At 44.6% G+C, this 212,807-nt stretch overlaps 4 protein-coding genes, 2 long non-coding RNA genes and 2 pseudogenes across 9 annotated transcripts; 5 read left to right on the plus strand and 3 right to left on the minus strand.

Moving 5' to 3' along the window:
* Positions 1-13,838: 13,838 nt before the first annotated feature.
* Entpd4 (ectonucleoside triphosphate diphosphohydrolase 4) lies at positions 13,839-40,880 on the minus strand. Of its 3 annotated transcripts, none has more exons than XM_032917348.1 (13): positions 40,734-40,880; positions 30,925-31,033; positions 29,648-29,845; positions 28,480-28,685; positions 25,305-25,455; positions 24,673-24,776; positions 23,359-23,418; positions 23,023-23,153; positions 21,361-21,527; positions 18,504-18,828; positions 16,911-16,996; positions 16,052-16,213; positions 13,839-15,046 (listed from the first exon to the last, which is right to left on the minus strand). In XM_032917348.1, exons 2-13 carry the CDS (start codon positions 30,930-30,932, stop codon positions 14,827-14,829), a joined length of 1,818 nt encoding a protein of 605 aa, XP_032773239.1. In that variant the 5' UTR covers positions 30,933-31,033; positions 40,734-40,880; the 3' UTR covers positions 13,839-14,826. The 3 variants fall into 3 exon arrangements, with proteins under 3 accessions (XP_032773239.1, XP_032773237.1, XP_032773238.1); XM_032917346.1 differs by having other exon boundaries at positions 22,999-23,153; XM_032917347.1 differs by lacking the exon at positions 40,734-40,880 and adding an exon at positions 40,179-40,265 and having other exon boundaries at positions 22,999-23,153.
* An 85-nt stretch (positions 40,881-40,965) lies between these two features.
* LOC116913341 lies at positions 40,966-67,375 on the plus strand. The gene is made up of 4 exons (XR_004389607.1): positions 40,966-41,078; positions 56,589-56,648; positions 57,022-57,204; positions 67,271-67,375. It is a non-coding gene; the product is annotated as an uncharacterized LOC116913341 (long non-coding RNA).
* On the plus strand, positions 42,741-45,318 carry LOC116913342. The gene is made up of 3 exons (XR_004389608.1): positions 42,741-43,891; positions 43,973-44,152; positions 45,135-45,318. It is a non-coding gene; the product is annotated as an uncharacterized LOC116913342 (long non-coding RNA).
* Positions 66,996-94,154, minus strand: LOC116913340 (annotated as a pseudogene).
* LOC116913338 (syncytin-B) lies at positions 84,950-87,602 on the plus strand. The gene has a single exon (XM_032917489.1). It carries the CDS (start codon positions 85,164-85,166, stop codon positions 87,015-87,017), a length of 1,854 nt encoding a protein of 617 aa, XP_032773380.1. The 5' UTR covers positions 84,950-85,163; the 3' UTR covers positions 87,018-87,602.
* On the plus strand, positions 93,815-135,630 carry Slc25a37 (solute carrier family 25 member 37). 2 transcript variants are annotated; one of them, XM_032917490.1, is made up of 4 exons: positions 93,815-94,158; positions 128,033-128,261; positions 129,977-130,033; positions 132,244-135,630. In XM_032917490.1, exons 1-4 carry the CDS (start codon positions 93,949-93,951, stop codon positions 132,762-132,764), a joined length of 1,017 nt encoding a protein of 338 aa, XP_032773381.1. In that variant the 5' UTR covers positions 93,815-93,948; the 3' UTR covers positions 132,765-135,630. The 2 variants fall into 2 exon arrangements, with proteins under 2 accessions (XP_032773381.1, XP_032773383.1); XM_032917492.1 differs by lacking the exons at positions 93,815-94,158; positions 128,033-128,261 and adding an exon at positions 128,442-128,764.
* LOC116913846 lies at positions 103,079-116,974 on the plus strand (annotated as a pseudogene).
* Positions 135,631-196,986: 61,356 nt separating the features above from the next.
* Positions 196,987-199,578, minus strand: Nkx3-1 (NK3 homeobox 1). The gene is made up of 2 exons (XM_032917872.1): positions 199,280-199,578; positions 196,987-198,469 (listed from the first exon to the last, which is right to left on the minus strand). Exons 1-2 carry the CDS (start codon positions 199,572-199,574, stop codon positions 198,048-198,050), a joined length of 717 nt encoding a protein of 238 aa, XP_032773763.1. The 5' UTR covers positions 199,575-199,578; the 3' UTR covers positions 196,987-198,047.
* Between the last annotated feature and the right edge of the window lie 13,229 nt (positions 199,579-212,807).

Genomic DNA, 212,807 nt, shown 5'->3' on the forward strand with positions numbered 1-212,807 from the left:
ACTTCGCCCTGGCTTCTCTCATGACAATGGCGTGAGAGCCCACAAGCTCCTGATTTCTCTGCTGTGCACTTTCCCAGCCTTTGCTTGCTTTGATTTTCTGCACAAGTCCCACCACATTCCAATGCCCCAATCTGCTCCTGGCCCAGGGTCTCTGCATATCTTTCTCTCTCATTTTAGAACCATCTTTCCTTGGGTCTCCTTGGGCTCCCTCTCTCTCCTCCTTCAAATCTTTGGTGGACAACATTTATCTGGAAGAACATTCTTGGCTGCCTATGCAAATTGCTTGCTACTCTTCTGGAATTCCTGATCCTTTCCCCCACTCTCTTGCTGTACTGGCTAGTTTTGTGGGTGAACTTGACACAAGCTAGAGTTATCACAGAGAAAGGAGCCTCCCTTGGGAAAATGCCTGCAAGAGACCCAACAGTATGGTATTTTTCTCAATTAGTGATCAAGGTGTGTGTGTGTGGGGGGGGGTTGTGAGTGGTGCTATCCCTGGACTCGTAGTCTTGGATTCTATATGAAAGCAAGCTGAGCAAGCCAGAGGAAGCAAGCCAGTAAGCAGCATCCCTCCATGGCCTCTGTATCGGCTCCTGCTTCCTGAGCTGCTTGAGTTCCAGTCCTGACTTCCTTTGGTGATGAATAGCAATGTGGAAGTGTAAGCTGAATAAACCCTTTCCTCCCCAACTTGCTTCTTGGTCATGATGTTTGTGCAGGAATAGAAACCCTGATTAAAGACATTTGTTCTCTGGCTTACACTCCCTAGCATGTTCTGTTTTTCTTTCTTACTAGAAGGTAAGCTCCACCAAGCCCCAATTTTCTTTCTTTTAATCGTCTCTTTCTCCTGTTATTTCAAGTACTCAGCACCCAGTCTGTTTGTCCAAGGAGTAAATAGACGTTTTACATGTCTCTGGATCTTAGTGCTGTCTTTTAGGTCCTTGGGACAGTCAGAAAGCCTTCTCCTCTTAAACCAAGTCCAAAAGCAATACTAACCAAAATAATGGTATGTTTTACCGCATTGAAATAAAAAACTATCCATCAAAACTGAGCTTAAAGAAAGTGGAGTTATAAAATGGGAGACAATACTTGTAAAAAACATAAAATGCCAAGTTAGGTAGCTTTCAGAAGTTCTGACCCACACATCTGAAAGACCAACCTAAAGGAAGGAATTGTTTATTTTGGCTCAAGGTTTAAGAAAAGGCTTAAAATCATAGTGCTAGGAATGTGGAAAAGAGAAGGCTGCCTATATTTGGGGGTAGAGGGATGAGGGAAGAGAGACAGACAGACAGACAAAGACTCGGAGAAAGCCTTCAAAACAGCACACTGGGGGTAAATACACAGGCTATTCCAGTTTGGCCATTTTCAAACAGTTCTGTGCAGCACCTGCGATTGTATGCCATGGTGATGTTGCCCAGGTTTAAGTCCCAGCTCTTCCTTCTCTACTCATGTGCTTCACTGACATTTCAACTCTGCACCTCAAGTATGAGAAGGATGGTAACTGTTGGTTTCTAGGCTTGCTTTATGGCTTGAACTCACCCATGTCTAGAAGGATGCAGTCTATTTTGTGCTTGTTCAGAAACACCAGCTCTCTACCCTGCAGTGGAACCTTTCTCTCTCCTCCTCCCCCTCATCTCTCTCACACCTTCCTCTCTTTTGACAGGGTCATTAGTCAGCTAGCTCTTGGCTGCCCAGAGGAGTGTGCCACACCGAGCTTGTACACAGCTCTTTAGGAGACCTCTGGGAGAGGCGTGGTCTGCCCGAAGGTATGAGTAGTTTCCTTTTTATTAGAACCAGGTCATTACTTGTGTCAAAGATCGACTCAAATCACTTTCCAAGAAACAACAGATGTGAAATATATGGTAGTTTTACCTTAGGTCTTGTCTGTGTGTCAATAAAGGAGATTTATTAGACTGGATTACATGATATGGGCTGAGACAGAGAGAAGGAGGAAGAGAGGAGAGAAGATGAATCTTTTTGTGAGAGAAATACAATGATTTGAACTCAAGATAGTTCACAGCGCCACCTAGTGGAAGGACTACATAACCACCACCCATGCCCCCACCCTGGCTGTGCCCACCTTGAACACCAGGGCTGTGCTTCCTGCTTTTATTAGAACTCTCTGATCCTCACAATCTCCCTTATTATTATTGCTCTGTGTGTGTGTGTGTGTGTGTGTGTGTGTGTGTGTGTGTGTGTGTGTAGAAAGTATGTGCATGCTTTTGTACTATGGCACATGAAGGTTGGAAGACAAGTTCATGGAGTCAGTTCTCTTTATCCACCTTACATGGATTCTGGAGATGAAACTCCAGTGAGTCAAGTTTGACCTGCAATCACCTTTCCCTACTGAGCCATCTCACAGGTCCAATTTTCCTTCCTCAGACTCAGTCCTTGGAGGATTTCTTTCTCTTGAATCATCACTGGTCAATCTGCTTTGGTCCCTCACACAGGGGGATGGGAATGCACATGAGACAGTCCTATATTACAGGGGAGGAAGGCAGTATAAAGAAAAGGCTTTCTTTTCAAAGTTTAACAACTGGAGGTTTAGAAAGTGTTCTTTAGGCAAAGCATCCCTGGCATCCACTGTTCAAGTGATAGCAAACAGCTTAGAGCTGGAGTTGTGTTTGTGTAGTATCCTACAAACCATAGTCATAGCCAGTTCTGTGGAGCTGAGTGTATCTGACCATTTGAGTGCTATGGACTGTGAGGTGGCCTTGAGGAATCATGAGAGGGTGCTTGTTTGGTGTTCCTGGGCTCCATCTTCCAGTGAAACCAAAGCAAAACCAAGACCCCTCTCCCACCTTACAACCATGCTGGATTATTATTTACAGGAATATACATTCTTTTATATTGAGCAAATGACAAAAACGCATAATAAATATTTTAGGGACCATCTCAAAAGTTCTGAGTTCCTTCTTTCTTAGAATTACATTTTTTTTTCTGAGCCTTCAGTCATGCAGAATATGAAGAATTGCATTTTAGTTAGGGATTACATTTCTAATGTGTGAACTTTGCAGGGCATATTCAAGTCAAAGCAGAAAAATGGCTGGGTGCTTCAGAAAATTCTCCTGTGCTACCATAACCAGAATAAAAAGATTCCACGGTGCTGGGTAGGATTCATTAAAGGTTAAGATTCTGAATCTTTTGTTGTTGTTGTTATTGTTTTGTTTTAAAATCTGGGTAGAGAAGACGAACCCTTTAAGAAAAGAGAATGCCAAGTCTGGTTCCTGGAGTTCAAGTCATCTACAAGACAAAGCAAGGCAAAGACAGGGTAGGCGATCTGTGGTGACCCATGGAGTTCAGCAGTAAGCCTGAGAGAGCTGGACTTTTTAGAGAGAATGCTATGCTGATGCTCAGTGTGAAAAGGCGCCAAGCTCAACAGTCCCTAAACACTTATTATGTGTCTTTATAATTTGCTCAATATAAAAAATGGACATTCCCCTAAATAACAAATCAGCATGGTTGTTGGAGGGGGCAGGTCTTGGTTTTCATGTGGATGATGGATGGCGCCCAGAAAAGCCAGCTTGTGCCTTGAGTTCCATCCCTGAGACCCACATGGCAGCAGGAAAGAACCAACTTCTTTTTTTTTTTTTTCTATACCTTTGCCCATCCTAGATATTCCTACCTCCCGATTCCAAAACTACATAACCCCTGAATCACCCCAGTTGATCTGTCTGCCCTAAGCTGGTCCTGGTAGGTCATCATTACCATGTGTACTCACAGGGCTTCTGAACCCCCGTCCATCACCTCTGCTCTATTTGCCCTCATGAACTAAAACCAGCTGACAAGTGTCACAGTACCATATGAAGCAAGGGTCCAAAGTTGTCCACAGTGCAATCTCCAGAGCCTGTTAACAATTTGTCTAATTTCCTAGATGTCTTTCTTTTTTTTTTTCTTTATTTTACTTTTTTTTTTTTTTATTAACTTGAGTATTTCTTATATACATTTCGAGTGTTATTCCCTTTCCCGGTTTCGGGCAAACATCCCCCCCCTCCCCCTTCCTTATGGGTGTTCCTCCCACCCCCCCCCATTGCCGCCTCCCCCAAAAGTCTAGTTCACTGGGGGGTTCAGTCTTAGCAGGACCCAGGGCTTCCCCTTCCACTGGTGCTCTTACTAGGATATTCATTGCTACCTATGAGGTCAGAGTCCAGGGTCAGTCCATGTATAGTCTTTAGGTAGTGGCTTAGTCCCTGGAAGCTCTGGTTGCTTGGCATTGTTGTACATATGGGGTCTCGAGCCCCTTCAAGCTCTTCCAGTTCTTTTTCTCTGATTCCTTCAACGGGGGTCCTATTCTCAGTTCAGTGGTTTGCTGCTGGCATTCGCCTCTGTATTTGCTGTATTCTGGCTGTGTCTCTCAGGAGCGATCTACATCCGCCCTGTCGATCTGCACTTCTTTGCTTCATCCATCTTGTCTAATTGGGTGGCTGTATATGTATGGGCCACATGTGGGCAGGCTCTGAATGGGTGTTCCTTCAGTCTCTGTTTTAATCTTTGCCTCTCTCTTCCCTGCCAAGGGTATTCTTGTTCCCCTTTTAAAGAAGGAGTGAAGCATTCACATTTTGATCATCCGTCTTGAGTTTCATTTGTTCTAGGCATCTAGGGTAATTCAAGCATTTGGGCTAATAGCCACTTATCAATGAGTGCATACCATGTATGTCTTTCTGTGATTGGGTTAGCTCACTCAGGATGATATTTTCCAGTTCCAACCATTTGCCTACGAATTTCATAAAGTCATTGTTTTTGATAGCTGAGTAATATTCCATTGTGTAGATGTACCACATTTTCTGAATCCATTCCTCTGTTGAAGGGCATCTGAGTTCTTTCCAGCTTCTGGCTATTATAAATAAGGCTGCGATGAACATAGTGGAGCACGTGTCTTTTTTATATGTTGGGGCATCTTTTGGGTATATGCCCAAGAGAGGTATAGCTGGATCCTCAGGCAGTTCAATGTCCAATTTTCTGAGGAACCTCCAAATGATTTCCAGAATGGTTGTACCAGTCTGCAACCTCACCAACAATGGAGGAGTGTTCCTCTTTCTCTGCATCCTCGCCAGCATTTGCTGTCACCTAAGTTTTTGATCTTAGCCATTCTCATTGGTGTGAGGTGAAATCTCAGGGTTGTTTTGATTTGCATTTCCCTTATGACTAAAGATGTTGAACATTTCTTTAGGTGTTTCTCAGCCATTCGGCATTCCTCAGTTGTGAATTGTTTGTTTAGCTCTGAACCCCATTTTTTAATAGGGTTATTTGTCTCCCTGCGGTCTAACTTCTTGAGTTCTTTGTATATTTTGGATATAAGGCCTCTATCTGTTGTAGGATTGGTAAAAATCTTTTCCCAATCTGTTGGTTGCCGTTTTGTCCTAACCACAGTGTCCTTTGCCTTACAGAAGCTTTGCAGTTTTAGGAGATCCCATTTGTCGATTCTTGATCTTAGAGCATAAGCCATTGGTGTTTTGAAGAACCAACTTCTTTAAGCTATCCTCTGACCTACATATGTATTCTGTGGTGTATGCACACGCCCACGTTCACACAAATCAATGTAATACAAACGTAATGTCAATAAGAACTCCAAAGGTGCACACCTTGTCTTTCGGAAATCTTGCCACACACTAGTGTGTCTCCTTCCTGTCAGTCCGAGTCACTAGAATTCTGGTCTCCCACAAAACCGTGATGCCTAGGACATTTCTCAGAGGAGTGGCTGACAAGAAGGAAGGCCTTCACCCTCCATTTAGCTGAGTTTATCGTTTAAACAAAGAGTATGTCTGTGAGACCTGTCAACGCTATATTCTATAAAGGAGCTTTCTGGGCTTTTCTCTGGGCGGAAATCTCTGAGGTCCGGCCTTTTTGTTTGTTTGTGTTTTCTGTTTCAGTATCTTACATGTTACAGACCTAACTCTTGATAGAAGTGTTCAAGTGCTGTGAAGTCTGGGGCCCCAGATGACTCCCTCTGCCTAACAGGATGTCGGTAGGGGGTGAAGATCAAAGATGAGGGTGGCCTTGCAGCAGGTCTCAGCCATCCCTAAAGGATATTTTAATAGACAATAAAAGCACATTTACAGATTCTTCCTCTGTGAAGAGGAGGCAGGCAGACAGGGTGGGCTGGGTGGGCTGGCAAAGACTCTCTGTGGTATTGTGTTTCCTAATTGACTGCATCTTCCTAGTGGTGTTTTGGGGTTAGCAGGGCACCCCTTTGTCTTCTGATGACATTTCTGAAAGGAGATATACTAGCCTCTCTGGTAGGAACTTTTTTTCTCCCTGGCCAGTAAGAGCCACAATTCTCTACCCTCCATGTGAACTATTAGCATCTCATGATCTAGAAAAACAAACCACAGAGTGAAGCAATAAAAACAGGCAAAGTGCAATCTAAACTCATGGGACAAATGCAAAACTATTTAAAACAAGAAAACAAACAAACAGAAAAACAAACAAACAAACAAAAGGCCATGTTTTATGATCTGTTAACATTGTTAAGCTTTTGGATCTGGCATCTACCTCCCTTCTAACCAACATGGGTATTTATCTTTTTGATTTTGTTTTCATTTCTGTTGTTTTCAAGACAGCGTTTCTCTGTGTAATCCTGGCTGTTCTGGAACTCACTCTGTAAACCAGGCTGGCCTCAAACTCACAGAGCTCCTCCTAAGTTCTGAGTAAGGCATATACCACCCTACTGATTTCAGATATAGTCTATTTTCACATTCCTATACTCCTCTTCCCTGCAACGGTGCAGGCACCCTGTGCTAGGCTATATTCTCCCTACTCCCATCTCCCTTTGCTTTTTTTCTCTCACAGCCTTTCAAACAAATGCCTTGGGCTCCCCCACCCCCACCCCCCGCTTGTAGTTCCCATCAATCAGCCAATTTCTCTTGCCATCTGTCTCTATGTCTATATTTAAGCATGGCTCAGACCTACCCTCCGCCTTCAAGAAAATCTGTTTATATATTCTAAGAATGGCTGAAAGAGGTTTAGCTTCTAATTTGATCTTTTCTGGCAGTTGGTGGTTGGAACTGAAGTTCTCTGAAGAAGCCACATGTGCGGTGAAGAGCTGTCAGACAGACTGACTACGGCTTTCGATTATGAATAGGTGGAATGTTGCAGATTAAAAGATGAGATTATCTTGTCTTCTCACTAGTTACTTACTACCATCTTCCACATCTTTGTGACTATTGGATACAACTTTGGGAACACACTGTTAACCTGAGCATACTGTTAGCCTCCAACTCTACAGCTAAGGATGTTATAAATGAAAGAGCCAAGTTAACCTCTAAGCCCCAGATGCCCTGCTCAAGGACAAGGTAACTTCCTGGAATGCTGGGAGCCTAAGTTCTTGGGAAGTCACAAGTCACATGTTTCACTCCGATAAGCAGTTTGTTTGACTCATCTGCACTGGATGTGCTTGGTCACATGTGGATGAGAGGTATGCAGGCAGGAACTATGTCAGGATGTATGCTTATCCCTGACTGAAAATGGTGTGAAAAGCAATCAGTTGTGGGTTTTGCCCTTTTAAGCCCCTGCAAAATGTGACCTGTGACTCTTCCCTGGGAACCCAGTGGTGAACTTGGCTAGTGCTTAATTAAAGCTTGCTTCAAACTTGGCTCCAAACTGAGGAACTAGTTTTTCCTCTCTCTTGAATCTTGGGATAAACAATAACAGGCAGGTTATGGCAGAGCAGGCAAACCTCTCATGAAAGATTCAACTGTTATTGTTACCACCAACATATGGAGCAAATGAATTGACTTACAACTTTTGTTCTCTGACTATAAAAGGCCACTTTCTCAATGGAATATATCACCCAGAGTAACAGAGATCCATGCACCTAGGTCATGGCTCTTCATATTCAGCTCACACTGAACTCAGAGCAAAAGTGACTGTTCTAGTTTCAGTTCTGTTGTGATAAATAACCTGACAAAATGCAACTTTGGAGAAGGTAAGAGATGATTTTGCTTGCAGTTCTAGGTGACAAATCATTGAGGGCAAACAAGAAAGGCACTTAAGCAGCTAGTTACATCACATTGACAGCTTAGAGAAGAGAGGATGATGTACCCCCTACCTCCTGCTTGCTCTTGTTCTTTGCTAGCTTTCTCCTTTTATACTGTTTTATACCCAAACCTAGGGAATAGTGCCACCCACAGTGGGCTGGATGTTACATCAACTAACAAGACAATCTCCCATAGACATGCCAACCTCATCTAGGCAATTCTACAGATGATACCCTTGGTGATTCCAAGTTGTGGCAAGTTGAGATTTGAAATCAAGCAGTAGGCTGGAGAGATGACTCCACTGTTACAGGATGGGCTCACAACCCAAACCAACCAGTGGTATTTGGCATCCATTTTAGTAATAGTAATGAGATTAGAAATTTTCTAGAAGTAAAGGCTTTAAGCTTAGTGCCGTTAGTTTTTCATGTCACCCGGGAAGAGAGAATTGCTATGAAAGAATCATCTTGATTAGATTGTCTGGTGGCCATGTCCTTGAGAGACTGATTGTCTTGCTGTGGAAGGCTCAGCCCACTGTGAGTCGAGCCATCTCTGGGCAGGTGGTGCTAGGATGCATGAAAAAGCCAGAGAACAAGCCAGTGAGCAGCATTTCTCCAATGTTTCTGTTTCAGTTCTTGCCCTGACTTCCCTCAGTGGTAGACTGTGACCCAGAGATATACACTAAAATAAATCCTTTCCTTTCCAAAGTTGCTTTTGGTCATAGTGTTTTTCACAGCAACAGAAAGCAAACTAGAACACTTAGAACTTCAAACTGGCCTAAGGTGGAATTTACACTGCCACTGGCAAACCTAAGGGAACAGCAAGAGCCCATTGGGCATTTCTTAGAATATGGTGAAAGTTGGCTCCAAAAGAGGAGCTAGAAAGATATTTGCTATTACCATCTATGGACAATGACTGAGAGTAAAATCAACCCAGTCAAGAATGAAGAAAAAAATAGTTTGAGGTTAATCAGCTTGCAACTTGAAACATAGATTCAGTCTTAAAAAAATATTGGTTTTGAGACTTTCCAAAATGGTGGCTGTATTGATAGCTTTGCTGACAGGAAAAGTGAAAATCACACTATTTGTTAGAAATTATGATTGATGCTGAAAAAGTCAAGCTGTTTTGCAGAAAAGGTTTTGGGGGCTAACTCAGCGTCTATGCAGTTTGGTAGAAGAGATCTGTTATACCGCCCAACCCAAATTAACCATGTTTTAGGTAACTGTTGGTCAGTTCAAAGGTTCACTCTCAAGTGGCTAAGATCTGGTGAAACATGGTCTCCCAATATCATGTTAAATGCTCAAATCAATGTTATTCCTGTAGGGAGCTGTGAAGTGCCACGCCTCAGAGATGGCGCTGGTTTCCGCCTTCCACCCTCCTGACGGTGAGCGCTCCTTGTAGTAAACAGGTCCTTATTTGGCTATGCCTGCCTGGCCTGCTAGGTTCCGCATAGTGACAGCCTGTCTGCATGACCCACGTGGCACATTGGGGTTGGTTGGCGTTGGGTGCTTAAGCTGATGTAGGGCATTCCCCGGGGTAGAGGATTGTATCAAGGTTCCTGAATAAACTGCTTGAAGAAGATCTCCTCTGGTTTGTGTCTTCCTTGCTGGTCGAGGTTGGTCTTGACAATTCCATTTTAATTTTCATTGACAATACAATTAGTTATTTTTTAAAAATTATGGGAGCTGGAGAGATGGCTCAGCAGTTCAGAGCACTGACTGTTCTTCCAAAGGTCCTGAGTTCAATTCCCAGCATGGTAGCTCACATCTGTAATAGGATTCGATTCCCTCTTCTGGTATGACTGAAGACAGTGTATGTGTACACACACACACACACACACACACACACACACACACACACACACACACACACACACATACACGTGTGCAGTACCCATGGAGGTAAGAGGAGGGTATGAGATTCCCTGGAGCTGGAGTTACAGACAGTTGTGGGTGCTGGGAAGTGAACTCAGATGTTTTCAAAAGCAGCAAATGCTCTTAACTACTGAGTCCCCTCCAGCCCCCAGTCGTTTCTTTTTTCTTGTCTATATGTAAACAGGTACTTTGAAATGGAAACCTTACTTTTGTGTGTGAATGCAAACATGAGCCCATGTGTGGGAAGGGCAGGGATCAACTCCGGTGTTGTTCCTCAGATACTGCCCACCCTGTTTATTGAGGCGAACCTCTTACTGGTCTAGAGTTCACCAAGCTGGGCTGGCCATCAAACCCCAGGGATCTACCTGTCTCTGCACGCCATGCTAGGAGTACAAGCATGGGCCACCGTGTGTAGCTTTCACAAGGTTTCTGGGGTTCAAACTTGGGTCCTATGTTTGCAAAGCCAGAGCATTACCACCTGAACTCTCTTCAGACCACAATGACCTTATAAGCAGCTGCCTCAGTTAGGCTGAAGAACGTGCTGCCTACAACACTTGTTTATTCTTGCAGCAAGTTTGACATGACAAACACAAAGTGTGTAGATTCAGCTTAGTTTGCTGAATTTAGACTCAAATCCAGCCAGTCATTCTAGCAAGATTCAGACATCACAGAGAAGAGTATTTAAATCACAAGAAGAAAAGCGCATGGGGGCTCTGGTTCCCTGGATGACATTTATTTTCAGCATCCATCCATGTCCAAGTGTGTGATAGGAGGCTGCCTAACCTGGAAAGTAGACACACACATGCTTCCCAAAACAATAATTCTTAGTTTAAAAAAAAAAAAATCTATCGCTTAAAATACATTGAAAGGTGCTCCCTTAGTTTTGTAATCCCTGACAGTAAAACATCTCAGACACAAAGCATTCTCCTAGGCCGCTCACATTGCTCACCAACGGAGCTGTGTTTCTCAACTGGTGGGTCCTGACCCCCTTAGAGGGTTGAAGGATCCTTTTACAGGGGTCACCTGAGACCATCAGCACCTCAGATATTTACATTATGGTTTATAACAGTTGCAAAATTAGTTATGAAGCTGCAACAAAAATAATTTTATGGTTTCAGGGGGGTTGGGGGCATCACCACAACATGAGGAACTGTAGAAAGGGCCGCAGCATTAAGGCTGAGAACCACTGACCTAGAGGGAACCGCAGCACTGGAGAAAACGGAGCACTGAAATACAGTGCTTTAACTAATGGTAGTTTTGCTGCATTGCACGTTACCATTCAGGACTCCAAAGTGGAGGTGGTGTTCTTTTTAAAGCTTGGCAAACAAACACATTTGTCTTCTTGGTGTCTTGCTGACACACGCTTCCATAAGGAACCCTATTCCATGTAGACCTGCGTTAAAATGAGTGTCTGTTTAAGGCTGGTTACGCTGCAGTGCACAGGGTCATTAACAGTGAACAATGACCTACCTTAGGATGGTCAGGCCATGACATGGTCCTTAAGCCACCAGTTTCTCCATCACCTACGCCTAAGGTGGAAGTAGAGCTAAAGCCACAGCTTTAGGGATGAAATGTGCATAGCCTGGAGGGTGCTGCTCTAGGTTTGCCTTTCCCTATGAAGTACCTAAAATCTGAGAACAGCCCTCAGTGGCTTAGAATACAGCCACTCGGAATAGGGTAGAGTGAATTCACTGCTGTCTCTTGGTCAGGAGCTCGTGCAACTTCCCAGGCCAGCATCTTCTCTCCAGAGGTGCAGTTCCCTGGCTTCCTGGCCAGCTAGTAGGTGACAGGAATCCCTGTCCCAAAGCAGCTTTATCCTTGGCTATCTCTCACTCATGACCATCTTCAGAGTACAGGGTAGTCTTCTACATGGTATCAATAACTGTTGGAAGCTGCAGGCCCCCTCCTAGCAGGGATTTCTCTGACTCAGAACCCCCTTAGCTCTGCATGAGCTTCCTAAAGGGTTTTTGTTACTATTGTTCTTACATTTGAGGAAGCATAGGTTTCCTGATTTGCCAAAAAAGCAAAACAACACCAACCAAAAAACCAAAAAATAAACAATCAAAAAACAAACAAACACACACCCCAAACCAACCTTGGAAGTAATTGGCATGCAAAGTGAAATATGGAAGTGAAATGTATCTAAGCAGATATTTTAGGACTGCCATGTGGTTACTTCCCATCTGGGAACTAAACAGTTACTTGCTGAGTTACAATGTTGTACCTTGTTTCCCTTGTAGCTGTAGATCGTTCTCACAGGCTGAGTTGGAATTTGCAATGTTCCCCATGGGCTTCTGTGTTAGAGGCTAGGCCTCTGACTTGGTGTTACAGGAGGCAGAGGAACTTGAAAGATGCAGCTTAAACAGGATGTTTTCAAGTCACTGGGGGGTGTGCCCCTGAAGGGGAGTGTGCCCCCACCTCCTGCTCTTGGCTGAGAAGCAGGTTCTGAGTTGGTCCTTGTTCTTACTACACTGGGCTGCCTCAGTGGCCAAACAGGGCCAAGGACTACAGGATACCTGCAAACCTGTGAGATAAAGGAAACCTTTTCTGATTGTCTCAGAATCTGTTGTAGTAACGGGAAGCCAACACAGCAACGGCCAGCAAAATTTTCTATAAAGGGGAATTTGTAAATATTTCAGATCTTACAAGGCCATGAAGTCTCTGGTTTTTTGTTTGTTTGGTTTTGTTTGTTTTTGTGGTAGGGATTAGAGCGCAGCCTGCCTTGAATTCTTTATGCTTTTGCCTCAGCCTCCCCATGCTGGGATTACAAGTGTGTGCCACTTTGCCTAACTTTTTTTCTCTTGAGATGGTATTGGCTGTGAACTTCCTATGTAGACCAGGCTGGCCTTGAACTCACAGAGATCTGCCTGCCTATCCCTGCCCCTCAAGGGATTAAAAGTCCTGCTAAAACAATCCTTTCAGAAGTTGAAAATAGTGTTCTTAGCTCAAAGGCCTTCTAGATTTACAATGGTCATTAGATCTTACTCCAGAAGGTATTAGATAATCACAGGCAGTGTGGCTCTGGGAACTCTAGCCAGGGGATTATTTTGAAAAGTAAGGTTGGTCCTTGCAGCAGGGTGTCTGCTTGTTTCCATTCTGTCCCCAAACTGCCAGAGCAGGACCAGACCAGCATGTTCTCTTTACCCAGAGGAAGAAATCTTAAAGAAGGCTGGTTTCAGCAAGTTCTTACACTGGCTTTTCCTTGCCTTGGTTGTAAAGGCAAATGCCCCAAATTCAAGGAGGTATTCACATATTTTCAGATTATGGGGCCTCACATTCCTCATGCCTGGCACTGGGAGAGAGGTACAACTGAAGTCTAACACCACCCTTCCTCTTCACCGTCAAAGCCACAGACAGTTCACAGGGCACACACACATGCACATAGACACTCACTCAGAAATTCAAGGGAAAGATGCTAGCATGGCAAAGGGTAGGACTCCAACGAGCACCTCACCTGTGGCAGGACTGAAGCTGCTGGTGGCTTCAGAAACTGACCCTCTCAAATTTATAGAATATTTATTTATTCTGGTGTACGTCCCCTGGAGCATGAACTGCACAGAGGCTAATGCCACGCCCCTACCTCCCCACCAGTGTCTTTCATCTACAATAGTCACTTTGAAGAGATGAGAAATTTGGGTATTATTCATAAATGTGAATCTTAAGTGGCTGATGTGACGTATGCTACACTTTTTCTCTAGGGTTGTCAATGCTTTGGAGTCGCCATTCTCTCTCTTAGAGTTTTGAATAAGCAGTTGAAGGTTCCAAATACCCATCTGCTGCCAACTCCTTCAGCCTAAGTGTTATGGAGGTGGGGAATATGAGCGTCATCACCACTATCTCCACCCAAACAAGACTACCCTATGTATAGGGATCCCCCATGTCCCTGACCTAAAGGAACAGCATAGAAACAAACAGACAAACAAAATAATGAACGAAACTCCCTCCAGCCCCGCATATCCCCGGTTGTCCTTTTCAGGTTTCCACTTAAAATGTCAAATTTGTTTTCAACGTGTGCATTTATTTCTTATTTTAAATTCAGGCTCTTCCACGGTGTGGGCTTACAGTGCCACTGCCAGCGACAGCTGCAGCCACAGTGTGCCAACAAGGACTGTCGAGCAATGTGTGGGGTGTCCTGAAGAAAGACAGTGGAGAGGTCTGAAGCAGGGGGGACACAGGAAGCGGAAGAGGCTGGGCAGCTGGACAGCACAGACCTGGCCTCAGAGGTCTGGGTGCCTGCAGGGCACACTCCTGGCCACGCTCTCAGACCACTAAACCTGGGAACTTTATAGACTTTCTGGTTTAAAAACAAACAACAAACAAAACAAATGAGCACTCAAACAAACTCACCGCTGCTCTAAGAGGGCGACAGAGCTCCCCAGCACAGGGGCAAGTGCGGCTAGTTTACAGGCATGCGATCGCCTGCAGCAGGGCAATGTTCTCCTCAGTAGTTCTCATCACTGACCCCTCTTTTGTATCACCTCCCTGTGCACCATCTTGTCGATTTTTGCTATAAATTACTAAAGTCTTAAATCTGCCAAGAAAACACAGATGGTGACAGACCTGAGCAGCAAATAAAATCAAACGCCCCCCTTCTAGCTTGAGGTGTTTGGAGAGGAAAGAGGGTAAAACTCACAGCTTGGTTCTGTCCCAGGACCACTCTGAAGTTCCATCTACGCTGATGGGAACTTGCCCACTGTCCCCTTGTGCGTGTACCCAAGTGCATGTGCTAAAAATGCAGCACTTCCTACAAACCTTACTGATGTGTGGCAGATGCTGTGCAGCACAAGCTGAGTGAAGTCTCTTTTCCACTCCTCCATTTTAAGCTGCGTTCAAAATGGTAGAACCTCTAGACAGCAGGGTTTACAAATCAGTGGGGTTTTGTAACAGAAAGGAAAGGGACAAACAAAACCATTGGAGCATACGAGAAACCCTGAGGCAAAAATGGCTTTTCCTGTAGAGTCTTCTTCAAGCTGACACAGTGTCTGTCACAAGGGCCCAGGGCCCTTCTGGGAGGGCAAGCCTTCCTCCATCCACAGAGAGCCAGTGCGGGGTGCCCTGCGGTGGATGCGCCGAAGCCGCAGCAGGTAGAGAAGGATGGATAGAAGGACGACCAGGAAGCAACCAGAGAACAGATAGTGGTTGTAGACAAAGGACACGCCCTGCCAGTGTGCGTGGCCAGCCCGGAACACCTCCTGCCGGATGTCTCTGTGCACAGAGACAAACAGAAACAACAGTGAGAAGGGCACCAGGCTGTTCCTGGCTTTCGTTACCTTCAGGGCAGGGGCAGCAGGTCCAGAGTGGGTCCCCTGTCAACTACGTTGGCAACACTAAGGCAGTGACATGTGGAAGCATGTCCTTAAGGCCATAGCATTAGCATTTCAGCAACAAACATTTGATAAATGTAGGCCCCAGGTTTTTGCTCTTATAAGGAAGTTAATAGGGCAAACACATTCATGCGGAACTTTGTATAAACAGTAACAGCTACTACACAGAATTTCTGGAGCTGACCCAGCTTAGACTAGTAGATAAAAATGTTTTTAAATGTGGGTCATCTGAGCTAGGTGTGCTGACTTGAATGAAGAAAACGGTATGTGTTTATGTGACCAACTGTGGACTGGAATGTAGTATCTCTTTTGGTCATGAATCTACATAGACCTAAATGCCACCAAAAAAAAAAAAAAAGTATTTATGACACTTCGGTGCTAAGGATGATGACTGATGCTTTGGGCCCATTATGAAGGCTAATGCCTCAGCTGTCAGCCATCCTCATGCTGAAGGAACAGACATGATGGTTCTGCTACCTACCAGACATTACAAGACAATGTGTTAATAAAGATGTACTCCTACATCACAAGTCTGTGTGCTACAACAGAGTCATAAATGCTTTTCAATACAATGGTTTCTTTTGCAGTCCTAGATACTATACTATCACAGAAGCAGCCCAAAGTCATAAAGGTCACCACTAAATGGACCCTTCTACAGGGGTCAGGGAACAGACAGATGGGACATAGGATGGCATCACAAAGAGTTGTTATGCTATATGGGAGAAAAGGAAGCCCCTGGGGAGGGTAATGGAGAAGACCCAAGTAAACTAACCCAAGCTAGTCTGGCTAGTCTCACAGCGTTGACAACATCCACAGCATACAGCCACCAGGAGGCAGCGTGCTCCAGAGAACCATCAGTAGTGACTCTCCCAGGTACATAGCCTACCTCAAGGGCAGAAAGCGGGTCCTGTAAAGGATTGCCCCCAGGGTCCACTGCACTTCCTTGTCATACACCTGCAAGGCTGTCTTCAGACTTTTGTATGTGACAGGGAAGGAGAAGCCCCTGTGGAACACCTCAAACATCCAGGCTGATTTGAAACACTGATACCTACAAAACCAAGCACAGGCATGGGTCAGACAGGCACCAGACAGAATGTCCCCATCTTACATCATGCCAGCTCTGAGAAGGTAGCACACATGTGCCGCTGAGTGATTATCTAGCTCAGGTTGTTGCCCTATGCAGAGGACAGTTTACCTGTCAAAACTGACTATCCTGAAACAGTGTCATTCAATCACTGCTGTGGGACACCACTCTCCCCATGCCTACAGTACGTCATCATTAACTGAACAAACACTGCCACCTTCCATCTCCTTTAGACCCCAGCCTCTTTATGACAGAAGGGAAAGGCAGGGTGATCCTTTTCGTGATCCTTTTCAATGTTTGCTAGAGCCCCCTCTCTTATGAGGAAGTACTAGACTAAGTGATAAAATGTGGTAGTAAATGATAAGCCTCAGCCACTGCCCAAGTGACTTAAACAAAGGGATCTTATAAACCATACCATTCATGTCCTGGGGAGTCAGGCGGAGGGGACAGAAAAAGGGAAAGGGGCAGCAGCCCACATAACTCTGTTGTTCAGCAGGTCTTGAGCAAACAGTGACAAAGGGGAATTTCTGCGCAAAGATTTCAAAACTAAGCAGAAAAGCCGTAACAAAAATGTGTCCCATTTGAAAGAGCCGAGGGTAGAGAAGGATGGTAGATAAGGAGGGTCACCTGGCAGATCAGGACTTGAGTGTCCACTACTTACTTAAGTCGATGGAGGTCGGCATGAGAGGCGTACAGTCCTCGGTCAAAGCGTTCCCGCAAGATCGACCACTTTGTTGCACAGTAATCCTGAAAACAGTTGCACCCCAAATAAACCATCCCTTATTAAAGCTTATTAAAACAGCTTTTCCACTTACCAAGTTTATATTTCTAACAAGCACAGCAAACACACAAGCGGAGCGAATGTCTGTATAGTCAACTGAGACCTGGGGTTCTGTGAATCTCTGAGACCAGCAAACTGTACTTGCTCTGTACTAGGAAATCCTGCCCAAAATGAACCTCTGCAAACCATTTAGTTCTCCCATCACCATGGTACCGGAATAAACTCTGGCAAAGTGAAACTGGTTTTGGCCTGTTCAAACTGTGTTCTTGAGTTTAGGGCAGACTTAGCACTGGAGGAGGATGGTGATGGAAAAGTCACTTGGAGGCACATTAACTGTTCACACCTACTAACACTGTGTCCTTCAGAAGGGCACCGGCCTCCCACCATGACTCCTCCTCACCTTTCTACAGGATGAAGAAGCTGGGACTTAGAGAAATGCTGTGATAGGGAGCATGAGGGAATGCACTTGGCCTGAGGCATGGGGAAGGGAAAACATCAGGAATGAAAAAGTGTAAGAGAGAAAGAGGGGGGTGGTACACAGTGTAAGGCCATGTTGTTCACCATGCTGAGGACACTGAGCTGGGGTGACAGGCTGAGATCAGTGGAATTCAGCAAGTGAAACTGTTTAAGACTTTAAATGGTACAGCAAGGTGCTGCATGAGAGCTTCAGACAGAACACCCCAGGACAGCATGCAGGTAAGCACCAGGGAGACCAAACACTGAGGATCTATTGGACAGCTCCTGGTGAGCCAGAGGGTTGGCAAGGACAGTGACAATGGAACAGGAATCAGGGATAGGCTCGAGAAATATTCAAGAAAGAAACTATCACTGATTATGGGGTGGGGGCATCTGAAAGAGAGAAAGAGAAGCAAAGGGTCCATGGCTCAACAAGAGAGCATTTACCCGGCACTATAAATAAAACAATGCCTGGAGGAAGGGACTGGATGGCTGGTAAATCAGCTACAATGGCACAAAAAAGACAGACAAAGAGAAAACTGTGGCTTTGTTTAGAATTATGAAACTTAATGGGTTAGGATCAAAGACTAGATGCCAGCAGCCAGAGAAGTACAGCACAGATGGGACAATGGATGAACTGATGAGCTGGAAGGGCAATGGGCTATGGCTGAAAGACAAGAGCCATTGAGGCTGACGACATATGACAGGGCAAACCTCAGACAAAGAGGGAGAGCAGAGGGAACAAGATCATAGGAGTGTCCTGGCTGCTCTGGGGGTAGAAAGCTGCTGAAGGATTTTGAGATGTGGCAATCAAAAGTCAACTCAAGACTTTTCTGTGTACATTCCTGGTGATAGTTAGTAGAGCTTAGACTTCCTTCTATGATTACTTCCCACAAGACAACTGAAAGGAAAGGACATCACAATGGCGCACTACAAATATTCCCGTACAAGAATGACAGAGGCAGGACCTGCAGCCTTCATGGTCTCTTCACAGCATTAACTTTCTTGGCACATTACCTTGGCAGCTTTAGTAAATTTAGCAGCATTGTAGTCTCCCCCCATTCGTAAGACATCTTCGGTGCAGTAGTAGAACTCAGAGAAGCCATAGAATTCACTGTTCTGGAAGTGGATTGGAGGCTGGTAGACTCCATTGAGAGAAGTCTGTGTCTCATTGGTTTTGTTCATGAAAGGCTGGAGGGTCTCTCGACACAGGTCGAAGTCTCCTGTCCCCCGAAGGTACAGGGTTTGCCCATTTTGCTGGATCTCATCTTTAAGGTCCAGAGGCAAGCAGGGGTCCAGAAATGGAGCATCAGGAGTCAGGCCAGTCTGTTTACCCAGAAGCCTGTGGCACAAAGAATCATTTACCATGAGACCTATGCTACATACACTGTGCTTTGGACATCTGATTGTACCATCCCCACCAGCATCACCATCAACCAACTACAGGCCTAGACAGCAGGAGGCATTATTATTGTTGCTGTTATTAATCAACTACTGGCCTACATGGCAGGAGGCAGTAGCTGTTTTTGCTGCAATAGCTGTTTTTGCAGCACTATCAGCTCTGAGGAGCCCTGTGAAAAGAACTGTTAGCCTTGTTGTAAATGAAATACACCAGGCTAGTTACATCTGAAAGAGATATCCTGTTAATTAACCCTTGTCTCTGTATTTTGTGTGTGTGTGTGTGTGTGTGTGTGTGAATATTCATGCAATCAATGAACAGAAAACCAAACTTTTGACAGTGGAAGTCATGCTAGTATTGGGTACTATGTACTCCCAGGTCTGACTGTTAGGAGTTGAACCTTGCTGGAGTCACTTGCCCTCAATGACATTCCTCCCATCAGGGTTATCCATAATGTACTTGAGTGCGAACAATGATCTTTGCCATAAAACTATTTACTCTAAAGAAATGAACTACCGCTGTAAGTGACAGAGACAGGTATGAATTTCAAGGCTCAAATAATAATGGCATGCTTATAATTATCAGGAATTTTGAGCAGTTAAATGTGTGTTACTACTGTTTCTGTGTTCTACATTTAGCTTAGGAGTGCCACTGGACTACACAATATAAAACATTTTTTTTTAAATTGGTAATAAAACCCAATTATTAAAACTCAGGAGTCAGGAGAAAGTGTTTAACAAATCTATGAAAGTTAGATTCAAATTTATATTTCTAATTTAAATTTTAAGACTGTTATGAAAAATAACTATAACAAAATGTTCTAGACACAAATTTAAAACAAAAAGCAAACACCATGGGACTACTGCTGTTGTAATTAACACCTATCAATTAGTTTTTAAGGTAATCAGAGAACTTCATACTTACAGATGTGAACTCTGGGGAAACTCATACCAAGTAGCTCCAACTTGGTCTTTATTAAATTTTAGGCCCTTACTGATTTATTAAGATTAAATTGGTCAGGGCTGGAAAGATGATTCAGTGGTTAAGAGCACTGGTTCCTCTTCTAGAAGATCTAGGTTTGATTCCCTAGATGGAGGAGGCTTACAACCACTTATAACACCAGTTCTAGGGGATCTAGTATTCTCTTCTATCCTCCTTGGATACTGCTTGCATATAGTATACAGACATACATGTAGGCAAACCCCCAAATACATAAAAGTAACTAATAAAATTCTTGAAAAAGATTAAATTGGTCAAGTAAATATACTATTTCTTAGCTCTAAAATGATCATTTCTCCTTAAAAACATTCTATCAACAAACCAGATACAGGAAGAGCAAGGTATCTTATATACCCAGACTCTGCCCTTCTGGTTCCAAGCTATTTGTCTGTTCTGATGGGCACACTTCAAATAAGTAACTGGTATATTGTTAAGCTTATTATTATAATTCATTCATTTATTTACTCATTCATTTGTTGGATTTTTTTCAAGACAGGCTTTCTCTGTTCAACAGTCCTGTTTGTCCTGAAACTTACTTTGTAGACCAGCCTGGCCTTGAACTCACATAAATCTGCCTGCCTCTGTCTCCTGAGTGCTGGGCTTGAAGGCCTGTATTATCACTGCCTGGCTCTTTTCTTTTCTTTTTCTTTTTCTTTTTCTCTTTTTAAAGACAGGGTTCTGCTATGTACTCTGTGTGGCCTGAAACCACATAGACCAGGATGGCCTAAAACACACAGAGGTTTCCTGCTTTGGCCCCACAGGGCAGAACTAAAGGTGTACATCCCCATGCCCAGCTAAACTCATACATGTCAGTCTAACAGAAGTGATGCTCTTTCCTCTATTTTTCTTTTACATATTTTTCTACATCAGGATTTCACATAAACTCAGTTTTTTAAGTTTCCACTTATAAAAATGTGAAGGTTTATTTTTAGTTTTATTTAGGTTTGCTTTTTGAGATAGGGTCTTTTAGGCTTCAAACTAATGATATAATGATTTACAGGCATGTAACATCATACCCGACTTAAAAATATTTTAATATCCTTAAGTTACTTCAAGTTATTTCTTTACTCTTAACCCCCTTTCCCTGTGGTTCTCAGTGACAATGTCCAGTGTCTCTAGAACATTCCTTATTTGAGGCTTTCTGAAGTCAAGGGTACCGGCTGGTGTGAGCCTCACAGGGATCAGCAGTGTGGCGTACTTTGTCACTGTCTGAACTTTCCCAGGCCTTTAGTGTCATAGTATCAGTCACTCAGGAGCAACTGTCATCTAGTGTTGGTGAGGGTCCCACTCTATCAGATGGAGAGTGAAAGTGCAAGCACACACAAGGGTGGGACGGGGGCTCATGGCAGGACCCTGAGGATCCTCAGTCCTTCCAGCACAGTGGCAGCTAAAAAGAAGGTATTTGACCAGAATCTAGTTTTGATGAGGAGCAAGCTAGGCTTGCAGGTACCTGCTGAGGAGCGGCAGGGGCTGTACCTGTTTTTCTGAACTGTGCTGGCAAATAGTCTGTCTTCATATCTCTGCCGAGCAGCATTACCACCAAACCCAAGAAATGTGGCCACATAGACGCGGTACACATGCTCAGTCTGGTGGACATCACACCCCAAGTTGAATTCAGCTAATAAGTTTTTAGCCACTTCTTCCTGCAGGCACAAGGATGACACATTTTGGTATTTTAAAGCAACTTTAGTTCCAGTTAAAAAAGAAGGGTCTAAAAAGAGTTATATTAAGAGCAGCAGATTCTCTCTCCACCTCCCAAGTATGCTCTTAGCCTGGTTTAAAATGCAGTATGATTCTAACTGAGGAATTGCAGCTGCTGTACATGGGTGGGGTTAGGACTTTCTGAAAAGGAGGTCAGTGCTATAGTTTCTCCCCTCTGACCCACAAATCTATTTATGCTACTTCCTGCTATGGGCATAGACCCAAACACAGGAATGTTCTGATAAATAGACACACCTTTATCTAAAAAACAAAAATAAAAAAAAAAGGAAAAAGAAATAGCATCTGAGTAGTCAACATTAAGGGAGGGTTAGGTTAATGGCAGTAGTCAGTTATAGAGGAATACAATGTGTACTGCGAATAAAAGGCACACAATCACAAAAGGCAAAAATGTAACAACCACATCTTTAAACTATGACAGGAATAAAAATAATGGAAAAATTCACCAAAACACTAACAATGCTTTTTTTTTTTAAATGATGGAGAGTCCAGGGGGAGTTTTTGTTTTTCTGTTTGTCCTAAGCTTTCTTTGTAGTTTGCTACTTTACAATGAAGGGAGAACGCAGGCAAGGCAGCCTCTAGAGGCATATCTGAGATGGGAAGTAGGAAACACAGGCTCAAATACTTCAATTTCCAAAGTAATTTTCCAAGGAGCACTAGGGGCTGAGTGTTAGGCACACAGCAGCTCGAGCCTGGCTCACAGAAATTATAGGACTAGCATGTGGTCACACCACTAGGAAGGACAGGGTGATGCTGCCAGCTAGGCTTGTCCAGCTCCTTGGCTTACTCTGAACACCCCCTGGTACATGCTCCTACTGTGGGGGAGACAGTGTAGGAGGCCATGCTCTGGTGTCAGTTTACACTGGAGGAAACAGTGATGAGAGACATGGTGATTTTGGGACACATGGGAATGACTCTGTTGTCCTTTTTGGAAGGCACAGCCTGCTGAGGACCACAGACCCTGACAGAGCACTGAAGGACTGGAGGAAAGATGGGGTGAACCAGATGTGGAGTACTAGGTACCAACCTCAATATTTCCCAGAACAGTTTGAAAACAAAAGCGACTGTGCTGGTCATAGCTTCCTAATGATACACAATGCTATATTATTTTTTAAAAGTGAAGTGAAAAAATAAACAAAATCTCAAGCATGTGACTGACATATACACCAGAGAAAAATTCTTTCAGAAAACAAACCAGCTAGTGTCAATGTACAAACGCAATCGGCTTGGCTGAGGCCTGCCTCATTCTCCGGCCTCCTTCCTCCTGGGTTGAGAAGGTGAACCTCAGCAAGCAGAGTAAGGATGTGTCCAGACTCAGGAAACAAAACAAAGATGGATGGAGACATGTTAAATGAAAATGGAACCAAACAGAAGGCACTCTGTACAGATAATAACCTGCTGTGAGGAGGCAAAGCTTACAGTTTTGGGGACTTCGTATGCTATCTGGGTAGACACGCCTCCCATGTCAAGAATACCGGCTGTCCTTTTCCGCACGATGGCCTCGCTGCTCTCACTGCCAGGAATGTTGACTTCCACAACTGCCTCATCATCTGGAGAGAGAAGTGTCCACTGGAGGCTTTGAAGAGCACCCAGGCCACTCCTCCCAATGAACTCCACTGTAGCTTAGACAGTAGCTCTGCTCGCCCAACCCTTTGCACTGAGCTATCATAACACTTAGCTCCTCCTCAGCCCTGGGGCTAACCATAAACTGTAGTGTAACTTCCAACCAGATGGCTATGGAAATGTGGCACTTACCCTCCTCAATATGCTCAAACCGTCCAAGGACAAAATTAATGCCAATCCAAGCATACACACCTAGACATTTCAGAGCAAAATTAAGAAAAAAATTAAGCTTTAAATCTCTGATCAATTTGGTCTGTGCAAGCTGTCTCACTTATTTTTAACCCCTAACAGCCTGAGACAGAATAACACAGTTCTGCTGTTTTATCTTGCCCTAGTGGTTTTACAAGGACTCTCAATTTTAAAGCTTATACTTTATGTCAGATGTGTTAAGAATGTAAATTCCACAGTGATTGCACACTAACTTCCTCTCATCTTTCCTGTACCTGTCACCCACACAGCCGCCTGTACCTGCCAATGTTCCCTACAGCCCATTTCTATCCATTCCCACTGCTACCTGGATCTGTGTCATTATGCAGTGGAGGTGACAAGCTAACCAATCTTCAGTAGCAACCTCCTCTATCCTATCCTGCTGGGCTGGGCCAAAGAACAATGTCTGAAGTAGCAGGCTGATAATTCAGTATGTATCCAGTTGTCAACATCACCACTACCTTTCCACAGGGCCATGATCTGGCCAAATGAGAGCCCATGCTGGTCTGCAGTGGCCTTCCTTCCCACCTGCAGCAACAGTGGCCATCAACAGTGACGCTGGGCTCATGCTTCTTACGACTACTGAGATGACGTCCTTTACTGTCCTCTCAAAGGCTCCACTTAGAACGTTCTTAGGTGGGTAGGTGGAGGAAAGGCCATTCTCTTTCATATTCCCAGGGTATTTTCCCACGTCCTTTGGGTGCTGAAAATGACCGCTTACAATTCTGAGGGCTGTACTTGTCTGTAAGGAGTTCCTGGCTCAACTACCCAAGTCTGTTTCCCAGTGCATTTCCCCAGGAACCCTGGCTCGACGGTGGGTGACAGAGGAACAGATACCACACATTTAGGTCTCTGCTCCTAGAATACCATTTCACTGAATGGTTGTTTCTCACTCAAGTGTAATAACTTCTCTAAAACAGAACTAATACTTTCTCAGTTCATCAAAGACAAGAATTCCAATTTCCTTGGTAGAAGTAAGTAAGAAGTTCAGCTGGGCAAGGACACAGACTTCCTCCCTCAGCCTGTTCAATATATATTCCCTAATTATGCTAAACTCAGATGAGTTATGTTTAACAGTTTTAGGGCTGTACAATAAAGACCAGTCATCTAAGAGACTAACTTAGTCTTTGAAGAGTATCTCAAGGCTATGGTCTCTAGTGATTCAATATATTGCACAATGTGGAGGGAGGCTCTGAAGGCACTGCTTCTGACACTTCAAACTGATGGTCTGATACCAACCTTCCTGTTTTCCTGAGATGACTTCGGCATGGGAGTCAGAAAACAAGAAGTCATAGTGCACAGGGATGTCGGTCAGGAGATCCTCCAGGATGGCTTTCTGCTGGCTGTAAGGCAGTCCCAAAATCTACCATCAAACCACATACTTGGTTTTTTTGTTGTTTGAAACAAAAATAAAGAAACTTGAAAGAGTTAACTGTAAAACTAAAGTGATTCACTGAAAAGATTGCTTATCTCAGGAATGTTCTTTCCAAATGAAAAAGTTCTGTGAATCATGTGATCTTTAGCTCAGTGGGTGGGGTGCTGAGTTCCATCCCCAGCACTGTATAAACCTGGCATGGTAGTGTAAATCCACTCCAGCACTCAGGAGATGGAGGTAGAAGGATTGGAAATTTAAGGTCAGGCTCTGTTACATATTTAGTTTGAGGCAAACCTGAGATATAAGACTCTGTCTCACCAGCCACTTCAAAATTAACTTTATAATTAATAGTAAAAAACGAGTAGATTAAAAGCTCTTTGGGGAGATCTGCATAAGAGAATAGCCCTGAGATGAGATAGCCATGATGGGGAGGGGAGAGCAGTAAGCCACCCCTCCTTTGCAGAGACCACCCACTCTCCAGGCTGAGGAAGACCACCTTTCAGGAAGGACTCTCATCCCGGCTGTGCAGAGGATATAGAGAGGTGTCTCTTTGTGTTTTGCCCGAGGCACATGTTCTGCAGCAAAGCTCAGAAGTGGAGAGATGTAATCGCTGACTTTTTCTGGAGAGGTAGCAAACTCTGAAATGCCTGCAGAAATGGACAGTTGGGTTAGCAGGGATGTCATGGCGTAAAGAGAAAATGTCTTCAGTGTGCTGAATCTGGGAGAGATTCAGGCTTCACTCTATTCTAGTTTTGCCTATTTCTCTACTTCCACCCTGCTATATGGCATGAAGGGTTCAGTTCCATAACCTCTTCTCTGTCATTGGTATATCGATCCGACTGAGCATCTGTTACGTGTCCTACACAGGAGCATATTCTTGCCCTTGAGAAATGTACCCTTCTCTCCTCAGGCAAACCCCAATGGTTACAACACCATCCACTGCTATAGGCCTTCAGCTCAATCCCTAGTGGTCTTTCCCAACCTTCAGATCAGGTCAAAGTGATTGTCTAATGCAGGCAGCCACTGCCTGTCCTCACGGAGAGCCCAAACATGATGAGTTCTGCAGCTGGTACTACAGATCTGTTTCTGCTGCCTGTGCGTGGCATCCAGGGTAAACTCTCTCTCATGCCCCCATGCAGACTGCCTTCTACTGTCACAGACCACTTCTGGGTCTGCTTATGCTAGTTTCTTTGGACACTGCCATCTGCTGCTGGCCTAGTGTATGTAGCTCACTGCCTTCCAGTTTCCACTGATCCCTCCACCTCCTACCCCAAGGATGCTTTTTTTGATTTTGGTTTTGTTTTGTTTGTTTTAAACCCTTCTAAGGCTCCTCTAACCAACCCAGATGAACTTAGCTTAGAGATATACTGCTAGCCACACAATGGCCCATCCTTACCTCCTCTCAGAGTTCCTTTCTCTCACCACAAAACACCTTGTTCTGGCCTTTGGGCCTCTGAGTGCCCTGCAGAAAGTCTTTTCTTCCCTTACCTCCTTTACCCAATCAACTTTTGCCTGTCCATTCAGCTCCTTCTCCCACGGAAGTCTTCTCTAGCAGAGTCCTAAGGGATATCAGCTCTCCTCACAGACTGTGCTCCCCTTTGCCAGCTATGTGTCTGTTCATCACAGTACACTCCTGCCTTGTCTCATTATAGCTGGAGAAGGGCTCACACTTTGTCTTGTCCTGTTCATACCCCAGCACTTAACATTATCTGGCAAGAGGAGGTACTTGGGAACATCTGATCAATACTTATTATTAAAAGTGAACGGGAGGTAAGTAGACAGCTTAGCAGTTAAAGCACTGGCGCTCTGCAGAGGACCTAGGTTTGGTTCCCAGCACTTATATTGTGGCTCCCAACCAACCAGTTCAGGGGCTCCAGTCACTTCTTCCGGCCTCCCTAAGCACCTGCATACACACATTGCATAAACATATACTCAGGCACACAGGCATAATTAATATCTTTTTAAAAAGTAAATGAGTGTTTATAGCTGTCATTGAGTCTACAATATCGAAACAGTGGGGACTTGAGAAGTTCTACAACTTCCTACTTCACACATTAGGGAATTATAGACCCAGAAAGGAAACAGCAGAAAATGGAGTTAAAGGCAAAACTTTTGACTCTGCACCCAGAGCTAGTTCAGTGGAAAACTAGCCAGAATCTATTTCTAATATACTTAGAGCCTTGTTTATATTAACAATAAATAAATATCAGAATCTTTATTTATGGAAATCCACTGATGTTATTTTCACTTCTCAGTAGAGGGTAATAAACCATGTTGGTTATTACTTCTCAATATCCTGTTTTAAACTTTCTGTGCCATGTTATAATTATTTATATTTATGGGTACAGTATGAAGACCAGACACGTGAGCACACTGCAAAGCAAGCAAAGCGAGCACCTAGCATGTCCATCCCTTTGAGCACAGATCATTTCTTTGTGCCTCTCTGGCATTTTAGAAAATACATTTATTGAACAGTCTGCATTTAATATTTTAGCACTCACACACTAGTGAGAGACAGAATGAAAGTTCAGTGTTTCTGTTAATATGTGCAGCCTACTGTTTTAAATCAGAGCTGATTGAGTCTAGGAATGAAAAGCTCATTTTAAATGCTCCATTCCCAATGCCCCAAGAGCGTACCAACCACGGACAAGGCAGAGAGATCCTGAGAAGGTTGGAGACTATCGCTGCTTAGGCTATTTAAAGAGGAAAGCAAGATGTGATTCCATACTTCACACGGCTTAGAAATGAAATGATCCTATCTTTAAAAACTGACTATATTTACATTCACTTTTTTGGTTTGTTTTTGTTTTTTTAAAGACAGTTTCTCTGTGTGTCCCTGGAACTTACTGTGTAGAGCAGGATGGCCTTGAACTCACAGAGATCCAACTGCCTCTGCTTCCTGAGTGCTGGGATTAAGGGCGTGCAACGTCACTGCCTGGTTACATTCGTTCTTTTCTAAGTCCCGAGATTGCCCTTATGAATAATCTAGAGCATAAGAAATGCATCCAGGCAAGTGGAGTCTAGTGACTCAAGTGAGGAGAAGAACTGTAAGCCAAAGGTCAGCATGGCTGTCTCAGTAAAACACTGTCTCAAAAATAAAGAGGGCTAGGGGCATAACTTGCTGGTAGAGCACTGTCTAGTATATATGACTCTTATGGTCAATATCAGCACCACGAAAGAAAGAGAAGGGCAAGGGAGAGAGGGAAGGAGAGAAGGGGGGAGAAAAGAGAAAGGGTAGGGATGAAAAGGAAGACATCTGCATAGTAATTTTTTTAAAAAAAAATCACTAATACATACCAATATTTAAACAAATAGTATGTTAAATTTAAAGTGACAATCAAGAGTTATCTGAAAATGTCTGTTTTTAAGAAAGCGTTCCCAAATAGGAGAAACAAAGCAGAAGTTTCCCAGCAGTGTTAGAACATGAGCACACACCATGGGGTGAGTGTGATGACGGCCACAGGTGACACAGGCTGTGGGTGTGTGATCAGGATAAGGAAATGGGAAGAGAAACAAAGCCAGCTACTACACTGCGTTAGGCCCTGCCTTGAACTTAGAAGCAAGGCTGGGCAGTGTGATCGAGAGGGGAGGTATCGCACGCAGGGAGTGGTATCATAGAATTACAGGAACCTAGAACCTGGCTCAAGTCCTCAGCTGTTCCTATCCCATACCGGGCTTAATTTTCATCACCACTGGCTTCCGGTTTTTGTCCCTCATCTGTCTGATGTCCAGCAGGTCATGAGGATTGCCGTTGTGCTGAGGCCAGCAATAGACAAATATCCGAGACCCACTACTGCCGCAGTCCACCACAATGCCATAGTTCACGTTGGGGTTGTTGGTGTCTGTAGCCTCAACGTCTGTGACTCGGGCCAAGTACCTTGTTTAGAAATACATGAGTGTTATTATTAAAACAGAGCATCGTCCTGCTCTAACAGGGAAGCCTCACTGCAGAAGTACATGAGTGCCCTCCATGCTATATAATGATCTCTCTCTGGGACTCTCTGTGACAGAGGACAAGTCAAAAGACCAAACCAATCCTGAGACCCCTATTCAGGTATATGCTCACCTCTCCTGAGCACACTCCTCAGGTTCCAGAGATGACTGTCTCCAAAATGCAAGTGTTTACTCAGAACCCAGCTTAAACAGGTTGAAGGGGCTCCTTGACAATCCTGGGGCCTCTTACAACATGGACTCTGCAGCCAGCTGTCAGGCACTTCCAACAGTCCAATTTACTAACAGGTAGTCAGCACAGGGTCCAGTTCCTACAGCCATGTGTTCCTGTGCCTGTTCAGTGATCACATGATGGTCCAGAGACTGTTCTCTCCTCTGATGCTCATCTGCCGTGAGCCTAACCATGAGTGCACAACTATCCTCTAGGAGGTGATCAGATCAGGAGGAAGGAGACATCAGAGCAACCCCACCTCTTCCTGCTGTGGGAACTGGGACAAAGCCCTCACTAGAAACAAACGTTGCTGGCATTTTGCTCTTGGAACCCCAGCTTCTAGAGTAGTGGTTCTCAACTTTTCTAATGTTATGACCCTTTAATACAGTTCCTCATGTTGGGGTGATCTCCAACCATAAAAGTTATTTCATTGCTACTTCATACTGTAATATTGCTATGAATTGTAATGTAAATATATGTGTTTTCCAAAGGTCTCAGGCAACCTCTGTAAAGGGTCACTCAACTCTCAAAGGGGTTGTGACTCACAGGTTGAGAACCCTGCTCTTGAGCGTTATGAAGTACAACTGTTGCTGCCCAATGTTCTGTTACTGCAGCTAGAACAAAATCAGCCAGAAAGTATGACATTCCTTCTGGAACACAAAGTCCTTATCTCTTACCTTTGAAATTTCTTGTCCTTTGACAGCCACCCATACTTGCTGCGGATTATAACAACAGAAAAGTATAAAAGGGAGACAGCTGCAGCCAGGATGCTAATGACAACGATTTGTCGTAAATTGGTGTTCAGAATTCGAGGACAGCCCACTGGAGAGATGCTAAAATGCCAAGAAGCAGGAAAGAGACAGGAAATGCCAATCCTGAAATTCCAAAGAAACAGATTTTAGATGCTTGATGTTCAGCATGAGCTCTCCCTGCTTCCTGTCTGCTGGTGGCTGCACTGAGCATGCTCCAGATTGCTGTTTGGTGATTATAAAACATGCGTCATTATAAAATGACACGATGAGCATGACATCCTGCTGGTTATAACACTCCTGGATTATAATATTCCTACATTTCCCCCCTGTCTGGGGAGCATTACAAAAACATCTGTCTTTTTACAAAAGGGAATGCCAGTTCCTAAGTTTAGCCAGATAAACACAGAAATCTATAATGAAATCCAACTTAAGGATGATGGCACGAAGGGGACTGAGGACACAGAAATGGCTGTAAGCTACCCATAAACACCAGCAGCCTAATGGACCAACGTTATGCATTAGTGACTCAATGACTTAGGGGAAGTGAGTTAGCATGTGATTCTAATGTAAATTTCTGCCAGATGACCTGGTAATGGGAAAACAGTCTTTCAACAGAACCTCCTTTATGAAATCAGCAAGGGAACTCAGATGAGTTCTAGGATTTGTCCCACATCTCCTCTGAGACATGTTTTGCAAACAGAAAGGAGTTCAATGTATGCCATGAAAGAGAGGCAAACTGTAGAGCCGTCAGCAGGTGCTGCCTGTAGGGTACATTTCATCACTTCATGGTTTCTATCCTCTTTGTTGTGAAGAGTACTTCATGGACTAAAACCTCTCATTGAAGGAGATAGACTGCCAACCCCTTGAAATTTCTATTCAGTTTCCTTTCACAGGAGTTCTGAGGACACTCCACACCCGAGTCTTCCTCTTCTGCACCTCAGAGGCCCTAGGCTGCTATCCTGTGCTAATATAATGTGCAGGCCTAAACTGCAGCTCACACTAACCTTTGTGGAGCTCACCTGGCTACTTTCTTCCTGTAACAAGTGCCCCACTGGAGGCTGTAGGGCCAATGCTTTTAGACCAGTACAGTACAACTTCAAACCCTTCTCTCTTGGGATTTAGATTGTCCTCTCTCTTAACACCCATTTCTTCAGCATCAAAATCTCAGGGTTTACAGGCTAGTGATAAAGCCCATCACTCACCTCCCCATACTGAAAGGCCAAGCAAGGTCCAGGCAATGTTGTGGGAGTCAGTTCTCGTCATCTACAATGACAGAATCGGAGCTGGGGTCTTCATGGAGTCAGAGCTACCCTGGTTCAGCATAAAAAACATCAAGAAGAGGACAATCAAATAAAATATCCATGGCCTACCAAGTAGACACTCAATCTCAGCCATACCCCACCTAACTGTGATCCTGTGTGGAGGCCACCGGGTTAGAGCAGCATTCTTGTACATCAACTTCATGCGCTAGAGATCCAGGCCCAGTCAGGAGACTGGCATGAACTTTTACTGCAAGCAGTCCTAAAGCCCTAAATTTTCAGGGCATGACTTTATTACAGCACTGAAAAGTTAAAGAAGATTTGGAGAGGTAGGGATGCGCAGGATTAACTCCAAAGTTCTCGTCTTTACCTCCTGGGACCGCTTAACACTTTCACAGCCTAGTCAGCCTCTCTGCTCTGGAATCCTGTCAGGGACCCTTGGCTCTGTTCCAAAGCTGTCTGTCCTTGAGTCCCCCAGCGTTCTACCTAGACTTCATCCTCTCCTAACTTCATCACCCCTGCTCTGAGGCATTCCCTCTGAATTTACCGCCTCTGGTTCAGCTTATAACCTAACACTTAACAGATGACTTATTTCCTCAGCCTAGCTGCTCTCCTGAGTCATGTATACATCCACCTTCAATCTCCAGTCTCTGTATCTGGATGCTGCATGGATCATGAACCGCTTTTCTAAAATTGCACTCCCCATTCTATTTAATGCCAACCCCCTCTCCTTTGTCCTGATTCTCATCCCCAGTCTCCCCATCTTCCTTCTCCTGACTCCTGCTCACCTAAAACCTAACCTTTCGGGGTTGGGGATTTAGCTCAGTGGTAGAGCGCTTGCCTAGGAAGCGCAAGGCCCTGGGTTCAGTCCCCAGCTCCGAAAAAAAGAACCAAAAAAAAAAAAAAACAAAAAACCCTAACCTTTCGCTTTTTATCTCTGTTCTAGGCCAGGCTCTCACCTCTTCCCTGCACTGCCTTCTCCCTGAAGTCCTACCTGGGGGCTCTCTAATGCTTTTCCTACACCATAAGCAGGGATTCTTTCCCTGAGGCTGACACACTCAGAACTCAGATTATATCAAGCCCAGATTCAGAATCTCCCAGTGGCCACATGCTCTTTGAACAAACGCTGCAGTCTTCCTGTGCTTTCCAGCCCTGCAGCCTGGGCCAGCTGCTCTTCTCTGACCTAGTCACCTGCTCCCTTCTTCCCCCAGCATTCCAGCTGCATTGGCAGCTCCCACTAGCTTCTAGAAGCCTCTCACTCTGGTCTGTGGCCTCCCTGCTCCCACTGCTTCAGAGCAATCCTTACAGCTGATCACCTGACCTCCAGCAAGCCATTACTCAGTATCACTTTCTCAGGGATCATAAGTACACACACCACTTCCCATCCAGATCTTATCCTTGATTTATTTTTTCTCATTTTACATTTACTTTTTGTTTGTTTTTGTGTTTTTGAGACAAGGTCTATATAGCCCTGGTCATCCTGATACTCACTGTGTAGATCAAACTGGCCTCAAACTCACAGAGATTTGCCTGCATCTCTAAAGGTGTGTGCCATCATACCTAGCTTAGCATTGACTTCATTATTAAATACTCATAGGATGGCTTACTGTGCCCAGGCTGTGCTCCAGATGTTCATGGGTTATTCTGGTTTCCTGATACACTGTGGTAGGAACTTGCTACTGTCATGTTCGGCCATGGGGTAGAGATTCAAGTGTGTGACTCACACTGTAATCCCTGTTCTCTAACATGCTGTGCACGTGTGGTCTACATTTCTCTTGTCCCACAAGTCCTTCTCTGGAATGCATACTGACTGCTGCATTAAACTGATGGACTCTGGGAAAGGTTCTGACGAGAGTCAGAGTTCTGGGAAGAAAAAGGTTAAGATGATATTGGATAAGTCTTTTCAAATCAAAGAGAGACCACTTCCCTTACTTTTCTCTCTTAATGAGAGGAAAAAGTCCTCACTCCTTGGGTGTGGAGGAAGGCTCCCAAGCCCTGTGTGGCTCCTAAAGCAGTTAGCTGGCTGCTATGTGTGGCTACTTAAAGGAGCTAAAATGAAACCCTGCAGCCAGATATGGTGACACAGGCTTGTCATTCTAGCTATCCAGGAGGCTGAGACAGGATGACTGCAAAAGCATTGTCCTGGCGGGCGACAGACCGAGCTCAAGAGTAGCCCTGGGAAGTTGGACCAGTTTCATGTAAAAAAATGTAGGCTGAGGACATGGCACAGTTGTAGTGTTTGCCTAGCATGCGTGAGGCCCTGGGTTTATGCCCACCAGAACAAATGATGATGACAATGACATTAAATATAAAATTGAGACTATGAAATGTTTGAAATCTTCGCTGCACTAGCTTCATCCAAGTGCTCGGTAGGCCACAGGGCCTCTGCACAGTCTGTGAGGGGCATCAGAGCAAAGCTCTGTGATATCACAGTTCCCAGTAGATCTCTAAACCAAACGCAAGTGGTGCTCTCAGCTCTATAGAATGCCCCTCTCTGGGGTCCATTGGCTGAAATTCCTGCACAAAGGGAGCATGAGCCTTTTAAAGAGCCTCTCTAATACAACAGGGGCTCTGGGGTTATACTTGTGTTGACTTTGCCTTTATAAGGCCATCTCAGGCAAGGACTAGTGTGGGCTACACTAGGAGGGAGAATTATACAAATAATTAAACCCAACCCTTAAGAATTTATAACCATCCCCACCCCACAACTCCACCTCTCTCTAACCTGGGACACACAGAAGCCTAACATAACTGTCCTCTGACAGGTCTACCCAGGAGCTGACTGAAACAGATGTAATACCCACAGACAAACACTGGATGGAGGTCTGGAGACTCTTATGGAAGGATTAAAGGCCTTGAAAGGGATAGGAACACCACAGGAAGACCAATAGAGTCAACTAACCTGGACCCTTGGGAGTTCTCAGAGACTGAACCACTCACCAAAGAGTATACATGGCCTGGACTGAGGCTCCCTACACACATATGCAGAAGACTTGCAGCCCAATCTCCATGTGGGTCCCCCAACAACTGGTGTAGGGGGTGTCCCTAAAGCTGTAGCCTGACTGTAGTATCTATTTCCCAACCAGGCTTCCTTGACTGACTTTAGTGGGAAAGGATGCCCCTAATCCTTCAGAGACTTGATGTGCCAGGGGGCCCAACCTCTCAGAGGAAAAAGGGAGAAAGATGGGGAGGGACTCTGTGAGGTGGGAACCAGGAGGGTGGCAGTGTTGATGGAAAGAAAGAAAAGAAAAGAATTTATAACCCAGTAGAGAGGAACACATAATTTCCCCCTTCTTCTTCACTGTGTAAATAAATAAATAAATAAATAAATAAATAAATAAATAAATATAATTAAGTACATTTAAAAAATTCACAGCCAGTTGGTTGTGGTACACATCTTTAATCCCAGCACTTGAGAGGCAGAAGCTGGCAGATCTCTGAGACTTAGAGGTCTCCAGAGCAAATTCCAGAAATGCCAAGAATACACAAAGAAATCCTGTTTCAAAAAAAACCAAAAACCAATAACCACCTGATCACCAACCAACCAACCAAATAAACAAAAAAGATATCTTTTAAAATATTCTAATATAGTGAGAAATTCAATGTCCTAAAGATGTAAATTTTTAAAATATCCATTAAAAGGAAATGTGATAATATAAGCAAATATTGACATAATCTTAGAATTAAGGTCTGTCTCTAAATGATATCAATGTCTGAAACTGCAGAAGAAACTATAACTATGTATAATTTTAAACTTTCCATATGTTAAAACATCAACAAACCCTTCTCAGATACAATAGCTTGAGAAAGGAACTTGTAATACTTGAGACAAAGGCTTGAGACAAATTCTGGCTGGAGGCTGGAGAGAGAGCTCTGTGGTTAAGAGGACTAGTTGTCCCTCCACCCCCACCCCCAGTACCCAGTTTCAACCTCAAACATTCATGTCTTTAATTCCAGCTCCAGGGGTCTCTGATGTCTAGAGCCTTAAAGGGACTCACATTCATATGCACATACCAATTTGCACACCTACACGTAATTAAAAGCAATAAAAGGAAATCTTTGAAAATAAAAGGTAACCATTCTCTGCTTATAAGACATTCACGTGAAGTAATAAAAGGAATACACTAACACAAAACCAGGCAAGAGTAACTGAAGTTAACAAGAGAAAAGATGCAAGGTCAGGGTGTTCAGATAGACCTAAGGAAAACGGGACCTGAAAACTATCAGATTGGCAGAGGGTTGAGGGGTAATATGTACTAGAGGCATTCAAGTGACTGTGTAGACAGGTTCAATGTGCCTGTCCCTCTCTCTACATTTCTAGAAACTTACTGTGGTGGTTTGAATAAGAATGGCCTCCGTAGGCTCATATATTTGAGTGTTTGGTCACTGGGGAGTGGGGTTACTTGAGAGGGATTGGAGATGTGGCCTTGCTGGGATAGGTGTGGCTTTGTTTGAGGTAGTATCACTGGGGGTGGGCTTTGGGGTTTCAGGACCAAGCCAGGACCAATGGTTCTCTCTTTTTCCTGCTGCCTCCTTCTCCTGCACCATGTCTGCTTGCATGGCTCTGAAACTAAGCCAGCCCCAACTAAATGCTTTCCTTTATAAGAGTTGCTGTGGTCATGGTGTCTCTTCACAGCAATAGAACAGTGACCAAGACATTTACTCTTGGGAAATAATAGGGTAGATTTTGACTGAAACATGCACAGCCTGGTCACCATGGAACTGTGCTTAAGAGCAAAACATTGTCCCGAATGTCACAGTAAGGCCGGAAATGTCACTCGGAAGATGAATATATGCCTTGCATGTAAGACTCTGGGTTCCTTCTTAGCACTATAAAAACACATGGAAAGCTAATGTGACTTATGGGGGTGAGGGCACATTTACATTATAGAACACAGGATGACGATGGAAGGTGATTGTGTCTCTGTACTTGACATGGCGAGAGCACCACTGTGTGTAAATAAAAACATTTCACCACCAAGAGAAGAAAAACGATAAACAAAATGTTAGCAGTGTTGCTTATTTCTGAGTGGCAATGAGATAGATGACCACTGTTACTTGCTTCCCCAGGCTTGCTTAAGTTTTCAAACGCATATATTAATTTCATCATCAGGACAAACCACAGAATGGCTCTTGACAAACTACCTGTGTTTAATTCCCTCCCTCTTCTAGAAATATGAAGAGAGATTACTTTAAAAACTCAGGAAAAGGGCTGAAAAGATGGCTTGGCACCTAAGAGCATTGCTGCTCTTGCAGAGAGGACCTGGGTTCGAGTCTCAACACCCACACGGTGGCTCACAACCATTTGCAACTTCAGTTCCAGAGGATCTGATGCTTTTCACTTCCTCTGACCTCTGTGCGCACCAGGAATACATGTAGTACAGCCATACAGAATACATGTAGTGTTTTCAGGGAAAACACTCATAGATATAAAAGAAAATAATCTAAATTAAGAAGAAGGAAAAAAAGACATAGCAACTTCAATCTGAGCACAAAATAATCAGTGAGAGTTGCACAACAGTTGAGCTAAGAACTAAAGAGAGTGTTAAACAGCAACTGGTGTGGGAGAAGAAAAGCCATTGATGCCTCAGCACTACGAGTGTGACATGAAGCAGACATGAAAACTCCCAACAGCACTATGGTCCAAGAATGGATGAAGAAAGCAACCAACAGCAATGCTGAACTCTAGGACTCTTCCCTATGAGGGCTCAGAGCTCAGGAAGGCCAGTGCCAATACCAGGAGGAGGTAGGAAAGAATGTGGGTGTGGCCAAGAAAGACAAATACATTTCTAAGATGTACCTTACCAAGGATTACAGCATACTTGGCAAACTTTACGTACCTAGCATTGGTCTTAGGGCTTTCTTTTTAGTTTTAAAAAGGATTTATTTAATTTTTCTTTATGTGTGTGCAAATGCATGTGTGTGCACATGAGTGCCTACGGCAGTCAGAAGAGGGCATCAAGTCCCTTGGAGCTGGAGTGGTTGTGAGGTCTGTGGGACAGCAGCTAGTGCTATTAATCACTGAGTGATTAAATCTTTTCATCCCTAGGACTTTGTTTTTAAGATGTAGAATTTTGACAAAAACGGTAGTCCATAAATTACTTATTATTTTCACTCAGAACAGATGTAAGGCTGAATGTTGCCAAGAAGTCACAATACTGCAACTTGATCTTAAAATGCAAACTCCAACTGCTGTTTCTGCACTTAGGATTCTTGGCACCAGAACTCAGGCAAGCAAACGCCTAATACTGCTGTCATGCTTTAAAGAAAGTTCTAAATTGCAGCAGGACTATCACCAGAGAGAGCAAAGACCTTTGTGATTCTAGCTGCAGGGTCTTCCTTAGCAGACTATTATGTAAAGGAATAAAGCCTGTGGTAGTTTGAATTAGTATGGTCCCCGTAGGCACATATATTTGAATGCTTAGTCATTAGGGAGTGGCACTATTTGAAAAGGATTAGAAGGTGTGGCCTTATCGGAGAAAGGGTGTTACTGGGGTGGGCTTTTGTCCAGTCTCTCTGCTTAGGGGAGAGGATGCAGCTCTCAGCTACTGCTCTAATACCATGTGGGCTGCTATGCTTCCCACCATGATGTTAATGAACTAAATCTATAACTCTGTAGCCATGCTGCCAATGAAATGTATTCTTTTGTAAGACTTGCCTTGGTCACAGTATCTCTTCGCAGCAACAGGACAGTGACTAAGTCAGAGCCCATCTGGACCATAGGGCAATTTCTTGGTGAGTCTCCTATTATGTATGTGTATGGATGCTGAATCTCCTGAAAGTGGAGTTACCAACAGCTGTGAGCTGCCATGTGGATGCAGGAAATTGACCTTTGGTCCTCTGGAAGAGAAGCTAGTATTCTTAACCCTTAAGCCACCTCTTCAGCCATGAAGCTGATACACATCAGCCATGAAGTTTATTTGGTGAAAAACACAGGTACAGTAAACACATATTATGGGATTTGGGTTAGTCAGACTTTTCATCCCTGTGATAAGCACCTGGGAGAAAACCTTCTACAGGAGAAGGACTTTTTAGCTTATGATTTCAGAGCAGCATACCATGGTGGTCAGGAAGCAGAGAGATAGAGAGGACAGGAGGAGGATGCTGAGCTAGCCCTAGCTGGCTTTCACCTTTCCTCTTTGCTCCATTGATGTACCTAGCCTATGGGGCGGTACCCAACATTCAGGGTGGGCTAACCCACTCTGCCAATCTTCTGTGAAAATGCTCTCACAGACAAGGCTGTACGCTTCATGCCTTACTAATGTCTGAGGCATTTCCCAACCCATCAAGTTAACAATCAAGAGTACCCATCACAAGTCAATTCAATACCATCACTCAAACACGGGTTAGGCTCTAGGAGAGTCTAACTTTTGAGCTATAAAACTTGAGATGACAGGAAGAGTGTTTCAAAACAGAATCACTTAACTATCAGATGATTAAAGGAGGACCTTGAACAACTGCAAATACTGACAGAGCTTGCAAGAAATGACTGCCAGGGAGCACTGAGATGTTGGCCACTGCACAGCAGTGACTCAGCTATTGGTAAAAGATGCAACAAAGCAACTTGAAGGATGCATGCTGCACACATGCTTCTGTGTTAAACCGCAAGTCCTAGTCAACTTTGCCCTATCCTCTACTATTCATGTGGCCTTATGCAGACAGCACTTTTTCTGCACCAGCTCTGCAGTCTTCCCGGAGAATGGGACTTTCCTCCAGTCCTAGGTCTTTATCTCCAGCTTATTAAAGCCCCGAATCCTTAAACTCAGTAAGGCTGGGTAACATATACCAGCCTCTGGAATTCTCTGGGTGTGAGAGAGGCAACCCCACCAGCATGGTCACCTTGTCCTCAGCTTTGGTTCACACTTCTGTACCAACATCCCATCATTCATTAAGTCAATTGCTTTGTGTTCGTATGTTCATGTGTGTGTAGGTACACATGTATTTGTGTGTATGTGTGTAGGCCAGGTCACAATGAGGTCAATCAAGGTCTCTCACTGAACCTGGAGTTCGCCAACTAGCTAGGCTGACTAGCCAATGAGCTCCAAGTACCCCCTTCCCCCACCTCCCCTAGTACTGGAATCTGAACTTAGGTCCTTATACTTTCACAGCAAGCACCTGACCAACTAGTCCAACTCTCCAGCCCCAGGATCTGTCAATTCCTTCATCAAGCATCCCACACATCTAGGATGACCACAGCAAATGACATTACTTCAAGACAGATCTTTGTGGGCAGCCAAATCTTTTTTCACTGCAAACACTCTTTATGAAATGCTACCTTCAAGGTACGACCAAAGAAAGGCCCGAAAGCCTAGAGATCAATACCAGCCTCTCCATGTAGCACTTGGAAGCCTCAATCCATCATCTGTTCCCACACTGCATCAATAGCCTGTTCTTGCCTCACTCTCAGTAATATTTGTCCTGGCCAAGGTGGGCCTGTTCCACACAAGCTCTCCTAATATTGGCCTCTGGCTTTTAATCATGCTGTTCCCTCTTCATATCCAGCTTGTGCAATCACACACCCTTCAGGGCCCCTGGGTAATACGTTTTAAATCTAGATTTAACTTGTTACACTTTCTAATGTCTTCCTGCACTTCAAATCTCACGATCCACAGGCAGCCTCGTATAAACAAACTGAACACATACTGGGGGGAAGACCCCTTAGACCAATTCTCATGTTTGACTCAAAGTCTCATATCTCACACACTTCCTGATAGAGCTAAAAGAATGCAAGCCATAAATTCAATGAGCAGCAAAAATAAGTGGTGGGGGCCAGCAGGATAGCTCAGCAGGCCAAAGTACTCAACCTGCAAGCATAACTATTTAAATTCATTTCCTGGAACCTCAGAAAAAGTTATTCTGTAAACTCCAGTCATGGGGGGCAGGCATGTGTACATGCCCCGCTCCCCATCATCCACTCCCACACATGCAATAATAATAAATTTTAAAACAGATGTTAAATCAACATTAAGATAAGCAAAAAAAAAAAAAAAAAAAGCTACTCACAGAAAATAAGCATAGTTCTGTAACTATGTCAAACAATTAACAAACCAGATAACAGACAACTTAAACATAATATAACACAACACAGATCTTAGACCCCTCTGAGGATGGAAGTGTACGTAGTTTCCTCTCACAAAAGCTTTATAAAGCCTTCAACCTAACGTTAACTAAGTGTCTAATTAAGGATTGTTACTGACCTCTAGTTTACTATGTAACATGCAGGTCTTGAATTATAACAAACATCAACAGAGAGTAGCATCATCTCTTTTGTTTTCTGGTGGCAACAGCACCTGTGTTCACCTAGCTGGGGTCTGAGGCGCCCTGCAGGTTCTGGAGTTATATTCCTGAGAATGGGAGACTTGTCCCTTTAAAGAGTCTACGCATGACTCAAGTTGAGAAAGACAACCCTGCACCATCGCTGATCTCCCGTTCCGCCACATTTTTTCCACGGGGGATTCTAACAGGAAACTTCCCCAAAGCGCAGAGCAAAGCAAATACGTGATGCTACATGCGTCGTCGTCAGATTTCGGGAGGCAGGCAGAGGCCATCCAGCCCCGGGATCAATAGTCCTTCTCCCTCAGCCCACACTCGCCATGGGGTCAGGGCGCTCCCGGGACCCGGCAAGGTGTCGGGGACAAGCACCTGTCACCGGGGTCACGGGGCTGCGGCGGGGCGCCCGGATATGGCGAGGGAGTCGGTTGGACAGGGCCGTGGCCTCCCGCTGCCCTCACCCCTCCGGACCCCGGCCTCACCTGCTGGGCGGGCCGCGGCTCCGGGGGAGCGGGCGGCCACTAGCGCACCGCATCCCGGCCACCAGCTTTGCGGAGGTTCGGCTCCTTCGGGAGCCACGCTGCGCGCGCCCGCCAACGTCACGTCACAGCTCGCGCCGGCGCGCGTACGTAGGGGGGCGAGAGCGCGCGCGCTGGGGAGGGTGGGGAAACGGGCCTGCGTGGGGCGGGGCCTACCAAATGATTGGCACCACAAGCTGGGTTAGCCTCTGGACGCCCGCTGGGCTCCCTCAGGGCTGAATGAATCAGGTCCACGTGGTTCCTGGCCACCTCTGGCTAGCCTGGCTGTCCCCAAGCCGCAAGGTGATGGTGAGACCCTGGTTTATCTTTTCTTCGTGCTCCGGAGCATTCTAGAAAACAACACAGTCTAGCAAGGTCTAGGCCTTGTAGTTCAACCAAAGAATACTATCATTCATTCATTCATTCATTCATTCATTCATTCATTCATTCATTCATTCTTGTGTGCATGATTGCATGATTAGGAGTGGTGGGGCACATGTGCTGCAGCTCGTGTCTGGGCATGTCAAGGATAATTTTCTGAGGAAGGTTCTCTCCAGAAGGGGATCGAACACAGACCCCCAAGCTTGCATGGCGAGTACTTTTATCCACTGGGTCATCTCACCCAATCAGTTCTGCACATTTTTCCTTTCTGTCAGTAACTCTTCTTGTTTTATAAATGGGAAGGTATTTCCTCAGTGTTTTGTCTTTCCCAAGCCTAACATCCTGTGCCCTGGTTTTGGGGAGAAATAAGGTAGAATGCTTGCTTCTGCATACTGACTCCAAATGTATTCCTAGCTCAAGGCACCTCCATACCTCAGATACTTGCTTTGAATTTGCAGAGCTGTGACACTTGAGATGAAGCCCTGGGTGTAGGGCTTAGACCACAGATGGGACCACCCTATAGACGCCTGAAGATATTTTTATGTGTAGAGCTTTATAAAGTCCTATTTATTAGGTAAAACATGTGGGCACAGAGCCAGTCATTCTCCAACTTAAAACAGAATCCTTGGTCTAGCACCAACTTTGGTCACCTGCCCTTTCTGGTAATGTTATACAGCTGGACTTGAAATTCAGTTCAGCAAGAAATTCAATACTGCAGGCAGAGCAACCGGAGCCTTCCTGCTTAGAGCCTTGTGGCTTCTACTCAGATTCTGCTGGGTCCTTGATGTCCTCTACAGAAAAGAATTTCAGAGTGAAGCAAAGTCATCAAATTTATAAGACTCGATTGAAGAGCCCCAAGTGCAGGCACCAGGGCAGGAGTGCATCTTAGCAAACAGAAGGAGCTGCACATGTGCCTTTGGGGTTTGAAGCTCTCCACATACAACTAGCTTTAAATATTAGGCAATGCTTATGCTGGTATGTTTCTTTTTGTTACCCTCAGAATTCTATCTTTCAAGAGGGAATTTTTTTAAGGTACATGATATGGGCTTGCAGTAGAGAAGAAAGTGCTACTACAGATAGAAACCCTTATCAAAGGGATGTACATAGGTCACAAGAAGGTTGGACCACCATTTTAACAGTCTTGTCTGTAATGATTCTCCAGAACTGGAGGGAAGTTCTTTTGCAGGTGACTGGTTAGTTATGAAGAAATTCTTTGGGCTCCAGGAAAGACAAACATAAGAATTGGGGATGAAGGGGACCTTTCCTGCTTGTCCCCTCTTACTTTCTAACTAGCTGCCCTGCTTCAGTTCCGTACTCTGAGACTTTGATCTTTTAATCTTAAGAGTCGATGATGCCTGACGCTTCTGTGTTTTGTATAAGGTGTAGTTTCTGCCTCTTTAGGAATTCTAATTCTCTCCGTGTGTGTGTGTGTGTGTGTGTGTGTGTGTGTGTGTGTGTGTGTTTGTGTGTGTGTGTGTGTGTACATGGATGTGTACCCACAGATATGTGTTGAGGCCAGAGGCCAACACTGGCTTTTGTTTCTCAGGATGTCATCTAATCTATCTGTCTTCTGTCTGTCTGTCTATCTATCTATCTATCTATCTATCTATCTATCTATCTATCTAGTCATTCACTGAATGTGGAACTCAGGAATTTAGCTACCCAGGCTGGCAACTGAGCCCCAGGAATCTGCCTGACTCTGTTTCCCCTTCTCTAGTATTACAAGCATGCACTACCACACCTTGCTTATTTTATATGGTTCTGAGAATCAAATCCAGGTCCTCATGCTTGTGCCTCAAGTTGTTTAGCCTGTGTGATCTAAGAGGAACATGAGAAGGCCAGTTTAGAGATTGGAGGTCACTCTTTGGGAATCTGCAGTGAGATCATCATTTGGGACAATGGATTGTGCAGACAATAAGCACAGAGCAGGTTGTTGTGATCAGCTAGTCTTAATGTCGACCCCAAAAGTAGAGGGTTTTTACTACGTGGTATTTGAGAGCTATCATGCTAACCAATCACTGGAACTCAAAACAGAGCATGTTGTTGCTTCAATTTCAGAATGTAAGTTTTGTGAAGTGTCATATACATACCCACCATTCCACATTCAAGATGGCATTCTGTCAAAATTAGTTTTGTAGGACGGCTATCACCATCATCTTAAGTGATGATGCATGCATTTGGCATTTGGCAGAGACAAGTTAATCTCTGTGAGTTAAAGGCCAGCATGGACTACATATTAAGTTCCAGGACAACAGGGCTATGTAGAAAGACTCTGACTCAAAAAGGAAAAAAATAGAAAAGAAACAACAAACAGAAAGTTAACTTTTGAGTTTAGCAGTGAGATCCCTTGGGATGGATCACTAGGGCTTTTTTGTGTGTCCTTAGTGATTCCAGTTGACATAAAACAACTACTAATGTTATTTGAGGAAGAGGATTGGGAACTAGATGATTTTGCCGTGAAAAGCAGATCACTGTCTATGCTATACATCTGGGAGATGTGCAGGAGGACTTACAGTTTTTATCCAGTGTCTTTGCATTCAAGGGTGACCTAGAGTCCATTGCCCAGTCCATCCTGGATATACCTGTTTGTGAACAAAGGTTACTGTCACAAAACCACTTGGAACCAATACGAGCAACCTGTCTGGTTCCAGGTCTCCAAATCTATTTGGTATCAGAGAATCAATTTCCTTAGTAATATGGTTGAATTACAATCAACATCAAGGATCCATCTGAACTGTCAGGTGAGTATTCCATACTCTTCAAAGGAATGGCTTCTTTGTCCCCCTGAGAAGGGAGCCAGCTAACTAACTGTCCTGTCACAGGAAGTCTATCTGTAGTCATCCCCAATCTGGAAAGGTCCTTCCTGTATCTGTGATTACCTGGTCCAATTGGAGAAGCTATGGAACATTTGTTTGAAGTTGAGCCACAGACTCACTACTAAAGAAGAAACTTGCTGGGTTGTGGTCATGCACATCTTTAATTCCAACACTCTGGAGGCAGAGGTAGGTGGGTCTCTGTGAGTTCAAGACCAACCAGGTCTAAGGAGTGAGTTCTAGTACAGCCAGGGCTACAGAGAGAAACCTTGTCTCAAAATAACAACAACAACAACAACAACAATAACAACAACAACAAAGAAGAGAAAGAGGAGAAGGAGGAAGAGGAGGAGAAGGAAGAAGAGGAAGAGGAGAAGGAGGAACAATCTTTGTCATTCTAGCATAAAGGAGGATGAAGCAGGTTAATTGGGGATCAAGGTCAGCATCTTGGCTACATAGCAAGTTGAAGGCCAGCCTGGGTTACATGAGACCTTTTCTCAACCAAGGAACCAACCAGCCAGCCAACCAACCAACCAACCAACCAACCAACCAACCAACCAACCAACCAGCCAACCAACCAGCCAGCCAGCCAATCAATAAGAAAGCAAACAGATAGACAAACATGCATACATAACATTTTCATGAACTGGTTGATGAACACTGCTATACCCTTGACTGGTATATAAAACTGGAACTATGACATACTCTGTATTGAGTTGTTTTTTTCCTTTAAAGATTGAATTTTGGGCTGGAGTGATGGCTCACTGGTTAAGCTCATGAGCTGGTTTTCCCAGAGAACCTGGATTGGACCACCCAGCACCCACATGGTTGCTCACAACTGTTTGTAACTATAGTTCCCGGGGACCCAATGCTCTCTTATAGCCTTCAAGTACTTCATGGGTGTGGTACACAGACATGCCTGCAGACAAAACACTCATATACTCAAAATAATTTTGTAAATGTTAGTGTGTATGAGTGTGTTGCATGTATGCATGTCTGTGTACCACACCCATGAGAAGAATATTCTAGTGTGAGCTATCAGGGAAGACTTTCTTGAAGAATGAAAAAAGCCTCATAAGTTGTATGGTTGTCTAAATGTCCCTGGTAGATCCAGACTGGTGGAGATGAAGATGTTCTAAAGAGACACTGTGTGCTTTTGTTTCTCTGTCAGACTGTTCAAACAATGGGCTGGAAGAAATTGCAGTTCCCCAAGACCCTCGTTCTGGAAGAAGAGAAAGATTAAAGCCTGGACCAGCCAGAGAGGAAACTTATCTCCTGGAACTTATAAACCACTGTGCAGAAGACATTCCAGTCTTAAACTGTAACCTCGGATCAGGACCCTGAAGATAGACTTGGCAAGTTGCTGGACCTCTCTGTCTCTCTTCCTAGTGTGTTCATATAGAATTAATCCCCCTCTTCTGCCTTTGCTATCAATTTGAATCTATTAATCAACTTATCCAAGATAGGTGCTTGAACCTGCCTTGTGATACAGGCTGTAACCTTAAGTTCAGTGACACTGGTGTCTGTATGATCATGAAAGTGATTTCATAATTAGATCATAAATGTTCACATTGCATCCTTTTTCTTTTTTTCCCCCCGGAGCTGGGGACCCAGGGCCTTGCGCTTGCTAGGCAAGCGCTCTACCGCTGAGCTAAATCCCCAACCCCTCACGATGCATTCTTAATTGAGATTCTTCTCTTTTGCTCTAGCACAGACACTATGTAGTCCCTCAAAGCTTCACATAGGGAAACTGAGGCTTCTCATGGATAGCAGCAAAAACTGGGGCAAACACATCTGCTTTCAGTTAACCTCATGGAAGCTGGGGAGACAGATCTGAGACAGGTGTGGCCATCCCTCTGGGCCAGTTTTAACAGGGTAAGTTTCTCCTATACCCAGAGAGCATCTGTTCAGTCTCAAGTGAGGCCTCCCAAAGCTGACCTGGGAAGTGCTTGTGTGTACAGCTGGTTTCCTGCCCTCTTGCTGGAGAAGAGGCTGGCCTTCTGACCTGCCAGGCTGTTTGCTGTGTTTCTAAACAATGCTTACAGTCCTGCTTCCACCCCAGTGAATGTGTTGTCTCCCAGCATTGCTGGAGATCGGGGCAAGAGGCTTCATGGTCTTCCTGCTCTTTGCCTGGGTTTTCTACTACACTGATTATATTAACTAGATAATATTATATTATCAATATAATTATAAATATAACATAATTAACTAGATAATATATTATCTACATTATTCATGTCTCTCTATATAGATATATCTGTATAATATAATAAGATTATATTAACTAGATAGATAATAATTTGATTATTAACAAATAACTAGGTGATTTGAGAAGGTTAAGTGGAGGGTTTAAGATGTTTCAACAGCACAGACACTAGCTTCCCTTGCTAGCCCATTGCTGGCCACCAATCAGATCATTTCCTTCCTTATGGCTATAAAATGGAATACTTCAGCCTATAAGAACAGGAGGCCATATCTAGCTTGATGGATATTAACATTAGGGGCTTGGTGTTGTCACACAAGAGCACAGCTCTCACCTCAAAGGGGATACAGACATAGTTTATTCTGGAGGCCCATGTGACTATGGCCCAGGATAACAGATTCAGGATACCCCAGATTCCATAAATCAAGGTAAATGTCAAATACATTGGTGGAAACATTAAGTAGACATTATGGAAATTACAGCTGCTGCATTTCTTGTTTCGTCCATGGCCCCTTCCTCCATTTTCAGAACCAGCAGCAGTCAGATCTCTCTCTGGCCAAAACCCGAGGAAGTTTTCTTCTGTAGGACTGAGGGTGACTATATGACTGTAATCCCATACTGAGGGAGAATGGGGTAGAACCCTGGCAGGACAGAGGAGACATTCTAAGTTCTAAAGAGAGGCATTTGTATTCCACCATGTAGAGGATGGAACCAGTGGAGATGAGCTGAAGGCTACAAAAGACCCATTAAATGGCTTCCCAGCCAAATCTGTGTATTGGGTAGGAGTCAGCTCCTTGTAAGGGCAAGGGCCCACAGCCAACTACAAGCTAGTCGTGTAACCTAGGAACAAAGAGAACATAGTTCTCTTAGGGGCCAGTAAAAGGAGCTAAGGGGGAGAAAAAGAACGAACTAAAACGAAGTCAGCATGTGACTATGCCTGTGATTGGGTAAAAAGCACAAGGAATGTGTGAGTCCACATCAGCTCGGCCTGTGACATACCCAGAAAATAACCGATTTCAATAGAATCACCTCAGTCTTTGTTCAGTGTCTGCCGTAAGTCCAATAACATGTCCCTAAATGACACAGCTCAGTAGCAACCCTGTCTGGGGACCCCTCCCACTTTAAGAAGCTTTTCTAATTTTTATCTCAATAAACTTTCACTCTGTTCAGCTCTTTGTCCAAGTTTCTTATTCCTTATCAGCTTGAGAGACTCTTTCTCTGTGTTGCTCTGATACCCTAGTCCCCTAGGTGAAGTTCACCAGCGCCAGGAAAGGTTCTGTTGCTCTCAAAGATCTGACGACAGTATCTCCTGGACTCTGTCTCATAATTTTCTATATATTGTAAGACTGCTACGGACACACAGGAAACAGCCTCTCTCTCCTCGTACATCCAAATTCGAAATGAATTCATTTTTTTAAAGACCAGTTTATTTCCTAATCTCTTTTGGAATCCAGAAAATCTAGGGTGGAGTTTTATGGGCCTGAGTGTCCAAGATCAATTGCAAACATTCTCCCCATTTCTGGTCTTTAACTATAACAGAGCTCTCTGTTGCCATGTGACCATACATACATACATACATACATACATACATACATACATACACACACAATACATACTAACATATACTAAGTGTTTTCCCAAAGCATATATACCTATGATAAAGTTTGACTTATGAATTAGGCACAGTAAGAGGTTAGCATTACTTAAAAATAAAATAGAACTATATATCAGAATAAAACTTCCAACTTCTCTTGGGGTTTGGGGCTGTTATCGAGTACACTAAAGATTACTTTCACATAAACACTGCAGCACAACGGTCATCCATGTGATAACCGAGATGACCTCTAAATATTGACAGGAAGGTAGTGTACACAGGATGGATACCCTGGACAAAATGGTGACTCGTGTTCTGCATGGGACAGAGCAGGATGGTGCAGATTCTCTTCGCACTACTCAGAGTGTGTGCAACTTTCAAACTTCAATTGTTTTTGGAACTTACCATTTGATATTTTCAGGCAGCGGTTGACCACAGACAACTGAAACCACATCAGATTTAAGTTCTGGAGATGGTGGGGGACGGCTTGGAAAGCATTTGTGCTTGGCTCATACAGTTTAGTCACTTGTTAAGTACGTGGGTGAATAATGTTGTGTGTTCAATGGCTGTATATATTCTTTAATTAAAAACATCATTCCCATTGTAGGTTTATCATAGGTATATATGCTTTGGAAAAACACTTAGGATTTATCAGTATGTATGCATGTATGGTTGGTTGGTTGTCAGGTTGGCTCCAGGGGTCTTGAAAAGTGACCCTTAGGAATGGGTTGACTACTGACGATTGAATCCCCAGAGAACTCTTCACTGCCTAGCTGATTCACGTTATTCCTCTGAGATACCAAGTGGGTTCTCTATTACTTCTCACCCTGTGGCCCGATCTGTATGTAGGATTCTCCACCAAAACCTATGCCCTTTCTTTTTGTCCACTCTCAAGCCCTGCACTGGAGCCTGCCGTGTTCAGAAGGTTGGGGCAAGGTCAAAGTGGGTTACGCTGTGCTATTAGGTGGAGAGGAGGTCTGAGCACAGTGGAGTCCTCAAGATGCCCTCTTCCTCAGGCATTAGCAATTGCTGAGGGTGCCCTATTTCCCAGGCTTTGTTAGCACTGATAGGACTTTGTGGTCCACATGCACTTATTACTGCGCTCCCAGAGATGCTGAGATTATATGGCCTTTCTTTGTATTTACAGAGAGATACCTGGAGAAGTGGTGTTTGATTAGTTAACTGACACTGAGTGGAAACAGAGGAGAACAAGGCAGGCCATTCAGAAGCTCTCCTGGAACCTGAATGGAGTGAGGTTTCTAGGCTGAGGGATGTGTATTTATTTGGTGACATGAGCATCTTTTGAGATGCTAATGGGTTCTGGGGCTGGGGGCTAGGATTCAGAACCCCATTGCAACTGACTCTGAGCTTTGCCTCTTTGGTGTGTTGCCATTAACTCCTCTTTGAGCCATACACTGAGACTAGGAATATGCCACTAGATGGCACTAAGTTTGTGTCTCTGCACCTCTGCTCAGCAAGGAAAGCCAACAGCAATGATGGTAGAGTGAAGACATCCAAATCAACACCAGGACACAGTTTTTAGGGACAGTGAATGCATTCTGTTGGAAGAAATCCCACAACCTTGGACAGTTTTCCATGTCATTCAGTCCAAATCTCCCTGTCATTTCTACTCCCCAGAAGACCTAGCCACTAATGTCCCCGGTGTTTGACCCAGCAGGGCTAAGCTAGGAGGTTTAGCTCTATGTCCTGGATCCAGTCACAAGGAAAATATGCCCCCTACCCCTGCAGGGGTGTGTTCCCATGGAAGGGTGTCTCTGTCTCTACTGAAAATCCAATTGTTTGTTAATTGTGCTTGGCTTATTTGCTTGTAGGCAGAAGGAGCAGAGACTGGTTTGGGTTTGAAGGTTGGGTGGCACGTGTGTGTGGTGTGTGTGGTGTGTGTGTGTGTGTGTGTGTGTGTGTGTGTGTGTGTGTGTGTGTTGGGCAGCATGCCCTGGTATGTGTCTAGAGATCAACAGACATCTTTATGGAGTTGAACATCTTCTGGCACTTGTACATGGGCTCCAGGGATCAAACCTGCTGAACGCTGGTGCCCAGTGTTCTTTTTTCTTTTTCCTTTTCCCCCAAATGAAACTAGAAGTTCTCATCTGAGAGGACTAAAGGCAATACAGGACCTCATGTAGTGTGCATGGCCCAGTGTGACACTCAGTAGAAGCTTTCTCATGATCTCACTGCTACTCCTGAGGGATCCCAGTTCTGTTTATTTACGTCTGTCACCTGCCGACCATCACAGGGCTTGTCATGTGGCTGTCCTCCTTATGTGCTTTTAGCAAATAATCAAACTTGTCACAACTAGAGCTCGAGCACATGGATTTTAACTAACTATTCTTTAATCGATGAAAATGTAAGATTTGTGGAGGATTCAGGTTATATTGGGCTATTTGGTGGTGTATGCCCGTGGTCCCAGCAGAGAAGAGGATCAGGAGTTCAAAGTCACCCTGAGCTACATATGAGACAAAGCTAACCTGGGCTTACAGGATACATAAGATCTTGTTTACCTTCTTCCCTGACAAAGAAGATTATATTATAAAATTCCCCCTGTGGTTCTTGTTTGCTGTACCCACCAGAGAAGACTGCTGGGACATAGGTTTAAGCCAATGGGAAGTCCTTATTAGCCTGTCAGTGACTATACTGGATGTTTGGGGTCCCACTGTAGTCCCAAGCTTTTGTCAGGGTGAACTTTTATTTTTTTTATTTTTTTTAATTAACTTGAGTATTTCTTATATACATTTCGAGTGTTATTCCCTTTCCCGGTTTCTGGGCAAACATCCCCCTAATCCCTCCCCCTCCCCTTCTTTATGGGTGTTCCCCTCCCCACCCTTCTCCCATTGCCGCCCTCCCCCCAACAATCACGTTCACTGGGGGTTCAGTCTTAGCAGGACCCAGGGCTTCCCCTTACACTGGTGATCTTACTAGGATATTCAATGCTACCTAAGAGGTCAGAGTCCAGGGTCAGTCCATGGCTTAGTTCAGGGTGAACTTTTAAGGACAAAAACCATGTTCTGGGTTGACACACTTCAGTTAACAAGAAAAGTTAGCCAGAAGAAGAACTACGGAAGCCAAAAAGCAAGGTTCACACATTTAGAAATTTCCCCGAACTATGGACTTTGATGGACTAGGTCTTTGTTTCACTTTTGGCAGGCGGTGCTGTCTGTGTGCTGAATTTTACAGCCGGAACGGCATTTCCATCAGAGTCTGTTACGTCACAGTTAGAGTCACAGCTGAGGTCTGTGAACCTATGAAGGTCTGGGGTCCTGTCACAGTTCTGATGCTCTAACTGAAGGATACAAAATTAAGACGCAGCTAAAGGGACCAGAGCAATGACTCAGCTTGCCCTTGTCATACAAACTGGGGACCTGAGTCTCACCCCCAGGATCTAAAGAAAAGTAGAAGATTACAACTTCACAAAGTTGTCCTATGATCTGCATGTGCACACACTGGCATAGCCCCTCCCCTGTCGTGCATACTTATAATAGTAATAGTTTAAAAAACCCTAAGAGTATACACAGAAACAAATACACAGAAAATGACTAGAATGTGGAACCTGAGATGTTTAGAATGAAACTGATCATTTTTTTTTTTTTTTTTTTTTTTTTTTACCAGAGCTCAGAATGAGCTTATGTCTGGACTTTTGCTGACAGTGAGCTGGGTCAAATGCTGGAAATTGGAGGGAAGGAGGCCAACTGTGTAGCACAGACACTGGGTGGGGGAGGAAGTTTTGAGGGTCTAGACAGTAGTGGGAGAGCACTGGGCTGCCTGGAGGTGGAGTCGGGGTGCCTAGACACAGAAAAGAGATGCACATGCCATTGTCTTGGCACCATTTGGCTTTTGATATTTTTTCTCCTCCAAGTTGGAATAAAGTTGTATAATTAAAATCCAGAAGTGTTATGGCTGCGTCCCATACCCAGTATAAGAGGTCTTCATATTACATCTCAAAGTTAGAGCCATCAAATGACTACATCATGAGGCCAAGGAACTCTCTCCCTAGGAGGAAGGCCCATTCCTGCACTGAACACTTCTAAGTGATATTAATACCAACTCTCCTCCTTGTTTTTCTCAGGGCAGCTAGGGCAATTCCAGAACCATGGAGACTGGGTTTCTTCCCTCTTCTAGGATACCAGTTATACTTAACAGCTGCTTTCACGTCTTAGCTTTGTGTTCAAAATTGTCACCACTGCCATCAAACTACTATGCAATGACCCCTGGCTTTTCAGCCAGCACCCAGTCTGGTTGCATAATTGGGGTGTCTCCATCCATTCCCCCAACCCCCTTCCCCTGCATGCTTTCCCCTCTGCTTTTCTGCTATGGCATGATGCAGCACTAGGGCAAGACCCCATACAATGTATGTATGTGATCTCAGTCAGAGGACTGAAGACAAGAGGCTACAGGAGAGCTCCTGGGAGCATGGTTTGTGTTGTGTATCTAAACAGGACTGAAGCCAGGAGCTTCTGGTTAACCTGTAAACAAATTAACTCTTTTTTCTTTGGCCTAGTCTAGTTTAAGTGGCATTTCTGACATTTGAATCTGAGGATCCTAACAGGAGCCCTTGAGTCCCCCACCCTTCCCTTCTGGGGTAACAAGTCATTATGCCCTCTTGCAGTGCTTACTGGGAGACCACCACACTCTCTTGTACTCCCCCCCCCCCGCCAATACTCTGTCTGCCTCCTTCTCTGGGTGAAATCTGGCTTTTCCTTCAGGACACCAGCTCCTTTGAAGACTCCCAGAATACTATAGTTCTGTGACAGTCACTAAGACAGTCCCTTCATCATGAATGTAGGGTCCATCTTAGCATTTGCTATAGTATATAGTAGAGAGAAATTGGGGTTGGGGTTAAGAAGAAGTTCAATAACAACAGCTACAAGGGAAGGGGCATACAATGGGCCATTCTGTAGTGATTGAAAATTGTGATCAAGGGGCTGGGGAGGTGGCTTAACTAGTAAAAGTTCTCCCTTCACAAAAGCATGAAGACCAGAGTTTAGACACCCAGCACCTATGTACATGTATGTCCACCATTCTATAATTTCAGAACACAGGAGGGGAAAATGGAGGATACCTGGAGCTAGCTGGCTGCTTAGACCAGCTGAATTGGTGAGCTCTGTTTGTGATTAAGTGAGAGATGCTGTCTTAGTAGAGAATCATATGGGAAGATTTGTGTTTCAATCTGACTTGCATACATACATCTAAACTTACACACACACACACATACACACACACACACACACACACACACACACCCCACATATACAGGGAAAATATGTTTTAGAAACATTCTTAATGATGTGGAGAAATACATTAAAGTAAACAAGTACCATCTTTACCTACCAAATGGTTGCGGGATAACAGGGGAAGAAGGGGGTATCATCATGTCAATTTTTTGTAGCTACAAATATTATATTTATGGATTCAATTAACCTCGAGTGCAAACACAGGGGTGGGGGATTATATTTGCGTTGACTATGTAGCGATCTCTTCTTGTTATCTCTTAAAGGACACACTATGGCATTCACATGGCATCTCTATTGCATTAAACATGGTGTCCTGACGTTCACAGGACAGTGAGCTTAGCTTATGGTCAAAACACTGTCATTTTCTGTAAGAGACTTGAGCATTAGACTGTACAGAGTATGCAGTCAGAGACTTGTGATTGTTCTACACATACCCACCCCTCGAATAAAGGGATGACTCTATATGAAAGAATTAATCATTTTCAATGGTAGTATTATTAATCATTTTCTATTATTTTTATGTCATATTTCAATGTTTACAATGAGAATATATTATACACAGTGTAGGAAGGAAACTAGAAGATATCTTGAGATGTCTGATACAGTATTAAGCATTTCATTCTTTTTTAATGATTTATTTCATTGTATGTGCCTTGGTGTTTTGCCTGCATGTATGTTTATGTGAGGGTGTCTGGTCCCCTGAGCTGGCATTATGAACAGTTAGTTATGAGCTGATAGAGGTGTTGGGAATTAAACCCAAGTCCTCTGGAAGAGCAGTCAGTGCTCTTAACTGCTGAGCCATCGCTCCAGATCCAAAAATTTTATTCTTATACCTGTCTTTGTGCTTTAAGTAGACATATTCCACCTTGGAGACTTCCTCTAAGGAAGTAATTGAAGGCATAAAATATGGTGTGTTAATATGTCCTTATCTGTAACCATGTAAAACTGAAATAATCGAACATTCTGAAATGACAGAGTGTATCACTTTCTCCAGATCAAAGGAAGACTCTTAAGCTTGTGTTATAGAGTGCCAGGCATGGTGGTGCATGCGTTTAATCCCAGCACTTAGGAGGCAGAAGCAAGCAGATCTGTCTTTGAGGACAGCCTAATCTACATAGTAAGACCCTATTTCAAAAGAAAACTGTGTCTATGAAGTTTTTTTTATAGCAAAGATAGCTTGTGAGTTACTGTGAGGTAAGAAAATGTAGATTATAATTACATGCTGAGTAACACTATTCCATTTTAAATGCATAAAAGCAAGGCAGCAAATGAATCTAGAGTACAGGTTATTTTGACTGGCATGACTCAGGGGGAACTGTAGAATACTCTTTTTATTCTTGTCAACATTTTTCAGGTATGATCATTAGCCACTTTTGTAAACAGGAACAAATGTACAATTATTTGAAAACATGGCACGTAGAGTTTATCAGTCTCTGGAGAACCTCCTAGGGTTGGGTGGAGACAGAGTGATAAACTACTGTTCTTCAGAGTCCCAGTGATCTCACTCCCACCTGAGAACAGAGCCTCCCCAAGCCACCCCTTATCATACAGAACATATGGATGCCAATCTAGCCTTGGCCCTAGAGCTCTTGCTCAGGGCTAAGGTCCTTCCTCAGGTTGTCTACTACCTCGGAGAGCTAGAGCAGAGGCTTTTATCATCTCACTCCACCCAGGCAGCCCCACCACAGTAGGGTGAGAGAGAACTCTCTCCCCGTAGCTTAGTCAACATCACTGAACTCGAGCCTCACCCAGGTCTCCCCACCCTTCCAACAGAATGGTCCACCCAGCTGCTGCCATGGCCTTTCTTATCTCCAGGCCAAGCTGTGCCTTGAAGTGCCTTTGAGTCCCTTGAGCATCTTTCTGGGGGTGGAAGCAAGTTACAGAAGCAAGTTATAGGCTTGGCACACAGAATCAGCTGCCAGGGAGCAGGTGGCTGTAAGAGGACGGTGGTGTTAGGGAAAATCCCATCTACAGGTGTAGCAGGTGAAGCCAGGTCAACATAGACACTGACCAAAGCTCTGGAGTTTTTTTGAAATAATAGCCTGTGTTCGAAAGCTGAGTATGGAAACCAGAAAGCCCCTCTACCCACGTTTCCTTAGGGATAGTGTTGGACTTACAGGCCACTTACAGCTATCTGTACGACCTTAAGCCTCATCCTGTTCATCAGCCAGTGTCCTCAAAAGCCCACTGTGGGTTTAGCCACTTTCAAGGGCAAGGGATGATCCTTACTCCTGGTGTCCTGTAAACCTCAATTTTCTTATCTGCGATACAGGGGGCTTGTCCAACAAGATCATAAAAACCCTATTTGCCTTCTGAACATGCTTCACTTAATGGGAAGGCTGGGGAACCAAGGCCCCTGGCTAGGACTATCCCATAAAGTAGGTGAGCACAGCCAGAAAAGAAGACAGAAAAACAAAAGACAGGGCTTACACCCTTGAAAGAAAATTGTTTTCTTACTAAGATTAGAACTTCACACCCTAGAAGGCTTCGATGGGTCCGTAGAAGAGAAAGGGGATGGAGACCTACCACACTAATCCTGGTGTGTGTTTCACCTTAGCTTTTGTATGGTAGGGAAAGGAGGGAAGGATTTGCATGTGTGTGTGTGTGGTGTGGTGTGTGTGTATGTACGTGTGGTATGTGGTGTATGTATGTGTGGTGTGTGGTGTGTGGGTGTGTGTGTGTGTGTGTGTGTGTGTGTGTGTGTGTGTCCCCATACATGCACGTATATCTTCATGGAGGGCAGAGTTAAATTTTAGGTGTCATTCTTCAGAAGTTAGTCTTTTATTTGAAAGTTCTTTACAATACAGTGATTTTTATAAAAGTTACAAAGTTATCTATAAGACTTCTACTACTAAGTCTGTCTGTACCTATGAAGAAATGCTACTTAGTATGTTCAACAAAGACTAATACTATTAGCAAGTTAGGAATAAATAGGAAATTGACCCTGTGTTGCCTCTGTGTGCCTTTCCATTCTGATGGAGAATTACCCATATGTCTCTTTTTCATTTTTTAATTTTTGTTTATTTATTTGTGTGTGCACATGCATATGCACATACCACAGCATGCATGGCGGGGGGTATGTGTCAGAAAGAGTTGGTTCTCTCCTTATACCATGTAAGTTGCAGGGATCAAATTCAGGTTGTTAGTTCCACTGAGCCATCCCTCTGGTGCCTCCACTTTATATTTTGAGATAGGCTCTCTTACTGAATGAACCAGATGCCCAACATTTCATATGGACTGGATGGCAAGTGAACCCCTGGAATCAGCCTGTTTCCACCTTCCAGCACAGGGCTACGAGGATGGGCTACATGGTGGTTTCTCCATGGATGCTGGGGATTAGGCATCAGGAAAGAGCTAAGTAGTTAGGGCAAGAAAGGTGAGGATCCAGGTAGGGCTGGGTATTCATGGCCTCCCTGGTATTGTTCACTGGCTCTCTGGGGGCTGATGCCATTGTAGTATGAACACCATGTTGGACCAAGGCAGATAAATAGCTTACATCAACTGCTGAGTTAGATATGTGCACAAAAAAAAAAACAACCAACTCTTTGCTTGCTTGTTTATATGTGTTTGTTCTTTTCCCAGAAAGAAGAGTCATGTGCCTTTCAGCTTTGAAATACCTCCTGGTTTCTTTGTGCTTCGTGGGTAATTATTATTTATAAAGATAATATGTGTTACAATGGTTAACCTATGGAAATGAACACTGACTATACAAATTGCTATTTGTAGTAATGACCAGACTATAATTCTTTTGTGGATAAATACAGGTTTGAACAATATAATCCCTACTCCTAATTGCACAGTTGAGCACGCAAGTTATGGGTGCTACCTGCTTTCCGGAACAGTCAGCCAAGTTGCCAAAGCGTTCATTTAGCTCTCTGGTGGTGACAGCACAGAATGATGGCTGTGGACTCAGCATGCCATTCACGGTCATTTTCCTGGTGACAGGATACCTGGGTTTTCTTGAAACCCCACGTTGAGACAGGAGTCTTAACTGCCACTCCCTCTCCAACCATAGCTTTTACAGAGTGAAGCCACCACAGGAACAAACACTGGCTGCAAAGTGTTGGCGTCAGGTTTTCACACAAGTGTGATGTCAGCAGGGCAGCTGGAGGTTCCATGAGGCTTGGACCTAGCAGTTGAAAGAGACTTAGGTCACTGGAGAGTAAACACCCTACAGATCTGGACTGGCACTTTGCGGGTAAGTAGAGGCCTGTATGTGACAGGCCAGAGCAGCATGGGTGTTGCTCAAGGTGCCTGAGGTCCCAGTGAGCATCTATCTTCCACCCTCTATCATGTCCTCCTGGGAGGACATACATGAATGTCGCCAGAATCATTTATGAAAGGTCTAACTGCTGCTGCTGCTGCTTGCCTCAAGAAAGTGGAGAGGAGGGGGTCAATGTCTCCTGTATCCTCATGCAAAGGACACACCACACTATACTCATTCCCAGTCCGGGCTGGGAAGATGCAGAATGCAGCTTAGAGTGGATCTTGGGGGTGATACTCTTTTAGAATGACATCAGTTGAATCAGAAGCTGTCCCCTGACTCACTCCCATCACCTCCTCTGGATTTAGAGTCTATGAGATCAAACCATACTCTTCTGTGGCTTGACCCCTCTAGGCCCATAGGGGTAAGTACATCCAATCCCTTAATCTATCAGGGTACTGGGAATGGAACTGGGGTCTTCTGCAAGATTTTTTGGAGGGTTCTATTCCATCTGGGAGAAAAAGCATCTAAAGACCATTTGACTCTGAGGTCAATCAACAGACCAGTGTAAGGACTGGCTGTGGGTGACAGTCACTCAGAGAGCTGGTTGTTCCCAACCAAGCCATAGAGCTGCATTTCCTTCCCACATGCAGACTAACTTCATACATACATACATACATACATACATACATACATACATACATACATGGGACAGGAAGCTGATGTAGCCTGCAAACCCACCCTTTGACATCACCGAGTTGGAAGGTATCTCTTCTCCTATAGACCCAGAAGCAGCCAGCATGAATGGTAGTTTAGTTACTGTCCTGACTGCCTGACCCAAGTAGATATGAACAGGAAGGTCTAGCTAGACAGTTCTCTATGGTCATCTGGCAGAGATGCAGAACGCTCTCCTACTTGGAGTAAGAAAGTCTTTTCAACCTAGCAAGGCAATGGCCAGGGAAAACACTCTGCCTTGGATCCTGTAGCAACAAGCAAGGGGTGAAAGAAGCTCTTGGCCACAACTCCTAAAATCCACCCTGCTGTGAATTATCCCACTGTGTCAGCCTCCCAGTTGCTCATCAAATCCATCTGCTAAGCCTAGGAAAACGCTTGGCTGGCAACTGTCCCTATTGTCTTATCTTTCTCCACCTCCACGTTGTGTTTTGCTGTAGACACACTCATCGGGGAAGTAGATCAGGCCTGCCCAGCTGGGTTGCTTATCAGCTATGGCCATGTCTGCCGTCAAGGCTCACCCTGAACAGATAACTAGTGAAACCCAGCGATGCTACTGAGGGTCACTGCTACACCGCAATCTGGAGTGGCCCAGCCACCTGTGGACCACAGCTGATGGCTGGCCTCCTGCTCCTACAGATTGCAGGGGGTGGCTGATGAGCACTGCTGTCCCTGAGGCCCTGTTTCTTCTCCTGGGGCTTCCGGTTGCTCTGTAGTCAGTGGAAAGGCTCTGTTGTTATGTGACCTTTGTGGCCTTCAGGTTTTATTGACTGTAACACCTAACCCTGTTGTAGCCTGAAACCCCTCATAGCCCAGGGTCCGTACCTAAATCATTCAGTGAGGACAGAGCTCTGAGAGCAGGGAATTAGAAACAACAGCCTCTCTTTAACTGTTTTGCTGTTTTCGATGTTATGTGTCTGAATGTCAATGTATGTGTGTGTGTGATAGTGTTTCCTGCCTTTAAACAAGTCTGTTCTCATTGGAGAGTAGTACATGCCCATCGTGTAACAAGTGGAATTTGAAGACACAAAAATGAAAGCAGAATAATTTCTGTTGAGAACTGACAATATTTTGATGCATATCTTTGGTCTTTTTAAATAAATATACTCTGGCAAAAATAGTACACAGCCTCATGTTTGCATATTTCTCCCAGCTTTCCTCTTTTATATCAATCAGCGCAGACAAATTTTATAACAGTGAGACAGACAGACAGACAGACAGACAGACAGACAGACAAAATGTGTATATATGTGTACATTGCTAGGGCTCAAACCCAGGGCTTTATGCATGCCTGGCCAGCACTCCACTATGAGGCACAGGTTCAGCTTCCTTTTTTATAGGACAACATAGACATGTGTTGCCTCTGGTTTAGCCAATCTCATATCTTTGATCTGTTAATTTGGTTCTTATTTCTCCCCATCCTAAACAAGGCTAGTTATTGCCAAACTTTGATGTTTTTCTTATTCAGTTGCAATACTCCTGAGGCCCCCACCACTGTTACCTTTAAAGACTGTGGCGAGATTGTACCCCAGACTATGATGACAGTCGTATTGCTAGCAGGGTTGTATTGCTAGTTTTATGTCAACTTGACACAGGCTAGAGTCACTTGAGAAGAGAGAATCACAACTGCGAAAACGCCCCCACCAGAATGGCCTGTAGGCAAGCCTATAGGGCATTTTCCTGATTAATGACTGATGTTTATGGGCCCATCCCTCTAAGGTGATGCTTTTCCTGGGCTTGTGGTCCAGGACTGTATAAGAAAACAAACTGAGCGGCCATGGGTAGCAAGACAGTAAGCAGCACTCCTCCTTGGCTTCTAGATCAAGTTTTGCCTTCAGGTTCCTGCCTTGAGTTCTTGTTCTGACTTCCCTCAGTGATGGAGTGTGACCCAGAAGTTAGAAGCTCTTCTTCCCCAGGCGCTGCTGTTGTCGTTGTTCACAAACTTTATCCCAGTGAAAAGGCCCTAAGTGAGGCTGCGGTTGTCCTGGTGAGTCAATGTGGAGCAAATGTGTATTTGCTAAGGAAAGAGTGTCAAGAGCAAACATGTGGCATTTGTCACAGGCCAGTGTCATTCAAAGTGCTTCCCACTGTTAACGGGATACTTGTTTGTATCTTAGTAAAGAGGACCAGAAGGCTCTGAGATATCCCACAGCCTCCTACTCAACGCCTCAACTTCCCATTCCCTAGTGCTGCCTTCATTACAGCTGAGGAACTTACAGGGACATCCTCTCTACCCTGAACGCACGTTACTTCTTTACTGCCTGCACTTTTCTAGAATGTTACACAGCTGGAATTATGCAATGTGTGTGCTTTTTAGATGAGCCTCTTTTGCTTGGTAATAAGCATTTAGGTTTCCTCTGTGTCTTCTCAAGCCCTGAGAGCTCAGCTCTCGTTAGTACTGAGTAATATTCCATTGTCTGGTTGTAGCACTGCATCCTAACATATTTAATCCCTGTGGTACCCCAGTGAGGTAAGCCTGTTGACTAGCTCAGCTTTAATATGATAGCTCGCTAAAGCATGTAGAAAGATAGCATCTTCCCTAAGAACACAGGGTTAGGAAAATGTGGATCACAGAGTCTTATGCAGCAGTTCTCAACCTGTGGGTCATGACCCCTCAGATATTTGCATGGCGATTTAGAACGGTGCAAAATTACAGTTAGGAAGTAGCAACAAAACAATTTTATAACTGTGGGTCACCACATCATGAGGAACTGTATTAAAGGATGGGGTTCCCGGGATGGTGGAGGCACATGGCAGGCAGGCCTTAGTTGAGGGTTTGGGTGATGGAGTATCTTGTCATGGGCATGCATGTACCAATTAAAACAAAGATAACACAAGATGCACTCTGTGCTTTGGGGGTTAAAATGACATGATTTTGTTTTAAAATTATCATTGCAGGGGAAGCACAGCTGAATAGATGATGAACAAATGACAGAAAATTAGCCCCAGTCTGAACTCACCAGAGCTGCCTGGGCTGGGTATGCAGATCTCTCTCTCTCTCTCTCTCTCTCTCTCTCTCTCTCTCTCTCTCTCTCTCTCTCTTCCTTCCCTCTCCCTTCCCCTCCCCCCACTGTGTGTGTGTGTGTGTGTGTGTGTGTGTGTGTTGACTGGAGAACAGTTTTGTCTGGCATCTCTTACTGCCCATCTTCTCTTGCTTTTTAAGACCAGACTGGCCCAGAGGTCGCCCAGAGGATCTGTTTGCACCTCCACAGTGCTAGAATTACTCATGTGCATCACTGTGCCCAGCTTTTTAATGTGGGTTCTGGAGATGGAGCTCAGGCCCTGGTATGCGAGGCCCAGCTCTCTCATTTATTATATTTGGTTGAAGTGTTTCACCTAAGTCGAGATACATTTAAACCACTGGATGCTTTATAAACTCACCTTTCAGGAGACTTTCTATGCAGAAGTCAAACACAGCTGTACTGTGGCTTTCTCAAAAGCTTTGCTCATCCCCATTGGTCCAGGGAAAGAGTTAGAAAAGTCATACTTCCTCCTGTTGGATTTGTGGAAAAAGCCTTACAGGTTTGGTCCTTTTGGAGGGATGTTAATTTTTCATCATGGGGACCACTGTGTAAAAATAACTGGATTTGGGGTACTTTAATAGTGAGAAGTTAGATAACAGATTGCTTATCTGTCCAGACCTTAGGGAACATCCAGGCCAGGGTTGCTAATGGTCCGTCACTGTTCCTGCCCAGTGCTGAGCCAAGTCCTGTGGGGAACAGACAGGGAAGGTGCACTGTCTCTTTCTCAGCCATACCCTTTGCATGAGAGAGTGACAGGGCAATGAGCAAACCATGTCACTGGATGCTGATACTCCCCCATCTATTTCTATATCCATGGCCTTGGGCTCTGCTGTCCATGTTTCAAAGGGAGACTGACTTTTCATCCAGTGGAGCCCAACAGAGTCCTTCAACACCTCCCCTCTGCTTTACTGCCTGTCCAACGTTAAGAAAAGGCAGGCTGGTTTGTATTTTGTCTGTGATTGAATTTGCCAGAAGAATAGCAGTGTAAAGGGATATGTGTAATGTACTCTGAAGTAATGTATCCTGGGAGAACTTACAGAAGACAAGCTCTTCAGAAGTGAGCAGCTGGGTCCATGGCAAAGAGTGAGTGGGAAAAGTGCTAGTCTTCAGGCTCTCTCTACCTTGTCTTTCCCTCACTCTGTTTCTTTATCTCCCTTGGAAGCCTGCTCATGGCCTTAGATAGCTGATCCAGCTTTCTCTCTTCTATGCCAGGATTAAAGGTAACAGAATCTAGGTGCCTAGCCTTGGGTAAGTCACCTTGTGAGCTTTGATCAGAGCCAACAACTTGCTCATTTTCCTGATCCTTTTAATCTGGAGCCAGCAAGGGAATGTGATCAGGTAAGACTAGGAATCCCCTACACCTACCCCTGCATCTATTTCTTGTTTTGTTTTTTCCCCTTGTATTAAAGATAGATTCTTTCCCCATATACTATATCTGGATTATAATTTCTATTCCTCCCAGCTCTTCCCTGACCCCTTCCCTTTGGGATCCACTTCCTTCCTGTCTCTCATTAGAAAAGAACAGGCTTCTAAGAGATAACAACCAAAGATGACAAAACAAATTATAAGAAACAAACAGTGTCACATTAAAGTTTGACATGACAACTCAACACTCAACAGGAGGAAGAGTCCCAGGAGCAGGCACAAGAATCAGAAACCACTCATTCTCTGTCAGGAGTCCCATAAAAACACTAAGCTAATAGCTGTTATCTATCTATCTATCTATCTATCTATCTATCTATCTATCTATCTATCTATCTATCTATCTATCTATCTATCTATCTATCTCTGTGTGTGTATGTATGTGTGTATGTATGCATGCATATATATGCAGAGGGCCTAGTGTAGACCCATGTAGGCCTTGTGCTTGCTGCTTCAGTCTCTGTGAATTCATTAGTGTCTTACTTAGTTGATTAAGAGGGCCTTGTCTTCCTGGTGTCCATCTTCTCTGGCTCTCATAATCTTTCTGCCTTCTCTTTCTTGGATTCCCTGAGCTCTGAGGTAAGGGATTTGATGGAGACCTCCAACTTAGACTCTCTCTGTCTGTATAATGTCTGACTGTGGGTCTCTGCATTTGTTCATATCTGCTGTCAGAGGAAGCCTCTCTGATGATGACTGGATAAGGCAATTATTTATGAGTATAGCTGAATATCATTAAAATCATTTTATTAATACTTAAAAAAAAGGCCAGTTTTGCCCTCAGTCTCTGGGTATGTGTAGTCTCTGGTTTTTGGTTCTCTAAGCAGTCTTGGGTATGGGTTCCTTCTTATGGAGTGGGCCTCAAGTCAAATCAGACATTGGTTGGTCGTTCCCACAAGTTCTGTGTCACATTGCCCCAGCACACTTTTCAGGCAGGACAGATTGTAGGTCAAAGGTTTTATGGATGCCACTCCACATCTTGTTTTATCCTCCTAGGGTCCTGGCTCTAACAGTGGAGTCACCATGGTCTTTGTATGCAGGGCGCCCCATCCTCAACCCTGGAGAACATCTAACAGTTGTTGAGAGAGGGGGGGGGCAGAGCCCTGTGCATCAAAAGGATGGACCTGACTCAGGCTTCCCAGGGCCTCAGGGACATTAGCCATGGGCAGCTAGTGTCATGAGTCCATTGCTATTGTGCACACATATGCATAGGCTGGATAGAGACAAGATGGACCTTGATAAAGACAAGGTTATCTTATTTATACTGCAGACATGAGCTCGGAAGGCAGATACACTGGCTCCTCATTGACACACAGGACGAGTCCTGTGTGTCATGAGAGCCCTGAAACTCTCTCCATTCATGAATGTCCTTTCCTACTGAGATTCTTCAAGGTTTTACCAAGGGGCTTTCCCCTTCCTTATCCTTGGCTTGGAAAATCCTTTACAAATGGTTTCCTCACCATGGCCAGTCAGGAGTCCATCCTCTCCCTGTAGATCACCCTGTAAAACACATAAATGGGGCCTAATGGCCAGACCAATGAGGAACTAAAGCCAGAGTTCACCAACCCCCAAGATAGATCAGCTGCAGATGCATTCAATCCTCAATGCTTTAAACCTCGGGTGCATTTGTTTCAAATAGGAAAGTATTTAGAACATAGAATGAGAGTCTCCAATGTATTGCGTCAGTCAGGTGGATTCTGCAAAGCTGTGTTAATGTCTGTTTCATCTTTGAAGGAATAATAAGCCATTTTACAAAGATTCCAGGAAGAGATACTACATACATCAAAAGTCTAAAATATGTGCTCAAATGAAGAATTTGGAGGAATCAGGAAGGAACAGATAACATCGAAGGGGCATGTAAGGCTACCTGCAATTCAGCAAGCATCTTGTCTGGTTCTTAAAAGAAGACAAAGGTCTGAAGAGAAAATACTGGTAGATCAAAGTTGGCGTTGTAGCAGCAAGAACTTTCTAGAAGTTAGACCTGTAGTTATGTGCTGCTTAAAAACAGATCCTATGAGCATGGTAGTCACACAAAACTCCTCTGCATAAAGATGTTCCCAGACGTCCTTTTTTGTGCTAGGACTCTCTGAAGCACAATGAAATTGCCCAATGTATTGCACTAAAAGCAACTCTGTTATTAGGTGACATAAGAGAACATTGAAAAATGGTGAGAATCAGGGCCATGGTAAGCCAGGGCCTCCTTCAAGAGAGCCACCAGGGCTGGACAGCTACTAGGAGAAACACTACCACAGCACAAGCAGCAGATGAACCCTTTTCTCTGAGATCTAATTCTAGAAGCTCAAGATAGTGAAATAGGCTAAAACTTTCATGCACTCTTAGAAACATTTAGGCTTTTGTAAGTTTATAAATGCAAAAGTTCTAAGTGAATAATTAAAAACCATGGTAATAGGTCTAGTTTACTTCCAATATTTTGCATGTCTTTATCTTCCACCCTGTTTTGGGTCACATTTTCTTCAGCTCTACCAATATTAGTACATCTTCTATCTCCACCCCCTTTTCCCAGTTCCCTTTCACACAGAATGTTTTTAATCTGTGCTTTGGTGGCAGGGTTTTGGAGCACACAGAGAAGTTTTATGTCTGGCTATCCTTCACATGTCTACATTGGTACCTTGGCTAGTCTAGTCTGGTTCCTCATGTTTCTCCCTCCTCTCCTCTCCTCTCCTCTCCTCTCTCTCTCCTCTCCTCTCCTCCTCTCCTCTCCTCTCCCTCTCCTCTCCTCTCCTCTCTCTCCTCTCCTCTCTTCTCTCTCTTTTCTCCTGTCCTGTCCTGTCGTGTGCTGTCGTGTCCTGTCCTATCCTATCCTTCCCTCTCCCCTTCTCTCTTCAAGTGATGTTCCCAGATATCCTGGTTTGAGTAAGGACTGTGATGTACACTGAAATTGCCCAATGTGTGTCACCTGAAGCATCTGTTATTAGGTGATGTATGAGAACATCGAAGAATGCAAAGAATGAAGGGCCTCCCTTAAGAGGGCCATCGGGGTTGGACAAGTCATCAGGGCTGGACAGCTACTGGAAGAAACACGACTGAAGGGCAAAAAGGAAAAAATAAAATAAAATAATGAACACTAGATGGACTTAAATCAGTATACGAAGTCCTATTTAAAGTCTGATTTTTAAAGAGTGGCTTGTTCCTGAAATGGTGAACCGCCAGAAAAAGCTAGAAGCCTGTCTCAGTCTTCACACTAGAGTAAATTTCCTAAATAAAACTATAGACGTATACAGAAATGGTATGGGAGGACATTTATGCAATCTTTGCAAGAAAAATGTTCTTCTCAATCTTTCCATTAACTATTGTATATTGATGTGTGTTTCAGTGTGTGTAAGTGCTGGCACACATATGCCATAGCACATGTGTGGACCAGATGATGAACTTGGGCGTTAATTTCAACCTTCTGCTTAGTTTGAGATGAGGTCTCTTTTACAGTTTCTGCTGCCTACATAAGACTGGCTTGCCTGAGCATCTCCAGATTTTCCCTGTCCACAGCTTACATCTCACCTTAGGAGAGCTAGGGTTCTAGATGAGCTCCCTGTGGTTTTTCACATGTGTATAGACTCTAGGACTTGGACTTCAGGTACCAATGATTGGGTGTCAGTTGTCTCACTCAGTGAGCCATCTTTTCAGTTAAAACTTTCTTTTTTAAAGCATTTTTCCCCTCAGGTAGGGTCTTCCTGTGTAGCCAAGAATGGACTGGAATCTAGGATCTTCCTTCCCGAGTTTTTTTTTCCTTTGTGTACACATTGATTTTATTGTAACAAAGCAACTTGTACACGGCAACATTTAAAATGAGCATCTTTTTCCTTCCAGTGAAAACCGAAAAGGAAAAAAAAAAGAGGAAAAAAAAAGGAAAAGAAAAAATTAAAGAGAAAAGTTACAACAGAGAATGCCAACTCCAAATAAAACCCCACAGCTTCTGCTGATTCTCCCACTGAGTGGCAGGACTCAAGTCTTCATCAGGAGAGAGTTGTATTTTAAGTGTCACCTTAAACGGCAAGGATGTCTGTTAAACGTCACAATGAAACATGCCAAAGGAGAAGCCATGTTGTCAGATGCCCACTACCCACCCAACACCTCAATCCCACCCTTGCTCACTGTCTATACCCCCCTTTTTCTTTTTTTCCTTTTTATTAAACAAGAGAAAGTAGATAGATACATGTTGGTAAATGCTAACTGTCTATATTCACATAGAGACACTGTAATCTCTGAGCCCAATATACAGAGAAAATGAAAAAGCTAGAACTCTATGCACTACTACACAGGGGCCTAGCACCCTCCAGCCTCCAGCAGAGCCAAGGGAACTGGAGGGCTTTTCTTTCTCCCCACAGAGCATGGTGGTGGTGTTGAATCCACAGTTTGAGACAAGGATAAAAATGAATTTAGAACAGAAACATGAAGATTCTTTTCCTGTTGTATTTTGCTCAAGATATTTTCCCCCAAATTAGTTGAGAACCATGATGTTGAGACTTCAAAAACAGGGCGACTGAGCACAGAGGGACCGGGATGAAAGGACTGCAACTCACTCCCAGGGACTGGGGAAATTTAAAAAAATAAAAAGAAAATGAAAAAGAAGGTTGGATCCATCAGTCTTCTGTGCTAGTCATTCCCGCCTTTACCCTCCTCTCCTTCCTCCCCTTCATCCTCATCGTCATGTTCTTCACCTTCATCCTCGTTGTCTTCTTCATCAATATCTTCCAACCCTTCCTCCTCTTCATCGTCATCATCATCGTCATCCTCTGCCTCTCCTTCTTCATCATCCATCGTCAGAACGGTCAGTAAACCAGGGAAAGAGCTCTCTGGCTCTTCATGCTGCCTCTTCCTGCTGGCCCTTTTCTGCATTTGACTTGAGCGTTTTGTCAAATCCTTTCCAGATTTCCATTTGACTTCGGTGGACTTTGAAGATGGGTCACCACTCTCATTCAGATGAAATTCTTTGGAGAGAACTTTATTTTCAAAGTAAGGATTTTCATCAAAATAAAAATCTATTCTGTAACCTGATTTAATGTCTTCAAATTCTGTCACTTCAACTCTGGTCAAATAATGCAGGGCCTCCTCATCTTCCTCCCCAAGCAGTGCAGACACTTGTGGATGGCTGACAAATTTGTTACCCAAAAATTTGGGATTAGGCTATCAATTCTGACCTCTTCTGAAAAAAAAAAATGGTTGGCAGAGTTTGTTATATTTTTGTTCTACTTTCAAAATTTCCTCACTGGCTTGTTCATTAAGTCTGTCTATTTCATTTTGTACTTCATCAATATGTTCAATTGCTTCTTGCTATTCTTTTTCTCCCTTCGGCAGGCTGGGAGAGGCTGACTTGTCCTCCAGCTTCGGGGCAGCAACGGGTCTGGGTTTCTTGGGCTGAGGCAGGATCGCAGATTGCCGCTTAGGGGCCATGGCGCGAGGGAGGTGGCCAGGAGATGGAGGCCAGAGCCCTGATGTTCACAGCAGGAGGAAACTCGCAGGAACTCCCTTCCCGAGTTTTAAAATTACAGATGTGTGCCAAGAATGTCTCCGCTGAAAACCAAATCTGAAATGAAAATTACATATATTTAATTAAAAGATTTCTATGTAAAAAAACCTCAGTTGATGTAAAGGTAATTTGTACGTCAAAAGGGGAAATATTAAGAATACCACACAAACACTTGTTGCTACTTTAGGCAAGGGAAAGTGGACATCCGTGTCTTGACATGTAGGTGTGAACTGACACTGTTTTTAGATGTGTACCTGGCAATGTAGCTCATGAACTTTGAAACTTTCAGGATCTGACAAAGAAGCCCCAATTATAGGCATGGTTTTCCTCTTTCCCTTCATGTGTACATTCATACATACATACTTACTTATGTATTTAAATATTAATTATTTATAGAGTGTGTGTCTATATAGTGATATGCGTGTGTGTGTGTGTGTGTGTGTGTGTGTGTGTGTGTGTGTGTGTAGTGATGTGCATGTGTCATTGTGCACGAAAAGAGATCAGAGGACAATGTATGAGAGGCAATTCTTACCTTTTATCACAAGTGCTCTGGGGATCTAACTCAGCAGGTCATCAGGATCAGCAGCAAATACCCTACCCATCTTGCCAGCCAAGGACATGACTTTCTAAAAAACACAACAACAAAATGGTCTTTAGAGCGATATGTTAATGTTAGCTGTAAGAACTTCTGCCCCAGTACATTTATGATGATTTGAAACTGGAAGCGAGGTCAGCATCTAAGAAAGGTGATATTGAAATCAGTCTTGACCCAACCATGGAATGCAGTGGTGTTTAGGGCCCAATGCTGAGGAAGGAAGTCTGATGTTGTCATGGATACCTGACTGAAGTTGTTGGTATAACTGTCCTCTATTTATTGTGTTCCAGTTATTATTTTGACATGGAGTCTCCCTATATAACACAGACAGGCCTGTAACTTGTGATCTTCCTGCCTCAGTCTGTTGAGCACTAGCATGTACCACCACACCGAGCCTCACTCGTTGTTTAGTAATAAGTTTGGAGGAGAAGTGAGATTTGAATGGTTAAAGAACCAAAGCAGAATGGGGCTTCAGGGGTCCTTGGTACCTTAGCTCATCTGATGTAACCCTTCATTGAGGAGCAGTCTCTCACATGGAGCAGACAAGGTTAATAAAACTCGTTGGCACAAACTCTCTCTCTCTCTCTCTCTCTCTCTCTCTCTCTCTCTCTCTCTCTCTCTCTCTCTCTCTCTCTCTCTCTCTCTGGGTCTGGGCTCTGTGAGGGGAAAGGCCTGTGGGCAGGAGGGCTACCTGGAGGTTGTAAGGTAGCACTCCTGGCAATTTCCAGTCATCTGACTTCCCTTCTCTTTCAGGCCTGGGGCTGTTCAAGACACTCTTCTGTGAACTCATTCAAATACCATCTGTCCCACCCTCCAGTTTACAGTAAACATACATTCTGGTACAAGTGTCTGGAAACTGGCCAATGACCCCAGGACAAGTAGTGAAAAGTAGCAGAACTTTCTTAATGTACTATCCTCCCCCCCCAACTCCACATCACAAACACAGACGTACACACATACTTGTACACTTTTATGCATCTTATAGAGAACCTAAGAACTACTAATGCCTGCTTTCTTCTCTTTGCCCTCCGGGCCTGTCTTCCTTTTCCCCCCTCCCTTTGTCCTCCCCTCTCTACCTCTCTCTGCCCTCTTCCCTTTCTTTTCTTTTGTTCCTTGCCGTTCACTTACAGGGAGGCCAACACAGTTTGGTGAATACAAAATTAAGAAATTGAATGTTAAGTACAGGGCCTTGAAAGACATCAGGCAGGTCAAGGACCTGAGCTTAGCTTTGCAAGCTTCATGACAAACCTGCCTTCTACACTGGCTGTGGCTTTTGTCATGTGCATGAATTTCCTTTCGGGTTTTCTAACCTATACGGGAATTATAAATTATATTACATATTGTTTTCCATATGCTAAATTTGATATAAATAATATTCTCATTCTTTTTGGATACAGAGACTCACTATGTAACTCTAGCTGTCCTGGAACTCACTATGTAGATGAGGCTGGCTGTGAACTCAGAGATCTGACGACCTCTGCCTCCAAGTGCTGAGATTAAACAGATGTGCTACCACTCCTGGCTCTCCATTAAGTTTTTAAGCAACTTGTTTTCCCCATTCAGGGGAAATTTTTATTCAGGACGTTTATTCTTATGGATACATTTAGCTACTCTAGTTTTTCAAACTGCCATATAGGATCCCACTATGTGACTACCATAATTTACCTATTCTCTTGGTTCCATTTCCAATAAGAACAGTCCTTTGTAAGATGAGAAAGCAGACTACAGATCCACAGATGCATACACATTCCCACTGTGGAGCAGTGAAGACAGCCTCATATTGTTGTAAGACTAGAATAAAATTGGGTCAGTCAAACACAAGTGTTAAAAAAAAGTTCCAGAAACATACCAGCTGTGATGAACTCAAAACCTAGTCCCAAAGGCTCAGGTAAAGCACTTGCCTTGAAGAAACTGGAGCCTGATCCCCAGAGCCCACCTAGAACCAACAAGCATGGTGGTGCATACTTGTATTGTAAATGCTTTCATGTTGGGATAGCAAGATGTGGGAGGCTGGGGCAGGAGGGTCAAGAGTTTGAGGTTAGACTGGGACATATGGAGTTTCAGGCCAACCTAGGCTACATGACTCAATTTCAGGAAAGGATGAAGAGGATAATTTGGGTTTTCTCAAGCACATGATACACTCCAGTAGGAATTTAAAATAGAGGCACAGGAAGAGACAGAGGGTGTTTACTGACGTGCTGTTTGTGGTAATAAGAAATTGTAACCATATATTACATGTATCTGTGCTAGGCTGTTTAACGCCTGTCTCCTCCACTGGACTGTGGGTTCCATGACAGAAAGCCTGCTTGTTTATCTCAGTCTTATGCTATTTCCAGGGTCTAGGATATCAAAACAAGTAGGACAAACAAAAGGAAATTGAAAAATTAATCCATCCTAGCTACTATTCAAATAAAATCCTTTATATCCATAGACTGGAATACTAGACAGCACACAAAGGACACGTATAATTACATACATACAATTTAAAATTCTGACAGCAACTATACCTATATCCTGAGTGGTTGGTCTTGTGGGTGGAGAAGGACTTGGAATTATGGGTAGTTTAGTTCTGTGAATAAATGTCTACTTCTTAAAAGGTGATTGCATTTATGTATATCCTGCTCCATTAAACCTATTTTTAGTATAAAAGGAAGCCAGGAGAATGAATATTTATAGACATATTTCTTGAGAATAAAACAAACCATAATTTTCCCATCATGTTTTTTCCTATAAAGTTTTCTAGATTTTTCCCAGTGTTTTGTCTATCACATTTTTGCAATAATAAAAAAAGTTCAGTTTGAAGAGATTATTAAAAATTTCAAACATTCTCAAAAAACTAGCGCAAGATCACCTTAACCATTTCCACTCTGTCTCCTGCCGCTTAGTTCACAGAACTGTGCTTGCATGGGGTGCCAACTTTCACTGCAAAATTATACAAGGCCCAGTGTTTAGAAGTATAGAAAAAAAGATCTCAAGATTCATTAGCCAATATTGCCTCCCCACATCCCACCTGCAGTCAAATGTTCCATTTTATTGCCTACCAACCAGCACACTCCGAAGATCCAACCTAGGATCGTATGATATTCACTGAGCGGACCTACTCCTGGCTATGGCTCCCCTCAGATAACAATAGGGTTTATCCTTTGACCCTTTTATTGGCGTCAGATTTCAGGGATTTGGGAGCAGAAATCCTCACAGAGATTCCCTCCAGCCTGCCTCTGCAGAACAGGCATTTCTAAGGGCTGGTGATCACTGTCTACCATTGGTCTCTTCTTCTTTCTCTCCACACCATCATGGGCTCAAAAGGTAACACCGTGGATTGCTCATAAAATACCTAGAGGAAGGGCTTGCACCAGGATTCTCCAGGATGAAGGAACTCAAACTGTGGGCATTTCCTGTGGCTTTCTCAGGTAATGGCTGCCAGTAATGCGCCCCGTTTTGTGTGGAGACATGGCAATGAAAGAAACCCCAGGAGCAGGCAAGGATTTCTTCTCCAATCTAGTCTGATCATAGGTGAATATCAGTATTGTTCCTGGCCATTATTTGTAGAGGCAGGGATTATGCAGAATTAGAGGGTAGTCTTGTATCTTTTCAAAGGCTTAATCTCAGGCCCAATTGACCCTCTGAGGTGCAGTTCAGTCTAGGGCCAGATGCTGTGTAGATTTGAGACATCTGTAGCTTTGGCAGTAGCAAGGGTGGTGGTGGGGCACTGTGAGTATGACCATAGACTTAGGACAGGAATACAGTGCTGAAAGATGGAGATACTCATTCAAGGCTTGAACATCCCATGAGTAAGAAGCAGAACTACTTTATTTCCACCCCACCATGTTTCCTTCTAGATGCTATAGATGGGTAGTTGCAGGGGGCCTAACACATCACCTGGGGACATACAAAGAACAAGCCCAATTTTACCACTCTGTGCCTTCAGTTAGTCATGGTGTGAGGAATTAGCTTGATGTCCTTTAAGACAATGTCACAGGATTGATCGTTCACAGTAATCAAAGCTCATTTAAGAAATAACCCTTACCTTCTCTTTTCCCTTTCTAGGCTATTTTTGCCCCCAGCTTGGCAGTGGGTGTGTTCTACCAACCAGTCCCTCCCTGCTTATCCGGACGCATCTGCCACATCTTGCTGCACACTTGTGCCTCTGGCCTGAGAGCGGAATCCACCCTCTCCCTAATCAAGCACCAAGGATGAGCGAGTGTGTGGGAGATAATTGTGACTGGTCTTTCACTAGAGGAACCTCTACCTCCTGTTATTCATTCTGGTGTGTGAATATTTGATGGTCAGGCCAGCAGCTCTCTCATGTATTCAAAAAGGGCCATTTTAAAAACTATGATAGGCTGTTCTGGGTACTCTCAACCAGAATTAAGCTCAAAGATAAAACCTCTGAACCGAGCTGTCTTCTTGTTCCTTTACTGCCCAGAGCCTTAGGGTGTATCTGGCTCCTGGGTTCCAGCAGCTGAATGTTCCACCTGCCTCCAGGCAGCCAGACTGAGTCACCATATTAGTATGGGTGACTCTTGTGCTCATACATCCAAGTTGTGCACAACAAAGACAGAGCTGGGCCTCAGGAAGGGAACTACTCACCGAATGAACACTCTTGCTTAGCACACACCACAGAAGCCTCCTTCAGCCTGTAGCTACCTAGTTATTTTTTAAAATAAATTTTATTTCATTTAATTTGTACGGGTGTTTGCCTACATGTATGTTTGGGTATCATTTGTGTTCCTGTGCCTGGTGCCCACAGAGGCTAGAAGAGGCTGCTGGATTCCCTGGAGCTGGAGTTACAGAGAGTTATGAGTTGCCATGTGGATTCTGAGAATCAAACCTGGACCCTAGAGGAACAGGTGATGCTTTTAACCACTGACCTGCCTTTTCAGCCCTTCACTTTTTTAAAGATATCCTTGAAATCTTGGGGTTGGAAACACATGTTATTTAAATTTGTCTAAGCTGGATTCCCAAGAAGTAGGAGCCTGGTAGCTGTCACCCTAACTCAGCTCAGGCTGTACATTTTGAAAGTGCTCAAATACTATTTGACAAATGAGTGAGCCGCTCTTGGGTGTTGCTGAAGATGGTTACTTCCTTCTGGGTATTGTTTGCAAACCTTTTTGGTGACTGCTGATACACCCTACAGAGTAACACTGCAGACTTTCTGGATTCAGCGGCCTGCCTTGGTGGATGCACTGAGAAGACTTCAATTTCCATGGTGGGGTTTGTGCTCCAGATTTATAGTTGGGACTAGAAGGCAAGGCCAGCCATGGGTTTACAGAGAGAACCAAGTCTCTGGAATGTGATGATGATGAGGAGGAGGAAGAGAAGGAGGAGGAGGAGGAGGAGGAGGAGGAGAATGTGTTGATGATTCTTTGTAGAGTGGCTGTGAACTTACAATTTTCTTATCTTAGGCTAATATGATATAATTTTTAGTGATAAAATACATGTGGCACAGCTATGACTTTTTTTTTTTTTTGGTTCTTTTTTTCGGAGCTGGGGATCGAACCCAGGGCCTTGCGCTTCCTAGGCAAGCGCTCTACCACTGAGCTAAATCCCCAACCCCACAGCTATGACTTTCACATTCTAAATGTATAGTAATGGCACTAAGTACATTCACATTATGATGCAACCACTCCCATCAGTCTGTCCAGAACATTCCATCACATCAATCTAAAACTGTTTACTAAACATCAAGTGCTCATTTTCCCTCCCTTCTCAGGCCTTGGGAGCGACAACTGTTTCTGTGCTTGCGACTCTGACTCTTCTAGGTACCTCATGTAAGTAGACTCAAAACATTTGTTTACAAAATGTTATTAATTACTATTATGCATAATTGCACTATGTGGGTATGGTGGATGTGCCAGGGCTAGCGGAGCCTTCCTGTAATGCACATCGAATGTCTTTGGGGCCCCACAGCTTCAGAGCTTCACCTCCCAGAGGAATCACTAGATTTGAAGTGAGGACTTGAATTCTCACATCACCCTTCAAAGGCGCTGATTGTTCATAATTTCCATAATTTCTATTTGCCTCTGTGACTTAAGTCTTTGAGTTTATGTCAACTCACTTATCTCTTTTTGAGAAAGAATTAGCCTCAAACTAAGATGACCTGTACCTGCTCTGGGTATAACTTTCTTTTCTGGACACTTCACTCATGCAGTATAACAAATAATGCTCCCCCCCTTTTTTTTTAATAAAATATCATTGATTCAATCATTAAACATCTTTTATTGGTTGTCTAGTGAAGGCAATCAATGTAGTATCTTGGAACTTGACTTCTGGACCCAGACTTCCTAGGTCAGGATCTAAGTTACATCCTTAACCATGTGTAACATTCCACAGGCTTTTTTACTTCTTAGGGCTTCTGGTTCCTTATCTGGCCCACCTCATTGTGCTATTGTGCAGGTTAAATGATCTGCTGGATTGAAAACATCAAAGGGTTTGGCCCTCCATAAATGGGCTATTTCACTGCACAGATAGGGCATTGGCCTGGGTGCTGGAAATGACAGCCAGCCAGGTTGACCAGCAATAGACCCTTTGTGGTTTGCAGTCTAGTGAAATGGCTAGGCTAGTAAGAAATTACATGACAGCTTGGATTTATGCATAGGCAAGTGTGTAATTAAAAGATACATTTTTGTGCAAAGACCTCGGTCAGTTGCACTCGAGCAAATCTTAGGATTAGAGAATTATATAGTAAAAATGAACAATTGTTAGGTTTCTACGTGTATAGACCTTAGAAAATGTCAGTGAACAAAAAGAATCTTTCCCCTAAGAAGCTAACATTGTTTTGGTGTGGGGCAGGCAGCAGCAAACAATAAACATAGACATTCAAATTAACGATGTATGAATCAAGAAATGCAACTGTGTTGTATGAGAGGCTTTACTTAGTTATTGTGTGTTGTGTGTATGTGTGTGTGTGTATGTGTGTGTGTGTTTGTGTAGTGTATGCATGAGTGGAGTGTTTGTATGTATGTGTTGTGTATGTGGTAATGTTCCTGTAGTGTATGCATGGGTGGACTGTCTGTATGTTTGTGTAGTATAAGCATGAGTGGAGTGTGCATGCGTTTGTGTAGTGTATGCATGAGTGTGCTATGTGTGTGCATGTTTATATAGTGTATGCATGGGTATACTGTGTATGTATGTTTGTGTAGCATATGCATGAGTGAATTGTGTGTGTATTGGGGTCATATGCCCAGGTATGTGTATATGGAGGTCAGAGGTTGATGTTAGATCTCCTCTTTTATCACTATATTCTCCTTCCCTTCTTTTTCTTCCTCTTTCTTCTTCTTCCTCCTCCCCTTCTTCTTCTCCTTCTTCTTCTTCTTCTTCTTCTTCTTCTTCTTCTTCTTCTTCTTCTTCTTCTTCTTCTTCTTCTTCTTCTTCTTCTTCTTCTTCTTCTTTCCTCTTCTTCTTCTTCCTCTTCCTTCTTCTTCTTCCTCTTCCTTCTTCTTCCTCTCCTCCTCCTCCTCCTCCTTCTTCTTCTTCCTCTTCCTCTTCCTCCTCCTCTTCCTCCTCCTCCCCCCCTCTTCTTATTTTCCTTCTTCTTTTTCTTCTTTTTGAGATAGTCTGTGGCTTATCCTGAAGCTTGCTGATTGGTTAGGCTGGCCATCAAACTCTTGTGATCCTCCTGTTTCTGCTCCCAGTTGGTTATAGACACACTTTTGACATGAGTTTGGGGGATCTAAAGGCAGGTTCCCATGCTTTCAGGGTGATCACTTTACTCAGTTTTGGTGTTATGTTGAACTTATGCCAATTTGATTCTTGATAGATGGGGTGAGTGTTTTGTGTGAATAGATTTGAGACTGGGGGATGATTCCAGGGTGTTTGTTTGAGCTACTAGAAGCAAGCCTTGGAGGTTAGAATGGCTTTCTAGGGGAGGCAACTTCTGTACTGGAAGTGGAAGGGGGATCTGTATCCACCTAGCTGAAGAGAGGCAGGAGAAGGGTCCTAGGGCTGGACACCCCACACAAAAACAATAACAGCACTGTATGGAGTCCCACCTATTCAGAAGTTCTTCGCCCTGCATATCACATTCCTTATGTTTGGATTGAAGTGGAATATCATATATATTTAAAACATATTTATTATGCTTTTAAACAGATGTGTGTATGCACGTGACTATGCATGTGGGTGTGTGTGCCTGTGCATGTGGAGGCCAGAAGAAACTCTGGGTATTGCTCCTCAGATGTTATCCACCTTCTTGGAGGCAGCATCTCTTTTGAGCCTGGAGCTCACTGATTATGTTAGACTGGCTAGCCAGAGAGCACAGGAGTTTCTCTTGGCTCAGCCTCCCTACCACTGGGATTCTTAGCACGCACCACTATATGCCTGACATTTTTTACATAGTTTCTGGGGATCAAACCCTGGATTTTATCAAAGCCCTTTACTAAGCAAGTTATTTTTTTAGTCTATATATCTTAATTTTTTTGAAGATTTAAAGACTCTTAACATCCCAAGAAGCATCATGTCCTCTAAGAGGCGTGTGAGTCTTAAATCTGTGACGCTTTCCAATAGTTGATTAAATAAACCAAAGTTGAACTGAAACTGGCCCTTCCTGCTGATGGTGCCACCATTAGTCAATCTCCATTAGGTGCAGATTCCCACAGATTCAATCCATGTATTTGGCCCGAATGTCTCCATCTTTCTTTAATAACAGTCCTTAGGAAGGAAGGAGATAAGAGATGTGGAAGTGCTTGAAAACTCCCAGAAGCCATGTAAGCCGCCATTATTTAGCGTCTTCCAATCATTGTGGAGGTACAGAGGCATGGGGACTAAGTGGAGAGATTAACTGAGTGGAGTCTAATGGTAGATTACAGGACAAAGGGACACCCAGCAGTGCTGAAAGTGCCCTCCCCCCATTTCTGCCTCTCTAGAGAGCTAGGAGGTAGTATTCTCACACCCAGGCAGGTACTGTGTCTTGAGTAATATGCATGCCGTTTGATGTCTGTTTCTGGTGGGTTCATATTAGAAGCAGAGCTGTAGGTTATATTCACAGTCAGCTTTAGCAGATACTGCCGGACTGCCTTCCAACTTGGCTGTATAATATCAATGCTGGTTAGTTTTCACAAACAGACTAAAAATGCTAGGTGTGTTCATCAACTGCCCCGATTTTTAGTAAATGCTCCTTTGTAGGTAGATTTCCAGTGAAAAACTGCTGCCACCTAGACCAGCTGGGTGACTTTGGGTTCCCTTTTAAAGGATGTCTTTATTACATTAAGGGGACCCCTGTAATCGACAAAGCAGAATTATAACATTACAGTTTATGTGTAGCTGGAGCTTTAATCGAGGGAAAAGGCACCATCCAGTTGGTTTGAGTATAGTCTGGGAATCTCAGATATTAGATCCGCCCACTAGCACAGTGGGGCCTTTGGGAAACCTGAGTCTGGGACTCCTCACAGTCTTCCTGTGCTATCCTTTCTTCCTCCTCCTCTTTCTTTCACCCTCTCCTGTCTCTCTTTTTCATTTCTGCAAGTAAACAAGGTTTGCACAGAGGCAGAAGAACAGCTACCTATAGCAAGGAGGGAACTTGAAAAGGGGCTGCTGTTTTTGTTTTGCAAGATATACATTTTTAAGTCTCTCTCCCTCTTTCTCTCTGAGTGTATGCACATGAATACAGGTGACCATGAAGACCAGACTAGAAGAGGGTGTCATCCCTTGGAGCTGGAGTATGGGTGTGGGGAATTGAGTCACCACAACACTCCCCCCCCCCGAGATAGAGTCTCACTATAATCCAGGCTGGCCTGGAGCTCTTTGAATTTATTCCATGTGGGCCTTAAACTCAAAATGTTCTTCCTGCCTCAGCCTCAGGAGTGTTAGGATTACAGCTATGCACCACTACCCTCTGTGAGACGGTTACCATAGTTAACCTTTCTTTATCACCTGAGAGTCTCTGGTGCCAACTCAACCCTGCTTTGTCAGGAGGTGACATGAGTTCCTTTGCCTGATATCTCCTGTGGATTCACAACTGGTCCTCTAGTAGCAGCTGAAAGCTGGGAGACACATGCTATAAATAAATAGATTCTACTGACAGAGGATACCAGTGTGAAAGCCACAGAGACAGTTGTAGGGGCTAACATCCTTGATCACCAGAGGACAGCTCCTCACAAGGACAGCTCTTAGAAGTAGAGGTGTCTCTTTACTAAGTCCTGGTATTGCCTCCAAACCATGTGCTTCTGAGTTTTCTGCCACTCTGTCTTCATTCTCCTAAAGTGTACCCCTTCTATGCTCAGCTGTCTGTCTGGGGCACTGGAAATGGTGTACCTATGCTGTCTGGAAGACTGTAACTACTGATTGTCTTATTCAGGTGGAACCTTTGTGTAAACCATCTGGGGGAAGTCAGCCAACATGGCTGCACTCTGATGTGCTGTGTACTTGGCTGGAGTTGGCAATAGGTGACTACTGATTTGTTTAGAGCACATATCTGAGACAGGACTAATGACAGCAATAAAAGAGTCTGATCAGCCTCAGAATTTGTTACAGAAGTGAGGATATTGACCAGGTGGGAGTGGCTCACATTTATAATTTCAGCACTTAGGAGGCTGAAACAGGAGGATCACAGAAAGTTTGAGGCCACAGAGTGAATTCAAGGCTAACTTGTGGCTATAAATGTAGATCTTGATTGAAACAAAACAAAATAAAACCAATACAAAACAAACGAGGAGTGAGCAAGGGAAAGAGTTGGAATCTGTAAAGTTTGGTACCAGCAACCTTGTTTGTACTCCTGGACAAGTTACTTTATTTGGATCACTTTTGCTGACCTACAAAATGGGATACAGAGAGTAGATGATATGCGAGGTCTTGCACAGGTCCTCAGTTTTGTAACTTCATGTTATCCTAAGAGACGTAGCCTCTTAATTACCTTTTGTAATAGAGACTTTGGAAGAATCAAGTATAACATTTCTGTATTGTCTCTCCATCCTTATTCGGAGCATCTAGACCTGAGTTACAGCATGGTGTTTCTGCTATGAACCATGGATACCTGCAGTACTTTCAGGCTATCACACAGGAATGGAAAACTCTTTACCAAAGATGTTCTCACTGCATTAGGAATATTTCTTGTTGACTCAGTGTGTGTCCAAGGAGTGGTTAGACATACCTGAACCATACTGTAGAATGAAAGGTGTCAGGATCAGGGAAGAAACAGTGTCACGTGTCAGGGCTCATCTCTCTACTGAGATGTCAGAGAAGTTCTAGGGAACACGTGCCATGTGTCTAGTGTTGGGACTGGATGTTGACTGCCATTTTGATGGGTAGAGTTGTGTACAGGCTTTTATTTCTAAGATGTCAGGAGATGTAGGGAGATGATGGAGGATAAAAGGGAAGGAATGGCTGGGATTGTGGTGACCTATGTCCTGGCTTTCTCAGGACCCCCAGTGTATACTTTCTGACATGAAGTGATCAATGAGGGCATTTTTTTATCCCCAAGAGTGGCTCCATTTGGGGGTTAAGTTCCAGACTCAGTGTGGCCCCAAGGGATGCTGTTTCAGAGGCCAGAGACACATTTGGCTGATGAGATCTGAGGGGTAGAAAGGGAGAACCAGGAAGTCCATGCTTTTGGATGGTAAAAGCAGGTAAAGTGTGGGGGAAATGGTGCTGGAAGGATGTGGTACCCAGGCTGGTGATCCCAGCTACTTGGGAGGCCAAGACAGAAAAACTTAAGGTCAAGGTTTGTCTGGATAGTGGAGTGAGCTCAAGGACAGCTTAGGTAACATGCAAGACTGTGCCTCAAAATGAAAACTCAGAAGAGGCCTGGTGATTTAGCTTAGTGGTAGAATACTAGCCTTCTAAATGCTAGGCCCTAGGCTCAGTCCTTAGTATTCAAAGGGGAAAAAGTCATGATTGTGGAGAAAGGTGATACATTTAGTCTGAAAACAGAGCTGTAGTGGGTTGTGCCCTGACTGAGCCCAACCCTAGGTCAGCATTTTTTTTTAAGGGGATAAGGGTAAGAAATACTAATCAGCATTGGATCCCAAGGACTCCTGGATTCTGCCTGTACCTCACTGTTTAGAGCTGACTCATGTCCCTCTACATTCACACCCAGTCAGAACCCAGGAATGTGACTTTGGGGTCTTTGCAGGCATAATCAAGTTCTCATGAGGTCATAGTAGGATAGGATATGCCCTATGTCCAGTGTGCTGATGCACTTACAGGAAGAGCTAAAAAAGCACAGGAAGAAGAGTGCATCGGAGCAATGTGCTTGTGAGCTGTAGTATTCACCATGGCCATAGCATTTGGTAAAACTCTCCCATTTTGGTTACACAACAATTCTCCAAACCCAAATGATTTGGCTTCCAGAACTAAAGTAAGGTATGGTAAGACTCTTGCCTTCCCATCCTGTTGACCCCCTGTCATGGCTGCCGCAGATGTTTATACATCCCCTGACATTTTATTTTAATCCATCACTCACATTATGCCATAGTTAATCATAGCAATGGCCAAACATGGAGAGGGGGAGTTAGTTCCTTTCTCCTGTTTCCTTTCTGTTGTATAACTACCCCAACCTATAAGCAGAGAGGGGACTGTCTGGTTTCTTAGAGACCTCAAGCCTAGGTGGAGTGTTTTCCTGGGACTGTATAGTCCCTCTCCTTCATGATTCAACTCTTACCAAGCAGAGTTGCTGGGCTGAAGGGTCCTTCTTTTGTTTCTCCTTCCTTACTTGTCTCATTAATGGGCCACCAATCCTCTAAAACACCTAGCCGCTTCCCTTTGGCACTTTTACTCATACAGTTATCAACCCTGTGACTAAAAGGTTCTATTAAGTCACAATGTCTTGTGTTGTACTGTGCTATTGTCCTGGCCAAAGTACCCCACTTGACAAAGGCTACTGTTGGCCAGAGGAAAGCATGCTTGACTGTCAAATTCAAAAGAACCTTGAAAATTTTCTCCAACCCAATGGAAAATGGGCCAAGTGTCCCTGTCAGCCTTTGTGAGTCTTTGCTCCACCTTTCAGGTCCTTCTGGTCTGACTGGACAGGTTCCCTAAGTCTTATTCTTCTCTTCTTAAATATGGACACCCTTTGATTTGCCTTTCTCCTTGGATTTTCATCCTGGAGATGTGACTTCTCACCTGCTACTGTCCCACCTCTAATGACAGCACCCTTTCCCCTGTCGCTCTCCACCTCCCAACCTGAGGAGACCACCCTCCCCAGGCCGGGCACTGAGGTTTAACCTACCAACCTCCCTTCCCAAGTCTCCGTCTGTCTCTCCCTGCCCTCCATGCCTCACACCTGTTCTCTTCAACAGCTCCTCCTGACAAGGCTTACTCCATTCTTATGCTCTCTAAGGTCACCTTCCTTAAAGGCCTCGTGTTTGTCCACATTCCCTTTTATGTTACACACAAAACAGAAATGTGTTTGAACCTCCTTTTCCCCAACCCAATGCCTATCACAAAGGATGTCAACATCTTACCCAGATCTGACCCAACATGACATATTTCACCTTGAGCACCAGCTCATGGCAGCTCATGCACACACCAACACTCCTCATGCCCAGGGTGGGGATTATAACCCCGTTGGTGCTGTGACAGTTTCAGACACCCACTGGAAGTGTCATGCAGTTCAGATGAATTCCTAAATGGCTGCATGGCTCCCAGCAAGAATAAGGCTGATCTTAAGCCAGTCAATTACGACAAAAAAAGCAAAGACATTCCTCAGGGAGCTGATGAAAATCCAGCTTTCTTTTTCTCCTGCTTACTCAAAACCATGACCAAAGACACTGGTTTGCGCCCTGATGGGAGATTATATCTCTGCCTTCATTTTATCTCTCTGTCGGTACCCGCATTAGGAAAGAACTCCGAGTAGTAGAGGAATGCCGCTCATACCCTCAAAAGGACATTAGAAAATAGCCTTTAAGGTCTTTACCAACAGAGAGGAGTCTCTTAATCTTGAACACATGAACAAGATCAGGCAGAATACCAAATGCTGGCAGTAGCCTAACTCCAGGATTCATAGAGGATAACTCAAAACAGGGGCGTGACACCCGCCCCTCTCAGGGCTAGCCCACCCAGGGCCTGCTTTAAATGTGCTCAAAGGGGCCACTGAGCAAGAACCCACCTGGCCTACAACTCCTACTCACATGAGAGCAAAGGGAGAAAGGTTGCTGGCAAGAAGACAAACATCGCATCCCAATTCCAAGACTAAAGCTCCGTGAATTTTCTGAGTGACAACCAAGCAACTGAATGGGCCCTTGGAGGTGCAGCTTTCAAATGCCCCTCACTCAGTCTGGGGAACACTGGCCATAGCTGGTAAGGTTATTCTTTTTTTATTTCATACAAGAGTGAATTGCTCAGTTTTATCAGAATTTGCTGGATCTCTCTCTCTCTCTCTCTCTCTCTCTCTCTCTCTCTCTCTCTCTCTCTCTCTGTGTGTGTGTGTGTGTCTTGGGGGGTCCTTCCTCTATGATGGGGGTGAAAGTCATTCCCAGTTAAGGCTAAACAGACTCTTCAATGACTATGTAACCTTTTGGGTTATCTCTTTCCCTGATCCCAGTTGTCCAACCATTCTCCTGGGACATGGCATTCTGGAAAGGCTCCATGTCTCTCTTATCTTTCCATTACAGAGTCCCTTCAAAGTAACTTACTTCTTACTACTTTGAATCAGACCTTACTGGTCCCAGGACATCTTCACTGCTCTTTATTCTCCATTCCTCCTCTGGTCTCGGATCCTGCCTACCACACAGTCGCTACCCATCAAACCTCTATACTGATTAAATTGTAGGACCCCTTTGGGTTGCTTGTCTGTTTTGTTGTTGTTGTTCCTGTTGTTTTGTATGCAAGGCTCAATACTTTCTTACCCCTCAAGGAGTACCCCTTACTGGCCTCAAGGAGTTTAAACCTGTAATTTTCCGAGGCCTTAAAACCTATGTTTTAGGACTTATCAACTCTTCCCAGCACTCCTGTTCTAGCATTCTGGAAGCCAGATAGCTCTTGTCACCTAGTCTAACACTTGCCTGATTAACCCAGCTGTAAATTTCATTTCCCCTGGTCATCCTCCATGTGCTCTTAGCCATTGAGCCATTGATCCATCGAGCCATTGCCTCTCCTGCCCCATGGGAGGAGCCCTTTTAAAGAATCCTATCAAGCTGAAGGTTGTGACTCTGTCACAGATGATACTACCGAAGAAGTTCAATCTTTCCCTTCCCCCTCCTCCCACCTCATGACAAGCAGAACTCATTGCTCTTCCCTGCCACTCACATTAGCATGAAACCAAAGGCTAACTAACATCTACCTCAATTCCAAAGATGCACTCCATGTCCTAATTCTCATGCCACAATTTGATAAGAGAGAGAGGCTGTCTGCACTCCCCCCCCACGCTCCCCCCGAGAACCCCTATCATTATTGACGTTTTTCAAGCTGCCTGGATGCCTCTGACTGTCGCAGTCCTCTACTGCACAAGTCAGATAGCCAAAGGCAACTCTTGAAGCTGACACCCTTATTAGACAGGTAACACTGGCCTCCGCCCCGCATTCTTCCAGCCCTCTGGAGTCTGCTCACCCAGAGTCTGCCTTCTTTGTTTGTTCACTCTCTGGTCTTTCCAGTCCTTGTCCCCTCTCAACATATCCACTTCCTGTGTGTGCATGTATGGTGGTGGTGGGTGGGTGGGAAGTGGGTGCAACCATCCTCAAAGATTCTTGGGAATCCCATCACCCTCTTTTCTGTTCAAGTATGGGACCTCCTTTCCACCCTACAAGATGTGGGATATTCGCTTCTGCTCACCTTACTGGAAGCCTACCTCTACCTTCCCCACCTTGTCACAGACCTTCCACACCACGCCCCCTTCCTCACTCACCAAGCCCAGGGACATTTCCTGGGACAGAACTAGCAGATGGACTTCCCCCACATGCTGCCCTCCCAGTGTCTGCTCTGCTGGTAGATGCTCTTTCAGGATAGGCAGAGGCTTTCCCCACGGGGTCTGAGAGGACACAGAGGCTGCTCACACCTTTCCAGTTTCAAATCACCCCTTGCTTTGGTCTGCTTTCATTGACACTGTCTGACAATCAGCCCAGTTTTTTATTTTTAAGGTAATTCAATGCTTGACTACTTAACTCCCTTAGGCATCAAATACTGTTTTCTCATTCCTGTAGACCTCAGTCCTCAGGGAAGGTGGGTCATGACAAGGCTTTTCTCAAACAACACTTAGCTCGTGGTTGAAGTCAAACTGTCTTGGCCAGCTCTTCTACTGTTCTTTCTTTCTTTTTTTCAGGTTCTCTCCAGTAAAGCCCGTTGACCTCAGCCTCTTAGGATTCAAGCACAGCTAGCCCATTGCTACCTTTTCCTTAGCACCTCATTCCCATTTCTGGATGTATGGACTACTTTAGATCTAACCAGCCACATTCTGCCAGCATTTGGCTCACAAACACCTCCCTAAAATCATACTCATCTTGAGTCTTCTGGGAAGGGATCTTCCCAGGTAATTGTGACTACTCAACTCAACAGCAAGAAAAGGTAAAGGGCATCTCTCACTGGCTGCACTACTCTGAGTTCAGAAGGGCTCGAGATCCTAACTTGAAAACTCAATCCTTCTGGTGACCCTCCTATTTATGCTCCTTCTCTCCCAGGTCTGACCTCTCACCTCATACCCTGCGGAGCCTGCAGCCACCCTGACTTTATCAGCTACCTCTGAACACCCCAACTGAACAAGTTTCAGGACTCAAGAGTCCACGGGATCAACTTCTTTGCACCCCACACTACTGCTGGCCACTCTGGAAGCACCATGACACACCTTTGGGTCCTCTGTTTTGTCCTTTTCCCTTCCTCCTTGTCCTATCCCGAGAGCTGGATGCCCCTTATAAACCTCACTCACCACATCCTACGGGATGCCAACTCTTCCCTGTTTTCCAACTGCTGGGTCTGCTTGTCCACCCAAACCCAACGGTCCCTGGCAGTCCCAGCCCCACTGTCCACTTGGACAGACACACCCATGAAGCTTCACCTTACCTACTCAGTCAAGGCCTTCCCTGGCTCCTTTCCCATTAGCGACCTTGAAAGACGCCTCCGTCTCTTCCACCCACTGATTGCCTCCTATCCCTTCCACAATCCTGAGAGAAGGGCGATCACTTTTCTTCAACTCGTCAGCTCAACAGGCATATTTCGGATCATCACCCGGATAACCTCTGTGATATATCCTGATAAGGACCATTTCTTCGAATCTGCCCAGCGCCCTCTCTTGGGACCACTCTTTACTGAGACCGTCCTCAGGTCACAGGCCCCACTCTGCATATCCCGCTTCTTCAAGGTCTCAGCTTATGCCACTTTTGTAGGCAACCTCTCTGCTTCTCTCTGCAACTACACCCTTCGTATTTCACCTTCTACCAGCCATGAAAACCTAGATCTTTCCATCACCCATCCATTCAAACAGGCAATGAAAAGACCCAATGCCAAATGGAAAAACCCACTCCGTTTCTCCGGGCCCCCCTCCCTAATCTTCTCGAAGCCCTCTTACCATCCCTGCCCAGCAGACAAATACTGCCACACCTCCCCGGCCACTCCCTGGATGCGCTGTCCTCACGCCCCCTCTAGCACCTGCTATAACCTTACCTTATTTGAATCAGATAACTTAACCCATCCTGTCACCATGTCAGTGGACTCTACCCATTTCAAGGCCAAACTCCAGGGGCGCAGAGACCCTTATCCTCTCTCCCATTATCAGCCTATCCCGGGAGCTGCCCTGTCTGGACAGTATTCAGTCTGGGAGAATGAGATCACTATCCAAGAAAACTGGGGAGTCACCTCCAACATTTTCTCACATCTGCTCACCTTCTCGTACATCTTCTGTCTCAACTCTTCAGGAGTTTTCTTCCTCTGCGGAACATCGACTTATGTCTGCCTCCCAGCCAATTGGTCCGGTGTCTGTACCCTTGTCTTCCAATACCCGGATATTGAACTCCTCCCCAATAACCAAACGGTGCCTGTCCCCCTTTTTGCTTCAGTTCTTTCCTCGGCCTCAGCTCTTCGTCCAAAGAGGTCTCCACACCTCCTCCCCTTCCTTGCAGGCCTGGGCATCTCTTCTGCCCTTGGTACGGGTATAGCTGGCTTGGCCTCCTCAACTCTATATTTCCAACGGCTTTCTAAGGCTCTCTCAGAAACCCTGGAAGAAATAGCTGCCTCTATTACTACCCTCCAGAACCAAATAGACTCGCTTGCGGGTGTTGTTCTCCAAAACCGCAGAGCTCTGGACCTCATCACCGCCGAAAAAGGGGGCACCTGTCTCTTCCTCCAGGAAGAGTGCTGCTTCTATGTAAACCAGTCTGGAATAGTCCGGGATGCGGCAAGGAAACTCCGAGAACGAGCATCTGAACTCAGCCAGCATTCTGACTCTTGGGGACAGTGGCCCAACCCTGGACGCTGGCTGCCCTGGCTGACTCCCTTTCTGGGACCTCTTCTCTTCATCTTCTTCCTACTGACATTTGGGTCTTGTCTTCTGAATTGTCTAACCCGTTTTGTGTCGCAGAGACTTGGCTCCTTTGTCCAGGACACTGCCAAAATGCAGGTGGACAGCATCCTCCAAAATTTCCAATATAAAAAACTGCCTCAAGACTCCCAAGATGAGGACACTATTCCTATGTAACAGGAAGAAGTTGTGAGAGCACCAGCTATACCCTTCCTTCTACCCAGTCAACCGAATCCACATCAGGAGTGTCAGCCATGGCCACATGTTTGTATCAGTTTTGATCCCAGAAACTATAGTAATTTGGCTTCCAGGACTAAAGTTACTTATTTTTCTGGATCTGAGCTCCTTCTGCATTATCAGTAGCCCCCACCCCAGACATAGCCTCTAGAGATGTTTCTCTATCACCTGACATTCTTTAATCCATCATTCACCTTACTACTTAACTACTCTTAGCATTGGCCAAGTGGAGGCCAAAGAAGGAATGTTTTCAGTGTCCTGGCTGTAAGTGGAGAATGAACTCTCTTATATAGAGATCTCTGCTCCTCAGGCCTGTTCTGCCACGGAGTGGCTTGCTCCTTTGTCTGTCTTGTTTTCTGACCTCACATGAAGTACATTGAGGGGGTAGGGAGCTTCCAGAAGCTGGAAGGGGGTCAGCAAAGATCCTCTATGACAGTTTTCAGGGAGAGAGAGTAAGACCCTACTCTCCCCTCAACCTTAAACTTTACCCCTCAGAAGATATAATAAACATGTTTCAAGCTGTTAGCCTAGCAGAACTTTGGTATAGCAGGCTCAAGACACCCGAATCAACTCCAAGCCTTAGGTACAGTAGGATATTCAGGTGGAGATCTCTGGGAGCACATGAACCAGGTTTGGAGAGTACTGGCTGAGATAAGATGTATAACTGAGTTGGACTTGGTAATTGGGATGGGCAAGAGGACCACAGGGAAGGGAGGAAAGGAGAGGAAGGAGAGGCCGAGGGATGAAAGAGTGGAAGGTGAGAGAGGAGTTCAGAGGTAGGAGTTCATGCTGGGGATGTTACCAGAGTTGTTAGGGGCAGAGCTGGGGCCCTGGCAGCCCTAACAAGCTAGGTGTGGCCACCTGTCCTCAACAGGCCAATTATTGTCACAATTAATAGTGAAAAGCAGAAAAAACACATTATTCAATGTGGCTACCTTGGGAAGAGGAACAAAGAGGTCTGTGAAGCCCCTCTCTCCCCAAGTCCATGCTCTGGATCCTGACATGAGGTTTGGGTTTAAAGAGAAAACAAGAGGAAGGCATAAGGAAGCAGATCTGTCCAAGGCACAGCCCCTCCTCCCATCATTGTCCCAGTCTGGTCTCTTCTTTGGCAAGGTGGTCAGAGTTGTGTGAAATCTCTTCCTAAGAGGTACATTCCTCCTAACCAGCCCCAGCTTTTTCCTTCAAGGAGCACAGCATTTAGGAATCTTTTCAACAGCCTAAAGGCAAAATGGAGAGGTATAAGTGCCCCTTTAGAGCACCTTCCTTCTAGCCAGGGGAGTGACAGGAGGCAGGTAAGGCCTGGGAAGGGGATTGGGGGGGAGGGCCTGACTTGGCATTGAAGTCATTGGTGAACCTTCTGAGATTGAGGACCTACAGAAAACTGCAGCAGTTTAAAATGAGTGTGCAGAAGTTTAAAAAGTGTGCCTTAAGGACTGAGGCAGATGAAGTGACTCAAGGTCTTCAGGACAGTGCAGGGGAGGGGGATTGGCAACTTTAAAGGGTGAAGCTGGAAGAGAGATTTTATTAGGTAAAGGAAGCACCTGCATGTTTGTGGAAATGGGCTGGGAAATGGAAAGATTACGGAGGTTGAGCTGACACAGTGAGCAGATGGGGGATGGCCCGTGGTCCACCGTACTGTACAAAGACACATGGAGGACTTATTTCAGCCACAGTCCATCGTCACCTTGTCTCCTCCTAGTACCAGCACTGTTTTGCTATGTTCTTTGGCCACGCTGGGCTTTTAGCCTGATAGAGGTTTGGCTCTGGAGTGAGAGCAAGGACAACCGCAGTGGATATATGCTACTTCAAGCTGGTGTCTTCAGGCCATGCAGCATGGGAGAGGGCATCCCCATGAGCAGAACAACAGCTTTATCTTTCAGTACTTGAGCTTGGCTGATGTCATATGTGAAGTCACATGTCATGGTGACTTGTGCACTTGAGTGGCTGAGTCGGGTAAGGGGCAGGCTCCTGAGAGGTAGAGTAGGTTAACAGGGTTAACATCAACTACTGACAGAATCCTCAACCCCTTCCTGTCACCAGCTGCAATCAAAGCCCGGAAACTGAGGCAGTTATGTCTCACCTCTTCATTTTGTCTGTTTCTTCTTTCATGCCCTGGGGAAAGTTATCCCTCAGGGAAACTTATCCCATAGGTCAAGAGTCTATAAAAAGTACTGTTTTTGGAAAAGCAAGGGATTCTGGGGTTATAAGGACAGATATGTGCAGTTGTGAGAACTGTATATGTTTAGAGGTGTTTGTGGTCTTCTTTTTTTTTTTTGGTTCGTTTTTTTTCGGAACTGGGGACCGAACCCAGGGCCTTGCGCTTCCTAGGTGAGCGCTCTACCACTGAGCTAAATCCCGAACCCCATGTGGTCTTCTTGATACATATACACTTGAGTTAAAATTAGCTGACAAGTGCATGCTTTCATTCTTGATCTACTGGTATATTTTATTTAGTATGTGATTAAGTATCCATGGCAGTGGCCTTCAAAGGAAGTAGGCAAATTCAGAGGCCAGAGCCCTATTGTCAGTAAATAGTGGAACCAGAGCTGGCACATGTCTCTGAGGCAAAGTTAGAGGCTGTGCACCCTGCATGCTCAATAACTTCCTCTTTCTAAGCTAAGCTTGGCTTCCAGTTGACCTGGAGCAGATGGCTGACATCTTCGGACCTTCAACAGTCAGGAACTTTATGCAAGACTCCACCAGAATCAGCAGCCTGTGTCTCTGAACCTGACCCTGGAGAGAATATCATCACCTCGGCATCCAGTCTTCTGTTTCTGAGCTCCTTTCTTTCAAAGAAAGTGCTATTTTCTCCTGTGCAGGGTGTGTCTAAAACAGGGTTCTAGAACTGGAATGTGGACGTTGTCCCAACAGGCCTTCCTCCAGAAGTGGAGGAGCAGGGCTGGCTGCTGGATTGCCATGTCCAGGAGTGAGTCCTTCTACTGCTATGCATGGTATTGTTGGAGGTGTGGAGAGCAGACTCCAGGCTAGGCCTCTGAGGATAATTCACAGATGCTCACGGACAAGATGGTTTCTCGAGGGAACAGTTAACTCTCACATCCCAGAGGGTGAGGGATCAAGAAGCCACATATGATACTACCGTGAAGGGATTGGGTGGCTGCCATCAAAGACTCCCAGCAAGCATATGTCTGGTGACCAGACACTGCAATTCTATTGCAGAGGGAAGCCAGTATCCTCCCCAACATCCTCACCCCGAGTGTCTGCTGCCTTCTCAGGGAGCAGAGAACGGCAAGCAACAGAAAATGGATCTGGTTGCACTTCTGCTTTCCGGATCTCTCTAGTTCTATCGACTGGCAGAGCAGCACATCTAAACCCTTGGCTGCAAGTGCATCTTAGAGATGTGGCCACAGCAATACACTGAGTATGAGATTAACTTTGAGCCCACAATCCATCATAGAGAGGGGTAGGAAAAAAATGCTGAGCACTTGTAGTAAACCCAACACAAATTCGCAATTGGTCCTGACTTGAAATTATTTTCATATTTTGACTTTTTTAAAAAAAGATTTATTTATTTTGTGCATGTGAGTACATTGTAGCTGTCTTCAGACACACCAGAAGAGGACATCAGATCCCATTACAGATGGTTGTGAGCCACCATGTGGTTGCTGGGAATTGAACTCAGGACTTTTGGAAGAGCAGTCAGTGCTCTTAACCACTGAGCCATCTATCCAGCCCCTATATTTTGACTTTTTAAAGATATATTTATTTTGTAGTGCATATGAGTATACTGTAGCTAGACACACTAGAAGAGGACATTGGATTCCATTACAGATGGTTGTGAGCCACCATGTGGTTGCTGGGATTTGAACTCAGGACCTCTGGAAGAGCAGTCAGTGCTGTTAACCGCTGAGCCATGTCTCCAGTCCTATTTTGATTTTTAACATTTATTTTTGTATGTATTTCATATGTAAGTACTGTATTTATATCATTTCCCCTTCTTCTCCTCCCTCCAACTCCTCTTGTGTTCTCTGCCACACATACTTCTCAAATTCATGGCCTCTTTCTCTTTTTTGTTAAAAAGATTTATATATTTGTGTATTTTACGCATATGGGTGCTTTGCCTTTGTGTACCTTTTAACACCAGAAAAGGGCATGAGACCCTATTGTAGGTTGTTGTGGGTTGCACACGAGTGCTGGGAATTGAACTCAGGACCTCTAGAAGAGTAGCTAGGACCCCTAACCACTGAACCATCTCTCCAGCCCTGTCCTCTCATTCTTTATTATTGTCATATATACACATGTGCGTTTATAAATACACCCTGCTGAGATAACTTAGTGTTGCTCATATGTGGTTAGGAATGACCTCTTGGAACTGGATAGACTATCAGGGGGCTCATCCCAGGAGAAGACTGATTCTCGGGTGGAGCCTTGTGAGAATTCTCCCATCCATGCCGGAATGTCTACAGGTGCTGTCACTTTTCAGGTCCTATTTAGTCAACGACATGGTTGCCATCTCCTGGGTGTTGCTTCCCTGTCATGTGGAAGACATAGTCTTCCAGTAGATGTTCTTGGTCCTCTGGTTCTCATAATCTTTCTGTCCCCTCTACCTCTATGTTATGTGAGCCTTAGGTGTAGGGTTGTGTCATAGATGTATCAGTTTAGGTTGGGGCACCCTGAGGTCTGTTGTTCTTTGCAATTTGACAAGCTGTGGCTTTCTGTAACGGTCTCTCTGCTTCAAAGAGAAGCTTCTCTGATGAGGGGTAAGAGCTACACCATAGCATTTTTTTTAAAAGAAAAATTCAAACATCTTCTGACTCCAAAGATTATAGTCATATTTTCATTGGCAAGAATCTTTAATTAAAAAAATTAATTTAAAAATTTAAAAATTTCTAAGAACACTCCTCGTCACTGAAAGATTCAATTCCTTCCACCAATGCCATGGTTGCTGGTTTCAGATGGTTTCCTACCCACTGGCATGCAGTATATATATGTCCTTTTATTTTTAAATCACAGAAATAATGTATTAACTGAAACTTGAAAAAAAAATAGTTGCTTGCCATCCCATCACTACAGCAAGTGGTTTCCCTTTCCTTTCTGTGCACAGTCATTTCGTGAGTGTAATGGCCCAAAACTTTGCTTTGCTTTTTTGACGCAGCAGGGCATGAATCATTTCCTTCATGATTGCCCAATAGAACCACAGTTTTTACGGGGTGTGTAATATTTCACCAATATACATCGTCGTTTCTTCATTTCCCCTCTTACAGAATGTTTAGACAGCTTGTAAGTATTTGCTACTACGAAGAATGCTTTCAAAAAGTTTTATATGCATCCCGGGTCTGTCTTCATGTCTCAAATCCAGAAGTGGGATAGGGAGTCCATGTGTATTGGTTGAATATTTCCATTTTTGTACGTATGCAACAGGGTCTCACCCTGAGCTCAGAATGATTTGGAACTCATCATATAGCACAAACTGGCCTCATACTAGTGGCAATCCCCTTGCCTCAGACTCTTGGCTGGTGGGGTACATCCTGTGAGTACCAACAACTTCTGATCAACAGTTCTTAAAGCACCACTTTTGTCAGAAGCAGAGCCTTTGTTAGTGATATGGTATCTACTTTCCTAGTCTCAGGATTCACCTGGAAGCTACCAGGACAGCTTCAGAACACTGGAAAATGGTGCCCTTGGTCTCGACACCTTTATTATCCTCTGCTGAATCCCCGAGGACTGCTTGGGATGTGTTAACCTGAAGCTTGGCAGGTACAGTGTCTACAGGGTCTTCTGCATTCCTGCATATCTCATTGCCCAGCCTTGCTGCTCAGAAGTCTTTACACAAGCGAAGGAGGCCCTGGCACTGCCCTCAGCCTTGGGATGATGTCCTAAATGCATCTAAGGACAGAGCAGCCCATAAGCAGGCAGACCTCTGCTTTTTGATTTCTAGTTTTAACTGCAGATGGAACAAGGCAGTACTAAGTTAAAATAAAGTATCCTGGACTCCAATTCATTGAAGAGAGTCAGCAGGGATGGCTTTAAGGAAAGGCAGTGTTGCAAAGCTTCATTCAGTCACTAGAGCACTCTTGCTGTGACATCAGCTAAAGATCTTACAAACCCCAAGAAAATGACCCAGGGAGCTGCTTAGTGAAGGGTTCTTTCTGTTCCTGCCACTATTGTCTTGATCCATCCAGGATAGGGTGGACTTGGATTTTTTAAGCAACACACACTTAGCCCCTTCGTGTTTTCAGAAGAGAAACGCACCTTCCAATCTATGAGGTTCTCCCCAAGCAAAGCTGACTAGAAGCGGGGGACCTTGACTACCTGGAATGTGCCCTAGCGGAGCACAAAACATGCACATATCCGGGTGTATCCTCGATTCTAGATTCCTACGACCACCATCGTCCAACCACTCTGCTTCATAACTGACATTCCCAGTAACAGCCCTCACCTCCTACCAGATCCCCAGCCTTTGGAATGCTAAAGCTGATTAGCGTCTGCAAAACCACCAATTCTGGGGACCCCCTTCTCCTGATCTTGCAGCTCTGCGCATATCCCTTCTGCTGACTCTCCCCAGGGACCTGACTGTCCCTTGCAGATGGTCACCACCCCTTAGGTAGTACAACTTCCCGGGACACCCCAATGTCTGCTCTCGCCCCCGTCCGGTTGCTTGGAAATGTGCAGCGGGCAGCGACGTCACACAGAGAGGTGGGTGCCCTCTGCTCGGCGCACCAATAGCGCGGCCACCGCCGGCCTCTTCTTCTCCAGCTATTGGTGCTTCTGGCTGCTCGGCTCCACCCCAGCCCGCCATGGCGTCAGCCGCCGCAACCCGGGGGAGGAGGTTCCCACTTTAAGAAGTGAAGTTTTCCTCCCCCTCCCCCTCCTACCCACCTCCTGCCGCCTCCCGCGCCCCACGGGGCCGCGGATGGAGCTCCGCCGTGGCGGCGTGGGGAGCCAGGCTGCCGGCCGGAGGATGGATGGGGACTGCCGCGATGGCGGCTGCGGCAGCAAGGACGCCGGGTCGGAGGACTATGAGAACCTACCGACCAGTGCCTCGGTGTCCACCCACATGACAGCGGGAGCGATGGCCGGGATTCTGGAGCACTCCATCATGTACCCCGTGGACTCCGTGAAGGTGAGGCGCGCAGAGGACTGTGGGGGAAAGGAGCCGGGAGAGCAGCCGCAGCAGCGCGCGCGTTTGCATCCCGCGCAGCCCCAGCCCGGGGCAGAGCCACGAAGCCACGCTGCCGGTTCCCCGGGGCGCGGCGACAGGCCGGGACTCTCTCCCGGATTTGGTGCCTGCAGCCGGGGCTCCGGGAAAGCGTACCGTGTCGCTCCTTCCGCGATGTCTCGGGGGAGTGCCCCCAGATCCCGCCTGGGAGTCTTGCACTTCTGACGCCGCCGCAGTCTCTGGGGGACAAGTGGTGAGCTCTCAGTGCGCGGAGGTGACTGTGGCTCTGAGCTGTCCGACCGCGCGGGCGCTGCACGTGCGCCGCTACTGAGGGAGCTGGTAGCGGGGAAGCGCTTGCCGCGCTCCTCCGAGAAACTTACACCCCCACTCCCCGGCCTCCTCCCCTCCAACCCGCTCCCCGGCCGCGCGCCCTCTGGCCCCGGCGCGTGCCTGCTGCTCTGGGGTGGTTTAGGGGCTGGGGAAGAGCCAGCAACGCCTTTTCGCCGTTTCCCCAGGCTCCGGGCAGCTCTTTGGGGGATACTGGGTCAGCGACACTCTAAAGTGACACCTCCCTTCCCACCCAGTTCTACTAGAAGACAGTGGGGACAAACAGGGATCTTGGCTGTCTTTCGCTTGCTGCGACGTGGACCTGCAGACTTGTACTGTAAGGCTGTGGGTTGTGTAATAGGCTTCCAGTTTGACCTGGTCACTTCCCCCAGGTAGTTTCGCATGCGCTTCTGTCAAGAGGCAGCTTGAACAGGTGAGATTTGTTAGACCCAGAGCTGCCTGTGCTGGACCTAGAGAGGCCCCACCGGAGTTGCAGGAAGTAATACCTGTACAGTTACTGCACTCATAGAGCTGGAACACCGGGAGAGAGTACCCTGGGAGTTAACATATGAATAAACCGAGGTGCAAGGAGGAGAGGGGAGAAACTTCCTCTGAGTCTCAGCCACTTGAATTCTGGGCTGCTGCAGCTCCACTCTGCTTTGGGGAACTTGGGAGCCTCACTAGGTGGCAGTTATTTTGTAAGGCAGGGTGCCAGGTCTGTACACACGGAAACTACCTTTTCGCTGATGTGGGCCCCACCTGAGCAGGTATGAATATCTGGGTTTTCTCAGAGGGGGCAGTCAGTGGCTGGACAGGCCAAGTCCAGTGAGCACGATGCTGGGCATGAGGCAAGGCCAGCTCACTGCCAGACCTGAGTCATCTTCACCTCTGTCCCTCCACTGTCCTAGTGGGAAATCATGCAGTGCTCCTTGTCTGCCACTGTTGAGGGTGGGGGGCCACGGGACTTGTTTTAGATTTTTAAATCACCTTAGAAAGAGCTGGAATTAGTACAGGAAAGATGGATCAAATGTAAGGACGTTTTCTGCAGTCTAATGTATCTTGGTTAGGGACGGGAAAGTTAGGAGCTATATATGAACAGGTCACAGATCTGGAGATGACATCCCATCGAAGGAACCCTTCCACTTGTGAGGACTGGTGTCCCTTTGCCATGAGTTCTGGTTCATAACACTTTAGCTTACTTTGAAGGTTAGAGATAATTATTGTGCCTTTCGATTTGACAGTCCAGGCATGTCTCTCCACATTGTAAGTAACACACTTTATGCTTACTTCTTCCACTTTCCCCTCCTACCTGTTTTGATTTAGACTCCCCCTCTGTACTTAGTATTTTCAAAAAAAAATTTCCATCTGTGGATAGACAAACATAGGCTATAAGTGTGTGTGTGTGTGTGTGTGTGTGTGTGTGTGAGAGAGAGAGAGAGAGAGAGAGAGAATGTATGTGTGAGCTGTGAGGCTGTGAGTGTATGTGTGAGTGTTCTTGAGTGTATGAGTTGTGAGCATAAACGTGAGTGTGTATGTGAGAGTGAATGTGTGTGTATATGTATGTATGTTTATATGTAAGTTTGTGAGAATGTGTGAGCTGTGAGTGTGAGTACATGTGTGAGTGGTCTTGAGTATATGAGCTGTGAGCAAATATACTGTGTGTGTGAGAGCATGTGTATGTATATATGTATGTATGTATGTGTATGTATGCATGCATACATATATATGTATGTGGGAGAGTGTGAGCTGTGAGTGTGTGAGAGTACATGTGTGAGTGTTCATGAGTGTGTGAGCTATGAGCATATACTTCACACTGTGTGAGGGTGAATGTGTGTGTGTGTGTGTGCGTGTGCGTGCGCGCGCTATCTTGAGTTGACACTCAATGACTAGCAAGGATTCACCTTATGAGATTTGCTTGTAAAATGAAGTTTCTCATTGCCAGTCAGCAGGTTCTTCTGGTTCTGAGGCTGATCCCATAAGCCAGTCAGTAGTGACCCTCTGGACTCTCTGCTGCTCTTAGACTCACAGGTTGAGGGTGTGAAGTTCCTTCTGTGTTTCCCCTGGAGATTTTTTTGGGCAGCAAGGATTTTTTTCTTTCTTCCTAGTTTTCAGCAAAGACCAAAAAAAGGCACAGAGAAAGTTAGTGTCACAAGCCACATGACTCCAAGTAGGCAGCAGGTGAGCCAGCGTCTCCCAAGATCATCACAGTTGTCCGTACCTAACCTGAGGTGGCAGGGCCCAAATATGCTCTAGTCATGGAAACAATTCATGTGGGAAGACCACAGCTGCGTCCATCTTAAAGATTTTGAATGATGAAGACAGAGTAATTGAGTCAGGAGGGCGGGCTTGGCTCATAGCCCTTTAGCTCACTGCTGTCTGCCTCAAGCAGGGACCTGAGCCTTTGTTTTATTGGGGAAAATGGGCAACTCCTTCACCTTTAGCCCCTCCTCCTTTGTATGGCACATCTATTTTCCTTTGGTGTTAATTATTACAGCTGAAACGAAGGGCATGTAAATCATATCTCGGAAAGAAGAAAAAGATTTCTAAGATTTTTTTAAAGGCATTCATTTTTTTGTTTTTTTTGTTTTTTGAACTTGTAAATTGTCCAGTGTGAGTATTGAGTCCACCTGCTTTCTTTCAGATTTGCTATCTGAGGATGTGTAAGCTGTGGGACCCAGGGCGGGTCCTTTGTAATCAAAACCTGCTGATGTCCTTGGGTTTGCGGTCTTCCGTACAGAAAGAGGACTTATGGATGAATCTCATGAAAAAGCAACTTCAGTATTAGAAGTTGCTTTTTCATGAGATTCTGTCATTTCCCGATGCTACTTTAATGTCCAGTGTCTTTCAAACTGTGGGTTCTGATTATTAGTGGGCTAAGCATTTGGAAGACAGATTGGTGACAGTCTGGTATATAAGCAGATATGATTTGGGTAGGAAGAAACGCTGTTGAAGTTCTGTTTGAGTCATGTACCCCAGGGACCATGTGAAAAAGTGCATCTGGCCAGGCCAGATAGTAAATGTAAGGACCTGCAATGAATCCTGTGCTTGGAGGATGAGATGGGAGGATGGAGAAGTTGAGGTCAGCTTGAATTTCATAGGGAGTTCATTCAAGGCCAGCCTGAGCTACTTAGCAAGACTCTATTTCCACACAAAGTCTGAGCATCATAGAATCTGATGGTCTGTAATTTCTCTCCCAGCAGCAATAGCCTGAGCTTCCTTAAGTTCATATTGGGAAGACTTGCATCAATTTCTCTAACCTTCCCTATTCCCTCAGTCCTCACAGCTCCCCCATGATTGTAGCAACTGGTAGAGGGATACCAAGTCAGGGATCGAGGATGCCCGGGTGTCTGCAGACTCTTGTCCAACTGCGGCTTCTCTCTAACCCAGGCTTGGCAGCATGTCCCTAGAAGCCTCTAACTGGTGGTGGCAAGCGAGTATGGTAGCTTAGACTGGCCCATGGGGTGGAAGCAAGAACCCCACGTGGTCAGGAGTGCTGGCGACTGTAGGGAACATGCCAGGTGGGTGGAGGAGGAAATTCCATCCAGATTAGGCAGAGACCATGCAAGTCAGCTTGGTAAGCACAGGGAAGAAAGGAAACAGGAAAGATTTGAAGTGGGGAACTTCTGCTGACCCTTTCACAGCCCTTCTTTGAGTGACTTGTCAGCAAAGCCCTGCTCTAACCCTTGCTGGGTGAGCCCTCTGTTCTCCAGGCACTTAAATGGCCAACACTGCTTACCTTACTGTAACTCCTCAGGGGGCCCTCATGGGTGTCTGCGGGGGTTGGGGGTGTCCTAAGCATGGATACAGGCTAAGCATGGATACAGCCTTTGGGGACAGCCCTGGTGAGGCAGGTGCCAGGACACCCCTCAGCCCTTGACTTTTTCCGTTTGACTGGGAGGGAACACTGGCAGCTGCCAGATTCTCCTGCTCCCAGTTCCTCAGGCTTTAGAACAAAGTGTGGGACAGCTGGTAGTGCAACTTCAAGGGGCCACGAAGTCCCAAATTACTCCATTCCCTGGAGCCATATGAGATAGTGCTTTCTCTCCCTCTCTCTTCCTTTCCCTGCCCTTCACCGAGGAGCGCTTTTGGATAGGTGAGTATTAGGCAGACAGACATGGAGTCAAAAGAGTTCTCTTCAACTAAGTTCTTCCGTTCTTTCATGACACCCGGGTGCACTCTGATAACCAGATCTGCTGTCTGCATCCCTTTGCAAAGTTGGGACTTGACCCACACATATTCCCCTTGTCCAGGAATGGAGGGAACAAGCTGGGGGCGGGGTCTCAAAGGTGGGAAAGTAACACTCAAGACAACAGTGAGTAGCAAAGGGGTGTGTGTGTCAGCATTTAAAAAATAATCAAACGACCTTTATTTTTAAATTTATACATAAACTTTAGTTAGTTTCTTTATTTATTTAGACAAAATCCCTCGGTGTAGCCCTGCCTGGCCTGGGACTCACAGAGAATCACCTGACTCTGCCTCCTGAGTGCTGGGATTAAAGGTGTGCACCACTATACCTGGTGTCTTAGGGTTACAATTGCTGTGATTAAAGAACGACCAAAGAAACTTGAGGAAGAAAGGGTTTATTTGGCTTGCACTTCCACAGCACGGTTCATCGATGAACAGGGACTCCCACACAGCAGGAACCTGGAGGCAGGAGCTGATGCAGAGGCTATGGAGGGGTGCTGCTTACTGGCTTGCTCCCATGGCTCGCTCAGCTTGCTTTCTCATAGAACCCAGGGCCACCAGCCCAGGGATGATGCCACCCACAATGGGCTGGGCCCCCTACCCCATCAATCACTAATTAAGAAAATGCCTCTTATGGGGACATTTTCTCAATTGAGGCTCCCTCCAGATAACTCAAGCACATCTGGTCACTTTAGCCTTTTAAAATGGAGTGGCATTTGAGGTCTTTAAAGTTTTTATTCATCGTGGTAGGGTGCATGTGTAGGTGGAAGTCAGGGGACAGTTTTGTGGAGTCGATTCCCTCCCTCCACTTTTAAGAACTCAAGTCATCAAGCCCTTCATCTGCTGAGTCATCTTGCTTATTGTGCATTTGGAGTTTAATGGTGGGGGTGGGAGTTAATTGACTCTTTCTTAAGTCACACAGGGGCAAGCGTTCAGGGCTTCAGGATATGTTCTCCATACTTTCTACTGGTCTTTATTGGCTACGTTTTTGCCACCTTTACCATCTCTTCTTGGATAAGGTTTTTTGATTCTTACAATAATCTACTTCAGGCCCCTAATCTCACTTTTCTTTGCCTTGGGCGTGTGTGTGTGTGTGTGTGTGTGTGTGTGTGTGTGTGTGTGTGTGTGTGTGTGTGTATGTGTGCGTGTGTGTGCACGCGCGTGTGCGTGCACGAGCTTGAGTGCATGTGTATGTATGTGTTTAAATATTTTTTAAAATTATGTGTATGTGTATATGGCTGTGTGGTTATGAGTGCTCATGGGGCCTCGAGGTGTTGGATCCCCTGGAGTTGGAGTTACAGGTGATTGTGAAGAACCTGGCATGCATGCTGGGAGCCAAGCTCTTGTCCTCTGAAGCTCACCTGAAACACTGCTCCCCCCTTTTCTTTTGAGACAGGATAGAGATGGACCTGAAAGTCACTAGGTAGACCAGGCTAGCCTCAAACTCCTTTCAATCCTGCTTTTGAGTGCTGGGATTACAGGTGTGAGCCACCATGCCTACTGAACTTTTTGCCTTCTGGTTGCAGGTAACTAACTGCCTTTCCTGGCCCACTGGGTGAGCTATCCTCTCCTCTCCCTTCCCTGCCTCTTCCTGCTTCTCATTAAGCCAGTAGGGGTTTCTCTGGAACCCCAGTGCTTCCCAGTCCTTTCCTATCTCCCCTTTTACTCAGCCTCCTCTTTGGGAGACATTGATGTTTGTTCTTAATCTGAAGCAGTCTGGCCCCACACGGTGCTCCCCAGGGACATAGCACCTGCAGCCCTGTGGTTTGACCTTGCTATTTCCTGCTCTGTCTTTGGTGAACTCAAAACTCTCTGAAGCTCAGTTTATTTTGTCCTTGGAGTTGGTATCCCAGGGTTCTGCTCCCCATGGCTGAGTTCTGATTTACTTATCTGTAGAGGAGAACCCTAATTTCTGTCTCTCCTTCCCTTTGCTGGCCTCACTGTTTCCTGAGGGCTTCTCCCCTCATTTATACTGTGGGAATGTCTGGTTGACATGGTCCTCTGTCAGGGAAGGCTACCTTCATTCCCTTTCTTTTCCTATCTCCCTTTGCTGTTCTCCTAGAAGTCCGTCTCTTCCTATTGGTCAGGAACTCTCATGACCTTTCACCTGTCTGCCTGGCAGTGGGCTCTGTTCTTACCTGTGTAATCTTGACATAGTTTCTTAGCTTCTCTGTGCTGTTTTCCCACGTGTAGAAAGAAGACACTGTCCCTCTTCCAAGGACTCGACTCTCTGCAATCTACTTTTCTACAGATCTCTATGGATTTACCACCTGACAGTGCATGTGCCTGTCGTGAGTGTGTCTGTGAAGGCACACAATGCATGCATACACATGTGGATATCATTGGCCTGGAATTTGGTAGTTCAGCCAGGCTCCAGGGATTAGAAGTACACCACTATACTTAGTTTGTGTGCCTTCCCTTCCCTTCCCTTCCCTTCCCTTCCCTTCCTTCCCTTCCCTTCCCTTCCTTCCCCTTCCCCTCTCCCTCTGTATGTATGTATGTATGTATGTATGTATGTATGTATGTATGTATGTATGTATGTATATACACAAGATCTCACTGTGTAGTCCTGGCTTTTCCTGGAAATCAGGAACCAGGATAACCTTGAGTTTACAGAGATCAGCCTGCTTCTGCCTCTCCAGTGCTGGGATTAAAGGTGTGGGTTCTGGGGCTCACATTACAGGTCTGTTAGGACAGCTGCTGTCTGGCCTAAGTTTCTTTGTCTTTGCTTCTTTGCACTTGATTCTAGAAAGCTGCTCTGTCCACTGGGCAGCTGAGTCCTTGGGTAATTCAACATTGCCCCCATTGGTACTCTGAGCTCTGGGTCTGTCCTCCCAAGGCCCCATCAACTGCTTCTCTCATCCCTTCCTACATTACAGAGAAGCCAGGACCCCAGACGGCCTATTTTCCTTCACACTCTCTTGCTGCCCAACCCCCATTGTAAGGGAACAGGGCTCTCTCTTCCTCTAGGGGAGTTGATAGTGGTGGAGAGGTGTGAGGGGAGGTGTGACTGGTATGAACCACCCAGACAGCAGGATTGAGTCCTGACTCTACACCTAGGGCACATGACTTAACCTCACACTTCAGATCCCTTCACAGCAGACTTGGGAGCATTAATGCCAGACCCACCTTGTAGGGTTACAGGAAGGAAAAAAAGTGACAATGTATACCATATCCCTTCCTCGTGAAGCTCTCAGTAAAATGATCTTCCTTCCTTCCTTCCTTCCTTCCTTCCTTCCTTCCTTCCTTCCTTCCTTCCTTCCTTCTTTCCTTCCTTCCTTCCTTCCTCCCTCCCTCCCTCCTTCCTTTCCCTTTCCTTCCCTTCCCTTCCCTTCCTTTCCCTTCCCTTCCCTCCTCCTCCTTCCTTTTCCTCTTCTTCTTCTTTTTTAAGACAGGGTTTCTCTATGTATTCTCTATGTAGCCTTGGCTGTCCTGGAACTTGTTCTATAGAACAGGCTGGCCTTGAACTCCAAGATCTACCTGCATCTTGTGTTTCTGCTTGGTGCCCCCTACAGCCTCTCCTGGACACAACCTGTCTGGATGTCACGATCATTGGCTCAACCCCCCTCTTCCTTATCTCAGTGCCCTTCTGAGAGCCTATCCCGAACCCTGTGGTGTGGCCCCTTCAGCTTCTTTCTGGTCCCTGCTTGTGTAAATGGAAGACAAGTGTATCTTTTAGTCCAAGGTGTGTTATGGCTTCCCCATCCCTGCTGTCATGGTTTAGGGTCTTGTCCATGGGCTTGGCTTCCTGGTCTCCCTACCTCCCTTCTATTTTGATTTTTGATTTATTTCTTATCATTTCCTTCTAACACACACTGTGCCATTTGCTATATAGTGTTTAGATGTTATCTGCAGTTACAGAATTCTTTATTGCTTATTTATTGCGCATTAGACTATCAGCTTCCAGTGGGAGGGGCTTGTGTTCCTTCGATCTTTGCATTTCTGTGACCTGAAACAGAATAGGTGCTAGGAAGCCTTTGGTGTGTGAATGTCTGCTGTCCGATCTGCAATCTGCGGAGATTGCCTTTCCGGTGCACCTGGCCTCAGAGCCCTCCGAGTTTATCATCTGAAGTCAGAAGAGTGGCAACACCAACTGCGCATCACATCTGCTCAGACGCTGTGACAGGGATTCTGGGCAGTATGATTTTCAATAGGGAGGTTCTCTGCTGGGGCTACCCATGGTGTTTATGATAGTCAAAGTGAGATCCTGCTGTAGAGGTAAGGTTGGCTGCTTGATGTGGGTCATCTAGCTTGTTTTCCTGGTGCTAGTTAGACCCTGGAGCATGGGGGGTGGGAAGCAGCCCTGCCTTCCTACACTCCATATCCAGTGACCCAGGGCTCTCCACACCTGGAAGCCCATTCACAGACAATAATGCCGAGTGTGGCGTCCATGGACTTCCCTCCAGCGTCCTCCCACTTGCCCACCAGATTGGGGCCCATAAAGGCATTCCTGGAATATTATTGGCCTGGTGAGTCAGGTGAATGAAGGTGGGACATGGCAGTTATAAAGAGTTACAAAAACCCAGCCAAAGAGAAGTGAAACAAATGAATATCTCTTGTGGTGAAACAAATGCTAGCATTGCTTTTGTCTTATTCTATATTATATAGAAATCATAATTTGGCCAAAAAAAAAAAAAAAGACTACCTTAGTAATTTTGTTAAGGTCCCTTCCTTTTTTTTTTTTTCATAGAACCTGGGAGTAGCTTTGTCCTTGTGGTGATTTAAAGGTGCCCCACCCCACGGCTCATATTTTTTGAATTCTGGGTCTCTAGATGATATGTCCTTATAAGAGGAGCTGTGTGTGTTGTTGAGGGTGGGCTTTGAGATTTCAAAATTTCACTACAGGCCCAGCCTCTCCCTCTCTGCCTCTAACTTTTGGATGAGAAAAAAAGCTCCCAACTACTGCCCCAGTACTCGCCTGCCTGCCTGCCTGCCATTGTGCTCTCTGTCACGATGGCCATGGACTCACGGTCTGAAAGCCCCAATAAACTCTTTCATAAGTTGCCTTGGTCATGGTGTGTCTTTACAACAGTGGAACAGTAACTAAGACACTTGTCACAAAACTGTCCCTTCATCCGGCTGCTCATCTTGCTTCACATTTGCTGACCCCTCTCCTCCCATACCCTGCACTAAACATCAAGCTGCAAAAATAAGAATTCCTGGCCCTTATTTTCAAAGTAGGCATGTTTCTTCCCTGTAACTAGATCCTAAGCAGGGTGAAGGACTGGCTCCCTTTAAAAGAAAACTCTTGTCTCCATGTGTACAGTAGCCCCCTTGATCCTGGGGGAGGGTGTGGTGGTGTAATCTAAGATATTCTGCCTATATCTGGAAACACAATCATAAAGAATACTGCACACACACTGTTTTTCCCCATTGGCAATACCTGTGATATAGTATAGTTTATACATTTTACACCTGAAGAGGTGAACACTAACCAGTGGTAAAAACAGAACAGTTATAATAAGACACTGTAACAAGTTATTTAAAATCTTATAAATATGATCCCAGCATTCCGGAGGCAGAGGCAGGAAGATCTCTGAGTATGAATCTAGTCTGATCTACAGAGTAAGTTCCAGGACAGCCAGGGCTACACAGAGAAACCCTGCTTAGGAAAACCAACACCCCCCCCCCGGCCCCTGCAAATAAAAATCATCAACAACAAAAACATGAATCATTTCTGGCATTTTCCATTTAATATTTTCCAAGCACTTTGACTACACGCCCCAACTCCCATCCAAGGCACAGAAACCTTAAAAGTCAATACTTTCACTTGGGCTAGAAGGTGAGGTGGGAATTGTCGGATTCTGAGTGGCCACACTGCTGTTCTCTTGAAGATCTGGAGGTTAGAACAATGTCTCCTGGCTTCCTTTGGGGATATTGTTAAATAAAGAAAATCATAGTGGATCCTGACTGCTCCTACCCTGTGATCTTTAGTCATTCTAGAAGGTCACATTGGTTTACAGAGGTGCCTTTGAAAATATCCACTCACCCTGTGTGTAATCCCAGACAGCACAGGATACTGTTGGCTTAGTCACTAAGGGACCATAGCCTTAAACTGGTGTCTTCTTGGAGAGAAAACAAAACGTGTTGAAATTGGGAGAAATCCCAGACTGCTTAAGGCAACAATTGCATAACAGATTTAGGAAATGTCTGTTCTCTAATGGTCAAGCTTAGCCCCTGTCCCAATGGTACTTCCTGTGCCTGATGAGCTCTTGGGTCCATCAGAAGTGGCTGGGCAGAGCCTTAGAAAGTTCCATAGCTTTGTGTGGCTGTCCACACAGTAGGTGCTGCATGCTGTAGCTGGAGGAAGCCCCTGATCCTGTAACTCCACTGTGCTGATGGTTTTTTATTTCCCGGGACATCCAGAAAGGGTACTTCTGAGATGTAGCTATGGGCGGGGCCTCAGAAGAGGTGCCTGTCCTGCGTATGCCAGTGTTGAAGCCATCAAACTAAGAAGACAGCCCTTTAGTGCTTAGTTCTTGGTCTTGTCATTATCCAGCTTCAGTGTTGGGCAAGTCCTTTCTCTGAGCTGGTTTTCTCATAGAACCACATATGAATCTGCTTTCGCTTTTTGACAGAGCTGTTGGGAGGCTCAGGTGAGATCACGTGAGTTAAATGGATTTTGTCAGCCTTAACGTACAAGAGTTAGAACAAGTTGTATATAGCTTGTCATGTATAATGTGGTTAGCAATTGGAGAACTTCAGGCTTGTATCTAGGGATGGACTCAGCTCTAGGGCCAGAAAGAACCTGACTCTACCTATCCAAACCTCGTTGTGCCATACATGTCTATACAATGGGGCTAAGAGTACACATTTCACAATGTGGTCTTGACATGGTACAGGGCATGCTTAGAGCAGAGCCTGGCTTTGACTCATGCAGAAATAACGATGCACCATGGCTATTTCTAAAAATCGACTTTGTCAGAATGCCAGTCTTTCATTGGCTGTGTGTTGCCTGTCTATTGGCTGGTCTTCCTGATACGATGATCACTGTAGCCTGTTTGTATTGCTTTTTGCCTCTGTAATTCCATCCTTTTAATTGTCCTTCTGAGGCGTGAAAAGGGAGGTCCTGTTTCTCATTTCATAGATGAGAGAAAATAGAACTTCAGAAAAGTCACATTCCCTGGGCATGGGCCTTCTTTGACTGCGGAGCTGGGTAGAGAGAGCTGAGGCAGGGTGACAGGTAGGTACAGTTTGGGATATAGACATGGGCATTAATAATTTGCATCCTTGTTCTGGGTTCCCATGGATGAGCAGAAAGGGTTGACATTGTGATGAAGGCAGCTGCAATCTTGGAAGGGCAGAACTGGAGTCCAGGGGAGTCCCAGTAAGAAGTCCTTTCATAGAATTCGGGGTTCTGATTCATGGCTAGTTCCTCAGTCATATGTTCTGGGGAGGAAGAGGAAGAGGAGGAGGAGGAAGAAGAGGAAGAAGAAGAGGAAGAAGAGGAGGAGGAGGGGAGAAGGAAGAAGAAGAAGAAGAGGGAGAGGAAGAAAAAGAGGAGGAGGAGGAGGAGGAGGAGGAATGTTTATATGGCCATAAGACAGTTTTGTCTCTCTTTGACTTTCTCTCTGAAACACACTGCAGTTTTGGTGGCCCTTTCTCCTTTCACCAGGCTGCTTTGGGACTTGGTATATGGATCTGTTTGAGGCTGGTCTGAGAATTTTTCTTCCCACTACAGTGTAAAAGTGTCTTGTTTGGACTTGTTAGCACTGTGTTAGAGTTCCGTGGTCCACTAGGGCTGCAGGTTTCTCATCCATAATTGGTAAGTATGGGCATGCTCAGCCTGTCTTGCATTTGATCCGTTTGTGACAGCCCCATATTTGAAATGGGCTTTCATGAGCGTAGTGCACACACTGTAGTACAGGCTAGTCTCTGACGCCCAGTCTTCCTGTTACAGCTCCACAAAGTTCTGAGATTATAGGTATGTATTATCACACCATGCAGAGAACACAGCTTTTTCTATCCCTCCCTCCCCTCCCTCTTTCCTAGTGTAGGTGTTGGTGTCATGGCATATGTGCAGAGGTTGAAGGACAACTTTGGGTGCTGATTCTTACCTCCCCTCTTGTTGAGACAACTTCTCTTGTTGATTACTGCATAGGCCAGGCTAGCTGGCCCGGAACCTTCCATAGATTGTGTTGTCTCCACCCATCTTGCGGTAGAAGCCTGAGATTATGCACAGTACTGTGTATGCCTTTATGTGGGATCTGGGGATTAAAACTCAGATTCTTGCTTGCATGACAAGTGGTTTTTCACTGAGCCACCTCCTTAGTCCGGGAGTACAGCCTTAAAGCTCAATGCAGGTTGTTCCACCATGATATCTATTGTTAAACTGGGCTCTAGGGAAAGGGGTGAAGCCAGACCTGTGTTCATGTAGGACTGTAGGATTCCCTGTGGCTGTGGCCTTGGGCTTTGACCTGTTAACCCAGTTGAGTCCTCAGCTGCCTCCTGGTATCTTCAGCTGGGACACAAGGGAAGAGGAGGTGACCATCAGAGTGCACAGGGTTGTTGCTTAGAAACACTCTATGGACTCCTCATTGCATAGCCTTTTCCTGATTTCGAGTCTGCCCCACGAAGCACCAGGCAGATGAGTCTGGGGATGTCTTGGGCAGGGATACACCCTGAGATCATTTGGCTTCTGTACTGTGTACTGTCCTGATTTCTAAGCTTCTTTGTCTGTGTAGAAATAGGTACCATTGCCTTAGGGTCTCTTGACCTCCCTTTCTTTATGGTTTTGGCTGGTATTTGGCATCAGGAACTGAAGGTAAGGGGGTGAGTACTTATTTGTGGGGCACAGACTTGCCCACACAGCCTCTGACTCAGCCATGGCCCCAGTTCTTTGTCTGGACATGGCAAAGTAGTTAGAAGTGTCTGGATTGAAAATGCTAGGTGGCTGGTGGATAATTAGCTTTTAAGAAGTTGGACACGAAAGGATGCTGCTTTTGTGTGTGTGCGTATGTGTGTGTGTGTGTGTGTGTGTGTGTGTGTGTGTGTGTCTGTCTGTCTGTCTGTCTTTCTGTCTGTCTGTCCTGTGCATGGTTATGCAAGCGAGCTGAGAGCATCTTAATGAAGAGGTGGATTTTCACCATATCTGGTTTGGTTGGTACCATAGTCTCCAATCTGTTACCTCTAATTCATGTCCCTCCTGGGAAGACTGAAGGGCCTCCGTGAAGATGCTTCAGGCCTTGGTTACCATCAGGCTAAGGTACTCATTATGAGATAGATGCCTCTCCCATGAAGTCTGATGCCCAAGAGGATAGATGCATGCATGTTACATCAAGTCCTTGAAGACAGATGAACCATTCTCAGGAACTTTGGGCTTCAAAGAGAAGGAAAGGAAGGGTCTTTGAGGTCTTGTGCAGGTTCAATAGGATCTCAGTGTGTGTCTAAGCCTGAAGAAGTTGTGGGTGTTAGAACAGGGATGTATGTGTTCTTTCCGATGCATCACAGCAAGTCCCACAGAGAGCAGCTCATCTCGTTCCTTCTATTCATACACATGATGGACACTGACTCCCATCTCTCCTGGAGGCCAATCTAGCAACACGTGCAGAAACCCACTGATCAGAAGAGTCTGTAGCTGTGGAGTTCCCTGGCACAGGAGGCCTTGGTGACTCAGCTTGTTTTCTGGGTGCTGTGCTTAGGAACGGACCTTTTTCTATGTCTAGCCAGTGCCAGGTAGTTACTCAGAAGAAACGCTAGAAGGAAAGATTTGGTCTGGTTGTAGTACCAAGAAAGTACCAAGATTGGAGATTCTTTCTTCTGCATCCCTTCTTGGATGTGCATGTGGTATGCGTGTTTACATGTGAATGGGGACATATGTGTATGCCAGATACAAGTGTGTTTTATGGAGGCTTGAGGTTGATGTCCAGTGACTCCCTTAATTACTCAATTATATATTGAGACAGGGTCTCTCAATTGACCCCCCAGAGCTTTCTGATTGATTCATATAGTCCAGCTAGGCAGCCTGCTCCTGAGGATAGCTGTTTCCACCATGTGCTGGAGACACACATGTTATAGGTGGGCCACTGTGTCTGTCTAGCATTTACCTAAGATTCGGGGGATCTGAACTCTGGTCCTCATGTTTGTACAGCAAGTACTTTGTCTGTAGAGCTGTTTTCCCCGCAGTCGTAGAGCACCCCACTCAATGAAACCATATATCAAGCCATTTTCCCCCTTTGGTCTCTTAGCTTTTCCAGAACCATCTGAGTATTAAGCACTTGTGCATGCCAGGAAGAGAAGAGGGGCTCCACAAACTCAATTCCAGCATTATTGAAGATTAGCTGTGTGCATCTTAGAGCTTTGAAGGGGTCAGCTCAGAAATGGCCTTTAATTCTATACAGGGCAACTCTCATGATCTGTGAGTCATACCAACTCTTAGCTACTTCTGACAGACACTTTCAAATTTGGATTGGAGTAGGAGAAGTTGAAAATGCACTATGCTATTATGGGATGCATAGCGCCATGACTACCGGAAGTGGTGGGCTCTGTTGACCCTCTCAGGTTTGTGAGCAGTGACACGTCACAGGCCTTGCTCTTTGTGTTTTCCGACAATACTGTCTTAAGAAAGTTCCTGAAATTCTCTGTCAGACCCTGGAATCAAAAGTTCCTGCAAAGCTGGGCTGTCCCCAGAAGCTGCTGCACAATTGAGAACAGATGTCTGCTCTCAGAGTGACCAGGACGAAGGAACCAGGAAGCACAGGGCAGTGCCTTTTCATCCTGTATGGAGGGTCTCCAAAGACTAGAAGAGAAGTCTGTGTTTTCTTGCAGTGCAAGGTGACTAGGGGTGCAGGGACTGAGCAGCAAGTGTGACTCGAACTCATGGCCTCTCTGTGCCTCGGGACACTGTGACTTCTAGGTGCTCTGAATATGCTTGGCCAAACATTCTAACCAGAGCCCCGAGAAGAAAGCTGGGAGGGAGGATCGCTTGCAGTGCATTCTGGGAGAGGAGCCAAGTGCTCATGTCCCTTTTTAGGCCTGCCTTGTCCCTGGATTCCAAAGTGCCCTGCTTTGAATTGTGGTTCATTTTGTCCACTTGCAATCACTCTTCAAGATTGTAGACCCTTCGTTCAAGCCAGCTCCAGAGTGTTGAATGACTCCAGCCCCCCCCCCAACTCCCACGAACCTTGGGGAGAAAGTCCCAGAGGTTTCTGGAGGGCTCTGTTTACAGCTCTCTGACTCTTTCCTGCTTGGGGACCTTTCATAAGTTCATCACCAGGAAGCTGAGTCATGCAGGGGTCAGCTGGCGTGATCAAAGATCACCCGGCACTGCTAGCAACTCACATAGGGTTGTCTGGGCATTTGCGGGGAGCAGTGTAGGATTGACAAAGAAGATGAGCTCAAAGGTTCCCTTAGCATGGCCCCTCTGGGGTGGGCTGGGTAGGGTGGCAGGCTGCACGTCCTGGAGGTTGCCCATCAAGAGCCGTTGCCCACTTCATTCCCCTGATTTCTTTCCTTCTCTGAATTCAAGGCCAAGGTCAGAACCAAACAGAAACACAGTACAGAGGATAAAACGCCTCTGCCCGTCTCATGTTTGGGGTTCAGCTTGCCCTCTCTGCCCCTGCGCCGTGCTCTCAGGCTCGACTCCTGATACGTAGGAGGTTTATGGGAAACCAGACCCCTCACTCACTCATCCACCTTCCCGTTCCACACCCCGTGCGCCTGAGCCCATTCCTTTTATTTGTGTGTGTATTTGTGTGTGTGTGTGTGTGTGTGTGTGTGTGTGTGTGTGTATGTGTGTGTGTGTATGTGTGTGTGTATGTGTGTGTTTACAGAGGCCAGAGGATAATCCTGGCCATTGTTCCTCAGGTACTGTCCATCTTGTCTATGTCTTCTATGCATCTCTGGCTTCACTTGGTGTAGTTGCTGGTTTGAGTCAAGGTCTCCTTATGTAACCATATGCTTGTTTCTCCCTCATGTGTACTGAGATTAAAGACCTGTGCCACTACGCCTAGCATTACCTTGTCTTTTTGAAACAGTCATGAGGCTAAGCTATTTGGCTAGGTCTGCTTATCTTCCCTTCCTCTGTGCCCGGAGTGCAAGAGTTGTTTTTAAAATGTGGATTCTGAGGCATCTAACTCATGTCCTTTGCAAGTACTTTATCAATGATCGAGCTGTCTCCCAAGCCACACACAACTTTCTTTTGCCTGCATATTACCTGCTTTACCGTCAGTCTTGGTGTCCACATGATGGTTCCCCACAGATCTAAATTAGGTGCCCTGCCTCTGATCTGATAGCACCTCCTATTTGGGCATTCAGAGCTTGGAAATTATTTGAGTGAACTCGAGTTTTTTCTTTCTCCCTTTTTCGATCATAAATATCTCAAAGACCAGAACCCCACCGATCCTGCTGTCCCCAACCCTTCTACCCCCAAGACCCCAGAAGTACACTGATGGGTAGGGTAGTTTGTGGGGAGATCTCTGGCAGAACAGCATGTCATTTTCCCTGCTGGGACCTCTGCAAACCTGGCGTCACTGTCACCCTGGTCCTCATCTTCTGTCAGTCCTGGGAACCCTTCTCTTAAGTTTTGCTTTAAATCGTACACCCTAGTTCTTTCTTTCTAGGGAGAAGATTTTAGTCAGGGTCCACTCTCACCCATAATGGAAGCTTTCTGCTGTGTATTTGCATCCAGAGGAACCCTAAATCTGTCTTGAATCCGGGGCTCGGCTTTGATGATGCTCGTGGCCTTGGCTGTTTTCCTGTGTGATGTGCCCCAGACTCTGGAGCACACAGATTCATTGTTGGTAGCATGTGGGGCTTTGTGCATGTGGGTGAAACCCAGTTGGCCCCTGACTCCTTGGGCCATTGTTACAGTGTTTTAGTGGGGCACAGTGAACAACAATGGATAATTCTCACAGGAGACAGACGCACAGATGCATCACCTGATATAATTATAAGCAGAGGAATGAGCCTGGCGATGGGACTGCTGTGAATTCTGCTTTTTCTCCTTTGTTTAATGAGCTAATCACCGGGCACACTTTAGAAGGTGTGGCCTCTGTGAAGGGTGTGGAAGCCGGCAGGACCGCACCCAATTTGCAGGCATGCACCGGGTGCCTGGCTGCCAGTCCGGTGTACATTTCAACCGAGCTGTACCCACTGAATCCTGGGGCCCCTTCTTTGTCTGGTATCAACACCAAGAGTTGTGTCTTAGGGCCACTAATCTTGTCACACACCCCCCACCCCCGGTCTCTCACACAGACATATAGATGGTTTTTGTCAGTTCCCTCGTGCCTGAACAGCTGGGATGTGTTCTGGGAGGGCGACGGCGGGGGTGGCAGGAGGCTGGCACATACTGGAGAGGAAGTGCTGTGTCACCAAGTCAAGTTGGCCTGTGGAAGGAGTAGGACTCGGGTTTTGTGGCCTAAGCATTTTGTCTTCCTTTGCAGGAGCCTGCGAGTCCCTGGATTTGGCCTTTCAGAGACTTCCTCCGTGGCAGGCTCCTGGCTTGGGGCAGTGCTATGTCAGGGGGTGAGTGGGTGGGGAGCAGGGGTGGGTGGGGGTGGGGTCTGACACTGGGGAGACCCAGGGCAGATGACAGACAAGACAAAGGCCAGCCCCTGGAAGGGCTGCAGGAGACCTCAGGAAGTTCTGATTGCAGACTCTGAGATACATCCTTGGAGCAAACTGTAGGTTACATCTTTTTGAAATTGAGGCTAGCTATATATAGAATATGTTGTTTTGCCCTTTTAAAAACTTTTCTTTGTGTATTCATATGTGGGGTACATGTTTTTGTATGTGTAGGAAGAGGCAGAACCAACTTTGAATGTTGTTCCTCAGGAGCTACCCAAATTTTTTTTTAAATTTTTAAAATATATTGCATTTACACACATGGAACATGTGTGCATGTGGAGGTCAGAGGACAACTCTTCTACCACGTGAGTTCTGGGTAACAAACTCAGATTGTAAGGTTTGGTGGCAGGCATCTCTCTATATGTTGGGCCATCTTGCCAGACCACTTTTGTTTTTTTCTTTTTTTTTTTAATGTGTATGAGTGTTTTGCCTGCATGTATGTCTATGTTTTTGCACTACCTGTATGCCTGGTGCCCACAGAGTTCAGAAGAGGTCATTGGATATCCTAGAACTGGAGTTACACATAGATGTTGGGAACTGAACCCAAGTCCCCTATAAGACCAGCCAATGTGCTTAACTGCTGAACCACCCCTCCAGCCGATCACATTGTCTTTGGAGAGAGGGGTCTCCCAGAGAGCTCCCAGGGTCCACTTGTCCCCACTTCCTTGCCTCTGGGCCTGGCTTGTGTATAAATTGTGGGGGTTGCAGTTGAGTCTTCCTGCTTCTTTGGCAAGCACCTCACTGACTGAGCCATCTCTTTGCAGGCATACCCTTCAGCAGTATTGAGTACCTCTTATTTATGACGCAGCTGGACTCAGACGTCTTTTCATCTTGCAAAACTGAAACCTGCCTCTTAAATAACAAGTTCCTATTTCTCCCTCCCCCAGACCCTGGCACTCCCCATTTTGCTCCCCATCTCTTTTAAATTCCACTCCTTTGAGTGCCTGACGTAACCAGAATCAGAATAGAGCTGCTTTTGCAATTGGCTTATTTCACTCAGCATACGGTCTTCCAGGCTCACCCATAATGGAACAAGTGTCAGAATTTTCACCCTTTTAAAGGCTAGATAGTATTCCATCGAATGGCTAAGACCACAATGTTTTTATCTGTGGTGGACAATGGGGCTCTTTCTACCCATCCACATCTCTCTCTGAGGCTCTGTTTTTAGTTTTCCTAGGTGTAGCCCTACTCCCCACAGGTGGAATTGCTGGATCCTTGGGAAGTCTGCTTTTTTACTCTTGAAAGAACTGCCTTGGTGTCTTTTTAAACCTCCTTACTAATAATAAAGAGTGCCTTTGAATGAGAATGACCCCCATAGGCTCATATATTTGAATGTTAGGTCTCCATTTGGTGGAACTGTTTGGGAAGGATTAGGAGGTGTGGAGCTGATATGGAAGAGGTGTGTCAGTGGGGGTGGGATTTAAGGTATCAACAGCCCATGCCAGGCTGAGTGTCACTCTGTTTCTAACCTAAGGATAAGCTATAAGGTCTCAACTACCGCTCTAGCACCAAGCTTATCAGCATACCAAGACACTCCCTATCCTGATGATTGGCCCTCTGAAACTGTAGGCAAGACCCCAATTAAATGCTTCCTTTTATAAGTTGCCTTTGTCATGGTGTCTCTTCACAACAATAGAATAGTAACTAAGGTGCACAAGGGTTTGCGTCTTTCCTGGTTTTCAACCCCTCCACCCCGTTGACTCTTTCTGACAGAGTCTCATTATATGTCTCCCTGGCTGGCTCTGAGCTTAAACACTTCCTGCCTAAAGTTAAGCTTCCCAAGTGCTGGGGTTTTAGATGTGTACCATCATGCCTGTTTTAAGTTTTTTGAACAGGTATTTTAAAGCTGCAAATATGTCCAATGTACATTAATGTCAGTAGACTTAACCTCCTTCAACCAAACACTCCTACACACTGATAACCTTTGTTTATAGCCAGTGCTACCTGTTAAATAGGTACTGAATGTCTCCTTAGAGACAGTGTAAGCCTTATTTGTTCATACAGCATCTGGTGAACAAAAGCACCAGGAATCCACCTGTCAAGCTCCTCTGCTGATCGCTGAGTCCCTGACCTGCACAGGAATTTAGGTCTGCTTGGAGGACTTTAAGTTTGGTAAAGTGAGTCTCACCACATTAACATTAGCTTTGGGTTTGCATTCCTAGACTATCTCAGAGGCCAGAACCCCTGCCTCCCACCTCAGGACTGTGGAGAGAGAGGTCTAGGTCCTCTGGGTCCCAAGGGGCATGGGCAGGGGAGAGAGGTCCCTTGTGCTCAGTCTAGTAGCTGACCCCAATCCACACCTGGCTCTACCCTGGCTCTATTTTCCCAACACTCCAGAAGGCATTGAGAGAGGCCCAAGGCTTGCCACAGAGGAGAGCTTGCTTATAACAGACCACACAACAGTTTTAGGGTGTCTTGGGACTCAAGGACCCTTTCCAGTCCTAGGCTGGGACTTCAATAGGTATAAAGGTGATCAAGGAGGCCAGGTGAGTGAGCTTCCTGGAGCACTTTTGTTTGTGACCATGTAAGCTGATATTAGTGACAGCTCCCCATCCCCCATGCTAGTTAGCTGTCCAAGTTTCCTTTGTTACATAACCAGGATTAATTTAAGCAGCTCTTATCCCTTCATTCAGAAGCAAAAGGGAAGAGGGGTGACTGTAGGAGAGTCCGTCATTCCTCTGGGCCTTAGCTTTCCTTCTGTTTAGTGGGATGGCAGAATGGATGGGTTGCCTCAGGTGTGCTGGCGTCTGCAGACGGTGTTTATGGGTGGGTTTGCTCCCACCCTCCGCACTGCCCTAGCTGACCAATATGCTTCCGTTTCCTCTTTCTTCATCATGGGAAGCACAAGCACACACAATGGGGTGCTCTGCAGGTGAGGCAGCTAAAGGTTAGAGAGGTGACATAATTTACCAGGTTACAGAGTTGAACTGGGACTTCAGTGAGTGGAGAGCGGAGGATTGGGTCATCTTTGTCTCCTTGGATCTTGAACCAGGTATAAGGCCTCAAATCAGCTTGCAGCTAATGAATGAGGAGATCAGCGGGTCGATGAACTTGTAGCTCTTCCTGCCAGGAATGAAGATATTCTAGGGAGCTGAGCCTGCCCCTCCCTTTGGCTGTTAGACTGTTGAGACAGTGAAGCCTAAGGTATTGGGATTCTCCCCAGGGGTCTTATGCTGAGAGAAAGGAGAAAGCTGTTGGCTGCCCTAGCTGGAGGGTAAGAGGTTTCTCACTGTTCTGACAACTTGTCAGGCCACCTTGCAGGAGACTGGAACCGAGGCAGTAATTGACAGACACTTCACTGAGAACTGCTTACATGTCTTCCTTCTGTTTAAATCTAAATCCTGAGGCAGGACCCCAAAGATGGAAAAGGGCGTTATTTGACCCCCACACATTCTTTTCCCTCTGCTTTTCACAGTGACTTTGACTTTTTGCAGACGGGTGCCACCTAAGTTGCTGGGTCTTCTTAGGGTCTGACCCTAACTCAGGTAAACTCCCAGCTCTTTCCCATGTCCCACTGTCCTCAGCCTTGTGCTGAGTGCCCCAGAGCGTGTATGAAGCCTCTACTGACCCCATTTCTGTTTCATCCCATCCCATCTTTAAGGCACTGAGATGTTTACTAGTAAGAGTGTCCTCAGACAGCCTGAAATTCCTTGAGAGCAGTGGCTGTCCCTGAGAGACCTTGTGTGGATGGCTGAAGACTTCCAGCAGACTCTGAGACTATGTTTTGTTTTCCAGCTAAATGCAGTTGGAGGACTGGCAGAGGGTCCGGTCCCTCACTGACTCTCTTACTTCTCCTTCACAGCAGAGCAAAGTGGGAAGTCCATGGGAACTCAAATAAAAACTCTCTCACAGCATCCCCGCCCCCAACCCTGCCCATAATGGCCTTTTGTGGTGCTTGCATGGGAACTCTTCCATGTAAATTTCTTTTTCATCGTGGCACGCCAAGCTTACCTATATTTTGCAGAAGTAACATGCTGTTTCTCCGGTTTGTCTCAACATCTTGTCCTTACTTGTGAGTTTACAAGCCGTTCAACCCCTCAAGACTGGCTGAGTCAGTGGAAGGCCTCAGAAGTTCACTTTATTAGCAGGGAGTTCAACTGTGTCTCTTGTGAGCATTAGCCTTTGAATACTGGACTGTTTGGAATATCCTGTTAAAACAATGTTGAAATTGAACTGCTGCTCTTTGGATCCTGGTGCTGGCAAGGTGGGCAGTGTCACAGTCTCCTTACTGCCGGAAAGCTCCTCGGTCACCAGTGGGATCCAAAGAGGCATAATAAACCATACAAGAAAGCCCTTTTTGGCATAACCCTGAATGTCAGTCCTTTTGGAGGTGTTCCTTATGCAAAGAGAATTGTTCTTGGAAAACATAGGGGGTGATGTCAAACATCCAACTCCTGCTTCCAGAAAGCATGGCAAAGTGCAGCTCCTCAAAAGTGGTAACAAGATCACAGTGTTTGTGCCCAGCGATGGCTGCTTGAACTTCACTGACAAAGACAATGGAGTACTACTTGCTGGATTTGGTCGAAAAGGTCAGGCCCTAGGCGATATTGCTGGAGTCTGGTTTAAGGCTGTTAGAGCAGCCAGTGTGTCTCTTTTGGCCTTGTACAAAGGCAAGAAGGGAAGATCAAGACCATACATTTTGACGTCAGAAATACTGATAAATTTACATATTCTGGGGGAAAAAGGAAAGAAAAGAAATTGAACTGCTACTGTAGCACAGTTGGGAAACAGGTCCTTTACGGGGAGGCTGGGACAAGGGCTCTGACCTACTGAATGGATTGAGGCCTCTGATCCAGGAATAAGTCTACTACCATGGGAGTGGGTGAGTTCCTGATAAGACTGGGTTGGGCTGGTTCTACTGTCTTGCATGCATTTGGCTTTCTGACTTCCATCATGTGGGAGTCTTCCCCAAATTATCAGGATGTGCTCTTGGATTTCCAGGGCCATGGCACTGTGATGCCCATGAACACTGCTGCTGTTATACCCAGAGGTATTCCATTACAGCACAAAATATGCTGACACAAATACTGATTGAGGTCATGCTTTCAGATACCCTACCTGCCCCTGACCTCAGGGAGTATCTGGCTTAGATTCTTTTTCAGGAGACTGAATGGTGGTATGCAGTTGATCCAGCACTATATTGTGTTCTGTTGGAGATCTGTGGTCGTGAGGTCTATTCGGGAAGTGGCTCAATACTTAGCTGGTGAGGCCATTGGTGCAGGCCCTGCATAGACAGAGAATGCATAGACAGGAATGCCTGGACTTGAACTTGGGGGAGCTTTGGGTGGCTTTGACAGTCATTGTTTTTTTCCTATTCCTCAACACTGGGCACAAAGGAGATGGCTGCATGTAACTTAGTGTGACCATAGAAGCAGAGGACTCTGGGGATAGCCAGGAATTTGGAGCCATGTTGCCTGCTGTCTGGCCCTCTACCTTGGTTTTCCCATTTATAAAATGGGGATGGGTAAGCCATTCCTTTTATTGCTTTTATTATAGTACTTTTGGTAAATAGAGACAAGAAAGGCTCAGAGTTTAGCATTGACAGAAGCTGGAGTAGGCTACATCCCTGTTCAGAGTGGGAAGGAGTGACCTGTGTCTCAGGTTTCCCTTCTATCCCTCAGTGAGGTCACCATTGGACCCATGAGATCCCAGCCCTGTTATCTGGTATCCTGGGAGTTTGATCCACCTGAGGAGTAGAGGGCGTTTGATCCTTGGGGTGTGCCTCATATGGGGTGTTCTGAGAATGTCCTGAGTAAACTGAACTTGGGCCAGGCATGGATTATTTATCCCTTCCTGCTTGCCATAGGACCTTCTAGAGAAAGGGAAGTGCCCAAGTCCAGCTCCTGAGGTCAGGATGGGAACCATATCCTATACTACTGTAAGCTGCTGCCCTAGTAGAGGGGAAGCCTGAGCGGTGTAACGTTATAGTGGCCACAGCTTTGGACGGAACAGGCAACCTGTTTGGGGATCTTGAAGGGCAGGCTCCAGTTGTATGTGAATGTCTCTGGATTCATCTGTCTAGCTAAATGTCTGACATTTCCTGCTGTCTATCCTCCCACTGTTATAAGCAGTGTATAGTCATGCGTGGAAAGTCACTTGCTTACATTCCAGATTCATTGGCTAGATTCTGGTCCTCCTCTCCATGGTCTGATCCTAACCGCCTTTCTTTGGGCCATTTTCAGATGCCCGTGTAATGATGGTCCAGCTGTTTCTCTGAGTCTTGTTCTGGGGGTCCATCCCTGCACACCATGCCCCAGCCACACAATCTTGTTTCCTAGATAGCTGCACAAATCCAGGTGGTCTTATTTTTCCTAAATACTCCCACATGTCCATCTCCCCATCTCAACTATGTCATTGTCTCCTTACCCTCCATGATCGCACTTTCTTTCTATTTTTCTCAGGGTAACATAGTCTAAACAAATTAAGCAGTACAGAAAGAACTATAGTGACAGTTCTGCTCTGACAGCTTGATGCTTTGTCACTTCCTAGTGGCCCCTTTCTTGCTACCCTCCACCTTGGAGGTGTGTTTTTGTACCTTGGTGCGCTCCACTGTGGCCATGGGAGGAGAAGCAGGCTTGATGCTGTGGTTCCTTCAGGCTGCCTGAGGAACTTTGTTACTCTTGCCAAGGTGGAATTCCATCCAACACATGATGTACTTTGTCCCCAGAAATAGTAAGTGTCTTGGCTGGGGGTCTAGCTTAGTCAGTAGAGTGTTTGAGTGGCAGGCATAAGACCCTGATTTGATGCTTAGCACAGCAATGGAAACAAAGCAACCATACAAAACTAGCAGTAATTCCTACAGCACACCTGTATCAGGCCTTGGAGGTTTAAGCATTGTTCCTACAGGGTGAGTGGCAGCTGGGAGGATACTTTGTAATCATAGGTAGCTAGAAATGTGGGACTATGGAACAGTGAACATAACACTTCTGAAAATGGGGATCCCTGGGGTTCATGAGTGAACAGTGGAACCCTTCAGGGACCATACTTCATCCTGACTTCCTTCTCCTCACTGTATCTAATGCTGTCCTAGCTGGTACAGCAGGTGGACTAGCTCTGCTTGCTCCCAATTAGGTGTGTTTCAGGAGGGGGCATTTTGGCATGCACGGGAGGTCTCTGTTCATACAGAATATATGTTCTGGAACGCTCGTTGTGTGTGCTGTTTGAGAAGACAGTAGTGACCACTCTCGGGGAAGTCCTTTTCTCTTGTTGATCAATAAACATCCAAGGACACAGTTTTTCTCTTGGTTAAATATACACATATGCATGCTGGATAGGCAAGTATGTTCTCTGTCTGTGGTTTCTAAGGATGATATAAAATCAAAGCACGGGGGATGAATTAGAACAAAGTATATTGACTTGTGGGAAAAGTGCTGTAATAAAATTCTTTGTATGTTGATTTTTAAAAACTAACTTTAAAAAAAAAAAAACCAGCAAAGCATGAGTTGGAGTTCAGAGCTCGTGGGTAAAGCTGGATGTGTGTGGCACATCATAAATGTCAGTTTCTCCTTCAGGACTTAGTGTACACTTCACCCTCGGTTAGTGAGGGTGTGAGAATGGTACTGGCAGGCCGTATTTTAAACAGGATTTTTAAGGAGCAGAATGATTCCATAAAAGCTTCACTATGAGTCTGTCTTCTGTGAAGCAGCATGAAAAGGGTGTGGGTTTTAATTTAGGGATGCTGGTGGGTTAGAGGTACTGGTGGTTTAGGTATGTTGTATGGTTAGGGGCATTGGTAATTTGCACCTGAATTTTGAGTGCTTTCACTGCTTGTGCTGTTCCTTGTGTTTTGGAGTTCCACATCTATAGTATGTACTTCAGAAGGATTCTGGAAGAAGGGACATGGCTCTCCAAGGCCTGGGTGAATAGACAGTTTCACTTGAGAAGACTTCCCACAGAACAATTGTCTAGAGGAGACTCCGATGACCTTGGGCTTGTGATCTGCAGTGGGATGAGTCAGTGGGCGGTCCTGGGTGCTGGGGAGCTCCTAGGCCCCATCCTCTGTATTGTGGGTGGCTGTGGGTGGCAGCTGGCCTTGTGTGTCTGCAGAGCTGCCTTGGTTCCTAGTATGGAGGGAACACAGTACAGTGTGTGTGTGTGTGTGTGTGTGTGTGTGTGTGTGTGTGTGTGTGTGTGTGTGGAGAGAGAGAGAGAGAGAGAGAGAGAGAGAGAGAGAGAGAGAGAGAGAGAGAGAGAGACTGAGACTGGATATAATAAAGTTTCTGCTGCTTGCTGACACCGGTAGACAGCTAGTATGGAAGTTGCCCGTCTGATTTTATATTCCTGAGTTGACCCTAGCAGTAGAAGCTACAGCTGTCTGACCTTTTTCTAGCATTTCCTGGGTGCATTTCCTTACTTCTCTTTTTCAGGGAATGTCTAGAACAGGGGTACAGAGGTTGTTGGGCATTCTAGGATCAGCATTGGTCCCTGGGGAAGTTGGATGTATGTTCATACCAGGCCCGCACCCTGTCTGTATCCCTATTCTTGGCTTTCATGTTATCTTCTGATCCTGGAAGTGCCACCCACATTTTGAACTAGGGAAGGTCCTCTCCCCACCCTTTGTTCAGAAATTTGAGCCGGGAGGTTGAAAGTCACCAGCTCCTCTGGGTTGTTGGGCAGGGAGTCAGTGGCTTAGTGATGACACACTGGTGCATAGGCTGGCATGGGCCAGCGTCCTGAGCAGGCTCTTTAGGGAGATCTGAGGCCTCCCTTCGGGGCCTTTTCTCTTTTGGGGGTTGAACCCAGCTTCCACACTCCCCACCCATCAGAAGATGGAGAGGGTGCTTTTGGGGTCCCCGTTTCCTATTTAAATACAGGGTTGAACTCCTCAGGCTCTTCACCTCTGGTTATATGATCCATAAGCTCACCTGGGACAGCACACACATTTTCCACTCTCCTTCCTCCTCCCCCTCCCCCAGGGAAGAGAACAGACTGGGCTTACCTGTCTGTCTTGCCGTCCTCGGGAGGGTTTGAGAAAGAGATGGTCCCTCTCCTAATCTCTCTGGAAGCTTATGGAAGGAACCCCACCCATGCGTGTGTTAGTGCCCTCTTGTCATCCCTCTTATACCTCGCACCTGGTTCCCAAGGGGACCTGAGCATGCCACACTCGGAATGACAGAGCTAGGCCAGAGCCCCAGAGCACTCTGCTATTTGCTGCCCCCTTGAGAGTGAATGACTGAGGTGTAGGAGGAGGCTAGGGAAAGCTCAGCTGCAGAAGACATGCAGTGCACTTGCTGCTGCTCAGGGCTCCCTGTTGTCTCCACACTGCTCCCTGCTGACTGTTCTGGGCCTTCCTTGTAGGGGCTGCCTCAGGGTCTCCGACATAGGCATACTCCCAGTGTAAGAGCCTTAGAGGGCTGCCTGTTGGCCCCAGCTGTGTTTTTACAAGGATGCCTGGCCAAGTGTAACTGCTTATTAAGTGAAAAAAATCACTCGTGAGGCCAAGAACACATGTTTAGGAAGTGCCTGGTTAAAACTAGCTAAACGAGTTTCTTTCCTGAATGGCTTCTCAGAGCCTGCCACATGCTGCTCTGTGTAATGAATTTCTAAGAGGTAGAATTACAGTCCAGCCATGGGAATGGAATGGAAGGGAAGGCAAGCTCAGTCCAATGCAGGGGCTGAAATCCAGATGGGATGGTTCAGCGAATAAAAGGCTCTTGCCATGGAGCCTTGTGGCCTGAGGTTGATCCCCATTTCACACTTGGCAGAAAGGAGAGAATTAATCCCTTACAGGTTAGCCTCTCATCCTCCCATGTGCAGCACAGCAAATGCTTGCCCACATCCATACCCAAATTATACACAACTAAACATAAAATTTAAGATGATGATGACGACAATATAACCCAGATGACTGAATTCTTTCTTGTGTGTGTGTGTGTGTGTGTGTGTGTGTGCGTGCATATGTGTCTTCTCTGCATATTCTTTGTTGTAGTTTGTTCATTTCCTTCACTCTCTCCCTTCTCATGTCTTTATTTTAAAAATTATAATTTCATATATAATAAATAAATATATACCATTTTTAAGCTAGGGCTGGAGAGATGGCTCAGTTGTTAAGTGTACTTGCTTTGCAGTCCTGTGTTCTGGAATTTAGATTCCAGCATCCATATGATAAGGCAGTCATTTTGTGCATGCTGCAACCCCAGCTCCCTGGGAGATGAGACAAGATGCTTGGGGCCTGCAAACCTCCAGCTTGAGAATATTGAGTCTCCCAGGTTCAGGGAAAGAAGCAGTCTCAAAGGAATAGTCCAACAATAGATGACAATTCCTGATACCCCTTTTGTGGCCTCTGTGCATTTCAAACACACCTACCTAGACAGACAGACAGACAGACACACACACACATACACACACACACCCTTTTACCATTCTTACCATTTATTATACACAGATCAGCATCACATGCATTCATGTTGCTGTGTGGGTATGGCTGCTGTCAGTCTACGGAACTCTTCCTACTGCAGAATCAAACTCCTGTGCCCATAAAGCACCAATGTCCACCATCCACTACCCCCACCCCTGGCTACCCCTCTCTGCCTTGCCTGGATGGATCTGACTAGGGTAGGCCCCTCCTATCGGTGTAGTGCTCCGTAGAGTGGATAGCCACGTTTTTGCTCACCCTTCATTCTTTCGAGTTGCTTTTACTCACCTCTTCTCCTCCTCTGACCCACACGATAGAGAACACCAGCTTTTTCGTTTATATTTTATAGACAGTTCCCCAAAAATCTTGAAAACAAGCGGTTGAATTGATTATATTCTCTGGCATCCTTCTGCCTCACTCCTTAACCACCTGACTCCAACCTCTCATCTGAAGCTACACCAGCATTCATATCAGTTTCTGAGCATCTTCTTTTGCCACCTCAGTGTTTATCCTTTTCCTTCCTGTCACACGTCCCCCCAGCACACAAACTCCATTGTCTTTTTCCCTTTCTGTGCCATGGCCTGGGTGGTTACTCTTTGCAGGTTGGTGAGGGCCTGACTGGCCCCACTCCATGCACACAGCCAGCCGCTGTACTCCAGGTGAGTAGCATTGAACTTTCCCAGGACTGAAGCATCCACCAGAGTACAGAGATGCCCAGTTGGCTTTCTCTCTCTTAGGTGGTTGGTGCAAGTAGGTTCTGTGGGGTTTGGCATAAGCACCACACCTTTATCAGAAAAGCGGGTGGGAATGGATGCAAAGTCAATCCCAGACTTCCCCGAGAAGCATTAGTGTTGATTCTGCGATCAAGGATGTGTGTGTAAAGGAAGGCCTTTGGGATGATCTTGCATGTATAAAAGGGGTGAAGGATATATAGTGATTGACTGACAGCCAATTCAGTGTTCCCCCAGAGCTCTCTGGATGGTTATCACAGCTGAAGACAGGCACATTCAAGGGTAAGCTACCTCAGGCTGATTCAGAAGCCTACACTATGGACCCCACTGTCACTCTGCTTGACTCTGTGCCCACTGCTGTCCGTCAACCACCTCTCACCTCCCTCCTCAAAGGACTAGAGGTGAGTCCCATACTGCTGAGGATGGGATTTGAAATTATCAGTGGCCTGGACAGGGCCTAAAGGATCCTTCAATGGGTCTTCCTAATCAGCAGTGATTAGAATCCTCAGAGGAATTTAGGAAATAAAAACATTTTGAATTCATGTGTGCTGAGATGGTACCCATGGTTCTTGCCACAGTTTCTCCCAGGTGATTATGCTAACACCTCCCTCTCCCCTCCCCCACACCCAGTTTCACTCCTCTCTTTCCTTTTCAAACCAAACATGTTGGGGACCAGGTAAGTTACATCATAAATCAGAACCCACTTGTGACTCCCAGAGCCAGCACCTGGTCTAGCCTGAGGCCTCGCTACAGCTATTCCTAATGCCTCTGTTTTCTTACCTGTTTGCCCTCAGTTTTTAGGCCAGTCTCTGCGGTTTCTGTCTACTTTGGATACAAGGGCATCCTCAACCATACATGGTGTGTGTAAACCCTAGCAGGACCCTGGCCCTATGACAGAAACCAGAGGAGGTGGTAAGCCAGTGTTTCATTCTCTGAGAAGAGGCACAAGACAGCAACTCTCTTTAGAGGTGTGGGCCTGGCCAGAGTCATTCTCTTCCATAAGCCCAGACTCTTCAGGGCTTGTTCTGGAGGGGATACCACAGCTTGAGGAATAGTGGACATCAGTTAGGAGTGGGTAAAAGGTGGCAATGGTGAAGGATGGGTTTAGTCTCCAAGAACACAGTTCTTGCTCAGGGAGGTGGGCTTGCGTGATGGAGAACCACCCGCTGCACCATTAATTCATCCATCCATCCGTTCAGCAAATATTTGTTGGGTACACAGGATTAGTACATCTTCCATGCCTGAGTCTTTGCAGTGAATGAGAGCTAGAACCCAGAGTAAGGGTGGTAGTGTCTCAGCTCTCTGGTAGATTATAGCCTATAGATCCATGTTAGTCCTCTTCATAGACCCCCCCACCCCAGCGACTTCTTTATCACTAAGTATGGAGATGGAGCTAGACACGATGTCATCTCGTTTCCTAGCCACTCTCCCAGTGATCTGACTCACACTTAGAAGATGAACTGACTGACCAGGGTTGCAACAAGAGCCTTGAGATCTGAATTTACCCTAGTCCTAGGCTGCCAAGGCCCCCGCCTGGGGCTGCAAACCGTGCATTGCACCATCTGTTATGCTGAGATTTTAGCTTTTTGTCACTGACAGCCACAGGACACACAGCCTGGTGAAAGGCAAGACCTCATTTGCTTGAAACTTTGATTTCAACCTTCTGGAAGTTCGTCCCTGACAGCTTCTTCTGTTCCCAGGGATGAACGCTTGCTTAACTCTTCTCCCTGCTTTTGTCTGCTTATACTAGACCCTCCAGTTGAACCAGAAGCTAACATATAAACCAGGGACTGTCATTCTCAGGAGTTTCCAGATGCTACAGCTTCCTCAGGGTGGGCCAGAGATGCTTCCCTCAGCCTGTGGGAGGGAAAGGAGAAGTTCTGATAAGGCTGCATTTAACTTGGCTGTGTTATTATTATTATTATTATCATCAAATGTATTTATTTATTCACCAATTTATTTATTTACACACCAATATCAGCCGTCCTCCCAATACCCCCTCATGTAAGCCCTCCTCCATTCCACTAAGAAAGGGAAGCCCTCTCTGATTGTCAACCCCCCATCCCACTCCCACCCCCCCTACCCCATACTCCCACCCATCCATCATAACTTGTCTGTTTTAACAGGAACACGGAGAGGCATCCTTCCTACCTGTTTCTATGCGGTGCTGAGGACTGAATCTAGTACATGCTGGACAGGTGCTCTACCACTGCTCTGTAGCCACAGCTTTGTCATTTTTAATTCTAGACGGGGTCTCACTAAGCTGCCCAGCTTCTTGAACTCATTATATAGTCCCAGATAGATAGTCTTGGACTTTGAATCTTCACTTCTTAGTCCCTGGAGGGGCTAGGATTACAAACCCGTACCACTAGGCCTGCTTTTCCTTTTCCTTCTTTCCTCCCTCCTTCCCTTCGTCCCTCCCTCCCACCCTCCATCTCTTCCTTCCTTCCTTTCCCTATTAAGCATTAAAAATGCATTTATTTATTTGAGGAACTGATAATTGTTGCAACGGCCAGTGGTAACTAATACTTCTGTTGTTGGTTGGGTCTTGGTTGGCAAGAGTATGCCCATGTTCTCTGCAGTTTTAGTGGCCAGAATGTTCTGAAATTTGAAAACGGTTTCTAATTGAGGCTACTGTTTTTTACAGTGTTCACCGGGTGAGGGATGGGGAGAGGTGTTGAGGGTGGGAGGTGATGCTCTGTTTTGGGGAGTAGAAGAAAAGTACTACAGTGGCACCCAGGGCCCTTTGTCTCATTGCCAATGCATAGATTAGGTGCTATATACGATTTTGCTTGGGAATTAAAGGATACTGCCTCCAAAGGTTGAAGATCCCCCCTCCATAGGCTGGGGGTGGGGGTGGGGCGGCTTGTGAAGGAAGGGAAGAGAGGGGAGGAAGAAGGAACATACATTCACCATTTGGCAGGTGTTTCAAGTCTCTCCTACTGAGGTGATAAGCAAGACTCTCCAGAGGAAAAGACCAAGAAGGGTGGGTACCCAGATCTCTTTTTCTGTCTCTAAACTAGGGGTTACTGGAGAACTAGGCTAAAAATCATTTGTTTTAAGTAACTGGCTCACATCACTGTAGGGGCTGTTCATTCTTAGCCTTCATGGCAGGCCAGCAGGCTGGACAGCTACCAACACCACACTAGTGACCTGCACAGTCAGGGGCAACTGAGTTTAAATGTTAACCTTATCTAAACAAAACAAAACACAACAAATATTAGAGAATCATCTAGAGTACACTGATGTTTGATCAGGTATTTGGGTACCTCAGCCTAGCCTTTGGAGTATGAAACGAACCCTCCTATCTGCTCAAGTGCTCTTCAGACCTGGATAGTGTCGGCAGGCAACAGAGCCAGGTAAGCCCTGGTCTCTTCACACACAGACAATTCTATGCATAGGGAGCAGTAAGAGGATGGCTTCCTCAACTTAGCGTTACTTTACAAAACCATACTGTAGAAGATTCTTAAAGGGGAAGATATGGGGGAGGCCCAGAGGATCTGGTACATATAGCCTGAGGAGTAATTGTCAGAACACAGATTCAGGTGAGGAAGGGTTCACAAGACTTGAAACCAGAGTAGACAGGAGGAGGATGATAACTCACTTGGCTCTCTCCAGACCAGCAGCTGCAGCCAGCTGTGCAGGATAACTACAGAAAAGATGGGGCTGGAGAGATGGCTCAGTAGTTAAGAGGACTGGCTGCTCTTCCAGAGGATCTGGGTTCAATCCCTAGCACCAACATGGCAGGCAGCTCACAACCATATGTAACTCCAGTTCTAGGGGATCTGATAGTCACACCGATGCACATAAAATAAAATAAATACAGAAAAATGTGCGCCTGTACTAAACAGGTGCAGACCGTTAGAGCTTGCCATTGGCTCCTGAACAGAGCACTCTCATAATCCCTATAGCATTTCTTTCGGTGATGACAGTGCTTCATGTTGTTTGATTTTGGTTGGTTGGTTAGTTGGTTAGTTGGTTGCTTTTGTTCTTTGAGACAGGGTCTCATGTAGCCTAGCCTGGGCTTGAACTTGCTCTGTAGATGAATGTGACCTCCAACTTATCATCCCCTTTCCTTCTGCAACACCTTCTGCATCCTGAGTGTTGAGACTGCAGGCATGCCCAACCATGCTTGGTTCATGTATGTGGTTCTTGGGCTCAAACCCAAGGCTTTGTACATGATAGGCAAACATTCTGCCAATGGAGCCACATCCCCAGGCCTTTACACAACACCTTTGACACATCAGATATCATCTGGAGACCTGTGCATGGGCCACAACTGTTATAACATTTTATAAAAGGTTGAATGTTCGGGAATCTTGGTATCCTAAGTGGGGACTCCAGGATCTGCTCTTCTCCAGAGACTCAAGAGCCCAAGTTTGTGAAGGGGTTTTGAAGGCCGAGGGTGGCTAAAGGCTCTACCAGAGGCCACATAGCTTACCTATGGCAGGACTCAGCAGGGATCTCACTCAGTATTCCATTCTCCCTCTCCTCATCGTCACCCATCTTTTCTACAAGCTGTGAGGCTGTGCAAATTCCGAGTTGTGGAGACTGATGGAGGAGTCCGTATATTTCTGTCTCACCACTTTGTTTTCCTTCTGTTCTCTGGGTTGTCCCTTCCCCCTTATCATACCTATCAACTCCCCTATTGATATATATCTTCTGTCTCCCGCAGACACGGATGCAGAGTTTGAACCCAGATCCCAAAGCCCGGTATACAAGCATCTATGGCGCCCTCAAGAGGATCATGCACACTGAAGGCTTCTGGAGGCCCCTGCGGGGCCTGAACGTGATGATGATGGGTGCGGGGCCTGCGCACGCCATGTATTTTGCCTGCTATGAAAACATGAAAAGGACTTTAAATGACGTTTTCAGCCACCAAGGAAACAGCCATCTAGCTAATGGTATTTTGAAAGTGTTTGTCTGGAGCTGGGAAGCTCTTCAGTGCTTGCTCCCTGGGGCTTCTTCCCCGGGACCCAGCAGCCTTCTTCCTCGGCTGTTTGCTCAGGAACAGAGGACTCTAGGGTCACTTGAATGTGCACACACATTTTTATTCAATCCCTCTTTCTCTGGGGGAAGCTGGTGGTAGATGTGTTTTGAAATTTGGTATTTATTATTGTGTGGCCTTTTTCTTTTCTTTTTTTTTTTTTTAAACACTCAACAATTAATGATCAGTCATAGGAAAAATTTTCTTTTGAATGCTGGATGCAAAACAAAATACAGAAAAGGACAGCTTCTTTGAGACTATTTAAAAACTGGTACAGCAGGTATCTCCAGCGCCAGGATCTAACTAAACTTTGAAAGGTCAAGACGGTTTGTGCTGACAGAGGACTCCGAGCCACTGTGGAAGGCCATCCCCACTTTAAGCTTCAGGAGATTCGGGCCTTTGATCCCCCCAGCCTCCTCCGTGTGTCTGAATCGCATCTTTCTGCAAGCCAGGGCTGAACTAGTTTGCTGTGGTTGATCTAGGGAGGGCAGGTGGATGGGGATGGGGCATTTGTGGGGCAGCTCTTATATAAGGCAGGAGTCAAGGGGCTGGACCAAGTCTTAGCATAGGGTGGCACTTTAATGGGCTTTTCAGTGGGTGGGAGAGGACTGTGGATAGCAAAGAAACACAAAATAATGTTTATTTTGACAAAATTTACTCTAAGGAATGAGGAAGTGGATGTGATCAGCAGTAACTCTCTTCTTCTTTGCTTTTTTATCCTACCCAGAACAAAGCAGTAGCCCTCCTGTCAGCCACCCTTAGGCGCAAGCATACCCGGCCATTTTGCTGACATCCTTTGGCCTTTCAGCTGGTGACCATTCTTTGAATTTATCGCTTCAGTCACCAAGAGCCATGCCCCCATGATTCTGAGAGGGTGGCAGACCCTCATCTCACCCTTGAAGGAGACAGGAGACTCGACAAAACTCAGCCCCACACCAGGGTCTGCCCAGTGCTGTCCCTGCAGCACTGTGGTAATTGCTGTGGTCACTGTCACCTTTCTGGGGATTATTGTGTGTATGTCTATGTCTTGGTGCCTTCCTGAGAGGTGGCCGGTAGCCTGTCCCTCATACTGCCCTCTTTCTACTGGGCACTGTAACGATAGCTGCACTGCTGCGACAGGCGCTGGGAAGCCAGAAGCAGAAATTCCAGGGCCAATTCAGGCTTTCAGAACCTGGCTGGAGGAGACTTCAGGGGAAGTTGTTTATTCACAAGGCCGGTCTTAAGGATGCTTGGACGCCAGCTAAGGCAACTAGCTGTATGCATGATTTTATCCCTCTGAGTAGCTTCAGCTTAAGGGCACAGAGAGCGATCTGTACCCAAAGGCTGGAGACAAGGGAGTACAAATCTAGGCAGTGGGAAAGGCCTGAGCTCTAACTTTTCCTGAGGTTGATTGATAAACCACAGGAGTCTCTGAGGTTTAGATGTGATAGTGCTCTGGATAGCTGCCCTCTCCCTATTACTATTCAGCGTTTCTGCCATCACTTAGAGATTTTCAAGTTTGCTCACCGTGGCTGAGCTGCCAGGCAACGTTGAGCCTTAGAAAGCTAAGTCCAGAGTTTTTCTGACTTAAGTTCATGGGACTTCCCAGAACGACAGGTGACAGTGGGTAATTTTCTGGAGTTTGTTTTGCAGGGATAGCTGGGAGTATGGCCACCCTACTCCACGATGCAGTAATGAATCCAGCAGAAGGTAATGAACGTTCCATGGTTCTAGGGAGGGGCCGTGGGGAATAGGTAGAGAGGCTGGAGGAGCTGGGGGGAAGGTGGGGCAAGGGCTGGCTTCATAGGAGCCTATAGGAAGACTGCATTTCTCATACATTGCTGGGGATCCCCAGAAAGCCAGCAAGCATTGGGGCTCTAGAGTGTCCTGCTGTGGAAACAGCTAAGTAGGGCTGTCTGCCTCCCTGCAGCATCCTGGGAAGAGTTAGAAACTAATCTTCAGGCCCTGCCCCAGGCCCACTGGGGCAGAATATCTGGAGATTGCTTTGTGTGTTATCACAACCTGTGTGTTCAGGGGTGTGCACAACACACACACACACACACACACACACACACACACACACACACACACACACACACACACCCCTGACCCTGTTAATTGTCTCCAGTCACAGATAACACCCAGCCCCACTAACATAGAATCTCACCATGCAACCCAGGATGTCCTGAAACTCTCTCTGAGGCCCAGGTTAGCCCAAACTCTGAACCTTCCTGCCTCAGCCTCCTGAGTACTGGGATTTTAGGCACATCCATCCAATTTTTTTTTTTCTTAATTTGTAAGATGATGGCAAATTTTCAGAAACAGTAACCATATAGGATTATTAATGTGGCCATTTTGAATGGGGCTACCTTACTTCTTTTAAATTTTGAGGGTCCTCATAAAATAAGGCAGAATTTATAACCCACTTGGCATCCTTATGCCTGCTTAAGTCATCCCTGGCTTCCTCCTAGGGTTCAGCACAGTGTAAGTAGATGCTGTGTGACATCCCTTAGGGAATAACACTAAGGAAAAGATCTGCTTATGTTTGGTACAGACTCTTTTCTTTCCTGGTTATTTTCATATACAGTTAGTTAAATCTGGGGATACAGAATCATGGTATAGAGGGATTGACTAGCTGTATAGATCTTAGGATTCTTTCTTTTTAAAAAATATCTATTCATTCAGGGACCTGACAATGACAGTCACTTGGTCACTGTTAACTAAGGGAAGAGTTTGTTTAATTAAACAATTAGAAAAACAAGAAGGTGGTGTTGTGTACTCAGGCTAGTCTTGAAATCTCCATCCCTCTGACTCAGCCGCCAGATTTCTAGGATTATAGGTAAATGCTACCATACCTGGTGTTAATGTTTTAAAAAGCTTTTTATGTGGATGGGTGTTTTGTTTGCATGCATTTGTGTGTACCTGGTACCCACAGAAGGCAGAAGAGGGGATATGGGATCCCCTGGAACAGGAGTTGCAGACAGTTGTGAGCCTCTCTATGGGTGCCGGGAATCAAATCCAGGTCCCCTGGAAGAGCAGCGAGTGCCCTTAACATGGGGCCACCCATCCTTCCGGCCCCCACGCCCTGGAGTTGGTGTATTTGTAGGACTTACATGGTGCTCATCTCCCTTCCCCTCCTTGGCATGACTCTTGACTCGATTAGGTCCCTATTTAAAGACCCAGCGTCTTGGCAGTGTGTAGGGACCACTGAAACTCTAGGGAATACACTTTATTCTCCCTGGTCCTATGAACCATCAGTTCATTTTGCCTTAAAGCCAAGGAGACATCACTCAATTGGGCAGATGTAATTCTAGTGTTGGCCCCAAGGTACTGTGATAGAGACTAAAATCAGAGAAGATAGATCACTGAGAAATCAGGGATACTCTTGTAGGTCAGTGTTTTTTATTTTGAGATAGGTTCTCACTATGTAGTCTTAGCTAGCCTGGAACGCCCTGTGTAGACCAGGCTGGCCCAGAACTTCATAGAGGTCCACCTGTTTGTGCCTTCTAAGGACTGGAATTAATGGCATGTGCCACCATGCCTAGCCTAGGGACAAGGAGAGAGGGAGGTATTTGCAGGTAGTTTATGGAAGGCTAGGACCTCGGAGATCAGGCCAGCTAATGGAACCCGAAGTGACCGCCTGATTTGGGAATCATTTCTCATTCAAGCTTCAGGCAGGACATTGTCTAGTAGTGCCTATGTTTCTGGTGCAGAGTCACAAAGTTGAGGTGGGCAACCTGGAGCTGGCCCTCCATGGCCTCTTAGCTGGGGCTATACGTGTGCTGTCTTAGTACCTGTGGCAGGTGCGTATTCTAACATGCTTGTTTCTCTTTATTGGTTGGCTTCCCATCTCACTCCCGTCTGGGATGGGGCCAAACCACCCACCCATCTGCTGGTTGCTCATCCCCCACCCGACACAGTGGTGAAACAGCGATTGCAGATGTACAACTCACAGCACCAGTCAGCCCTCAGTTGTATCCGGACAGTGTGGAGGACCGAGGGGTTGGGGGCCTTCTACAGGAGTTATACCACACAGCTGACCATGAACATCCCCTTCCAATCTATCCACTTCATCACCTATGAGTTTCTGCAGGAGCAAGTCAACCCTCGCCGGGACTATAACCCACAGTCTCACATCATCTCAGGAGGCCTGGCCGGTGCGCTGGCTGCAGCTGCCACCACCCCGCTGGATGTCTGCAAGACCCTCCTCAACACGCAGGAGAACATGGCACTCTCCCTAGCTAATGTCAGTGGCCGGCTGTCAGGCATGGCCAATGCCTTCCGGACGGTGTACCAGCTCAACGGCCTTGCTGGGTACTTCAAAGGCATTCAGGCTCGAGTCATCTACCAGATGCCTTCCACCGCCATCTCCTGGTCTGTTTATGAGTTCTTCAAGTATTTCCTTACGAAGCGGCAGCTGGAGAATCGAACTCTGTACTAAAGGAACAGGGCAGTGGGAAGTGGTTCCGGCATCTTTTGTTCCAGCTTCATCCTCCTGTTCTTGCACCCAGGTCTTGTCCTGAAGGGTGCTTGCGCCGGGTCCTTCGTTCCCTGGTGCCTTAGAAAGGGAGGACCAGCCTCCGCTGACCAGCATGCTGTCTGAGGGGACATCCGAGGTGGTGGTAGGCAGGAGGAACTCAGGGAGAGGGAGAAGTTGCTTTTTCTCCTCCTTCCCCGAGAGGAATGTAGCTTTTCTGCCTCACTGTGGCCTTCTCACTAGATCTTTAGATCGCACCGAAGAGGCAAACAGTGACACAGTAAAGAAAAAGTTTATGTACATAAAAGTACCATTACCCAGTCTGAAATAGGTGGATAATGTTTATCCTTTATTTTTCTACATAGAGATTTTTGAAATTGTGTGTGCTTGTGTGTGTCCATAAATAGTATTAGAGTTGGGAATGATGGGCCTGCTTTTTAAAAAAAGAAAAAAATAAGAGAGTTGAATTCTTCCATCATGAGAAGTAAAACAAACAACAACAACAACAAAAACCCCAAGGAATAAAAGTAATAAATGGCTTTATGTGGCCTGAAATTGTGTGTAGTCCCCTCCTGTGGGAGTTTAACTTGAATGTAAAATAATAAATACAAAGTTTATGTTTTGAATTTCTCTTTTCATGGGGAAAAAGGTACGTTGCAAACAAATCAAAATAGTCTTATCACTTGGAGCTTTTTTTTTCTTTTTAAATACAGTCACCCCGAGTGCCTTTCTGTCTTTTCTAAGACTTCCGGGACCAAAAATAGGGTCCTAGAGCACCTTCCTCCCTCTGTGGACTCCCCCATTCAGTTCTCAGCAGCCTGGTTGTCGCAGTAGAATAAGAATGGCTGGCCTTAACCTTCCATGTGAGTGATGTGAACGAATGCCTACCTGGCCAGCTCTTAGCACTAGAGATGCCACCGTCTGCCTAGCGAGTCCATGAGACAGTTCCTGCCTTTGTCTTAGGACTAATTTCTGCAGCAACCTCCTTCTTGGGCACTTCTGCTAACCTGGCCTATAAATCTTTTTATTAGCCCCCTCTTGACCCATTTCCCCTGCAGTCTAGGGATTTTGAGTATCTCTGTCTCCTGCCCTGTTCCAGCTCTGTGACTTTAGCATCATAGCCTCTTACTGCACTGAGGCTAGCCCTCCAGCCGAGACTGAAGCGCGCTCTGACCCTCCGCCCCTCAGCAGCCTGTCTCTTCTACATCCTCTCTGCTTTGTTTTCTGAAGTACAGTCAGATCATCTCTGAGAAAACACAAGCCTGTGTTGTCCGGTCTCCCATCTTCACAGAGATGAGAGGATTGTCTCAGTTTCCCTCTTCTGACTGTCTATGAGGAAGCAGGGAACACATGTGTGCTTTCTTTTCCCTGGCCCTGTTTTCATTTGGAAGCCATGGTTAGCATGCTTCCTCACTGGAGGCTTAGACCTTGAATTCCCATGGAACGTCATGCTGCCTGGGAAGAAACTCGGCTTGTACTTGGAGAATTTTCACCTTTGGGACCATGTACCATCCAGTGCCCATGGATGCGGGTTTTTGGTTTTGTTCAGGCTGTGAGAAGTTATACGCTGGTCAGCTGACTTTTCTTTTCTGAGAGAATCACCTCTCTCAAATGCTTTCCTGTGCTCCCTGAGGGCCTCCTGGCTGGTTGCAGGTTTCTGTTTTACTGGTGTTCTGGGCTGGCTGGTGTCCTGTTATCACTTGATAGAAAGAATAGAAAATGTTTCTACTCTTACCCTGCTAGCGTTGAGTAGTGTTAAATCCTATACATGGAGAGGGGAAGTCAAATTATAGAGTCTAAAGTAAACTTTAAGTCAAACCCTAAACTGTCCCCACACCACCCTTTGATACATGGGTGGCTAATCCTGCTGCAAAAACAAGACTTCCCTTTGGATTTTCTTTACAGCTATCTAACACTGGGCTAGTCCCTTTGCTTAGGGCCTTTTAAGGTAGGATCAGGACTTCAGGACTCTGTGGGGTTGAAGTCCAGGGGTCCTGTTCTGTCTATGCCCTCCCCATGATGATTGGTGGGTCTGCAGGAGGACAGCTTTTTAACCTTTGCCTCCCATCCAGTCACCCTAAGATTGAGCAAGGGATGTGTCTGCGGAAAAAGTTAAAAGTTGGGAAGCAATCAACAAGAGTTCTGTGGTAGCCAGTCCCCCCACTCCTTAGTTCCACAGTTGGAATTCTCCTTGACCCCATCACATTTTAGCCTGTGTGTTGATTGTAATTTTTGACATTGTAAATTTCTAGATAGGAAAATGCTTCCCCTGCCCAGTGACCAGATTAGGAGAGCCATAACCTGGGTACAATGATAATACTTTGACCTGTGTGTGTGTATATATATATGGTGTGTATGTGTGTATATGTGTGTTCAGGTTATGTGGCAGCCAACCATATTAAATGAGTGTTAATTTATTATAGACAAATATTGATCTTTTTTAAAATGGGATGCTCTTAATTCTTGAGTTTTTAAAGAATTTGATTAAATAGAGCTACTTTTACATGAGCTTGGTCCCCTCTGTCCCCTCTATCTCATGTCTTAGAACCATCACCCTCCAATGTCACCCCAGTGCTTTATCTCCAACATACTGCTATGCCATTAAGGTTTTATTTAACTTTATTTATGGATATGTGTCTGTGAACAACAACTGTGCCACTGCTGGGTTGCACAGTGTGTGGGCTAAGAGTGGCCCAATGTTGCTTTCTGAATGTCTTAAAATGCGGCTTTTGGGTCTGGGGAGCAGTGGTGTGTTCACGTGTGTGGGTGTCTGGTGTGCTGCTACAGTTGTAACACTGGAGCTGGAGAAAATAAAGAATCGATCCTGAAAGCCTTGTGGGGTCTTTGTGGGGATAGAGAAGGGGCAGGCAAATGGGTTCACAGGAGACCTCATAGGAACTAGTTGAATCGGAAGCTGATCGTCTTGCCACCAGAGGGCGCTCGTGTACAGTCTACTGCCTGGAGGCCTCCTACTTGGATTTAATATCTGGAGCATGGTTCCCTCAACCTCATCCCACTCCACCCCTTTGCACATACCTCTGTGGAGAGTCAGTCAGGAACCTATTATAGAGAGAGCCTCAGTCCACCAGAGTCCACACTCCCAAAATATCACAACCGAAGCCAGTGAGTAGAACTTTCCCAAGAGGGACAAGTGAGAAAGCCTGAAAGGAAAAATGTTTGCTTTGAGAACTCTGGACTCTATCCCCTGAGCCAAGGCCAATGATCTGCTCAGTAGGACTGCTGAGTCTCTACCAAATGGTACAAAGTTAAAATGGAGGCTAAGCCGGGGACACAGGTGCCAGGTGGGTAAAGGGTGCTGGGGAGAGAGTGCCAGGGAGCAACTATCTGACTTGTCTTTTACCCATAGCCAACTCTGAGCTACATGAAGTCCCTTGTGGCTTGTAGCTGCTGCATATTGGTGTTGGATGTGTGGTGGGTTCAGCGTCTACTCATGCGACCCAGTCTGCTTGCCTGCCTCAGCTGGCAAACACACGGTAACTGTGGTGAACAGAATTCATGCCAGAACTGTGGGATGGAAGCGTGAAATGTCCTACCCTCATAGGCCGTGCTGTCTAGTGGACTATAATGAAAGTCAGCCCTGTTGTTGCAGGCCTGTAATGCCAGCTACCTGGGAGGTGACAAATTCAAGGCCAATATGGACTGAAGAGTGACATTAATAAAGACACCTTGAGTAGCTTAGTGGGGGTGGGCCACCTGGCTTTATTTAAAGCACCTAGCATTCTTGCTGAGGACCTGGGTTCAGTCCCCTATACCATAGGTGGCTTACCCCAATCTGGAACTCTGGTTTAGGGAATCTAATGCCTCTGGCCCTTATGAGTCTCGGCGTTGTCGTGCACGTAGCCCTCTGCACATAGACATAACTGAAAACAATTTAAAAATCTTGTTAAAGTTTAAAGTGGACGGGTTAAGCTGAGTGAGTGCTTGCCTAGCATGTATGAGAGATTCTGGCTCAGTCTTCAGCGTCTCATTGACACCCTTCATTACCCTTCTCTAAGATGGCAGTGCTCGTGCTGTGGAGGTTACAGGTAGCCTGTGTATCTCTTTGTGTTCTGGAGGTTGGATTCACTGGTTCTCCCCAGCCCATGGGGACTGAAGCTGCTCTGGCCTGACTCCCCAGTGCTCATGTTGTATTTCTTCCCATGTAGGGAATGTATGCTGGACCTTTGCAGTCTGCTCCAGTGGGGCTGTATTCACTACAGAAACTAGCAGTTTTACAGATCTGGGCATCTGCCTCCCTGAGAGCTGGCAGTACACCAGGCTGGCCCCATAGCATGTGTTTGGTGTGAAGTATGATTTTGTGGAGAGGGATAAGGCTGGTTTTCACCTTGGGGCCCTGGTTAGTGCTGCCTCTCTTAGCTCCTGGCCTTTTTCCTAATACTCAGAGCCCTCTCCAGAACATAATTCCTGCCCCAAAAAGGTCCTTGAAAGGAAGGGTTTTCTTTTCTCCTCAGCCAACGTCTCCTGTCTTGACCTTTAGTTAACTGCTTTCCTAGGAAGAACTCAACACTGATCCATAAGAGGAGCCCTTGGTAGGATGGATGTCTCAGAGGAGACTGTCATCCTCCCAACGCTGTCCACCAGACATAGCTACGTGTGTGTAGGATGGGGTGGGGGAGAGGAATAGAGGGGGTTATTACCAAGTGTCCTATCTGGTCTATCTGGTCTAAGGCTGAATCAGAAGTCTTAGAGTGGATGTGAGTTGGGAAAGGAAAGCCTGGGACAAAGCCACATTGCTTTGTAGAGCTTTGTCTATAATAAACTATGGTAAACATCTGGCTTGCAGTTTTTTTTTAATTCTAACACAATTTTGTGTATATGTTGAGGAGTTGGGCAGGTGTCTATGGAGTCCAGAAGAGAACACTAGATTCCCCTGAAGCTGGAGTTACAGACAGTTGTTAGCCACCCAATGTAGGTATTGGAAAACAAACTGAGGACTCCTACAAGAGCAGCATGCACTCTCACCCACTCTTTCTAGCCTCTAGGTTGTTTCTTCTTGCTGTTTCTCCTCCTCAGACTCCTCCTACCCCCTCCTTTTCTTCCTCTTCCTCATCTTCCCCCTTTTCACTGTGACAAATGTCTGCTAAGACAACTAATGATGGAAAGATTTTGACTTATGACATGGGATGTGATCCATCGAGTCAGGGAAGGCAAGAGTGTGTGAAGGGCTCGCTCACTTCTGAGAGGAAAGGGCAGAGAGATAAGAGAAGAGCAAGAAACAGCAAGCAGAACTCTTGGTACCACCCCTATACCCTTCTTACAGGTAGGCTCCACCTCCCAGAGATTCAACAACCTCTCAAGAATGCCACCAGCTGAAGATCAAGTGTTTAGACTCATTTGTTGGAGACATTTCAGGTTCAACCCATAACACTGCCTTTGCAAGAAGTTTGACCCTGAATTACCAAGTTATGGAGAGATGTCATTGGAGAAACCCATGGCATAGAAGTCACAGTGGTGGTGGGGTTGGCGAGTGTCCTCAGTAGTTTGGTGACATAATGAATTTCCTAATGCCTAAGAGGCAGGCAAAGAAGACTGGAACTGAGTGTTAGAGACTGAGTTGCTGAACAAAGTTCACAGGCTGGTGCTTTGGGAGGTGAGGCTAGGTGGGAAACACCACTGAAAGGAAGGGAGGATCTTACTTCAAGGACCAGCAGGCAGCAGCAGAGGAGCTGAGACCCAGGCATAGCATAGGCATAGCTACTTGGAGAGGTTCTGGTATCTCCATGCTGAGCCATTGTTATTGGAAGCAGTGTCCTTGGATGGGCCATAGCAGTCACACTCTTGTCCCTAGCCTCACATCTAAATGTTACAGAGCCACTAGAGATCTCTGACATTTGAACTTGCTCCCCTCTCAAGAGAATACCTCACCACCTTGTGGAAGGGTGATATCGGTTGACGGATGCTTTTAGCCTAGCCCGACAGGCAGGCATTCATATGCTATGCTTTGACCGTGACCCTTCACTTCCCCTGATTGCACCAGTGGATAGACTGGGCTGAGATCAAGTTCCAAACATGCCTTTTATTTAGGTAGCCCAGGCTGGCCCCCAACTCATGATCCCCCTGCCTTTGATTTCTGAGTGCAGGGGATTACAGGTATGAATCACCACCTAGCTTGAAAAAGTGTCTGGTTCGAGAGGAATACATGGCACTGTGGGAATGATTATTTCAACATTACTTCATATTCATGTCCCATATGTTCTGGGTGGGGCGTGGAGGCCACAAGAACAGAAAAGGGATGGAGGAGGGGCAAGGAAATAGGGTAGGGAGAACCACAAAACACTTCATTCAAAAATATCATAGTGGTATCTAACATAAGTTGACTAAAGCACATAATTTAGATATTTTTACTCTGTGTTTGAAGGTTTCTTTTGCCTGTATGCACATATGTACAACACTTGTGTGCCTGATATCCTAAGAAATTAAAAGAAAGTTGGATGGTTGTGAGCCACCATGTGGGTGCTGGGAAAGGAACCTGGGTCTTTGCAAGAACAAATGCTCTCAGCAACTCAGACAAGTCTCCACCCCATATACTTACTTTTGTGCTCCACTATGTTCATAGCAGCCTTATTTATAATAGCGAGAAGCTGGAAAGAACCCAGATGCCCTTCAACAGAGGAATGGATCAGAAAATGTGGTACATCTACACAATGGAATATTACTCAGCTATCAAAAACGACTGTATGAAATTCATAGGCAAATGGATGGAACTGGAAAATATCATCCTGAGTGAGGTAACCCAATCACAGAAAAACACACATGGTATTCACTCAATAGCCATAACAAGTGGCTATTAGCCCAAATGCTTGAATTACCCTAGATGCACAGAACACATGAATCTCAAGAAGGATGACCAAAATGCGAATGCTTCACTCCTTCTTTAAAAGGGGAACAAGAAAACCCTTGGCAGGGAATAGGGAGGCAAAGTTTAGAACAGAGGCAGAAGGAACACCCATTCAGAGCCTGCCCCACATGTGGCACATACATCTACAGCCACCCAATTAGATAAGATGGATGAAGCAAAGAAGTGCAGGCTGACAGGAACCGGATGTAGATCTCTCCTGAGAGACACACCCAGAATACAGCAAATACATAGGCGAATGCGATTATTAAACCACTGAACTGAGAACGGGACCTCTGTGAAGGAATCGGAGAAAGGTCTGGAAGAGCTTGAAGGGGCTTGAGACCCCATATGAACAACAATGTCAACCAACCAGAGCTTCCAGGGACTAAGCCACTACCCAAAGACTATACATGGACTGACCCTGGGCTCCAACCTCATAGGTAGCAATGAATAGCCTAGTAAGAGCATCAGTGGAAGGGGAAACCCTTGGTCCTGCCAAGACTGAACCCCAGTGAACGTGATTGTTGGGGAGGCGTGGTAATTGGGGGGAGGTGGGGAGGGAAGCCCATATAGAAGGGAGGAGATGTTGGTCGGAAACTGGGAAGGGAATAATAATCGAAATGTAAATAAAAATACTCAAGTTAATAAAGATAAAAATATAAAAAAAAAGATTTATTTATTTGTTTTATGTAAGTACACTGTACACTGTCATTGTCTTCAGACACACCAGAAGAGGGAGTCAGATTCCATTACAGATGGTCATGAACCACCATGTGGTTTCTGGGAATTGAACTCAGGACCTCTGGAAGAGCAGTCAGTGCTCTTAACCACTGAGCCATCCCTCCAGCCCCCATATATTTATTTAAAAAAAATTAAAAATTGACCAGAAGTGCTCATTTGACCAGAATTACTCCTGAAAATGAAGTCTACTGATAGGACAATTTAGAAAACTCGAAGGATGCACCAGCACCGTCCACTGAATTTGTATGGCATTCTAAATATGAATTCTTTTCCATTAAAATGTCCAAGTTGTTCCGAGCCCATTATTTCATGTGGACGGCTTGTGGCTTGTCGGGTGATAGCTTTGCCTCTGGGATGTTACACACTGAAATTGCATTGTCCCTGATTTTCATGGAAGCATCTGTAGTGTGATCTTTACAGATGAGCATTCCTTCTCAGTGCTTGCCATGAGCAAACCCACAGAGCTGTCAGTGGAAGAGGTGATTCATCCCACAGATAAGAGCAGGGAGTTTAGGGGGTTTGGAAGTGTGTGCACTGTACATATCAGAGCAGAGTATTTGAGGTTTTTCTCCTTTTACCTTTTCATTAATCCATTGTGAGTTTCACACCCTGCGCCCCAATTCTGCTCATCTGCTTTTTTTTTACTTTTAATTTTTTTCCATCTTTATTAACTTGAGTATTTCTTATTTACATTTCGATTGTCATTCCCTTTCCCAGTTTCTGGGCCAACATCCCCCTAACCCCTCCCCATCCCCTTCTCTATGTGTGTTCTCCTCCCCATCCTCCCCCAATTACCGCCCTCCCCCCAACAATCACGTTCACTGGGGGTTCAGTCTTGGCAGGACCCAGGGCTTCCCCTTCCACTGGTGCTCTTACTAGGCTATTCAATTATGAGGTTGGAGCCCGGGGTCAGTCCATGTATAGTCTTTGGGTAGTGGCTTAGTCCCTGGAAGCTCTGGTTGATTGGCATTGTTGTTCATATGGGGTCTCAAGCCCCTTCAAGCTCTTCCAGGCCTTTCTAAGATTCCTTCAATGGGGGTCCCATTCTCAGTTCAGTGGTTTAATGATGGCATTTGCCTATGTATTTGCTGTATTCTGGGTGTGTCTCTCAGGAGAGATCTACATCCGGTTCCTGTCAGCCTGCACTTCTTTGCTTCATCCATCTTGTCTAATTGGGTGGCTGTATATGTATGGGCCATATGTGGGGCAGGCTCTGAATGGGTGTTCCTTCAGTCTCTGTTCTAAACTTTGCCTCCCTATTCCCTGCCAAGGGTATTCTTGTTCCCCTTTTAAAGAAGGAGTGAAGTATTCGCATTTTGGTCATCCTTCTTGAGTTTCATGTGTTCTGTGCATCTAGGGTAATTCAAGCATTTGGGCTAATATCCACTTATCAATGAGTGTGTGTGTTACCATGTGTGTTTTTCTGTGATTGGGTTACCTCACTCAGGATGATATTTTCCAGTTCCATCCATTTGCCTTCATCCATGCCTTTGCATCTGCCCTCTGCCCTGGCAAGTGACTCCTGAAAGATAATTAAAAAACAAAAATAAAAAACATAAAAATCTCGTTGTGGAAGCTGTAGTGTATCTCAGTGTGTCCCAGAGTCTACCCTTTTGTCCACATGTCTTTACTTGCAAATGTTCATTGCAATGAATCATTGGTCTTGTTCGGGGCCTCTGGCTTCCGAGACACCATCAATACTGGATGGAGCCCTGTATTGATTGATATATGGACTCCTCTCAGATATCCTGTTGTTGCCCTGTGTCATGGAGATCCTGTAGCTTTGTTTCTGCAGGACAGACCCTTTCGTTCACTCAGCAGTTCATAGATGAGGTAGATGTTAGGATCAAAGCCCAGTATCTGGGCCAGGGTGGTAGGTGAGTTGGTCAGACCACTAGCTCTCCTACACCCATGACACCAGGGCGAGCTCTCTAGCACAGCTCCACTGGCCTGTCCAGGTGAGGTGCAGGACCTGCTCTCCCAAGTGCTGCAGCTGGTAAGGAACAAGGCCAACTCTCCTACTCACACGATCCTGGGGCTAGCTCTCCAGACTCTTGCAGGTAGTAAGGGGAGAGGGCATCTCCCCTACACCTACCCTACCTCATGGCAGACCAAAGAAATGACTCATAGTTGAAGTTTTTTGTTTGTTTGTTTTTGTTTTTGTTTTTTAATTTTTATTAGTTTTTAATTTACATTTCAAATGTTATCCCCTTTCCCAGTTTCTCGTTCATAAGCCCCCATCCCATTCCCCCTCCCCCTTCTTCTATGAGGGTGTTTTCCCTCCCCAACCACTCCCTGTTCCTGGCCTGACATTCTGCTACACTGGGAGGGTCCAGCCTTGGCAGGACTAAGGGCTTCTCCTTCAATTGGTGCCAACAAGGCCATCCTCTGCTACATATGCAGCTGGAGCCATGGTTCTGTCCATGTGAACTCTTTGGATGGTGGTTTAGTCCCTGGGAACTCTGGTTGGTTGGTATTGTTGTTCTTATGGGGTTGCAAACTCTTTCAGCTCCTTCAATTTTTTCTCTAACTCCTCCAATGGGGACCTTATTCTCAGTTCAACGGTTTGGTGCTAGCATTCACCTCTATATTTGTCATGCTCTGGCTGAGCCTCTCAGGAGACAGCTATATCAGGTTCCTGTCAGCATGCACTTCTTGGCTTCAGGAATATTGTCTGGGTTTGGTGGCTGTTGTATATTGGCTGGATCCCTAGGTGGGGCAGGTTCTGAATGGTCATTCCTTAAGTCTCTGCTCCAAACTTTGTCCTTTGTCTCCTATCTCCTCCTATGAATATTTTTATTCCCTCCTTTAAGAAGGACTGAAGCATCTGCACTTTGGTTGTCCTTCTTGAGCTTCATGTGGTCTGTGGATTGTATCTTGGGTAATTCGAGCTTTTGGGCTAATATTCACTTATTAGTGAGTGCTTACCATGTGATTGGGTTACTTTACTCAGGATGACATTGCCTACGAATTTCATGAAGTCATTGTTTTTAATAGCTGAGTAGTACTCCATTGTGTAGATGTACCACATTTTCTGATCCATTCCTCTGTTGAAGGGCATCTTGGTTCTTTCCAGCTTCTGGCTATTATAAATAAGGCTGCTATGAACATAGTGGAGCATGTGTCCTTGTTATGTGTTGGAGCATCATTTGGTTATATGCCCAAGAGTGGTATAGCTGGTTCCTCAGGCAGTATTATGTCCAATTTTCTGATGAATCTTCAGACTGATTTCCAGAGTGGTTGTACCAGTTTGCAATCCCACCTACAATGGAGGAGTGTTCCTCTTTCTCCACATCCTCACCAGCATCTGTTGTCACCTGAGTTTTTGATCTTAACCATTCTGACTGGTGTGAGGTGGAATCTCAGAATTGTTTGATTTGCATTTCCCTTATGACTAAAGATGTTGAACATTTCTTTAGGTGCTTCTCAGCCATTCGACATTCCTCAGCTGTGAATTCTTTGTTTAGCTCTGTACCCCATTTTATAATAGGGTTATTTGGCTCTCTGGAGTCTAACTTCTTGAGTTCTTTGTATATTTTGGATATTAGCCCTCTATCAGATGTAGGATTGGTAAAGATCTTTTTGCAATCTGTTGGTTGCTGTTTTGTCCTAATGACAGTGTCTTTTACCTTACAGAAACTTTGCAGTTTTATGAGATCCCATTTGTCGATTCTTGATCTTAGAGCATAAGCCATTGGTATTTTGTTCAGGAAAATTTCCCCAGTGCCTATGTGTTCGAGACTCTTCCCCACTTTTTCTTCTATTAGTTTGAGTGTATCTGGTTTGATGTGGAGGTCCTTGACTTAAGCTTTGTACAGGGTGATAAGAATGGATCAATCTGTATTCTTCTACATTCTGACCTCCAGTTGAACCAGCACCATTTGTTGAAAATGCTATCTTTTTTCCACTGGATGGTTTTAGCTCCTTTGCCAAAGATCAAGTGACCATAGGTATGTGGGTTAATTTCTGGGTCTTCAATTCTTTTTCATTGATCTACCTGCCTGTACCAATATCATACAGTTTTTATGACTATTGCTCTGTAATACTGCTTGAGGTCAGGGATGGTGATTCTCCAAGAAGTTCTTTTATCAATGAGGATAGGTTTTGCTGTTCTGAGTTTTTTGTTATTCCCAATGAATATGCAAATCGCTCTTTCTAACTCTATGATGAATTTAGTTCGAATTTTGATGGGGATTGCATTGATTCTGTAGATTGTGTTCAGCAAGATGACCATTTTTACTATATTAATCCTGCCAATCCATGAGCATGGGAGGTCTTTCCATCTTCTGAGATCTTCTTTAATTTCTTTCTTCAGAGATGTGAAGTTCTTGTCATACAGATCTTTCACTTGCTTGGTTAGAGTCACACCGAGGTATTTTATGTTATTTGTGACTATTGTGAAGGGTATCATTTCCCTAATTTCTTTCTCAGCCTGTTTATCCTTTGAGTAGAGGAAGGCTACTAATTTGTTTGAGTTAATTTTATATCCAGCCACTTTGCTGAAATTTTTATCAGGCTTAGGAGTTCTCTGGTGGGACTTTTGGGGTCACTTAAATATACTCTCATCTGCAAATACTGATATTTGACTTCTCCTTTCCAATTTGTATCCCTTTGACCTTCTTTTGTTATCTGATTGCTCTGGCTAGGACTTCGAGTACTATATTGAATGGGTGGGGAGAGAGTGGACAGCCTTCTCTAGTCCCTGATTTTAGTGGGATTCCTTCAAGTTTCTCTCCATTTTGTTTGATGTTGGCCACTGGTTTGCTGTATATTGCTTTTACTATGTTAGGTATGGGCCTTGAATTCATGATCTTTCCAAGACTTTTAACACGAAGGGGTGTTGAATTTTGTCAAATGCTTTCTCAACCTCTAATGAGATGATCATGTGTTTTGTTCTTTGAGTGTGTTTACACAGTGGATTGTGTTGATGGATTTCCTTATATCGAACCATCCCTGCATGCCTGGGATGAAGCCTACTTGATCATGATGGATGATTGTTTTGATGTGCTTTTGGATTTGGTTTGCAAGAATTTTATTGAGTATTTTTGCGTGGATATTTATAAGGATAATTGGTCTGAAGCTCTCTTTTTTGTTGGGTCTTTTTGTGGTTTAGGTATAAGTGTAATTGTGGCTTCATAGAAGGAATTGGGTAGTGCTCCTCCTGTTTCCATTTTGGGGAATAGTGTGGACAGTGTTGGTATTAGGTCTTCTATGAAGGTCTGATAGAAATTTGCACTAAATCTATCTGGTCCTGGGCTTTTATTATTGGGAGACTTTTAAGAACTGCTTCTATTTCCTTGGGAGTTATGGGACTGTTTAGATAGTTTATCTGATCCTGATTTAACTCTGGTACCTGGTACCTGTCTAGAAAATTGTCCATTTCATCCAGCTTTTCCAGTTTTGTTGAATATTGGCTTTTGTGGTAGGATTTGATGATTTTTTTGAATTTTCTCAGATTCCATTGTTATATCTCCCATTTCATTTATGATTTTATTAATTTGGATACACTCTCTGTGCCCTCTGGTTAGTTTGGCTAAGGGTTTATCTATCTTGTTGATTTTCTCAAAGATCCAGCTCCTGGTTTTGTTGATTCTTTATATAGTTCTTTTTGTTTCTGTAGTTCTTTTTTGATTGATTTCAGCCTCGAGTTTGATTATTTCCTTCCATCTATTCCTCTTGGGTGTATTTGCTTCTTTTTGTTCTAGAGCTTTTAGGTGTACTGTCAAGCTGATAATGTGTGCTCTCTCCAGTGTGTGTGTGTGTGTGTGTGTGTGTGTGTGTGTGTGTGTGTGTGTGTGAGTGAGTGTGTGTGTGTGTGTGCGTGTGTGTGTGTGTGTTTGAGACATTCAGAGCTATGAGTTTTCCTCTTAACACTGCTTTCATTGTGTCCTGTAAATTTGGGTATGTTGTACCTTTACTGTCGTTAAATTTTAAAAAATCTTTACTTTCTTTCTTTAGTTCTTCCTTGACCAAGTTATTGAGTAGAGTGTTGTTGAACTGCTGTGTGTCTATGTGTTTTCTGTTGTTTTTGTTGTTATTGAAGACGGGCCTCGTTCCATGGTGATCTGATAGGATGCATGGGGTTATATCAATCTTCTTTTATCTGTTGAGGCCTGTTTTGTGACCAATTATATAGTCAATTTTGTAGAAGGTACCATGAGGTGCTGTGAAGAAGGTATATTTTATTTTGTTTTTGGATGAAATGTTCTATAAATATCTGTTAAATCTATTTGGTTCATAACTTCTGTTATTTGCTCTATGTTCTGTGTTCATGATCTGTCCATTGATGAGGGTCGGGTGTTGAAATCTCCTACTATTATTTGTGTGAGGTGTAATGTGTGCTTTGGCTTTAGTTGGGTTTCTTTTATGAATGTAGGTGCCCTTGCATTTGGAGCATAGATATTCAGGATTGAGAGTTCATCTTGGTGAATTTTTCTTTTGACTAATATGAAGTGTCCTTTCTTATTAATTTTGATAACTTTTGGTTGAAAGTTGATTTTATTTGGTATTAGAATTGCTACTCCAGCTTGTTTCTTCGGACCATTTGCTTGGAAAATTGTTTCCCAGGCTTTTAATCTGAGGTAGTGTCATCTTTGTCACTGAGGGGTATTTGCTGTATGCAGCAAAATGCTGGGTCCTCTTTACATCCAGTTTGTTAGTCTATGTTTTTTTCTTGGAGAATTGAGTCCATTGATATTAAGAGATATTAAGGAATAGTAATTGTTGTTTCCTGTTACTTTTGTTGTTAGAGGTGGAATTATGTTTGTGTGTCTCTCTTTTGGGTTTGTTGCAAGAACATTACTTTCTTGCTTTTTTCTAGGATGTAGTTGCCCTCCTTGTGTTGGAGTTTTCCATTGTGTAAATTTGGTTTTGTCATGGAATGTCTTGGTTTCTCCATCTATGTTAGTTGAGAGTTTTGCTGGATACAGTAACCTGGGCTGACATTTGTGTTCTCTTAGGGTCTGTATGACATCTGCCCAGGATCTTCTGGCTTTCATAACCTCTGGTGAGAAGTGTGGTGTAATTCTGATAAGTCTGCCTTTATATGTTACTTGACCTTTTTTCTTACTGTTTTTAATATTCTTTCTTTGTTTTGTGCATTTTGTGTTTTTACTATTATATGACAGGAGGAATTTCTTCTCCGGTCCAATCTATTTGGAGTTCTGTAGGCTTCTTGTATGATTACGGGCATCTCTTTCTTTAGGTTAGGGAAATTTTCTTCTATAATTTGGTTGAAGATACTTTCTGGCTCTTTAAGTTGGGAGTCTTCACTCTCTTCTTTACCTATTATCCTTAAGCTTGATCTTCTCATTGTGTCCTGGATTTCCTGGATGTTTTAGGTTAGGAACTTTTTGAGTTTTGCATTTTCTTTGGTGGTTGTGTCAATGTTTTTTTATGATATCTTCTGTCCCTGAGATTCTCTCTTCTATCTCTTGTATTCTGTTGGTGATGCTTGCGTTTATGACTCCTGATCTCTTTCCTAGGTTCTTTCTCCAGGGTTGTCTACCTTTGTGCTTTCTTTATTGTTTCTATTTCAATCTTTAAATCCTGGATTTTTTCAATTCCTTCACCTGCTTTGTTGTGTTTTCCTGTAATTCTTTAATTTTTATGTTTCCTCTTTAAGGGCTTTTACTTGTTTACCTTTGTGGTCCTGCATTTCTTTAAGGGAGTTTTTAATGTTCTTCTTAAAGTCCTCTATCCTTATCATGAGATGTGATTTATAAATCCCAATCTTGCTTTTCTGGTGTGTTTGGATATCCAGTATTTGCTTGGTGGGAGAACTGGTCTCTGATGATGCCAACTAGTCTTGGTTTCTGTTACTTAGGTTCCTGTGCTTGCCTCTAGCAATCAGGTTGTCTCTGATGTTAGCTTGTCTTGCTGTCTCTGATAGTGGCTTGACCCTCCTGTAAGCTTGTGTGTCTGCCCTCCTGTAGACCTGTTTTCTTACAGCCGGATCTGGCTGCACAGAGCTGTAAGGAGCTGTAAGCTCCTGGGTTTGTGTGTCCTGAGGCCTGCAGGCGGGTTGCTTATAGCAGAAGAATTGGTCTTACCTCTGCTATCAGGTGTGTCAGTGCTCCTTATTGGAAATTTTCATGTGGTTATGCATTGTTCTCACTGAGCTAGTTAGTACCTATGGAATGCAATTTTATATTTGCTTCCCAACTCAATCCTGAGTTTCTACTTCTGGCCACAAGGTGGTATCTGATCTTCATTAATGCTGAAGTAGTCTTTTGTAGCTCAACCTGGAAACTCACCCAACACCCCCCCCCCCTTTTCTGTTTCTGTACCTGTTGCACCAGAAAGAGTTCCTAAATAAAGTTTGGTTAACTTGCTTTTGTCAAGGAGACTGGTATTGGGTCAATCTTATCTGTGGTAAGATATAAATATGTACTTTCAATGTTTTCAGTTCATCTTTGATTATCTTTTGCAATCTGTTTTTTACAGCCTAGAGTAGAAGCATATTGTACTTTTCCAAGTGCCTGTTATAGTGTGCACACTGGTTAGCTTGCAAGTGGGACATTCCAGAGGAGCCTTCTCATAAGCTGACTTTCCACCTAGGTATACACAGGGTACACACATGAGATGTCCACTGAGGAAGCACATGAGTCTGGTTGTCTCAGTTCTAGACTTGTGTTCAGAGTAAGGTCTCTAAATCCATGAGGATTGCATTTTTTAGATCTACTTAGTTTATGCATATGAGTATTTTGCCTGCACATGTGCATGTATGCTATGTACTTACCACAGAGGTCAGGAAAGTGAGTCAGATCCCTTGGACTGGAGTTACAAGGGATGTCTGTAAACCATTATGTGGGTGTTGAGAACTGAACCTGAGTCTTCTTCCTCCAGATCGCTGCCCCATAAGGGATTAAGATCAAGAGGTGCTCCCATATTTTTTCATGGTAATGTTACTTCATGGGAGTAAACCCCCAAATTCATGGACTGCATAATTGGGAAAGGTTTCACAGGGGGAGGTGTAGGTAGTGATGCTGGTTTAAAATAGTGGATGTGCCACACTCTCTGTAGTGCTGGGATTATAGGCAAGTGTTAACCACCATATCTATCTCTGATCTGTATGTTCTTGGAAAGGAAATTTTGGACAAGGACATATAGATCAGGGAGAACAAACAGCTTCATGTTACAAGCAGGCCTACGTTGACAGAGCATCATGTAATCATTGAGACAGGCTGATCTTTTTTTGTTTGTTTGTTTTAGTACCTGTGTATTTTCCCAGGTATGTGTGTACACACATGGGAGTCAGGGGACAGCCTCAGGTGGTGCTCTTTGGATGTTGTGATGGCTATCCTTGGTTGTCCACTTGACATAGGTGGAATGAGGGAGCCTCAACTAAGAAATTGCCTCTATCAGATTGTCCTGTAGGCTTCTCTGTGGGACATTGTCCTGACTGCTAATTGATGGAGAAGGGCCTAGACCACTGGGTAGAACCATCCTGGGCAAGTGCTCCTGGGGTACATAGGAAGTAGGTGAGCTGAAGCCAGAGGCCAGGCAGTAAGTAGCTTTTCTCCCTGGTTTTGCTTTAACCTTTTGCCTTGAATTCCTAACTTGGCTTTCCTTGATGAGGGACTGTGACCTACTATAATATGCCCTTTCCTCCCCAGGCTGCTTTTGAACATCGCGTTTATCATGACAAGAGAATGCAAACTAGAACAGTGGTTGTCCACCTCATTTTTGAGACAAGTTCTTTTACTGGCCTTAAACTTGCTGCTGGGCTTGCTGGCTGGTTGAGCCCCCTACTGTCCCTGAATTGGGTATAGAGGTGTCAAACCTTGCCTGGTTTATTAATATGGTTCTGGGGTTTTAACTTTGCTCATGTGGCAAGTGCTTTATGGGGGAGCTATCCTCTTAAGCTCCCAAAATGGCCAATCTTTCCAACTAAATGTCAGGAGACAAAGCTGTGACCTTCTGATGTAACTGCAGGAGTTGTGACTTAGTTAATTATGGGCTTTATAGCCATAAGACTTGGGTCTGAATGGTCACTTTCTGGTATAAGAGGCTTTGGGCAAGTCGTCATGAATTTCTGTGCTTATTTTCCCTCTGTGCACCACAAGGATAATAATTCCCAGCTCAAAAGGTCACAGTGAAGATATGATGAGCAATACAATTACAACAGATCGATCACAGGTGTTAGAACTCTGGCTTCTATTTGATTCAAAGGTGTTGGGCCACAGTTGGTTGAAGCACAGTGAGCTGACTGGGCCTTGAAAAGAGTCCATTTCTGGATTCCTGTGTGCAAGGCTGCTGTTTGCATTGTGCACTAGAGGTTTAGTGCTTAGAGATAACAGTGTTACAGAGGAAAATAGGAACATTTGAATGCCAAAAAGAAAATAGGTGGGTTTCAAACTGAATACAGACAAAATTCCAAATCACAAATATGTCATGATATATCATGACAATGCATATCAAACATTTTATCAATTTGATAAAAATGATAAGAATTATACAGTCACAAAGAAATTCTATTTCATATGAGTAATGGGTAAAATTTAAAGTGTTGGTTTGCTATGAGATGAGGACTCAAAAGTAGGAGACCCACAGGCATACAAAGCTCATAGAACAGTTGTGATCTTATGGCTGGTAGAGGTCAGTGAATTATTTTGGTTTCCCTGACCTAGGCTTTTTCTTGGACCAACAGAAAACCGGATGGCTTAGGGTGAGCACTAGGCTATTCATGCAGCCATCACAAATTTATTTATAAGCAAAGAAACTTATGCCATTCTGAGGCTAGAAAGTTCAGGGTGACCAAGTGTCCAGCAGATTCACATCTGATAAAGGCTTGCATAGATGGAACTCTCTGGTCTTCATGTGAGAGGAAAATGAGTCTTTCTTAGCCCTTTTCTGTAAATGCACTAGTCCCATCCATGAAGGCTTCACCTCCTTACCTTATTTATCACCTTCTTTGACAGTTGGTTTTGACTGTCAATGTTCACCTCTGGGTGTATCTGTGGGGGTGTTTCCAGAGAGAGGTGACATATGGGATAGTGACTGGGGGTGATGAGAGAGAGTCAGTCTGATTGTGGGCAGCTTTGTCCAATACACTAGAAGCCCAGAAGAAGAAATTTGGGGGTTGTCAGTACATGTGTGTATTCTATTCTTTTTGAGTGAGTAGGTTGAACCTTCTTCTGGTGGAGGGTGGCAGTTAAGAGCACTTACTGCTCTTACAGAAGACTAGGATTCAGTTCCCAGCATGCACTTGGTGGCTTTAGGTTTAGGGGCTCAAACGCCCTCTTCTGGCCTCCTCAGGCATTACACACTCATGGTGCATATACGTACACTCAGGCAAAACACTCAAACACATAAGATAAAAACAAATAGACCTTTTAAAATTGTAATTAAAAATTCAGTAGTCACTGATCTCATCCAGAAAATGAAGAAAAAAAAAAACCTAAGCCACAGTAGTATCCATTGTTTGATGTCCTAACAATCTAGCAATTTCTTTTTACTTATTACATATATTCTTTAAGTGTAATTTTCCCCAATGGAGTTATGGTTCCATTTTTCCCTTTAGGGAAGCTGTGTTCTATGGCGTAGAATCCTGATGAATCTATGGGGGCTACTGGGTGGAAGACACAGTGAGAAGACTAGAAAGAGAGATAACTGTAAGACAAGTCTCCTAGAAATGGTTTGACACTCAGCAATAAAGTGAATGCCTACCAGCCCCCAAAACAACTTTGTGCTAAGACAGACTTAGGAGCTGGAAGGATTGGCAAGCATGTGTGCTCATACCTATTTGTGGTTCAGGAGAGCTCTAGGCTGTTTCTTTACAAAAAGAGACTTCAAACTGTAGAAGGAGCCAACCTGGGCTTGCTTTATGAGGCACTCCCTGGCCATTTATTCTGCTGTGTGATTGGTAACAATGAGATTTGCATCCATTGTTTTTCCCATGAAGTTATTGAGCAAAGTGAGGAACACCCTCCTAGGAGGGGCCAAGGCAGAGGTGTCTTCCAATGTTTGAAGAACCACTGAACCTGAAACATAGCTCGGGCGAAGCAAGGCCTGAGGAAATGTGTCCAGGATGTACAGAATGGCCAGGTGGAGCACCTGAGCTAACTTCTGGCTTAGAAAAAGCCAGGAATAGGAGTGGAGAGTTTACCTGGTGTATTGAACAGGTGTCTCCGACATACATCACTGAGCACGGTTCTGAGACAAAGGTGACTTCCTCTTCCTCTTGAGCCTTGTGTTTGCACTTGGCATCTGGGCAATTCTAAAGCTGGCTGGCTGAGAGGAAGGATGTGGCTGTGATCTGGCTCCCTGGGGCTCAGTCCCAGTGACACTGTGAACACAGTTTGGAAAATGTCAAGGCACTTGTGCTCCATTTCCAGTGTCCTTGTTGCTCATTCTGGTCCTGTGGGATTTCCCCAGTGAGAGGTCCTGGGTAGTAAAACTGTCCAGCAGGACTCCAGCTCCTTTTCTTCTGGACATAGAGCTCATATGAACCAGACCAGGAAATCTAAATATATTTTATGTAGATAACAGATATAGTGTATATGCTAACCTGGTTTACATTGCAAGAGTTTCTAATATCACGTTGCAAGGTGAGTTCCCTTGGTGACTTTTTAGATATTTAAATTTAGGTGAATTCAGTCAACATTCAGTTCTTAGATATTGTGTGTATTGTTTTAAGAGATGAACATATGAAGTAGAAAATTTAACATAACTTTAAAATTTTTATATTTGCATAGGAATAATTCACAGTTTTGGTCTTAGCTCTGTATTTTGAAAATTAGATTAAAAGTTATCTAATTACCACATTATCTAAGGCACACAATTGCTGTCACCTCTCAAAACTCCCTTTTGCTGCCTTGGTATTGTTAATTATTCCTTCTGGCCTTCACTCTGAGCAAACTGTCCTCATTCTTAACAGTCTTGCCTGTTTCAGAATGGTATGTGATGTTTAGGCTATCAAATATGCCAGTTTATTAATCTAGTCTGTAATAAAAACTTATTTGTATTGTTCCTGCTTTGCGGTGATTGTAAGTACAATGGATCTAGTCATGGACAAGTAAAATTTTGTGTCCACATATGTTTTCTTTTTCTGTATTTATTTTTATGTGTATTTCTGTGTTTCTGCATGTTTGTATGTGTACCATGTGCATGCACTGACTGTGGAGGCCAGAAGAGGGTGTTGGATCCCCTGCAACCAAAGTTACAGGCAGTTGTGAGCATCCACCATGTGGGTTCTGGTCCTCTGCAAGACCAGCAAGTGTTGTTCACTGCTGAGCAATCTCTCCAGCCCCAAGTTTGCTTTAAGAAAAAAAAATTGACTGTGTGTATCCACTGTATATGGTTGTGTTACCTAAGGACATTTTTGTACATTGAACATGTTCCCTCTGCCTTCCTCCCGTTTCCAGTTGGTTGCTCTGGAGTTTACCTGCTACTCGAATGTCATACAAACTCACGAATATATTCTATGCATTTATATAAAATCAATCAGATTTTGTATAGATGTTCAACTACATCTGAGAGGAAAGTACATTTGTCTTCCTGAGACGTGCTTAATTCATTTAATATGATCATGTACAATTGTATCCATTTTCTTGCGAACAACATAAAAGATTCATGGTTTGGACATTGATCCATTGATCTCCATGTCTGCCTTTGTGACAGTACCATGCTAGTTAGTCTAATTAAGAAATTAGGTACAGTGATACTTCTCGTCATATTGTTTTCTTTAGAATTGCTTTGGCAATCTAGGGTCCTTTATAGTTCCATTTGAGGTTTAATATTTTTTCTGCTTCTTTAAAGAGTGATGCTGGAATTTTGATGGGATTGAATTAAATATAGTCATTTCCCATGATGTTACTTCTTTTGATACTTTTTTGTATTCTTGGAAATATCCTCAGTTTACATACAGGATGGTGACATCTCTCAGCCCAAGAGAATTGCTTCCTGTTGTCCCCGGGGCTTCTGTGGAACCTCTGGAGAAATTAGCAGCCATTCAAATTGATCTTATCTACCATCTGCTGTTTGTGGGGCTGTTTTAAATATTTTCCTCATATTTGTTTTTTTTTATCAGTTTGATTACAGCTTGTTGGTTTTCACTGAGTTTGTGTTGGGTGTCATTGAAACTTTTAAATGTATAGAATGCTGTCTTTTAGGAAGTTTTTACCCTATTTCTTTACATTTTGGTTGTGCATAAGTCCCTCATATTTTATTCTGTGATACTAATGGCATGGATTTTAGAATCCTTGTCTTGAGGTGTGTGTGTGTGTGTGTGTGTGTGTGTGTGAGAGAGAGAGAGAGAGAGAGAGAGAGAGAGAGAGAGAGAGAGAGAGACCTGGGGAAGGGGAGACGGAGAAGTAATAAGAACCTCAGGTATCATTTGCAGGAGCACTGGACACCTCCTTTGAGGCAGAATTTCTCCTTATCCTGGAGTTTACCAATTACACTAGCTTGACCAATGAATCTCAGGGCTGATTTTGTCTCTGCCTGTCCTGTGCTGGAGTTAGGAGTGCATACCACTATGATCCATTCTCCACACTAAATGTGAGCTCTTTCAATATCATCCACAACCTTCTTAGACGTAATTTCTACCTTTCATATTTTTCCTCTCTTTCTTTTACTTCACCTCTCTCTTCTTTCTCTCTCCCCCCCCCAGACTGGGAAATTACTGTTGATCAACATCAGGTTCATTTATTCTTTCCTTTTGATTTTAGCATCTTGAATCCCGCTATTGGGCATGGTGGCACACACCTGAAGCCCTACACTTGAAACATAGTAGCAGGATATACTGCAAACCCAAGGGCATCCTGCACCTACAGTCAAGACAGGGAGAGAGGAAGGGGAAGGGAAAAAAATGAAGGAGAGAACTAGTTTTACATTCTTGTTCAAGGCATTTATCTAATTTCAGAATGTAGCTCTTGTTCCAACAGTTAAGACACCTCCGGATTGGCATCTTTTAGTCCTCTCTTGAAAATAGGTGCTAATTTCCTTGTTGACACTGGGTAACGTTACGTAGTATCTTGAGTCCTTGGAATGCTTTGTTGTGAGCTTGAGTCACATTAAAATCCTCTGTTGTTCTTGTTGTTGTTGTTTAAGTGGACAACCAACCTGATTATGTTCCTAGTCCAGGCTCTGTTCAGTGGAGGAAAGGGATGTCCATTCAATTGTCAAAGCCTTTTTGTTGCTCACTCTGAACCTTTGCTCTTATGTATGGGGCCCAACTATTTAGTCTTGGCTGCGGTCAGTGGACGTTTTAATCACTTTTAAACTATGTCTTTCTTTTAATCACAGTTCTGCCCTCAAAGCCTTTACTATCTTTACTATACTTTCTACTCAGCTCTGTTCCACACCTAGGAGATTGATTCAGTGATGAGACTAGGGTTACTAGTGCTTCACAGAGTTACAATTATTAATTCTCTACTTCTCTTCTGATGCCTGTGGATTTCTTTTTAAAGATTTATTTATTATATACGAGTACACTGTAGCTGTCTTCAGACACACCAGAATAGGGCATCAGATCTCATTACAGATGGTTGTGAGCCACCATGTGGTTGCTGGGATTTGAACTCAGGACCTTTGGAAGAACAGTCAGCACTCTTAACCACTGAGCCATCTCTCCAGCCCCTGCCTGTGGATTTCTGTACCGGCTTCTTCTGGCCAGAAGTATGAGTTCTCTAAGAGTCTTAGCCTCTCTCCTACTGTGATGTCACACAGTTGTATGCAACTAAACTACCATGGATACAGAGTAGTTGAGAGAAAGGTGGTTGGGAGTTGTTCCCACACTCAGTATATCAGGAACTTCTTTCCCATGCTTTGTAAGTCTATGTTACTGGTGTCACTGTAGTGGTGGTAGAACTTTGTGACTGAAGCTGGTGTCAGCACAAGGTCTAGAAGGGAGAGAGAGGAAGAGGGAGGGAGAGGGAGAGGGAGAGGGGGGAGAGGGGGGGGAGGGGGAGGGAGAGGGGAGGGGAGGGAGGAGGGTGGGGGGAGAGAGATATTTTGGGGGATCCTTTTGTTCTCTAAGCTGTTCTGAGATAAGCAGTTTCTTGGTGTTTGTGCTACCTGCATCCACTGTGTAGTTCAATCAATGTCCCCCCATCCCCCGCAGGGCCTTAGTATTTGCTGGCAATTGCTCTACCACTGAGCTAAATCCCAACCTCACTGGCCGATCCTTATGTTTGTCTTTCTTGTCTACCTGTTTTACGGACTTTTCAGAGCCCACAGGGAGTTGTGTCTATGTCTTGTAAAATTGTAATCAGTGGGAGAGAGTAACTGTACCCAGGCCTGGAATCCTTAGGCTGCTAATATTTGCTGGACAGGCATTGTCTGTCTGTGCTCCTGGTTTGGGCTTCTTAGAAAAGTATGAAACTCCCACTGTGACTGCTTCTCCCCTGCTCCACACTTGCCTGAGCACTGGGAAACACTGACACCGCTTTTTCTGGAAACTGCATCAATCAACAGACCTATGCCTCATAGCCCTGCTAGCCTGGGTCAGGGCCAGGAGAAGCATTTCTGATTTCTGTCTTCTCCAGTACTCTCATGTTTGTAATGCTTGGAGCCATTTATCCATCACCCACATTTCTACTTCCTTTAACTCTATGTTCCATCACACCCCCTGGAAACAAAACAAAACAAAACAAAACAAAACAAAACAAAACAAACTAGCACACCATAGTTCCTTCTCACAATAGCACATTGACCTTCTTGACTTAACTAAAGTTGAGTTTTAACCCAGGGACACTTAGTTCCCTTACGTCTTTCCAAGAATGGGTTGTTATTCATCTGTGGCTTCTCTCCACAACCCTGTCTTCCATAGGCAAATAAACCACCAGAAGGGAAGGCTCAGGTGCTTTCTTTTTATTAATTTTTTTCAAGTTGGCACACAAGATAATTTTCCTTACAGCATATATCCATATATATATTATATATATATTATATATATATGTATAAGTGTGTGTGTGTGTGTGTCTATATGCACACACACATATAAAATGCCACAGCCTTTGTCCTTTCTTATTCGTTTTCCTCCCCTCTGCCATTTCCTATACCCCATGCCCCATGCTCCTATTTTGGCCTGCTTTCTTTCCTCAGATACCCCCCTTTCTGTTTCCCTTAAGGGTTTTTCCCCCTCATCTCATGGTCAACTTTCCACGCTCATGACATAAAACCATTTTAGATACACATCACATTTTCTTTATCCATGAATCTGTTATCGGGCACGGTTGGTGCCAGATCTTGTTATTATGCATGGTGTGACAATAGCTTGCATGTGTGGCACGGTTGACTCAGAGTCCATCAGCGCGTACACCCAGAAGTTTTTCAGCTGAGCCACATGGTAACTCTATGAACCCTCACACAGACTTCACAGTGCCGTTGCTGCTTTACATTCCCACGAGCAATGACTATTTTTTCCACTTATCCTCACCAGAGTTCGTATGTTTTTTTTTCTGATGATTGCCATTCTGACTCAGTAAGAGAAATTCTGAAGCAGTTATACTTGCATGATGATGTCACAATAAAACCATTGGTTATGTTGATGAAAACCTGTTCTTATTCATGTTTGCCTGATGTTTAAGGATGCTGAACATGTTTTTAAATGTTGATCGGTTTTCTTCTTTTGAGAATTCTCAATTCAGTTCACCAGCTCACTTATGGATTGATTCGTGTTATTCTTTTTTTCTGTTTGCTTAATTTTTGAAGTTCTTTTATACAGTCTGGAAACTAATCTCTCATTCCATCTGTAGTTGACAAAGATTGATTTCTAATCTGTAGGCTGTCTCTTCACTTTGGTGATTAGCCCCCTTACTGTGCAGAAACTTTTTAATTTCATGTGGTACCATTTATTGATTTATTCCTGTGCTAATGGAATCCTTTTTAGACAGTCCATACCGCTGTAAACATTTTGGAGTGTTTGCTTTTGCTTATAGGTTATTAAGTAGTTAAAACCTCTTACACTGAAGAGTATCAAATGGCCCTTTCCCCTTTAGCATTTGAAAATCAAGTAACAAAAGCCATAAAAAATTGAAACTTTAGAAATCATGTAGTGCGTTAGTGGCAGTTCTTCTCTGGTAGTTTTGTGGGGCTCTGTTGTAAGTTTACCTGGGCTGAGTGATCTGTAGCTGGACGCCTTTTCTGTCTGTCTTGGTCTCCTTGTTTGTGACAGATCTGTTTGAGTTGTTGGTCTCTTCTCTGTTTAAATGTGGTGTTTCAGATGAGTCTAGGAATTCATCTATTTCTTTTAGGTTTTCTTTCTTTCTCTGTGATGAAATAATATTATTTATTTATTTATTTATTTATTTATTTATTTATTTTGCTTCTTATTCACTTTACATCCCATTCACTATCTCCCGAAACCCGCCTCTGGTCACCCCTTCCACAATCCTTCCCTCCTCCTCTTCTTAGCAGGTGGTAGTCCCCCTGGGTATTCCCCCTCCCTTGGCATTTTAAATATCTGTGAGGCTAGGTGCTTCCTCTCCCACTAAGGCCTAACAAGGCAGCCCAACTAGTAGAACATATCTTACATACAGTCAACAGTTTTTGGGATAACCTCTGTTCCAGTTGTTTGGAACCCACATGAAGATCAAGCTGCACATCTGCTACATATGAGCAGGGAGGCCTAGGTTCAGCCCGTGTATGTTCTTTGATTGGTGGGTCAGACTCTCAGAACCCCAAGGGTCCAGGTTAGTTGACTCTGCTGGTCTTCCTATAGAGTTCCTGTCACCTTTGAAGCCCACAATCCTTCCTCCTATTCTTCTGTAAGAGTCCCCAAGCTCCATCCACTGTTGCTGTGGGTATCTGTATCTGTCTGAGTCAGCTGCTAGGTAGAGCCTCTCAGAGGACAACATGCTCCTGTCTTCAAGCAAAACAGAGTGTCATTAATAGTGTCAGGGATTGATGCTTGCCCACTGAATGGGTCTTAAGTTGGGATGGTTATTGGTTGGCCATTCCCTCAGTCTCTGCTTCATCCCCCATGCCTGCATTTCGTATAGACAGGATGGTATGTATTCACTTATAAGTGGATATTAGTCATAAAATACAGATATCATGTTACACTCCAAAGACCCAAGGAAGATAAACAAGAAGGCCCAAGAAAGGAAGCTTCAATCTCAGTTAGAAGGGGGAATAAAATAGTCATAAGAGGCAGTTAGAGGGAGGAAACTGGGAGGGGAAGGGATGGGAGGGAAATGGGGGGATTCAAGATCAGGTATGGGGAAGAACAGGAGAGATGACTAGATGGCCATGAAAATGAATAGAAATCTGAAACTGACAAGGGTGAGGAAATGGGGGGCATCTCCAGGATGAGACAGAGACCTGGGATAAGGGAGGTACCCAAAATCAATAGGGGTGACCTTAGCTATGACCCACTAAATCTGGGTTATTTGGAATCTGAAGAGGCATATCCTGTAACAGGAAGCCCAATGAAGCAATAAAAGCACCAACTAACAAAACTTTCAACCCAATTAAAAAAATTAATGTATGTGAGTACATTGTTGTTTTTGTCAGACACACCAGAAGAGGGCATTGGATCTCATTACAGGTGGTCGTGAACCACCATGTGGTTGCTGGAAATTGAACTCTGGTCCTCTGAAAGAGCAGTCAGTGCTCTTAACATCTGAGCCATCTCTTCAGGTCCTTCTTTTAGGTTTCCTACCTGAATCAAGTATAGAGCTTTTGAGCTATTTCCATATAGTGTTCTGCATTTCTTTGGTGTCTGTTGTGATGTGTCCCTGTTCATCTCTGATTCTTTTACGTTAACTTGTGTCTCATCTCTTGTTTATCTTTGTGAAGAACCATCTTGGTTTTGTTGGGTTTATTATAATTAAAGGAGATGAGAGTGTATATTTATACTGTTGATGGACGTAAAAGGGAAATACTAGAAGGATGCACTCAACACTGGTAAGACTTGGGAGAAGGGCCATGTGGCGGTTTGAATATGCTTGGCCCAGGCGATGGCACTATTAGGAGGTGTGGCCTTGTTGGAAGAAGTGTGTTATTGTGGGCATGGTTTTTAAGACCATTGCCCTTGATGCCTGGAAGTCAGTCTTTTCCTGTCTGTCTTTGGGTAAAGAGGAAGAACTCTCAGCTCCTGCAGCCCCTTGCTGCCTGGATGCTGCCATGGTCTCACCTTGATGATAATGGACTGAACCTCTGAACCTGCCACCCAGCCCCAATTAGTTGTTGTCCTTTATAAGAGTTGCCTTGGTCATGGTGTCTACTCATAGCAATAAAACTGTAACTAAGACAGGTTAAAGCCAAGAGTGAAGAGAGACTTCATGGGTGTGGTTGAGTTAAATGATAAACCCTTTTTGCATCTTAAAATGTTGTTCTTGTTGTTGGAAAGCATTCAGTGAAACTCCATTGGAAGTGTTTGAGTCTTTAAATACCCACTTGTTCATAGGAAATTGTAAAAAATTCACAGTAATTAAAAGAGTGTCCTGCCAACACACTGAGCTCAGAGCATCTGGATGAGTCCTGAGGCTATGAATGGAGAGAAGAGATGTCACAGTTGAACCTAATCTGTAAATGATCGACATTAAAGATGGGCCCGAGATAAGAACAAGCTTGTGTAAAGTGCCAGAGCTCTAGGAGATGGGAATATGATGGCAGTTTGGGGACTTTGGCATCTGCCCTTCACAGGGCTTGGGAGAAGTCATTAGAGCTTTTCAGGACAATCACCAAAATCTTTGAGAAGTTGTGGGGTTCTAGTGCTTAACTATATGCAGAGAAAGGCTCTGTTTGGTTTGTCACAGTCCAATAGTCATCTTAGAAAGAAAGTCTTCACTGAAGAATTGGCTGGATGAAATTGGGTCGTGGGCATGTCTGTGGGGACTATCGTGATTTGATGATTGAGGGCCCAACCCATTGGGGGAGGTAGCCTGGGAGTATATAAGAAAGCTAGCTAGTATTCCTCCATGGTTTCTGTTGGAAGATCGTGCTTGAGTTCCTGCCCTGACTTCCCTGCATGATGGGCTGAGACTCAAAAGTGTAAGCTAAATAAATCTGTCCCCCATTCTTTTATTTGGTCAGAGTGCTCTATCACAGCAAGACAAACTAGAAAGAATCCCTAAATGGTCAGAGGAAATGATGCACCCAAACATCTACTGCAGCTCAGAAGAGGATATGGGAGCCCGGTTTCAATAGTGACTCAACCTCATCTTGAACTGCATCATACTCTATAGCCATTCACTTGACTGAGGCTAGCAGAGCCTTTTTCCTTTGCCTGAACTGTGCTTCACCGAAATGTGTCTTCATTTCAACATATGAATAAAGATCACTATATGGGATTTGCAGAGAAGTAGCTGTTCCATGAACTTCAGTGTAACCAAGAACATAGCATTAATACATAAGAAACCATGCTAGATACAATGTATTTAAAACAAATGAAATAAAAGCAGCATTTAAATGCCAAACACCGAATCATTCAGGGGAGTTGTATTTCCTGGGTGTATGAGAGCTTGCCTGCTTGAACCCACAGCAGTATTCGTGAAGAGCTGTCCTGGTAGTTAGTTCCAATACAGTAGTTCCTAAGGACCTATTGAAATTTGTCCAGAGGACAATTTGTTTCTGGCATCCAAATCATCTTTGCTTTATGGTGCCTGTATTTTATGGCTCTTCTACCTCTTCCTTTGTAATTGGTTTGTCAATGTACCTTTTAATTTGCTGATAACTATCTACAGTGGGTTTGGGAACAAACAAACCCTTTTAACAAGGCTGCCATGTCAACAGTCCAACAAATTAACCCCAACTAAGTCTATGAGTTTTTCCTCCTGGAAAATGTTAAAATGGCAAACTGACTATTCATAGCTCTCCCTCCTTATTCTCAACCTATTTTCTGATCCTTGATTCTCTTACAGAGAATTCAGACATCAAGTGACTTGCCTTACAATCATGGGGACAGGGCATCAATCCCTCAGAACTCACAAAAGGAGAATCCTGGTATAGCAACAGGCTCTTGCAATCTCCATGCTGGTGGGCAGAGGCTGATGAGTCTCTGGGGCTCACTGGCCAGCCATTGGCATCTACCTGGTCGAGTTCCAGGCCAGTGTGCTAGAGTCCTCGTTGATGGATGGTACTGAAGGATAGGCCTTTAGGAAGCTCTCAGGGTTACATGAGGACATTAGGATGAGGTTTCGTGGTGGCACCAGTGCCTTTGTAAGAGGAGGAGAAGAAAAGCTGTCTATGTAATGCACCCTGCAGCATGAGGCTCTCATCATTTTCTTGACCACCCAGCCTCCATAAATAGGAGCTAGGTAAGACACAATTCTTTATAAGTGGCCCGAAGAATGGCCTTTCATTATGGCAACAGGAAACAGACCGAGACACAGACTAAATACATTTTAAAATTCCTTTCTTTTGACAAGCTACCAACATCATAAGAGGGAAAGTGTAATCAAGAGTGTTGCTGGCCTTAAGAAAACCCCCAAATGTGATCTCATAGCTATTGTATGGTGTTCATCAGACCAGATGTGTCTTTGGACCTGAGTGTGGCTATGAAGGTATGAAGAAGGTGGGCTCTAGTCCCTACAGTTTAGTCCTAGCTCTACAGACAGATCATAACATATGGGCAGAGAGAAAACGTGAGGGTGCAGATCTGTGTCAGGAACTCAGCCAATGGGAAGGTTTTTGGGAAGCTTTCTATGGGATGTGACCCCCCCCCCCAACCCTCACATTGGGGCTTGAACTTTGGTTCTTGCGTTTGAAGGTCCTTATTATCCTGGGTAGGTCCCCCACCCCCATTTCAACTCCATCCATGTCATCAAATGATTTTGGGGTGTCATTTGTGATTGTCATTTTGTTTGCTTGCATATTTTTCTTCATCCGTTGACTATCATAATGGGAAATTGAAGAAGCCAGAACTAAAAATTATACCCAGTTGTCATGTGTTACTGCCACGAGATTGTTATTCTTGGCATCTCAGATTCTCTGTTTCCTTCATGGTTCAAACTCTGCCAACCTAATGTAAAACAGATAACCTTAAAGCAGGGGTTCTCAGGGTCTGGAGAGATGACTCAGTGGTCAAGAACACTGACTGCTCTGCCAGAGGTCCTGAGTTTAATTCCCAGCACCTGCATGGTGGCTCGCAATCATTTATAATGGGATCTGATGCCCTCTTCTGGCATGCAGGTGTACATGCAAATAAAGCATACATACAATAAACAAATAAAAAAGTAAATATACATACAATAAATAAACAAATCTTTAAACAAAATAAAACAAAAAACAGGGATTCTCAACCTGTGAGTCACGACTCCTTTGGGGATTAAACAATCCTTTCTAAGGGGTAGCATATCAGATATTTATATTACAATTCATAACTAGCAAAATTACAGTTATGAAGTAGCAACAATAATAATATTATGGTGGGGGGGTCATCACAGCATGAGGAACTGTATTTAAAGTGTCACAGCATCAGTAAGGTGGAGAACCACTTGTCTTAAAAGAAGAAACCAAACAGTGATTTGCAACAGTTTTGCCATCAGTGACTCAGTCCATCTTTTTTCTCCTTTGCACAAACTGGATTTTAAGACATCAACATGCCTCATGTACTGAAGGCTGGCCTCAAGCTCACTACGGGGCTGAGGATGGCCTTAAACTTCTCATTCTGTGGCTTCCACCTCCTGGGTGATGAAATTGTGAGTGTGTGTCACCATGTCCGGTTTATGTGGTGCTGGCGATCAAACCTAGGGCTTTGTAAATGTCAGGTAAGTACTCTACCAATTGAGCTATATCCACAGTCCAACAGCCTAACATATCTACCTCCCTTAGTGTTTAATAATTAGCAAAAATTATTTTTGGACATGCCATTGCCAAGCAAAGTTTTCAATTAGCATGAAATACCTGTTTGGAAGTCACCCAATTTAGTGAAAAGAAAAAAACAAAACAAAACAAAACAAAAAGCAACCCGCCTTAACCAGCATGTATTAGAACTGACTGTAAGCCACACACTACCCTAAATGCCTTGCCTGTATCCCATCCTGTGAAGGACCCCAAAGGACGTTGGGACATGATCAGATACAATCATGATACATTCATGATTAACACAGAGAAATAGACTGGTGCTACCTACTGTGCTTGCAACCTAACCAGATTTTAGTTTTAAAAGCTGTGCCTGGGTCTGGACTGACAACTCAGACAGTAAAGTGCTGGTCTTGCAAGCTTGAGAACCTGAGTTTAATCTCCCATCCATCCATCCATCCATCCATCCATCCATCCATCCATCCATCCATCTATCCATCCATCCATTTGCGCAGAAGCAGGCAGATATATGAGTTCAAGACCAGTCTGGTCTACAGAGAGAGTTCCAGGACAGCCTGGGCTATTATATAGAGAAACTCTGTCTCAATAAACAGATAAACAAACAAACAGACAGACAATTCAGGTCATGGTGCCACCTTCTTGTTCTGGGGGAAGACAGAGACAGGCAGACCCAGGGGTCTTGCTGTTCAGTTCTTCCTCAGCGAGCTTCAGGCTGATGAGGGTGGACAGCACCTGAGAAGTGACAATTGAAGTTGCTTTGTGACCTTTGCATGTACAAGCACACACACACTATGCTTGCACACATGGTTATACTTGCACTCACATGCATTTGAACATACACACACACACACACACACACACACGAGAGAGAGAGAGAGAGAGAGAGAGAGAGAGAGAGAGAGAGAGAGAGAGAGAGAGAGAGAGAGAGACCTATTTGAAAGGGAAACATTCCTGCTGTCCTAGCCTGTGATCCTGCAAATATGTATTCAGGACATCTGTGGTAGCTTTGTTTACCTAACTATTTCTAATGGACCCAAGACAGTGGGACATGTAAACCCGGCTCTTCAAGCTTTCTCAGGATGGGTTTCTGGCCCAGTGGACCATAACCACTGCTTCAAAGAACAGGATTTCCTTGAAGTAAAGTCTGCTGAGCACCAGGCAGGGCACACAGTATTTTGAGCGCTGTTCATGCAGCCATTTCAAACTGCTTTTGCCAGAGCTCTCGGAGCTCCAAGACAGGAAGTCCAGCAATCACTCAGTCTGAATATCCATAAACATGAAAGCTGAGCGCCCCTTAAAACAAATGAGAATGGGATCAGGATGATTCTTCATGAACAGTAAATAGATAAAGGGCAAGAAGATGTCGGTTTAAAAGAATCTGTGCAGCCAAACCAAATACACTGGGCAGCAGTCATGACAACTCTGATGGCAATCAGGTGAGGCCTGAGTTTCTGATCATGCATAGAGCCAAATCTCACTGAAAGTATGACAGTGTCCTAAGACAGGATGAGCTGACCCAGGGCAGCTTACCTTGTGCTGTGTTGTCATGTTTTACAAAGAGTCATCTCCTTTCCAATTGTGTTATGAATATGAGATACTTTACCACGAAGGCCCTCTGCAGCTCATGTAGCTCTCTCCTCTGGTTGTTATTATGAAGATCTCCACACAGCATCATTTAAAATGCATGGACACATTCTCCCACTCCCTCTCCTTACTCCCTCTCTGGAGACCAGTCTGAATTTAGGGCGTGTTCAGTGCCAACTCTCCATCTAGAACTTTCTTGACCATGTACTAGCTTCTGCTGTTGACTGGTGGTGCTTGGCCATCTTGAAATCTGCCAATGGTGTCCCATGTCATCTGTGTGGCTTTTCCACTGTGTGAATCTGTCCTGGTGTGGCATTATCTCACCATGTTTTCCTCAATCCTTCTTAAAAGGATGCCAGTCATTCTGGATTAACCACCCGCCTTGCTCCAGCGTGTTATCTTACCTAATTACATGGGCAAGGATCCTGTGCTCCAAAAGGTCACAGTCTGAGGTTCTGGAAAGGCAGGGAGAAGGTTTTCGACATACTTCTTGAGACATAATCAAATCCATCATGGGTCTTGTCTTTTCAATAGGTTCTTATCACCAGGTGTGGTGGTGCATATCTGCAATCCTAATAGCAAGAGGCCACGAGGCAGGAGGATCATGAGTTCAAGACCAGCCTAAGCTACATTGTGAGACCTTATCTCAAGTAACAAAAACAAAGACATAAGCTGGCACCAGCCAATGACCTTTCCATCACTGCTTTGTATTAGCATTGCCTCTAGTTCTCCAGGCACTGAACAGTGCTTGCTCCTCCCCACCACCCCACAGCTCATATGCTGTCTAGACAATTTGTTACATGTTACTATATATTTTGTATCTTGTCTCTCAAGATTTTCAGGTGCTGGTGGCTTGAACTCAGGCCCTTGAGCTCATAGGCCAACACCCTACCTCTGAGCTATACTTCTAACTGAAGTGTTTACCATTGTATTGTTTGGTTTTGTTCCTGGTGCTGCAGATTGAATCCTGGACCTTGGGAATGCAAGGCAAGTGTTATAATCTCCTGATTTGATTGCAAACTGTGGTAGGTGAAGGGTTCTTATTGAAACTTACTTCTCCTTTGCCTCTTGAAACAGCAATTTCATATAGACAAGGAGCATCTGTCTACATAGCTTGACATGTTCCAAGCTTCTCACACATTTTTCACCCCTGTTCTTCCCAGTTGCCCTGTGTGATCATGTGGATTGCTGACATAGCCCATGCTCACATCGAAGACAATGAGGTGACATGACAAGGTGATGAGAGAGGTGGCTGGGATGGCTGCCAGCCTCCTTTCATTGAAAATTTCTTCTTGTTCCTTTCATTCCTAATGACTAGATTATTAATGAGCCAAGACTCCTCTGGGAAAACAAAACAAAACTCCCCCTTCTTGTCAAGGTAGAGAGGAGAAAAAAGGGGAAAACACACAAGGATCTAAAACCCATCTTCTTCGTTAGCACAAACAGGCTGGAAGCAAGGCACAGAGCCACTAGATGCCTCCTGCACCCTACATCAGCTCTCAGTCTCTCTGTTTGCTTTTGTCTTTGGGACTGTATCACCTGTAGCCCAGGCTACCCTCTTTATGCAGCCAGACCTTGAACTCCTGATCCTTCTTCCACCACTCCTGAGTTCTGGGATCACAGATCTGTGTTACCGCAACTAGTTTCTTTGGTGCTGGATATGAAACCCGGGAATTCATGAAGACTAGTGCCCCTCCCCCCTTTTACTACATCACAACGACAAAACACGTCTATGTGGCTTAAACTTAAAGATTGTTGTGAACAATTCTTTCCCCTGTCTTTCTTTTCTGGGAGTCACCAGGAGAGCTAGAAAAGTTGTGATTTGCTCATGGGAAAAGAGGGGAGTGAGAGAATGAGACCAGGAGGAAAGGGCAGTAGAGAGAAAGAATGAAGAATGAGAGATACTGATGCTAAGAAGAACCAGTCAGCAGTTCTTCTCTAGGAAGTTGGCAGCACATAGTGTGACTGCAGATGCCTGCTAAATCCTCAGGGGCATATCGTAGCCAGGCTTTGTGACCTACAATCTCTCTTCTTTGCCTTCAGACTCTCTCTGTTCCTATACAGTGAGCACCACTTATCAGTGACTGGTAAGGTATATTGAAGATCTAATTAGGTAGATGGAGAAAAGGAGAAGGAGGAAAGGGGGAGGGAGGGAGAAGAGCATGTAAAGGAGGAGAGGAAAAAGCATTAAGCAGAGCAATTTAAGCTGCCTAGAAATATATATTCATTTTATATGAGTGTGCTGATTTGCTAAGAATGGCACCCATTGGTCCATATATTTGAATGCTTGATTCCCTGTTAGTGGACCATTAAGGGAGGATTAGGAGATGTGGTCTTGTTGGAATTGGTATGGTTTTGTTGGAGGAGGTGTGTCACTGGGGATAGGCGTTGAGGTTTCAAAACCCATGTCAGATGCTCAGTTTCTGTCTCTCTCCCTCTCTGCCTCCATCTTGCAGATCAGATATAAACTCATCTACTGCTCTCTCTGAAGTTGTAAGCAACTCTCTGATTAAATGCTTTCTTTTGTAAGTTGCTTTGTTTATGGTGTCTCTGCACAGCAATAGAACAGTAATTAAAACAGTGCGTGCATGTGTGTGTGTGTGTGTGTGTGTGTGTGTGTATGTATGTATGTATGTATGCATGTATGTACAGACGTAATCGTTTTTCAGGAAAGCTCTCTCTGATCCTGGCTTACCTGGAACTCATTTTGTATCTGATACGGACTTCAAACTCATGGTGATCCTCCAACCCAAGTTTCCAAAGTGCTGGGATGACAAGTGTAAAACACCTTTCTCTTTGGTAGTATGCAGAGTAGTTTCCAGCACCATGACTCTAATTAGTAGGGTGAAGTGTCTAGCTTCACAGCAGCTTGCTTCCCTGTATACGATGACATCAGTGAGTGCTATCTTGATCAGTAGGTACAGAAGACAGGGTGTAGAGAGAAACCAATAGCTTTGTCAATAGCCAGTGATGTTTGTTGAGAGTTGGGGGGAATCCATCCTGGCACTGGGGATTTTGCCTGGTGGCATGGGATGTCTAGATGGGGCATTGCCTTCCTCATTACACGGCGATCACTCACAGCATGCAGGTATAAACCCTACAATCTACAACAGTGACCTGCCTGCAAGATATACTGATATAGTAACCGCATAAATACTATAGAAATAACCACACTTTGGTTAAATTTAAGGCCCACTTCATGAGAGAGACTCCACACCCGACACTCCTAAAGTGGTCAAAAATGCAAAACTAGATAGATTGTGGGTCTATGGAAAAATTAATACCTTTATTCTGCTAAAGGAACATAGCAATATAATGACCCCTAATGACATCCTGCTATACCTTACAGATCAGTGCTTCACTCAACCGTCATCAGAGAAGCTTCTTCTTGCAGTAGATGGGAACCAGTAGATGCAGGCTCCCAGCTAGTCAAAGTGTGGAGAGTAAGAGACACTGGAGCACTCAGTTCTAAATAGGATCTTCACCAAACCTTTCCCCTCAAGGCTCAGGAATCTATATAGAAGAGAAGGTGGAAAGATTGTAAGAACTGGACAGGACCAAAACACCTATAAACTCACAGAGACGTTGGCAAGACTCACATGACCTGCAAACGTTCAAGACAGATGGGTCCCCAGCATGGAGACAGGGAGTAGACACAGAGGTCCACTCCTAACTATGAAGCTTTTTGCAATTGATAGCAACTTGGAAAGGGAAAAGTCAGTCTTCCACAGTAGAGTGTCACTGGGTATATCAGCTACACTCCAGGGCAAGCCCCGTGACCAGCAGTAGGTGGCCAACACAAAATGAAGTCTATGGTTTCTGTTCTCTCTCTCTGTGTCTCTGTGTGTGTGTGTGTGTGTGTGTGTGTGTGTTGTGGACTTTTAATTTCACTTGGGAATTTTTCTTTTTGTTTTATTTATTTATTTATTTATTTATTTATTTATTTATTTATTTATTTTTGTTTTCTTTGACTTCCATTTTCTGATTTTTTTGAAAGAGGATGAACACAGTTGGGTCAGTAGAGAGGATGTGGGAGAAGTTAGGAGAAGGGAAAAACATGGTCAAAATACGTGTGAAAAACATTAATAAAAAGCCCGAATATGAGTCACCACACCAGTCTTAAAAGTGTTCTCTGTGACATGAGAGGACAAGGAGACACATTTTTGAGACTGTATGACCTGCTGAGCTGGCCATTTAGTCCCTCAGAGGAGTGATGAGGGGCAGGTTTGGATAGTCTCAGTTTGCAATAAGATTTCAGCTGCCGGGAGTCCACCTGGCACCTTTGTCTGCGTTGGAAACAGGGGTCGCCTCTTAGGCAGCTGTAGCCACAGCAGCCTTTGCCAAAATAACTCTCTTGCTCCACAGTTTGCCTGTGAGGCTCCTGGCTCTTGCTATTCTTCAGTGTCTTTGAGAAGCACAAGGTACAGTGCAACCCTGACTGAAGGCAGAACTCTCCTACTACCCTGTCTGCTTCAAAGACATAGCATGCTCAGCCAAGCCAATCAAGTTATTCCCCCTTCGCCTTCTTTGGGTAGGAATATATTTTCTGACTCTGCCAGAGTGGTGTGTAGGAATGAGATGATTCATTTCTTGGTTCCCTGTTCTCCAGAACACTCTTAAATCTGTGACCTTTTTTTTTTTTATTTTTTTATTTTTTTGGAGTTTTTGGAGTTTTTGGCTTCAGAGATTCGGACTTTACATTGCTTACTCCCCCCACAAGTTAAATGATTAAGCTTCTAGATACAACTGTAGGGTTATTATGTGATTTTTTTTTCCAGTCCTTTCTTTCTAGTCAAATCTTATTCCTTCTTCTGGAGGAGACTAGAAGTACAAGCCAATCACCAAGTCCCCGTGACTTCCCAGGTTACCGTTAATCTTGGTTGCTGAGTTTCAGCGCAGTGTAGGATTGGAAGGCTCTCTCAGCTCACCCATGTCAAGGCTGCTCTCCACTTCTGGTCTATTGTTGGGGAGACATACAAAAATGCTTGCCTTCCCAGCATTCCTGGATTATTCTCTTTATAGCTGGTTAAGGTCAAGGCTAGGAGAACAATGGCCCCAATTAGAAGAAACACCATAAACAAACTTTCAAGGGTCAGTTGTTCTGGGCTTCTGTGGATAGGCTCCGTGTTAGCTGTTCACTATCTTCTGGGAAGAGGGCTTCTCTCAAGGACAGTCAATTCTGTCTTCTCCAAATAGCAGATTAAGAGGTGCAACAAAGTAGCCTTCAGGGATGACTGGTCTAGTAATGTGGATGGCTGCCACCACAAAGCAGGGAGATCCAGCCTTTGGAGGATTCTTCTAGTTTTAAAAGTCCAAGACTCTGAAATAATGATGATTTTCCATTTATGTCTGAAACCAAATTAAAGGATTTTTTTAATCTGAGGAGTTTTTGGAGGTAGATTTAAAAAAAAACACTTCATAAACAATCTATCACTGTCAAATGGTGGTGGGGCCACATCACCTAAGTTTTCCTAATTCAGCAACTTCTTGGTACCCATTCTAAGAAACTCACATGATCTTAGGCAGAATAATATTTCTTAATTATGCTGCCTTACCTTCTGAGCCAGAGTCTTTCACTGGACCTGGAACTGGCTGGCCAGGGAGTCCTGGGGATCCCCAATTTTGCCTCCCCAGCATGGGAATTATAGACATGAGCTCCTGTGCTTGGCTTTAAAAAAATTATTATTACTATTATTACTGAGATTATAATATAATCACATCATTTCTCTCTTGCACTTCCTCTCTTCAAACCTTCCCATATACTACTCCTGAATCTCTTTCAAATTCATGGCCTCTTTTTTTTTTTAAATTAACTGTTAATATTCTCTCTCTCTCTCTCTCTCTCTCTCTCTCTCTCTCTGTTTGTGTGTGTGTGTCTCTCTCTCTCTCTCTCTCTGTCTCTCTCTCTCTCTCTCTCTCTCTCTCTCTCTCTCTCTCTCTCTCTCTCTCTCTCTCTCTCTCTCTCTCTCTCTGTCTCTCTGTCCTAAATATTACTTGTTTGATCTATATAATGTTATTTGTATGTATATTTTCAGGAGTGACCAGCTGGTAATGTATAAGCACTAGTGAGCTCTTCCCTAGGGAAGACTACCTGCCTCTCTTGCTGTCAGCGTTCCTTAGTTGTTTGTAGTTCTATGTGTAGGACTGAGGCCTTGCAGGCTTTCTTATGTCTATAGTTGTCCTTGCTCAGCTCATGTCTAGGCAGTCATATTGGTGAGACTTTATGGGTGTGGCGTTTGACATTCCTAGGAGACATAGTCTCTCAGCTCTTAGAATCTCCCTGACTCTTACAGTCCTTCTGTCCCTCTCCCACAGTATTCCCCAAGCCTTAGGTGCAGTGGAATGTTCTATAAATGTATCTGTTGGGACTAGCTCTTCCTTTTGATAGGTTGTGGTTTTTCTTTAGTGATTTCTATCTGTTGCAAGAAGTCTCCTTGATGAGAGGTGAGAACTATTCTTATCTGTGGGTGTAAGGATGACTGTTTAGAATGTAGTTAGGTTGAATGTAGTTAGTTAGAATGTTGGTTTAGTTAAATGGTGATTGCAGCTCTCCTCCAAGATCCATGACTTCACTAGCCCCTGGCTAGTTAGTTGCCTAGGTTACTGGACCTCTTGAGTGGGGTTTAAATCCAATTAGAGAGTTGGTGGTTACCACCAAGGTATGCATGCCACTACCATTGTGCCATCTTGATTCATAAGCATCATCGTTGAAACCTGAATGGTACAGTCCTCAGAGAGGAGTCATTTAGGTCAGTTGAGCTCAGGGACCTCTGGGCCTTGTATCTGAAGTACATGTTTTTGTTTTTCGTTGTTTTGTTTTGTTTTCCCGAGTGCTGGGAATTGAACTCAATTCCTGACTTGAGTTCTATAGTCTCTACAGTTCTCTATAGACACATCTTAAAGACAATGATGGATGAAGAACACAGGTTGCAAAAGAAGAAGAATAGATTAGTTCCCATAGAACTCAAGGGGCCAGATGGACCAGGATGGCACATGCCTATTGGTAGTTGGAAGCTGCAGTCTGTTCGAACTGGAAAGTCACGGGTGAGATGAATGTCCCTGCTCCACTAAGTCTCATTTTATTCCAGCATCGCATCTTCTTCTTCCTCACAGGACAATCTTGTCTCAGATAGTTTTCCAAGGATGTGGGAGTAAAAGGGGTCTCTGGGGGCTTAGGCTTGAAGGCCACACAGTGTCACCTCTGCCACCATCTCTTAGTCAAAGTAAGTCACAGGGAATTTCCAGGTTTGAGAGATGGAGAAACAGCCTCCGCCTCATGAGTTGCATTGCAAAGAAGTATGGATGTAAATCTGGAAAAAGGTGTAGCCTTTTTGATTTTGCATTCCCCTCAATGTGCAAACCCGATGCTAATCTTCCTCTTTACCATTTGCTCAATTCTTGTTCTTCCCTCTCTAAATCAGTGAGAATTTGAGCTTTCTGGTGGCTCAAGTGAAAACCTTGGATTTATTCTTGACTTTTCCCCCTTCACATGCCACATCCTAGATATTAAGAGATGACATTGCTACTGGATAGAGACACATGTAATATTATTTTTCTTTTTCCTCTTCCCATGTTTCTTGTGGCCTGGTGTGCAACACCATCAGTTCTCAAGTGGATGTGTGAATGGCTTCCTAATTGTTCTCTTTATTTCTACCTTTGCGAAGATCCCTGAAAGAACACAATTAGGCTACTTGTGATAAACTGAATAATGGTCCCCTAAATTGAGCCTCTGACAAAGATGCCTATATCCTAAGGTTTACAATCAGTAAATGAGTCACTTACATGACAAATGACAAATAGACTTTGTGCATATAATTCAAGATGGAACCATTGTCCTCATAGAACATGAGACAAAGAAGGAGGCGTTAGAAGGAAGAGAAGGCCAGGAAATAGACTCTTTCTGCTTGCCTTCAGAAGAATCATCCTTGAGAGTGTGACATTAGCTCAGGGAGACCACAAATAATTCCCTAGCTACTGAAGGACAGTTTGGTTCTTTCTATGTTTTGCCAAGTATAAAGAAAGCTGTTATAAACAGTCATATCTGGGGTTTTGTGAGGATCATGCCATTGATTTTTTTTATGGTGTGTATGTGTGGTGTGTGTACATGTGTATCCCTGGAGGGCAGAGAAAAATGTCAGGTGTCTCACTCTATCACTCTCTGCCTTATTCTTGTGAGACAGTCTCTCATTGAACTTGTCTCCATTTTCCACAGTGTCGGAATTGCAGATAGACTATGCGGACCAGACTGACCTCAAACTCACAGAGACCTTGCCTCTGGCTCCTAGTGTTGGGATTAAAAGCATGTGCTATCATGCCCAGCCACACCTAGGCTTTTACAGGGGTGCTGGGGATCTGAGCGCATGTCCCCCTGCTTGCTCATCAAACACTCTTATCCTCTAGTCCATCCTGCAGTCTGAGATTGATTTTTGAAAATGGACTTGGTATTCCTTCAACAACACTGTAAAATTCTCAATAATTCTAGGGGATTATCTGCACAGTACTGTTCTCTACACAAATAAGCATGCCATCTATAGGTACTGTTCTTTTATTTCCTTCAAGTTTTTATATTGATTCGTTCTTAACTTTTCTGTGCTAAAGAGACTCCCAAAATTTGTGAGCCAAAGAGTATACTCTTTTAAGGTTAGAATTGATGTTTGAATTTGATGATCAAGTATTTCAAGACATTTTATTTGGGTAAGAGTATTCCTTTTATACTATTAACTTGCTGGATAGTTTTGCAAAGGGATTATAAAGGGAAGAAGTGGGTCCCAAGATTCTGAAATCTATTGTTCTTAAGTCAACTAGATCTAAATCACGGCACAGAACAAGTATGGGAGAGAGCAATACAGGGAATGTGAAGAAAGAAAATTTTCCTTATGTCACGACTTTTGGAGGTGGGGCTTTAATTGCCCTGTGTGGGACTCTAGGTCAGGCTGCACTACCTGAGTTTACCCACAGAAGAATGAAGTTTCAAGTAGAATTGCAAGTCCTGTAAAAATACCCAGGAAACTGGGGAAAAAACATGTAGCCTGTTGAGAAGGAAGATTAACTGATTTGAGAATGCACTGTATTGGGTGAGAAAGTTACCAGTCTACCCTGGATGAGGCCCAGGGAGAGGATAAATAGAGGAAGCAAGGTGGTCTTGACAGAACAGGTTCAACCTTCCAACCTGGCACATGTTATTAGCAAAAGTTTTGCTGGTGCTGGGCTGGAAGGGAAGCACTGGCTGGGTGTGGGAAGACAACTTCCCAGGTAATCCTGCTCTTCAAGCTTGGCTTTGTCCCACTGAGGTATATAGCTAAGAGCAGTAGAATGATAGTCCTCCTTTGTGTCCTCGGTAGTCACAAGTTTCCTGGGTCCACCAGCACATGCACTCAGCAGGAGAGTGTCATGTTGAGAAGGTTGGTCTGGAGAGAGACAGGGAGATTGGTGACTAATTTTGGCTTCATCATTTACTGGTCTGCAACGTCTTTGGATTATCAATCTTCTCTAAGTTTCTCTTTTTCAATATAAGTAGGAGTGATAACGGTTACTAGGGTTCTTGTCTTGCTAATGCAGTTGTTTAGAGGATTAGCTCATGGAATTCACCTACAGTCTTATATATGATGTTTAGATATAGAAGATGCCTTTCATATTCCCAGGCTTCTGGTCACAGAGCTCCTCTGTCTTTAAATGGCTCCTGCTTTTGTGTAGACCCAGTATCCCCTCTAAGTCCAACGACATCTAGAACACCCTATCAACACTTCCAACTCAAACTTAAAAATGCACTTCTCTTTTAGTCTTTTATTTTAGGGGAATTATGGAGTCCTAGTGCTCCTTTGGAATCTGAGGGATTCCCTCTTGGTGAACAGGAATGGCTGACAAACTCTAACATCTGGTCAAGCTAGTTTTTGTCAAAGTTTGTGAAGAAAAATAGAAAACTGCTTTTCAGAAATATATTGCCCAGAGTCATACTCAGATTTTCTTTGCCATGGAATGGCAGCACTATACGGTAGTATAGCTTACGTAGAGCAGGCAACTCCCCTGTGTCTGAAGCCCAGCTCCCACTCAAATTTGTCATGGCCACTGAGTAATAGGAGTCTTCTAATCATACATGTTCCAGACACCTCACCTGTAAAATAAATATGAGGGTCCTGCATTTTCTAAAGCAATCATTGACACCACTGATGCCTCCTCCCTCTGACTAAATAAAAGCTTCTAGTCCCCCTGATTAGCAGAATAAGAACAGGTGAAAAGGACCCCTGGCACTGGGGATTAGCTACATTTTTCACATCCAGGATAATTTTTGGATTGCACAGTAAGTAGGTTGTCTAGCCAATCATGAATATAACTGTTTAGGGCCATGATTACTGATCTTCTAAAATGTTTCTAAGTATAGTGCCATTGTACTTGTGCAATCATTTTGTCATTTGATTTTGATAACCTAACATATAGTGCATGCTGGGAAATGCCCACGTGCTCTAACCAATGTGTGCTCTGTTTGTGATTGTCAGACCTAGTTGATTTATTATGTTATTCCAGTCACATCTCTGCCTGTCTCTCTGTCTCTCTGTCTCTACCTGCCTCTCTCTCTCTCTCTCTCTCTCTCTCTCCATTCCTCTCTTCCCACAGCCCCCTTTGTGAGACAAGTTCTCATTATGTAGGCCCCCACTGGCACAGGACACCCTATGTAAACCAGGCTGACCTTGAACTTGACATGAATTCTCTATTTCTTTAGATTCTTCTGTCTGTTTCTTCTATTATAGAAAATTAGATATTGCACTCTTTATTACCATAGAAGTTTCTGCTGCTCCCTTCTACTAGTTTTTGCTGGTACATTTTTGGTGTTCTCTGCTTAGGTGCATAACTGTTTACAATGGCTAAATCATATATCAGATTCTTTAGTAAATCATAGTGGTCCTTGTCTCATTTTCTCTTGATGTTGTCAATTTATGCTGTCAGCAGAGCTGTCTCTATTTTCTTTTGGCTATTGTTTGCAAGGAATTTCTTATTCCCTCCTTTCACTTTCAACCTATTACTGCATTTGGATCTCAAACGAGCCGTATAAACAACATGTCGATGTATCATGTTTTCTCCTTAATTCAGTTCTATCAATCTCTATCTCTCTATGCATCTACCCCCATCACCTGCCATGTTCATGTGTTTGGTGAAAATAGGAGAGTGCATATACATTCATGGGGAGACCAGAAAACCACCTTGGGTCTTGTTCCTCATTTGCCCCCTGTCCTGATTTTCGGAGACCAGGTCAACTATTATGCTGGCTGGCCAGTGGACCTCAAGTTCTGCCTGACCCTGCCTCCCTAGCACCAGGGTTGCTGCAGCACCATCATGCCTTGCATACACTTTAAAGTGGCTTCTGGGAGTCAAACTCAGGTTCTCATGATGATAGATAGGCATTCAACTAAATGAGTTACCTCCCTAGTTCTGTCTCTGTTTTAAGCCAACCTTGCTGGTCCAGGCTGACAATCCCATCTAATGGGGAGACTACAGCAGAAGGATTGTCCATTCAAGGACTTGCTATAGTCAAGAGTAAGTCCAAGGGTAGCTGGGGCTTCTCTCTCTCTCTCTCTCTCTCTCTCTCTCTCTCTCTCTCTCTCTCTCTCTCTCTTTTTCACAAATATAAAAAAAATAAAAAGAAGGTGCTGGAACAGAACGCACTGGAGGAGCACTTGCCTAGCACCACATATGAAGCCCTAAGTTTAATCTCCAGTAAAACATACAATGAACACACATACATATTAGCTATCAATCCTTCTGCTGTAAAGCCCTATATGTTTGGCAAATGTACCTTGTACATATCTACTATCACAGTATCACAGAAGTTTTCCTGCCCTAAAGACCCTCTATGATGCATTTATTCATCCTTCCCTGACTTCCATCTGCCAATCACTGCTAGCCTCTGACTGTTTGCCTGCCTTTCCCAGTGTAATGAGAATCACATGGCCCTTTCTTTCTGCCTTTTACTTAGTGATGTACATTTAAGTTTTGTTGGTGTCTCTTCATGGTTTGGTGATTCATTTCTTTTCATAGTTTAATAAAAGTTGCGCCAGATGGATACACTGTGGACACACGTTGGAGCACTATAGTTGCTTCTGCTCTTTGCAAATTAAGAATTAAGGCGGTAGAAACGCTCATGTATGTGTTTTGGTGCGGGTGTGAGTTTTCAGATCTGTTGAATAAATCCCCAGGAGTCCAATGGCTGGGCCTCATGGTCTAGCTTTGATGAAGATGCAGAGCAGCATCCTAGGATAATGGTACCACTTGCACTCCCACACACAATGGATGAAGTTCCTATTCCTTCATCCCCCATCTGTCTTTGGTTTGTCATCCTTTTAGATTTGAGCAGTTATGATAGGCACATAGAAATGTCTCATTATTGTTCTGCTTGGCAGTTCTCTACTGGCAAGTGATCTTCAGTGGTTTTTTTTTTATTTTAATGTGCCTATTTGCCATCTGTTTATCTTTGGTGTGGTGCTTATTCAAGTGTGCTTCCCTCTTACAAATGGACTATTTATCTTCTTACTGAATCCTGAAGATTCTCCCCATATTTTGAACACAAATCCTATCATGTATGTGATTAGAATATTTTCTCTCAGTCTTTGGCTTTCCTCTACATTTGTTAGCATTGTCTTTTCACAGGGCACACAATTTTAATTCTAATACAATACAACATCGTTTCCCCCTTTCATGGCTTGCTTTTTTGATATTGTATCTAAAACTGAAACCAAAGGCTGTATCGATTTTCTTCTAAAGGTTCTGTAGTTTTGCATGTAGGTCTATGATTTATTTTGAGTTAAATTTGGTGAAAAACAGAAGCTCTATGGCTATAAGCGCCCACTCTCCCTCTCTCATTGTTTCAGTTCTGTGTACTAGAAAGCCCTTTTCCATAGAATTACCTCTATTGCTCTTTTGCTGAAGAGCAGCTATTTATGTGGGACATTTATGTCACTCTGTGTGCTGTTCTGCTGTCCTGCCTCTGTTCTTTTTCTAGCATTACACTGTCTTGGGCACTGTCACTTATATTCAGTCTCAAGGTCAGGCGACATTAGTCATCCCACTTTCTTCTTTTGCTCTTCACTCTGTCACTGGGATTTTGGGTTCCCATTGTATTTTACATTTCCTGACTCATCAGCTCAAGCTCAGTTTCTTGTGGTCAGACTTTAAGTTGATCATTTGCTGTACAGTAGATTAAGCTGTATTAGTTTCATGCCTGTTGCTGTGATAAAATATCCTGACAAAAGACACTTGAGGGAGAAGGGCTTGTTTACTTCACACTTGCAGGTGCCAGTTCATCATAGTGATGAAGTCACAGAGGCAGGAGGATGAAACAACTGGAAACATTCTATCTTCAGTCAGAAATAACAATGGATTCATATCTGCCGCACCCTCACTTTGCTTTTTCCACTCTTAGTTTAGAATCCCTGAGCAGGGAGTGACACTTCCCACAGTGGGCAGGGTTCCTGCCTCAATTAACATAATCAAGATAATCATCCAAGACATGCCCACAGTTCAGCTAGAATACAAATCCCTCATTGAAATGCCCCCTGCCCAGGTGATTCTAGACTGCGTAAAATGGACAGAAACTAGCTCTTACATCGCTAAAGTCATCATTAGAATGATGCTTGAAAAGTCTTTTTTAGTTACTTTAGTTACTTTAGTTACTTTAACTTTTCCTTTTTGGAAGCCTCCCTACACTGAATTTTACATGCAGTGCAAATAAATTATTACTATTATTATTGGGTATCAGATTTCTTCCTAGAGGAAAAATAACATTGCTTGTAAAACATTTTGATAAGCTGCTTAGGACAGAAGGAGGGGTGAGCCAACGTTCCCCCACCACCACCACACATACATATACAAATTTACATTCACAAAATGGTGGCAACATCCCCACTGGAACCAAGTATAGGACTCTGGTCTCAAGGAGAGAATTAAGAGAGAAGTACAGAATCATGAATACTTTGTACAAAAGCCTTATTACATTTGAGGAATCAAGAAACACAACTTCACTTTTGCTCCAACACTGAAGAACAGAACCAACCTTTGAGTGAGCAAGAGGAATTAGTCATCTTGTTGAGGGACTGGATTTTGTCATAGCATAAATAATAGCTTGAGCCATCTGGGCCCCTTGTGCACAAGGTCCTGAGCGAAGGCGGGGTAGGCCTTTCTGGTTGCTGCCCTCACGGAGAGCTGAAACCTGGCTCTGAGAAACAACTCCAGTCCTGAGACCTGAGGTAAGACCAACTTTTCTGCTCCAAGTGACCTGCCTGGTGGACTCAGGACACACAAAGGCAAAATTTCTCTGGGACCGTGCACTTCCGGTAGCTGGGGCCCAAACCTCCCTGATCCCGGCCAACAGCTCCCTGCTCCCAAACCCCATGGGAGAGAGAGCTCACCACCCAGACAGGTGGGCACTCCTGAGACTGCAGGGCAGGAGAGACCTCCAGTACTGCCCACCCTTGCCCACATCCCTGACCCAAGAGGAACCTGTAGAGGGCCTCTGAGAACAGGAAGATAGGGGCACTCAATGCTGCGGTCCATACCCTTCCCGGATCTGAAGGGACCAGTCAAACAGCTCCTTGCACCCAAATCCCGTGGGAGGGAGAGCTAGACCTTCAGAGGGGCAGACATGGCTGGGAAGCCAGAGGAGACTACTCTCTGCCCACATTTCTAGAGGAAAACGCTTAGCGCCATCTGAGACTCCTATGCACATGGTTTGAGAGAGGGCGGGTCAGGCCCTTCTGGTTGCTGCCCTCACGGAGAGCTGAAACCCAGCTCTGAGAAGAAATTCCAGGCCTGAGACCAGAGGTAAGACCAACTTTTATGCTCCAAGTGACCTGCCTGGTAGACTCAGGACACACGCCCACAGGAACACCTGAAGACCAGTAGAAGGAATGACTACACGCCTGAAAGCAGAACACCCTGTTCCCATAACTGGCTGAAAGAGAACAGGAAAACAGATCTACAGCACTCCTGACACACAGGTAAATAGGACAGTCTAACCACTGTCAGAAATAGCAGAACAAGGTATCAACAGAGACAATGTGAGGTCAAGAGGCAAGCGCAGGAACCCAAGCAACAGAAACCAAGACTACATGGCATCATCAGGGCCGAATTCTCCCACCAAAGCAAACACCAAATATCCAAACACACCAGAAAAGCAAGGTCTAGATTTAAAATCACAATTGATCATGATGATGGGGGACTTCAAGAAAGACATAAAGAACTCCCTTAGAGAAATGCAGGAAAACACAGATAAACAAGCAGAAGCCTATAGAGAGGAAATGCAAAAATCCCTGAAAGAATTACAGGAAAACAAAATCAAACTGGTGAAGGAATTAAAAACGGAAATAGAAGCAATAAAGAAAGCACAAAGGGAGACAACCCTGGATATAGAAAACCTAAGGAAGAGATAAGAAGCCGTATATACAAGCATCACAAACAGAATGCAGGAGATAGAAGAGAGAATCTCAGGAGCAGAAGATTCCATAGAAATCATCAACACAACTGTCAAAGGTAATGTAAAATGGAAAAAGCTACTGGCCCAAAACATACAGAAAATCCAGGACTCAATGAGAAGATCAAACCTAAGGAAAATAGGTATAGAAGAGAGTAAAGACTCCCAGCTCAAAGGACCAGAAAATATCTTCAACAAAATCATAGAAGAAAACTTCCCTAACCTAAAAAAAGAGATACCCATAGGCATACAAGAAGCCTACAGGACTCCAAATAGATTGGACCAGAAAAGAAACTCCTTCCGTCACATAATAGTCAAAACACCAAACACATGAAACAAAGAAAGAATATTAAAAGCAGTAAGGGAAAAAGGTCAAGTAACATATAAAGGCAGACCTATCAGAATTACACCAGATTTCTCACCAGAGACTATGAAAGCCAGAAGATCCTGGACAGATGTCATACAGACCCTGAGAGAATACAAATGCCAGCCCAGGTTACTGTATCCAGCAAAACTCTAAATTAACATAGATGGAAAAACCAAGATATTCCATGACAAAACCAAATTTACACAATATCTTTCTACAAATCCAGCCATACAAAGGATAATAAATGGTAAAGCCCAACATAAGGAGGCAAGCTACACCCTAGACAAAGCAAGAAACTAATTGTTTTGCAACAAAACAAAGAGAAGAGAAGCACACAAACATAATCTCACATCCATACACTAATATATCAGGAAGCAACAATCGCTATTCCTTAATCTCTTTCAACATCAATGGACTCAATTCCCCTATAAAAAGACACAGATTAACAAACTGGATATGAAATGAAGACCCAATATTTTGCTGTCTATAGGAAACACACCTCAGAGTAAAAGGCTGGAAAAGAACTTTCCAAGCAAATGGTCTGAAGAAGCAAGCTGGAGTAGCCATTCTAATATCGAATAAAAACGGTTTTCAATCAAAAGTCATCAAAAAAGTTAAGGGAGGACACTTCATATTCATCAAAGGAAAAATCCACCAAAATGAACTCTCACTCCTAAATATCTATGCTCCAAATACAAGGGCACCTACATACATAAAAGAAACCTTACTAAAGCTCAAAAGCACACATTGCACCTCACACAATAATAGTAGGAGATTTCAACACCCCCTCTCATCAATGGACAGATCATGGAAACAGAAATTAAACAAAGAAGTAGACAGACTAAGAGAAGTCATGAACCAAATGTATTTAACAGATATTTATAGAACATTCTATCCTAAAACAAAGGTTATACATTCTTCTCACCACCTCATGGTACTTTCTCCAAAATTTACCATATAACCAGTCATTAAACAGGCCTCAACATATACAGAAAGATAGAAATAATCCCATGCGTCCTATCAGACCATCACGGGCTAAAGCTGGTCTTCAATAAAAATAAGGAAAGAATGCCCACCTATACATGGACGTTGAACAATGCTCTACTCAATGATAACCTGGTCAAGGAAGAAATAAAGAAAGAAATTAAAGACTTCTTAGAATTTAATGAAAATGAAGTTACAACACACCCAAACTTTTGGGACACAATGAAAGATGTGCTGAGGAAAACTCATAGCTCTGAGTGCCTGCAGAAAGAAACAGGAGAGCGCATATATCAGCAGCTTGACAGCACACTTAAAAGCTCTAGAACAAAAAGAAGCAAACACAACCAGGAGGAGTAGAAGGCAGGAAATAATCAAACTCAGAGCTGACTGAAATCAACAAAGTAGAAACAAAAAGGACTATACAAAGAACCAACAGAACCAAAAGCTGGTTCTTTTAGAAAATCAACAAGATAGATAAACCCTTAGCCAGACTAACCAGAGGACACAGAGAGTGTGTCCAAATTAACAAAATCAGAAATGAAAAGGGATACATAACAACAGAGCCAGAGGAAATTCAAAAAATCATCAGATCCTACTACAACAGCCTGTATTCAACACAACTTGAAAATGTGGAGGAAATGGACAATTTCCTAGACAGATACCAGGTACCAAAGTTAAATCAGGAACAAATAAAACATTTAAACAACCCCATAACTCCTAAATAAATAGAAGCAGTCATTAAAAGTCTCCCAACCAAAAAAAGCCCAGGTCCAGATGGGTTCAGTGCAGAATTCTATCAGACCTTCATAGAAGACCTCATACCAATACTATCCAAACTATCCTACAAAATTGAAACAGATGGAGCGCTACCAAATTCCTTTATGAAGCCACAATTACTCTTACACCTAAACCACACAAAGATTCAACAAAGAAAGAGAACTTCAGACCAATTTCCCTTATGAACATCGATACTCAATAAAACGCAACAATACTCAATAAAATCCTTGCAAACCAAATCCAAGAGCACATCAAAACAATCATCCATCATGATCAAGTAGGCTTCATCCCAGGCATGCAGGGATGTTTTAATATATGGAAAACCATGAATGTAATCCACTATATAAACAAACTGAAAGATAAAAACCAAATGATCATTTCATTAGCTGCTGAGAAAGCATTTGACAAAATTCAACACCCCTTCAAGATAAAAGTCCTGGATAGAACAGGAATTCAAGGCCCATACATAAACATAGTAAAAGCCATGTACAGCAAACCAGTAGCTAACATTAAACTAAACGGAGAGAAACTTGAAGCAATCCCACTAAAATCAGGGACTAGACAAGGCTGCCCACTCTCTCCCTACTTATTCAATATAGTTCTTGAAGTTCTAGCCAGAGCAATCAGACAAAAGGAGATCAAAGGGATGCAGATTGGAAAAGAAGAAGTCAAAATCTCACTATTTGCAGATGTTATGATAGTATATTTAAGTGATCCCAAAAGGTCCACCAGAGAACTACTAAAGCTGATAAACACCTTCAGCAAAGTGGCTGGGTATAAATTTAACTCAAATAAATCAGTAGCCTTCCTCTACACAAAAGAGAAACAAGCCGAGAAAGAAATTAGGGAAATGACACCCTTCATGATAGTCCCAAATAATATAAAATACCTCGGTGTGACTTTAACCAAGCAAGTGAAAGATCTGTATGATAAGAACTTCAAGCTTCTGAAGAAAGAAATTGAAGAAGATCTCAGAAGATGGAAAGATCTCTCATGCTCATGGATTGGCAAGATTAATATAGTAAAAATGGCTATTTTACCAAAAGTTATCTACAGATTCAATGCAATCCCCATCAAAATTCCAACCCAGTTCTTCATAGAGTTAGATAGAATAATTTGCAAATTCATCTGGAATAACAAAAAACCCAGGATATCTAAAACTATCCTCAACAATAAAAGGACTTCCCGGGGAATCACTATCCCTGAACTCAAGCAGTATTACAGAGCAATAGTGATAAAAACTACATGGTATTGGTACAGAGACAGATAGACCAGTGGGATAGAATTGAAGACCCAGAAATGAACCCACATACCTTTGGTCACTTGATTTTTGACAAAGGAGCCAAAACCATCCAATGGAACAAAGATAGCATTTTCAGCAAATGGTGCTGGTTCAACTGGAGGTCAACATGTAGAAGAATGCAGATCGATCCATGCTTATCACCCTGTACAAAGCTTAAGTCCAAATGGATCAAGGACCTCCACATCAAACCAGATACACTTAAACTAATAAAAGGATAAGGGGGGAAGAGTCTCGAACACATGGGCACTGGAAAAAATTTCCTGAATAAAACACCAATGGCTTATGCTCTAAGATTAAGAATCGACAAATGGGATCTCATAAAACTGCAAAACTTCTGTAAGGCAAAGGACATTGTTAGGACAAAACGGCAACCAACAGATTGGTAAAAGATCTTTACCAATCCTACAACAGATAGAGGGCTTATATCCAAAATATACAAAGAACTCAAGAAGTTAGACCGCAGGGAGACAAATAACCCTATTAAAAAATGGGGTTCAGAACTAAACAAAGAATTTACAGTTGAGGAATGCCGAATGGCTGAGAAACACCTAAAGAAATGTTCAACATCTTTAGTCATAAGGGAAATGCAAATCAAAACAACCCTGAGATTTCACCTCACACCAGTAAGAATGGCTAAGATAAAAAACTCAGGTGACAACAGATGCTGGCGAGGATGTGGAGAAAGAGGAACACTCCTCCATTGTTGGTGGGACTGCAGACTGGTACAACCATTCTGGAAATCAGTCTGCAGGTTCCTCAGATAATTGGACATTGAAGTACCTGAGGACCCAGCTATACCTCTCTTGGGCATATACCCAAAAGATCCTCCAACATACAACAAAGACACATGCTCCACTATGTTCATAGCAGCCTTATTTATAATAGCCAGAAGCTGGAAGGAACCCACATGCCCTTCAACAGAGGAATGGATACAGAAAATGTGGTATATCTACACAATGGAATACTACTCAACTATCAAAACAATGACTTTATGAAATTCATAGGCAAATGGTTGGAACTGGAAAATATCATCCTGAGTGAGGTAACCCAATCACAGAAAAACACATATAGTATGCACTCATTGATAAGTGGCTATTAGCCCAAAATGCTCAAATAACCCTAGGTGCACAGAACACATGAATCTCAGGAAGGATGACCAGAATGCGAATGCTTCACTCCTTCTTTAAAAGGGGAACAAGAATACCTTTGGAAGGGAATAGGGAGGCAAAGTTTAGAACAGAGGCTGGAGGAACACCCATTCAAAGCCTGTCCCATATGTGGTCCATACATATACAGCCACCAAACTATATAAGATTGATGAAGCAAAGGAGTGCAGGCCAACAGGAACTAGATGTAGATCTCTCCTGAGAGACACAGCCAGAATACAGCAAATACATAGGCGAATGCCAGCAGCAAACCACTTAACTGAGAACAGAACTTCTGTTGAAGGAATCAGAGAAAGGACTGAAAGAGCTTGAAGGGGCTTGAGATCCCATATGAACAGCAATGCCAACCAACCAGAGCTTCCAGGGACTAAGCCACTACCCAAAGACTACATGGACTGACCCTGTGCTCCAACCTCATAGGTAGCAATGAATAGCCTAGCAAGGGCACAAGCGGAAGGGGAAGCCATTGGTCCTGACACGACTGAACCCCCAGTGAATGTGATTTTTGGGGGGAGGGTGGTAATAGGGGGAGAATGGGGAGGGGAACACCCATATAGATGGGGATAGGGAGGGGTTAGGGGGCTGTTGGCCCAGAAACCGGGAAAGGGAATAACAATTGAAGTGTTAATAAGAAATACCAAAATTAATAACGATGGGGGAAAAATAATAGCTTGAGATAAGTTCATATGGCTCTCAAGGGACCTCAGTAAAGATGGCATGTACATCCTATCATCTCCATCACACCAGTATCTCCCTCACTCCAGCATCTTCATCACACCAGCATCTCCATCACACCAGCATCTCCATCACACCAGCAACTCCATCACACCAGCATCTCCAGCACACCAGCATCTCCAGCACACCAGCATCTCCAGCACACCAGCATCTTCATCACACCAGCATCTTCATCACCACAGCATCTCCAGCACACCAGCATCTCCATCACCACAGCATCTCCATCACAATAGCATCTCCATCACACCAGCATCTCCATCACACCAGCATCTCCATCACACCAGCAACTCCATCACACCAGCATCTCCATCACACCAGCATCTCCATCTCACACCAGCATCTCCATCACCACAGCATCTCCATCTCCATAGCATCTCCATCACACCAGCATCTCCAGCACACCAGCATCTCCATCACACCAGCAACTCCATCACACCAGCATCTCCATCACACCAGCATCTCCAGCACACCAGCATCTCCATCACCACAGCATCTCCAGCACACCAGCATCTCCATCACACCAGCACCCCTATCACACCAACATCTCCATCACACTAGCACCCCTATCACACCAGCATCTCCATCACACCAGCATCTTCATCACCACAGCATCTCCATCACCACAGCATCTATATCATGCATCACAGTAAAAGACTGCTGTTAAACAACTATGTGAAACTCTTCATTTAGATTGGACAAATCTTAGTTGTTTCTGTCAGAGATAGAGACATAGCCCCACAGTTAAAAGTTCGCATGGCTCTTACAAAGAACCAGAGATCAATTCTCAGCATCCATATTGTATGCTATGCCACTACCTAGAGTTGTCAGCTTTTCCTGAATTCCTCTGTGTAGTCCAACATCAGGGGATTTTTTTTCACATGGGGCATTGGCATACAATCCTCTCCCAGGCGTGGGAAGGCCAACTGAAAACCAATCAATACATGTTTCATTTTTGTTTTCTGTATAAATAGTTGTCTTATCTGAAATGACCTTTTACCAAGAGCTAATAGTCATAAATTTTGCAGCCAGACATGTTTAGAAATGCCTCTCAGCTATTTTTGTTGATTTATTTTCTTTGTATTTGTGCAATTCAGCTTAGGGCACAGAGACAAGCAGTTCTGGTCTCTGGTCCACCCACTGATGATTTAAACTCAGAGGACGGAGTCCTTCTCCTATGGGAAAGGCCCCAGTGGACATGCATGGAGGTACAGCTCAGCCAGGAGAAATTACTCCATCTGGGCGATGTGTTTGCATTTCTCTTTGTGATGATAACTTTTGCTGCATTTTCCCTTAAGTATTTCTGAAATATCCAATACCCACAGTCTTTTCTACAGCATGGTGATTCTATGCAAAGGAGTATTGGTCTTCTGGCATATTAAATGCTCACAAAAAAACAAAGGAAAATTTGGGGTATAATTTGATGCTTTGATAGAATGTTATTTGGTTGTTACAAAATCTGTAAGGATGTGTATAATTTAGAAATAAGGAGGGTGTGAAAGGCAGGCAGAAGAGCAAACTTTGTCTTCAAGGGATCTCTAGTGTGAACCAGCAATTCTTTGTGGATTGGTATGTGCTGGCTTTAAACTTTAGAAAACCTCTGTGAATAAGGCGCTCTTTTCCCTGAAGATGAAGATTCTGAATCTCAACCAATCTAAGGTCACATAACTAAAGTAAAGCTACAACCGGGGCACCCCATTGCTCCAAAGATACAACTCACACTTGATGCATTATACCATGTTATATGCAGAGAAGTCTATGTTATTCCTAGCTCAGTAAGGGACTTAGAACAATAGCAGTTGAATATACATATTATAATCTAGTAATATATGGAATTAGCAGTATATAACACAATGGGTCCTTGCTTTATACTACATATTTATTTTGCAATAAAAAAATACCAATGTGATTGAATCATATGAAATTATTTTTGTCCTCTACCCTCAGAACCCCGGGATGACTCCCTTCTGAGTTGGTGAAATTATCATTAATGAACCAGTACAGATATGTCATCATCTCTGCACATCCTGCTTCTGCAGCAGCAGACCTCTCAGGATATTCATTTTTCAGGCAACAAGATACATGTTCCCACTACTCCTAAGAACTCCAAGAGCAGACTGTAATCATGAAGGCCTAGAGTGTAATGCAAAGCAATTAGACAACCAAATTTACTTCCCCAGAGGCAGAACCAAACTTGTATGACACTTAGAAATAGAAAAAGTTTTTCCCCTCCTCAAGTCTTGAAACTCTGTTTGTATTTTCCCTTTTCCTTCTATTCTAATCATAAACACAAAACCATGTTGGGTCTGTTGAAATTTGCAGACTTACTCATTTTAAGAGTAAATGATTTGTTGTGCTTCATTCATTATTTTTTCCCAGAATGTTCTTGTCTTTCTTTCTTTTTTCTTTTGCTTTTAAGGGATTTTATTAGACTAGAGGTGAACCTTTAAGATTCACAAATGGATTTCTGGGGATGAGGGTAGGAGTGGAACTAGAGATGTGAGGGGAAAGAGAGGAAATATGTATGATCAAATGTATTGTATGCAAGAATAAAATTATCAAGGAATTCATTAAAAATTATATTATTTAAAAATAAGTGGCTGGAGAGATGGGTCAGTGGTCAAGAGCACTGGCTACACTTACAGAAGACACTGGTTCAATTCCCAGTATACACATGATTGACTAGTAACTGTAACTCTTTTTCTTTCTTTCTTTCTTTCTTTTTTTTTTTTTTTTGGTTCTTTTTTCGGAGCTGGGGACCGAACCCAGGGCCTTGCGCTTCCTAGGCAAGCACTCTACCACTGAGCTAAATCCCCAACCCCTGTAACTCTATTTTCAAGGGATCTGAAACCCTCTTCTGGCCTCTGTGGGCACCAGGCACACAAGTAATGCACAGATATGCATACAGGCAAAGCATTCATACCAATAAAATTAAAAGAAATAAAGAAGAATGACTCTCTACAGGGTAGAATTTCAGTCAGTACATAATCAGTCCATCAAGGGTCTCCGCTGTCCCTTACACAATGATTTGTTTCCCTTTTAATCATAGATAGAACCTCTTGTACTGATTTGATTTAATGAGCATCAAAAGAATGTTCCTTTAACATAGGAATATTTGAAGCTCAAAGAAACTGGTGGGAGTGGGTTTGCCTTATCTCACAGTAAACAGGTTGTTTGACCAGGGGAACCAACCCAAAGTGTCTGATGTGCCGGAGAAAGGAGTGTCCCCTTACCACTGTAAACTGATCATGTAGAAGTTTGAAACTGAGCCCCATGCTTCTCTGCAGAATAGTAGATCAGGGGCAGGGAGGGGCAAGGACCTCAGAGGTACACAGTACACATCCATTTTTTCATACAATCTCCTAACTTAGTCAACTCTGGTTTCTTTAGCATCCTGACATCAACCAATTATGTTCTTCAGAACCTGCTATGATGCCTCTCAGAATACGATGCTTACAACCAAGCCCAGCACTCCAGGGATAGTCTGGGCTCATTTGCTCAAATATCTGATCATTTATTCAGTGCTTGGTGTAAACGGACCAGGGCTGAGTGGGGCAGGGGCTACTTAACTCCACTGTTTGGGAATATCACTTTTGTTTGCTGTCAAAAATTAAATGAACTCTGGTCTTCAGGAGCTTCTAGTCAACTAGCTCCTCTGAGCCCTTTCCCACGGCTTCCTGGAAATCCTGTGCCTCACTCTTTGTCGAATAAATGCTTCTGTGCGAAAAGCTGGCCTTGTTTCTCTGCAAAACCATGCTACTTCTCTGGGATGTTTGCCGGCACAGGATCTTATAAAAACCCACTAGGGTTGTAACAAGGACACCTTCCCTCAGATCCTAGGCCAGCTTTTGTTCCTTCCTGAAGTCACAGTTGACATGCCTCCGGCCTGTCTCTAATAAAACCTAATCTCCAGGACGTGGAGCCATCGTTTGATTGTTCAGGGGTCAGTGGGGAGCCAAGGAGAGGAGTCGTGAGCTCAAGTGTATATTGCGATGCTTTAAGAGGCAGTGGAAAATTACCCAACCTGCTCGTCCTCCTCACTCTAGACTCCTTCCTCTCCTCTGCTCTGAATGAACTGGCTCAGAGGAAAGAAAAGCAGTAACTGTCACGTGGGAACTGCCAAATCAAGGCCTATATAGCCTTTCAAGAATGAGGGAGGGTTCTGGAGTGTGGAGGCCCCTGGCTCTGAAAGCTATACAGATGAACATGTCTTAACTCGCAATTCTCCTCTGTTTCACTTCCTTTTCTATTTGAAGAGCTCTCTTTCCATGAGAATTCCTTAATGCCATTGTACTTGTACAGAGGATCTTGTCTCTTTCACAGATAAATGCAGAAGTTCAGCTTGTAGGAGTTATCCTGAGGACTGTGAGGCCATGTCCTACCTCCTGCCACTAACTTGCTCTGCTGATGTGTGTGTTTCATTAAGTGGACAACTAAAAACCAGAACAAAACAAAACAATCTGCAGTCTCTGAAAGTGTCTTCTCTAATTCAAACCAGTCTTGGGTCTGATAAGATGGCTCAGAGGGTAAAGGAACTTGCTACTCAATCTGAGAACCTAAGTTAGATCCCCAAGACCCATAGTAGACGGGGAGAAACAAAACTCTGAAGTTGTCCACTGATCCTGCCCATGTGCTATGTTGAGCACACCCCCTCCAAACAAGTTAATGCAATTAAAAAAAAATAAACAGTAAAAGTCTGTTTATTTCTGATGTCTCCATCAAAATGAATATCCCCCAACTTCACCTAACACACAGCAAGGAGGTGTAGACTAGCACTCTGTGCTAAGTACCCCGGCAACCCCTGGAGCCTATTCTCCACACCCTCAGTATCTTTGCACATGTTATTCTTTGATATGTTGAAGGCAGCCAGTAGCCACCAACAAGCCCCTTGCATAGAGTGAAGGAGAGATTCCAAAGTTTTCCATGAGCAAATACCAGTCACTACCCAACCCCAGTTTCTTAGTGTGAAAACTGTCTGTATTCTTCTCCATGGAAGTCCTGGCCAGAGTGAACTTATTTTCAGATACTGTTAGGGCCAGATTGAAGCTTTTCTAGCTTTGGGCTAGGGTTCAAATGCCCATTGTGCTTTCGCTGCATGCAAATTTTAGTCAAAATCATATGGCCACAGGGCATACTCTGTCTCCTACTTGGATAACTCCCACTCACATCCATCTCAGCACACACACTGTAAGAAAAATGTTTAATATTACCGGTTTGGCAGAAAGAAGTGTAAATGTTGTGTCAGTGGTAAGACTATTTAATCCTGATAGAGGAGTTGCTAGGGAAGTGTGACACAAATTGACAGATGTTATTTGGCACCTGCTGTCCCCAGTGAAGCACAAACAAGGTGTGTGGTTCCCAGCTGGTGTAAACTCCTCTGACATGCGGGAGGGGGTACTGGACTTTGTGCTGTCAGTCCAGGGCCCTGGGAATGAAAGAGGATGGGGGATTTTGCTGTAGGCGAGTGCCCTTCTAGAGTACTCAGGGGTTCCTCTGGTTTCAGAGTCCTTTTTTGATGATGTTAGAAATTCCCAAAGGGTGAATGCCAGGATAGAAGGCAAGAAAAGGTGGGTATCTGCATTCTGTTAGAAGCAACAGCAAAGGGCACTCACCACGGGTTGCTCCCCCTTTGCCTTGGACATCAGGATGAGAAGCTAAAGAGGCAAAACAGTCATAAAAAGGCTAAAGCCATGGTTTGTAGCTATGGGCACTGGCACTAAAAATACAGACACCGGAGCCCTGTTTCCCAGAGTTCACATCACAGTAAGTGTTAAGAGGAGTACTAAGCCTTTCTCCATTTTTTAGTAGCTGCTAAGTTCCATCAAACGTGGGCAAACCATAAAAGGGCACCCAGGGGATGTGGGCTTCCTGCTTTTTGAGAGAAAATGCACATGCTGAGTATCTACCCATAAGAAAGTGAAATCGACATTCATTCTGCCATGCACCAAAATGCACTTCTAGGTTATTAAAATTATGACTGCAGGCATCACCTTAGCCTTCTTCTGTTGTTTCAGTGGAATACGCGAGGCTAGGCACTTTATAAAGAGAGGAGAATTATTTCATCTCATGATTTTGGAAGCCCAAGGACTTGAAGCCAGCCTTGGATTCTTCTGAGGGATTCATTGCATGGCAAGAACATGTATGAGCTGTCCAACGGAAAAATAGAAAGCAAGAGAGAAGGGAGGATCTAGGATCACTCCTTTTGAAAACCCACTTCTTGGGAACTAATCCACATCCATGAGACCTGACCTTCACTTACAAGACAGTAATAATTTATGAGTGTTGTGGTCTTATGACCTAATTACCTTCTATTGGATTCAACCTCTTAAAAAAAAAAAAAACCTCATGAGCACACGCATGCACGCATGCACGTGTGTGTGTGTGTGTGTGTGTGTGTGTGTCTGCAAGTGCACACACACTCTGGAACTTGTGCATGTGTGGAGGTCAGAAAAAATTTTCAGGAATTGGTTCTTTCTTTCTACTATGTAGGTCTCAGGGATCCAACTCAGGTCACTGTACTTTGTAGCAAGCACCTTGACCTGCTCAGCCATCTTGTTGGCTCCGACTCATACCTCTTAATGGATTGATCCCATCAAATAAGAAACACCAGGCACTAAGCTTTCTCACACACAAGCTTCTGTGGGGCGTACTATATCCAAACCATAGTGCGTGTCTGCTGTTGTTCAATGAGAGAATGAGACCTCTGTCTGTCTATACCTTTCCTCTTTACCCATCAGCTTTCCAGGAAGGGCACTTAATTGAATTCCACAGAAACAGGTGGCAAACAACCAGACAAAGGAGTCTATACTAGAAATTGATTGGCTAAGTCTAAACTCAGCATTCAGCTTCACCAGTCACCCAGCATGAGCTCAGGACACAAGTCAGGGGTATACCTGGAGGCTTGCCACAGAGGATGGGAGGCGTCATGGAAATTGAGGCTCTTCCTTTTCCCTTGCAGATTTTGGGTCAGTCTTTTCAAGGGCTACTTTGTCTAGGAAAGTCTGCAGAGAAGTCAAGGATATAGCTAAACTGGGAGCTGTTTGTGTCCCGGGACTCTCGTTCATGCCCTTTCTCCTGAGCAGTAAATTACTCTTGGCATTGAAAAACATGCTTTGGTGACATGTTCCTGATGGCCATGGGAGGACCAGAGACTGGATGTCTGAGTGTAGAAGCCATTACTCCAACCCCAGCAGGACCCACCTGACACCAAGTCCACCAGTGTGAAGAGTTTTAGAGTCATTAGCCCTGAGTGACCAGCAAAAGGATCCATGACTTGCAGTACACTCCATGGTATACAACAATGTCTTCCCAGATGAAGCCGATGTACTCCTGACCTGCTGCTGAGGAGACTGCCAATCCTATGTGACAATGTGACAGTGATTGGTCACTGTATCCCTTGGTGGTTCCTTGCTCTATTCACAAAGAAATTGCATTGTTCCCGGTTCCCCCCACCTTCAGGATGCAACTGGTGCTGAGGTCAAATGTCCCATCCCACTTTTCCAAAAGGAGACTCCATGGCTTTAGAGCTTTGAGTCAGAGTCTCTCTCCTCAGCTCTGCCGGCCTTGCTTTCTTCCAGGTGTATGTGCCAAGACCCTCAGAGTCTCTATGTACAATTCCCATTACAGGGCTTGGTTCCAGGCCACCCAAGCTAGGTGATCTCCCTGTGGATGCCTTTTCTCTTAGGTGAGCATCACTGTGCGCATGGTTTTAGTATTGTCCCAGGAAAGGGCAATTTGATATGTATAGTTAAGAGGAAAATAAATCTTGTAGGCTATTGGCTTCTGGCCATATTCACCCTTCTAGCCACAGAAGGCTTCTAAGGGATGCCGAGGAGCCTGTGGATGAGAAATTTCCACAGGAAGCAGACCAAAAGGCAGGTCGACAATGTATTTCAAGTAGCAGGACTGTGTTGGAATGCCAAGGAAACTAACTACTGGGGGGAAGACTTGAGATTTTCAAAGATATTAGGAAATGTTGGAAACAGGACAATAAAAAGGCAGAGGGGATTTTCTTTAAAGATAGGAGACTTTTGTCTAATTTCCTGGATTGCTTTTAAATGGTTTACTTTATAAAAAGAGGCATCTATTAATTTGCTGGAAGAGGCTTTGTAATTGGAGAGCTAATGGCCTTCCCTGGGACTAGGGGGTGGCTATAGATTTGTGCAAATTAAACCTCAGGCTTCGTGCCTGCTACAAGTAGCCCCACCTGTGTGTGCAATGTACTTAAAAGATTAGGGCACACTTTGAAATTATGGTATGTATTACCTGAAGTAGGCACCTTCCTCTTTAAGCTTTTATTTCCTTGAAGGAGGGGAGCAGACCACCAGCTCTCATGGGCCATGAGGCCCAGGAGGCACTTTGTGGGGTTTTAGGAAGGTTTAAGTCCAGGGAGATGAGATGTGCTGTTTATGTGTGTTAGTGCAGTAATAAAATGTATCCTCAACACTTGTGGTCCCATTTCAGACGAGATCCGGAATGTTCAGGGTGGGCGGACTGTAGACTAGTGATTCCATGTCAGAGACATCGCTTACAGGAAGGAAATGGGGCTCTAGACACAGGTGACAAGTTTAGGAGTGAGGGAGCCAGGGATGATAAGAAAGGGGGCATTTTGAAAGCTGCTGTGACCATCCTGCTCCCTTAGAGTCACTAAATGCATGACAGGTCTTCAGTTACGTACAAGGTATTCCAACACGGATGATATGGATGTGGATGATGAGTTTTAATTTTTGAGACAGGGTCTCATGTTGTCAGGTTGCTCTGAAATTCACCATGTAGCCAAAACATAAAATGGCTTTGAACTTCTGATCTTCCTGCCTCTGCCTTCTGAGTGCTGCGGTGACAGGTACAGAAACACCAGCTGCTTCAAGTGACTGTTTGGCACAGGCAGAAATGTCTTTTCCTTCCCCTTGATTTACCAGGATGGGAGGAAAGACCACTGCTTGAAGAAACCTCTTGGCTACTTGCTGAATTGCCACTTTGATTTTGTGGCCTGTAGGGCTTGTCAGCCTTTGAACTGCCAAGGGTGCTGTGGGAACATGGCCACCATGAAAATCCAAGCTAAAAAGAAACCCCGTTCATAAGAATCTGAAAACCACACGCAGGTGTCTAATAAAAACATAGAGGCTTTATTTTAAAACATTTATCTGTTGCAAAAAAACAACATAGAAAAATAAAGTTGGATTAGAGTATTCTTCTAAATGTCAAGTGAAGGACTTTTATGTTAGAGCAGGGTTTGCTAACCAACAGTTGAGACAGGACAGAAATATGTTACCCAGGTGATTCCCAAAGCATTTTCCAGCTCACATGCTGGAGACAACAGGTCATATTTCTACCAGTTCGGGTGTGGGTGAATGATTAGCTCCAGTAGGAAGAAACCAAAATGGAGTCAGACCCACACACACACACAAATAATTTTAACCACAAGCCTTTCCCTTTCTGACCTTGCACACACTGCACGCTCTAATAGTTTAATCTTAGTGGAAGTGCATGCCAAAAAAAAAAAAAAAACAAAAAAAAACCAAAAAAAAAAAAAAAAAAAAAAAAAAAAACAAAAAAAAAAAAAACCAAAAACCAAAAACAAACAAACAAACAAAAAACCAGATTCTAGTCAGAGTGAAAGAAGAGAAAGTCAGAGCCAAAAGACAGATAGGGAGAAGTGAACCAGACCCCTCCAGCTTTGGTGTGGTCTAATGCTGCCACAGCAGTCAGCAACAAGCGGCAACGAACAATATTTTAACATGGGGCTGTAAAAGAACAGGGTGCAAGAGGCCAACTTTCCATCAACTCCGTTTGGCAGTTTTGCCACCAACGGTAATTTGGCCCATTTAAAAGGAGGAGATTAAAAGATTTCTCACTGCACAGTACGGAGTGGTGGGATAAAGGGATTTCCTGGCCCCAGAAAGCCTCATTTGTTATAGGTGTGTTCTGTATCTCCCACTCAGCACTGAGGTATCAGGATGGAAAGGGAAGGGCAATCATTTCTCTTTTTCACTCCTACCGTTTTAGGGAAGCCCCTAAACACAGTTTTCTAAAGCATTTACACACTCATCTGTGGATGGACGCCGTAGTGAGGTTGTATTTTGAAGACAGTTTACCTTTCCTCATAGCATCTTTCTGCAAAGCTATCACTCCTTGCTTGCTGGTTGGCTTGGGCTGACAGCTATGCCTGGCCCAAGACCCCTCTCTCTCCCAGACCTGTCAGCAGTGCCAGCCCTTCCTTTTGTCCTGTTCTTCCTTATGTATGAAAAGCAGATGCCCCTTGATCTCCTGTGCCTACAGGGATAACCAGGACCCCCAATGGGCACAAAGCCAGCAGAAAGTCCTGTGAAAGAAACCATGATCTTCAGCTCTCGTGGTCTTTTAAGTAGGGTGTGGGATTTAATGCTAAGTATTTTTAAATTAAAGAGATAGTGTTTCTAGTTTTTTTTTAAGTATGTCATATTTTTAAAGGAAAGAGATGAGTTGCTAAGTTTTTTTAAGTATGTGATTTAGTCAATTCATAATCTGTCAGAAGCTAGTTAGTTATTAAACTGGGAAAGATAAAACTTGGGAGGTGGAGGGAGCAAATCTTACACTAAATAAGACAGGCATATATGAAAACAATGAACTGAGGAGTCCTGTAAGAAAGAACAAGAAATAAAAGAATGGAAGGAAGATCCTTTGTTTAAAAATGATGGCACCTCTGTCATAATGAGGTGTGAATTCTCAGACCAGGGAAGCTGCAGGATCTCCTGAGTCTAAGCTCTCCCCTCCCCCTTCACTGGTAATAAAATGTCATGACGGAAGCTGCTCACCTGGAGTTTGGAAACCCCATAGGCCCTTGTCTTGGACAGGAAGTCTGTTTTGAAGCCCACCCCTGCAGGCAAACTGTTTACACAGCTTGTCTTAACCCCCTTCAGTATGTGTACCCTGCTGCACTCAGGCTGCCCTGTAAATCCTTGGATTGGCACATCACTGCGAAAAGGGTAAGAAGTTGAAAATGCCACCTTCCAGCCCCTTCATGTCCTATGCCAACCTGCTTAATCACTAAGGTTTTTTTCCCCCTTCTTCAAATCTCCCGTTTAACCTCACTTTTACAAGGGCAGAGGGAAACTCTGGTCAGAGTCCAAGGCCAACAAGAGACTTTCAAACACAAGTTTAATTCAAGAGGAAATCCTCATCTAAGGGGCCATCCCTCCCCTTGCTTGTCCCTTTCATGATACCCAGTTATGGGAGAGGATGAAATCGCAGCAACAGAATTCTTAGGAACGATGTAGCCATTGCAGCCATAGCCACTCTAAGCTCTGGAAATAAGACTTGAACTTGTCTAGCTCTCTCTAAACAGGGAACTGACAGCCGTGACCTACAGAACACTTGGAACTGTGACTACATAATAAAATGTCCACTGCCCCAGATCTTTCATTGGCCACCAGAGAAGAATCGGAGTATTCCCTGGGAACACCCAACAGTTTGTGTCTGTACACTTCTTGCTTTCAACTCCTTGACATCAGCCACTCTGGCTTTTTCCCAGGGACCCCCGGGGAAGGCAGTCTCTGATCTATGCAGTTGTCATCTGAACTGTTGTTACCAGTAAGTTGGATGCCAGCTGCCCAGACAGTATAGGTAGGGGTAGTAGGGGTAGCTAGCATACACGGAGACCAAGGAGGCCCTGGACAGGCTGTCATCTTTCAGGGTTGGCAAAGACAACGTGGAGTTCTTCTCCAAGACTCCCAGGTCTTCTGACAGCTGCCTTCGCTTAGTCTTGTAGCGTCTGTTCTGGAACCATATTTTTACTTGGGTTTCGGTGAGTTTGAGGTTCTTGGCCAGGTGAGCCCTTTCAGGGGCGGATAGGTACTTCTGATGGCTGAACTTCCTCTCCAACTCAATCACCTGAGTGTGAGAGAAAGCAGCCCGGGAACGCTTCTGTGGCTGCTTGGTGACCTGGGGGGCACTTGATAAGACTGGAGTATGTTCACAGTCCAACAGATAAGTCTCAAAATGTGCATCTGGAGAAGAACAGAGGAGAGAAGAAAAGAGTTACATGTTAGCCCAGAATTCAAGCCACCTTTCTGTGTTCAGCTAGGGAACAAAAAGCCCACTGTCATCTGGATACATTTTGCTTTGTTCGCATGACTAAGGAACTACCCCGAAGAAGTAAGTAGGTTTTTATACTATGTATTCGCCTCTAATAATCAGTGTGAAGTACACATAGTTGAACTTTCTGCCTTGTTTTACATCAGTGAAACGTGGATCCTGGATGTATGAGGTAAAGAGAGGTGGGTGACGTGCCAACAGGGAAGACCGAGGCATCGAGGCATTGTGGGGACATTTAAGTGGGTGACTGAGGTTTGTGGAGATGAGCAGGTGGCCTGGGATGGTGAACAGATCATTTTCTGTCCTAGTCCCCTTTCTGTGACTGTGGCTTAGTTACCAGCATGGAAAAGGTTGGGGCTGGGGTGGGATAAAGGCGTACTCGATCCTATTTCTAAAGACCTAAAGGAACATCAATAATTTTATGGCTCGTGGAACGGAGACCTAAGGAACCTAGGAGTGGCCTTGATTTATTGATGGTTACTGTTAGTTCTAGTAGCCAGTGGTGAAATGGCTGGTGCCCCTGGAAAAGAGTCAAGCCTATGACAAAGTTATTAGCTGCCCTCAGGGTTGATGCTCAAGGTGGCTCGGTGCAGAGGACCGTGAGGTCCTTCCTGTGGCCATTCCCCCACCCCCACTCCCGGATGTCTGTATCCAGAGCTCGTGGCCATCAGCCTGAGAGTGTCCTCTCCTGTGTAGCATGCCCTTTGGTCTATTCCACTTACCTGACTCGGTTTCAGCCCGTGTCTCTGTGGGGCTCGACCGGATACCTGGCGGGTCCTCCAGAGTCACACTGCTACCCTCTGCTTCGTCGAGCTCTGAAGCGGAATCCCTCCTAGGGTCCGGTTGGCACTGGTGCTGCGGGGTGCCCGAGTGTCCCCCACGCCGCTCTGCGTGGTCCCGCAGGATGTCCTGGATGAGGAAGGACGTGAGCCGCTTGGACTGCGTGGGTGGCGCTGCCCAGGGACTGCGACCACCCGCCTCCAACCGTGCCGCTTGGGGCTCCGCTACCCTAAGCATCCCGCCTCCACTGCGCGCCGCTTTTGCTATCGCTAGGTCGCGCGCACTTATAGCCATGCTGAGCGCCGCGCCGCCCGCCCATTGGCCGCGGGAACACGGCTGCGCCCCGATTGGCTGCGGTGGGCTCCAGGTGACCCCCCAAGAGGCGAGCCCTGCGCGGAGTAGGCTCCAGATGCGCTCTTATCCTTTCCTGGTTATCCCCTCATTCCCTTTCCCAGATGAGCCACAGACCCCAAACTCTTACTGGATTCGCGATGTGGAAGACCTGCGAGTAGCTCTCATAGACCGGTAAAGCGTCCTGGCCCACTGAGCTGAGCAGGCAGGTCCTTTCACCTACCCCAATTGTGTTCAGATAGCAAGAGAGATTGATAACAAAGTCAGATCTATCTACCGAGTGGTTCTAGGTCTGACAATCAGGCTCACGATGGCCCCACGCTGGATTCCCAGCTGGACACATGTGGACAACCAGCAAAAGTATATTAGGGAAGGTCAAAGTTGTATAGCAATGTTTCATTTCCTGAGTTGACCATATGCTGTAACGCCAGTAAAGAATATACTTAAGAAATAAACACTCAAGCTGTATTGGGTGGCGTGTCTTTAATCCCAGCGAAGAGAGGCAGAGGTAGGTGGATTTCTGTGATTTGGAGGCCAGCCTGGTTTACACAGGGAGTTCCAGGACAGCCAGGCCTACATAGTGAGGCCCTGTCTTTGTTTACAAACAAACACACACACACACACACACACACACACACACACACACACACACACCACCACCACCACCACCACCACCACCACCACCACCACCACCACCACCACCCAAACTAAAGTGACAAAAGAAACGAACACTCAAGTCGGGGCTCCCCATGTCTGTCACTTAAGTGTCACGTGGTTTGGGGCACTGCTTTGGGTTGGTAAACAGACCCTATCTGATAAAAGAAATATGCTAAAATAGTAACATTCAGTGGAAACTGAGGGAAGCCCACGTTGACTTTTTTTTAATTACTGGATGCAACTAGAGTCTGATGTGGTCTAAGGCATGAGGACTCAACTAGAATCTGCTCTGCAGGGTCCTACATTGTATGTCTGAGGAGGAAGAAAGAGGAACAGGTTCTCGAGAATACAGCAACTGCTGAAGGAAACTGAGATGAATAACCGGAAGGCCTTCAGAAAAGCTAGCTTTCCTCTGCATTTTACCTAGACTTATTTTCCTTTAAAAAATATATATATACATATATATATACATATATATATATGTATACACACACACATATATATGTATATATATGAAGTTATAGATTTCTTGGGAATGGCAGAAATAACAACTCGAATGTCCCTCATGATAGGATTATTTATTTAGTGTGTATGCGTGTGTGTGTGTGTGTGTGTGTGTGTGTGTGTGTGTGTGTGTGAAGAATTTCCTCTTCCTCCAAGGCCCACACATAAATGCTGTTCCCCAGGGAGGTACTTTGGAGACGCTTTGGACCTTTAAGAGATGAAACCTAATGACAGGTCCTCAGATCATTGAGGACATAGGGATCGTAAGCTACAATTTTCCCTCCTCTCCTGGCCCCAGTGTATGAATTTTCCCACCAGCCCATGCTCCTCTCATGTTGTTGTACTGCACCCAAATAGGCCACCTAATTTTGGGCTCAAAGTTCTAGACTCATAAACTACAGCAAACATGGTTTTCACTTAACTGGTCTGCATCTGGGTTTTGGTTGGAATGACAGAGACTTAGTGCAGCAGTCCCCTTTCTCTGCCCAGGGGTGCAGTTGCTGTGCTGGGCAATGAGGGGGTAGGTGGCTCCTTTGGATCAGCAACCTGATCAGAGTTTTAGTGAGGCTTACCTGTGGGTGTGCCTGTGAGAAGGTTAACCGTGGCAGGGAGGGGCAGAATTCCACCTTAAGTGTGCAAAGGGGGAAACATGGAGAAAGCAAACTGAATGCCGGCTTACTCTTCTGTGTCTTCTGGCTGACTGAGATCTGAATATGCTCCTCCCATGTTAACAGACTATACCCTCAAACCACCAACCAAGGTAAATCCTTCCTTCCCTAAATTACTTCTGTTGTATATTTGGTCACAATGGTTAGAAGAAGAAAAAATAACTGAACCAAGAGATGCAGAGTAACAGGTTAGCTGTTCTTCTGCATGACCGTGACCATGCCACTGTTTCCATAGGCAACGAGTGTCAGTTATCTGAATCCTTATTAGCTCTTGTCAGTCTCTTCATTTCAGGCACTAACATAGGTACAGTGCTATTTTATTTTGGCTTTAGTTTTGATTTTGCACTTGACTGTTGATGATGTTGATCTTGGCCGGGTGCAGGTCTTCATTGATGAGACAGTATAAAGTCCTGGTCTCAAAATAAATCCCGGAAGGCTCAAAGATGTAAACGTAAACAGGCGCATGGGAGAAAGTTTTTTTAATCAGGCTCATTAAAGAAATGCAAATCAAGGGGCTAGATTTCCATTCTCAGCATCTGCCTGTAATACCAGCCTCAGGGGATCTGATGCCTTTGACTTCTGCAGGATCTGCACTCACATACACACAGATGTGCAAATACACATGCACTCACATACACACATATGCAAATACACACGTAATGTTTTAAAAGTAAAAATCACTTTTTTAAAAAGAAGAAGAGATGCAAATCAAAGCCACATTGAGATACTCCTTTCTATGTATGAGATGGGAAAGACTTTGTTAAAGTTTTACCCCAGTGGTGAGTAACTGCTGTGGATGGAGAGTAGGCAGATCTGCATATTTAGACAGTATCTGTTCACATTAAAAATGGACAGCTAGTTTGGCTTTTGCCTTGGAAACTCAATACACAATGTCCTGACCTGGGAACCTGTTTTTAGTCTAGTCACAGACGGGTTCCAGTTGCAAACTGAGTTGTAGAATCAACTGTATACGTAAGAGGGTAGCCACACGTGAATCATGAATTCACATCCTGACATGGGCATGTATGTGTTCAGTAGGGCAGTTGTGCCTGCTCAGTGAGGTGGAGTCAGCCTGAGAGAAGGGGAGGAGGAGAGGCTAACAGGGCCCATTTATTTTCATTGATTTGTAGTTCTTAAAAATTGCAAACCCGGGGTTGGAGAGATGACTTAGTGGTTAAAAGTGTTCGCCCTGCCAGGTGTGGTGTGCACACCTTTAATCCAACCACTCGGGAGGCAGAGGCAGGCAGATCTCTGTGAGTTTGATGCCAGCCTGGTCTACAGAGCTAGTTCCAGGACAGCCAGGCATATGCCTGTCTTGAAAAACAAAAGGAAAAACAATTTTTAAATAAATAAATCAAATTAAATATATTAATTAAAGAAGGAAGGAATGAAGAAAAGAAAGAGAAATGACAGACAGACAGACATGCTTGCTGATCTCCCATAGACCTAAGTTCAGTTCTCAGAACTCACATCATTTGGCTTTAACACTTGCCTGTATCAAGTTCCTGAGACTCTGAATCTGACACCTACTTCTGGATCCTGTTTGCACTCAAATGCATGGCATATATGTACACACACACACACACACACACACACACACACACACACTCACACACGTACACACATACAAACAAGCACAGTCACAAACAAATCACTTTTAAAACTCACAACCCTAGGGACTGTAGAGATGGCTCGGTCATTCGGAGTGCTCACATCTCTTCCAGAAGACCGAAGTTCGGTGCCTATCACCCAACACTGGGTGTCTTACAACTGCCTGTAACTTCATATATGACATCTATTTATTTATACACACAAATAAAAAATAAACATACATCCTTTTAAAATATTAATTAAAAACTTAGGGGTGGAATTGCAGGGGACTGCTCTCCTATGCCATGCCCCCCCCATCCCAGATGCCCTCATTATGGGGACCCAGCTCAAAGCCCAGTCTCTCCATGTTGTTTCCTTCCCTTCATGCTTGGCCCTTGGCCTCTACGGGCAGGTCTCTTCGTTCATTGGAAGTTTGCTTTCTGAGAAAAAACCAGTTCCTCCTGTTTGTATTATCACCAACCCCTGGCTTGGTTCTTGGCATACAACAAGCATTTAATAAATGCTCACGATTTGGGAATCTACCACCTGTTACTGTGAAGCATCTCACTGGCTGGTAGAAGTCTCCACAACGTCCCATGGCACGGTGACAGGAAGCTAAGTTGGCCTCATCTCCTAGTTGTGTCTGTGCAGCTTAAACTGGCTGAGAATGTCCATGGGCAAACAGGTAGCTGCAGGAGACTGTGGGAAGCAGAACAATGGACCCAATGGTCCACCCATGGACCCCCAAACCCGTGACTATGCCCTGCAAATGTCAGGACATAGTTATGCTGCAGGTGGAATTAAAGTTGCTTTGGAGCTAGACTTGAAGTGGAAAGATTATTCTGGAATACAAGACAAAGCAGGTGGGCCAGTCAGTAGGAAGAGTACAGGGCTTCTGAATCGAGTGTAGAGCAATGGCTGTGAGAGAGATTCTCCTTACAACCAGAATCATTTGGCAGCCTCTGGCTGTGATGCTGGTTGTGTGGTGCCTGCATCTGAGCTGACTTAGGCCAGGGAGTATATTGGTTTAGTTTGTGAGAGTTGAAGTGTTTTCAATCATGGATATGATTCTAGTTCATGGGAATTGGTCAGCCCGAGGGGGTCATTCCTTCTATGCAGACCTCCAAGATGTTAAACTATCATAAAGCGTAGAACAAAAAAAAATTCTTAAAGCCTGGTGAATATCGCCCAGCGAGATGGCTAAGTAGGTAAAGGCATTTGTTGCACAAGCCTGGGGACTTGAGTCCCATCCTTGGTACCTACGTAAAAGTGGGAAGAATTGTCTCCACAAAATTGTCCTGCGACCTCCACACATGCATCCAAATCGTAAAGGAATGCTGAGTGTGACACGTGTCACTGTTGATGACATCATCTTTTCAGTGAATGTCTTCCTGTTAAAATACCCCTCAAGACTTTCTGGATTTAGTGTCCGGCGCATGCATCATGATGGGGTGTTTTCTGTGGAGACCCTTTGCTCATCCCGAAAGTAAATAGGAAAAAGAAGGGAGAGGGGATCCTGGGAGAAAGAACAAATCCTGAGGAAGCACTCTCACCCTATCCCTATCAAAAGATCAAGGTTGCCACATAGCTGCCTGAGAAATGCCCTTCCCCCTCACACAGTCGGTTTTTCTCTCTTCCCTCTCTGTTCCTCACAACATTTTCACAGTGCTGTTTTCTTTTCTCTTTTTGTATCCCTACTTCAGACCTTTGTTCTAGTCCCTAGTCCTCACTGAGAGAGGATGTGCTGTGATGTTTCTGTCAGCAGAGACCCCACCACCCACCCCATCTTCCTCAGCATTAAAACAAAACTCCAGGCACAGTGCCAAGCCCCTTGATTTTCACACCCTGGTGTGGGGCAGAGAACACGTTCCCTGGTTTCTTGGGTGTTTAGACGAGGTCTGACCTGGACCACTAAACTTTGGGGTCTGTTTCTACTAAAAGTGTTCTTGTATATACTCTGTTACATATGCAGGCTTATGGCTTTAGAGCTGCAAAGCCCAAGAGCCCAAGGTGAAAGGGTTGCACCTGCCATGACTTCTTGCTTATTCATAAGAAGGCAGATGGCACAACAGAACTGTAAGGAGAGAAAAAAGGGGGGGAGGTAAAGAGGGAGGGATAGAAGCTACAGGCCAAGCTCATCCGGATAATCAGGAAATCATTTTCCCCCTAACCCATCCCCAAGGACTTCTAGAGCCTTCACAACTTTCTAAGATTCCCATCTACTTATATTGTTACCAGGGCGATGACCTTTCAACATGAGAATCTAAGGGGACATTTAAACCATGGCACCTCAAAAGAACAGAGATAGGACCCTGGCCCCTTACAGCAAGCGGCCTGTCTCAGAATCCCAGGTCTATTGTCAGACTGAAGAGTTCTCCTCAGCCAGCCTAGGTGGGCATTACAAGTCTAGCAAGGTCCCAAACAATACCCTAGTGCTGCTGCAAGGCACTCCCACCTCTAAAGGGTGGGTGCTGAGATCACTGAGCAGTCTGCAGGGGGACTCCATCTCTAAGGGGTAGGGAGGTGAGATCCCTGAGCAGTTCAGTGAGGGAGCACTGATGTGTTTGGGGTGGTGGCTATAGTACAGGCATGGCTATACTGTGGTTGTATTCCCACATACCCGAAGCTTTAGCTTCACTCTGAAAGTGGCCAGGCTTCCTATCCCATACCTGCTCAAAGGCTCCTTTCCCTCTATCCCAAGACACTGTGAACCTCTGAGCATCAGTGGGGACTCTGTGTACCCACCGGCTTTCCCTGATGCCTCTCTGCATGGCCCAGAGCATCAAGCTTTGGAAAACTTTGGTGGGAAGATAACAGCTCAGCCTCATGATGCTCCTCATCTTGTTTGTGCTTAGCACCCAAGAATAGCCACAGAGAAGATCTGTTAAGCAATAGGATCTCAAGAGTATTAATGCACCGGCCCTGGTGACCAGCCACCCTCTTTCCTCTGTCACAGCTGCTAGACCTGTGTCTGCAGAAGTTCCCTGTCCTCTGACTGGGTGGCCCATATGATCTGTTCAACAGCTTAGCAGAGGCCCTCACCTGGCAGACACATTGGGGTTGTTTGTCTAGGGGAGGGGCCTTTGACCTTCTCCCTGCTTTGGCTATCCCTGGCAATTCGATACTGCCCCTCTGCCACCGTCTGTTGCTCTGAGAGTCTCCCATGATGCCACTGAGTAGGTTGTGAGAGCCTTGCTTGCGCTAGAACAGTGGTAATGATCATCAGAGGGCAGGTGGCCATCTAAGAAGGTGGCAGAGGGGGTTCTTAGACATGGGATGGGGAAATGGGACAACGACATGACAGTACTCGGCTCTGCAGAAAGTTCTACCTGCTTCGAACTAGACAGGACTTAGGGAATCTGTGGGGCTGTCCAAAAGAAAACTATTTTATTTTAGGACCATGTCATCCAATAGATATTTCCCCAGATCCTATTTTGAATGGCACAGCCTTGGCCCATAAGACAGGCTTGGAGACTGCTAGCCATGAAATGGTATTGTGACTGAGTCGAGGCCTGGATTTCCAGTGATGATGGTAAGACCGGCTGGGCTGGGCTGGTGTTTAGACAGCTTGGAGGGGAAGTGGCCACCCAGTGTTGGAGTTGGATAGAAGGGCAGACCCTCAAGACCACCCTGTAGCAATATCCAGGTCCTGCAGTGCCTTAGGACAGAGGACACCTTGCATTCTGGTAATGTGTTTATCCAAGCCCCCTTCTCCCACAGGAAGCTGGAGAAAGGATGGAGTCAGAGAGCAAGATGAAAGTCAGGGTGTAAACAGGAAGTGTGCCATATTCCTACACACACACACACACACACACACACACACACACACACACACACACAGAAAGAGAGACAGAGACAGAGACACAGAGAGACAGAGACACAGAGACAGAGACACAGAGAGACACAGAGAGACAGAGACAGAGAGAGAGACACACACAGAGAGACAGACAGACAGAGAGGCAGAGAGACAGAGACAGAGACACAGAGAGACAGAGACAGAGAGAGACACACACAGAGAGAGACAGAGAGACAGAGACACAGAGAGACAGAGAGGCAGAGACTTAGATATAAGACTTAAGACATCATATTGAGGTCCTAAGAAACTTTCCTGAAATCGCATATCAGTGACTAAGTCAGAAGTTTGGCTGTCAATGCACAGACTAGTTTTATTTCTGTCTTCTAAAACATTTTGTTTTGCTGTTTTTATCTTTTGTTTTTTCTGTTTGTTTAGTTTTTTCATTTTGTTTTGTGTTTTGCGACGGTATTGCATAAAGCCCAGGTTGTTTTTGAATTTGCGCTGTAGCTGACTGAACGATCATCACCTTCCAGAGTGCTGGATTACAGGCAAGAACCATCATGCCCGCCTTAAATACTTTCCAAAGGGGGGAGGGAGAAGAGGAGGGATGGAGTGAGTGGGACAGAAAAGGCAAAGACCCTCGCTATTATTGAATTTCTTTTGTAATTTTCTAAGGGAAGGATATATAAACTTTTGGGCTGGGTAGATGGTGCAGTGGTCAAGAGTGCTTGCCCTTCTTTCAGAGGAAGGACCCAAGTTCAGTTTCTCAGCACCAATGGGAAGCCCCTAACTGCCTGAAACTCCAGCTCCAGAGGATCTGGCATCAGAGGACAGGCAGACAGACAGACAGACAGACACATGGCAGACACATACTTACACAGAGGAGGAAAATGTTGCTATCTCAGCTAAAGCATTCTTGACAGAATTTAAATTTTGTGTGTGTGTGTGTGTGTGTGTGTGTGTGAGAGAGAGAGAGAAACAGAGAGAGACAGATACACACACACACACACACACACACACAGAGAGAGAGAGAGAGAGAGAGAGAGAGAGAGAGAGAGAGAGAGAGAGAGAGAGCACACATACCATAGCATGTGTGTAGAGATCAGAGACTACTCTGCCAACCTGAAATTAAAGTCAGGTCACCATGTTTGTGAGGGAACTTCTGCTGCACTTCTGCCTTGTGGGTGTGGTTTTAAATGTTTTCCTATGTGTGGGAAGGCTGGTGTCCAGTGTGGCAGTGGCAGGGAGAGGTGACAGGTTGGTAGGCTGTTGAGAGGTGGCAGGTCCCTGGGAAATGCTCTCCAAACATACTGGTCTCATGGAGTTTGCTCCTTAGAGGAAGCTATGAAAGAGCAAGTCAGACACACACATACACATGCACATGCACACACTTTGGCTTCCTGCCTCACTATAGGCCCCTACCATGGCTGATCTCTGAGTTGAGGCCAACCTGGTTCATACAGTGTGTTCCATTCAGGGATGTTTTCAAAATCGTATTGTTTTGCTGGGTTTGGTGGAGTCTGCCTGCTCTCTCAGCATCCAAGAAGCTGAGACAGGAGGTTCATGAGTTCAAGAGCCCCATGCACCACTGTCTCAAAACAAGGACTCCCACAACAGACACAAACAAGGATCAAAACCAGTTACATCTTAAAACAACCATACACTCTTTGCCCTGGACAGAAGACCCACAAAAAGTTTAGTGGGTTTGTAGTCTAGTCTGACGTTTTTATAAGGGTGAACTGAGGTAAATTCTTCAGCTTCCTACTTTCTTCAACTTTTTTTTTCTTTTTTCTTTTTATTAACTTGAGTATTTCTTATTTACATTTCAAATGTTATTCCTTTCCGGTTTCGGACAAATATCCCCCTAACCCTCCCTTCCCCCTCTATATGGGTGTTCCTCCCATCCTCCCCATTACCGCACCCTCCCCCCAACAATTACGTTCACTTGGGGTTCAGTCTTGGCAGGACCAAGGGCTTCCCCTTCCACTGGTGCTCTTACTAGGCCATACATTGCTACCAATGAGGTTGGAGCCCAGGGTCAGTCCATGTATAGTCTTTGGGTAGTGGCTTAGTCCCTGGAAGCTCTGGTTGGTTGGCATTGTTGTTCATATGGGGTCTTGAACCCCTTCAAGCTCTTTCAGTCCTTTCTCTGATTCCTTCAACAGGGGTCCCATTCTCAGTTCAGTGGTTTGCTGCTGGCATTCGCCTATGTATTTGCTGTGTTCTTGCTGTTTCTCTCAGGAGAGATCTACATCCGGTTCCCGTTGGCCTGCACTTCTTTGCTTCATCCATCTTGTCTAATTGGGTGGCTGTATATGTATGGGCCACATGTGGGGCAGGCTCTGAATGGGTGTTCCTTCTGCCTCTGTTTTAATCTTTGCCTCCCTATTCCCTGCCAAGGGTATTCTTGATCCCCTTCTAAAGAAGGAGTGAAGCATTCACATTTTGATCATCCGTCTTGAGTTTCATTTGTTCTAGGCATTTAGGGTAATTCAAGCATTTGGGCTAATAGCCACTTATCAATGAGTGCATACCATGTGTGTTCTTCTGTGATTGGGTTACCTCACTCAGGATGATATTTTCCAGATCCATCCATTTGCTTATGAATTTCATAAAGTCATTGTTTTGATAGCTGAGTAATATTCCATTGTGTAGATGTGCCACATTTTCTGTATCCATTCTTCTGTTGAAGGGCATCTGGGTTCTTTCCAGCTTCTGGCTATTATAAATAAGGCTGCTATGAACATAGTGTAGCACGTGTCTTTTTTATATGTTGGGGCATCTTTTGGGTATGTGCCTAAGAGAGGTATAGCTGGGTCCTCAGGTAGTTCAATGTCCAATTTTCTGAGGGACCTCCAGACTGATTTCCAGAATGGTTGTACCAGTCTGCAATCCCACCAACAATGGAGGAGTGTTCCTCTTTCTCCACATCCTCGCCAGCATCTGTTGTCACCTGAGTTTTTTTTTGATCTTAGCCATTCTCACTGGTGTGAGGTGAAATCTCAGGGTTGTTTTGATTTGCATTTCCCTTATGACTAAAGATGTTGAACATTTCTTTAGGTGTTTCTCAGCCATTCGACATTCCTCAGCTGTGAATTCTTTGTTTAGCTCTGAACCCCATTTTTTAATAGGGTTATTTGACTCCCTGCAGTCTAACTTCTTGAGTTCTTTGTATATTTTGGATATAAGCCCTCTATCAGTTGTAGGAATGGTAAAGATCTTTTCCCAATCTGTTGGTTGCTGTTTTGTCCTAACCACAGTGTCCTTTGCCTTACAGAAGCTTTGCAGTTTTATGAGATTCCATTTGTCGATTCTTGATCTTAGAGCATAAGCCATTGGTTTTTTGTTCAGGAAATTTTCTCCAGTGCCCATGTGTTCGAGTTGCTTCCCCACTTTTTCTGCAATTAGTTTGAGTGTATCTGGTTTGATGTGGAGGTCCTTGATCCACTTGGACTTAAGCTTTGTACAGGGTGATAAGCATGGATCGATCTGCATTCTTCTACATGTTGACCTCCAGTTGAACCAGCACCACTTGCTGAAAATGCTATCTTTTTCCATTGGATGGTTTTGGCTCCTTTGTCAAAAATCAAGTGCCCATAGGTGTGTGGGTTCATTTCTGGGTCTTCAATTCTATTCCATTGGTCTATCTGTCTGTCTCTGTACCAATACCATGCAGTTTTTATCACTATTGCTCTGTAATACTGCTTGAGTTCAGGGATAGTGATTCCCCCTGAAGTCCTTTTATTGTTGAGGATAGTTTTAGCTATCCTGGGTTTTTGTTATTCCAGATGAATTTGTAAACTGTTCTGTCTAACTCTTTGAAGAATTGGATTGGTATTTTGATTGGGATTGCATTGAATCTGTAGATCGCTTTTGGTAAAATGGCCATTTTTACTCTATTAATCCTGCCAATCCATGAGCATGGGAGATCTTTCCATCTTCTGAGGTCTTCTTCAATTTCTTTCTTCAGAGCCTTGAAGTTCTTGTTGTAGAGATCTTTTACTTGCTTGGTTAAAGTCACTCCGAGGTATTTTATATTATTTGGGTCTATTATGAAGGGTGTCGTTTCCGTAATTTCTTTCTCGGCTTGTTTCTCTTTTGTGTAGAGGAAGGCTACTGATTTATTTGAGTTAATTTTATACCCAGCCACTTTGCTGAAGTTGTTTATCAGCTTTAGTAGTTCTCTGGTGGAACTTTTGGCATCACTTAAATATACTATCATATCATCTGCAAATAGTAATATTTTGACTTCTTTTCCAATCTGTATCCCGTTGATCTCCTTTTGTTGTCTGATTGCTCTGGCTAGAACTTCAAGAACTGTATTGAATAAGTAGGGAGAGAGTGGGCAGCCTTGTCTAGTCCCTGACTTTAGTGGGATTGCTTCAAGTTTTTCTCCATTTAGTTTAATGTTAGCGACTGGTTTGCTATATATGGCTTTTACTATGTTTAGGTATGGGCCTTGAATTCCTATTCTTTCCAGGACTTTTATCATGAAGGGGTGTTGAATTTTGTCAAATGCTTTCTCATCATCTAATGAAATGATCATGTGGTTTTGTTCTTTCAGTTTGTTTATATAATGGATCACGTTGATGGTTTTCCGTATATTAAACCATCCCTGCATGCCTGGGATGAAGCCTACTTGATCATGGTGGATGATTGTTTTGATGTGTTCTTGGATTCGGTTTGCAAGAATTTTATTTAGTATATTTGCATCGATATTCATAAGGGAAATTGGTCTGAAGTTCTCTTTCTTTGTTGGGTCTTTGTGTGGTTTAGGTATAAGTGTAATTGTGGCTTCATAGAAGGAATTCGGTAGTGCTCCATCTGTTTCAATTTTGTGTAATAGTTTGGATAGTATTGGTATGAGGTCTTCTATGAAGGTCTGATAGAGTTCTGCATTAAACCTGTCTGGACCTGGGCTCTTTTTGGTTGGGAGACCTTTAATGACTGCTTCTATTTTGTTAGGAGTTATGGGGTTGTTTAACTGGTTTATCTGTTCCTGATTTAGCTTCGGTACCTGGTATCTGTCTAGGAAATTGTCCATTTCCTCCACATTTTCCAGTTTTGTTGAATATAGGTTTTTGTAGTAGGATCTGATGATTTTTTGAATTTCCTCTGTTTCTGTAGATATGTCTCCCTTTTCATTTCTGATTTTGTTAACTTGGACACACTCTCTGTGTCCTTGCCTTAGTTTGGCTAAGGGTTTATCTATCTTGTTGATTTTCTCAAAGAACCAACTTTTGGTTCTGTTGATTCTTTCTATGATACTTTTTGTTTCTACTTTGTTGATTTCAGTTCTGAGTTTGATTATTTCCTGCCTTCTACTCCTCCTGGGTGTATTTGCTTCTTTTTGTTCTAGAGCTTTTAGGTGTGCTGTCAAGCTGGTGACATATGCTCTCTCCTGTTTCTTTCTGCAGGCACTCAGAGCTATGAGTTTTCCTCTTAGCACAGCTTTCATTGTGTCCCATAAGTTTGGGTATGTTGTTCCTTCATTTTCATTAAATTCTAAGAAGTCTTTAATTTCTTTCTTTATTTCTTCCTTGACCATGTTATCATTGAGTAGAGCATTGTTCAGCTTCCATGTATATGTGGGCGTTCTTCCCTTATTGTTATTGAAGACCAGCTTTAGCCCGTGGTGGTCTGATAGGACACATGGGATTACTTCTATCTTTCTGTATCTGTTGAGGCCTGTTTTATGACCAATTATATGGTAAATTTTGGAGAAAGTACCATGAGGAGCTGAGAAGAAGGTATATCCTTTTGCTTTAGGGTAGAACGTTCTATAAATATCTGTTAAGTCCATTTGGCTCATGACTTCTCTTAGTCTGTCTACGTCTCTGTTTAATTTCTGTTTCCATGATCTGTCCATTGATGAGAGTGGGGTGTTGAAATCTCCTACTATTA

This window comes from Rattus rattus, chromosome 12, assembly GCF_011064425.1.
Source record: "Rattus rattus isolate New Zealand chromosome 12, Rrattus_CSIRO_v1, whole genome shotgun sequence".
NCBI classification, from domain to species: Eukaryota; Metazoa; Chordata; class Mammalia; order Rodentia; family Muridae; genus Rattus; species Rattus rattus.

Excerpts from the sequence above, each read along its gene's own strand:
- Entpd4 (XM_032917346.1), bottom strand. Across the intron at positions 23,419-24,672 it reads CATCTCAGGAAAACAGGAAG|GTGTGTATGCTTGGATTGGC; the intron begins GTTGGTATCAGA and ends TGAAATGTCTAG. Across the intron at positions 16,214-16,910 it reads GCCGACCTCCATCGACTTAA|GTATCAGTGTTTCAAATCAG; the intron begins GTAAGTAGTGGA and ends TTGGTTTTGTAG.
- Slc25a37 (XM_032917490.1), top strand. The coding sequence starts at position 93,949 with ATGGAGCTCCGCCGTGGCGGCGTGGGGAGCCAGGCTGCCGGCCGGAGG. Across the intron at positions 128,262-129,976 it reads AAACAGCCATCTAGCTAATG|GGATAGCTGGGAGTATGGCC; the intron begins GTATTTTGAAAG and ends TTTGTTTTGCAG. Across the intron at positions 130,034-132,243 it reads AGTAATGAATCCAGCAGAAG|TGGTGAAACAGCGATTGCAG; the intron begins GTAATGAACGTT and ends CACCCGACACAG.
- LOC116913338 (XM_032917489.1), top strand. The coding sequence starts at position 85,164 with ATGACACACCTTTGGGTCCTCTGTTTTGTCCTTTTCCCTTCCTCCTTG.
- Nkx3-1 (XM_032917872.1), bottom strand. The coding sequence starts at position 199,574 with ATGCTTAGGGTAGCGGAGCCCCAAGCGGCACGGTTGGAGGCGGGTGGT. Across the intron at positions 198,470-199,279 it reads ACGGGCTGAAACCGAGTCAG|ATGCACATTTTGAGACTTAT; the intron begins GTAAGTGGAATA and ends GTTCTTCTCCAG.